This window comes from Sebastes umbrosus, chromosome 3, assembly GCF_015220745.1.
Source record: "Sebastes umbrosus isolate fSebUmb1 chromosome 3, fSebUmb1.pri, whole genome shotgun sequence".
In the NCBI taxonomy this organism is placed as follows: Eukaryota; Metazoa; Chordata; class Actinopteri; order Perciformes; family Sebastidae; genus Sebastes; species Sebastes umbrosus.
Window position 1 is genome coordinate 16,458,517 of NC_051271.1, and position 288,358 is coordinate 16,746,874.

Here is a 288,358-nt window from a genome sequence, read left to right on the forward strand (position 1 = left end):
CATCACATATAATAGTAAAACACTGAGAGGGAACATTTTAATGCACAATGAATACTTTTACTTTTCATACTTTAAGTACATTTAGCTGATAATACTCACATCATTTTACTGAAGTAAGGCTTTGAATGCAGGACTTCTACTTGTAGTGGAGTATTTTCACAGTGTGGTATTAGTATTTCTTCTACTTAGGATCTGAATACTTCTCTCACAACTGTATATCCATCAGATTCCAGTGCAAAAGTAAAACCACACACTTGAGATATGAAACGAATCATCCTCTGTCTGCTTCTTAAAAACCCCAAATGGCCCCTCACCTTAGTGTCCAGTCCGTCTCCTCGTCCAGACGTCCCCCGGGCGGCCATGTTCTCCCAGGTGACGATGAAGACGGTGGTGGGCTCCACTCCGTCGTCTCTGGGGAAAGCTTGCTGGACGTGCTCCGCGGCTCGACTCAGTACATCCGGGCTGCTGTCCCACCTGAAGTGGACCTTCCCCTGTCCATCGCTGTCCTCCAGGTCTCCCAGCAGCGCTGCAATCATTTTGAAACTGGCGGGCATCTTTCCCAGGTACTCCTCCTCCGCCGGAGGCTCGACAACAGACACAAATCCATTCGTATTAATCTGGAACAGAAGACAGAAGGTTTATTGTTAATGACGGGTCTAATACAGTTTAAATACAGTGGATCGCATATATGTTTCATATATGTTTGTATGGAAGTTCATTTCCACCACTTGAAAAAAAAAATAACCACATTTTTTTCCATTAATATCACATAATTATGACTCAGTATCTTTACCTCTGAGAAACCTTCTTTACTTTTATCATGAGGTAGGATCTAATTATTATGACGAATCTTGTAAGTATGATTTTTTTTATTCTCCAACAAAGAGAAACTTCCTCATAAGATCTAATAATTATGGATTAGTATCTCATTACGAGATTATTTTTTGTTTCCCCATTAGCTTCTGCTGAAGTGGTTACTAGTCTTCCCGAGGTCCATTATTAATAATAAATTAGAGACGTCACACCCGAGTTTACTGCGTTCCAGTACAACAAGACGGAAAACTTGTGTGGGGTTTGCTCCAGCCAGGTTAGCCATTATTAGCAATTGTTATCAATACCAGTTGATAACAAGGTACTACGCCAGTATTCTGCACATACAAACACCGTAACAACATGTCCATAGAAAGAAGTTGGACATTACTGTGTGTATGAATGATTTAATGAGGCACAAATAAGAAAGAAGTGCTAATAACAAGTATTTACTACAGCTTTTTTTTACTGCTGATGCACGGAGCAGCTATCTCGGATTTGGAGGTTGTGGTTAGTGAGGTTCGTCCGACTTTCCGAGTTGGAAATCCGACTTCATGGGTGTTCCAGTTGAAATTTCCAACTGGGAGTTGTAAATTCCGTCCGACTTCCAATTTCAAATGGTAGCTATACCTACAAAAGTAATGCACTGTAATTCATATATATATCCCAAGGAATCAATTCGTATGCAATCCATGTAATCGTGATCCAGGAAGTATAAACAGTGACAAACGCTGTACCGGGAGGAGGTTCAGAGTGGATGGGTGGGTCAAAAAACACCAGACTTTTACCCAGGAGACCGGTTTTCGTGTCCCGCGTGAAACCATAAGTCAACGTTAACTTATTTGTCACGTATCCTCTGTACTTAAGTAACGCCACGTCTGTACTACGATCTTTTCTTAAACCTAACCAAGTTGTTTCCTGTGAAGACGAAAGTTTATTTTGAAAAGACTATATGCATGTAACGAGAGGAAATTGACACGTGTTGCTGGACATTCATACGAGAAGGCGCGAAAAATTAGGAATAACTTTTCATAAAATATCATACGAACCGTTGTATGAGGATGCGTTGGTTTAGGAGATTATTTTTGAAAGAAAAAACACAGGTGGTGGATGTTTCTTTTCTTCCATAGTTTCACTGGATTAATGACGTGCTGGGAACGGGTACTGGCCTTGACCATAAAGGATAAAGAAGATACAAAGAAGAAGGAGAAGAAGATGTGATTTGTTAATTTGTTTTATAAATCGGGATGTTTGAGGAGAGACGGGAGTTTGGCTGGGTTCATCGTGTTTTACAGAGTACAGTGAGACCTCCAGTTAAACCTCCAGTAAATGTTCAGATGCTGGACTCTCCTACAGCTCTGCTCGCTTTGTCAGCCCACAGGAATTCCACACAATAACTCCCCATTCACTCGGAAGAAAAGGATCTTTTTAACCTCATTAACTCAAATCCGCCTCACACCGAATGCCACAGTTACTGTTTGAGCCCAGAACACCATGAAGAGTTTCCATCTGAGACAGCAGACTTCACTTTATGTCTCAATGGCGGCTCAGATGATTGTTTCTCTTAAATGCCAGAATCATCAGCTATAATTTCCACCACAACGTTTTTCAGTTCACAAGAGAAGGTGTTACGTTATTATTATTGCTGTTTATATAACCAGTGTTGATCAGTTCTCTGATGTTTAGGTTCCCACAACCTAAAAATCACAAGTTGCACTAATGCGTCAAAGAAATTGGTGTTAAAACAAGTTGGCATTAACGCATTATTATCATGTTAACTTTGACAGTCCTATTAGCTATATATTTGTATTTACCAGATGAGGAATTTAAGAAGAAAGCAAACAAAGTATATACAATATTAGGACCGCAGCTAACAATCATTTTCAATTTATCTGCTGATCCCTTTCTTGATTAATCATTTGTTTAGTCTGTGAAATGTCACATCATGTTTTCCAAAGCGTCTTCAAATGTCTTGTTTTGTTTGAGCAACAGTCCAAAAGACAAATTTTCAGTTTACGATGATATAAAACAGAGAAAAGCAGCAAATCCTCACATTTGAGAAGATATTATGAAGATTTTTGCTTGAAAAATGACTGAAACGATGAATCCATTATCAAAATAGTAGCTGATTACTTTTCCCTCAATACAAAGCAGAGAACAGGAAACAGAGAAAAAGAGAAAAGAAAGCCAACAGTAGCAGTGAAGAGGACATTTGTTGACGTCGCCAGGTTTAATGAGCTGAAGCCTGATTGTGATCTCATTAATGTGAATGGTTGAATGTGATGCAGAAACATGCAGCCGACACCCAACTAGCTCAGGACCAACACTAACACACATCAACACTAAACAAACAGAGACACGATGCTGGAGGCTGCAGATATCCCTTTCACACCTGAAAGGTTGCTGCACGGGGTCATGTGTGAATGGCAGCACGGATCAATATTCAGGGGAATCTGTACCGCCAATTTCCCACCTCAAGACCTCGTACATTTCAGGGAAAATGCCGTTATGGCTGTGTTGTGAATGAAAGCGGTAACATTGCAGGGACAAACATGTAAAGGGTTACGTCCGTCAGAAGAAAGGCGCTTTCACGCTGAGCGAGCGAACCAATCACAAGACTCCGCTGATGATGTATTTGTGTTTATTCGTATTTAACGCATGTTTCTGATTCCATTAGATCATTAAAAAACATTACTTGTCTTGCAAACTTGTTGAATATTAAATACATTACAAGAACATTGGCACCGGACAAAAACAGCTCCTCGTACCATCATGTTCCTGAAAATAATAATAAGAGAAGTTTTCCGCCGCCTACACCGCCTTGCCGCATCGTCTTCTGATTGCATTACCACCATCTGCTGGACCGTCCCTTGCCCCATGTATTCCGACATTGCAAAGGCATGTGCGAAAAGGCACAACATGAAAATGTTCCTGAACGTAGTGCATCACTAGTGGTGCCTGAAAGGTTATTATCCCAGTAATTTACTAGGAACTATGTGTGAAAGAGGCTTTATAGAGCTTTAATTTAATGTTTTGATGTCAAGGCCAGATTAGTCCCCGGACCTCAAGGGGCCCCAGAAGCTCCACATTCACTGCATGTCAGTAGGATTTATAAGTAATTTAAAATGTGTGCCACTAAATCACAGTAGAGATGATGAGGCGCTGATTATTACCTAATCTTGAGGCCTTTGTCTTGTACATCGAAATAGAGTATGAAGACCTTTATTACTTCAGTTGATAAAGTACACACATACATCATATTGTAAAAGTACTGGTTAGTATCTGGGGCTTAAAATATATAAAGAAGCTGCCATTTTTACGCTGCTGTGTGTTGTGAAGTGGTGGAATGTAACTAAGTACATTTACTCAAGTACTGTACATTTTTCAGGTAACTTGTACTTTACTTGAGTATTTCCATTTTCTGCTACTTTATACTTCTACTCCACTACATCTCAGAAGAAAATATTAAATACATTTATGTGCAGATTCAGATTATTAATACAAAATATATATCAACTAAAAAATGATGATGTATTATTATAGATTAAACTACCCAGCAGTATATAAAGTCATTAAAATCATCTCCACCTTTACGAGCTGCAACATTAAAGTGATACATTAGTACATTAATCTATCAATAATTACAAACCAAGTAGGGCTGTCCTCAACCAAAGAAATTCTTAGTCGACTAACACTCATACAATTTTGTTGACTTGTTGATTAGTTGATTTAATCGACAGATCTGTAAAACTGAGTTTTTCAACAAAGAATCACAACAAACATCACTTTAAATCTTGTGTTTACCAGAGATGTGCTCATAAGTTTCTTGGAAATAAGTCATTCAGCATGAAAAAAGCATAAAAAATGACTAATCGCGTAAAGAAATCTTAGTCAACTAAGACCAAAACGACCAATTAGTCGACTAATCGACTAAGAGGGGGCAGCCCTAAATCTAATAATATAATTATTCTGAAATGGGCCATTCTGCATGATGAGTACTTTTGCTTTTAGTACTGTAAGTATATTTTTATTCTTTTACTTAATTAAGATTTGTAATGCAGGACTTTAACTTGTAACAGAGTATTTCTACACTGTGGTATTAATCCTTTCAGTAGAAGTAAAAGATCTGAGTACTTCTTCCAACACTGGTGATGTGCGCCTGATTGACTCTTCAAGGTGACTGAGGTCACAAATATTGCACAGCTAGTTGTAGGATGAGGGGTCAGTGTGGGCCCACAGCAAACGAAGCCCCAGTGGGTCACTCCAGCCAGGGTTGATGTTGTTATCTTTAAGCAAAACCGTGTGTGTTTTCCTCTAAAGTGCCTCTTCAGCAGGTCTATGTGCTAATTTAAGAGTTCAAACAAGAAAACAAAGGCTGCACTTAAACCCTCTGGGCTGCTCTTAGTTCTGTTTGGGAAAATGACATCGTTAGCAACATGCTAATGACCTTAAAAAGGCTGCTGGTTCATGATACCTGTGGTATCCTGCAGTTTAAACAGATGTGACCAATCACCAGCCTCCACAGCACCAGCAGTTAGTGAGTTAAATCTGCCTTGTGTTTGACAGATTGTCATTAATATCCCATCAGTCAGTGCACTCAATCACACTGAGCAGACAGGCTCCCATGCTGCTGTTATCATTCATATTCACTAAAGGATTATGGGATTGTGTTTCCCAGAATGCCACACATATAATTCAAAAGGTTAATGTGTGCCAGGAGACCTCTCAGGTCAGACAACAAGCCATCACACAGAAGACAGAAGAATAATGCTGCGTCTAAATTTCGCTTACTTCCGTACTTACACTTGCTATTTTGAGTGCATAAGTGCTTTTGTTAATCATTTTAAATCTCTTGGCCCTTAGAGGATGCTAGATAACTTCTGTAGCAGTTTCATGGTACCCCATTGGTTCACCCTAAAAATGTTGCTCATGAGCATTTAAAACATGTGTGTCCGTCTGTCACTGAGGTAAAACCTCGGTGTTTTAGATGTAGGCCTCAGTGTACGTACTGAAGTAGAGACATGTTGCGGCTGCTCAGGTGGAGGACAGAAGGAAAGTTGTCTTCATCCAGTGTGAGCTGGTACTGATGTTTGGCTCATCAGCAGCTCCAGACATAAACTGTGTATGTTACAGTCCTCCATCTTATCTCACATGTACATTCTGCTGTCAGCCAGCCAGGAAGAGAGAAAACAGCTGTTCTTTACAGAGACTTCATGCTGCTAAAACCTCCTCCTCTTGTATTTAAGGGTGCTTTCACAAGCCAACATTGAGTCCGTTTTATTCTCTCTGGTGCGGTTCTAGCCGTGGTGCGGTTGTAAAAAGCAGTAATCGTTCTCTGGTGCGGACCAAAACAACTGGTCTTGGAACGTTTCCAAGCGAAAGAAAACGCAGGCTGTATGTGCGGGCGTTAGTTGAGATGGAGAAAGGTAAATGACCTGCTGCAGAAGTTCGATGTCTGCTCGACATCCGAAGAGAACAGAATATGCTGAATAAAGTCCTCGTGTGCACAGTAGATCAGTGTCGAGTCAACGTGAAAACTAAGGCTGTCAAATTTAACGCGATAATAACGCCCTAACGCAAATTTGTTTCAACACAACTAATTTCTCTAATGCATTAATGCAACTTGCGTTTTATAGGTCGTAGTGGGCTCGGTTTTAAAGCTAGAGTGAAGATACAGACATCATATGAAACTAAAAAAAACTAAGGAATCAATTGCTACCAACCGTGTCATACCAGCTTGTCACGAAGGAGGTTCAATAACGCACCAAATATTTGCTAAATTTGCATGGGCTGTTTTCAGCCATGCTAGTGGCTAGCGACCTCTGACCTCAAGATATGTGAATGTAAATGGGTTCTATGAGTACTCCCCTTTACAGACGCCCACTTTATGATAATCACATGCAGTTTGGGGCAAGTCATAGTCAAGTCAGCACACTGACACACTGACAGCTGTTGTTGTCATGTTGGGCTTGGGTTTGCCATGTTATGATTTGAGCATATTCTTTATGCTAAATGCAGTAGCTGTGAGGGTTTCTGGGTTATTAAATACTTGCCAATCTCCCTTTAAGGTACATTTTGAACAGAAAAAAAAATGCGATTAATTTGCTATTAATCGCAATTTAATATTTTAATCGATTGACAGCCCTAGTTTTGACCCTTTAGAGCTGATTATTTTTTATTATTTAAAAAGTTTCAGTAAAAACACATTTCTTGCATTCTTTGTGATTTTATGAACTAAATGAAAATACAGTTAAAAACAGCAAATGGAAACTCTCCATTTCTTTATCGCAGTATTTCAACCAAAGACTTCAGCTACCACTGGGTCTAGCCAACAACAACGCTGCAGGACACACCAAACTACATGAAACGGAGTTCTGCTCTCAAAGTCAAAATTTGCAACCAAAAACTAAAAACAAGCTCCACATTTCACGAGTCTGCTTCATGTTCTCATCAACAGTGTTGGTAACCGACAGACTTCTCTCCTGTTTGAATCATCAAAACAAAAGATGAACTACTGTGTTAGAAAATATCTGGTGCTTTGATAAAAAGTCAAAGAAACGAGCCTGTGGACAGAAAAACTGAAGAAGGGAAGTCGACTACGACTCCCAAGATGCATTTCAGTAACAAAAATCCAATCGCACAGCTTCAGATTCTGCTGAAACTAAAGATTACACCGGATAAAACGTTCAACAGTTTAAATCTGTTAATTTTCTGATTCTGACTGTCTTCTTCTCCATAGCAACAGCAGCCAAGGCTCATGGGTATTGCAGTATTTAGAGCCGTCAGAACATAAACATAATGTATAATCCTGACAGACTATGCTCCCTGCTGAGAAAACAGCAGATGTTAAAATTTATGATTTAACCCTTAAGAGGAGGAAATGACCCCACCAGAGCAGGACAGATGGAGGTAACACAATAAATCTTTACATCAACCTGCAGCAGATAGGTCAAAGGTCAGAGCCTCGGCGCTCTAAAAACATGATAGAAGTATCTGTGAGTTTGAGATGATGCTGCGCGATGAGAGAGGAGATGAAATAAGAGCCGGAGAGGAAAGCCGTCCTGCTCGGCTGCCTCTGTAAAGCCTGGAGGGGTTCAGCACAGACGTCTCTTCGGGGGAGCTTTTGACCGCATAGACTTCCTCCCGAGAAACGCATGACTGACAGCAGCATGTGGGTGAAAGGCCGGCGTCTCCCAGCAGGTATCTGACTTTAGAGAAGACGCCTGCAGAGCCGAAGACACTCGAGCTTCATCACAGGAAGTCTTTTGTCTGAGCGGAAAACAAGATAACGACACCCCCAAAGCTTTTATAAGTACACAGGTTGAACAGGAGGCTTTGTCTCAAACATTTGCAGCTTCTCCAATGTGAGGATTTGCTGCTTTACTCTATTTTATATAATTTTAAACTGAATATCTCTGAGTTTTGGACTGACATTTGAAGATATCATGGGCTCTGGGCATTATTTTACTGTTTTCAGACTTTTTAATGATGAAATAATTAATATATAATAGATTTTAGGAAATAAAATCTCCAGTGTATTACGAGCGATAATGTAACCATTGACAGTGATTGATCATCTCTCTGCACCGCAGCAAGTTGATTTAGGCTGAAATGAAGTGAAACCGATGGCTGCCTGGAGGGAAAGAAATCCATCAGAACACTAAAATTGTCAGCTGGAATATAAAGTAGATGTAATTTGTACAGTCATTTAAATGCACAATATGTCATTTTCTGCCGCTCGGGGTCTCTCAATCAAAGCAGTATCAAAAGACGGAGTTTGGTGACGTCGCGAAGTAGCATGGGAGTTGTTGTCTTCCTCACCTTGCCGTCATTGCAGTCAGCTTCTCCTGATGTTCTGATTCCTTCAGGAGGTTTTTATCGGGAGCAGAAATGTCCGCAGAGGTTTCCTTCCTCCTCTCCAAAACAAATGGACCCGGTGATTAAAACCAATAAAACACTGAATAAAGCAGTTTGACGTTAAACTAGGGTTTCTCCGGCACTGTTCGGTGGACAAAGGATGTTAACCGAGCTTTCGCTAAAGTTTGTTCAGCTTGTTTCTTATAAGATAACTTAAGATCCAGACGTCTGACGAATAGATCATTCATCCAGTTAAAATATATGGTTAAAAACTAACAAAATTTATAAAGAATATCATAAAAATGTGGCTCAAAACTGATTAAAAAGTAAATTCATGTAGAGCTCCAAAGATTAATCTTTTAGTTGTAAACTATTGAATTAATTGGCAACTATTTCGATAATCTATTAGTCGGTTTGAGTCATTTTTTAAGAAAAAAAGTCAAAAATTCTCTGATTCCAGCTTCTTAAATGTGAATATTTTCTTGTTTCTTTACTCCTCTACGACAGTAAACTGAATATCTTTGAGTTGTGGACAAAACAAGACATTTGAGGACGTCATCGTGGGCTTTGGGAAACGCTGATCGATATTTTCTGACATTTTATAAACCAAACAACTAATCGATTAATCAAGAAAATAATTGCCAGATTAATCGACAATGAAAATAATCGTTAGCTGCAGCCCTAAATTTATAACAGCTTCTGGCTAACAACCACAACGCTGATGGATGCGCAAAGGGGATATGACGCCATTGACATGCGACCAATGAAACGCACCGTTACCTTGATTAAAATTACAGGTTTCTTCGGGTTTGAAAATTGTTGGAAACATTTGGGATAATGTAAGTACACAACTCAACAAAATATAACAGGTCTAGTCGTTTAAAGACATTTTAATACCTTGCAAAAAAGTTTTGTAAAGTCTACATGTTGAACTTCTCTGCTGCATATTTTCTGCAGTAAATAACCAGCTCGTACATGTAATAAATACATGCAGTGTTTGAGGACCTGCAGCAGTGAGATCACATGTTCTCCTCAGTGGAAACTTGCCAGGACGTCGCTTACATCACACATGTCCGACCCCTGAGATCATCATTATCAGTGTGAGAACTGCGGAGGGAGGAAACACAGTGAGACCTGCCATCTGGTTTTGGAGGACAGATGTCTCGCGTCTATACGTTCCAGATGTGCCAACTCTACGGAGGACGCTCCACTTCCTGTCGAGGACTAAGAAACCTCCTGAGCAGCAGCAGCAGCTGGAGCCGAGCCATGAGATTTTATTATATAATCAAACGTGCGGTGTTTTCAAACCTGACGTCAGTTTGAATGTATAAAGGAAAGCTTGAGGAGCGCCACTGTGGTGCTGATAATTACTGGGGACCAACAGGATGCCACTCATTTTGGGAGGGTAGTTAGAGACACTTTAAAGAGGGGGCGGGTGCTCTATGAACTGCAGACTCACAGCGACCAATGAGAGCTTCACATTGTGGGAGGCTGAGAGACATTTTATTCTGAATATTATTAAAAAACATATAATAATATATAATAAATTCTGAGTGAATAAAATGTTTAATTCCGTTTGAAGGAAACGTGCAGTCGTAAAACTACCAGTCGTAGGTTGTGCTAGTGTCCCCTAGAGGTTGAAATGTTCATTACACCCCACAATAAGCAACATGTTGGACAAAGCAAACATACTGATGATTGATCACCAGAAAAATCACATCCATGAACCATGAAGATGATCCCGAACCCAAGTAGTTTAATTTACCTGAAATTAAAGGGATAGTTCAGGTGTTTTGAAGTGTGATTGTATGATTATCCATAGCAGGTGTATTACTACCTACAGTAGATGATGGTCAGCATGCCCCCAGTTTGGAGAAACAGACAGGAGTACTGGCACGGGAGCAAAGCAATGTGCTGCTGTGGACGGGGGTAGCAGCAAAACGTATTTTAGCCACTTAAAAAAATCTATATCAGTTCAAGTGAACACTATATTTAGAATATTTTCACTGCTTTATCTTGCTGTCAGCCCTTCCCGATGGGGAACTGAACAGAAAGTGAAACTTATCTATGCTCTCCTCAAAGCCAGCAGACTCCATTGAGAAAAACAGTATAGATAAGTTTCACCTTCAGTTCAGTTCCCAGTTGGAAAATATTCTAAATATAGCGTCCACTTAAACTGATATAGATTTGTCTAGGTAGACCTTTCTTTTAGGGGTCTAAGATATGTTTTGCTGCTGCCCCCGTCCACAGCAGTAAATTGCTTTGCTCCCGTGCTGGTACTCCTGTCTGCTTCTTCAAACTGGGGTCGTGCCGACCATCATCTACTGTAGGTTTGGGCACTGGAAGTAGTACTTTACGGCCCTGTCCCACTTTCTTTTTAAGTCGCGAATCACTGTATCCCTGTAAATGTTCCTATATTACAACATGGTAAAAAGAGGTTTCAATCATTCCCGTCCACCCCGTGCGTGTCTAGACCGGAGGGTGTTCTCAAGTGTTTTTTACTGTACAGATACCCTCTCATTTTAATCTGTGCAGCAGATTTTAACAAAATAGTAGCCTCATGCGTGGGTCTCTACTGTATGTTTAGCCTAGTGTTTGGCTGCACTGTGTAGAGAAAGGATGGAGTCCACAGTTCAAAGATTTAACCCTTTTTCGATGAGATTTGAGCTCCAACCAACTGAGCTGAAACCACGCTCACTGGATGCTTTTGATAGGCTAGCATGTGTTGATGTGACGGCCCACATTTCCCATCATGAAGTGCTGGTTATTGTCTATTGTGTTAAGTTTGCCGTTTTTTGTTCCAAAAAGCAAATCTTACTTTTTGTTAGTGTTAGTTTGTAATGTGTCTGTTCATAACATGGTCGTTTATGTTGGTAATTGTCATTTTTGTGATGCTTTATAGTTTTGACCATTAGTGAGGTGGTTGTTACATTTCAATGTGCATTCACTCATTTGGCATCCCCATCACTCAAGTGAATTTGGCTGCTGACTGTAGGTAATTCACTGACTATGGATAAGTACCTCATACAACCCCACTTCAAAACACCCAAACTATCCCTTTAAAAAGGATCAGTCTGACATTATTCTATCTTTGTTATTGTCATCAATTCTCATCATAAAAGTTTGTTTGCCACAGAGTTTACTTTTAATCCAAAAACCCAATGGAAAAATCCCATTGGCTTTTTGTCAAGGGAACCAGTGCGATGCTAACTTCCAGGTTGGCCTACAAAAAAACGCCATCCTGTTGGTTTGAGTTTTTTCATGGGATTTGATGACAATAAGAAAAATATAGAATATCACCAAAATTGTCAGATCGGCAAAACACACATATAACCCACTTTTAAGGCACTTACAAACAACATACTTTGTTGTTTGGGGTTAAGATTGTAAATTTGTATTTGGGATGGCGCTAGAAAAAATGTCACGGAATCACAGATTTCAAAATAAAGGAGGTCCATCCTCTGTGAAATATGATTGTGCTAATTATATTCTATGACAATCTGCCCATTAAATGTAGTTAAGTGGAGCAAACCTTAATGCTTTTTAACAACTGACCAAAAAGTGTCTGTTATCAGAAACTGTAAGACAGCATTGAATGTCTTTTCTGAACTACTTATTTTTTGATCAGATAGTTTCTGATTTAAATCAAAATTTTGCAAGTTTTAGACTGTATCTTATTTCGTGAAAGTTCTTCTGTTGGTGTTTACAAAACATTTAACATTTGACAACTTGGGCTTCTTTTGCTCAATGAAAAAGGATTTCAGAAAATGTTATTTTGTTATCACTACAGAAACTTGTATCATACTGACAATAGTATCGAAAATAACTGAGCACCAAAGTGTTGGACGGAGAGATTCAACCAATCAGCTGAGAGACCAAACAACATTGCAGCTTGTGGGGTAAAACCAACAGGACACCAAGCATCCAACACTTCCTGTCCTCCTGTATGTGAACACTGTTTAACTGTTCCATCCTCCAACAACAAACGTGATTACATGTCTGCTCAGAGTTAAACAAGTTGTGCCTGCAGCATCTGAAATAACGTGAAACATGAAGGCGACCTTCGTGATGTCCCAGCAACTTCCTGTAGAGACACGAGAGATCTGTGTGGTCTGGCTGTTTTAACAGGAGGATGGAAAACAAATGGTGAAGTGACTGAAACACAGAAGAAAAAACACTGGATGCATCAGGGTGTTGACGAGGTTCAGCTGCTTGTGCAAATCCTTCAAATCTGGAGCAAATTAGTCAAAAAGTAGAGAAAGTAAAATAGTCTATCACATGTTTCTACTTCTAAGTTTAACTTCCCTTAATGAGCGTGTCCATTTAGTTCTTAACTTCTTCAGTTGTTCTTCAATTCTGCAGTACATACTATAAATGTAATAGTAGACCTATACTTTTTTGCAGTCATTATAGAATAAACTAATGTACTTAACCATTTTGTATTTACAAGAAATTATACAGTAAGTGCACTGGTGGATGGATATCACTCAGACTTTAGAGTGATGCTGCCAAATAATCCACACAAAGAAAAGGCTAAATTATCTTTCTATTTTTAAGTTGATATGATGAACTTCTTAGCAAACAGTTTCTTGATATGCAAAAAATCTTCCAGCCCAACAACTGGCGATTGCGGATATATTGGCGCAGGTGTGTGTGCGGCGTGCACAGATGTATGGGCCCCACATGCCATTTTCAGCGAATGCAATCATGAAAAGAATACAAAGTCACCTATTTGGGGTTATTTTGGTTTTAAACCGGGTGCAACCGGAAAGCAGAAGGACCTAAATGAAACAATTTGTCGTCTTTGTAAAAGTGTAGTGTCGGAAAAAGATTCTAACGCTACAAATTTGCATGAGTATTTGCAAATACACCATCCTGCTGAGCACGCTACGCTCAGTAGGATGAGCGCAGTTGAGCGCCCCCCTCAACTGCCACCCCGCTTCACCAAAAATCGCCCTTTAAAAAAACAACAACTGGCGATGTACTCTGCCAATCGCAAATTTCCGATATATTCCTCCAATTGCCCAAACCTAATTTCCACATCCATGACGATGAGGATGATTCATTTGGAGTCTTTGTGTCAATCTGATGAATGTAAATCCAATATTCTCTCTCTTTTAGCTCTGTTTTTGGTCTCCACCAACTCCTGAGGGAAATATCTGTCTCTTACCTGCTAAATGCTGCACTATGTTCACCAGCTAGTCTCTAACTGTGTCTGCCTGCTGTTTGATGCTGAGCAGGTTTGTTCAGTGGCTTTTTACAGCTTTTTCTCTGTAAACGACGCTATGAGAGCGGTGAGAGTGAACCACAACAGTAAAGTTGTGGGCCGGACAGATAATGAGCTGAAACTCACTATAAAGCAGAGAGAAGCTGCAGATTCAGCTGATCATTCTCTGGAGGTTCATCAATATGAGTCACATTGTTATTTCATACATTATTATTATAAAATATTGATTATTGCCTATTTAAGGGCTGTCCAAATTCACAATTTATCATGTGCACAAGGTGACTTAAGAACACTTTATGTGGACTTCAAGAGAGTCCTCTCAAGGAGCAGACTACACTGGACTTTGTTCAGAAGTTTACCCATAGTTCTTAGCAAAAGGGACCCTTACAAAAAGTATCTCACAGCACATTTTATCCCCTCGAAGCCCAGCACCCTTGCAGACTTGACGTGATGTCAGCGTATAGTTACAGTATGACCGAAGTCTACAAATTCGGAGCATGGACTTTGAATTTCTTTTGTCACTTTTCCAGTGTGAACACACTGCAGACTTAAAACCTGCCTAGAAATAGTGCAGTCTGGTACTGGGACACAGTTTTGGTCTTTGAGGAGCAGAAAGAGCGGCAACAACATGTTTCTCTATCGTCTCTATTGATGTGATATATTTCCACCTCAATCAAGATTATATTTGACAAAATGAATGCATGCCTGTTAGGGGTGGGGGGGGAATAATCGATGCAGCACAGTATCACGATATTTTGTGTGACAACACTGTATCGATACACAGACGTCAAGTTTCGATCTTTTATTATATTAACTATTCACTTATTAACAACCTGACGGCCGGCTGGCGGGACCAGCTGCTATTCTGTCTTTCAGAGGTTATAGCGGGCTCCGTCTTAAAGCTAGAGTCAAGACACTGGTATCATGTGAAACTAGGAACACTAGAATCAATTGGTACATTTCATGTTAACTTTTTGAGAAGAACACTAAATAACGATCCAAAGATAAGCTACATTTTGGTGAGGAAAAACTGTCATGGCCATTTTCAAAGGGTTCCCTTGACCTCAAGATATGTGAATGAAAATGGGTTCTATGGGTACCAACGAGTCTCCCCTTTACAGACATGCCCACTTTATGATAAACACATGCAGTTTGGGGCAAGTCATAGTCAAGTCAGCACATTGACACACTGACAGCTGGTGTTGCCTGTTGGGCTGCAGTTTGCCATGTTATGATTGGAGCATATTTTTTATGCTAAATGCAGTACCTGTGAGGGTTTCTGGACAATATTTGTTATTGTTTTGTGTTGTTAATTGATTTCCAATAATAAATACATACATACATTTGCATAAATTAAATACTTGACAAATCTCTTTCAAGGTACATTTTGAACAGATAAATATGTGTGGTAAATTTGCAATTAATCATAGACAATCATGTGATTAATCATGATTACATATTTTACTCAATTGACAGTACCTACTATTTATTTATTGAATTGATCAATATCGTGATAGAAGATTTTGGCCAAATCGCCCAGCCCTACTTTGTGGGAATTTGATTGAACACAACCTTAGTTAGGAATATGCAAAAATAATAAAAAAACACAATAATCAAAGTCTTAAACTAGATTTAGACACAGAGGACCTTCTGTAAACAGGTAATAATGCAGGACAAGTAGTTCATATCTATGACAAAATTTGCATTGAATCAAAGTACCAAAAACTTAAAACAAAGTTGAGGCTTTAGGGGACCCCCTGGTGTCTGTGGCCCCCGAGGCAGTAGCCCACATTGCCTGTTTGTTAAACAAGTTTTGCTTAGTTTACACTTAACTCTTTCCTTCTTTCACTCCTAGAGACAATAAAAACAATTTAAATTGAAGTGAATTAAAAAAATTACAGAAGTTCAGCACGTTGGAAGCAGGTTTCACACCGAGTGTAGATGCTCCAATCTGGATTATCTGTCACATGACCTGAGGAATGTATTATGTGTGTGTGTGTGTGTGTGTGTGTCTTGACTTGATGAAAGGCTTATCTGTGTTGGCTTTTAATTGACTCACATTCCAGCCTCCAGAGAATCCAACACCTCCGTCTCTCTGAGAGAACTGAACAAACAGCAGACCTCCACCAGCACCTCCACACACACACACACACACACACACACACACTCCACCTGTCTGTTCACACCACCAACACTTCAACGTGTCGCCACAATCACCACAAATCAAACAACCAGCGGGACTGATGCGGGTCTAGAACCGAAGCAACAGCCTACGACTGCAGGGTAAACACACACAGAGAGAGACTCTTATTTTGTAAACAGTTTTAAAATGTGTGGAGGTGATTAAGAGCCAATAGAAAACCTTATCAGGTGTCAACAAACAAACAAAGAGAGCAGACTCAAAGACATGCTTGTTTAAGTGGCGTGGCTATATGTTAAATAAGAGAATTTAATGCCAAAGTCCCCTCAAATATATCCTAATTTAAAGGATGCATTTAATTATTTAAGTATCAGGGCTGGGTGTAGAGTTAAGGAAGCGTTAGGTGGTGAGATCTAGGCCTGAACGATTTTGAAAAAAAATCAAATTGACTTATATTGCAATTGCGATATGATTTGTGATATTAGAGGGATTGATAATTTTTACATCATTATTCTCATTTTCACTGAAAACACTTAAAAATGATAATTTTTGCAGGGATCTGTACAAGACAAAGATGTCTTCTTAAGTCTGCAGAATATGATATGTAGGGCACGACATCTCTGCAGCACCACAATATTCAATCTAAATGGTATTTTGACACCATTTCGCCTTTAACAAATATTACGAATATAAATATTAATATTTTGATCAAATTTCTTGTGCAGTCCTAGTTAGATTTGTGTCAAGTTGACATCAAAAATTTGCATTTTTTACACCTAAAAGTTCTTTATCACAGGTACATGCCACCATAACCTTCATATGAGATGTTTAAGGAGATTTATAGGTTTAAAAATGTATAGATTATGTTCATTGTGTCAATAATATCATGGTTTTCATCAAGTAAAAATAAGAAATATCTGCTATTATCTGTTTCATGACAAAATATTCGTTTTTTTAAAGTAGTTTTGGCAAAGTAAGTGAAGTTTTAAGGTTAGTCTGAAGTTTTGGACATTTGTTTGCCTGTTAAGACATAAATTAATTGTGAATAACATTTGAACTTTGGTCATTTTAACTGGACTTGATATTGTTTTATTTCCAATAAATACCAATAAATGCTGATTTAGTTTTTTTTTGTCTGATTTAACTTTATAACTTGTTGAGACTCTGAATGAACAGTGCTCAGTTATGTTAGTTTTGACTGGAGTAGATGAACTTGTAACCATGAAGTGAGTTTACAGCTGAAACCAGGTTGGTATTTTTACTTAAATATCCTGCTGCTCTTTTTAAACTGATTCTTGAGCTGTTACTGAACTTTGATGAATGAACTTCATGATTAAATCTGCTCTCTTTCACATTAAACACGACTTCAGCTCGGGGTTAAACTCACGTAAACTTTGTCGAAGGTGTCTCCGAAGAAGAACATGGATCCGTTGAGAGGCAGCTCTGCGGTGGAGTCCGAGCCCGGCAGCAGGCGTCGGTCTCCGGCTTCTTCTCCGAACTCAAACAGCTCCTCCAGCTCCAGAGCCCGGGTCCAAACACTCAGGCTCAGCAGGCACGACCAGACGGACCACCAGCTCCGGTACCGGGGACTCATCTTCTCCGTTAAAGCTCCACAAAGGCGCAGCGAGAACCAGCGGTGATCCTCAGTGAAGGAAGCCGAGGAAGAGGTGAGGCTGGCGGCGCACAGCAGTGGACTGAGGAGGAGGGGGCGGGAGGGATGAATGAATGGAGGAACAGTGGGAGTAGGTAACAACCCCGGGGGGTGTTTAAAGTAACAACCATGTGACTTCCGGTCAACTTTTTTTTTCCAAAGTAAAAGTCTCAACTTTTTTTTTTTTTTCCATTATATTTATTGTTTTTTGTTTATTTTAAAACAACGGAAAAAACATTCACAAACGTCCCCAATAATAACATTCTTGGTACAAAGAAACTTAATAAACCTAATATTAAAGGGACTGTTTGTAACTTTAAGAAATGCTTGTTAACAGCTACACCTGTGGCAGTTAAGTCAATGAAAGTCAGCGTCGGGCTCGAGCTTGTGCTCGCTCTAAATAGACGTGAATGAGCATCGCTCAAAACAGGGAGGCGACCCACGTCAGCTAAAACCACAATCCATCCATCCATCCATCCATCTGCAACCGCTTATCCCGTTAGGGGTCGCGGGGGGGCTGGAGCCGATCCCAGCCGACATTTGGCGAAGGCAGGGTACACCCTGGACAGGTCGCCAGTCCATCGCAGGGCTGACACATAGAGACAGACAACCATTCACGCTCACATTCACAATATCACTCTATATTTCACCTGCTTGGCAGTAATGTTAGCTGACCAGACGAAGGTCTCTCCATGAATCAATGCTGATCCTAGTGTTGGCTTTTCCTGCCTCAGCCTCCAGACCAGGAACAGGGGAGACACCGGCACCTGGTATGAGACGATAACGTTTCTCGTTGCAGAGCCCCGTCACTTCACAAGACACGGAAAACCTCTGTTGGTCTGGAGGAGCTGCAGCATTTATTTCTGCACAAACGTCCACTGTGCATTCACTAGATATTCTCAGAGCTAAACTAACTCTTCTGCAGTGTGTGCACATGCACTTAAAAGTGGAGCGCGAGAACGCACGCAGTGTGTGAGTACAGCAGAGACTCCGGCCCTGGAAACCAAAGCTACGGTCTCCCCCGTGTCTTCTGGCCGTGGTCGGGGGGCTGGAGCAGGAAGAGTTGACACTGTTTTGCAAGACGGGCTTCACTAGATATAACTTTGAGGTTTTGGTGCTTCCGTGTAGTTTGTGTTGGAGTCTGAGTCTGAACAGCGTAGCCACACGCGAGCGCGCATATGCGAGCGCGCATAGGAAACCGACCCGGTAGATTTATACCTGTAAAAAGTTACAAACAGTCCCTTTAATATAAAATAAGCCAGTATAGATACAGGAAAAACATATTATATACAAAAAATAGATATATAAGTAAAAAGAATATACACAAGTAAAAGAAATAAAATTTAAAACAATAAAATAAAATAAAATATATTTATATATACATATATATACTGTATACATATATACACCATATACGCACAAGCAGTATATACACATACAAAAACACATATACATATAATCAATTAAAAGTCTGAACTTTAAACAAAAAAGCTCAAATTGTTCTTCAGACTGGAGTTTAAATGTGTCCTGTTAAAGTAGTTGCTGGGCCTATATAGTCAGTGATGGATGAAGTATTTATTGCACACTTGCAAATGTATATAGTGGGTTATTCTGTGTTTATGATTTAGATTTTTTTTTTATGCTAGTTGTAATAGTCAGGTATATTTAAAGCATATTCCAATAATCTTTATATTTTGTATTCTATGGGTATATGCTTTAGTGTTGACGTATATGTACTGTTCCTGTGCATTGCTTGGATAATCTGGATAAGCTGGTGTAACACAATAATTTCCCAATTTGGGATCAATAAAGCACATCTATCTATCTATCTATCTATCTATCTATCTATCTATCTATCTATCTATCTATCTATTCAGACCTTTTACTTAAGTAAAAGTAGCAATACCACAGTATAGAAATACTTTGTTAAAAGTAGAAGTCCTGCATTCAAAATCTTACAAGGTAATAAACATATTCACATCAAAATATACTTAAAGTGCCAAAATTAGCCTACTTATTATGCAGAATGGTTACTAATAACCAAATCTTTAAAATAAATGTAGTGGAGTAAAAAGTACAATATTTCCCTCTGAGATGTTGTGGAGTAGTATAAGCTGTAATGGCAATTTTCATATCTGCAGTCTAACACTGTACCTTTAGATAATCTCAGGGCCTCACATGTTCAACTTCGTCACCATAGGATAGTGACCTGACATTTTAGGTCTCTGTAACTGCAAACAACAGATTGCTGAAATACTTGTTATGTCTTGTGATGCTCTGTTGTCTGCTGTGTGCTGACGCATTGATACACTTTCTATCATTCTCTTCTTTTCTTCTTTGCACTTATCTTCATGTTATGCTTTAAATGTATAAATACTGACTACTCTTTGTATTCGGGGCTCACTTGCCACAGTCCACAACAGGTGGCTGTGCTCGTGAGTCCATCTGCAGTCCATCTGCAGTTTTTTGTTGTTACGTTGGTTTGTGTCTTGTTTTAACAGAAACTGCCACCACAAAGCATAAAATGGTACAAGTACCTCAAAATTGCACTTAAGTACAGTACTTGAGTAAAATGACTGTTACTTTCCAACACTGCCTACAGTTTTAGCAACAGTGACCTCAAGAGTGCATTTTATTCTCCAAATTATAGGCCTAACTGTTATAAACCATGATATCACTCTGTTTCTCAATTTCTGTATTTCATTATTAAACTATTAACATCTCAAAGGACATTTTCTATGGAGTTTCTTTGTATTTTATTGCTTTTAATTGAAGGAATTAAGGAAGCTTTTAATGTTGGTACAAAAGTCCAACCGGAAGTCTTGTCCTTGGAGTTGTAGAACTTTATGCAACAGTCTAGTGTGTACATTTACCTGACATTTACAGTATCTATCTGCATTAAACACACTACGGGACTTTAGTTTCCACGTGATAATAACATGCTGAACAAAATAACATTTAGAAGAGATGTAGGCCTAGTCCAAAGACAACTTGGGATATTAATATTTTAAGTGACAACACACATTTTATAATAACGTAGAACAAATAATTTATTGTAATGATGAATAATATCGACCTTGTTGTGTTGTCTTATTGACAGAATAAGAAACCAACAAGATAAGAAGATAGATTTGTGGTCTTTGTATGTGCTTATAGCCTAATAACATCAAACACTCTCTGTCCCCACACTGTTAAATATGCCCTTTCTGTTACGCGTACACAAACCACGTACCGATCAGCTACTACCCCAACCTTAAAGTTCAAACTGCGCCTATGGTCTTAGACCATAGGAATGACATGAATGAATTTTGAAAATGGCCGTAGTTCCCCTTTAAGTTCATCAGGTTTTCTTTAGTTTAGTCAGAGCTCCAACACATTGATTCAAGACACTATCGCCATCTAGTGGACACAGTCTAACTGCACAACTACATCCTCTCTTTTACCCTCCTCTTTCCTCTTTCTCCTCTCCATTTTCATCCTTCCATTCATCAAATCATCTCTCCATTTTCCTTTTATCTCGTTTATACTTTCCTGATCAGTGGTAAAAAAATAACTCAAGAACTGTACTTAAAGTTGCAGTGGGTAGAACTGAAGCAAATATGATTAAAAAAAGTTATTTTTATAAAATGGTCACTATATACAGACAGTAGTGCTTGAGACAGGTAATTTGGAAAAAAAACACGTGCCTCTGTGTCCTCCGGTGCTCCTAATGGCATCTGCAAGATTTCACAGACCAGAGGAAAACAGCCAATCAGAGCCGAGCTGGAGCCTGTCGTCTCTGAGCAGCTGTCAATCACTCACAAACTCCGATCAAACGGTCAAACTAGGCAGCACTGATCAAATATGAATCAATATTATGTTACTGTAATGCCTATTTCTCTCCTCAAACATTTGAGGTGAGAAATAGGCATTACAGTAACAGAATATTGATTCATATCGCTGCCTAGTTTGACCATTTGATTGGAATTTGCAAGTGATTGACAGCTGCCTCCGTTGACTGAACAGCCAATAGGAACGCTCTCTCTCTGAAATGACCTGTGATTGGTCAAAGTCTCCCGCCATGGGCTAGATTTTTTAAAGCCTGAAAACAGAGCCATGAGGAGGTGCAGAAGTTTAGTTTTCTCTCAGAACACTTGAATTACAATATGCTGAAAGATTATTATGGAATTTTTACCCAATGATGCCAAAAACATTCTGCCTACTGCAGCTTTAAGTACATTCCTTTTCAACCTTTTTTTCTATCTTCAGTTGTTTCATTAATGTTTGTCATGCTGCTGTGGCTGTTTCAGCTCCTTCACTGAGCCACATTTTTCTGTTTAGCTGTTTAATTGCCGTGTATTTCTCCGATGTTGTGTTACTTCTTTATAAAGTCAAGAATCTTCTTTTGCCGCTGCTTAAATGCAGGTGATTTCTATATCTATGTCATGTTGTATACAGTATACTTGGAGTCAGGCTGAATGAGAACCTGAGGAGTTCAGTGGGTTCAACAGCTGCCGTCAAAATAAGTTCCCTGAATCCTCACTGAGCTTTACAATATTTATGCTGTGTCAGGATGCATTTAGTCCTGGCAGCACTGCAAAAAAGCACTCAGGAAGATTTTGTGTTAACACTGTGGTACAAATACATACTTCTCATTATTACTCTTTACTTGTAATTCTTCTGTCCAACAAGGTTTGACTTATTATTATTTTTACTATCACTTACTTTTTATTTTCTACTCAAGATGGAAATATATTCATTTGTTTTACATAAAACATGACTGCTGTATAATCAACAGAGGACATATTAAACATGGTGTTGTAAATGACAATCGTTTTTCATCCTGAGGATGATCTGAGACAAATATCTCTAGTATTAAAATGATTTCACTATTAGGTTCAAATTGACATCATCTCACAGCATGAAAGTAAAAAATAGAAGCAGAGCGGTGGATAAAAATGGAGCGTGTATCTTTGTCATCGGTGTGCTGCACAGCATCCTCTATTATCTAACAACCTGTCTGTTACATAAAAGCAGAGAAGAAGAACTGCAGAGAGAAGAGGAGGAGTAGGAGGAGGAGGTCGTCTATATTAAGGTTAGACTGATATCAGGGTCGATACTGGCCATTCATTCATACTCTGACAGGATGATGTGATATGATGCTACTGGTTAATATTGCACTGGCTGTCTGCATGTATCAGCAATTTTTGACAGGGACATTTTGCATTTTTGACGGGACATCTTGCATTTTTGACAGGGACATTTTGCATTTTTTGACAGGGACATTTCAGCATTTTTGACTGGAACATTTCAGCATTTTTGACTGGGACATCTTGCATTTTTGACAGGGACATTTTGCATTTTTGTCAGGGATATTTCAGCATTTTTGACGGGGAGATCTTGCATTTTTGACAGGGACATTTTGCATTTTTTGACAGGGACATTTCAGCATTTTTGACTGGGACATTTCAGCATTTTTGACTGGGACATCTTGCATTTTTGACAGGGACATTTTGCATTTTTGTCAAGGATATTTCAGCATTTTTGACGGGGAGATCTTGCATTTTTGACAGGGACATTTTGCATTTTTTGACAGGGACATTTCAGCATTTTTGACTGGGACATTTCAGCATTTTTGACAGGGACATTTTGCATTTTTGTCAGGGATATTTCAGCATTTTTGACGGGGACATTTCAGCATTTTTGACAGGGACATTTTGCATTTTTGACAGGGACATTTCAGCGTTTTTGAAAGACATTTCAGCATTCTGACAAGGACATTTCACCATTTTTGACAGGGACATTTTGCATTTTTGAGGGGGCTGTTTCAGCATTATGACAGGGACATTTCAGCATTTTTGACAGAGACATTTTGCATTTTTGACAGTGACATTTTGCACTAAATTTAATTTGAATGGTGTTGTTGCAATCAGAGGATTCACTGTCAGAGTTTATTTCTGCCACAAAACACATTCATTTATATCCACTAGTATCTGTCTGATACTGGCCATTAAAAACCAGTATCAGTCGAGGCCGCCTTTATGATGCTGCTGTGACACAATGTGTGCGTGTGTGTGTGGTGGGTGGGACCACAGATCCCAGTTTATCTCTCTCTCCTTCCAGATCCATCTCTCCACCTTCCTCTCCTCTCTGCAGCATCCCTCCTCCTGCTCAACCAATTGCCTGCTGGGGTGTGTGATCACGTGACTAACAGCCACCAATAGCGCTCCACCAGGCACCGGCAAAAAGAGGGGCGGTGTCTCTCCTCCTCCTCTCTGTGAGTCAGACTTGTGTCTGGAGGAGAGTCGATGGATGTGAAGGATCCGTCTAACGAGCTGAGACACGTTTCTTCTTCTTCACCCGCAGATCAGAGTCTGCTGCTCCATCTTTAACCCCCTCTTCCTCCATCCCTCTCCTGGGGAACACAAGGGGGATGAATGGGGAGGCGATGGAGGGGAACCCGGCGCAGGAGCAGCAGCATGCCGGTAACGGCTCCCACCTCCCTCCCCCTCCCACCATCATGCCGGCCATCCCTCCCTACGTGAAGCTGGGTCTGACCATCGCCTACACCATCTTCTACTCGCTGCTCTTTGCCTTCGTCTACGCCCAGCTCTGGCTGGTGTTGCGATACCGACACAAGCGCTTCAGCTACCAGACGGCCTTCCTGTTCCTGTGTCTGCTGTGGGCCGCCCTGCGTGCCCTCCTCTTCTCCTTCTACTTCAGAGACTGTGTGACCGCCAACGCACTCGGACCATTCGCCTTCTGGCTGCTCTACTGCTTCCCCGTCTGCCTACAGTTCTTCACGCTCAGCCTCATGAACCTCTACTGCGCACAGGTGAGGGGGAACACTGCTGCTGGTACTGGTACTGGTGACACTAGCAGCATAAAGTCTGGTCCACGAAGCAGCATCTCCAGTGCTTTAACTCCTCTCCTTGCTGCAGTGACATAGAAATGTACTCCAGTGTGTGTCAGTACACCGTGACATCACAGCTGGGTGTGGTTACAGGTGCAACACAGCACACCTCTGACCACACCCATCAGTAATGCAGCAGTCTTGAAACTTTCCACCAGAGAGGGCAGTGTAACACTGTTTTTCAGCCTGGTGTTAAGTTACACCTCAAACTTTTAAACCCAGCTGGATCTATCAGTGTGTCCACCTACTGTATATGAACTCAAGCTGTAGCAAAGTATTGATCAACCCCCACAAAACTTGAAGTGATAGTTCGGGTGTTTTGAAGTGGGGTTGTATGAGGTACTTATCAATAGTGTATTACATACAGTAGATGAGTCGGCACGCCCCCAGTTTGGAGAAACAGACAGGAAGTACCAGCACGGGAGCAAAGCAATGTGCTGCTGTGGACGGGGGGCAGCAGGAAAATGTATTTTAGACACCTAAAAGAAAGGCTTAATTAAAAAAATCAATATCAGTTCAAGTGTACGCTATATTTAGAATATTTTCACCGCTTTACCTTGCCATCAGACAGCCCTTTCTGACGGGGAACTGAAACCGTTGTAACCATCTATGCTCTCGCCAAAGCCAAGTAACTTTACCCACAATAACACAAAGAAACTAGCAAGACACAAAGAGACAAGCAACTCCCGTGTTCTGCAAGGTAAATTACTGTTTTTTTCAATGGAGGCAGCAAGACATATTTGAACCATCTAAAAGAAAGGCCCACCTAAAAAAATCTGTATCAGTTCAAGTATATTTAGAATATTTCCGCAAGTTTACCTTGCCGTGAGACAGCTAAACAATCCTTCCAACGGGGAACTGAAGCCGTTATCTACGCTCTCGCCAAAGCAACCAGACTGCATTGAACGCACTCCAACAGTACAATTGATGTCTGACCCGCTCTACCACCTGAGCTACCTGCAGTCATTCAGACAATTTGAGGGTCTTTGTTTTGGGTTGAATGGCAACTAAAGTGAGAAGATGCAACGTCAACCATCCCATCGTTGGATGAATCGTATCACATTGGACTGACTACAGTTTTTTGGGGTGTGATCAGTGAAGCAGCTGCCTCTCCTCTTCATCCATTCACCCATTCATCCACAGCAGCTGGTGGTTTCAGAAATAGACCAGAAAATAAAGACAGAATAGAAATGAGCGTCTTTAGCTTCTCAACACTTGTTCCTGAGAGCTGAGATGACGCAGGTTATTTTTCCAACCAAACACCACGGTGTCTTATTTCCTTAATGAGGGCACCTTCAGTCAGAGAGGAGGGATAATCGATGAAATGAGCTGCAGACTGCTCTGAGGCAAAGCGGTGGAGGAAGTATTCAGATCCTTTACTGCTGTAAAAGTACTATTACCACACTGTAGAATACTCTGTTACAAGTTGAAGTCCTGCATTGAAAATGTTACTTCAGTAAAAGTATGTAAGTATTATCAGGAAAATGTACTTAAAGTGTTAAAAGTATAACATGTCCCCTGTGACTGTTCTTCTATTCTATATTCTATATATTCTATAATTAAATTATTATTACTGAAGCATTCATATAAAAGCAGGATTTTAATGTTGTAGTTGGTTGAGGTGGATATCGTTTTGAACTATTAACTAATGATTATTTCCATTATGGATTAATCTGCTGATTATTTTCTCAATTAATCGATTAATTGTTTTGGTTGTAAAAATAATGAAAATAGTGAGAAATGCCGTCACAATGACCAAGAGTCCAAAGTGACACCGTCACAATGTTTGTTTGGTCCAACCAACATTCTCACTAAAACATTAACATTATTACTAATACATTAACATTATTAACATAATTAAAAGGAAAATCAGCAAATCTTCCCATATGAGAAGCTGGAACTGTTTTACATGAAAAATGATCTAAAGTTACAGTTGGTAACTGTAATAAAAATAACTTTTATGTCATATTTGCTCAAACTGCCACTATATCCTGACAGTAGTGCATGAGACAGATAATGTGTGAAAAAAAATCATGTTCCTCTGTGTCCTCCTAATGCTCCTAATGGCATTTATAAGTTACAAGTAGAAGATTCCACCGCGCCCGAAGAAAAACAACCAATCAGAACCGAGTCGCTGTCAAACTAGTCAGCGCTGATCAATTATGAATTAATATTCTGTTACTGTAATGCCTATTTCTCTCCTTAAATGTTTTCAGAATCATCTTGTAGTGCACTGTTGCAGCTGTAAAATGAAAAAGCTTGCTCCGGCCGGTAGGCAGTGTTTGGTTGTGGCTCGACTGTTTTCAACATGGCAGCCAGGTCGCAAACTTTCTAAAAGAACCGGTTAGTACGAAATGTTGTCCGAGCACAGAAATCAAAACTGTTTATAGTTGTTCAGCCACACTTCAAGGCGGTGTGAAAAGCAGATTTGTGGGACAGTTGTAGCCTGTTGAAGAGGACCTATTATGCTCATTAATACTTGTATTTTGGGTTTCCACTAGAACATGTTTACATGCTTTAATGTTGAGAAAACGCTTTATTTTTCTCATACCGGATGTGCTGCACCTTTTTTCACTCTCACTCTGTTTGAGCTCCTTTCCCTCCGGAAAAGCCCAGTCTGCTCTGATTGGTCAGCTGACCCACTCTGTGGTGATTGGTCAACCAAACCAAACTCTTTGGACTCCGTTCTAGCTTTGTTTGAGTGCGTGCCAAACTAGTTATGCAAATGTGTTACTTGGTGACGTCATCATGCTATAGAAGAAAAGGCAAGACTTGAATCAAGGCATTTCAGGTAGTTCAGGAGCAGTGTTTCTGTGGGGGAGAGTAACTCCCTTTGGCGTGGACTTTGGGCTTTGTAACTTTGCAGACCTTTTACATGCACAAAAAACGATATAACACACTAAAGGAAAGAGGAAAAGCACAAAAGCATAATAGGTCCTCTTTAACATCCTGCTGGTTGATAGAAAAAAATAGTTATATTAAGACTGAATACCATAAGTTTATTTTCCTTTCATTCATTCAGCCTGATATCGTCTCTATATTCACAGATTTGTTGTTGAGGGTATTTTGTTTTGCCCAGCAGTGAGTGATGGTCATTGTTGTGAAAGAATCCCAGACAAGGCGATGCAGCACCCCAAGCTATGAGTAATATGACGTCCTCATTGTTAGTCCCACCTACAGAGCTGTAATTTGTCGATTGTTTTTCCAACTGAATCTGCTGTCAAGTGACACAACACCAGATCTATCTGAATCACTGAACAACCCATGACAGAGAAGACTCAGACTCAGGTCTGCAGCCAGTGTACAGAAAAACATCCTGCTGTAAATGTGTAATCAGTCTTTTATTTTTCCCCCTCACAGGTTTACTTTAAGGCGAAGTCCAAGTTCACACCTGCACTGCTGAAGTACAGGTAACCTCTTCAATCAACTCATTCTGACTCAATAACTCAAGTTCATCTGTTTCCACAATGAAACTCCCAAACCTCCGATGTGTATTCATGAATCAGACCGAGCATGAAAGTTAAACTGTATTTTCTGTTTTAGATCTGCCTTCATGTTTAAAATGCAGTTAAAGGTATAAGATGTCACATCTCTGCATTAAAATGTCTAAAAACGACTAAACCTACTTTATATATTTTGTTGAGTTTTGTAGTTACATTCTGTTTAACGCAACTAATTTCTTTAATGCATTAACACAACTTGCAATTTTTAAGTCCTAGCTGGCTCAGTTTTAAATCTAGAGTGAAGATACTGACATCATATGAAACTAGAAAACCTAAGGAAGTAACTGGTACCAACCATTTCATACTAGCTTGTCGCGAAGAAAGCTATATAACGTTACAATTTTACGCTAAATTTTGCTAGGAAAAACTGGCCAATGGCCATTTTTAAAGGGGTGAGTGAGAGACCCATAGCAGCAGAAAATTACACATTATCTCACCCTGTCTCTCCTCCCCAGACTTCCTCTGTATCTGGTCTTCTTGGGCGTCAGTCTTCTCTTCCTGGTGGTTAATCTGGTCTGTGCCCTGCTGGTTAAAATGACCGCCGCTGACGTCAAGACCATCGTCCTGGTGAGGGTCACCATCAACGACAGCCTGTTCGTCCTCTGCGCCGTCTCGCTGTCCGTCTGCCTCTACAAGGTCGCCAAGATGTCGCTGGCCAACATCTACCTGGAGTCAAAGGTAAAGTCACAGGTTTCTCTGGAGACAAAACAATCTTAATTTAAGGTCCACTTACTAACTTATCTGAGCTTTCAACCTCATTTCATGGTCTTTATCAGCGTCCCTGACATGGGACACATTAGTGAAAGTCCCTGATATTTCCTTTCAGAATATATGAATATCATTACATCACGCAGCACAGACATGAAATTAAAAACCTGGATTAAAATTAATGATACCTGTGTGTGCAGGGGACGTCGGTGTGTCAGGTGACTCTGATTGGCATCATGGTGGTGTTGCTGTACGCATCGCGGGCCTGCTACAACCTGGTGGTGCTCGCCCTCACCAACATCGAGACCATCAACTCCTTTGACTATGACTGGTACAACGTCTCAGACCAGGTGAGGTTGTCCACAGGTGTTCACTGGTCCTTTAACATGATTTCAATCTGAAGACAACATCCTGGTTGAAACAGAAGTCAGGAGTTTAAAGAGTGTATTTTCCCCCTAAACTTTAAAGAAGTATTCAGATCCTTTACTGAAGTAAAAGTACTAATACCACACTGTAAAAATACTCAATTACAAGTAAAATTCCTGCATTCAAAACCTTACTTAAAAGTATAGTGTGTATCAGAGAAATGTACTTAAATAATGAAAAATAAAATGTTCCCTGTCAGTGTTTGACTATTATATCTGATGTTTCTGGATTAATATTACTGCAGCATTAATGTGTGTGTTGCATTTTACTGCTGTAGATGTTTAAGGTTGTAATTTGAGCTCCTTTATATACTGTTGGCTAGCATCATATTCTATATGAGCATCATATGTTTGACAGTGAGAACCACGTATCTCTAAAAAGTCCACTTTTCATGGTGTCAGAAAAACAGCCCTGTTTTCAGTTTTGTAACGATGCATTTTCCAGCTGATCCAAGAGGCTTTTTAACCATCTGAGACCCGCAATAGACCCTTTGGGTCTTTAAGAGGAGATAGCAGGTCAACAGTAGATGTCACATAGAGGCGGTGTACATCATCTGAAAGCTGGGAACCTGAAGATTAATTTGAGATGCAGCTCAGCAATGTGTGTCAAGTTGTTCTAATCAGAAATCAGAAATAATAATAACTAGAAGTACACTCGGAGAGCACAGACCTCCGCCAAGGCAAGTTTCATGTACCTCGCGTCATCAAGCGTCATGAACGCATCATGAACGCGTTATCAGTTACACTGCGCATGTCTTAAAGCCTGTGGTGAAAATGCACAGGCTGAGCGGAGTTATTAAAAAAAATTCCCGAAGCCGGATCATGACCCAAAATCTAATGGATTTTTTACCACTCAAGAATTGATAAAAATGATCAACAATCTCTCCAAAGCACCACATTAAGACACAAAGACCTTGAGGGACACCAGAGAAAAACCAATGCTGTGATTTGGTATCAAAAACTTTTGACAGTGGGAGATTTCTGCAAGAATTGCATTTTTCAGCAATTGGATGGCGAGCACTTCTGTTGTGTAAACTGCTCAGAAACCCCCTTATTGTCAATCTACCTAGGAAAGCCAACCACCCTCTGAATGCTCTAGGTCTCTAGGTTGTGGTTGTAAAGTTTCATGAGGCTGTGATTATCCTAGAGGTCACAGCAGGTCATTTTATATAGTGAGGTCAAGTTTAAAAAAATGGCCTCACTACAATGAAATGGTCTACTATGGGGAATAACATCACACATGAATACAGTTGGGTTCATTGGAGCCACAAGAGTCTCAGCTTTACAGTGATACTCAATTCATGCAATTTAAGAATGTTTAGGGACCTATGGAAGTTTTTAAATGTCATGTGGCCCATAAATCCACAGGAAGGGATCTGCAAAAGAGCAAATATCATTCCACGTGTAGAAATAGATGCACAAATGTGTTAGATATCACTTTACATGTAAACCTTAAAATACGTATTTACAGAGTAAGTTATGCGTATTTGCAAATCGCCCTTTATTTTTGTGGACTTTACACAACACAAATACAAAAATACATGTTTGTGGATAGTGAAATATTTTGAAATCATGGTACACATTTGTGGAATGTCTTCTGTGGGTTACAACTAATAAAGTCCAATAAAAACTTCCATAGGGACCCGAGTATATAGAAATATTCAAATACACCTTTTTAAAATAAGCAAAAATAACACATTTATACTGCAATAAAAAAAAACTGCATGTGAGTATCATAAAGTGAGCATATAAAGGGGAGACTTTTTGTCAGATAAAAGTAGTAAAAGAATTGTCTCTCAGAGAATTGATTTCAAAATACTGCTGCTGGTTTACAAAGCACTAAATGGTTTAGGGCCAAATACATTTCTGATCTTCTGCTATGTTCTGAACCATCCAGACCTCTCAGGTCATCTGGATCAGGTCTGCTTAGTGTCCCCAGAATCACAACTAAACATGCAGAAGAAGCAGCATTAGTTTTTATGCACCAAATATCTGGAACAAGCTCCCAGAAACCTGCAGGACCAACTCCAACTCTTAGTCCTTTTAAATCAAAGCTTAAAACTCTCCTGTTTGCTGCTGTCTTTTATTAAACCAGGTAATGATCTTATATACTGCACTAGAGCTTTTACTCTTGTGTTATATTCTGTTTTTGCTTATATCCTAGCTTTTTTAGCTTTTTTTATTTTCTAATATTTAATGTTTTAATTATGTCTTAATGTTCTTGAATGTTTATGTAAAGCACTTTGAATTGCCCTGTTGCTGAAATGTGCTCTACAGATAAAGCTGCCTTGCCTAAAATGTAAATGTGTGTCTCCAGGCGGACCTGAGGTCGTCGCTAGGAGACGCCGGTTACATCGTGTTCGGGGTGATTCTGTTCGTCTGGGAGCTGCTGCCCACCTCGCTGGTCGTCTTCTTCTTCAGGGTCCGCCGGCCGCCTCAGGAACGGGTCAGTCCTCAGGTGTCCTCTGACCTCTGCAACACTTAACACCTGGTTGTTTATTTAGACGCAGCGTGGCTCTACTGATGACAATCAAGGGTTTACCCGCTAAACGGTGTGTGTAGTTGTCAAGGTAACGGCTGTAAAACGGTGATACGCACATTCCACTTTCTACATTCTTCACAATAAAAGTCCTCCTTTATTTTCGCTGCTTTTACTTCTCTCCTGTGCAGTAGTAGACTTGTTTTTTTTTTACACAGCATCGTAAAGTCGGAGATAAAACTTGAATTTCCTATAAATTATTCACAAGAAAACTCCCCCGTTATTTTGTTAATTTTAAAGCTTTTATTATGAAGGAGCACAATCAGGACATGTTTGGTTTGTCATCTTCACCAACTTTTTTTTATTTTTTTATTTAACAAATTAAAATTGACAAACAACATGGCTCATAGATCATTGCATTAGAGTAAAAGGACAAGGTGCATACAGAACAAGAACAGATAAAATATATAAAATTATACATTCATCAGCAACTTAACACAACTCCTGTACAGCTGAAAGCAAAATAGAGCTTATATATATACTGTATATCTGAAAGTACAAACAGGGACGCACTACAGACATTCATGGTCCCCAGAGAATGAACACTAATGACTTTGGTGATTGTTCCTCTAACGCCATCATGAGATTCACATTTTAGTTTTTTAGTGAAATATCTCAGGAACTATTGGATCGATTAGCACACAATGTGGTTAATGTTCCCCAGACGATGAAGACTATGATCCAGGCTTTTCCTTTTTCATCACTGATTAGTGACTTTGCTCATAATGTCTACATGACTCCACTGTAAAAAAAAAAAAAAAAAAATTAAACTTTTAAAGTCCTGCATTTAAAGGGACTGTTTGTAACTTTTTAAGCATATAAATGTAGCGGGTCGGCACACATGCGCGTTCGCATATGCGCGCTCACGTATGGCCGGAGCCTCGTCTCCGCTGCCTGCTCTCCTTCACTCAGACAGCGCGCGCGTCCTCCACCTCTAGACGTGAACACCCGCTCACTACACACTGCAGAAGAGTTAGTTTAGCTCTGAGAATATCTAGTGAATGCACAGGGGACGTTTGTGCAGAAATAACTGCTGCAGCTCCTCCAGACCAACAGAGCTTTCCTGTGTCTTTTGAAGTGATGGAGCTCTTCAGAGAGTTACGTTGTCTTCTCGTTACCGACCGGGTGCCGGTGTCTCCTCTGCTCTCTCCGGCTGCGGGCGGAGAGAGCAGGGAGACACGCTGCAGAGCCCCGCTGCCTCAGCCTGCATTTAGGCAGAAAAAGCCAACACTAGGATCAGATCTAAATCATGTTCATGGAGAGACCTCCGTCTGGTCAGCTAACATTACTGCAAAGCAGCTGAAATATAGAGTGATATTGTGGTTTTAGCTGACGTGTGTCGCCTCACTGTTTTGAGCGACGCTCGTTCAGGTATATTTAGAGCGAGCAAGCGCGAGCCCGACGCTGACTTTCGTTGATTTCACGGCCACAGGTGTCGCTGTTAAGAAGCATTTCTGAAAGTTACAAACAGTCCCTTTAAAGGGACTGTTTGTAACTTCTTACACGCATAAATCAATCCAGGTCGGTGTCCCATGCGCGCTCGCGTGTGGCTACGCTGTTCAGCCTCAGACTCCAACACAAACTACATGGAAGCACCAAAAAAGCAAAGTTATATCTAGTGAAGCCCGTCTTACAAAACAGTGTTGGCCACTGTCGGAGTCGGAGGCCGCGGTCGGAGGACGCGGGGGAGACCGTAGCTTTGGTCTCCAGGGCCGGAGTCTCTGCTGTACTCTGCTCCTTTGCTCCTCTGCCTGCTTGCCTTCACTCACACACCGCGCTTGTTCTCACTATTTCACTCCACTCTTACGTGCATGTGCGCACACTACACACTGCAGAAGAGTTAGTTTAGCTCTGAGAATATCTAGTGAATGTACAGTGGACGTTTGTGTAGAAATAAATGCTGCAGCTCCTCCAGACCAACAGAGGTTTCCCGTGTTTTGTGAAGTGATGGGGCTCCGCTGCGAGAAACGTTATCGTCCCCGTCCAAAACTCCGGTGTCTCCCCTGTTCCCTCCGGCCGCGGTCGGGAGGCTGAAGCAGGAAAAGCCAACACTAGGATCAGCATTGATTCATGGAGAGACCTTCGTCTGGTCAGCTAACATTACTGCCAAGCAGGTGAAATATAGAGTGATATTGTGGTTTTAGCTGATGTGTGTCGCCTCACTGTTTTGCACAAGGGCGAGTGCGAGCAACAGGACGCTGACTTTTGTTGACTTAACGGCCACAGGTGTCGCTGTTAACAAGCATTTCTTAAAGTTACAAACAGTCCCTTTAAGAGTCAGTATGCCACCTGATCGGTCACTATCATCTCATGAAGTCCAGGAACATTTTCACAGCTGATATTAGATGATAGGTTTTGTCAGCAGAGCCTCTCTGTGTATTCACAATGAATCTGTCTCCACAGAGCACTGCTGGGATACCAAACCACGTTCTCTCCTCCAGAGGATATTTCTTTGACAACCCTCGTCGCTACGACAGTGACGATGACCTGGCGTGGAGCATTCCTCCCCAGAATGCATCAGCGAGGTACAAACACCATCACTGATGTCACAATGTCTCTGTTGTAGTGGTATTTCTGAATTCAAGTTTGTTAAAGCAGCTGTAATCAATATTTTGATGTCTATTTTATTCTATTTGTTATTATTTTTAATGAACATGAGAGTGGTATTTATCTTTTATTTTGTAAAATAGTTTTAAGGATGTTGTTCGGTAAAATTATTATTATTATTATTATTATTATTATTAATAATAATAATAATAATAATAATGATAAAAATAATAATAAACATAATTAAAACCAACAATGAAATAATATCTAGCAATAAATAATGATATTTAACGATAAATAATAATAATATTGAACAATAATGACTAACAGTTTGTCATCTCTCTGACAGTCTTTCCTCCGACTGCTATGACTGGGGCAGCCGCCACAGCAGCTTCACTGTGCACACCAACGGCGACGAACAGCGCCTGACCGCCGCCGCCGCCGGAGAGCTCCACCCTTACCCATAATCCTTCTCTTAACTGTACAGCATCACTCTGCACTTTGGCACCGATCAGTTATTGTGTTCCTTATCATCACTGATGTAGAAGTTTGTAGAGTCACAGTAGAGCATTTTGAGAAAACACCAGAATGTTCAGCAGGGCTCCTACACGGAGTCGTATTCAGGTTGTTCACAAGATGTTAATACTGCAGTGCCCCTCAGGCCGCTTCAATACACAACAATAATAGATCCAGCAAAGTTAAAAAATACTAGGATGTCCTACTACATCCGGTCGCATTATGCATAATCCTCTGCGCAGCGGATATATGAGCAAGAGGGTCAAAGTTCACGGCACAATGTTATGGTGAAGTAGTATGTCCCAATTGAATGCATACTGCAAATGCAAAGTGCAGCTGAGGCTGTTGTGAATGTCATTAGTACTGCCGGTATTTGGTCATAAACCAAAGTTGACCTGCTGGTGGTGCTAGATGAAAAATCAGAGGATCACCAAAGTTATTACAGTTCATCCTGAGGGGACCATGAATGTCTGAAACCGACATTTTTGTCAATCCATCAAGTAGATGTCGATATATTTCACTGGATAATTGAAAGCTTTGACTTCTCCGATTCATCCTGAAGGGACCATGAATGTCTGAAACAAACTTCATCACAACCCATCCAATATTTGTTGAGATATTTCACTTAAAAACACAAATGTGAATCTCATGGTGGCGCTATAGGAAAAGCTACCAAAATCATTAGGACACCCTCTGGGAACCATGAATGTACACAATTTTGTGCCAATAGGTCTAGTTAGTAGATGTTGAAATCTTTCACTGGGTAAGTGAAAACTTTGACCCGCTGGTGTCAGAAGATCATCAAAGTCATTGGAGTTCATCCTCTGGGGAACATGAATATCTATGAATGGAGCACAAAAGTTAACCACAATTCATCCAATGGTGGAATGCTTTGATACAGGCTGGTCTCATACACCGTTCGTAGCTATAGAGTGCTGCAGGGATGATGTACTTACTGTATGTAGGCCAACCAGGAAGTTAGCATCGCAATGGGCAATGGGATTTTTCCATTGGGTTTTGGATTATTGCAGAAAATAAGCTCTGTGGCAAACGTTTTGTTCAGCAAGATAATCTTCACAATTGAACACCACTTTATGATTTTTGAAGTGTAAAGGCAATCACCAGAGGTAAAAAGCTAACGTTAGGCTGCAAACCAACTACACCACGGTCACATGTAAAGGAGGACGAGTCGGCGTGAAGGACGTTTAGTAGTCTCATTTAGCCACTTGTTATCAACCACCTTTTTAAAGACATTTAAAAGCTTAAAAATGTACGAGTGGGGTATTTACTGACGTATTTTATATCATAGAACAAAACATTAAAACCTCTTCATCTTGTGTTAACCACAGACCTTATTTCAGGCATCTAACTAAAAAACAATTTACCTCCAGACGAGGGAAGTACTAAAATGCTAACTGGTTCTGAATTTTAGAACTCATTCCTGCAGCACATACCTACAAAAAGTAATGAACTGTAATTCGTATATATATCCCACAAAATCAATTCGGATGTAATCCACGTAATCATGAACCAGGAAGTAAAAAGAGCGACAAACACCATGTAGGGAGGACCTTCGCCCAGGAGAACGGTGTTTGTACCTCGTGTGAAACCACAAGTCAAAGTTGATTTACTTGCCAATTCTGTAGGTATTTTAACCCAATCCACCATCTTTTCCTAAACCTAACTAAGTAGTTTTGTTGCCTAAACGTAACCACGTTGTTTCCTGTGAAGATGGAATTTTATTTCGAAAAAAAGTATGCATGTAACAAACGACACATGTTGCTGGACGCACAAAAAATGAGGAATATATTTTCGTAAGATATCATACGAACCGTTGTATGATAATACGTTGATTGATATGTTGATAGCATGACCGGAAAGCCAGATTGGAGCACTGAAATGCAACACGCCCAAAATCACAGAGGAAAATAAAAACGTACTGACATTATCATTATCATAAAACATTCAACTCATCGGGTGTTTTTCATCGCCACATTTGATCACAAGTGATCCAGACTAACTCTGTGTCGGAGCCCTGCTTCAGAGAGACTCCATGTTTTATAGACCCACAGTATGTAGACGATGTTGTGATGAATGTTTTAGAGAATGTTTCTTGATCATTTCGGGAATTTTTAAAATTTATCACGGCTGTTTGATCAGTTATTCGAGGCATTTATGTAAACCAGCAACCACACAGATATCAGAGACTGGAGAGGCAATCTGACAGGTTAATAAAGGTTCATTAAGTCTAGTTTTTAATATTAAACTCTAACAGCTTGTACATTTTGAATTCTATCAAATATGGAGGCCGACAAACAATTAAATTTCCTGTCCTGAATAATCCTTGAAAAACTCCTCGAATCATTATTTGAGGTTCTTCACTGTAAAGAGACAAAACCTTCAAGTAAAACTAAATACATCATAACACACACACACACACATGCACTGTTTGATGATTCATAATCAATATCCTGTAAATATCAATAATCAGACAGCTGAACACGTCTGTGTTGTTTTGATGTTTACCTCAAAATATCCACGTATTAACAAGGTATTTAATGTTGGGTTTTAATTTGATTTCTTTTTAAATAAATAAAAAGAATATTTGAGATTCCAAAACTGTCAATATGTTGAAATCAGAAGATTTAACCCATTACATTTTTGTTAATATGAGCTTTGTTTTGCAGGGTTCACATTTCTGTAACAATGTTCAGAAAAAAAAAGTCTATATTTCTAACAGACGCAGGTTTTGTAAGATATTTGTACAGAGTCTCACTGAGATTGTGTGTTTTGTTGTTGAGCATTTTTTGGTGTTTGTGTGTTTGTGACGTGTGTCGACACAAAAAGTAACACTTAAATAAAATTGTCATTACAACAAACATGCGATAATTTCATAATTTCTTGATCAGTTCATCAACATGGCGATGGCTGAGCCGGTGCCTCGCAGATAACGGTGCTAACTGGAGGGAGGGTGCTGACCTTCCACAACGACACCGTCGGTCGGAACGGCGTTATCCGCTGTAACTGCCGTATCAGAGCAGTGCAGCGCGGCGGCCGTGAGCTAGACAGTGGGGCACGCTCACATGCATGAACATGCACTAAAAGCACGCACGGCCGGCCCGGCTATGTCAACAAAGCATCGAGAAGCTCTGATTACAACACACACAGAGTGAGAGTGACTTCATTCTCTGCTCAGGTAGACATTACTCCTCTATATCTTTACATAGACAATAGTTGTTTGCAGTATTCAGTGTTAGTCTTCTGATCAAAACTTGTGTGTATTATTGAGTAACAAATGTGTCGAATGTAGTTTCTTCCTCATAAAACATTTGTAACGCTGATTTTTAAAATATTACAAATCCTACATTGTTTACATTTGTGTTTACTAGCGTACAGTCTTCTTCTTTACTGCCTTTGTTGGTGCATTCTGCATTTTTTAGCACATTACCACCAACAACTGTCGATCAGTGGAATAGAGTTAAACCAATGACAAGTTGTGAATCACACTGCGCATGTGTGTGTCCCCGTGCATTAACAACGCGTTGAGCATAAAGGCCGTTGTGCGTGCTCGTAGCTCGCGCACCATCTATGGAGGCGCAGACCACGATGTCTCGAGAATAAACAAGGCTTAAAGGGGGACAATGATTGAAAAAGTTAAATGTGTGAAGACATTATAGTTACATTTTGAGTATTTTTCTGGATCCGTCAGAAACCTGCTAAAGATTTGAACCAAAAACCAAACAGAGTTCATTGATGTCCAGAAATATTTATTCCTCTTTTCAAATAAATATACTCAACAGGTACACACATCAACATGGTGCAACTATATATATTCATAGAGATCTGAAAGCAAAAGAAAGAAAACTTCAACCTGTGCTGCCTTTTAGAAACTGTACAGATTTGGATTCAAACATGAAGAGCGTGAAGGTCTGAAGCAAGTTAGTTTTTTCTTTTTTTTATGTCTTTTTCCAAAATTTTGTTTTAAGGCTGACGAGTGGACAGTACGGGGACGTCCAGCTGCTGGAGGGCATGCAAGGCTCAGAGGAAGGCATGCACACATCTGTCACACACACTCTGACACACACACAGACACACACACACACAGAGTTTGTGCATCATATCATTTCTATCTCACATACAGACAAAGAAACAAAGAAAATAGAAGACTTTAAATACTTATAACCTGTCCTAATTATTTATAACTGATAACTTATGGAAGCAAAGAAAAGGCAGTAAACATTTAAAATTGTATAAGCAACTAAATACCTACTTGTGAAATGTAATGTTCTACTCTGAAAACCATCTTTCTGACAATTTTAAATTAACCTGTTTGAGTCTTAAATTTTGTAATTTAATAAAAAAGATTTATTCATGAATTCACAAAATCGTGGATTATATGACAGAACACAAAAGGAAAGAGGTCACTTCCATCCAGGCATTTCATTTTAACAACATTAATACTCCCGATCCCAAAAAAAGTCTGCAATATATGGCGTTAAAGCACGGGATAGGGCCAAGCAGGAGCTGGAATTTTACTTTTAATATTACTCTTTATATTGTAATTTTACTTTTTTCTTTTATTTAAATTATATTTTTTTCAAGTTTTAAACAATTAAATATAAAGGTGATACATCAGCCTAATCCTCATTTAAACTGCGTGATCAGAAAAAAGATAGTAAAAGTAAAAGATAAATACTTCATGGGCATCACAAACAAATAAAAATACATTAAATAAATGTAGGCAACTTAAAACTCTTTGGTCCACATGCTTTTACTGCTGAGCAAAACAAACTATTTAGATTGGAACTAGCCTGTCCACCTGCTGACGCCACGGTTGTCTTTATATACTTTATTAACAGACACCAAAGCTACGACCACCACAGCTGAAGAGTTACGGCAAAGATAAAGAGCCACTAAATGCAGACTATTTCTATTTCTATATATAATATCTATAATTCACAATGCTTCAACTTGTTTCTTGAAATACAAAGACGTTAATCTTTCACCGCAAAACATTTAACGTGCAAGTGGTTACACTGATTGTTTTACGGTCTGTTATTTCTTTATAACAGACCGTTGCTAGGTATAACAGACCGTTGCTATGGGCGCAGTTCTGATGTAGGACTCTGGAGGACCATTTTTGTGTCAAATTATTGATTTCTTAAGTAAGTAGCCGTGTAATAAGCAGTATAATGCACAGCTAGCGGGTCATTGTTGTGAAATAAACCAGATGCAAGACCCCTCCGCTTTGCGTCGGGTGCCACATCGCCCTGTTGGGGTTTATTTCACAACAACGACCAGCTCGCTGTACATTATCCCTTACATAGTAAACTTCTGGTCATAATTTATAGATGTATTGTTCCATAGGGAGATATTAAGTCAAAAAATGTTTTGTTTTTTGACTGACAGGTGTCTCAGCCAGTCATATTCAGCTGTGGTTGTTGCAGCTTCACCCATCCTTCACAAACCTACAGGTGGCGCCATAAACATGATGTACAGTGTGATGACGTCACCAAAAGACAGACGCGCTCTGCGTTTTTGGCTTGTTTGACGTTGCTTACTGATCATAATTATTTTATGTGATGTAATTCTGTGTTGTTTCAAGATATTACTCTCTCAAGATTAAACGCATTGTTAAAGTATAAGTCTGGTGATATTCTATATTTTTCACCACTTCCTAAGAAAAGACTCAAACCAACAGTGAATGTACTCATTAAAAACACACCAATGAGCCTCACTGTGTGAAGTTCCTTCATCACCGTGAACACACACACTGACTCAATCCCACATACACCGTCCTGCTGCCACAAATATTCGCGAGAGCACCACATGTGGATTAATCCGCCGCTGGAAATAGTCTCCAACAAATGCAATACTTATTCTCAAGAGAACTTAATAACTCCTACTTTTCCTATTTAAACAAATCTGTCTTGATTAAAGTTATGCTTTAAGACAACACGGCGGAAGCAAAAATAAATGCCGGAGAAAACTAGGCAGCACTTTTGCAAAATACACAGCAGCAACTAGACAGACAGAAAACATGACACATTCACCCAAACAGGATTATTAGCTATCGCAAAAGAGCAAAACTCTGCTACTGTATCAAGGTTAACTATGGAATCAAGTCATAGTCCATCATCTCATAGCTGCAACTGTTGATGATACACACACACACACACACACACACACACACACACACACACTCACACACTCACACACCACCAGTGTTCCAACTTCCCACACTATTCAGCTAAAAATGGACAATATCTTTTGCTTCGTCCTTTTTATGAAATAATAATAATAATCAGAAATATCACATGGCTTCTTAAATGTGTGGGTCTGCTTTAATCTATTTAAGAAATGTTCACAGATGAGCTACTTGTTAAAGTGTTGGAATAACTTATTAGCGCAGAAAGCTGATGTCACATTTCGGTGGTCTCACACAGACACGTTATTATCGTCCACTAGCCACTGAGGCTGATAGATCTGCAACTGATAGATCTGCTAGACGTGTGAAGTCAGATGAGAAACGGTTGTAGGCTTTTCTGTTCCGAGGCAACGTTTCTCGCCTGCAGTCATTTTGAAGTGCAATGCGCCTCTTGTGGGTTACATGACATGATGTGGCAGGGCTGTAGTAAAGACCAACTTGATTGAGTCCAAGTCAAGACTAAGACAGAGTCCAGAGCAAATCAAGTCCTGTTCAAGACCATGATGGGCAATAGCATCTCTCCAATACTAATATAGTGATTAAAGGTGCTAAATGAGAGATTGGGAGCATTTCTGTTCCCTCCGCACAGCTCTCAACATAGCAACGGCTGAGCTGGCGGCCCGTAGCTAACGGTGCAAACAGCGCTAACAGTGTAAAAAACAGAAACAGAGCTGACAGAGATAACAGTGTTAACCTAAGGGGGAACCGGAGGGTTGGTGTTATGCTTCAACGATGGTATCGCCAGTCGGGACGGCGTTATCAGCTGTAACCGCTGTTTGAGAGCGGTGCAGAGCGGTGCAGAGCGGTGCAGAGCGGCGTCCGTGAGCTAGCCAGTGGGGCACGCTCACATGCATGAACATGCACAAAAAGCATGTGCGGCCGGCCCGGCTACGAAGCTCAGATTACAACACATACAGAGGGAGAGCAACTTTATTCTCTGCTCAGGTAGACATTACTCCTCTTTATCTCTACATAGACAATAGTTGTTTGCTGCTATATTAACGCTCTGGATATCATAAAGAGCACTTTAAAGAGTTAGGATGGACAGAAATCTATAAACAATATTGATCCATCTTCTAACATCAAACTAATCATTGCATAGAATTTAGGTTTGAGGACCATTACAGGTTTCTACAGGTTTATGTTAACTGAAATCCCTTAAATTCTTTGTTGTATGACTAAATATCCTTTTAATACGTTGTTATTTGAAAGTGAAAATATTTCTGCTGGCTTGTGAAAGGCTGCTTTCCAACTCGGCCACCAGTGGTAGGCTATAGTGTGCAGTTACTTGATTTGAGTTACATTAGTAGAACAACCCAACCTTGGATTAAAAAAGTATTTGCCCAGCTCATTAATATCTGGCACAAGCGCATGTCTCTTTAAACCGCAACAGAGACCAGTTAAAGCTTTCCTGCGTAAACGTGCAGACACAGTTTGGATAACAGTTCATTTCGGTTAATGCAGGCAAAACGCTCAGTAGATCACAGACTAGGACCTACTTGACTAGTTCTCAATAGCCGAGACCAAGACCATTCAGAATCCAACATGAACGTACATGAAACCTGCCTCGGCGGAGGTTTGCGTTCTCCGAGTGCACTTCTAGTATTGTTATCAGTTTTTTAATCTCACAAATATTGATCAACCATGTTATTGGCCTAAAAAAAAAAAAATCCAGTGTTGTCCAGTTTACTGTTTGTTTTACATTTTCAGAAAAGCAGCAGAGGAAACTGGATTTTGGACACAGTCTGCTGGACAGTTTACGTGACTGTCATGACCACATTGTGCAAAAACAAACTAGTTAATTTGATTTATGTCCAGCGAACAACTGCAGGGTTTTACCGTGACGGCTTCCTGCCTCACCAGAATAAAAGAACTCTTCTGGTAGCATGAAAATACATTTGAGAATTTTCATCAAATATAATATCGGCTCCAGGGAAAACAAGCAATGGTGCTATATATTTAATGACAATTGACAAATCACATCGTACGTTCACGTTGCAGTAAATAATCTGAGCCGGATCTTGGGAAAATATAAAACCTTTAGTTGGTTTTAACGAGTTGAGAAAGGTCGAGACAAACAGGAGACGATGTGAGAGGAAAACCTCAGATATTAAGCTGAAGTTAGTTTAAGGTTGGTTATTGAACAGCTCGACGGGACAGAATTAATTTAAAGAAGAGCTCTGCCTCATCTCATCACTGAAATCCACATAAGGAAACCCTGTGTAGACATTTCACACATGAAGAGTCTACACAGCGTTGCGTAGTCTGAAGACGCCTTCAAAATGACACAGGTCTACAATGAATGGCCGGCTACCTGTCACACTGACTGACAAACTTCTTATCAGCTGTGTCAAAAATCCACCAACTTGTGGCTAGTGGAAACTCCTCACATATGTCTGCACACACACACACACACACACACACACACACACACACACACACACCTTCTAGCACACCTTCTAGCGAGCTGACATAAATTAGGCCTGAGATGGTAAACACGAGCAGATTGGTCCAGATCCTCAGGCTGTGAGCAACAAACTTGTCTAAAAACAACAGGAGGTGAGAGAGGAGAAAAAAAAAAAAAAAAAAAAAACAGGCAGCAGCGTCCTGACAGTTCAGACGCACTTTAATCTGAACAAACCGCGTCCTCTCTCAGGACAAAGTATTTCTACATCCTTACAGAAGACCCGTAAAGGTCTCACTCAGGTTCACCTGACTGTAAAATCCAACAGGATGTGATGTCAGCATAGGGCGGGGTCAGCAAGAAAGAGAAATGAGCGGAGAACTGATTCAAGTTTTCACCCCCGACTGCTCCATATCAAACTCAGTCACTCCCTGTTGGACACAGTTTCTTCTGTGTCCCGGATTCATGAGTCCGTCTGGTCACCGTTTGGTCTGTCTCGTCACTTCCTTCAGGTTTTGTCGAACGTCACAAACAACCTGCTGATTTATCAGGTCAACATCTCAAAAGAGACCAAAAAAATATTGAAATTAAATGGTTCGTCAACTGGCCGACACGTTTTACAGCAGAGAAAAAAAGACGTCAGGTAAAGTTGTCAGAACCTGGAGACTTTTATGACGTAGGCGAGAGGAGGCAGAAGAGTTAACATTCATGATCTACCGGAGGGGGAAAAAGAGGAGGAAGAGGAGGAGGTACAGAAGGGAAAGAAGAGAGAGATTAATGGGAGTAGAGAGAGTGTTTGTGGGGGTGTTCACTGCTGAGCCTGATGTCCATGAAAAAGGCTTTCTCCTGGGCAAGGAATGGACTATTGCAGTTCTCTGGGGGCTGGCACCGCCTACTGGCCAGGTGAGACATCACCTTCTGTTACCTGTTGTCCTTCAACAGCAGGCGGAAACTGTGGAGCTGATGTATACTGGTGGACAACCTAAGAGAGACAAAGAGAGAGAGAGAGAGAGAGAGAGAGAGAGAGAGAGAGAGAGAGAGAGAGAGAGAGAGAGAGAGAGAGAGAGAAAGAGAGTGGTGGTGAGAGAAAAGTGAGAAAGTGGTGGCTGGTCAATAGAGGGCGCCACCAGCTACAAAGTTTATCTCTCAGCAGAGTATTACTCATTTCCCTGAAAGGGATAATTTGGGTGTTTTAAAGTGAGGTTGTATGAGGTACTTATCCATAGTCAGTGTATAACCTACAGTAGATGGCGGTCGATACGCCCCCAGTTTGGAAAAACAGACAGGAAGAACCAGCACGGAAGCAAAGCAATGTACTGCTGTGGACGGGGGCAGCAGCAAAATGTATTTTAGCCAACTAAAAAAAAAGTGATATCCGCTTAACTGTATGCTATATTTAGAATATTTTCACCGCTTTACCTTGCCGTCAGACAGCCTTTTCCAACAGGGAACTGAAGCCGTTATCTATGCTCTCTTAAAGCTACCTGACTCCATTGACATAAATAGTAGTTTTACCTTGCAGAACACAGAAGTTGCTGGTCTACCGTTTATTTGCTATTGTGAGATTTTGGTGAATCCAAACTAACCCTTTAAAATACCAAAGTCACACAATAACACAAACTAACTAACCGATCGATGCAGCAGTAGTGGCTTTAAGAGAGCATAGATAATGAGTTCAGTTCCCCATCGGAAAGGGCTGTCTGACGGCAAGGTGAAGCGGTGAAAATATTTTTAAAAAAGCGTACACTTGGTGGGCCTTAAAATAAGTTTTGCTGCTCACCCCGTCCACAGCAGTACATTGCTTTGCTCCCGGGCTGGTTCTCCTGTCTGTTAGGGGTGTAATAAAATATCGATACACATGTGTATCGCGATATTATGTTTTGCGATACTTCATTGATTCTCCAAAACACTGTATCCACTTTTAAATAACCTCTTAAAAATCAGACTCATGTCTATCACGGCTCGTTTCAGCAGCTGTTACTGGGCTCCAGAGAGCAGCGAACGTACCTGCCGAAGCCGTTCAGTAAGGCCACGATCTCCTGTCGGGTCAGCTGGAAACCTTTAGATGGGCTGTGTTCAGGAAGGTTCTGGATCTCCTTCTCAGAGAAGAGGATCTTCAGAGCTGTACCCAGCCCCTGAGTCTGCACACAACACACACCAGAAGGAAAACTGTAAGAAAGCTCTGGTAGTTTGCCTTAAACTTGCATTCTTTCTAATATCCAGCAAGGGGCGACTCCTCTGGTTGCACAAAGAAGTCTGATTGTATAGAAGTCTATGAGAAAATGAGCCTACTTCTCACTTGATTTATTACCTCAGTAAACATTGTAAACATGAGTTTATGGTTTCAATCGCTAGTTTAAAGTCTTCTTCAATACAGCATGATGTTCATTTAGTTAATTATGGTCCCACTTAGAGTTAAATAGACAATAAAGCAGGGGATGCTTTAGGGCGAGGACTACCTTGTGATTGACAGGTAGCTACCACGGTGATGTCCAGTCTGGGAGTTGTCCGTGTTTACGTCTTACAACTTGAACCCTTTCACAGTGTGTTTTCAGTTCATGAAAGTTAATTATAACCTTTCGGTTGTCTAAAAATGTCTTATTCAGCGTTCGGTTGTACTTAGCTCTACCCTCTCGAGTCACTTCATGGTTGCTAAAAACCAAGATGGTGACGGCCGAAATGCGGAACCCGAGGCTTCAAAACCGTTGTCCAGAAACCAATGGGTGACGTCACCGTGACTTTTATCTGTGAAAGCAAACACACACTAAAGTCTAAATCCTCAGAGCAGAGACACAGTGAAGTGGACTCACCTGCAGTTTTCCCCACAGTCGACATTTACTGCAGCCGACGCAGTCCATGATCCTGGAGATGTTTTTAAAATGGAGGCGGAATTCCTCCTGAAGGATGAAAGAGACGAGACGAGCATGTTCAGAGTTTCTGTTAGTCAAGCAGCGTACATTTATGATGTGGCAGAGACTGTGACGATAAGACAGAAAACAGAGTTAAAACTTGGGCCAGTGATTTGCTGAATTCTCACTCCCACCCTTTTTTTCATGGACCCGTTTTTGTCTTTTTTAGAGGGGTACAGGGGGTCTTTAGGGGGAGATAGCAGGTCCACAGTAGATGTCACATAGAAGTGGTGTACATCATCTGAAAGCTGGAACCTGAAGATTAATTTGAGATGCAGCACAGCACTGTGTGTCAAGTTGTTCTTGTCATTAATAAGAAATAAACAAATTAATTAACTAATTGATTAATTAATTAATCACAATAAATTGTAAAAGTGTGTTAGGGCTAAGAACATTATGATAGAAGTATATGATGTCCATCCCCATGCTTATTTATGTCTCATAAGTTGTTGCAGCAATTTTTGGGTTGATATCATTTATTACACAGATTTGGTGCTAAATTTAACTATTTTTTAACACTCGAGAATTAATAGAAATTATCAATAATCACTCCAAAATACCACATTAAGACACCAAGACCTTGAGGAACACCATAGAAAAATCCATGCTGTGATTTGGTTTAAAAAACCTTTGACAATTTGAGATTTCTGCAAGAATTGCATTTTTCAGCGATTGGATGGCGAGCAAGTCTGTTCTGGAAACTGCTCAGAAACCGCCTTATTGTTAATCTACCTAGGAGAGCCATGCATCCTCTGAATGCTCTAGGTCTCTAGTTTGTGGCTGTAACGTTTCATGAGGCTGTGATTATCCTAGAGGTCACCACAGGTCATTTTATACAGTTAGGTCAAATTTAAAGAAAATGGTCTCACTACAATGAAATGGCTACTATGGGGACTAACATCATCACACATGAATACAGTTGGGCTCATTGGATCCACAAGAGTCTCTGTTTTACAGTGACATCCAATTTATGTAATTCAAGACTGTTTAAGGACCCCAGTATGGAGAAATATTCAAATACACCATTTTAGAATAGGCGAAAATAACACATTTATACTGCATGCAAAAAACTGCATGTGATTATCATAAAGTGGGCACGTCTTTAAAGGGGACGCACACACAGGGTTGAACAAACACACAAATATGTTTCTGGCTTCACTGCTAATTAAAAAGAGAGCAAACAAACGTCAGAATAAAAAGCCATCTGCTCCGTTTGAAACCACAAAGACAAACAATGTTGGACATCACACACAGAAAGCGTCTCTCTCCGTGTTGGGTGATGAGTCACTGGTAAAGATTTTAGTTTCACCTTTAATATTTTGGCTTCAATTTTGTGTCCGGCGAACATGGACTTCTCATCAAAGTGCATTGGGAAAGTTCTGAAAGACAAAAGGAGCTGTTAGTCTTATAATAACTACTGAGCTTATGATTCTGAGACATTACTGTGTTTAAATGCAAAGTAACAGGCTTTGATCACTCCTCCCTTTCCAAGACTGCAGTAACATGAGCACCGAGTGCAAAACCACCACCTCGCTCAGAGGCCATCCTTACCATAATAACACAACTTTAGGAGCAACAGAAGTAACATCACCGCAGTTTCACAAGCATGTTGGAGTTCTTACTTGATCTCTTTGAAGACCTGCAGCAGCAGGTCCTTGGTGGCTCCGTCCTCCTTCCTGTTCCCAGTGTACAGGTTGATGAACGCTCGTTCGAAGTACGGAGCCACCTTGGAGAGTGCCCGCAGCTCGATCAGGTACAGGAAGTAGAGGTTCTTCAGCCGCCGTGTGCCCTCGCCCTTCGTCTCTGCCGTGTCGAAGCGCTGACGAAACTCCTGAGCGTTTGGACCCCACACGGACCGACCCCAACCCTCTGAGGAATCAAACACACAACACCAACAGTTTACTACACAATACAACACGCATTGTTTTGTTTTAGGGATTTAATAACTAACATTGACTACGTTTACATGCACACTAATATTCCACTATTATTCTGAATATGACAATATTGTGAATTTGATACGCGTCATGTAAACAGCATATTCCCTTTGGATATTCTGAATTACACCGTATTCCAATTGAAACATTTTCCGATTAAGACATGTTTGATATGCTGATATTATTCTGGTTTTAGGAGCAATCTGTGGAAATGTATACAGCGCTTCGAGACTAAATTAGTTTTGGTGTCACAGGTGAGAAATTAAAGAAAAACAAAACAACTCTTCTGAGATCAGATCGTCATACCGTCCAGCAGGTACTCGGCACACAGGTGGATGTTGATGCTGCTGTGGAGGCCCGAGATGAGTCGGTAGAAAACTCTCTTCTCTAAACACAAACCTGAAGACACAGAGAGAGAAAGTAGAGGACATGTTTTATTGAACCAAGTAAACTAACTAAAGATTCCAATAGACTGTACTTCTAAAGAAGTTCTATTCAAAGGTTCAGTCCACTCAAATTAATAAAAATGCATTTTCTTTCTTCCCTCCTGTGATCATCTCTTCATGCAGAGGCTTTTATTAGTCCATATTTTGAGAAATCTGTCGCCTCCACCTCATTACAGTGGAGGTGAATGGCATTTCATTCAAATGCATCTGCATGTCAAACACCACGAGGATTAAGTGATGAAATGCTTTTTTGCAATTTGTATGAGTTCATTTCAGAATCCCTGTTTGTCATGATGCTGTACAGCACTGTGCTCTCAGTTGTTTATTTCTAAACCTGCACATTTCTGTCAGGTCACTGAGCTTCTTTTATCAGGACTCAAAATCTGAAGCATTACAGCTGATGTCTGGATCTTTTGCAGCGGCAACCAGGACTTTGAAACAGCCTTGAACTAAACCTGTGGTGCCAGGAACTAGAAAGTGAAAGTTACATTTGCAGATTTAAGATTTGGGGCAAGTCAAAGTGATTTGAGCATATTTGTTATGCTAAATGCAGTACATGTGAGGGTTTCTGGACAATATTTGTTATTGTTTTGTTTTGTTAATTGATTTAATTTACATAAAGCAGCATATTTGCCCACTCCCATGTTATTAAGAGTATTAAATACTTGACAAATCTCCCTTTAAGTTACATTTTGAACAGATAAAAATGTGATTAATTATCGATTAATCTATGGACAATCATGCGATAAATCGCGATTATATGTTTTAATCGACTGACAGCCCTTACTGAAACACAGTCTCACGTCTCTCGGTGAGGGCTAATTTATCCGCGGATGAATTTGCTTTAGACAGACATCATTTTAATCCGACTGTACAACAGATGATTGACAGCTCTGTCTGAAAGCTTTTTGGCCTCTTTGTACCCAACAAACTCTGATGATGTTCAGCAGAAAACAGAGAGGAGATAAGAGACACGAAACACGACTGATACTTTTCATCAGACGTGTTCGAGCACACGTTGTAGTTTCATTTACACGGGAGAAACAATAATGGGAAGCTAAACTCAAAGTGTCTGGAGTTGTTTTTGAATGTACAGAGACGAATGACAAACTAAAGTTTTACTTCAGGGTTCATCTTACATCACCCGTGAAATGCAACTTGTTTTCTAGGTCGAGAGCTGCCAGGAAGCGAAGGTTTAAAAAGGAAGTGTAAAGTTGTTTGATGATATGTCAGAGGATATATCCTTTGAAAAGAAAAAGATAGAAATACGAGGAAGTACTCACCTTCGAGCCATGTGTAGAAACCCTCTCCTGCAATGTGAGCGACATAAAAAACCTCATCAGCATTTTTTTTTTTTTTTACAACACAACTAAAAAATACATTCATGTGAAGACAGCGAAGTTTTACTCACCATCGTCGTCTCCTGAACACAGAGAGACAAAGAGAGAGAAAACAAAGCTCTGTTAGATCTGTTCTAATAATAAACACACACACCTCTGTAACATTGGACAGAAACAGATAAACATACTCAGGAAAAGATACAGCAATCTCTAAATCTAGTTTTAGCTGTTAGGGATTAAAAAAAGGACAAATAAGAAAATGTAAATGATTCATTAGAGATGTTTATTCTAATCAGGGGCAGATTAAAATACAATATCATCCATATAGTATAGAAAGGTTTGTCATTAGTCTTGGGCGTAGGGCTGTACCGAATAGTTTGAAGCTTCATTCATAATGTTGACATTCAAATTCTAAATCTTTTTTTTTTTTTTGCACGTCTAGTCATTCTGTTTAAACCCGGTATTTCTGTAAAGTTGCACATTAAGATCAGGCTAATATTATTAGTATTATACCATTTGTACTACAAATAGTATAATACAAATAATATTATACTATTTGTAGAATTAGATTCCAGTGGTGGCTGCGTAGGATTGTTTCCGACTCCTGTGATCCAAAAATGTCCAATAACTCCAGAGTGTTATAAAGTCAACAAGTCAAAATGTATTGAAAAAAGATAGATGTAACAGAACATGTATTTTTATCTAATGAAATAGTCTGCTTTAATCTATATTTGTTGGCGTTTAGCCTTTCAAAAACATCCTTTTCACTGAGGTACCGCACACAAAGGACTGATGAGTTATATTCATTAAAGAAAGTTGATTTAATAAAAAAAAAAGACTCATTAATTTATTTTTATTTTGTTCGAGGAGTTTTATTTAGTTATATTTTTTGGGGGGGGCTGACATCGTAAAATATAATGACAGACATTCAAAGCTTCATTTGAAAACCTCAATATAAGCTTCGAAAGTAAAAAAAAAAAAAGACCGGGATCGGTTCAGTACAGAATCTTTGAGAAGTACTGCTCGTTTAACTGATGGAATAAATGATTACATGATGATCAACAAAACAACAACTTCATATACTGTATATCATTTACTTTATTACAGCTGTTTTTATTTTAACTGAATTTATTATTTGGTCATTTTCTGTAGCACCTTTTGCATTAGTATATCCTTTTTTTAATATATATATGTAATTATGTTGTACATTTATAAATTGTGAATATTACAGGGATATAGAAAAGTAAGATTTCTTCATTTCAAATTTCAGTTAAACCATTTTAATGCTGGTTCAAAATCTCTAAGACACATCGGTACATTATGTTTAACGTTGTGGTTGAATTTCCTGTCTCACGTGAGGCATTATGGGTAAAGATGTGGATTAGAGATATCTATAAACAGCTTCCGTCTCAACTCGCAGTTATCAAGCTGAGGTTTCTGATTTTACTTCCTCGATGGTCGGGCTGAGTATCGCTTGAAACTTTTGAACACTAATATGATGAAAGCTCATTTCCACTTATTTCTAAACATAATTATGACTTATCTTATAATTAGGATAAAACAAATCATAGCCATGATGAGGGGGAAAACAATACTTTTTCGATACCTTCCTTTGAGGACTTCCAATAAGTTTCACTTCACTTAAGAAGAAGTTCTCAAATGTTTAATATTGTCTGAAAACAAAACAGTTAAATAAGAAGAACTTTGTCTAAATAATGTTTGACACATTAGTATCGTCATGATAACAACAGTTTGATTTTTTTAGACTCACCTCTGCTCGGAGCCAGAGGGTTCAGAGGTCGGTACACGGATCTGGGCCTGTCAACAAAAAAAGAATAAAAGAAAAAAGATTTCTTTTATTTAATCATCACAGTTTTAGAGTCAAACTGGAAGGAGGCAGATTTTCGATTACTTTAAATTTGAACATTTCATAGAAAATGAAAAGGAGACAAAACAGAATTCACTGTTTCTATATTTTCTTTAAAATACTTTTTAGCCATCTGTACAAACACACTTCTCTTGGTAACCAACATTTATAATTTTACATAATGTAGATTATTAACAATTATAATGTCTCTAAATCTTATATCTAAAAAATACATCATTATACCTTTTCTTCGTCATTTGTTACATAGCAGCATTTTGTAAATTGGCAAGACAATTAAGGAATAGAAAGACAATAAATATAAAGATTTAAGGGAATATTGTTTTCTCAGACTTCATTTATTCATCTTTAAAAACTCTTGCAATAGATTACAAAGTTTTTCTCGATGGAAAACATGTTTTCACTCTTCTCCCAACTGGCTTCAGTAAGAGTTTGATTGACAGATAGTTCATCCAATCACCTGCCAATTCACCTGCCTAACCACCTGCCTAAGTCAGGTTAGTCCGGTGTATCTCTACTAACTATAGTGTGTGAGTGTGTGTGTCTCACTTGAAGCAGTTTTCCTCGTAGATGCTGTTCCAGACTCTCCAGGCCGAAGGACCCTTGTATCCAGTGAATCGTTCCGGATTCAGACGCAGATCCACATACTCAGAATCTGGAGCGGTTTCATCTAACACACACACACACACACACACACACACACACACACAAAACAGACTTTAATGGACTGAAAGCATCGTCACATGTAAGCAAGCTTGCTGTGATGTGTAAACTCGTCATGGTCAGAGTCTCTGGCTCCACCAACATGAAAGAACAAACAACATCCTGATGATTTATCTTTCTACGTTTTTTCCTGAGGGTAGCGCTACAGGAAATATCATGAGGTCAATAACATCTAAAGTAACGTGATCAGGACGTTTCATGACGATCTCCCCGTTAGATTTTGATATTTCAGTGTACAGGTGGAGAATGTGTCGTGATGGTGGTGTTAGATTAAAGGTCAGGAGAGTCCTGAACGAGCAGGAATATTCCCCAGACATTTCATGGCAATCTGGCCACGTATTGTGCTGTAGGTCAAAGTGTTGGACGGACAGAGTAAATCCTCACCATCCAGCTCACAGAAGTAGTCCTGAGCATCGTCGTGTCTCGTCCAGTCAGCGAACGCCTGTTTAGTCTGGTTACTGAAACAGAAAGTAATATATACTTTATTGATCAGAGGAGAAACTGTGACATTGCAGCAGGACAGAAAAGATAAAAAAAATAAACTAGGGCTGTCAAAGTTAACACCATAATAAAACATTAATGCAAATTTGTTTTAACGCCACTTATTTCTTTAACACATCAACGCAACTTGCCATTTTTAGGTTGTAGCGGGCTCAATTTTAAAGCTAAAGTGAAGATACCGATATCATATGAAACTAAAAAAACATAAGGAATCTATAGGTACCAACATGTAATACTAGTTTGTTGCAAAGGAAGCCAAATAACGCTCCAAAATTACGCTAAATTTTGGCGAGGAAAAACAAAGGTTTTCTTTCAAAGGGGTCCCTTGACCTCTGACCTCAAGATATGTGAATGTAAATGGGTTCTATGGGTACCCACGAGTCTCCCCTTTACAGACATGCCCACTTTATGATAATCACATGCAGTTTGAGGCAAGTCATAGTCAAGTCAGCACACTGACACACTGACAGCTGTTGTTGCCTGTTGGGTTTCAGTTTACCATGTTATGATTTGAGTATATTTTTTATGCTAAATGCAGTACCTGTGAGGGTTTCTGGACAATATTTGTCATGTTCTGTGTTGTTGATTGATATCCAATAATAAATATATACATATATTTACATAAAGCAAGCATATTTGCCCACTGGCATGTTGATACGAGTATTAAGTACACAAACTCACAGAGCTATATAATTAACCGAAACCGTAACACGCTATAGGAGGTTAACGGTTTAGTCTGTGACTGTTGATTTTGCCAGCTGTACTAAGACGATAATAAGCTATATGGAGTATATAAAATGCTTTATGAATTTAATGAAAGAACCCTGGGACGTGATCAGTTTGTGATCAACGCATCTTGTTTGAAGCTATGAAGACCACAAACAAACACAGAATTATAGACGATAATAGCAGTTTTGGTCAAAATCGCAATGAGATATTTTCCTCTAATTGTTCAGGTTGTTAATGTAACAGGGACCAGATAGCATTAAAAATCATGAAATAAATAAGATTTCTAATAACAACTGGATTTCAGACTTAAATCTGATCTATTTTAAGGTTTAACTGAACTTCAGGGATCCACAGCGTCCCTCTGATTATTGACTAATGATCGAAGAAGAGACGGGTCGCAGATTTACAGTTTGACTTCCACACAACAATTCAGAATTGTGATATATAAAAACAGAGAAATAAAGTATGATGCAGGCAACAAATACATCCTTGTTTCATACCACAGCCCTGATGTAACTGTACGCGACTGTACACGGGGATGAAAGTCTGTTCTCTCTTCCTGGTTTGTTCACCCTGAGGCTATTTTTAGACTTTTGAGACGAGTGAGTTGAGCAGGTTTTTAATATGAAGAGCGTTGTATTATCTTTGTAGTTTCAGCACAAACTTATCTGTGGTTTGAATATTCAAATCATCAGATTCTCTCACTCATGTTGTCTCAACTTATGATAACCCTCCACATTTTCCATGACAGCTTTGCAGTGAAGGTCAATCTGCTGAGAAACTACCAGCAGCTGCTGGTCAGACGTTGGTTAATGTTTGACCCGGTTACTACGAGCTGATGAAGCTGCTTTGCATTTTAGGTAAACAAGCTGCTGCAGCTGACAGAAGCCCTTTTTCCATACACATGTGCTGACTTGGCTTGACTCGGTTTGACGCGGCGCATCAGCCCAGCACGGCAGAGATTTGCATCTCCATTACAACAAGGTTACCGGCTTTAAGGTGTGTGTAACCACGGCTGTGACTAGTGGTCAAACGAGCGGCTGTGAAACGGTGGCTAAAACACATTTCATTTCCTATATTCTTCACATTAAAAGTCCCCTGTTATTTTTGCTGCTTGTACTCTTCCTCCCTGCACTATTAGTAGAGTTGTTTTTTATTAAGAATAGCAGCTAAACTTTAGCCCTGATTTTCGTCTCCCTGACCGTTTTTGGAGCTCCCTGATAAAAGCCCTCGATCAGAGGCAAATCGGCTCGCCACTCGCACATCGGCACTTGAGGGTCATGTCTCATGATACATGTCCACAGGGGCGTTTTTTATCGCAAGGGATTGCGTTGCTTCCCAGCATTGGACACTTGATGGGCTGCCACTAGGCACCTGATTGGACGAACGCTTTCCCTTGTGGGCTGCTGCTCCTAGCTTTCAAACCGGAACCAACATGGCGGCTCGTTTGGAAACTTTTTTCTCTTATATTACAAAAATAGTTCACCAAGTGTTTTTCTGAAAAAATGTTATGCAAGAAATAAGCCATGCAGTTGCTAAATGTGTCTTTATTTTGGATCGACAACGGTTAGTTTTAAAGTTTCTCAGGAGTTCCCAGAGGAGGCGAGTCGCGCCGGGCGCCTCTGATTTGCATAAAGTCGCCTAGACCTCAACTTTATGCAAATGAGGAGCGGCCAACGTGACGACCCATCTCTCGATCTTGTTGTGCCGCCAAGCTACATTTATCAAACACGCTAAATATCTGGACCTGTCGGGGCTTCTGGCCACGAGCTACAGCCAATGAGAGTGCAAGACACGGGTTGGCCCTGAAAGTCCACTGTTAATTTGATATTTTAAAGCTTTTATTATGAAGCAACAAAATCAGGAAGTGTTGGCTTTTCATCATCAGCAACTTAACACGAAGCGAAACAAGGACAGGGACGCAGGAGAGAAACGAAGTTTCCGAGATTCAGTTAGATGCTAAAAAAGACACGAGTTGAGTCTCGCAACACACGCTTGTTTGAGGGGGAAAAAGGGGGTTGTGATTGGTTGGCCACGGTCGTGGCTTAGCACAACTTGGCGCGCTAAAACTGGTAATGGAAACGCAAATCAGCGCCGCATGGTTTGACTCATCGCAGCCAAAAGTGCAAATGGAAAAAGCCCCAAGAGTGACTTGAAGTGTCTGCAGCCAGCAGATAAAGCAGAGAGGAGGAGGTCTGTGGTGTCACCTCAAGGTGCTGTTGATGGCGCCCAGCTCTTTGGCCTGTTCACACTCTGTCACGTCCGATACTGTATTCGCTGCATGGGAGTACTGGAGACAAAAAGAGAGAGAGAGAGGGAGACTGTTAGTGAGAGGAACATGACAGGCGCTGATAATAATAATAATAATAATCAGCTCATCACATGAGCTCCCCTGAAAGCCTCATCTGAGAAATTTAGGGGGAGCTCTAAAATATCTTCATTTTTGGTGCCACTGTTTTTTTTTTCTGTATAAATGTATATTTTCCTGTATTTTTCCATTCCTGAAATAAATAATAGGCTAATAGTAAAGCACTTGTCAACATGTGTGTTTTACGGCTGCAACTAACAATTATTTTCATTATCAATTAATCTCTAAATTAATTTCTTGATTAATCGTTTGTCTATAAAATGTCAGAAAAGAGTGAAAAATGTCGATCCCAGCAAAAGTCCAGAGTGATGTCTTTAAATGTCTTGTTTTGTCAGTCCAAAACCCAAAGATATTCAGCTTTTGAGAGGCTGAAAACAGCATTTTCTGACATTTTTACATCACTTTCACAATTATCTTTCCAGATGTTCCTGGTGTGAGGTGTGTTAAGAGTGTTTTTTACATCCCCCAATCGGCTTAGAAGTCCATCTCGGCCGCATCGCTCTCAAATCACAGATATTAAACATTTTCATTAATTACGAATCTTGAATTGTGGCGAATGTTTATTTAACATGTCTCCATGACTTCATCCATATTTTTTTTTTTCTTTGTGAATTTTCAGTACAAAGTAGTGCCAAAATTAACATTGCTAATTCTTCCTGCCCGTCATCCGCCATGTCACGTTTGATTTGAGATTTTTAGAGTCGGGACTCTTGTTGTTCATGAATGAATATGTTAGTGTTTGGTGGCTGTTTGGGCCAAATCGTTGCTCTCCACACGCTATAGGAACAAAACTGTATAATTTATCATAACATGTCGTTATGTGTGGGGTCTCTCCCGTTTTACACATCTGTTAACATTTAAAAAAGTCTTTTAGTGTGGAGCAGCCTTTAGATGAGAAGATCGATACCACTCTCGGATATCTTTGCTTCTAGACTCTTTGAGGAAACTACAAACTTTTAACAGCCTCTTTTGAAGCCAACACAGGTCAAGTGTTTGATCCTGAAAATATAGATTTCAGGCGTAGTATCACTATAAGACAGCTGCTTACTATATGATTAACCTGTTCCACATGGTAATCTTCTGTAGACTTTCCTCACACACTGCTGAGGTGGCACATAGTCATCTTTCTTTTAATCCCTCCCACTGACTCTTAACAGTTTCCCAGCTGACGGTCAGTGAAACACATTCGACCTTGACTGAGACATGTGCAGATGTCCAAACACTTCTGGGTCATTACAAGACAAACATCAGGCTGCGAGCCAAGAGCTGGCAAACACTCAGTCCTCAGTCTCTACGTGGAAACTATCAGAGAGCAGATAAGTTGAGTGCTAGAACAGTAAAGTGTGCGTGTGTACAAAATCAGCTAATGAGACAGAAAGGGCTGGAACAAACACAGCTGGTCCCAAACTACATTAAACAAGTGAAAGGAGTTTGTTGTCCAGAGATGAACAGGCATAAAGGCTGCGTTTACAGCTGTGGATACATCTGGTGATGTTCTACACTGTATTTAAAGTCAACAGTGATGCATCTACTAACAAGTATTGTGTGTGTATCAAAGCCTGATATCTCTTCTTCCTCTGTGCCATAGAGCTCCATTGTTGTCCTACAACTATTAAAAAGAACATCAACGAGTCTCACTGTGTCACTGGGTGACCTGTTCATTCATCACCATGAACAAACACTGTAGTTTATTTTGACTCAATCCCACATACACCGTCCTGCTGCCACTAACACTCACTAGAGCACCACATGTGGATTAATCCGCCGCTGAAAATAGTCCCCATCAAATGTACTATTTCCTCCTGTTTGTTTGATTAAAACTACAGTGAGCAGCTGTTTTTTCGAAATTACTGAGACTTTTTTAAACATGAAACTATATATTAGTGTTTTTAAAGATTTAATGTCTTCAGAGGGAACCAATGGGCTCGGAGCTGAGAGCCAGAGACAGGAAGTGAGACAGTATTGAGAGACGGACACATTGTTGATTTTGGTCTTTTGATAAGATTTGTTGACTAGAAGAAAAATACAGAATAACAGCAGGATAAAAGTAAAGCATTAACACTTTGTTGGTACAGAGTATAAAAAGAATGTCCTGAAAGTTGTATCTGGTTAGATTCATAATCGTTCTTTAGTTCCTGATTTATATCTACATTTTGTAGTTTCCGATTTTTTCCCTCTGATCCGATCTTTCTGCCAAAACTGTTCACAGTGACCCCTCAACTGACATCAGTGTGAACGGATCTCTGCCCGAAACGCCTCACATGCAACCAGTAACGTCACTGGTGCTGTTGCGGTGAAGGTGCAGTGATAATGTTGTCAACCCAAAGTTGAAAATGTTTCAACTCCCGGCAACCATAAAAAAAAACTCCAAATGTGCAGCGCTCAGCACAGAATAGCCACTCAGCGCCTCGTCACGCTGCTGGCGTTTCTAGCCTAGTGTAAGTATGCGGCGCTTCCATTGATTTCAGTTTAAAAGATTTGTATGACTTTGTATGACTCCTAAAGAAAGACTCTTCATTTCGGCTGATATTTAACTTTAACAGCTCTTCTGTGAAGTAAATTAAATAAAGTACAATGTGTGACGTTACTGTTTGACATCCCAAAACATCGCCAGTCAGCACGTGATAACGTTCTAATATTGTGAAACATGACGAATTGATCAGAAGAACTGAGTGAATTGTGAAAAGTCTGTTTGATGAGTTCATTTACATTTGAAATGACTGACAAAGCAAATAAAGGCTTCAACTGTTTCCTACTGTCGGAGGAAAACTTCTGTTAACGTATTGTTGAATTTGACGGAGACGATCTTACCGGTAAACATCTATTTCTTATTAAAGATATATCCGGTGAAAATGATTTAACATAATTCGGTATTAATTTTACCTCCATGTAAAGTGACTAAACGTGTGGTTTCCCAGATTATGCTCGTCTGCCTTAACGATGCAGTTTTTAAAAAAATACCTTTATTTTATTTATTAATTTAACTTTCTATTTATTTAATTTATTCAGTCAGAGTTGCACTGAGTGAAACATGATGCTGAATTTAGCAGAAGAACTATGTAAAACAGAAAAAGTCAGATTTCTGTTCTAGATACTGCTCCCATGAACATTTAATTGATTACCACCATATTTCTGTGTACACACTACTCTGAATAAAATCTGATCTGTGTCACATGAGACCAAAAAATAAATCTGATTTGGCCCACATTTGCCTGTAATATTAACATAGCCCAAGTAAGGATAAGTCTATTTGGTATCAGCTCTGGAACTTACTAAAACCTTATGATAATCAATTGTATTGTGTATTGAGATGTATATTTACATTGATTATCATCAGCGGCAGCATTAAATAACTGCCTGGAAAAACAGAAAATCACACCATACACAAGGGATTATGGGTAGTAGGAATATGCTTGGACTGATGTAGTATTAGTATTTGATTAATGGTACATTTCTGTACAATCACGTGTTTCAAGCTGAGACAACAAAGAAAAAATATTTTTAAGTTATGTCAAACCCAACGTTCATTTTCTCCGGTCTCACCTTGTTGTAGTTGCCAGACTTAATGCCCACCGGGATCTGACTCTGTAAAACACAACAAAGACCACCAAACAAATAATTAGAGACAGTTTTATACAGCTAAATAAATTAAAGCTAATTGGTCCATCTGAAAACGGTATACATGCTATTTTAAAAAGTTAATCAGTGTTTTGCGACTCATACATTTTGTTAAACTAAAGTAATTCATTGCTAATAACTTTGTATAAAAGTACAGGCTAATAGACTAAGGCCCTGTTCAGACCTGGCTGGTTAACATGCATCCTGAGTGATCCGATCACAAGTGGACAGCTTTAAATACGTCTGTTCACACCTGGCATTAGAACGCTTCTCCAGTAACCACTTGTGATCCGATCTCACTTCCTCGCTCTATATGCAAATAAACACGTAGTAAACACATTGCTAATACAGCAGACGTTGTGACGCAATACTAAATGCAATACTACGTGAATTTGGGTACATTTTATTAACATCAAAATAAAAGGTTATTGCACCGGCAGTCCCCTGGGACCTCCAAGCCGCCGGCACTGCTGCCTTTGCCAGGCAAAAGCGGCGTACAGAGCGTCAGAGAGCCAGGGATGAGAGAGAGTGAGCGGGCAGGTGTCTGCTCCGTGCAAAGCACCGGAAAAAAAACCCGACACATCTCCAACAGTATGATAATAACGCACTTTGCGTGCCTAGTCTGATAAGCTGTAGATATGTAGCCTATAGATTAGATATATTTTAATAAAATACAGTTGTACCGAAAGAATACAGTAGAGCACAGAAGCTGTTTCCATGCCGCGAGACAGAGAAGCACTTGCGTCTGCCCATCTATTCACCTGAGGAGTGCAGAGACCAGCGGATCCCAGCGGGACGTCAGTTGAGTAGGCGGTCCTTAATGTGGCCCAGGACACATTCACATACACACTGCTAAAAGAATGTGGCCATATGTGGCCCAGACCACCTCTGAATGTGGTCTGAAAGATCAGTTCTCAGTGCATCCGCAATGCGTCTTGAGTACGTTCACACCTGTACTTAGAGCTGTCCACTAGAGCTGTGATCCGATCACTCAGGACGCATGTTAATACCAGGTCTGAACAGGGCCCTCCCTATCAGATTTATTTGTACTTATTTGTCATATATGGCATCTTGAGTAGCTAGAAAAGTGCTCTGTAAATAAGAATTATTATTGTTATTATTAATATTAAGCAGGTGTGTGTGTGTGTGTGTGTGTGTGTGTGTGTGTGTGTGTGTGGTTGACCTCTGACCTCTGGACAGGGCTCCACATGGCAGTCTTTGATGGCACAATGTCCGTCGTCGGGCCAGAAGGGACACGGTCGTTTCAAGTTCACCTGGAGAAAAGATGATTATTACATTAAATTATTTAAAGTCAGATTCAACTCAACCAACTTCCTCTTTGTTGATGGTCATTACTACTAACATTATTATTATGACCTTTCTCTAAGCTAATAGGACTCCTTTACAAGGAAGCAGTGGTGGAACGTAACACAGTACATTTACTCAAATGCTGTACTTCGGTACAAATTTGAGGTACTTGTACTTTACTTGAGTATTTTCTTTTCATGTCACTCTCTACATATACTCTACTACATTTATCTGACAGCTTTAGTAACTTTACGAATTAAGATTTTCACAGATAAAACACACAGAGTTTATAAAATGTGAGGTTTTGTTTTGTCTTGACTTATTGTTGACATATTGTCTTATATTCAGGAGTTTCATATTGTGTTTACAGATTAGGCGGGCACTTCGTTTACTATTTGTTGCTGTCCATTGACAGATGGTGCTGAATTAATGTTGCCATGGCATATTGTGAAGGAAGGGAAGGGGCTTCCAAAACGTCCGTAGCCACAGGGCATAAAGTAATATTAAGGAGCCTGTGGCTATATTGTAGCCTAATATTTAGCTGGCTGTTGTTGTTTTTCAGGCCTGTTGGCTAGTCTTTGAAATGCGTGCGATAGGCTCATCAGAGTTTTATGGTGGTGTATCAGTAATCAATCTCTCTCTCTTGCTCACTTCCTGTGTAGACTGCGTATGTGCATGCGTGGGAACCTAGATGTTAAGCATAACCTATAAGCAGGCGGGCGTTTCTTGTGCATACTACAGTATGAGATAGAATCCTACTGACGTCACTGACTGCAAATCAAAATGAAAAGTATTAAAACACATGTCAAGAAGTCAGATTCAGGTCTTAACGAAATGTTGTAGTTGCTGAATCGCTACTGAAGTTAAACTTCAGCTCATCATATTACTGTCTTATACCTGTCACATTACAAACTCTGAATGTGGACCTCCTGAAGCAGTCTGTCCTGTCAGTCTGTGATGCTCATATTAACGGTAGCTCAGTGCAGAGCTGTTAGTCTGTCACATACCAAAACATTGTCAGACGTGACCTACCAGTAGTGTGATATTCTTAACATAACTGGGCAACGGATATAAATAAACACAACTTTACTTTTGAATGTCATGATTATATTTGAATATAACTGAATCATGTTGAGTAAACCACTAATTTAATATCTTATTAAATCAGAGCTAAATTGGTCACATTTTCTACACAGTGGCTGACTTTACTCTCACTAACTGCTTAAAAAACAAAGCTCTGGGAGGAACTCGAAACAAACAATTTCATCACTTCCTGATTCTGGTCATGTACAAACAACATACGTTTGTAAATATACTTAGACCACAAAGATAAAAAAAAAATTGTTGCAATTTAAAACACAACTTAAAAAAGCGCAATTGGATATTTTCCTTAAATCATTCAGCACTCCTCTCGACCAAAATGCAGTGTTGCCAGATCTCGCGGGAGAAACAAGCAACCAGGTCTACAGAAACAAGCCCAAAAGAAGCAACTCCCCGGGGTTGTGTGGATCCTGCAAATCCTGCAAAAGACAAACTAGACTGATATAGAGGAGAGAGACAGGAGCAAGCCCAAATAAGCAACTACACTTTGCAACCGGTGACTACCAATATTTGTAAGAGACTTTTCAGGAAAACAAGCCAAAAGTCACTCATAATAAGCAGAGTTGGCAGCTCTGCCAAACTGTTGCATCAACAGACTGACTGCCAGATTAAAACATTTTAAATACATTTTTTAAAGTTTCCAGCTGGTTTGATATATTGTTACTGACTTCACCCACATAATGTAAACGTCAGCGCAGCATTTTATCAGTGCAGAAGGTGATGAACCCGAGACTGACCAGAGACTGAACTACCAGTTTAACATCTTTCATGGACTACTGTTGCAACAGTTGAAGTATTTCACAATATTGCATCCTTCCTGTTCTGTAACAGCCTTGCAAAAACAGCTAAATTTGATTAAAAAGTAAAACTGCTGTACTGTTTTACGCCTGATTTCTCCAGGTAGACTCAATGTGCACAACAAAGCATTCACACAGACAGGTTTTTTTGTTTAAAATAGCATGAACCTGTATGTCAAGGAATGGCCTCTGTCACTGTAACTACTTCTCTGTATCAGGAATGTTCTCTGTTTTTGTCCTCACACATCCAGAGGTTATTGTTTTTCTTCTTGCTACAAGAAGAAACTGATCACTGCAGTTTACAGTTAACAACAAGCACGGCTCAGTAAACTCTTCCACTCATATAAAGTGAATAGAAAGACGGAAGAAAATGCAAATGAGTCCCATTAATGTAAACAAAAACAAACAATCAATAATTACATTAAGTGTTTGCTCTGATAATGGTGTTGTAAAAATCTGATTTTCTCCAGAATTTTCCCATTTCTGACTTTATAAAATTAGATTTTCACCTCTTTTGATCATATAAAGGAGTGGAGGGTTCAGACATTACATGAGGTCTTTCCTAATATTTAAGAAAAACTGCATGTTGACATTTCTTATTCATGAGTGCAGTGAGTCTTATTGTATTTGTAGTGAAGCTGCAGCTCTTACTCTGTAGTATCTGAAGTAGTCTTTCTCTGTCAGCCTCTTGATTCGAGGGTAAATCTTGAAGTTGTTGAAGACGTCGATGCTTTCGACGTCACAGAAGCAGTCATCCAGGACTCCCGTCAGCTGAAGGAGAGCAGAGAGAAACAGAGTTTTACTAACTGCAGGATGACGACTTTTAAATCCCACATGTCGAAACATCTCTCAAATAACACAACTTACCAAAAAAACAAAAAATAACCCAAATTAAATTGAAATGCCTAGCCAGTAATAGTTTTTATAATTGGTCACAACCAGAACATGTCGCCTATCTCAATTATATTTTATTTTTCACTGTCTAACTTACTAATTTATCTCAGTGAATCAATTCAAAATAGCTGAAACCAGCTGGTAAGAACCGACCTCCACTGACAGGACGTTCATTTAAACTTCACATGTGAGATGTGAGTGCAGATAAAGACGAGCACTGAAGCGGGGCAATATCAGTATATTGTTAAATTGTTGCTGCAGTGCTATAAATCCACAAAAATAAGGCATATCTGAGGTAGAAATATGAATTTTTTGACACTCAGTGTCAAAAACAAGCGTTGTCGAGCCATCTTTTCAAAATTGCTTTCAACCACAAACTTTAACCTCACCTACAATATTCAATTTTATTTACAATTAATTGTAATCATTTTTAAATATCTTTGCTCTTTGTTATGTTTTCGATGTTCCTATTTGTTGCTCTGTGATTTTTTTCATGTTTTATGAAGCAATGGAATGTGCTATATTAAAAAAAAAACATTATTATCATTGCCTCTACTTTATGTTGATCTGCAACACACTACCAACTCCACCTGCTTCACCTCTGAGGCACTACTTCCACCTTTTCACAGCAGGAGGCCAGCAGACACACATACCGCAGTCTACCTCCACTTCCATACATAATACATCCACCACCGCTGTGAGAGGACGCACAGCGCGCTGTTACCTGAATCCATACAGGTCATACAAAATTCAGACCTCCATCTGATCAACACAGACGGTGCACCTTCAGCTGCTGACAAATGTGTTTGACCTGAGAAGCAACTGGACAAGCAGTAAAATCTGAGAGCATTAATGAGCTCAGTAAACAAAGGAAGGCATTAAAAGTTAACACCACCCGGGCGTTAACACCACCCGGCTGTAGTGAGGAGGCTTTGGATTGGCTTATAAAGGTTCTACCTGTAACAATGGAAGGTAACCAACCACCACCTTTAATCTTAATCCACCGCACACACCTGGTTTAAGTGGCTAAAAAATAGCTTTCCTGCCCGGAACACAAACACTGTTCAAAGTGTATTTTATAACCTACATTAAAAGGGACTGTATGTAAGTTTTTACACATATATATGTTTTTAATATTTTTTTCATTGCGATTGTGTGAACAGGTTTTAACGCAACCTAAAAAAGTAGGCCTGCCGCGAGTTTCTGTGAAGAATCCGGCCTGGTTTTATCGGGAAAATCCAACGGATGTGACGTCATGCGCGCTCGCGAGTGCCATTACTCTCTTCAGCTCCACTACAGGGCTAACAGTGTGCAATCATAGCTAATGTTTGGTAAGAAATGGAGTCCACCAACGCAAACAAACGACCAGCCGCCACCACAACTCAGACTCCAACACAAGCTCCAAGGAAGCAGAAAAAAAACAAAGTTATATCTAGTGAAGCCCGTCTTATAAAACAGGAATGACGACTAGGGAAAACTAGTGTTGTGGGAGTGTATGTGCACGTGGGAAGAGAGTGGTGAAGCAAGAGAGAGAGCGGCGGCGAGTGTGTGTGTGTGTGAGAAAACGAGTGAGCAGCGGAGCAGAAGAAAGTTAGTTTAGCTCTGAGAATATTAAGGGAACGTACAGTGGAAGTTGCGGTTTGTGGAGAAATAAATGTTGCAGCTCCTCAAGACCAACAGAGGTTTCCTGTGTCTTGTTTCCTGCTGCTGAGTGAAGTGACGGCGGGGCTTAACTCCGGAGAGAGTAACGTAATCAACTTTGGCCCATAAGACCAAAACTACGATGTTTCCCCTGTCCCTTCTGACCACGGTCGGGAGGCTGAAGCTGGAAAAGTTAACAGTAGGATCAACATCGGCCGGGCGTTCCATTCATGGAGGGACCTTCGTTCAGTAAGCTAACGTTACTGCCAAGTATGGGGTGGGGAGAAAATCGTTTCAACTATGTATTGCGACTTTTTTTCCTGTCAATCCTGTTCAGTCTCGTGTGTGTCGGTAGTGCGAGCAGAAGTGCGAGCAACAGGACGTTGAATGTCGATGACTTAACGGCCCCAGGTGTCACTATTAACAAGCCATTTCTGATTCTTACAGAGAGTCCCTTTAAGTTTGATGCTTGTCAATGTGCACAAGTAAATTAGGACGCAACTGACGATTATTTTCATTATCCATTAAACTGATGATTATTTACTTGAAAACTAGATTAATTGTTTGGTCGATGAAATGTCGGAAAATAGTGAAAAATTACCTACAGCCCTAGTCGACATATTAAATGTCTTGTTTTGTCCGACCAACAGTCCAAAGTGAAGAATTTTGGCTTTTGCTTAAAAACAGACTTCACTGCTTAACTGACTAATTGATTCAGCTCTTAAGTAAATCAATTAAAACTTAAAGAACAGCATACAACACAATAACTTGTGTATTACTGAGTAATAATTTAAGTCCATTCAAAGCTTTGTTATTCTACGTGTCACTTTTGATTTTGTTATTTGCATGAACAAATAAGCTGTGTAAAATGACCAACGACCATATCAGTGTTTCATCATGTGTTCACCCAGTTGCTAAATTGTGTAAACTTCATATTAATGACAGTTTTAATGGAAACCAGTCGCTGCCTGGAAGGTATCACAATCAAAAATCTAGATCTCTGAAATTAACTATGGCTGGTTATTGTTATTTTTTCAAAGCTTTTCTGCTGTAATACTAAATTACACTTTTGATCCTACAGGTCTGTAACTTCCTATTAATTTTGAAAGATGTTACCAGGGGAGAAAAATAGGTTAATTCAAGGGTAATTTAATATTCATTACAATGAACATAGACACAGTGTTCAGCTGATACACTTACAAATAATTATTCCTAATTAATTGTTAACAGCAGGTCAATTGAAAGCGCAAAAATGCAAAGTTGGTCAATATGGAGGACCGCAAGAGTCATGTAAATAGTAATAAATCATTTTTTTTAAACACATCTATTAATGCCTAATATTATTGTACAATTAGTTAGTAATAAATGAAATGCTTTATAACTATTTACGGGACTCTTGTGGTCCTCCATAGCTCAAGGGGCAAACATACTGTTCAACATATGTGATGGATTAAGTTTCCAATGATAACTGAAGAATAAATTAATATTGAGTTGGGTTTAAAGTGAGCTTTTCTTTTAAAGAAGTTTCTATTTTATCAACAGGACATTTTTAGAAAATTATAGACTTGTAAAATAAAGCACTTCCCTTTTTTACACATTAAATAAGCATTTTCTTTTTAAAAATAAACAAACCCAGCTTTTGTTACTTGCTTAAGCATGACAAATACTGATATGATCTTTTCATCTCCTACTTATTTAAACATCTGGTATTATAGTGAGTCAAATTGTGTTTCCTGCTGCCTTCAGACATTCAGAAACACCTGGAAAGTCACAGTAAAGTACAAAACACATCACATAAAACCAAACCTCTGTGTGCAGCAGTCCACCGATCGCTACGAAAGGTAGGAAGAGGCAAATCTCTCTCAGCATGCTGTTTCTGTTTCTCTACTTCCTCTCAGTTAACTTGGTAACCATATGTCAAAGCAGCAGCAGCTCTGTCTGTGGGCTGAGTTGTCACTGGAGACCTACAGTCCCTTCAGGCCCCGCCTCCAAACAACCAGCTGTCAAACAATAAACCCCGCCCCCTCTCCGCCAGCGCTTCCTCACAGTTTTGTAGTCCATTTCCGGGTCTGTCGCAGTGGAGAGCCGTTGTTGGTTGTGGCACAAAAGACTACAACTCCCATGAGAGGGGCAAGAGGCGGAAGCTCTGCTACAGCCAATCACGGTACACCACGCTTGCCTGCTCAGTAATGAAAATAACAGCAGTTTGGCTAAAAAAAATTATAATCTGTTCAAGACGTTTAATTTTTGGATATTTAAACTTATTTTTATTTATTTATTTATTTATTTGCACATATATAAAACTGCACAAAATCCAGTCAATTAAAAAAACAATAACAAAAAAGGAAGAAAGATCTAAACTAACATAATTTTTAAAAATACTACAAAATTTAAACAACAACAAGAAGTACACAAAATGTGCAGAAAAACCTAACCAAACAATCCAATAAAAACAATGAATTACATACAAAAAACAGTACAGAAGAGAAGAAAATATATCTAAACATTTGTACTCGTCATCACTATTTTTTTTTAACTGAAAAGAATCGAAATTGTGAAAATATTATATTAAATAAATTAGTTACCAACTGTAATATTGAATGTGAAGCTAATGTTTTTTAACAAATACATAATGTGACAGTCATGTAATGTGGTTCAATTTCAAATGATGTCTATTTATTTTTTGATATGTTTAGATATATTTTCTTTTCTTCTGTAATGTTTTTTTTTGTATGTATTTCATTGTTTTTATTGGATTGTTTTCCACTGTTTGGTTAGGTTTTTCTGCACATTTTGTGTACTTCTTGTTGTTGTTTAACTTTTGTAGTATTTTTTCAAATTATGTTAGTTTAGATCCTTCTTCCTTTTTTGTTATTGGGGGAGGACCTTTGTATAAGCCTGGGGCTTCTTGACCTCTCCTGACATATTTCTTGCTTTTTTTTTTTCTTTGACTGGATTTTGTGCAGTTTTATATATGTGCAAATAAATAAATTAATTTGACGTGTAAAATACAATCTTCCTGCTGATAAGTGTCGCTTGAAAAATCTAATTACATATATGTAAAAAAAAAAAAAAAAAAAAAAAAAAAATTAAAAGTTGGTAGTTATTTGCCAAGAATGTCCACAGTTTCTGGCATTAATATAAAAGGTTAAACTTTTATTCTATAAAAACAAGAGTAGTGATGGAGACAGAGATGGAGAGTGTTGCTGCTAGACTGGATTTTGTGCAGTTTTATATATGTGCAAATAAATAAATAATATGACGTGTATATATGTGCAAATAAATAAATAAATATGACGTGTAAAATACAATCTCCCTGCTGATAAGTGTTGCTTAAAAAAATCGAAACAATTTTCATTAGATATATGTATAAAAAAAAAAAAATTAAAAGTTGGTAGTTATTTGCCAAGAATGTCTGCAGTTTCCAGCATTAATATAAAAGGGCTAAACTTTTATTCTATAAAAACAAGAGTAGTGATGGAGACAGAGATGGAGAGTGTTGCTGCTAGACTGGATTTTGTGCAGTTTTATATATGTGCAAATAAATAAATAAATAAATATGACGTGTAAAATACAATCTTCCTGCTGATAAGTGTCGCTTGAAAAATCGAAATAATTTTCATTAGATAGATGTAAAAAAAAGAAAAAAAGAAATTAAGGTTGGTAGTTATTTGTCAACAATGTCCACAGTTTCTGGCATTAATATAAAAGGCCAAACTTTTATTCTATAACCTATTCTATAAAAATAAGAGTAGTGATGTAACTTTCACACTTTCAGACAGAGATGGAGAGTGTTGCTGCTAGACTGGATTTTGTGCAGTTTTATATATGTGCAAATAAATAAATAAATACATTTGATGTGTAAAATACAATCTTCCTGCTGATAAGTGTCGCTTAAAAAAATCTAAACAATTTTAATTAGATATATGTAAAAAAAAATAATAATAATAATAAAAATAATTAAAGTTAGTAGTTATTTGCCAAGAATGTCTGACATTAATTTAAAAGGCTAAACTTTTATTCTATAAAAACAGTAGTAGTGATGGAGACAGAGATGGAGAGTGTTGCTGCCAGCTAGCATCACACACACACACGGTGACGTCACATTAAGATGACAGTAGAAAATGCTAGAATAAGATTTCCTGAATGGTAGATCAGCTGTTGTCGTGTCGCATTGTGCCACGTTTAAAGCTTTAAATATAATAACAATAACGTCGTTTTGTACTTTAAGGTTTCACACAAGCCCTGTGTGGTGTGTTAATGTGTACTTACATGGCAGAAGCAGCTCTGGTCCTGGTCCTGGTCCTGGTCCTGGTCCCTGCTGCTGTCTGCAGCTCTGCTCGGATCCGGATCCTCCTCGCTGCTGCTCTGCTGCTGCTGCTGCTGCTGCGTTTTGTGTTTCACGTTGTTCTGTTGAAACCAACCCAGAACAAAGTTCCCGAAGAACCAGGCCAACAGCAAAACACTCAACGCTTGTAAAGTTACTTTCCACATCACTCACTGTGCTGGCGTGTGTACACCGGCTGGGAAATAATAGTAATAATAAAACAAACACAAGGAAGAATACAGTAGGGAGCTTCTTGTCTCTCAGCTCAGTTTGTCCTCCTTCCTGCTCGTTGTGGTGAGTTGGTAGCAAGGACTATAGAAAGGAGGCTGGGTCTTGGTGTATGACACATGCGCAGTGTAATTCAAGCTGCAGTCGTTTATTTGTTTATTTGTTTTGCACAATTTAAGACTATACAACATCATTAAAAAAAATAAAAGAATAATATATACAGTGCAGGAAGAGGCAAAAAACCCACTGGGCTTATCTGAAGCCTCCACCTAGCGACTAGATTAATATAAATAATTAATATGACTAAATAATATTGATAACAAACAATTAGAACAAGATATATATAATAACAGTTAAAATACAGTAAATATATAAAAAAAAACTATTATTACACGTATTCTTATTACTATTACTACCATTATTATACTATTCATTAAGTGCACAATTTAAAAATAGAATAGAATAGAAAGCTTGATTGTCATTGTATTAAATACAACAAGATTCACAGTTTGCCACTTCTGGTCAGTGTTTTAAAAACAAATACTTGACAAGACTAAACAAGGCAGATAAAACATATAACAGGTAAAAACACACACAGTTATAAAGTAAATAAAACAGGTAAAGTAGATGTAATAAATAAATATAAATAGAAGTGTTACTCTAGAAGTATAAAATATAAAAATAAATGTAATGTAAACAGAGATAATTGCACTTGTAAAATAGGTAGGGTAGATGTAGTAAATAAATAAATGTAAACAAAGGTAGTTGCACGTGAGGTGTATATTGCATCAACGATATTGCACATACAAATGTATTTTGTATTAAGACTATACAACATAACAAAAAAAATAAATGAATAATATACGGTGCAGGAAGAGGCAAAAAAAACACTGGTTTTATCTGAAGCCTCTACCTAGAGACAAGATTAATATAAAGAAATAATATGACTACATGATAGTGATAACAAAACAAAGATAAGTGTGTGTGTGTGTGTGTGTGTGTGTGTGTGTGTTGCATGGAAGTGTATGGTTAGTGTTTGTGAGGAGGATATTGATTTAAATATCTATAAAGACTTCTTCAAACAACATTGTGAGTGGGAAAAAAACAAAAACAAACATAAAAACAGATACATGGACAACATGGGGGAAAAAGAAATTACAAGACAGCAGATAAATGACCCTTTAAGCGACTTTTGAAACTTTTGACAGATGAACAGTTTATTGATAGATGTGAAAAGCTACTCCATAATTTGGTTCCCCCTAAATATTATCGAAAACTGACCTCTACTAGTCTAGTGAGGAATTTAGGAGGATGAAGATCTAGAGACTGCCGGGTTGAGTAAGAATGGACCTGAGAATTTGTTTTAAAATAGGTCTTGAACTGCTCAGGAATATTCCCACCTGAAAGTATCTTATAAATAAAAACACATATTTGAGAAATATTGATATCATAGTAAGAATCTGGAGTTTCTGAAATAGAGGAACGGAGATGTGTGACTCTGATCGAGTTGCAGTCCTCACAAAACGTTTTTGGAGAACTAAAATGTAATGAAGGTCTGTCGGAAAAGTACTCACCCAAACTATATTACAATATGAAAGATAGGGATAAATTAGACTATAATAAAGAGTAAGGAGACAGTTTGTGGTGACAAGAGGAAAACCCCTTCTTATTATTCAAATAAACGTATTTGTTGTTGTTTTTTACTTAAAATAACTTAAAAGAATGCTACAACGAATGTAAAGATCCAAGATGGTGCGTAATCTTCATTTTTTTTTATTGAGCAAATTGCACGTCACACATTTAGACTATAAGAACCAGTGCAGTCATACATTCAAACAAGCCGGGTTGTCAGATGTTGAGAAAAATAGGCAAAACTAATTACATAAAAATAATAAACCCTTCATCCTTCAGTTCATCACAAACATGCAAACCCAACTGGAGATGCATGGTTTTCATTGGACAGAAAGGGGATGAAAAACAGATAATAATGCACTATACTCACTTTTAACAGTCTCTTCTGCACTATATTCACTTTTTTAATAGTCATATATCACAGCTGTTACCCTGCACTATATTCAGTTTTAACAGTTTTCTTCTTCATCTCCTTGTATTTTTATATCTGGTATGTTTTTGTACTTTGTACTTTGCACTACTAACTTTTTTTACTGCCTTTTTACAAACATGTTTTTGCACTATGGAACTGTGATGCTGGAAACTTGAATTTCCCTCAGGATTAATAAAGTTACTATCTATCTATCTATCTATCTATCTAACTATCTATCTAATAAAAGTACAATAAGTCCATCTGAGATGTAGGTAAAGTACAGGTACCTTGAGTTTGTACTTAAATTAAACTGCTCAGGATAATTCCCTTTACCAGAAAGTATCTTATAAATAAAAACACACATTTGAGAAATATTGATATCATAAATAGTAAGAATCTGGAGTTCCTTAAATAGAAAGTGCAGATTCTACTGCGCATGTGCAATACCCCCCGGAGGTATGACGCGCTGATGACGCGTGTGTCCCAGCCTCCTTTTCATAGGCCGTGGTTGGTAGCTACGGTAACGTTAGCTTCAGGCTAGCTGAAGTTAGCATCCGCAGGCTAACTAACCTAGCGGCTGTAAACAATCAGAGCAGCCCGGTGTCTGAAGACCCTCACACGGACATGTAGACATCTTACCACCCTAACAGAGCCGGGGTCATTGATATAAGATGGTACATAACGGGATAAGTTTCTGTGCACCGATTGCCCCTTTTGCTACCAAGTTAGCTTTACTTCCGGCTTCGATTTTCAAAATAAAATACAACTGTGATAGTTAAAATCTCCAGGTCAAATCAGAATCAGAATCAGAATCAGAATCAGAATCAGAATCGTGTTTATTGCCAGGTGTAAGAGGTATTCACTAGGGATTTGCTTTGGTTTTGTTGGTGCAAGTAAGCAGTATAATAACAAAAGAATAGATAAAAACGTCGGAATAAAATAAGAATAAAAAATAATACAGCTATGGTCTCCAAAACACTGCATGTTCAGCATAACAGTGCAAACTTTATTTTTTATCTATTTTTATTTATATATACATATAAAGCAGGACAGATGTATAAAAAGCAGGACAGATATAAAGCAGGACAGATAATAATGCACTATACTCATTTTTAACAGTCTCTTCTGCACTATATTCACTCTTTTAATAGTCGTGTATCACAGCTGTTACCCTGCACTTTTTATATCTGGTATATTTTTTTGTACTTTGCACTACTAACTTTTTTACTGCCTTTTTATTAACATGTTTTGCACTATGGAACTGTGATGCTGGAAACTTGAATTTCCCTCGGGATTAATAAAGTTACTATCTATCTATCTACTAACTATCTATCTATCTATCTATCTATCTATCTATCTATCTATCTATATATATCGATATAGATATATCTATATCTATATCTATATCTATAAAGCAGGACAGACAATAATGCACTATACTCATTTTTTAACAATCTCTTCTGCACTATATTCACTTTTTTAATAGTCGTATATCACAGCTGTTACCCTGCACTATATTTAATTTTAACAGTTTTCTTCATCTCCTTGTATTTTTATATCTGGTATATTTTTTTGTACTTTGCACTACTAACTTTTTTACTGCCTTTTTACTAAGATGTTTTGCACTATGGAACTGTGATGCTGGAAACTTGAATTTCCCTCGGGATTAACAAAGTTCGATCTATCTATCTATCTATCTATCTATCTATCTATCTATCTATCTATATATATATCTATCTATATATATATAGATAGATATATATATCTATATATATATACTGTATATATAGTGGTGGAAAGTACATTTACTTGAGTATTGTCTTACTGTTTACAAATTATATTGTTTTTATATTTAGTTTTTTACTATAAATATACTGTCTACATTTTATATGTATTTATATCTGTACATAGTTATTAAATGTTTATGTTTTAGCTCTGTCCAGTACTTACTTCAGTAGCACAGTGTAGAAGAGGTAAGCCTACTTCACGTTTACTTGAGTATTTTCATTTTATACTGTACTTCCACACCACTAAATTTCAGAGGCAAAAATATTGTACTTTTAACTTTATTTGACACTTGCAGATACTGACTTTTGCAATAAATAATGTACTTGCAAAAGATATGAAAAGCTTAGAAATTATGATGCTGTTGTTTACTACTAAACTAACCAAAGTGTCTAAGATTGGCTGCACATTAACACCTTACATTATGTAAAACAAATCCAATCCTACAAAAATAACACTGTGTTTCTGCATAATGTGTGTTCTTTTACATTTGAAACTTTAAGCACATTTAGCTATTTCTGTACTTTTACTTAAGTCACATTTTGAATGAAGGTTTTGTAATGGAGTATTTTTAGACTATACTTTACTATTACTAATACTATACTGAAGTAAATAATCTCAAAACTGCTTCTGCCACTGGCAGATATAGGCTGATATTAGTTTTACTCTCCATTGAATGAAATTAGTCAGGAGTTAAAGTACATCTGATATGATATGTGATGTATTTTATTTATTTATTTGTAGTTTTTGCCTTTATTTGATAATTGACATTTGAGGAGTCACAAGACACGAAAAAAACTGTCAAAAATACAACTGAGCAAAAAAAGGGTTGGTCATCCTGGTTAGATAAACACAAGAAGGGGAAGTCGCTGGGCCAGACACACAATGAGCCGTCACAACCAGCTCATCCCCCTAAACTCAAAAAGTAGTTAACTTAAATAAAAAACAGGAAAAACTAAACTACCAGGGATCTCCAGCCCAAAAACAAAGTAACAAACTAAATAATAATAGTAAAAAACTAATATCTAATATCTTTAACTGTTGTTTTGACTAGTCAGAATGACATTATAGATATCTTGAATAAGAATTCTGACTAGTCACAATATAATTACGACTAGTCAAAATGCAATCGTGGATTTTTCATTGTAAACAGAATATTTTGGGGATTTTCACTGGTGATTGAACAAAAAAAGACATTTGAAGATGTCACCTTGCACTCGAGGAAATTGTAAAGGACATTATTCACTGTTTCTGATGTTTGATGGACCAAATGATTCATCACTTAATTGAGAAAATAATCATGCAGATTAATTAATGATAAGTGTCTGTGTAGCCCTGCGATGGACTGGCGACCTGTCCAGGGTGTACCCTGCCTTCGCCCAATGCCGGCTGGGATCGGCTCCAGCCCCCCCCGCGACCCCTAACGGGATAAGCGGTTGCAGATGGATGGATGGAAGTGTCTGTGTGTACATTGAGAAACAGAAGAAATCACGGTCAAATTTCTTGTGAGCATAGGCTACACATACTCGGTCAATAAAGCTGATTCTGATTCTGACAATAACCTTTGGTTGCAACACTAACTGCTATGATGATCATTAATGTAATACTGGCTTTCGATGTGGCATTTCATCGGTGCGGAAGACCAAACTGCTTAGGAAAGTGTTTTATTTTGAAAATGGAGTCTTCTTCTCTAAATTGAGTCAGATGTGTTTCCCTCTTGTGGTCACCAGAGATGAGACTAACAGCTCAGATCAGAGGGAGGAGTTTCAACTTCCTCGTCTAATTTAGCAACAACTGTAGGAAGAAATACAAGAATTACATGAGAAAGTTAAACATTACAGGATAAATAGTTAGCTGAACTGTGGACTGACTGTAGGATTGTTGCAGAGCTGTAGAGGACTGTAAAGGATTGTTGTTTTTTGCTGACCCTAGATATACTCTTGTATGTGGGATTTACCTCTTTTTGTTGTGGTGGCTGCAATAAACCCACACAGCATGAAAAAAGAAGATAAAAGAAGTAAAAGGTCTCCCTAAAGATTAAACTTATCTTGTGCCAAATATCTGTAACTATACTGAAGGTATTCTGTCTAACCCTGAAGGAGGAAACACAACCTCACAAACAGAGCTGCTGTAAGATGTGGAGCAACACTGGAAGGAGGAGAGCTTCAACGTCACATTACAGAAATGAAACTGCATGTTTGTCAGAGAGCTGCAGTCGAGACAAGTCTCTGTGTTTCTGTCTAAAGAAATATAAAACTGAGTTCATCAGGTCTTTCTCAACAACAACAGACTCAAATACTGGTGAGTGCAGCTGATAATATTTACTGTGTTTCAACAACCAGCATTAACACAAAACGTACAGCTCTAATCAAACAGGAAGTTACACTCTTTTCATTTCATGACACTTGTCAAATAAATGAAAACTAAATCCACCTAAATACCTATAAATTCAAAAATGATGTTTCTCAATATTGCAGTAATCATACTTTGATATTTGTTTTATACAAATGATTGATACATGTGAAACAAAACATTTTGTAATACTTTCACTTTTGTTCTCAGTGTGTAGACATGGCTGCTGCCAGCAATCTGCAATCTGAAGATCAGTTTCTGTGCTCCATCTGTCTGGATGTGTTCACTGATCCAGTCAGCACACCATGTGGACACAACTTCTGCAAAAACTGCATCACTGAACACTGGAATACTAGTGACAGGTGCCAGTGTCCCATGTGTAAAGAGGCTTTTACCACAAGACCTGATTTGAGGATCAACACCTTCATCTCTGAGATGGTTGTTCAGTTCAGACAGTCAGCTCAACAGAAAACCAGCAGCAGCAGCTCAGAGCAACAAGTGTCCAAACCAGGAGAAGTTCCCTGTGACGTCTGCACAGGAACCAAACTGAAGGCCCTGAAGTCCTGCCTGGTGTGTCTGGCCTCCTACTGTGAGACTCACCTGGAGCCTCATCTGACAGTTTCACGTCTGAAAAGACATCAGCTGATCGACCCCGTGGAGAACCTGGAAGACAGGATGTGTACGAAGCACGATAAACCTCTGGAGCTGTTCTGTAAGACCGACCAGACATGTGTCTGCATGCTCTGCCTTGTTTTAGACCACAAGACACATGAGTTTGTTCCTCTGAAAGAAGAATATGAAGGAAAGAAGGCCGAGCTGGGGAAGACAGAGGCTGAAATCCAGCAGATGATCCAGAAGAGACGACTGAAGATTCAGGAGATCAAACACTCAGTCGACCTCAGTGAGGAAGATGCAGACAGAGAGATAGCAGAAGGTGTTCAGGTCTTCACTGCTCTGAAGGAGTCTGTTGAGAGAGGCCAGGCCAATCTCATCGACACGATCAAAGAGAAGCAGAAAACAACAGAAAAACAGGCTGAAGCTTTCATCAAAGAGCTGGAACAGGAAATCTCTGAGCTGACGAAGAGAAGGACTGAAGTGGAGCAAATCTCACGCTCTGAAGACCAACTCCATCTTCTCCAGAGTTTCCAGTCCCTGAAAGCTGCTCCACCCACCAAGGACTGGACAGAGGTCAGCGTCCGTCCATCATATGAGGGGACTGTGATGAAAGCTGTGGCTCAGCTGGAGGAGACACTCAGTAAAGACATGAAGAAGCTGCTTGAAGATGAGCTCAAGAGGGTCCAGCAGTATGCAGTGGATGTGACACTTGATCCTGATACAGCTAATCCTAATCTCATCCTGTCTGATGATGGGAAACAAGTGAATCATGGTGATGTGAAGAAGAATCTCCCAGACAACCCTGAGAGATTTTCTGATCGTGCTTGTGTTTTAGGAAAGCAGAGTTTCTCTTCAGGCAGATTTTACTTTGAGGTTCAAGTTAAAGGAAAGACTGACTGGACTTTAGGAGTGGCCAGAGAGTCGATCAACAGGAAGGGAGCCATCACACTGAGCCCTGAGGATGGTAACTGGACTATATGGTTGAGAAATGGAAATGAGTACAAAGCTCTTGCTGGCCCTTCAGTCAGTCTCTCTCTGAAGTCTCGGCCTCAGAAGGTGGGGGTGTTTGTGGATTATGAGGAGGGTCTGGTCTCCTTTTATGACGTAGATGCTGCAGCTCTTATCTACTCCTTTACTGGCTGCTGCTTCACTGAGAAACTCTTCCCATACTTTAATCCTTCTCTTAATGATGGTGGTAAAAACTCTGCCCCTCTGATCATCTCTCCTGTCAATCAAGCTGAGTAGACTGATGATATTTAAATGAAAAGGTTCACTGTCATATAACAGAACAAATATACATATTCAGTGGCAATATACAATGTAAACCTGTTGTCTTCAGAATTAATCTTCAGGGCTGTTTTTCTGACAACATGAAAAGTCGACTGTTTAGAGATACGTGGTTCTCACAGGACAGCGACGCTATAAACATATGATGATCTTATAGACCATGATGCATTGCTGTAGATTAAACTAGCCAACAGTATATAAAGGAGTGAAAATTAGCACAACCTTAAACATCTACAGCTTTAAAATGCAACATACACATTAATGCAGCAGTCATATTAATCCAGAAACATCAGATATAATAGTAAAACACTGACAGGGAACATTTTGCTGCACAATCAACACTTTTACTTTTCATACGTTAAGTACATTTTTCTGATAAAGACAACCACTCAGCTTCAAAAGGTTACTCTTGTGTACTCTTTCTGTGATTAATTAAGAGCTGAATAAATGAGGTAATTAATTTATCAATCAACAGAAAAATGAATCTGCAAATATTAATCAATTAATTGTTTATGTAATTCTTTTAAAGCAAAAATGTCAAAAATTCACAAATTCCAGCCTCTCAAATGTGAATATTTGCTGGTTTCCTGGTCTTCTATATATTAAACCAAATATCTTTGGATTATTATAAATCATAATGGGCATTTGTGACTTTTTTCTGATATTTTATGCACCAAGAGATTAATCAATAATGAAAATAATTGTTAGTTGCAGCATTAGAGCTTCAATTTTGTTTTATAGGCCTTCATCTTTTCAGCTGTTGTTGGGTTTTGAACATTTAATTAGCATTAAGTGAATGATTAATGGTCTATATTTTTACAAGTCATTCAGTCATCAAGTTATTGGGTTTTAATGTCTGATATGCATTTATGTTGTTATTCATTCAATCAGTCATCACTGCAATAAAATCCTGTGTAGAAGAAGAAACGTTTTGTTTGAGTGTTTTATTTTGAAACTGGAGTCTTGTCCACAAAGTCACAAAGGTTTTCACAGGTTGGATGTGTTTCTCAACTGTGGCCACTAGATGTGAGCATGACAACACACATCAGAGGGAGGAGAGTTTGTTAAAGGCATGCACAGACTGCACACACCACTCAACTTCCTGGTCTGATTCAGCAACAACTAATAGGAACGAAGCAAATACAAGAATTACATGAGAAGGTCAGAACATTACAGGACAAACAGTGAGCTGAAATCTGGACAGACAGTATGATTGTTGCAGAGCTGTAGAGGACTGTAAAGTGGCTGCTGGTTTCTGCTGACCCTAAGATGTATTCTTACATGTGGGATTGACTTTTATTTTGTGAAAACTGTCCTGGTGGAGGAAACACATCCTTACAAACAGAGCTACTGTAAGAGGTGGAGCAACACTGGAAGGAGGAGAGCTTCAACGTCAGATTACAGAAATAAAACTGCATGTTTGTCAGAGAACTACAGTCGAGACAAGTCTCTGTGTTTCTGTCTAAAGAAATATTAAACTGAGTTCATCAGGTCTTTCTCAACAACAACAGACTCAAATACTGGTGAGTGCAGCTGATAATATTTACTGTGTTTCAAAACTTACAGCTCTAATCAAACAGGAAGTTACACTCTTTTCATTTCAAATTGACCAGTGCCGGTACTCTCTTATTCACATGTTGTGTGTATCTGCCGGTATCAGCAATCTCTTGCAACTTATTCCTATTTATTCATTATTTCTTTAAGCATGTTAAACTGTGTCAGTCATAATCAGCTGTGATTTTATTGCTTTATATACTTGGGCTATATGCTTCTTCTATAGTAGGCCTATAATACCCCCATAATATTCACACTGGAACATTATAGGGTTAAGGTGGTGTGTTTGTATATAGTGTTAATAGTTAAAGTGTTTTCCTGTGTTATTTGTAGCCTTCAGCATCTCTCTATAATATATTATAGGATGTCTATAGGCTGGAATCAACAGCAGCCAGACAGACAGGCAGGTATACATGCAGAGCTGAGGTGTGTGAGCTCTTCATTCAGGTTTTAGGAGCAGAGTCCCAGTCAGGATGCTCCTACATATTATACAGAGACACATTATGAATTTATACAGTGAATAAAAGATACTAGGAGATATTGGGTTTGGGGTTCCTCCCCTGTGAAAATTTGAAGGTTTTTGACTTAAAACTACGCATTTTGCATCATTATGGACCATTATTATTACTAGTTAAATGATTATTTTTATTATTTATCACAGCCTTCTGGAAATGTTTGTTCTGTAAAATCATATTCTATAAATTAGAAGAGCAGATTCGGAAAACTTTTAATGTTTCATTAATTATATTTGTTCACAAATAAAAAAAAAAAGTTATGACAAACAGTTCACTAATTATTTTACAAAAAAGGATGTGTACATGATATGGAGAGGGCAGAGGAGAGTACAGGCAGCTTGTGAGAAGCTCCGGTACGCATGAAAAAGTCACAGTACGCCAAGGAGTAAAATGTAGAAGTGCCGGTACGGTGAACCGCTGCGTACCAGACCACTTCGAGTACTGATAATGACACTTGTCAGATGGACATCTCAGTTAAATGAAACATACCTATAAATTCAAAATAATGTTTCTCAATATTGCAGTAATCATACTTTGATATTTGTTTTATACAAATGATTAATACATGTGAAACAAAACATTTTATAATACTTTCACTTTTGTTCTCAGTGTGTAGACATGGCTGCTGCCAGCAATCTGCAATCTGAAGATCAGTTTCTGTGCTCCATCTGTCTGGATGTGTTCACTGATCCAGTCAGCACACCATGTGGACACAACTTCTGCAAAAACTGCATCACTGAACACTGGAATACTAGTGACAGGTGCCAGTGTCCCATGTGTAACGAGGCTTTTACCACAAGGCCTGATTTGAGGGTCAACACTTTGTTCTCTGAGATGGTTGTTCAGTTCAGACAGTCAGCTCAACAGAAAACCAGCAGCAGCAGCTCAGAGCAGCAAGTGTCCAAACCAGGAGAAGTTCCCTGTGACTTCTGCACTGGAACCAAACTGAAGGCCCTGAAGTCCTGCCTGGTGTGTCTGGCCTCCTACTGTGAGACTCACCTGGAGCCTCATCTGACAACTTCACGTCTGAAAAAACATCAGCTGATCGACCCTGTGGAGAACCTGGAAGACAGGATGTGTATGAAGCACGATAAACCTCTGGAGCTGTTCTGTAAGACCGACCAGACATGTGTCTGCATGCTCTGCCTTGTTGTAGACCACAAGATGCATGATGTTGTTCCTGTGAAAGAAGAATATGAAGGAAAGAAGGCCAAGCTGGGGAAGACAGAGGCTGAAATTCAGCAGATGATCCAGAAGAGACGACTGAAGATTCAGGAGATCAAACACTCAGTTGACCTCAGTGAGGAAAATGCAGACAGAGAGATAGCAGAAGGTGTTCAGGTCTTCACTGCTCTGAAGGAGTCTGTTGAGAGAGGCCAGGCCAATCTCATCAAGACGATCAAAGAGAAGCAGAAAACAACAGAAAAACAGGCCGAAGCTTTCATCAAAGAGCTGGAACAGGAAATCTCTGAGCTGACGAAGAGAAGGGCTGAAGTGGAGCAGCTCTCACGCTCTGAAGACCAACTCCATCTTCTCCAGAGTGTCCAGTCCCTGAAAGCTGCTCCACCCACCAAGGACTGGACAGAGGTCAGTGTCCGTCCATCATATGAGGGGACTGTGGTGAAAGCTGTGGCTCAGCTGGAGGAGACACTCAGTAAGGAGATAAAGAAGCTGCTTGAAGATGAGCTGAAGAGGGTCCAGCAGTATGCAGTAGATGTGACACTTGATCCTGATACAGCTCATCCCCATCTCATCCTGTCTGATGATGGGAAACAAGTGAATCATGGTGATGTGAGGAAGAATCTCCCAGACAACCCAGAGAGATTTTCTAATTATGTTAGTGTTTTAGGAAAGCAGAGTTTCTCTTCAGGCAGATTTTACTTTGAGGTTCAAGTTAAAGGAAAGACTAAATGGGACTTAGGAGTGGGCAGAGAGTCGATCAACAGGAAGGGAGGCATCACACTGAGACCTAAGGATGGTTACTGGATTATATGTTTGAGAAATGGCAATGAGTATGAAGCTCCTGCTGGCCCTGATGTCAGTCTCTCTCTGAAGTCTCAGCCTCAGAAGGTGGGGGTGTTTGTGGATTATGAGGAGGGTCTGGTCTCCTTTTATGACGTAGATGCTGCAGCTCTTATCTACTCCTTTACTGGCTGCTACTTCACTGAGAAACTCTTCCCATTCTTCAGTCCTTGTTTTCATGATGGTGGTAAAAACTCTGCCCCTCTGATCATCTCTCCTGTCAATCAAGCTGAGTAGACTGATGATATTTAAATGAAAAGGTTCACTGTCATATAACAGAACAAATATACATATTCAGTGGCAATATACAATGTAAACCTGTTGTCTTCAGAATTAATCTTCAGGGCTGTTTTTCTGACACCATGAAAAGTCGACTGTTTAGAGATACGTGGTTCTCACAGGACAGCGACGCTACAAATATGTGATGATCTCATAGACCATGATGCATTGCTGTAGATTAAACTAGCCAACAGTATATAAAGGAGTTAAAATTAGCACAACCTTAAACATCTACAGCAGTAAAATGCAACATACACATTAATGCAGCTGTAATATTAATCCAGAAACATCAGATATAATAGTAAAACACTGACAGGGAACATTTTACTGCACAATCAATACTTTTACTTTTCATACGTTAAGTACATTTTTCTGATAAAGACAACTACTCAGTTTCAAAAAGTTACTCTGTGTACTCTTTCTGCATGTGAGCAATTAAGAGCTGAATAAATTAGCTATTTAATTTATCAATCAACAGAAAAATTAATCTGCAAATATTTATCAATTAAATTTGTAATTTTATAGATTCCAGCCAAACAAATGTGAATATTTGCTGGTTTCTGGGTCTTCTATCATATTAAACCAAATATCATTTGATAATTATAAATCATAATGGGCATTTGTGACTTTTTTTCTGATATTTTATGCACCAAGAGATTATTCAGTAATGAAACTAATTGTTAGTTGCAGCATTAGAGCTTTAATTCTGTTTTATAGGCCTATGTCTTTTCAGCTGTTGTTGGGTTTTAAACATTTAATTATCATTAAGTGAATGATTAATGGTCATTATTTTTACTAGTTATTCAGTCATCCGGTTATTGAGTTTTAATTTCTAATATGCATTTATGTTGTTATTCATTTAATCAGTCATCACTGCAATAAAATCCTGTGCAGCAGAAGAAACTTTTTGTGTGAGTGTTTTATTTTGAAACTGGAGTCTTGTTCACAAAGTGACAAAGGTTTTCACAGGTTGGATGTGTTTCTCAACTGTGGCCACTAGATGTGAGCATGACAACACACATCAGAGGGAGGAGAGTTTGTTAAAGGCATGCACAGACTGCACACACCACTCAACTTCCTGGTCTGATTCAGCAACAACTAATAGGAACGAAGCAAATACAAGAATTACATGAGAAGGTTAGAACATTACAGGACAAACAGTGAGCTGAAATCTGGACAGACAGTATGATTGTTGCAGAGCTGTAGAGGACTGTAAAGTGGCTGCTGGTTTCTGCTGACCCTAAGATGTATTCTTACATGTGGGATTGAGTTTTTTTTTGTGAAAACTGACCTGGTGGAGGAAACACATCCTCACAAACAGAGCTGCTGTAAGAGGTGGAGCAACACTGGAAGGAGGAGAGCTTCAACGTCACATTACAGAAATGAAACTGCACGTTTGTCAGAGAGCTGCAGTCGAGACAAGTCTCTGTGTTTCAGTCTAAAGAAATATTAAACTGAGTTCATCAGGTCTTTCTCAACAACAACAGACTCAAATACTGGTGAGTGCAGCTGATAATATTTACTGTGTTTCAACAACCAGCATTAACACAAAACTTACAGCTCTAATCAAACAGGAAGTTACACTCTTTTCATTTCATATTGACCAGTGTTGGTACTCTCTTATTCACATGTTGTGTGTATCTGCCGGTATCAGCAATCTCTTGCGACTTATTCTTATTTATTCATTATTTCTTTAAGCATGTTAAACTGTGTGAGTCATAATCAGTTGTGATTTTATGTACTTGGGCTATATGCATCTTCTATAGTAGGCCTATAATACTCCCATAATATTCACACTGGAACATTATAGGGTTAAGGTGGTGTGTTTGTATATAATGTTAATACTTAAAGTGTTTGCCTGTGTTATTTTTAGCCTTCAGCATCTCTCTATAATATATTATAGGATGTCTATAGGCTGGAATCAACAGCAGCCAGACAGACAGGCAGGTATACATGCAGAGCTGAGGTGTGTGAGCTCTTCATTCAGGTTTTAGGAGCAGAGTCCCAGTCAGGATGCTCCTACATATTATACAGAGACACATTATGAATTTATACAGTGAATAAAAGATACTAGGAGACATTGGGTTTGGGGGTCCTTCCCCAAGAAAATGTAAAGGTTTTTGACTTAAAACTACGCATTTTGCATCATTATGGACCATTATTATTACTAGTTAAATGAATATTTTTATTATTTATCACAGCCTTCATCTGAACATTTAATTCTTCTGAAAATTTTTGTCCTGTAAAATAATATTCTATAAATCAGAAAACTTTTAAATACTCTTTCATCAATTATATTTGTTCACAAAAAAAGTTATGACGAACAGTTTATTAATTATTTTACAAAAAGGATGTGAACATTGTATTGATAAATTACAGCACCCTCGTTCTCACTTGATATTATTGTTAGCCTAGCCACCATAACCAGTCTGACTGTTCACTGACTGCACTGTGTGTGTTGATGTGTGTGGAGCTCCGACAAGGCCTATGAAAGGAGGCTAGGTCTCGGGCGGACATGGCTCCAGGGGTTTGACACATGCACAGTGGCTGTTTTCGAAACCGCATACTGCATACTACTGAGGAGCGCAGTATGCAGTATGCAGTACATACTGCATACTGCGCATCCTCAGTAGTATGCAGTATGGAACGTAAATCGGTTTATTTTGTAGTACGCGAGGCCGAGTTTCGCGGGCTTCCGGTTTTGGAAAGCTTAAAAAAAACTTAAAAGTTACGGCTTTGCTATGGGTAAAGTTAACGTTAGTAGGACAGATTACGTTCGTTACAGATAGACAGTAGCATTTATGAATTGCTGTCCTTACATTAAATTAGAAAAATAATATGCTATTTTTACATTTATATTATATTAAAAATAATATGCTATTTTTACATTTATATTCCTCCCTGTCCACCGCTGTCACCGGGATGTTGACGTCCGTCATTTCTGCCATTACAAAAATTTCCAAAAAGTGACCGTCGCAGCGCATTGCATTGTGGGATACAGTAGGCGAGGTAGACTGGTCTGATGCATACTGGAGAATTTTTCCAAATCAGTACGCCATCCGGGTATTTTTGGCATACTTGAGATTTTGCTTTTGTTCGCATACTGCATACTACATACTACATTTTGGCCAAATCAGTACGTACTACTAGTATAGTATGCGGTTTCGAAAACAGCCAGCCAGTGTAACTGAAGCTGCGGCGGTGCGTTGCGATTGGTTCAATTTCGGCGAGGGCAGACCAGATTTTACTGCGCATGTGTTTTGTACCCCAAAGATATGACGCGTACTCAGCCTCCTTCCATAGGCCTTAAACAGCAGCAAGAAGAGGCTGCAGCTTTAGCCCTGGAGCCCATATGTATATAGTACCTATTATGCCCTGATATCGCAATTCAGTTTTTTGTCTCGACGATGCATATCGTCACGTTTTTATGTAGCGATATTTCGTCACACCCCTTTTAATAATAGAACGCGATTTCACATTATATAAAACTCCACATTGCAGATCATTAACATATGGCATATCATTTATTATTCCACATAAATACTTTGAAACGTTAACTGGTGATCATCGTGGCATAACCCCTTTCTACCGGTATAGATATGATAGAAGTCGGGGTATTTTCACACTATAATCTATCTTTTAAGACTAAGATAGAGGATATACCCCGATGTTTATGCCAGTCATATTTATGCGGGTACAAAACGGCACATGCTGTTGCAGGGTGTTAAATGCTGTGAATTGATAAATGTAGATCCCCCTTCCTGGCAGACAGGCTGTATACCTGCCTCTGCAGACTCGAGCCAATATTGCAATTTACAGTAAAAACTATCTGGTGTCTACATAAAAACACACATTGTCATTTCAGGCTGAATAATAATTAATATGCCATATGTATGCCTAGTTAATGTTCTGCAGCGTGGAGTTTTATTAATGTGTGATTGCATTTTATCATTAAACACGCCAAAAATAATACAGAGCAGTCAAATGCGCTTTTGATGTGAACAGCCAGGGAGTGTCGGCGCCAGAGTGTTAAGGGCGGACGGGCAATCAGCTTTGACAGGGGGGGCATTTTTTTTCACCTCATATAGCCTTTATTAAGTGAATCTTTAACATTATCATGTTTTATGAAAGAAATAAACTGACAGAGAGGTGTATACATACTGCCACCTATGCGCACAGGCGCGCACGCACGCATACACATGCTGTTATGTCCACAAAAACAGGTTATAAACTAACACCGTGTCCTAACTGGATGCGCATCGGACGCTCTCTGTCCACTGAATACGTTAAATCTGCACTTCTGTTACATCATGTAAACAAACCAGGAACATATCAACTGTGAGCTCCAGATCAGACTGGAGCTGAAGACATAACCACCTCAAAGATGGGTTAGTAGTACTTGTTATCTTCCTACGTTCGTACTTTTTTTTTTTATCAGAAAACACGTTTTATTTTTGATATTTACTGGAAATAACATACGATATAGCCAAGAGCAAGTAGGTTGTTATCTAGTGATCTTCTCCAGCCAGCTGCCACCTTATTTTGGTTTCTGTTTTGAAATAAGGAGGTACTGTAGGCTACAGATAACTCCTCAGGCACGCCCTGCGTCTTGCTCGTGCCAGGGTCAAAATGTGCACACACGCAGGTGCCGAGATACAGTTAACAGGGAGTTAAACAACACATTAATCTAACAGTCTGACTGATTTCTTCATAACTATAATTTAAAGGTCACCTATTATGCAAAATGCACTTTTCCATGTCTTTTAAACATCAATATCTGTCCCCATTGTGTCTACAGGTCACCATAGTATCATAAAAGACCATCCTCTCTATTTTTCTCCTGCTCCGTTTGTCCGGAAATGGGTGTTGAAAAACGCTGCGCAGCTTTTCCTTTTCTTCTGACGTCATTAGAGAATTGCAAGCCATATAAGGGTTTCCTGGTGGAACCAGAGAGAACGTCCAGCTAGCTGACCCCGCCCCACAGCGCGTCACTCTCTCTCCTCCTCAACCGAACTATGACCAAAGTAGCTCCTACTGTTAGTCTACAAGAACCAGCAGAACCGGCTTCATGTACTCCCATCATCTAAATATAACATGTTCTTTCACAAAGGCTTTATGTAATTACACTGTTTAAACAGCTGATATTTATATATTATATATATTTGATGTCATGCATGTAGAAGAGTACAGGTAGTAAATAGTGACTGTAAGCAACACAACACATTTCTGTTTCACAGTCAAACTTTATTTGAGTAGACAGATGACAATATTAATTATACACAGCATTTTTACAGTTTTTCTCGATTGTTTACACACATTTTCTGAAAGCATGCCTCATACTCTCAGAACTCTACACACAAATCAAAAAACACACACACAATGGGCAAAACCCCTCAATTCTCCTGCAAAATGAAACTTTACATTCAAAACAATGTTATTTCTTCTCAAAATGGTATTTTGTTTTCAAATGACATACACAAACCATCATATGAATAGACATTTATAAGAACCAGTTGAACACTGATGTGCTCAATGTAAAACACTATGATGAATGGAAAACACTTCTTCTCCATTCATCATGATGACTTAGACCTTTTTTTTGTTCAGTGTTACACTTACTACAGACAGTACATACATAAGTGTGTTGTAAAATATTTTAGAATATTGTTTTTATACTCAGAACACACAAATACACGGTAACAAATATATTTTATTTTCCCCACAAAAACAATGTACACAGTGTACATCCCAACCAACACAAAGTTGCACATACAGTGGTCTACATACAAAACAACAGAAGAATTTACTGTATACAGTTACAGTAAAAAAAACTATGCTGCATCCTCTCTTCTGTTTCGGTCTGGCCACAGCACCTCATCCACATCACAAGCAATGTTTGCCCTGGCCAAGCAGCGGGGGAAATATCGCTTAGCATGTCGAATCCAGCCATGAAAAGCATCAACTGATTGCTAATTGTAACACTGTGTGACAGGTGTTTGCCCATGTGATGGGTCAGTGTGCATAGTAGGGCAATTGACTTTAGAATTTTGAATGACAGTGTGTTCCTTGTGAAAACGAGATTTTCTTCATGAAAATTGTGCCAAATGCAGAGAATTGTGTGTAGTGTTTTGAAAAAAGTGTGTTTTAGAACTACAATTTGAGTGTAAAGCAGGAATTGTGCTTGTAGTTTAGCAGAATTGGTTCAGGGGGTTGGTGCATGAGTTACATGTTGTGGTCATTATGTGTCAAGTACCAGTATTTGTGTGTAAACAATTGAGAAAAACTGTAATTATCCCACCTGCAGTTATGTTGACATGGTACAGGAGAAAGTCTTTCAGCTCCGGTAAGCTAAGCTCCGGTGGTCTGTAGTCATGGTAACACAGAGACAGCTCCTACAGTAATTAATAACCATTACTCTGATTACTTCCATACATTTATCAGGTTTCTTTTACCAGAAATAATGAACTGACTACTGTTTCACATCTTCTATTTCCCACCCTGATGGTCGCTGTGGTTACACACCGTCTGGCTCTGACACTAGCTCTGTATCTCCATGTAAACAGAGCTTTCTGCTCTCAGCTGTCTGCTCTACTCTGGGATGATTCTGTCGGTCATTTCTCACGGATGGACCTGTAAAGACAGACGTAAAACAGAGTGTATGTTTACGGTTTACAGAGTTGATGCATAAGGTAAACACTGAGCTAACTAACAGAGATATAAATATCATTATTTACCTGAGAGAAACCGTCAGGAGAACCTGGAGTCTGGACCGCAGATGTTCATCATGTGTCGCCGATTTCTGATCAGATTCCTCCGGTAACGTGCGCTGGGTGAAGTTTCTGGTTTATAAACTTTAAAGTAGTTTATAAACTCTTCCTAGCTGCTTCTCCCTCTCCCTGCACTCAGAGCTACACTCAGACCTACAGGTAGCTCTCTCTCTCCGTGAGAGCAGAGCTGCTCCGGGGAAGGGGAGAGAGTGACGCTGTGTTGAGGACCTTTGATTGACAGAAAACGCTGACCAATCAGAGCAGAGTGGGAGGAGACAGGCTGTGAATCAGGGTCTGTCAAACAGAGCCTCTGAGCAGACATATTCAGGCTGACAGTATGAGAAGAATAAAGGGTTTTTTGAACATTGCAGCATGTAAACATATTCTAGTGCAACATTAAAATACATCTATGAACCTGGAAATGAGCATAATATGAGACCTTTAAGTTAATAAAGACTAAATGTGGATGTTTCACTCAGCAGTTGTTGTCCCTGCTCAGCCTGCTGTAGTGTAACATTAGTCCATTGTTTTATTCCACAATACTGAACAGAATAATCCAAACAGGTAGAAAAAGTAAGATGTGAGAGGAGCACAGGATGCTTTTTACTCTCTTGGTCCTAATTGTGCTTTAATGCACCAGGTTTGTAGGTCGACTTTCTCTCATTTTTTTCTATTGAGCTAGATTGAAAAAAACAAAAAAACAAACAAACACGCAAACGGAGCGGATCAAAACGAGGCTTCTTACTGAAATATTGTAGTGGCGGTTCATATTTTCCAGAGTTTCCATAGTTGTATCTTTGCGCTGTGTGTTCGTGTTTTATTTGAACCATTAGTGAGGTGGCTGTTATATTATTTGACAGGTAGCTCGTAATAAAGTTTCACTAGTGAACTTTATTACATATAACTGTGAGCGTCAATGCCTGTGCTGAAAGTGTCAGTAATCAAGTTAATATTTTCATTTACATCCAGGACGACTGACCCGGTTTTCTCGGCTCATTTTATCTAAGCTAATCAGCCGTTCCTCTCAATATGAGTGACAGGAAAAAATAGGAACCGTGTAACCGATAGAAGTTCAGACAAAATGTCACGCCGCGCTGTGCAGCACCATGTTGCTCGCAGCCAGTTAGGACACTCCAATAGAAAACAATGTAATCAAGCCCAAGTACATGTCCTAGTTGTTTCCTAAATGCAAAACTATCACTGTTTTGTGCTTTATTTTGCATTGCAGTGTTACCAAACTTCCATTACCAAACTGAATGACTTAATTTGACTAATAGCTTAGCTGTTATTTCAGTTTAGTTTTTTGTCAGGAGAAAATTCAGCTGAGGGGGCACAGTGACCTTTTTGGACAGGCCTGGACCCCCATGGCCCGCCCCTAACGCCGACGCTGCAGCCAAGCTTCAGTAATAATGCAGTGCAACTACGCTGGCGCTGCACCGTTATTTATCTCCATTATGAATTTCCCAGAGAACCTGATGTGGAGAGGGCAAAGGAGAGGACAGGAAGCTTGTAAGAAGCTCCGGTACGCATGAAAAAGTCACAGTATGCCAAGGAGTAAAATGTAGAAGTGCCGGTACGGTGTACCGCTGCGTACCGGCCCACTTTGAGCACTGATAATGACACTTGTCAGATGGACATCTCAGTTAAATGAAACATACCTATGAATTCAAAATAATGTTTCTCAATATTGCAGTAATCATACTTTGATATTTGTTTCATACAAATGATTAATACATGTGTAACAAAACATTTTATAATACTTTCACTTTTGTTCTCAGTGTGTAGACATGGCTGCTGCCAGCAATCTGCTATCTGAAGATCACTTTCTGTGCTCCATCTGTCTGGATGTGTTCACTGATCCAGTCAGTACACCATGTGGACACAACTTCTGCAAAAACTGCATCAATGAACACTGGAATATTAGTGACAGGTACCTGTGTCCGATGTGTAAAAAGGTTTTCAACACAAAACCTGAGCTGCACGTCAACACCTTCATCTCTGAGATGGTTGTTCAGTTCAGACAGTCAGCTCAACAGAAAACCAGCAGCAGCAGCTCAGAGCAACAAGTGTCCAAACCCGGAGAAGTTCCCTGTGACGTCTGCACTGGAACCAAACTGAAGGCCCTGAAGTCCTGCCTGGTGTGTCTGGCATCCTACTGTGAGACTCACCTGGAGCCTCATCTGACAATGTCAGGCCTGAAAAGACATCAGCTGATCGACCCTGTGGAGAACCTGGAAGACAGGATGTGTACGAAGCACGATAAACCTCTGGAGCTGTTCTGTAAGACCGACAAGACATGTATCTGCATGCTCTGCCTTGTTTTAGACCACAAGACACATGAGTTTGTTCCTCTGAAAGATGAATATGAAGGAAAGAAGGCCGAGCTGGGGAAGACAGAGGCTGAAATCCAGCAGATGATCCAGAAGAGACGACTGAAGATTCAGGAGATCAAACACTCAGTCGACCTCAGTGAGGAAGATGCAGACAGAGAGATAGCAGAAGGTGTTCAGGTCTTCACTGCTCTGAAGGAGTCTGTTGAGAGAGGCCAGGCCAATCTCATCAAGACGATCAAAGAGAAGCAGAGAGCAACAGAAAAACAGGCCGAAGCTTTCATCAGAGAGCTGGAACAGGAAATCTCTGAGCTGACGAAGAGAAGGGCTGAAGTGGAGCAGCTCAAACGCTCTGAAGACCAACTCCATCTTCTCCAGAGTGTCCAGTCCCTGAAAGCTGCTCCACCCACCAAGGACTGGACAGAAGTCAGCGTCCGTCCATCAACATATGAGGGGACTGTGGTGAAAGCTGTGGCTCAGCTGGAAGAGACACTCAGTAAAGAGATAAAGAAGCTGCTCGATAAGGCTGAGCTGACGAGGGTCCAGCAGTATGCAGTGGATGTGACTCTTGATCCTGATACAGCTCATCCTAAACTCATCCTGTCTGATGATGGGAAACAAGTGAATGATAGTGATGTGAGGAAGAATCTCCCAGACAACCGAGAGAGATTTTCTAATTGTGTTAGTGTCTTAGCAAAGCAGAGTTTCTCTTCAGGCAGATTTTACTTTGAGGTTCAAGTTAAAGGAAAGACTAAATGGAACTTTGGAGTGGCCAGAGAGTCGATCAACAGGAAGGGACGCATCACACCGAAACCTGAGAATGGTTACTGGATTATATGTTTGAGAAATGGAAATGAGTACAAAGCTGTTGATGTCCTTCGAGTCAGTCTCTCTCTGAAGTTTCGGCCTCAGAAGGTGGGGGTGTTTTTGGATTATGAGGAGGGTCTGGTCTCCTTTTATGACGTAGATGCTGCAGCTCTTATCTACTCCTTTACTGGCTGCTGCTTCACTGAGAAACTCTTCCCATACTTTAGTCCTGATCTTAATGATGGTGGTAAAAACTCTGCCCCTCTGATCATCTCTCCTGTCAATCAAGCCGAGTAGACTGATGATATTTAAATGAAAAGGTTCACTGTCATATAACAGAACAAATATACATATTCAGTGGCAATATACAATGTAAACCTGTTGTCTTCAGAATTAATCTTCAGGGCTGTTTTTCTGACATCATGCAAAGTCGACTTTTTAGAGATACGTGGTTCTCACAGGAAAGCGCCGCTACAAACATAGGATGATCTTATAGACCATGATGCATTGCTGTAGATTAATCTAGCCAAGAGTATGTAAAGGAGTTAAAATTAGCACAACCTTAAACATCTTCAGCAGTAAAATGCAGCATACACATTAATGCAGCAGTAATATTAATCCAGAAACATCAGATATAATAGTAAAACACTGACAGGGAACATTTTACTGCACAATCAACACTTTTACTTTTCATACGTTAAGTACATTTTTCTGATAAAGACAACTACTCAGTTTCAAAAAGTTACTCTTGTGTACTCTTTCTGTGAGCAATTAAGAGATGAATATAGAATTAATTAATTCATCAATCAACAGAAAAATTAATCTGCAAATATTAATCAATTAATTGTTTATCTAATTTTTAAGCAAAAATGTTAAAAATTCGCAAATTCCAGCCTCTCAAATGTGAATATTTGCTGTTTTTTGGGTCTTCTATCATATTAAATCAAGTATCTTTGGATTATTATGAATCATAATGGGCATTTGTGACTTCTTTTTCTGATATTTTATGCACCAAGAGATTAATCAATAATGAAAATAATTGTTAATTGCAGCATTAGAGCTTCAATTCTGTTTTATAGGCCTACATCTTTTCAGCTGTTGTTGGGTTTTGAACATTTAATTAGCATTATGTGAATGATTAATGGTCAATATTTTTACTAGTTATTCAGTCATCCGGTTATTGAGTTTTAATGTCTAATATGCATTTATGTTGTTATTCATTTAATCAGTCATCACTGCAATAAAATCCAGTGCAGAAGAAGAAACTTTTTGTGTGAGTGTTTTATTTTGAAACTGGAATCTTGTCCACAAAGTCACAAAGGTTTTCACAGGTTGGATGTGTTTCTCAACTGTGGCCACTAGATGTGAGCATGACAACACACATCAGAGGGAGGAGAGTTTGTTAAAGGCATGCACAGACTGCACACACCACTCAACTTCCTGGTCTGATTCAGCAACAACTAATAGGAACGAAGCAAATACAAGAATTACATGAGAAGGTTAGAACATTACAGGACAAACAGTGAGCTGAAATCTGGACAGACAGTATGATTGTTGCAGAGCTGTAGAGGACTGTAAAGTGAATGCTGGTTTCTGCTGACCCTAAGATGTATTCTTACATGTGGGATTGACTTTTATTTTGTGAAAACTGTCCTGGTGGAGGAAACACAACCTCACAAACAGAGCTGCTGTAAGAGGTGGAGCAACACTGGAAGGAGGAGAGCTTCAACGTCACATTACAGAAATGACACTGCACGTTTGTCAGAGAGCTGCAGTCGAGACAAGTCTCTGTGTTTCTGTCTAAAGAAACATTAAACTGAGTTCATCAGGTCTTTCTCAACAACAACAGACTCAAATACTGGTGAGTGCAGCTGATAATATTTACTGTGTTTCAACAACCAGCATTAACACAAAACTTACAGCTCTAATCAAACAGGAAGTTACACTCTTTTCATTTCATATTGACCAGTGTTGGTACTCTCTTATTAACATGTTGTGTGTATCTGCCGGTATCAGCAATCTCTTGCAACTTATTCCTATTTATTCATTATTTCTTTAAGCATGTTAAACTGTGTCAGTCATAATCAGTTGTGATTTTATTGCTATATATACTTGGGCTATATGCATCTTCTATAGTAGGCCTATAATACTCCAATAATATTCACACTGGAACATTATAAGGTTAAGGTGGTGTGTTTGTATATAGTGTTAATAGTTAAAGTGCTTTCCTTTGTTATTTGTAGCCTTCAGCATCTCTCTATAATATATTATAGGATGTCTATAGGCTGGAATCAACAGCAGCCAGACAGACAGGCAGGTATACATGCAGAGCTGAGGTGTGTGAGCTCTTCATTCAGGTTTTAGGAGCAGAGTCCCAGTCAGGATGCTCCTACATATTATACAGAGACACATTATGAATTTATACAGTGAATAAAAGATACTAGGAGATATTGGGTTTGGGGTTCCTTCCCTGAGAAAATTAGAAGGTTTTTGACTTAAATCTACGCATTTTGCATCATTATGGACCATTATTATTACTAGTTAAATTATTATATTTATTATTTATCACAGCCTTCATCTGAACATGTAATTCTTCTGGAAATGTTTGTCCTGTAAAATCATATTCTATAAATCAGAAACCTTTTAAATAATGTTATATTAATTATATTTGTTCAAAAATAATAAATAATGGTTACGACAAACAGTTTATTAATTATTTTACAAAAAGGATGTGAACATTGTATTGATAAATTACAGCACCCTTGTTCTCACTTGATATTATTGATAGCGTAGCCACCATAACCAGTCTGACTAATCGATAACAGAAATTAGATCCATCTAACCAAATAATACTTGTATTATTTTTGGCATGTTTAATAATAAAACGCGATTGCACATCATATAAAACTGCACATTGCAGAACATTAACATATGGCATAGTATTTATTATTCCACATAAATACCTTGAAACGTTAACTGGTTGTCATTGTGGCATAAGCCCTTTCTACCCAGCCAACATGTGTATGTGGGGCCAATGTTGGTAGTAAATGGGCTGAAAAATGGGCCCTATATGTGATTGTCCGCGGGTTGAATAATGGCCCCATACCAATTGCCCTTGTGGGTTTCATGCAGGAGTAAACTGGGTGTTATATGGGCCCAATCTGGGCAACATAAACCAAACACATCTCAGCCCCAGGTTTAAGTTCTATGTGGGAACTACATGGGCTGATATATGGGTTGTAAGTGGGTTTGTCCACAGTTTCCATCTTGGCCCCGTGCACTAATTTCACAGTAGTGACCCAACTATGACCCACACGGGGAGCCCACATGGGGAGCCCATGAGGGACCAACTTAGTTGACTCAAGTGGGCCCCAGATAAGATGCCCATTTTGGGCCCATACCCACTTGGTACCCAGGTACCCCATAACCCATGTGGGGCCCACATAACCATGTTGGCTGGGTACCGGTATAGATATGATAGAAGTCGGGGTATTTTGACACTATAATCTATCTTTTGAGACTAAGATAGAGGATATACCCCGATGTTTATGCCAATCATATTTATGTGGTTACAAAACGGCACATGCTGTTGCAGGGAGTTAAATGCTGTGAACTAATAAATGTAGATCCCCCTTCCTGGCAGACAGGCTGTATACCTGCCTCTGCAGACTCGAGCCAATATTGCAATTTACAGTAAAAGTATCAGGTGTGTACATAAAAACATACATTGTCATTTCAGGCTGAATAATAATTAATATGCCATATGTATGCCTAGTTAATGTTCTGTAGCATGGAGTTTTATTAATATGTGATCGCATTTTATCATTAAACATCCCAAAAATAATACAGAGCGGTAGAATGAGCTTCTGATGTGAACAGCCAGGCTACAGCTCGCGCGGCGATTAATAACGACGGCTTCCGTTCCCTACGTGAACCCACGCAGTGCATCTACGCTGGCGCTGCACCGTTATTTATCTCCAGACAACCTGATATGGAGAGGGCAGAGGAGAGGACAGGCAGCTTGTGAGAAGCTCCGGTACGCATGAAAAAGTCACAGTACATCAAGGAGTAAAATGTAGAAGTGCCGGTACGGTGTACCGCTGCGTACCGGCCCACTTCGAGCACTGATAATGACACTTGTCGGATGGACATCTCAGTTAAATGAAACATACCTATGAATTCAAAATAATGTTTGTCACCATTGCAGTAATCATACTTTGATATTTGTTTTATACAAATGAAAAATACATGTGAAACAAAACATTTTATAATACTTTCACTTTTGTTCTCAGTGTGTAGATATGGCTGCTGCCAGCAATCTGCAATCTTTATATCTGGTATATGTTTTTGTACTTTGTACTTTGCACTACTAACCTTTTTTACTGCCTTTTTACAAACATGTTTTTGCACTATGGAACTTGGATGCCGGAAACTTGAATTTCCCTCGGGATTAATAAAGTTACTATCTATCTATCTATCTATCTAATAAAAGTAGAATAAGTCCATCTGAGATGTAGGTAAAGTACAGGTACCTTGAGTTTGTACTTAAATTAAACTGCTCAGGATAATTCCCTTCACCAGAAAGTATCTTATAAATAAAAACACACATTTGAGAAATATTGATATCATAAATAGTAAGAATCTGGAGTTCCTTAAATAGAAAGTGCAGATTCTACTGCGCATGTGCAATACCCCCCGGAGGTATGACGCGCTGATGACGCGTGTGTCCCAGCCTCCTTTTCATAGGCCGTGGTTGGTAGCTACGGTAACGTTAGCTTCAGGCTAGCTGAAGTTAGCATCCGCAGGCTAACTAACCTAGCGGCTGTAAACAATCAGAGCAGCCCGGTGTCTGAAGACCCTCACACGGACATGTAGACATCTTACCACCCTAACAGAGCCGGGGTCATTGATATAAGATGGTACATAACGGGATAAGTTTCTGTGCACCGATTGCCCCTTTTGCTACCAAGTTAGCTTTACTTCCGGCTTAGATTTTCAAAATAAAATACAAGGGCTCGTTTGTGATAGTTAAAATCTCCAGGTCAAATCAGAATCAGAATCGTGCTTATTGCCAGATGTAAGAGGTATACACTAGGGATTTGCTTTGGTTTTGTTGGTGCAAGTAAGCAGTATAATAACAAAAGAATAGATTAAAACGTCGGAATAAAATAAGAATTAAAAAAATACAGCTATGGTCTCCAAAACACTGCATGTTCATACAGCAAACTTTATTTGTATCTATTTTTATTTATATATACATATAAAGCATGACAGATATATAAAAAGCAGGACAGATATAAAGCAGGACAGATAATAATGCACTATACTCATTTTTAACAGTCTCTTCTGCACTATATTCACTCTTTTAATAGTCGTGTATCACAGCTGTTACCCTGCACTTTTTATATCTGGTATATTTTTTTGTACTTTGCACTACTAACTTTTTTATTGCCTTTTTACTAACATGTTTTGCACTATGGAACTGTGATGCTGGAAACTTTCCCTCGGGATTAATAAAGTTACTATCTATCTATCAATCTATCTATCAATCTAACTATCTATCTAATAAAAGTACAATAAGTCCATCTGAGATGTAGGTAAAGTACAGGTACCTTTAGATAGATAGATAGATAGATAGATAGATAGATAGAACTTTGTTAATCTATTTATATATATATATGTATTTATATATATATATACATATATATATATAAATAGATAGATAGCTAGATAGATAGATAGATAGATAGATAGATTAACAAAGTTCTATCTATCTATCTATCTATCTATCTATCTATCTCTCTCTCTCTATATATATATATATATATAGTGGTGGAAAGTACATTTACTTGAGTATTGTCTTATTGTTTACAAATTATATTGTTTTTATATTTAGTTTTTTACTATAAATATACTGTCTACATTTTATATGTATTTATATCTGTACATAGTTATTAAATGTTTATGTTTTAGCTCTGTCCAGTACTTACTTCAGTAGCACAGTGTAGAAGAGGTAGGCCTACTTCACCTTTACTTGAGTATTTTCATTTTATACTGTACTTCCACACCACTAAATTTCAGAGGCAAAAATATTGTACTTTTTACTTTATTTGACACTTAAAGATACTGACTTTTGCAATAAATAATGTACTTGCAAAAGATATGAAAAGCTTAGAAATTATGATGCTGTTGTTTACTACTAAACTAACCAAAGTGTCTAAGATTGGCTGCACATTGACACCTTACATTATGTAAAAACAAATCCAAGCCTACAAAAATAACACTGTGTTTCTGCATAATGTGTGTTCTTTTACATTTGAAACTTTAAGCACATTTAGCTATTTCTGTACTTTTACTTAAGTCACATTTTGAATGAAGGTTTTGTAATGGAGTATTTTTAGACTATACTTTACTATTACTAATACTATACTGAAGTAAATAATCTCAAAACTGCTTCTGCCACTGGCAGATATAGGCTGACATTAGTTTTACTCTCCATTGAATGAAATTAGTCAGGAGTTAAAGTACATATGATATGATATGTGATGTATTTGATTTATTTATTTGTAGTTTTTGCCTTTATTTGATAATTGACATTTGAGGAGTCACAAGACACAAAAAAAACTGTCAAAAATGCAACTGAGCAAAAAAAGGGTTGGTCTTCCCGGTTAGATAAACACAAGAAGGGGAAGTCGCTGGGCCAGACACGCAATGAGTCGTCATAACCAGCTCATCCCCCTAAACTCAAAAAGTAGTTAACTTAAAAAAAAACAGGAAAAACTAAACTACCAGGGATCTCCAGCCCAAACACAAAGTAACACACTAAATAATAATAGTAAAAAACTAATATCTAATATCTTTAACTGTTGTTTTGACTAGTCAGAATGACATTATAGATATCTTGAATAAGAATTCTGACTAGTCACAATATAATTACGACTAGTCAAAATGCAATTGTGGATATCTCTAATGTTAATAGTCAAGTTTAGCTATTAAATGTTAAAACGGTTTGCCATAGACACTGATCCATAGAAACATCTGGCTGCATCTCTCAGGAAACGACATGCAACAAGGCCATCAGGAAGCCAGTCATTATTTTATTTTCATTATGTAAAGCCTTTTTAATGACCCTGTTCTTTGTGTAAAATGTGTTGTAAAAATATACATATCTTGTCTTGCAGTAGTTCTTGGAGATTTGGACAATTACTGTTATTAGAGCTGAAAAGATTAGTTAATTAATCAATAAGTCGATGGGCATGAAATTAATCAGCAACTCTTTTGATGACCAATTCATTATTTGAATAATTTTTTAATCAAAAGAGCAAAAACCTTCAACTTCTCCAGTGTAAAAAGTTGCTGCTTTATTCGTTTTCATTGTAAACAGAATATTTGGGGGATTTTTACTGGTGATTGAACAAAAAAAGACATTTGGAGACGTCAACTTGCACTCGAGGAAATTGTAAAGGACATTATTCACTGTTTCTGATGTTTGATGGACCAAATGATTCATCACTTAATTGAGAAAATAATCATGCAGATTAATTAATGATAAGTGTCTTTGTGTACATTGAGAACCAAAAGAAATCACAGTCAAATTTCTTGTGAGCATAGGCTACACATACTCGGTCAATAAAGCTGATTCTGATAGTGACAATAACCTTTGGTTGCAACACTAACTGCTATGATGATCATTAATGTAATACTGGCTTTCGATGTGGCATTTCATCAGCGCTGAAGACCAAACTGCTTAGGAAAGCGTTTTATTTTGAAAATGGAGTCTTCTTCTCTAAATTGAGTCAGATGTGTTTCCCTCTTGTGGCCACCAGAGATGAGACTAACAGCTCAGATCAGAGGGAGGAGTTTCAACTTCCTCGTCTAATTTAGCAACAACTGTAGGAAGAAATACAAGAATCACATGAGAAAGTTAAACATTACAGGATAAACAGTTAGCTGAACTGTGGACTGACTGTAGGATTGTTGCAGAGCTGTAGAGGACTGTAAAGGATTGTTGTTTTTTGCTGACCCTAGATATACTCTTGTATGTGGGATTTACCTCTTTTTGTTGTGGTGGCTGCAATAAACCCACACAGCATGAAAAAAGAAGATAAAAGAAGTAAAAGGTCTCCCTAAAGATTAAACTTATCTTGTGCCAAATATCTGTAACTATACTGAAGGTATTCTGTCTAACCCTGAAGGAGGAAACACATCCTCACAAACAGAGCTGCTGTAAGAGGTGGAGCAACACTGGAAGGAGGAGAGCTTCAACGTCACATTACAGAAATTAAACTGCATGTTTGTCAGAGAGCTGCAGTCGAGACAAGTCTCTGTGTTTCTGTCTAAAGAAATATTAAACTGAGTTCGTCAGGTCTTTTTCAACAACAACAGACTCAAATACTGGTGAGTGCAGCTGATAATATTTACTGTGTTTCAACAACCAGCATTAACACAAAACGTACAGCTCTAATCAAACAGGAAGTTACACACTTTTCATTTCATGACACTTGTCAAATAAATGAAAACTAAACCCACCTAAATACCTATAAATTCAAAAATGATGTTTCTCAATAATGCAATAATCATACTTTGATATTTGTTTTATACAAATGATTGATACATGTGTAACAAAACATTTTGTAATACTTTCACTTTTGTTCTCAGTGTGTAGACATGGCTGCTGCCAGCAATCTGCTATCTGAAGATCAGTTTCTGTGCTCCATCTGTCTGGATGTGTTCACTGATCCAGTCAGTACACCATGTGGACACAACTTCTGCAAAAACTGCATCACTGAACACTGGAATACTAGTGACAGGTGCCAGTGTCCCATGTGTAAAGAGGCTTTTACCATAAGACCTTATTTAAAGGTCAACACTTTCATCTCTGAGATGGTTGTTCAGTTCAGACAGTCAGCTCAACAGAAAACCAGCAGCAGCAGCTCAGAGTAACAAGTGTCCAAACCAGGAGAAGTTCCCTGTGACTTCTGCACAGGAACCAAACCGAAGGCCCTGAAGTCCTGCCTGGTGTGTCTGGCCTCCTACTGTGAGACTCACCTGGAGCCTCATCTGACAATGTCAGGCCTGAAAAGACATCAGCTGATCGACCCTGTGGAGAACCTGGAAGACAGGATGTGTACGAAGCACGATAAACCTCTGGAGCTGTTCTGTAAGACCGACCAGACATGTGTCTGCATGCTCTGCCTCGTTTTAGACCACAAGACACATGATATTGTTCCTCTGAAAGAAGAATATGAAGGAAAGAAGGCCGAGCTGGGGAAGACAGAGACTGAAATCCAGCAGATGATCCAGAAAAGACAACTGAAGATTCAGGAGATCAAACACTCGGTTGACCTCAGTGAGGAAGATGCAGACAGAGAGATAGCAGAAGGTGTTCAGGTCTTCACTGCTCTGAAGGAGTCTGTTGAGAGAGGCCAGGCCAATCTCATCGACACGATCAAAGAGAAGCAGAAAACAACAGAAAAACAGGCCGAAGCTTTCATCAAAGAGCTGGAACAGGAAATCTCTGAACTGACGAAGAGAAGGGCTGAAGTGGAGCAGCTCTCACGCTCTGAAGACCATCTCCATCTTCTCCAGAGTGTCCAATCCCTGAAAGCTGCTCCATCCACCAAGGACTGGACAAAGGTCAGCGTCCGTCCATCATCATATAAGGGGACTGTGGTGAAAGCTGTGGCTCAGCTGGAGGAGACACTCAGTAAAGAGATGAAGAAGCTGGTCGCTGAGGCAGAGCTGAAGAGGGTCCAGCAGTATGCAGTGGATGTGACTCTTGATCCTGACACAGCTCATCCTGAACTCATCCTGTCTGATGATGGGAAACAAGTGAATCATGGTGATGTGTGGAAGAATCTCCCAAACAACCCAGAGAGATTTTCTGATTGTGTTTTTGTTTTGGGAAAGCAGAGTTTCTCTTCAGGCAGATTTTACTTTGAGGTTCAAGTTAAAGGAAAGACTGAATGGTATTTAGGAGTGGCCAGAGAGTCGATCAACAGGAAGGGAGGCATCTCACTGAGACCTCAGAATGGTTACTGGACTATATCGTTGAGAAATGGAAATAAGTACAAAGCTCTTGCTGACCCTTCAGTTCTTCTCTCTCTGAAGTCTCGGCCTCAGAAGGTGGGGGTGTTTGTGGATTATGAGGAGGGTCTGGTCTCCTTTTATGACGTAGATGCTGCAGCTCTTATCTACTCCTTTACTGGCTGCTGCTTCACTGAGAAACTCTTCCCATTCTTCAGTCCTCGTCTTAATCATGGTGGTAAAAACTCTGCCCCTCTGATCATCTCTCCTGTCAATCAAGCTGAGTAGACTGGTGATATTTAAATGAAAAGGTTCACTGTCATATAACAGAACAAATATACATATTTAGTGGCAATATACAATGTAAACCTGTTGTCTTCAGAATTAATCTTCAGGGCTGTTTTTCTGACACCATGAAAAGTCGACTGTTTAGAGATACGTGGTTCTCACAGGACAGCGACGCTACAAACATATGATGATCTTATAGACCATGATGCATTGCTGTAGATTAAACTACCCAACAGTATATAAAGGAGTTAAAATTAACACAACCTTAAACATCTACAGCAGTAAAATGCAACATACACATTAATGCAGCAGTAATATTAATCCAGAAACATCAGATATAATAATAAAACACTGACAGGGAACATTTTACTGCACAATCAACACTTTTACTTTTCATACGTTAAGTACATTTTGCTGATAAAGACAACCACTCAGATTCAAAAAGTTACCCTTGTGTACTCTTTCTGTGAGCAATTAAGAGATGAATATAGAATTAATTAATTTATCAATCAACAGAAAAATTAATCTGCAAATATTTATCAATTAATTGTTTATGTAATTTTTTAAAGCAAAAATGTCAAATTCACAGATTCCAGCCTCTCAAATGTGAATATTTGCTGGTTTCTGGGTCTGCTATCATATTAAACCAAATATCGTTGGATTATTATAAATCATAATGGGCATTTGTGACTTTTTTTCTGATATTTTATGCACCAAGAGATTAATCAATAATGAAAATAATTGTTAGTTGCAGCATGAGAGCTTTAATTCTGTTTTATAGGCCTACATCTTTTCAGCTGTTGTTGGGTTTTGAACATTTAATTAGCATTAAGTGAATGATTAATCGTAAGGATTTTTACTAGTTATTCAGTCATCCGGTTATTGAGTTTTAATGTCTAATATGCATTTATGTTGTTATTCATTTAATCGTCATTACTGCAATAAAATCCTTTGCAGAGGAAGAAACTTTTTGTGTGAGTGTTTTATTTTGAAACTGGAGTCTTGTCCACAAAGTCACAAAGGTTTTCACAGGTTGGATGTGTTTCTCAACTGTGGCCACTAGATGTGAGCATGACAACACACATCAGAGGGAGGAGAGTTTGTTAAAGGCATGCACAGACTGCACACACCACTCAACTTCCTGCTCTGATTCAGCAACAACTAATAGGAACGAAGCAAATACATAATTACATGAGAAGGTTAGAACATTACAGGACAAACAGTGAGCTGAAATCTGGACAGACAGTATGATTGTTGCAGAGCTGTAGAGGACTGTAAAGTGGCTGCTGGTTTCTGCTGACCCTAAGATGTATTCTTACATGTGGGATTGACTTTTATTTTTAAACTGTCCTGGTGGTTGCAGGAAAAAGAAGATAAAAAAAGTAAAAAAGTCTCCCTAAAGATTAGAAGTATCTTGTGCCAAATATCTGTAACTATACTGAAGGTATTCTGTCTAACCCTGAAGGAGGAAACACAACCTCACAAACAGAGCTGCTGTAAGAGGGTGGAGCAACACTGGAAGGAGGAGAGCTTCAACGTCACATTACAGAAATGAAACTGCATGTTTGTCAGAGAGCTGCAGTCGAGACAAGTCTCTGTGTTTCTGTCTAAAGAAATATTAAACCGAGTTCATCAGGTCTTTCTCAACAACAACAGACTCAAATACTGGTGAGTGCAGCTGATAATATTTACTGTGTTTCAAAACGTACAGCTCTAATCAAACAGGAAGTTACACTCTTTTCATTTCATACTGACCAGTGTTTGAAGTGGGGAAAATATAAGTACTCTCTTATTCACATGTTGTGTATATCTGCCGGTATCAACAATCTCTTGCAACTTATTCCTATTTATTCATTATTTCTTTAAGCATGTTAAACTGTGTTATTCATAATCAGTTGTGATTTTATTGCTATATATATTTGGGCTATATGCATCTTCTATATTAGGCCTATAATACTCCAATAATATTCACAATGGAACATTATAGGGTTAAGGTGGTGTGTTAGTATATAGTGTTAATAGTTAAAGTGCTTTCCTATGTTATTTGTAGCCTTCAGCATCTCTCTATAATATATTATAGGATGTCTATAGGCTGGAATCAACAGCAGCCAGACAGACAGGCAGGTATACATGCAGAGCTGAGGTGTGTGAGCTCTTCATTCAGGTTTTAGGAGCAGAGTCCCAGTCAGGATGCTCCTACATATTATACAGAGACACATTATGAATTTATACAGTGAATAAAAGATACTAGGAGATATTGGGTTTGGGGGTCCTTCCCCAAGGAAATTTGAAGGTTTTTGACTTAAAACTACGCATTTTACATCATTATGGACCATTATTATTACTAGTTAAATGAATATTTTTATTATTTGTCACAGCCTCCATCTGAACATTTAATTCTTCTGAAAATTTTTGTCCTGTAAAATCGTATTTTCTAAATCAGAAAACTTTTAAATACTCTTTCATCAATTATATTTGTTCACAAAAAAAAGTTATGACGAACAGTTTATTAATTATTTTACAAAAAGGATGTGAACATTGTATTGATAAATTACAGCACCCTCGTTCTCAATAGATATTATTGTTAGCCTAGCCACCATAACCAGTCTGACTGTTCACTGACTGCACTGTGTGTGTTGATGTGTGTGGAGCTCCGACAAGGCCTGTGAAAGGAGTCTTGGTCACGGGCGGACATGGCACCGGGGGTATGTGACATGCACAGTGTAACTGAAGCTGCGGTCGTGCGTTGCGATTGGTTCAATTTCGGCGAGGGCAGACCAGATTTTACTGCGCATGTGTTTTGTACCCCAAAGATATGATGCGTACTCAGCCTCCTTCCATAGGCCTTGAACAGCAGCAGGAAGAGGCTGCAGCTTCAGCCCTGGAGCCCATATGTACGTAGTACCTATTATGCCCTGATATCGCAATTCAGTTTTTTGTCTCCACGATGCATATCGTCCCATTTTTATATTGTGATATTTTGTGGCACAATATTTCGTCACACCCCTTTTAATAATAGAACACGATTTCACATTATATAAAACTCCACATTGCAGAACATTAACATATGGCATATCATTTATTATTCCACATAAATACTTTGAAACATTAACTGGTTATCATCGTGGCATAAGCCCTTTCTACCGGTATAGATATGATAGACGTCGGGGTATTGTCACACTATAATCTATCTTTTCAGACTAAGATAGAGGATACACCCCGATGTTCATGCCAATCATATTTATGTGGTTACAAAACTGCACATGCTGCTGCAGGGAGTTAAATGCTGTGAATTAATAAATGTAGATCCCCCTTCCTGGCAGACAGTCTGTATACCTGCCTCTGCAGACTCGAGCCAATATTGCAATTTACAGTAAAACTATCAGGTGTGTACATAAAAACACACATCGTCATTTCAGACTGAATAATAATTAATATGACATATGTATGCCCAGTTAATGTTCTGCAGCGTGGAGTTTTATTAATGTGTGATCGCATTTTATCATTAAACTTGCCAAAAATAATACAGTTGGGTCAAATGCTCTTCTGATGTGAACAGCCAGGCTTCAGCTCGCTTGGCGATTAATAACGCCGGCTTCAGTTTCCTATACGTGAACCCACACAGCGCAACTACGCTGGCGCTGCACCATTATGAATCTCCCAGAGAACCTGATATGGAGAGGGCAGAGGAGAGTACAGGCAGCTTGTGAGAAGCTCCGGTACGTATGAAAAAGTCACAGTACGCCAAGGAGTAAAATGTAAAAGTGCCGGTACGGTGTACCGCTGCGTACCGGCTCACTTCGAGCACTGATAATGACACTTGTCGGATGGACATCTCAGTTAAATGAAACATACCTATGAATTCAAAATAATGTTTCTCAATATTGCAGTAATCATACTTTGATATTTGTTTTATACAAATGATTAATACATGTGAAACAAAACATTTTATAATACTTTCACTTCTGTTCTCAGTGTGTAGACATGGCTGCTGCCAGCAATCTGCAATCTGAAGATCAGTTTCTGTGCTCCATCTGTCTGGATGTGTTCACTGATCCAGTCAGTACACCATGTGGACACAACTTCTGCAAAAACTGCATCACTGAACACTGGAATACTAGTGGCAGATGCCAGTGTCCCATGTGTAAAGAGGCTTTTACCATAAGACCTGATTTGAGGGTCAACACTTTCATCTCTGAGATGGTTGTTCAGTTCAGACAGTCAGCTCAACAGAAAACCAGCAGCAGCAGCTCAGAGCAACAAGTGTCCAAACCAGGAGAAGTTCCCTGTGACTTCTGCATTGGAACCAAACTGAAGGCCCTGAAGTCCTGCCTGGTGTGTCTGGCCTCCTACTGTGAGACTCACCTGGAGCCTCATCTGACAGCTTCACGTCTGAAAAAACATCAGCTGATCGACCCTGTGGAGAACCTGGAAGACAGGATGTGTACGAAGCACGATAAACCTCTGGAGCTGTTCTGTAAGACCGACCTGACATGTGTCTGCATGCTCTGCCTCGTTTTAGACCACAAGATGCATGATGTTGTTCCTCTGAAAGAAGAATATGAAGGAAAGAAGGCCGAGCTGGGGAAGACAGAGGCTGAAATCCAACAGATGATCCAGAAGAGACGACTGAAGATTCAGGAGATCAAACAGTCAGTCGACCTCAGTGAGGAAGATGCAGACAGAGAGATAGCAGAAGGTGTTCAGGTCTTCACTGCTCTGAAGGAGTCTGTTGAGAGAGGCCAGGCCAATCTCATCGACACGATCAAAGAGAAGCAGAAAACAACAGAAAAACAGGCCGAAGCTTTCATCAAAGAGCTGGAACAGGAAATCTCTGAACTGACGAAGAGAAGGGCTGAAGTGGAGCAGCTCTCACGCTCTGAAGACCATCTCCATCTTCTCCAGAGTGTCCAATCCCTGAAAGCTGCTCCATCCACCAAGGACTGGACAAAGGTCAGCGTCCGTCCATCATCATATAAGGGGACTGTGGTGAAAGCTGTGGCTCAGCTGGAGGAGACACTCAGTAAAGAGATGAAGAAGCTGGTCGCTGAGGCAGAGCTGAAGAGGGTCCAGCAGTATGCAGTGGATGTGACTCTTGATCCTGACACAGCTCATCCTGAACTCATCCTGTCTGATGATGGGAAACAAGTGAATCATGGTGATGTGTGGAAGAATCTCCCATACAACCCAGAGAGATTTTCTATTTGTTTTTTTGTTTTAGGAAAGCAGAGTCTCTCTTCAGGCAGATTTTACTTTGAGGTTCAAGTTAAAGGGAAGACTAAATGGACTTTAGGAGTGGCCAGAGAGTCGATCAACAGGAAGGGAAGCATCACACGGAGACCTCAGAATGGTTACTGGACTATACGGTTGAGAAATGGAAATGACTACAAAGCTCTTGCTAGCCCTCGAGTCAGTCTCACTCTGAAGTCTGAGCCTCAGAAGGTGGGGGTGTTTGTGGATTATGAGGAGGGTCTGGTCTCCTTTTATGACGTAGATGCTGCAGCTCTTATCTACTCCTTTACTGGCTGCTGCTTCATTGAGAAACTCTTCCCATTCTTCTGTCCTTGTCTTAATGATGGTGGTAAAAACTCTGCCCCTCTGATCATCTCTCCTGTCAATCAAGCTGAGTAGACTGATGATATTTAAATGAAAAGGTTCACTGTCATATAACAGAACAAATATACATATTCATTGGCAATATACAATGTAAACCTGTTGTCTTCAGAATTAATCTTCAGGGCTGTTTTTCTGACATCATGCAAAGTCGACTTTTTAGAGATACGTGGTTCTCACAGGACAGCGACGCTACAAACATATGATGATCTTATAGACCATGATGCATTGCTGTAGATTAAACTAGCCAACAGTATATAAAGGAGTTAAAATGAACACAACCTTAAACATCTACAGCAGTAAAATGCAACATACACATTAATGCAGCAGTAATATTAATCTAGAAGCATCAGATATAATAGTAAAACACTGACAGGGAACATTTTACTACAAAATCAATACTTTTACTTTTCATACGTTAAAGGGACTGTTTGTAACTTTTTAAGCATATAAATGTACCGGGTCGGGACACATGCGCGTTCGCATATGCGCGCTCGCTTGTGGCTGAAGTCTCTCCTTCTCTGCCTGCCTTCACTCACACAGTAAGCGCGTTCTCGCTCAGCTCGCTCCACCTCTAGATGTGAACGCGCGCTCACTCCACACTGCAGAAGAGTTAGTAGCTCTGAGAATATCTAGTGAATGAACAGTGGACGTTGATTCATGGAGAGACCTTCGTCTGGTCAGCTAACATTACTGCCAAGCAGGTGAAATATAGAGTGATATTGTGGTTTTAGCAGACGTGTTTCGCCTCACTGTTTTGAGCGATGCTCGTTCAGGTATATTTAGAGCGAGCAAACGCGAGCCCGACGCTGACTTTCGTTGACTTAACGGCCACAGACGTCGCTCTTAACAAGCATTTCTGAAAGTTACAAATAGTCCCTTTAAGTACATTTTTCAATCAACAGAAAAAATTATCTGCAAATATTAATCAATTAATTGTTCATGTAATTTTTTTAAAGCAAAAATGTCAAATTCACAGATTCCCGCCTCTGGAATGTGATTATTTGCTGGTTTCTGGGTCTTCTATCATATTAAACCAAATATCTTTGGATTATTATAAATCATAATGGGCATTTGTGACTTTTTTCTGATATTTTATGGACCAAGAGATTAATCAATAATGAAAATAATTGTTAGTTGCAGCATTAGAGCTTTAATTCTGTTTTATAGGCCTACATGTTTTCAGCTGTTGTTGGGTTTTAAACATTTAATTAGCATTAAGTGAATGATTAATGGTCTTTATTTTGACTAGTTATACAGTCATCTGGTTATTGGGTTTTAATTTCTAATATGCATTTATGTTGTTATTCATTTAATCAGTCATCACTGCAATAAAATCCTGTGCTGAAGAAGAAACTTTTTGTGTGAGTGTTTTATTTTGAAACTGGAGTCTTGTCCACAAAGTCACAAAGGTTTTCACAGGTTGGATGTGTTTCTCAACTGTGGCCACTAGATGTGAGCATGACAACACACATCAGAGGGAGGAGAGTTTGTTAAAGGCGTGCACAGACTACACACACCACTCAACTTCCTGGTCTGATTCAGCAACAACTAATAGGAACGAAGCAAATACAAGAATTACATGAGAAGGTTAGAACATTACAGGACAAACAGTGAGCTGAGATCTGGACAGACAGTATGATTGTTGCAGAGCTGTAGAGGACTGTAAAGTGGCTGCTGGTTTCTGCTGACCCTAAGATGTATTCTTACATGTGGGATTGACTTTTATTTTGTGAAAACTGTCCTGGTGGTTGCAGGAAAAAGAAGATAAAAGAAGTATAAAAGTCTCCCTAAAGATTAAACGTATCTTATGCCAAATATCTGTAACTATACTGAAGGTATTCTGTCTAACCCTGAAGGAGGAAACACAACCTCACAAACAGAGCTGCTGTAAGAGGTGGAGCAACACTGGAAGGAGGAGAGCTTCAACGTCACATTACAGAAATGAAACTGCATGTTTGTCAGAGAGCTGCAGTCGAGACAAGTCTCTGTGTTTCTGTCTAAAGAAATATTAAACTGAGTTCATCAGGTCTTTCTCAACAACAACAGACTCAAATACTGGTGAGTGCAGCTGATAATATTTACTGTGTTTCAACAACCAGCATTAACACAAAACTTACAGCTCTAATCAAACAGGAAGTTACACTCTTTTCATTTCATACTGACCAGTGTTTGAAGTGGGAAAACAATAAGTGCCGGTACTCTCTTATTCACATGTTGTGTGTATCTGCCGGTATCAGCATCTCTTGCGACTTATTCCTATTTATTCATTATTTCTTTAAGCATGTTAAACTGTGTCAGTCATAATCAGTTGTGATTTTATTGCTATATATACTTGGGCTATATGCATCTTCTATAGTAGGCCTATAATACTCCAATAATATTCACACTGGAACATTATAAGGTTAAGGTGGTGTGTTTGTATATAGTGTTAATAGTTAAAGTGTTTTCCTGTGTTATTTGTAGCCTTCAGCATCTCTCTATAATATAATATAGGTTGTCTATAGGCTGGAATCAACAGCAGCCAGACAGACAGGCAGGTATACATGCAGAGCTGAGGTGTGTGAGCTCTTCATTCAGATTTTAGGAGCAGAGTCCCAGTCTGGATGCTCCTACATATTATACAGAGACACATTATGAATTTATACAGTGAATAAAAGATACTAGGAGATATTGGGTTTGGGGGTCCTTCCCCAAGAAAATGTAAAGGTTTTTGACTTAAAACTACGCATTTTACATCATTTTGGACCAATATTATTACTAGTTAAATTATTATTTTTATTATTTATCACAGTGTTCATCTGAACCTTTAATTCTTCTGGAAATGTTTGTCCTGTAAAATCATATTCTCTAAATCAGAACCCTTTCAAATAATGTTATATTAATTATATTTGTTCACAAATAATAAATAATAGTTATGACGAACAGTTTATTAATTATTTTACAAAAAGGATGTGAACATTGTATTGATAAATTACAGTACCCTCGTTCTCACTTGATATTATTGTTAGCCTAGCCACCATAACCAGTCTGACTAATCGATAACAGAAATTTAGATTCCATCTAACCAAATAATACTTGTATTATTTTTGGCATGTTTAATAATAAAACGTGATTTCACATTATATAAAACTCCACATTGCAGAACATTAACATATGGCATAGTATTTATTATTCCACATAAATACTTTGAAACGTTAACTGGTTATCATCGTGGCATAAGCCCTTTCTACCCAGCCAACATGTGTATGTGGGGCCAATGTGGGTAGTAAACGGCTGAAAAATGGGCCCTATATGGGATTGTCCGCGGGTTCCATAATGGCTCCATACCAATTGCCCTTGTGGGTTTCATGCAGAAGTACACTGGGTGTTATATGGGCCCAATCTGGGCAACATAAACCAAAACCCATCTCAGCCCCAGGTTTAAGTTCTATGTGGGAACTACATGGGCTGATATATGGGTTGTAAGTGGGTTTGTCCACAGTTTCCATCTTGGCCCCATGCACTTATTTCCTAGTAGTGACCCAACTAGGACCCACATGGGTAGCCTACTTGGGGAGCCCATTTGGGACCAACTTAGTTGACCCAAGTGGGCCCCAGATAAGATGCCCATTTCGGGCCCATACTAACTTGGTACCCAGGTAACCCATAACCCATGTGGGGCCCACATAACCATGTTGGCTGGATACCGATATAGATATAATAGACGTTGTGGTATTTTCTCACTATAATCTATCTTTTGAGACTAAGATAGAGGATATACCACGATGTTTATGTCAGTCACATTTATGTGGGTACAAAACGGCACATGCCGCTGCAGGGAGTTAAATGCTGTGAATTAATAAATGTAGATCCCCCTTCCTTGCAGACAGGCTGCATACCTGCCTCTGCAGACTCGAGCCAATATTGCATTTACAGTAAAAACTATCAGGTGAGTACATAAAAACACACATTGTCATTTCAGACTGAATAATAATTAATATGCCATATGTATGCCTAGTTAATGTTCTGCAGCGTGGAGTTTTATTAATGTGTGATCGTATTTTATCATTAAACATGCCAAAAATAATACAGAGCGGTCAAATGCGCTTCTGATGTGAACAGGCAGGCTTCAGCTCGCCTGGCGATTAATAACGCCGGCTTCCATTCCCTATACGTGAACCCACGCAGCGCAACTACGCTGGCACTGCAATGTTATTTATCTCCATAATGAATCTCCCACAGAACCTGATGTGGAGAGGGCAGAGGAGAGTACAGGCAGCTTGTGAGAAGCTCCAGTACGCATGAAAAAGTCACAGTACGCCAAAGAGTAAAATGTATTAGTGCCGGTACGGTGTACCGCTGCGTACCGGCCCACTTAGAGCACTGATAATGACACTTGTCAGATGGACATCACAGTTAAATGAAACATATCTATAAATTCAAAATAATGTTTCTCAATAATGCAACAATCATGCTTTGATATTTGTTTCATACAAATGATTAATACATGTGAAACAAAATATTTTATAATACTTTCACTTTTGTTCTCAGTGTGTAGACATGGCTGCTGCCAGCAATCTGCAATCTGAAGATCAGTTTCTGTGCTCCATCTGTCTGGATGTGTTCACTGATCCAGTCACTATACCATGTGGACACAACTTCTGCAAAAACTGCATCAATAAACACTGGAATAGTAGTGACAGGTGCCAGTGTCCCATGTGTAAAGAGGCTTTTACCACAAGACCTGATTTGAGGGTCAACACCTTCATCTCTGAAATGGTTGTTCAAGTTAGACAGTCATCTCAACAGAAAACCAGCAGCAGCAGCTCACAGAAACGATGTGCCAAACCAGGAGAAGTTCCCTGTGACGTCTGCACAGGAACCAAACTGAAGGCCTTGAAGTCCTGCCTGGTGTGTCTGGCCTCCTACTGTGAGACTCACCTGGAGCCTCATCTGACAGCTTCACGTCTGAAAAAACATCAACTGATCGACCCTGTGGAGAACCTGGAAGACAGGATGTGTATGAAGCACGATAAACCTCTGGAGCTGTTCTGTAAGACCGACCAGACATGTGTCTGCATGCTCTGCCTTGTTTTAGACCACAAGACACATGATATTGTTCCTCTGAAAGAAGAATATGAAGGAAAGAAGGCCGAGCTGGGGAAGACAGAGGCTGAAATCCAGCAGATGATCCAGAAGAGACAACTGAAGATTCAGGAGATCAAACACTCAGTCGACCTCAGTGAGGAAGATGCAGACAGAGAGATAGCAGAAGGTGTTCAGGTCTTCACTGCTCTGAAGGAGTCTGTTGAGAGAGGCCAGGCCAATCTCATCGACACGATCAAAGAGAAGCAGAAAACAACAGAAAAACAGGCCGAAGCTTTCATCCAAGAGCTGGAACAGGAAATCTCTGAGCTGATGAAGAGATGGACTGAGATCGAGCAGCTCTCGCGCTCTGAAGACCAACTCCATCTTCTCCAGAGTGTCCAGTCCCTGAAAGCTGCTCCACCCACCAAGGACTGGACAGAGGTCAGCGTCCGTCCATCATATGAGAGGACTGTGAGGAGAGCTGTGGCTCAGCTGGAGGAGACACTCAGTAAAGAGATGAAGAAGCTGCTTGCTGAGTCAGAGCTGAAGAGGGTCCCGCAGTATGCAGTGGATGTGACTCTTGATCCTGATACAGCACATCCCCGTCTCTTCTTGTCTGATGATGGGAAACAAGCGAATGGTAGTGATGTGGAGATGAATCTCCCAGACAACCCAGAGAGATTTTCTGATTGTTTATGTGTTTTAGGAAAGCAGAGTTTCTCTTCAGGCAGATTTTACTTTGAGGTTCAAGTTATAGGAAAGACTGAATGGGACTTTGGAGTGACCAGAGAGTCGATCAACAGGAAGGGACGCATCAGACTGAACCCTCAGAATGGTTACTGGACTATATGTTTGAGAAATGGAAATGAGTACAAAGCTGCTACTAGCCCTCCAGTCAGTCTCTCTCTGAAGTCTCGGCCTCAGAAGGTGGGGGTGTATGTGAATTATGAGGAGTGTCTGGTCTCCTTTTATGATGTAGGTGCTGCAGCTCTTATCTACTCCTTTACTGGCTGCTGCTTCACTGAGAAACTCTTCCCATACTTCGGCCCCTGTAATAATAAAGGTGATAATAACTCTGCCCCTCTGATCATCTCTCCTGTCAGTCAAGCTGAGTAGTGTAATGGCAATTTTCATATCTGCAGTCTAACACTGTACCTTTAGATAATCTCAGGGCCTCACATGTTCAACTTTGTCACCATAAGACAGTGACCCGACGGTTTTGCCTTCTGTGACTATAAACAACAGATTGCTGAAATACTTGTTATGTCTTGTGATGCTCTGTTGTCTGCTGTGTGCTGACGCATTGATACACTTTCTATCCTTCTCTTCTTTGCACTTATCTATGTGTTATGCTTTAGTATTTATAAATAATGACTACTCTTTGTAATCGGGGCTCCCTTGCCACAGTCCACAACAGGTGGCTGTGCTCGTGAGTCCATCTGCAGATGCTCTAGTTATTAATGTATGCTTTTTTATTAAATTCACTGAAAGACAAGTTGGTACCTTGGTTTGTGTCTTGTTTTAACAGAAACTGCCACCACAGTAGACTGATGATATTTAAATGAAAAGGTTCACTGTCATATAACAGAACAAATATACATATTCAGTAGCAATATACAATGTAAACCTGTTGTCTTCAGAATTAATCTTCAGGGCTGTTTTTCTGACACCATGAAAAATTGACTTTTTAGAGATACGTGGTTCTCACAGGACAGCGACGCTACAAACATATGATGATCTTATAGACCATGATGCATTGCTGTAGATTGAACTAGCCAACAGTATGTAAAGGAGTTAAAATTAGCACAACCTTAAACATCTACAGCCGTAAAATGCAACATACCCATTAATGCAGCAGTAATATTAATACAGAAAAATCAGATATAATAGTAAAACACCGACAGGGAACATTTTACTGCACAATCAATACTTTTACTTTTCATACGTTTAGTACATTTTTCTGATAAAGACAACTACTCAGTTTCAAAAAGTTACTCTTGTGTACTCTTTCTGTGAGCAATTAAGAGCTGAATAAATGAGTTAATTAATATATCAATCAACAGAAAAATGAATCTGCAAATATTAATCAATCAATTGTTTATGTACTTTTTTAAAGCAGAAAATGTCAAATATTCACAGATTCAGCCTCTCGAATGTGAATATTTGCTGGTTTCTGGGTCTTCTATCATATTAAACCAAATATCGTTGGATTATTATAAATCATAATGGGCATTTGAGATTTTTTTTCTGATATTTTATGAACAAAGAGATTAATCAATAATGAAAATAATTGTTAGTCGCAGCATTAGAGCTTTAATTCTGTTTTATAGACCTACATCTTTTCAGCTGTTGTTGGGTTTTAAACATTTAATTAGCATTAAGTGAATGATAATGGTCTTTATTTTTAATAGTTATTTAATCATCCGGTTATTGGGTTTTAATGTCTAATATGCATTTATGTTGTTATTCATTTAATCAGTCATCACTGCGATAAAATCCTGTGCAGAGGAAGAAACTTTTTGTGTGAGTGTTTTATTTTGAAACTGGAATCTTGTCCACAAAGTCACAGAGGTTTTCACAGGTTGGATGTGTTTCTCAACTGTGGCCACTAGATGTGAGCATGACAACACACATCAGAGGGAGGAGAGTTTGTTAAAGGCATGCACAGACTGCACACACCACTCAACTTCCTGGTCTGATTCAGCAACAACTAATAGGAACGAAGCAAATACAAGAATTACATGAGAAGGTTAGAACATTACAGGACAAACAGTGAGCTGAAATCTGGACAGACAGTATGATTGTTGCAGAGCTGTAGAGGACTGTAAAGTGGCTGCTGGTTTCTGTTGACCCTAAGATGTATTCTTACATGTGGGATTGACTTTTTTTTTGTGAAAACTGTCCTGGTGGTTGCAGGAAAAGGAAGTAAAAAAAGTCTTCCTAAAGATTAAACGTATCTTGTGCTAAATATCTGTAATTATACTGAAGGTATTCTGTCTAACCCTGAAGGAGGAACCACAACCTCACAAACAGAGCTGCTGTAAGAGGTGGAGCAACACTGGAAGGAGGAGAGCTTCAACGTCACATTACAGAAATGAAACTGCATGTTTGTCAGAGAGCTGCAGTCGAGACAAGTCTCTGTGTTTCTGTCTAAAGAAATATTAAACTGAGTTCATCAGGTCTTTCTCAACAACAACAGACTCAAATACTGGTGAGTGCAGCTGATAATATTTACTGTGTTTCAACAACCAGCATTAACACAAAACTTACAGCTCTAATCAAACAGGAAGTTACACTCTTTTCATTTCATGACACTTGTCAGATAAATGAAACCTAAACCTACATTAATACCTATGAATTCAAAAATAATGTTTCTCAATATTGCAGTAATCTTACTTTCATATTTGCTTTATACAAATGATTAATACATGTGAAACAAAACATTTTATAATACTTTCACTTTTGTTCTCAGTGTGTAGACATGGCTGCCGCCAGCAATCTGCAATCTGAAGATCAGTTTCTGTGCTCCATCTGTCTGGATGTGTTCACTGATCCAGTCAGTACACCATGTGGACACAACTTCTGCAAAAACTGCCTCACTGAACACTGGAATACTAGTGACAGGTGCCAGTGTCCCATGTGTAAAGAGGCTTTTACCACAAGACCTGATTTGAGGGTCAACACTTTGTTCTCAGAGATGGTTATTCAGTTCAGACAGTCAGCTCAACAGAAAACCAGCAGCAGCAGCTCAGAGCAACTAATGTCCAAACCAGGAGAAGTTCCCTGTGACGTCTGCACAGGAACCAAACTGAAGGCCCTGAAGTCCTGCCTGGTGTGTCTGGCCTCCTACTGTGAGACTCACCTGGAGCCTCATCTGACAATGTCAGGCCTGAAAAGGCATCAGCTGATCGACCCTGTGGAGAACCTGGAAGACAGGATGTGTACGAAGCACGATAAACCTCTGGAGCTGTTCTGTAAGACCGACCAGACATGTGTCTGCATGCTCTGCCTCGTTTTAGACCACAAGATACATGATGTTGTTCCTCTGAAAGAAGAATATGAAGGAAAGAAGGCCGAGCTGGGGAAGACAGAGGCTGAAATCCAGCAGATGATCCAGAAGAGACGACTGAAGATTCAGGAGATCAAACACTCAGTCGACCTCAGTGAGGAAGATGCAGACAGAGAGATAGCAGAAGGTGTTCAGGTCTTCACTGCTCTGAAGGAGTCTGTTGAGAGAGGCCAAGCCAATCTCATCGACACGATCAAAGAGAAGCAGAAAACAACAGAAAAACAGGCCGAAGCTTTCATCAAAGAGCTGGAACAGGAAATCTCTGAGCTGATGAAGAGAAGGACTGAAGTGGAGCAGCTCTCACGCTCTGAAGACCAACTCCATCTTCTCCAGAGTGTCCTGTCCCTGAAAGCTGCTCCACCCACCAAGGACTGGACAGAGGTCTGCGTCCGTCCATCAACATATGAGGGGACTGTGGTGAAAGCTGTGGCTCAGCTGAAGGAGACACTCAGTAAAGAGATGAAGAAGCTGGTCGCTGAGTCAGAGCTGAAGAGGGTCCAGCAGTATGTAGTGGATGTGACATTTGATCCTGATACAGCTCATCCTGATCTCATCCTGTCTGATGATGGGAAACAAGTGAATGATAGTGATGTGAGGAAGAATCTCCCAGACAACCCAGAGAGATTTTCTAATTATGTTTTTGTTTTAGGAAAGCAGAGTTTCTCTTCAGGCAGATTTTACTTTGAGGTTCAAGTTAAAGGAAAGACTAAATGGTATTTAGGAGTGGCCAGAGAGTCGATCAACAGGAAGGGAAACATCACACTGAGCCCTGAGGACGGTTATTGGACTATATGTTTGAGAAACGGAAATGAGTATGAAGCTCTTGATGACCCTCAAGTCAGTCTCTCTCTGAAGTCTCGGCCTCAGAAGGTGGGGGTGTTTGTGGATTATGAGGAGGGTCTGGTCTGCTTTTATGACGTAGATGCTGCAGCTCTTATCTACTCCTTTACTGGCTGCTGCTTCACTGAGAAACTCTTCCCATTCTTCAGTCCTGGTCTTCATGATGGTGGTAAAAACTCTGCCCCTCTGATCATCTCTCCTGTCAATCAAGCTGAGTAGACTGATGATATTTAAATGAAAAGGTTCACTGTCATATAAAAGAACAAATATACATATTCAGTGGCAATATACAATGTAAACCTGTTGTCTTCAGAATTAATCTTCAGGGCTGTTTTATTGACACCATGAAAAGTTGACTGTTTAGAGATACGTGGTTCTCACAGGACAGCGACGCTATAAACATATGATGATCTTATAGACCATGATGCATTGCTGTAGATTAAACTAGCCAACAGTATATAAAGGAGTGAAAATTACCACATCATTAAACATCTACAGCAGTAAAATGCAACATACACATTAATGCAGCTGTAATATTAATCCAGAAACATCAGATATAATAGTAAAACACTGACAGGGAACATTTTACTGCACAATCAACACTTTTACTTTTCATACGTTAAGTACATTTTTCTGATAAAGACAACTACTCAGTTTCAAAAAGTTACTCTTGAGTACTCTTTCTCTTACTCTTTTTTTAGCTGTTGTTGGGTTTTGAACATTTAATTATCATTAAGTGAATGACTAATCGTCAGGATTTTTACTAGTTATTCAGTCATCTGGTTATTGGGTTTTAATGTCTGATATGCATTTATGTTGTTATTCATTTAATCAGTCATCACTGCAATAAAATCCTGTGCAGAAGAAGAAACGTTTTGTGTGAGTGTTTTATTTTGAAACTGGAGTCTTGTCCACAAAGTCACAAAGGTTTTCACAGGTTGGATGTGTTTCTCAACTGTGGCCACTAGATGTGAGCATGACAACACACATCAGAGGGAGGAGAGTTTGTTAAAGGCATGCATAGACTGCACACATCACTCAACTTCCTGGTCTGATTCAGCAACAACTAATAGGAATGAAGCAAATACAAGAATTACATGAGAAGGTTAGAACATTACAGGACAAACAGTGAGCTGAAATCTGGACAGACAGTATGATTGTTGTAGAGCTGTAGAGGACTGTAAAGTGGCTGCTGGTTTCTGCTGACCCTAAGATGTATTCTTACATGTGGGATTGACTTTTATTTTGTGAAAACTGTCCTGAAGGAGGAAACACATCCTCACAAACAGAGCTGCTGTAAGAGGTGGAGCAACACTGGAAGGAGGAGAGCTTCAACGTCACATTACAGAAATGAAACTGCATGTTTGTCAGAGAGCTGCAGTCGAGACAAGTCTCTGTGTTTCTGTCTAAAGAAATATTAAACTGAGTTCATCAGATCTTTCTCAACAACAACAGACTCAAATACTGGTGAGTGCAGCTGATAATATTTACTGTGTTTCAACAACCAGCATTAACACAAAACTTACAGCTCTAATCAAACAGGAAGTTACACTCTTTTCATTTCATACTGACCAGTGTTTGAAGTGGGAAAAAATAAGTGCCAGTACTCTCTTATTAACATGTTGTGTGTATCTGCCGGTATCAGCAATCTCTTGCAACTTATTCCTATTTATTCATTATTTCTTTAAGCATGTTAAACTGTGTCAGTCATAATCAGTTGTGATTTTATTGCTATATATACTTGGGCTATATGCATCTTCTATAGTAGGCCTATAATACTCCAATAATATTCACACTGGAACATTATAGGGTTAAGATGAGTGTTAATAGCTGTGTTATTTGTAGCCTTCAGCATCTCTCTATAATATAATATAGGTTGTCTATAGGCTGGAATCAACAGCAGCCAGACAGACAGGCAGGTATACATGCAGAGCTGAGGTGTGTGAGCTCTTCATTCAGGTTTTAGGAGCAGAGTCCCAGTCAGGATGCTCCTACATATTATACAGAGACACGTTATGAATTTATACAGTGAATAAAAGATACTAGGTGATATTGGGTTTAGGGGTCCTTCCCTGAGAAAATTTGAAGGATTTTGACTTAAAACTACAGATTTTGCATCATTTTGGACCATTATTATTACTAGTTAAATTATTATTTTTATTATTTATCACAGCCTTCATCTGAACATTTAATTCTTCTGGAAATGTTTGTACTGTAAAATCATATTCTATAAATCAGAAACCTTTCAAATAATGTTATATTCATTATATTTGTTCACAAATAATAAATAAAGGTTATGACGAACAGTTTATTAATTATTTTACAAAAAGATATGAACATTGTATTGATAAATTACAGCACCCTCGTTCTCACTTGATATTATTGTTAGCCTAGCCACCATAACCAGTCTGACTAATCGATAACAGAAATTTAGATTCCATCTAACCAAATAATACTTGTATTATTTTTGGCATGTTTAATATTAGAACGTGATTACACATTATATAAAACTCCACATTGCAGAACATTAACATATGGCATAGTATTTATTATTCCACATAAATACTTTGAAACATTAACTGGTTATTATTGTGGCATAAGCCCTTTCTACCCAGCCAACATGTGTATGTGGTGCCCATGAGGGTAGTAAATGGGCTGAAAAATGGAGCCTATATGGTATTGTCCGCGGTTTCAATAATGGCCCCATGTCAATTGCCCTTGTGGGTTTCATGCAGGAGTACACTGGGTGTTATGTGGGCCCAATCTGGGCAACATAAACCAAAACACATCTCGGCCCCAGGTATAAGTTCTATGTGGGAACTACATGGGCTGATATATGGGTTGTAAGTGGGTTAGTCCACAGTTTCCATGTTGGCGCCATGCACTAATATCCCAGTAGTGACCCAACTAAGACCCACACGGGTAGCCCACATGGGGAGCCCATGAGGGACCAACTTAGTTGACTCAAGTGGGCCCCAGATAAGATGCCCATTTTGGGCCCATACCCACTTTGTACCCAGGTACCCCATAACCCATGTGGGGCCCACATAACCATGTTGGCTGGGTACCGGTATAGATATAATAGACGTTGGGGTATTTTCTCACTATAATCTATCGTTTAAGACTAAGATAGAGGATATACCCCGATGTTTATGCCAATCATATTTATGTGATTACAAAATGGCACATGCCGCTGCAGGGAGTTAAATGCTGTGAATTGATAAATGTAGATCCCCTTCCTGGCAGACAGGCTGTATACCTGCCTCTGCAGACTCGAGCCAATATTGCAATTTACAGTAAAAGTATCAGGTGTGTACATAAAAACACACATTGTCATTTTAGGCTGAATAATAATGAATATGCCATATGTATGCCTAGTTAATGTTCTGCAGCGTGGAGTTTTATTAATGTGTGATCGCATTTTATCATTAAACATGCCAAAAATAATAGAGCGCGCTTCTGATGTGAACAGCCAGGCTACAGCTCGCTTGGCGATTAATAAAGCCGGCTTCAGTTCCCTACGTGAACCCACGCAGCGCAACTACGCTGGCGCTGCACTGTTATGAATCTTCATTATGAATCTCTCAGAGAACCTGATATGGAGAGGGCAGAGGAGAGGACAGGCAGCATGTGAGAAGCTCCAGTACGCATGAAAAAATCACCATACGCCAAGGAGTAAAATGTAGAAGTGCCGGTACGGTGTACCGCTGCGTACCGGCTCACTTTGAGCACTGATAATGACACTTGTCAGATGGACATCTCAGTTAAATGAAACATACCTATGAATTCAAAATAATGTTTCTCAATAATGCAACAATCATGCTTTGATATTTGTTTCATACAAATGATTAATACATGTGAAACAAAATATTTTATAATACTTTCACTTTTGTTCTCAGTGTGTAGACATGGCTGCTGCCAGCAATCTGCAATCTGAAGATCAGTTTCTTTGCTCCATCTGTCTGGATGTGTTCACTGATCCAGTCAGTACACCATGTGGACACAACTTCTGCAAAAACTGCATCACTGAACACTGGAATACTAGTGACAGGTGCCAGTGTCCGCTGTGTAAAGAGGCTTTTACCACAAGACCTGATTTGAGGGTCAACACTTTGTTCTCTGAGATGGTTGCTCAGTTCAGACAGTCAGCTCAACAGAAAACCAGCAGTAGCAGCTCAGAGCAACAAGTGTCCAAACCAGGAGAAGTTCCCTGTGACGTCTGCACTGGAACCAAACTGAAGGCCCTGAAGTCCTGCCTGGTGTGTCTGGCCTCCTACTGTGAGACTCACCTGGAGCCTCATCTGACAATGTCAGGCCTGAAAAGACATCAGCTGATCGACCCTGTGAAGAACCTGGAAGACAGGATGTGTACGAAGCACGATAAACCTCTGGAGATGTTCTGTAAGACAGACCAGACATGTGTCTGCATGCTCTGCCCCATTTTTGACCACAAGACACATGAGTTTGTTCCTCTGATAGAAGAATATAAAGAAAAGAAGGCCGAGCTGGGGAAGACAGAGGCTGAAATCCAGCAGATGATCCAGAAGAGACGACTGAAGATTCAGGAGATCAAACACTCAGTTGACCTCAGTGAGGAAGATGCAGACAGAGAGATAGCAGAAGGTGTTCATGTCTTCACTGCTCTGAAGGAGTCTGTTGAGAGAGGCCAGGCCAATCTCATCAACACGATCAAAGAGAAGCAGAAAACAACAGAAAAACAGGCCGAAGCTTTCATCAAAGAGCTGGAACAGGAAATCTCTGAGCTGACGAAGAGAAGGACTGAAGTGGAGCAGCTCTCACACTCTGAAGACCAACTCCATCTTCTCCAGAGTGTCCAGTCCCTGAAAGCTGCTCCACCCACCAAGGACTGGACAGAGGTCAGCGTCCGTCCATCATATGAGGGGACTGTGGTGAAAGCTGTGGCTCAGCTGGAGGAGACACTCAGTAAAGAGATTAAGAAGCTGCTTGAAGATGAGCTGACGAGGGTCCAGCAGTATGCAGTAGATGTGACACTTGATCCTGATACAGCTCATCCTAAACTCATCCTGTCTGATGATGGGAAACAAGTGAATGATAGTGATGTGAGGAAGAATCTGCCAGACAACTCAAAGAGATTTTCTAAGTATTTATGTGTTTTGGGAAAGCAGAGTTTCTCTTCAGGCAGATTTTACTTTGAGGTTCAAGTTAAAGGAAAGACTAACTGGTGTTTAGGAGTGGCCAGAGAGTCGATCAAAAGGAAGGGAAACATCACACTGACACCTAAGGATGGTAACTGGACTATATGTTTGAGAAATGGAAATGAGTACAAAGCTGCTACTAGCCCTTCAGTCAGTCTCTCTCTGAAGTCTCAGCCTCAGAAGGTTGGGGTGTTTGTGGATTATGAGGAAGGTCTGGTCTCCTTTTATGACGTAGATGCTGCAGCTCTTATCTACTCCTTTACTGGCTGCTGCTTCACTGAGAAACTCTTCCCATACTTTGGTCCTTGTTCTAATGATGGTGGTAAAAACTCTGCCCCTCTGATCATCTCTCCTGTCAATCAAGCTGAGTAGACTGATGATATTTAAATGAAAAGGTTCACTGTCGTATAACAGAACAAATATACATATTCAGTGGAAATATACAATATAAACCTGTTGTCTTCAGAGTTAATCTTCAGGGCTGTTTTTCTGACACCATGAAAAGTTGACTGTTTAGAGATACGTAGTTCTCACAGGACAGCGACGCTACAAACATATGATGATCTTATAGACCATGACGCATTGCTGTAGATTAATCTAGCCAACAGTATGTAAATGAGTTAAAATTAGCACAACCTTAAACATCTTCAGCCGTAATATGCAGCAAACACATTAATGCAGCAGTAATATTAATCCAGAAACATCAGATATAATAGTAACACACTGACAGGGAACATTTTACTGCACAATCAACACTTTTACTTTTCATACGTTAAGTACATTTTTCTGATAAAGACAACTACTCAGTTTCAAAAAGTTACTCTTGTGTACTCTTTCTGTGAGCAATTAAGAGCTGAATGAATTAGTTAATTAATATATCGATCAACAGAAAAATTAATCTGCAAATATTAATCAATTAATTGTTTATGTGATTTTTTAAAGCAAAAATGTCAAATATTCACAGATTCCAGCCTCTCAAATGTGAATATTTGCTGGTTTCTGGGTCTTCTATCATATTAAACAAAATATTGTTGGATTATTATAAATCATAATGGGCATTTGTGACTTCTTTTTCAGATATTTTATGCACCAAGAGATTAATCAATAATGAAAATAATTGTTAGTTGCATTATTAGAGTTTTAATTCTGTTTTATAGGCATACATCTTTTTAGCTGTTGTTGGGTTTTAAACATTTAATTATCATTAAGTGAATGATTAATGGTCTATATTTTTAATAGTTATTCAGTCATCTGGTTATTGAGTTTTAATTTCTAATATGCATTTATGTTGTTATTCATTTAATCAGTCATCACTGCAATAAAATCCTGTGCAGAAGAAGAAACTTTTTGTGTGAGTGTTTTATTTTGAAACTGGAGTCTTGTCCACAAAGTCACAAAGGTTTTCACAGGTTGGATGTGTTTCTCAACTGTGGCCACTAGATGTGAGCATTACAACACACATCAGAGGGAGGAGAGTTTGTTAAAGGCATGCACAGACTGCACACACCACTCAACTTCCTGGTCTGATTCAGCAACAACTAATAGGAACAAAGCAAATACAAGAATTACATGAGAAGGTTAGAACATTACAGGACAAACAGTGAGCTGAAATCTGGACAGACAGTATGATTGTTGCAGAGCTGTAGAGGACTGTAAAGTGGCTGCTGGTTTCTGCTGACCCTAAGATGTATTCTTACATGTGGGATTGACTTTTATTTTGTGAAAACTATCCTGGTGGAGGAAATACATCCTCACAAACAGAGCTGCTGTAAGAGGTGGAGCAACACTGGAAGGAGGAGAGCTTCAACATCACATTACAGAAATTAAACTGCATGTTTGTCAGAGAGCTGCAGTCGAGACAAGTCTCTGTGTTTCTGTCTAAAGAAATATTAAACTGAGTTCATCAGGTCTTTCTCAACAACAACAGACTCAAATACTGGTGAGTGCAGCTGATAATATTTACTGTGTTTCAAAACTTACAGCTCTAATCAAACAGGAAGTTACACTCTTTTCATTTCATACTGACCAGTGTTTGAAGTGGGAAAAAAATAAGTGCCAGTACTCTCTTATTAACATGTTGTGTGTATCTGCCAGTATCAGCAATCTCTTGCAACTTATTCCTATTTATTCATTATTTCTTTAAGCATGTTAAACTGTGTCAGTCATAATCAGCTGTGATTTTATTGCTATATATACTTGGGCTATATGCATCTTCTATAGTAGGCCAATAATACTCCAATAATATTCACACTGTAACATTATAAGGTTAAGGTGTTGTGTTTGTATATAGTGTTAATAGTTAAAGTGCTTTCCTGTGTTATTTGTAGCCTTCAGCATCTCTCTATAATATATTATAGGATGTCTATAGGCTGGAATCAACAGCAGCCAGACAGACAGGCAGGTATACATGCAGAGCTGAGGTGTGTGAGCTCTTCATTCAGGTTTTAGGATCAGAGTCCCAGTCAGGATGCTCCTACATATTATACAGAGACACATTATGAATTTATACAGTGAATTAAAGATACTAGGAGATATTGGGTTTGGGTGTCTTCCCCGAGAAAATTTGAAGGTTTTTGACTCAAAACTACGCATTTTACATCATTGTGGACCATTATTTTAACTAGTTAAAGCTGAAGTAGGCGAGATTGGAGCAAATATTATATATATATATATATATATATATAAAAAAAGTTATTTTTATAAAACAGTATCTATATCGTGACAGTAGTACATGAATCAGGTAACCTGAAAAAAATAATGTGCCTCTGTGACCTCCGGTGCTCCTAACGGCATCTGCAATATTTCACAGACCGGAGGAAAACAACCAATCAGAGCTGATCTTAGGTCTGCTTTCCATCTGCTGTCTATTAGAGCCAGCTGTCAATCACTTGCGAACTCCGACCAAACGGTCAAAGTAGGCAGCGCTGATCAAATATGAATCAATATTATGTTACGTTAACGCCTATTTCTCGCCTCAAATGTTTTCAGAATCATCTTGTAGTGCACGGTTTAGCTGTAAAATGAGAACGTTTTTGACCCAGCAGCCATTGTAAAATCTGTTGAGGGAATGCCAAGTTCCGGTCACATGACCGGAGCACAGCCAATAGGAACACTCTCTCAATGAAATGACCTGTGATTGGTCAAACTCTCCTGTCATGCGCTAGATTTTTTACAGCCTGTAAACAGACCCATGATGAGGTGCAGAAGTCTAGTTTTCTCTCAGAACACTTGAATTAAAATATATTGAAAGGTTATTATGGAATTTTTGCCCAATGGTGCCAAAAATATACTGCATACTGCCACTTTAAATTATCTTTTTTTTTTATTTATCACAGCCTTCAGCTGACGTTTAATTCTTCTGGAAATGTTTGTCCTATAAAATCATTTTCTATAAATCAGAGGAGCAGATTCAGAAAACTTTTAATGTTTCATTAATTATATGTGTTCACAAACAAACAAAAAAGTTATGACGAACAGTTCACTTATTATTTTACAAAAAGGATGTGAACATGATATGGAGTAGGCAGAGTAGAGTACAGGCAGCATGTGAGAAGCTCCGGTACGCATGAAAAAGTCACAGTACGCCAAGGAGTAAAATGTAGAAGTGCCGGTATGGTGTACCGCTGCGTACCGGCCCACTTCAAGCACTGATAATGACACTTGTCTGATGGACATCTCAGTTAAATGAAACATACCTATAAATTCAAAAATAATGTTTCTCAATATTGCAGCAATCATACTTTGATATTTGTTTTATACAAATGATTAATACATGTGAATCAAAACATTTTATAATACTTTCCCTTTTGTTCTCAGTGTGTAGACATGGCTGCTGCCAGCAATCTGCAATCTGAAGATCTGTTTCTGTGCTCCATCTGTCTGGATGTGTTCACTGATCCAGTCGCTATACCATGTGGACACAACTTCTGCAAAAACTGCATCAATGAACACTGGAATACTAGTGACAGGTGCCAGTGTCCCATGTGTAAAGAGGCTTTTACCATAAGACCTGATTTGAGGGTCAACACCTTCATCTCTGAGATGGTTGTTCAGTTCAGACAGTCAGCTCAACAGAAAACCAGCAGTAGCAGCTCAGAGCAACAAGTGTCCAAACCAGGAGAAGTTCCCTGTGACTTCTGCACAGGAACCAAACTGAAGGCCCTGAAGTCCTGCCTGGTGTGTCTGGCCTCCTACTGTGAGACTCACCTGGAGCCTCATCTGACAGCTTCACGTCTGAAAAGACATCAGCTGATCGAGCCTGTGGAGAACCTGGAAGACAGGATGTGTACGAAGCACGATAAACCTCTGGAGCTGTTCTGTAAGACCGACCAGACATGTGTCTGCATGCTCTGCCATGTTCTAGACCACAAGATGCATGATGTTGTTCCTCTGAAAGAAGAATATGAAGGAAAGAAGGCAGAGTTGGGGAAGACAGAGGCTGAAATCCAGCAGATGATCCAGAAGAGACGACTGAAGATTCAGGAGATCAAACACTCAGTTGACCTCAGTGAGGAAGATGCAGACAGAGAGATAGCAGAAGGTGTTCAGGTCTTCACTGCTCTGAAGGAGTCTGTTGAGAGAGGCCAGGCCAATCTCATCGACACAATCAAAGAGAAGCAGAAAACAACGGAAAAACAGGCCGAAGCTTTCATCAAAGAGCTGGAACAGGAAATCTCTGAGCTGACGAAGAGGAGGACTGAAGTGGAGCAGCTCAAACGCTCTGAAGACCATCTCCATCTTCTCCAGAGTGTCCAGTCCCTGAAAGCTGCTCTACCCACCAAGGACTGGACAGAGGTCAGTGTCTGTCCATCATATGAGGGGACTGTGGGGAAAGCTGTGGCTCAGCTGGAGGAGACACTCAGTAAAGAGATAAAGAAGCTGCTCGCTGAGTCAGAGCTGAAAAGGGTCCAGCAGTATGCAGTGGATGTGACTCTTGATCCTGATACAGCTCATCCTAATCTCATCCTGTCTGATGATGGGAAACAAGTGAATCATGGTGATGTAAAGAAGAATCTCCCAGACAACCCAGACAGATTTTCTGATGGTGTTTGTGTTTTAGGAAAGCAGAGTTTCTCTTCAGGCAGATTTTACTTTAAGGTTCAAGTTAAAGGAAAGACTGAATGGACTTTAGGATTGGCCAGAGAGTCGATCAACAGGAAGGGAGGCATCTCACTGAACCCTCAGAATGGTAACTGGACTATATGGTTGAGAAATGTAAATGAGTACAAAGCTCTTGCTGACCCTCCAGTCAGTCTCTCTCTGAAGTCTCAGCCTCAGAAGGTGGGGTTGTTTGTGGATTATAAGGAGGGTCTGGTCTCCTTTTATGACGTAGATGCTGCAGCTCTTATCTACTCCTTTACTGGCTGCTGCTTCACTGAGAAACTCTTCCCATTCTTCTGTCCTCGTCTTAATGATGGTGGTAAAAACTCTGCCCCTCTGATCATCTCTCCTGTCAATCAAGCTGAGTAGACTGATGATATTTAAATGAAAAGGTTCACTGTCATATAACAGAACAAATATACATATTCAGTGGAAATATACAATGTCAACCTGTTGTCTTCAGAGTTAATCTTCAGGGCTGTTTTTCTGACACCATGAAAAGTCGACTTTTTAGAGATACGTGGTTCTCACAGGACAGCGACGCTACAAACATATGATGATCTTATAGACCATGATGCATTGCTGTAGATTAAACTAGCCAACAGTATATAAAGGAGTTAAAATGAACACAACCTTAAACATCTACAGTCATAAAATGCAACATACACATTAATGCAGCATACACATTAATCTAGAAGCATCAGATATAATAGTAAAACACTGACAGGGAACATTTTACTACAAAATCAATACTTTTACTTTTCATACGTTAAAGGGACTGTTCGTAACTTTTGAAGCGTATAAATGTACCGGGTCGGGACACATGCGCGCTCGCATATGCGCGCTCGCTTGTGGCTGAAGTCTCTCCTCCTCTAGCTGCCTTCACTCACACAGTAAGCGCGTTCTCTCAGCTCGCTCCACCTCTAGATGTGAACGCGCGCTCACTCCACACTGCAGAAGAGTTAGTAGCTCTGAGAATATCTAGTGAATGTACAGTGGACGTTTGTGCAGAAATAAATACTACAGCTCCTCCAGACCAACAGAGATTTTCCGTGTCTTGTGAGGTGACGGGGCTCTGCAACGAGAAACGTTGCCGTCTCTGACCAGGTGCCGGTGTCTCCCCTGTTCCTGGTGGGGAGGCTGAGGCAGGAAAAGCCAAAACTAGGATCTGCATTGATTCATGGAGAGACCTTCGTCTGGTCAGCTAACATTACTGCCAAGCAGGTGAAATATAGAGTGATATTGTGGTTTTAGCTGACGTGTGTCGCCTCACTGTTTTGAGCGATGCTCGTTCAGGTATATTTAGAGCGAGCAAGCGCGAGCCCGACGCTGACTTTCGTTGACTTAACGGCCACAGATGTCGCTCTTAACAAGCATTTCTGAAAGTTACAAATAGTCCCTTTAAGGACATTTTTCAATCAACAGAAAAAATAATGTGCAAATATTAATCAATTAATTGTTCATGTAATTTTTTTAAAGCAAAAATGTCAAATTCACAGATTCCCGCCTCTGGAATGTGATTATTTGCAGGTTTCTGGGTCTTCTATCATATTAAACCAAATATCTTTGTATTTTTATAAATCATAATGGGCATTTGTGACTTTTTTTCTGATATTTTATGCAGAGATAAATCAATAATGAAAATAATTGTTAGTTGCAGCATTAGAGCTTTAATTCTGTTTTATAGGCCTACATGTTTTCAGCTGTTGTTGGGTTTTGAACATTTAATTATCATTAAGTGAATGATTAATGGTCCATATTTTTACTAGTTATTCAGTCATCTGGTTATTGGGTTTTAATTTCTAATATGCATTTATGTAGTTATTCATTTAATCACTCATCACTGCAATAAAATCCTGTGCAGAAGAAGAAACTTTTTGAGTGTTTTATTTTGAAACTGGAGTCTTGTCCACAAAGTCACAAAGGTTTTCACAGGTTGGATGTGTTTCTCAACTGTGGCAACTAGATGTGAGCATTACAACACACATCAGAGGGAGGAGAGTTTGTTAAAGGCATGCACAGACAGCACACACCACTCAACTTCCTGGTCTGATTCAGCAACAACTAATAAGAACGAAGCAAATACAAGAATTACATGAGAAGGTTAGAACATTACAGGACAAACAGTGAGCTGAAATCTGGACAGACAGTATGATTGTTGAAGAGCTGTAGAGGACTGTAAAGTGGCTGCTGGTTTCTGCTGACCCAAAGATGTATTCTTACATGTCGGATTGACTTTTTTTTTTGTGAAAACTGTCCTGGTGGAGGAAACACATCCTCACAAACAGAGCTGCTGTAAGAGGTGGAGCAACACTGGAAGGAGGAGAGCTTCAACGTCACATTACAGAAATGAAACTGCATGTTTGTCAGAGAGCTGCAGTCGAGACAAGTCTCTGTGTTTCTGTCTAAAGAAATATTAAACTGAGTTCATCAGGTCTTTCTCAACAACAACAGACTCAAATACTGGTGAGTGCTGCTGATAATATTTACTGTGTTTCAACAACCAGCATTAACACAAAACTTACAGCTCTAATCAAACAGGAAGTTACACTCTTTTCATTTCATACTGACCAGTGTTGGTAGTCTCTTATTCACATGTTGTGTGTATCTGCTGGTATCTGCAATCTCTTGCGACTTATTCCTATTTATTCATTATTTCTTTAAGCATGTTAAACTGTGTTATTCATAATCAGCTGTGATTTTATTGCTATATATACTTGGGCTATGCATCTTCTATAGTAGGCCTATAATACTCCAATAATATTCACACTGTAACATTATAGGGTTAAGGTGGTGTGTTTGTATATAGTGTTAATACTTAAAGTGCTTTCCTGTGTTATTTGTAGCCTTCAGCATCTCTCTATAATATATTATAGGATGTCTATAGGCTGGAATCAACAGCAGCCAGACAGACAGGCAGGTATACATGCAGAGTTGAGGTGTGTGAGCTCTTCATTCAGGTTTTAAGAGCAGAGTCCCAGTCAGGATGCTCCTACATATTATACAGAGACACATTATGAATTTATACAGTGAATAAACGATACTAGGAGATATTGGGTTTTAGGGTCATTCCCCAAGGACATTTTAAGGTTTTTGACTTAAATCTACGCATTTTTCATCATTTTGGACCATTATTATTACTAGTTAAATTATTATTTTTATTATTTGTCACAGCCTTCATCTGAACATTTAATTCTTCTGGAAATGTTTGTCCTGTAAAATCATATTCTATAAATCAGAAAACGTTTAAATACTCTTTCATGAATTATATTTGTTCACAAAAAAAAATTATGACGAACAGTTTATTAATTATTTTACAAAAAGGATGTGAACATTGTATTGATAAATTACAGCACCCTCGTTCTCACCAGATATTATTGTTAGCCTAGCCACCATAACCAGTCTGACTGTTCACTGACTGCGCTGTGTGTGTTGATGTGTGTGGAGCTCCGACAAGGCCTATGAAAGGAGGCTAGGTCACGGGTGGACATGGCTCCTGGGGTATGACACATGCACAGTGTAACTGAAGCTGCGGCCGTGCGTTGTGATTGGTTCAATTTCGGTGAGGGCAGACCAGATTTTACTGCGCGTGTGTTTTGTTCCCAAAGATATGACACTCAGCCTCCTTCCATAGGCCTTAAACAGCAGCAGGAAGAGGCTGCAGCTTTAGCCCTGGAGCCCATATGAACATAGTACCTATTATGCCCTAATATTGCTTTTCAGTTTTTTGTCTCGATGATGCATATCGTCACGTTTTTATATTGTGATATTTTGTGGCACAATATTTCGTCACACCCCTATTAATAATAGAACCTGATTTCACACTACATAAAACTCCACATTGCAGAACATTAACATATGGCATATCATTTATTATTCCACATAAATACTTTGAAACGTTAACTGGTTATCATTGTGGCATAAGCCCTTTCTACTGGTATAGATATGATAGACGTTGGGGTATTGTCACACTATAATCTATCTTTTAAGACTAAGATAGAGGATATACCCCGATGTTCATGCCAATCATATTTATGTGGTTACAAAACGGCACATGCTGCTGCAGGGAGTTAAATGCTGTGAATTAATAAATTTAGATCCCTCTTCCTCGCAGACAGGCTGTATACCTGCCTCTGCAGACTCAAGGCAATATTGCAATTTACAGTAAAACTATCAGGTGTCTACATAAAAACATACATCGTCATTTCAGACTGAATAATAATTAATATGCCATATGTATGCCTAGTTAATGTTATGCAGCGTGGAGTTTTATTAATGTGTGATCGCATTTTATCATTAAACATGCCAAAAATAATACAGAGCGGTCAAATGCGCTTCTGATGTGAACAGCCAGGCTTCAGCTCACTTGGCGATTAATAACGCCGGCTTCAGTTCCCTATACATGAACCCACACAGCGCAACTACGCTGGCGCTGCACCGTCATGAATCTCCCAGAAAACCTGATGTGGAGAGGGCAGAGGAGAGTACAGGCAGCTTGTGAGAAGCTCCGGTACGCATGAAAAAGTCACAGTACACCAAGGAGTAAAATGTAGAAGTGCTGGTACGGTGTACCGCTGCGTACCGGCTCACTTCGAGCACTGATAATGACACTTGTCAGATGGACATCTCAGTTAAATAAAACATACCTATGAATTCAAAATAATGTTTCTCAATATTGCAGTAATCATACTTTGATATTTGTTTCATACAAATGAAAACTACATGTGAATCAAAACATTTTATAATACTTTCACTTTTGTTCTCAGTGTGTAGACATGGCTGCTGCCAGCAATCTGCAATCTGAAGATCAGTTTCTTTGCTCCATCTGTCTGGATGTGTTCACTGATCCAGTCAGTACACCATGTGGACACAACTTCTGCAAAAACTGCATCACTGAACACTGGAATACTAGTGACAGGTGCCAGTGTCCCATGTGTAAAGAGGCTTTTACCACAAGACCTGATTTGAGGGTCAACACTTTGTTCTCAGAGATGGTTGTTCAGTTCAGACAGTCAGCTCAACAGAAAGCCAGCAGCAGCAGCTCAGAGCAACAAGTATCCAAACCAGGAGAAGTTCCTTGTGACTTCTGCACTGGAACCAAACTGAAGGCCCTGAAGTCCTGCCTGGTGTGTCTGGCCTCCTACTGTGAGACTCACCTGGAGCCTCATCTGACAGCTTCACGTCTGAAAAGACATCAGCTGATCGACCCTGTGGAGAACCTGGAAGACAGGATGTGTACGAAGCACGATAAACCTCTGGAGCTGTTCTGTAAGACCGACCAGACATGTGTCTGCATGCTCTGCCTCGTTTTAGACCACAAGACACATGAGTTTGTTCCTCTGAAAGAAGAATATGAAGGAAAGAAGGCAGAGCTGGGGAAGACAGAGGCTGAAATCCAGCAGATGATCCAGAAGAGACGACTGAAGATTCAGGAGATCAAACATTCAGTCGACCTCAGTGAGGAAGATGCAGACAGAGAGATAGCAGAAGGTGTTCAGGTCTTCAGTACTCTGAAGGAGACTGTTGAGAGAGGCCAGGCCAATCTCATCGACACGATCAAAGAGAAGCAGAGAGCAACAGAAAAACAGGCCGAAGCTTTCATCAAAGAGCTGGAACAGGAAATCTCTGAGCTGACGAAGAGAAGGACTGAAGTGGAGCAGCTCTCACGCTCTGAAGACCATCTCCATCTTCTCCAAAGCTTTCCGTTTGTGAAAGCTGCTCCATCCACCAAGGACTGGACAGAGGTCACTGTCCGTCCATCAACATACGAGGGCACTGTGGTGAAAGCTGTGGCTCAGCTGGAGGAGACACTCAGTAAAGAGATGAAGAAGCTGGTTAAAGCTGAGCTGAAGAGGGTCCAGCAGTATGCAGTGGATGTGACTCTTGATCCTGATACAGCACATCCTGATCTCATTCTGTCTGATGATGGGAAACAAGTGAATGATAGTGATGTGGAGAAGAATCTCCCAGACAACCCAGAGAGATTTTCTGATTGTGTTTTTGTTTTAGGAAAGCAGAGTTTCTCTTCAGGCAGATTTTACTTTGAGGTTCAAGTTAAAGGAAAGACTAAATGTTCTTTAGGAGTGGCCAGAGAGTCGATCAACAGGAAGGGTATCATCCATATGAGCCCTGAGGACGGTTACTGGACCATATGGTTGACAAATGGAAATAAGTACAAAGCTCTTGATGTCCATACAGTCAGTCTCTCTCTGAAGTCTCGGCCTCAGAAGGTGGGGGTGTTTGTGGATTATGAGGAGGGTCTGGTCTCCTTTTATGACGTAGATGCTGCAGCTCTTATCTACTCCTTTACTGGCTGCTGCTTCACTGAGAAACTCCTCCCATATTTCTGTCCTGATCTTAATGATGGTGGTAAAAACTCTGCCCCTCTGATCATCTCTCCTGTCAATCAAGCTGAGTAGACTGATGATATTTAAATGAAAAGGTTCACTGTCATATAACAGAACAAATATACATATTCATTGGCAATATACAATGTAAACCTGTTGTCTTCAGAATTAATTTCGTAAAATGCAGCATACACATTAATCCAGAAACATCAGATATAATAGTAAAACACCAACAGGGAACATTTTACTACAAAATCAATACTTTTACTTTTCATACGTTAAAGGGACTGTTTGTAACTTTTTAATCGATAAATGTACCGGGTCGGGACACATGCGCGCTCGCATATGCGCGCTCGCATATGCGCGCTCGCATATGCGCGCTCGCATATGCGCGCTCGCATATGCGCGCTCGCTTGTGGCTGAAGTCTCTCCTCCTCTGCCTGCCTTCACTCACACAGTGAGCGAGCGTTCTCTCTCAGCTCGCTCCACCTCTAGATGTGAACGCGCGCTCACTCCACACTGCAGAAGAGTTAGTAGCTCTGAGAATATCTAGTAAATGAACAGTGGACATTTGTGCAGAAATAAATGCTGCAGCTCCTTTCAGACCAACAGAGATTTTCCGTGTCTTGTGAGGTGACGGGGCTCCACAGCGAGAAACGTTGCCGTCTCTGACCAGGTGCCGGTGTCTCCCCTGTTCCTGGTCGGGAGGCTGAGGCAGGAAAAGCCAACACTAGGATCAGCATTGATTCATGGAGAGACCTTCGTCTGGTCAGCTAACATTACTGCCAAGCAGGTGAAATATAGAGTGATATTGTGGTTTTAGCTGACGTGTGTCGCCTCACTGTTTTGAGCGATGCTCGTTCAGGTATATTTAGAGCAAGCAAGCGCGAGCCCGACGCTGACTTTCGTTGACTTAACGGCCACAGATGTCGCTCTTAACAAGCATTTCTGAAAGTTACAAATAGTCCCTTTAAGTACATTTTTCAATCAACAGAAAAAATAATCTGCAAATATTAATCAATTAATTGTTCATGTAATTTTTTTAAAGCAAAAATGTTAAATATTCACAGATTCCCGCTTCTGGAATGTGAATATTTGCTGGTTTCTGGGTCTTCTATCATATTAAACCAAATATCTTTGTATTTTTATATATCATAATGGGCATTTGTGACTTTTTTTCTGATATTTTATGCACCAAGAGATTAATCAATAATGAAAATAATTGTCAGTTACAGCATTAGAGCTTTAATTTTGTTTTTATAGGCATACATCTTTTCAGCTGTTGTTGGGTTTTAAACATTTAATTAGCATTAAGTGAATGATTAATGGTCTTTATTTTTAATAGTTATTCAGTTATCTGGTGATTGGGTTTTAATTTCTAATATGCATTTATGTAGTTATTCATTTAATCAGTCATCACTGCAATAAAATCCTGTGCAGAAGAAGAAACTTTTTGTGTGAGTGTTTTATTTTGAAACTGGAGTCTTGTCCACAAAGTCACAAAGGTTTTCACAGGTTGGATGTGTTTCTCAACTGTGGCCACTAGATGTGAGCATGACAACACACATCAGAGGGAGGAGAGTTTGTTAAAGGCATGCACAGACTGCACACACCACTCAACTTCCTGGTCTGATTCAGCAACAACTAATAGGAACGAAGCAAATACAAGAATTACATGAGAAGATTAGAACATTACAGGACAAACAGTGAGCTGAGATCTGGATAGACAGTATGATTGTTACAGAGCTGTAGAGGACTGTAAAGTGGCTGCTGGTTTCTGCTGACCCTAAGATGTATTCTTACATGTGGGATTGACTTTTATTTTGTGAAAACTGTCCTGGTGGTTGCAGGAAAAAGAAGATAAAAAAAGTAAAAAGTCTCCCTAAAGATTAAACGTATCTTGTGCCAAATATCTGTAACTATACTGAAGGTATTCTGTCTAACCCTGAAGGAGGAAACACATCCTCACAAACAGAGCTGCTGTAAGAGGTGGAGCAACACTGGAAGGAGGAGAGCTTCAACGTCACATTACAGAAATGAAACTGCATGTTTGTCAGAGAGCTGCAGTCGAGACAAGTCTCTGTGTTTCTGTCTAAAGAAATATTAAACAGAGTTCATCAGGTCTTTCTCAACAACAACAGACTCAAATACTGGTGAGTGCAGCTGATAATATTTACTGTGTTTCAACAACCAGCATTAACACAAAACTTACAGCTCTAATCAAACAGGAAGTTACACTCTTAATTTCATACTGACCAGTGTTGGTATTCTCTTATTCACATGTTGTGTGTATCTGCCGGTATCAGCAATCTCTTGCGACTTATTCCTATTTATTCATTATGTCTTTGAGCATGTTAAACTGTGTCAGTCATAATCAGCTGTGATTTTATTGCTTTATATACTTGGGCTATGCATCTTCTATAGTAGGCCTATAATACTCCAATAATATTCACACTGGAACATTATAGGGTTAAGGTGGTGTGTCTGTATATAGTGTTAATACTTAAAGTGCTGTCCTGTGTTATTTGTAGCCTTCAGCATCTCTCTATAATATATTATAGGATGTCTATAGGCTGGAATCAACAGCAGCCAGACAGACAGGCAGGTATACATGCAGAGCTGAGGTGTGTGAGCTCTTCATTCAGGTTTTAGGAGCAGAGTCCCAGTCAGGATGCTTTTTGACTTAAATCTACGCATTTTACATCATTATGGACCATTATTATTACTAGTTAAATGATTATTTACTATTTATCACAGCCTTATTCTGAACATTTAATTCTTCTGGAAATGTTTGTCCTTTAAAATCGTATTCTATAAATCAGAAGAGTCAGAAAACTTTTAATGTTTCATTAATTTTATTTGTTCACAATTAAGTTATGACAAACAGTTCACTAATTATTTTACAAAAAGGAGGTGAACATGATGTGGAGAGGGCAGAGGAGAGGACAGGCAGCTTGTGAGAAGCTCCGGTACGCATGAAAAAGTCACAGTACGCCAAGGAATAAAATGTAGAAGTGCCGGTACGGTGTACCGCTGCGTACCGGCCCACTTCGAGCACTGATAATGACACTTGTCAGATGGACATCTCAGTTAAATGAAACATACCTATGAATTCAAAATAATGTTTCTCACTATTGCAGTAATCATACTTTGATATTTGTTTTATAGAAATAATTGATAAATGTGATCTAAAATATTTTATAATACTTTCCCTTTTGTTCTCAGTGTGTAGACATGGCTGCTGCCAGCAATCTGCAATATGAAGATCAGTTTCTGTGCTCCATCTGTCTGGATGTGTTCACTGATCCAGTCAGTACACCATGTGGACATAACTTCTGCAAAAACTGCGTCAATGAACACTGGAATACTAACGATAAGTACCTGTGTCCGATGTGTAAAAAGGTTTTCAACACAAGACCAGAGCTGCACGTCAACACTTTCATCTCTGAGATGGTTGTTCAGTTCAGACAGTCAGCTCAACAGAAAACCAGCAGCAGCAGCTCAGAGCAACAAGTGTCCAAACCAGGAGAAGTTCCCTGTGACTTCTGTACTGGAACCAAACTGAAGGCCCTGAAGTCCTGCCTGGTGTGTCTGGCCTCCTACTGTGAGACTCACCTGGAGCCACATCTGACAGCTTCACGTCTGAAAAAACATCAGCTGATCGAACCTGTGGAGAACCTGGAAGACAGGATGTGTAAGAAGCACGATAAACCTCTGGAGCTGTTCTGTAAGACCGACCAGACATGTGTCTGCATGCTCTGCCATGTTGTAGACCACAAGATGCATGATGTTGTTCCTCTGAAAGAAGAATATGAAGGAAAGAAGGCCGAGCTGGGGAAGACAGAGGCTGAAATCCAGCAGATGATCCAGAAGAGACGACTGAAGATTCAGGAGATCAAACACTCAGTTGACCTCAGTGAGGAAGATGCAGACAGAGAGATAGCAGAAGGTGTTCAGGTCTTCACTGCTCTGAAGGAGTCTGTTGAGAGAGGCCAGGCCAATCTCATCGACACGATCAAAGAGAAGCAGAAAACAACAGAAAAACAGTCCGAAGCTTTCATCAAAGAGCTGGAACAGGAAATCTCTGAGCTGACGAAGAGAAGGACTGAAGTGGAGCAGCTCTCACGCTCTGAAGACCAACTCCATCTTCTCCAGAGTGTCCAGTCCCTGAAAGCTGCTCCATCCACCAAGGACTGGACAGAGGTCAGCGTCCGTCCATCATATGAGGGGACTGTGGTGAAAGCTGTGGCTCAGCTGGAGGAGACACTCAATAAAGAGATAAAGAAGCTGCTCGCTGAGGCTGAGCTGAAGAGGATCCAGCAGTATGCAGTGGATGTGACACTTGATCCTGATACAGCTCATCCTGATCTCATCCTGTCTGATGATGGGAAACAAGTGAATCATGGTGATGTGAGAAAGAATCTCCCAGACAACCCAGAGAGATTTTCTTATTGTGTTTGTGTTTTTGGAAAGCAGAGTTTCTCTTCAGGCAGATTTTACTTTGAGGTTCAAGTTAACGGAAAGACTAGCTGGGACTTAGGAGTGGCCAGAGAGTCGATCAACAGGAAGGGAAGCATCAGACTGAACCCTCAGAATGGTAACTGGATTATATGGTTGAGAAATGGAAATGAGTACAAAGCTCTTGCTGGGCCTTCAATTCTTCTCTCTCTGAAGTCTCGGCCTCAGAAGGTGGGGGTGTTTGTGGATTATGAGGAGGGTCTGGTCTCCTTTTATGACGTAGATGCTGCAGCTCTTATCTACTCCTTTACTGGCTGCTGCTTCACTGAGAAACTCTTCCCATTCTTCAATCCCTGTAATAATGATGGTGGTAAAAACTCTGCCCCTCTGATCATCTCTCCTGTCAATCAAGCTGAGTAGACTGATGATATTTAAATGAAAAGGTTCACTGTCATATAACAGAACAAATATACATATTTAGTGGCAATATACAATGTAAACCTGTTGTCTTCAGAATTAATCTTCAGGGCTGTTTTTCTGACACCATGAAAAGTCGACTGTTTAGAGATTCGTGGTTCTCACAGGACAGCGACGCTACAAACATATGATGATCTTATAGACCATGATGCATTGCTGTAGATTAAACTAGCCAACAGTATATAAAGGAGTTAAAATGAACACAACCTTAAACATCTACAGCCGTAAAATGCAACATACCCATTAATGCAGCAGTAATATTAATCCAGAAACATCAGATATAATAGTGAAACACTGACAGGGAACATTTTGCTGCACAATCAATACTTTTGTTTTTCATACGTTAAGTAAATTTTTCTGATAAGGACAGCCAATCAGCTTCAAAAGTTATTCTTGAGTACTCTTTCTGTGAGCAATTAAGAGCTGAATAAATTAGTTAATTATCAATCAACAGAAAAATTTATCTGCAAATATTTATCAATTAATTATGTAATTTCACAGATTCCAGCTTCTCAAATGTTATTCAGTTATTCAGTCATCTGGTTATTGAGTTTAAATATCTAATGTGCATTTATGATGTTATTCATTTAATCAGTCATTACATTTTTTATTGTATCTAGGTCTCTGGGCTATCTTTTTTCTTTTTTTATCATGTTAAAACATGAATTATACTTCATATAATCTACTTCACACCAGCCTATACAGAGAATATAGGCTATCACACAGTTTACGTCACTTTTGCAGGAGGTGTACAAATATTATTTTTCACTTTAAAGCTACTTAAAGGATCAATTTAAGGACAATCGGAGTCTAACAGATCGGAGTCTAACAGATTTACAACCTAATGTGATTGGATTGAATCGGATGATACAGCAATATTCTAATTATTGTATGCGTAAAATGTATTGGTTTTTGACACAATTACCCAAAGAGCAAATTATGAACAAACTTAGAATCCTGAAATCTTGTGGTTTTCTCAAATTTTTTTATAAATAAAATGTAGAGAAGTTTAGATGGGTGACATGTTTTTATAGTTTTTTGACATGAAAGAAAAAGTCACAATAATTGTGGCACAATTACAGAAATAAAGTTTGTTGAGACCACGAATGTTTATGGTATTATATCGCTAATTTCTCTGTGTGATATTTTAAACTTCTGGTTTAGAGATTTTTTACCTTGAGCAAACAAATCTCAGCGACCATTGTACTTTTACTTTTTTTTTTTTTAAATTGAAAAAGAACCATACTCAAAAGGAGTAGGCTAGTTAACGATCAATTTAATTAAAAAGGATAAAGAAAAAAACTAATTAAATATACAAATAAAGAAATCATAAATAACGAGATGCAGTGTTCTGACTTATTCAGATGACTAATGATGTATCAAGTCTGACAATTTTGTCATATCAAATCCGATATAGGTATTTGTAAGGAGTCCATATAGGTTAAATAGGGTTGCCAAATCTTCAGAAAGGTGTTGTATTCATTTCTCAGGATATATGTGATATTTTCAAGTGGAATGCAGATGTTCATTTCCAGAAGCCATCTATATATGAGGAGATGGCAATCAGACTTCCAAGTAATTGCTATACACTTCCCGGCGATGCATAAAGCTATTTCTAAAAAAAAAATGTTTTAAGTTTCTTAAAAGGTGTACTAATGACTGTGAAATTCCCTAATAAGCAAATTTGAGGATCCAATGGGAAGGTAAATCCTGTAAGCAAGTAAGTAACTAAGTAAAGAGTCGCTTAAAACAGTCCAGAGATTCAGCAGCTCTTATAGATTGGTGGAGGTGATTCCAGAGAGTTGGGGCTAAGACAGAAAAGGCCCGATCACCTTTTGTTTTGCAGTTTGAGCGGGGGATGGATAAAAGGCAGAGATTCTTGTCATTATGACATAGCAGTCTTGTCATAATGTCCGAGAAGTCTATTGTACTTTTACTTTGAAATTTAAGCCCTTTTTCCTGTCTTAGAAAACCTTTCTGGTGACGTTATTTTGAAAGGTGTAACCAGAAGGTGTATGGTAGTATTCTAGTAATATTACGACTTTTTTTTTCGTAAAGTTATGACTTTATTCTCGTATTACGACTTTTTTCCTCGTAAAGTTATGACTTTATTTTAGTAATATTACGACTTTTTTTTCGTAAAGTTATGACTTTATTCTCGGAATACAACTTTTTTCCTCGTAAAGTTCTGACTTTATTCTCATTATATTACGACTTTTTTTTCGTAAAGTTATGACTTTATTCTCGGAATACAACTTTTTTCCTCGTAAAGTTCTGACTTTATTCTCATTATATTACGACTTTTTTTTCGTAAAGTTATGACTTTATTCTAGTAATACGACTTTTTTTGCTTAAAGTTACGACTTTATTCTTGTAATAGGACTTTTCTCGTAAATTTCGGACTTTATTCTAGTAATATTCCGACTTTTTTTTTCGTAAAGTTATGACTTTATTCTCGTAATATTACGACTTTTTCTCGTAAAGTTATGACTTTATTCTCATTATATTACGACTTTTTTTCGTAAAGTTATGACTTTATTCTCGTAATGTTACAAATTTTTTTCTCGTAAAGTTATGACTTAATTCTCGTAATAATACGACTTTTTCTCGTAAAGTTATGACTTTATGCTCGTAATATGACTTTTTTCCCCGTAAAGCTATGACTTTATTCTCGTAATATTACGACTATGGTGTACGGTCTAAGACCTGTTATATATATAAAGCGTCTCGAGATAACTTCTGTTTTGACTCTATATAAAAATAAATTTAATTGAATAGTTGTAACCGGAAACTGTGTGGTAGTATAACCGGAAACTGTGTGGTAGTATAACCGGAAACTGTGTGGTAGTATAACCGGAAGCTGTATGGTAGTATAACCGGAAACTGTGTGGTAGTATAACCGGAAGCTGTATGGTAGTATAACCGGAAGCTGTAAGGTAGTATAACCGGAAGCTGTAAGGTAGAATAACCGGAAGCTGTATGGAAGTATAACCGGAAGCTGTGTGGTAGTATAACCGGAAGCTGTATGGTAGTATAACCGGAAGCTGTATGGTAGTATAACCGGAAGCTGTATGGAAGTATAACCGGAAGCTGTGTGATAGTATAACCGGAAGCTGTATGGAAGTATAACCGGAAGCTGTGTGGTAGTTTAACCGGAAGCTGTATGGTAGTTTAACCGGAAGCTGTGTGGTAGTATAACCGGAAGCTGTGTGGTAGTATAACCGGAAGCTGTAAGGTAGAATAACCGGAAGCTGTATGGAAGTATAACCGGAAGCTGTGTGGTAGTATAACCGGAAGCTGTAAGGTAGAATAACCGGAAGCTGTATGGAAGTATAACCGGAAGCTGTGTGGTAGTATAACCGGAAGCTGTAAGGTAGAATAACCGGAAGCTGTATGGAAGTATAACCGGAAGCTGTGTGATAGTATAACCGGAAGCTGTGTGGGATGTAGTGAAGCAGAGCAGACTTGACAGTGTTGATGATGCTGAGGAGAGAGCAGCATCCTCCTCCTCCGCGGCAGGTCTCCACGCAGGCAGGCCGTGTGTTTAGATAGATGTGATGTTAGAAAGAGGAGCTTTATCATCATCATTGTTATAGTTCACACGGTGATCTCCAGGAAACCCTGAGGGCTCAGTGATGGTGGATTTGTCCCAGAGTGCTGCAGTGTCGCCCGGACACAGCAGCAGACACGGACAGGGCTCCGGTAACAACGGGAAGAAAACGTCGAAAAAGTCGCGAACGAGAAGAGGCAAGCGAGGCAGGAAGAGAAGGAATAAAAAGAACAACAGGAACAACAAAACACCACCACCGTATTTCCCTCCGGAGGTACGGCATACCGTGCTTTAGCACCGGGGGATTAACGGGACATCATCCGAGCCAGCTAACTGAAGCTAGTGCTGCAGCAAACCAAACCTCTAGCTCGTTTCAGGCTCAATAGAGACATATATAAGTCATACCACATCATTAACATATGTCTAATATGGTGTAAAACACTGTTATTGTGAGCTGGACTGTAGACTAGACTGTGCTGTGTCCTCTCGTCTGGAGAACAAACGTCACGCCAAACCTCACTCACATATCTGACAATTATAAATAAACAGTCTAAATAGTTAAAGCACAAAGGTCATAGAAGTTGACTCAATGTTTTTTCTGAAATAATAAAGATCAGTTAATAATTCGGCATATGTTTCAGCAACAAGAAGCAGCGTTTTCTTTACTAATTTAAGCTTCAAACTTTTCATAACACTGTAAAAGCTGACTTTATGTTTATCTGTATTCAGTGAAAGAGACACTAGACTGACAGCAGAGGAGTAGCTTTGTAAACAGATATTATGCCGAATAGACAAGTTCATCTGTTCGATATAGGAAAAAGGTCAGAGTCAAGCATGATATTTTAATTAACCTTTTCTTTATTAAAACAAACTTTATTTTACTTTATTTATTTATTCATTATTATCATTATTATAATTTTTTTCTTCTTCTATTTATTTATGTATATATATATATATATTAATATATATATATATTACTTTTTTAAATTTCTTTCTCTTCTTCTTCTTCTTATTTCATGACTTATTTGCGGATACTCTCCCTGTGTTGTTTTCTCTACAATTAGAATTTTATGTATCCATGATTGAGAATCAGTTAGGTCCTTTGTGGCCAGCGGTGGCTGTCTGTGTGTATGTTGTTGTCAGGTATGATTGATTGATGTGTTGTGTCACGGGTGAGTGTTGTTCAGAAAAACAAAAATCAACTTTCCCTGTATAGTGACTGATCTATTGATTATTGACAATTAATAAAAAAATAAACTTTAAATTGCGTGAATAGTTAATGAAATTAGGTTTACATTTTCTCCTTGTCAGGAATGGGCACGCAGCGGGGCAAGGTGCATGTTACTGCTCACACAATGGGCTGTGGTGTTACTAAATACAGTTAGCTAAAAACATGTGATATACATCACCTATAGTATTACTACAGTACTATACCATTATAGTATAGTAGTAATTACTATTGCCGGTTGCTTGGTGAGACAGAAATGGGTCCTCAAAATTAATAACAGAAAATGTTTTCAGCACTTAGGAGTGTTGTTTGGCAAAATGTCATGTGTCATAGTTAAGAAACCCTTTATAAAGTCTTCTCACGTCACTGTGTGCGGTGAGCAATAAGCCACCTACTGTACTGAAGGACATCCTGAAGGTGTTGGATGGGGGTTGAGTTCAGGGCTCTGTGCAGACCAGTCAGATTCTTCCACACCAAACTGGGAAAACCATTTCTGAAGCTGTTTTTGTGTTGAAACAGGAAAGAGACAAACACAAACTGTTCAGACAAAGCTGGAAGAACACTATTGTCTAAAATATCATTGTGTGCTGCAGCATTAAGATTTCTCTTCATTAGAACTGAGGTAAAACAGAATCAGACAGAAAGTACACTGTGGACATGTACTTTTGGCCATATAGTGTATACAATGTTAAGTCCAGTCTTTTTGACATTAATCTGTCGTCAAGTGTCCTCATATGTCTTCTTTCTCTCCTCTGTTTCCAGGCTGAAGAAGGAAACATTGAGTACAAGGTAATGAACTCTTCATTTCCTGCCTCATTTAGCGTAATGCAGGTTTTTCACACCAAAATTTAAACTGCAGAACATGCTGAATGTATTTTGTATACTATAATTTCTCTCTGAGCTCTGAGAGAATATTGAGGTGATGTTAAGTTGTGTTTTTACTGTTACCACTTTGATTGGATTTTAGTTCATGGTTTGACTCTTGTCTCTCGTCTCACTCAGCAGTGATCGCTGCCCTCTGATAAACATCTTAGCAGCCTCACCCATACAGTTAAATAGCCTCCATTAAAACTATCAGACTTTGTATTTCTGTCATCTGTGTTTATGGACTTTCTTATCTTAAGAAGACTGTAACAGACTGTATCTCTGGAGTTTAGAGGAAAAACACAATCAAACATTGCATTGCTACTGTTAGAGAGCATTAAGGGTTTAATATTCCTACAGCTTTATAAATCATCTTTAATCAATGATGGTTGGTCAGCCGTCAGTCTGTCTGTCCAACACTTTTGTCTGGACCGACATCCCTCGACCAATAGATTTACATTTTAATGACTTTTCCTCTTGGGCCACCCTCAGGACAAACTTTACATTTTTACCTTCATTTAATTAGTCTCATCGGTAAATCTCAGTATGATTTTGTACCATCAAACACTGTGTGTTGTTACACTTTAAATATTATTATTTTACCTTATACTGCATTTATATGTGTTTATGTTGGCAGATCTAAAAAGAAAATGGATTGCATTACATTCATGTTTTTTAAGTTGCATTTTTATGTTCATGTAAATGTTATTTTACTAGTTTGATACATTTTTGACGGATAGGCCTGTATCTGATATCTATTTTTTTACTTATACACAAAACTTAATCAAACATTTTTTATATCCATCCATCTGCAAGATATGTAGCAAGATCATAGACTGTATATAAGAAGTGGACGTAGTCACCGTGACATCACCCATTGGTCTGTGGACTGCCGTTTTGAAGCCTCGAGTTTGGCATTTTGGCTGTTGCCATCTTGGTTATTTACAACCAGTAGAGACACGAGAGTGTGGAGCTAAGTACATCCGAACGCTGAATAATACATGTTTAGGCAACCAAAAAGATTATAATTAACTTTCATGAACTGAAAACACACTGTGAAAGGGTTAAAGTTCTAAGACAACAACACGGACAACTCCCAGACCGGACAACGCCGTGGTAGCGACCTGTCAATCACAAAGTAGCCTAACCTAAAGCATCCCCTGCTTTCTGGTCTATTTGACTCTAAATGGGACTATAATTTACTAAATGAACATCATGCTGTATTGAAGAAGACTTGAAACTAGCGATTGAGACCATAAACTCATGTTTACAATGTTTACAATGTTTACTGAGGTAATAAATCAAGTGAGAAGTAGGGTCATTTTCTCATAGACTTCTATACAATCAGACTTCTTTTTGCAACCAGAGGAGTCGCCCCCTGCTGGCTGTTAGAAAGAATGCAAGTTTAAGGCACTTCAGCATTGGCTTCATTTTTCAGACTCTGGAGTTGCTCACTGAGGGAGAGGGACATTTTACAATGAAAATAGTCGGCAGATTGATTGAAAATAATCGTTTGTTGCAACGCTGCAGGGAATATATCAGTAAGGCTCTTATTTACAGTGAAGTTTACTGTTCCAATAAACTGTGTGCTCTGTGGATATTTACCCATCATGTATCTCTTTCTGCTGTTGTCGTAGTTGAAGCTGGTTAATCCCACCCAGTATCGCTTCGAGCATCTGGCCACACAGCTGAAGTGGCGTCTGCAGGAGGGCCGCGGTGAGGCCGTCTACCAGATCGGAGTGGAAGACAACGGCCTGCTGGTCGGCCTGACCGATGCCGACATGAAGGCCTCGCTCAAGACCTTAAAGAGGATGGCAGAGAAGTAGGTTTCTTTTTATGAGTTTTATGAGCTTTGAACATGGGAGATTCAGCATTACAGAACATTTTAATATTGTTATCCTAAACCTTTTTCTGTGAGGTTTGTTTGTGTTTAACTGGACAAACCTTTCACTCGTTTCAGCCTGATGAACTGCTCATGAGGAGCTGTTGAGATGTGATCATTAGCATAATCTACGCCCCTAAAAGTGCCATGAAAGGCTGCCGGCTGCCTGTTCTGCTCTATTATAAAGAAACAATAAAATATGAATAAAACACCTGTTAAAGATGTGTCATCAGAGCAGAGCTGCACTGTGGCAGAAATAAAGAGGGAATTATTTAATTAATTAATAATTCCCTGTTCGCTGTTTTCACTGGCGTTGGTTTGTTGGTTTGTTTGTTTGTTTGTCTGTTAGCAGGATCTCAACTTCTCAACTTCATTACCCGTTTATATTGTTAAGCGTCTTTGAGTTCCAGAAAAGCGCTATATAAGTTGAATTTATTATTATTATTGATTTTATCAAGGTCAACATGACTTTAGGTTTTGTCTCACTGCGACGACATTTACTGCTGCATGATGCACGTTGGATGTAATGAATGAATTGCAGCGGAGAAAAATGAATCTTAGAGTGTCTGTCACCACAGTAAATCATCTGTTGAGTGCTTAATGATTATATATTTGTGCTTTAGATCTTAACTCCCGTGAAACAATCAGAAAATAACTCTTCATTCACAGCCACTGTGCTGTCTGTCTCTACTACCTCTCAGCTCACGGGATCTCTCTCTCTTTTTTAAAAAAGAGTCGGGAAGCCGACAGCAGAGCCTAACTTTACTTATAATGTTATCAAACAAAAAGAAATGCTCTCCACTCATCCTGAACTTGTAGATAACTTGAAGTACTAACCCCCGACCAGGGCCTTTTTGGGGGGTAAAATATTCCTGGAACTTAATTTAGACGCTGGTCCCTGTGGTCATAACACAATGAGTTCCTCAAAAGGTTCTTGGTTCCGGGGGAAAGTTCCTGCAGTTGAAAAGGGGCTTTTGGTATTAACTGAATGCAGCGCTGTGTTGTGAGTTGTAATTTGTCTGATCAGGTCTTCCCTCTTTGTCTCATCAGAGTCGGTGCCGACATCACTCTCCTCCGAGAGAGGGAGGTGGACTACGACTTGGACAGAAACGCCCGCAAAATCGCAGAAGTCCTAGTTCGAAAAGTTCCTGATGATCAGCAGGTGAGAGTCTCTAGGTCCTGGTTTTCCTGATGTGTATGTATTTAAGGGCATTTTCAAACCTTGAGTTTGTTTGTTCCGGTCTGAATCAGTGGATGAGTTGAACTAAAAGCCAGATGAGAACGTTCTCTCCTCTCATTGGTTGCGAGACAGCAGACACAGGAAGAACATCCTGAAGGAGTTCCTATCAGCCCAAATATCAAGAAGCTAGTTCAGGTCAGACATCACATCATCCTCCAGCCAGCTGCTAGCAACTATGTATGTCAGTCACCCCAGAATGCAAGGCTCACCTGGCTACAGGAGCCATTTAGCTCAAACTTGCAGAGTTTGCCTTGTCAGATCGAGGTCGCATCGCCGGTTCACCACAAACAAACTGCTCCAGAGTTCGTTTGTGTCCGTAGCGAGACCACTTCCTCTTAAGGGTCTTAATGCGGTTGTTTTGGTTCACACCAGAGTCCGATTCAACAGGACTAAACAACACAGGTTTGATAATGCCCAAAGACACAAAAAGGGACCACTACATGACGTACCTCACCTCAAAAATGATCCCTCTTCTCCGTCATGTTGTTTTGGACTGGGACAGTTCCTGGACCTGCGGGTGGCGGTTCTGGGGAACGTGGACTCGGGGAAGTCGACCCTGCTGGGCGTCCTGACGCAGGGCGAGCTGGACAACGGGCGAGGCCGTGCACGGCTAAACCTCTTCAGACATCTGCACGAGATCCAGACCGGACGCACCTCCAGCATCAGCTTCGAGATCCTGGGCTTCAACAGCAAAGGAGAGGTGAGCAGCACACTGGTGACAGAGAGAGAGAGAGAGAGGATGTTAGATATATAATTATTATATATATATATAGCAACTTCACCCCCAGATCTGAGCCTAAGTCCACCCACTGCATAAACATGAAAAATGCTAAAAAGTTGACAAGGTGCGGGGCTGAGAGATGAAACCACGCCTACTTCCATATGACAACAGCCTCGACGCAGCGGCGACGAATATGGCACAGCTAGCTACAGTAGCTTTGAAAATAGCAATATGGGGCACTGAATTTGATGAATTTATTGTTTATCAGACTCCTTCCTGCCGCTGGGAGACCACTTTGCCGGCAGAAGAGCGCTCAGAGAGGGCGGCAGCTCTGGAGACAGACTGACAGATTTTGTTTTTTAAATGATTTAACCGAAAAACCCAGCCAAGTGTTCTCAACTCTTTTCAATGAAAGCACCTAGCAGCTTTAACTGCTAACTAGCATCAAAAGTCCCTAAATCTAGAGAGAAATTCACCAAGTTGGCAACACTGACCGCAACTTTATGCAAATGAGGAGCGGCCAATGTGAAGAGCTTCGAGTCCCAAACTGAAACCTTAACAAAACTACTAAATATCAAAAATCACCAGAACAGTTTAATATAATTCTGTACAATAGCCGTGCAGTAAATGCTTCCTTTGTGAGTCTTGCATTGAGTATCTGCTTATATCCAATTTATAGTTCAAGCTGATCAATATATTTTAATAATTCAGATTTTTTTCACACCGATACCAAAAAAAATCTGACAATCTGTCGTCTGGTGCAGGTTGTGAACTACAGCGAGTCTCGAACAGCTGAGGAGATCTGTGAGAGCTCCTCCAAGATGATCACCTTCATCGATCTGGCCGGGCACCACAAGTACCTGAAGACGACCATCTTCGGCCTCACCAGCTACTGCCCCGACTTTGCCATGCTGGTGGTGAGCGCCAACACCGGCATCGGTGAGCTGCAGCCACACGTTACCTACAGTACAGGAAGCAACGACATCAGAACATTTCTGAGTGTGTGTGGTAGAGCTACACAATTAATCGAATATTAATCGTGATCACGATTTTGGCTTCCCAAAATTAAATGAACATGATCGACTGCGATATTGGCGTTTAAAATGTGGGCTGCGCTTATAGAAAACTCTGCTGCATATCAAATCAAGCGCTTCCTAAACTAACAGCCAGCCGTGACAGCATCTCCTCTCGAAGTTTCAATGATTGTTAGTAATGGAATTGTTGTAGCCCTACCTCAAAGTCATGTTTGCGGGCCCTCTCCGCCCAAACGGCGTTGTTTAGAGGCTAATGTTTCTGTGCAAAAAAACCCACAAAAAAAACCCCTAATATCCGAATCCTAAAATTGAAAACCGAAAAGGCTACCTCCCCAATGAACCCGTCCAAATAGTCAGATATTCGGGTCTAGCCCTAGAAAGCAGTATTCTGTTTATTTAAATGTGAAAGTGCAGAAAAAATATTTTGTCCCTAAAATCAATGAATAATCCTGATAAATAATCCTGATCTCAATATTGATCATATTAATCGTGCAGCCCTAGTGTGTGGTGATATGAGATGTCCTGGCTACTGGTCGGGGTGGGCGATATGAAATCGTCTGTCCTGGTACAATACATATTAGTACACAGTAGATATCGTGAAGGTACTTTATCACATTTATGCAACAATATTGTGTTAAGACGTGCAACTAATGGCAGGGACACACTGGACGCGTGAGCAGCGTGTGTGCGTCGCGGAACCTTTTGCTTTTTGTTTTGGCAGCCGTGTTAACAGGTTGGAACAGCCACACTGCCCGCTTGAGCGGCGCGGCTCGGCTGCGTGTCAGCTGCGTCTCCTCTAGAGATTCAACATCTATTTTTTCCTCATGCCACACTGACCAGAGCAAAACAACCAATCAGAGCCGAGCTGGAGTCTTGCCGTCTCTGAGCAGCTGTCAATCACTCGCGAAATTCTGATCAAACAGTCAAACTAGGCAGCGCTGATCAAATATGAATCAATATTCTGTTACTGTAATGCCTATTTCTCAACTCAAATGTTTTCAGAAACATCTTGTAGTGTACTGTTTAGCTGTACCAAGCACCGCCCACCAGCCGGAGCACAGCCAATAGGGATGCTCTCTGTCTAAAATGAGCTGTGATTGGTCAAAGTCTTCCGTCACGGGATGTCTTTAAGCCTGAAAACAGAGCCATGAGGAGGTGCAGAAGTCTAGTTTTCTCTCAGAACACTTGAATTACAATATGCTGAAAGGTTATTATGGAATTTTTGCCCAATGATGCCAAAAATATTTTATAGTTTGGTATATAAAATGTAAATTATTGTAAAAGTCTCTCAGAGCCCAAGGGGAGGATTTGTCAATACAATAGTTGCGATAATTTTCTGTCAATCAACTAATCAGTTAGTGAACTAATTGTTTCAGCCCTAATCCTTCCTGTTCATCCATTATTACCATAAAGCAGTCCTGCTGACTGACCTGCAGCGTCTCCCACAAAGCTGTAATACAGAAGAACAACAGTGTTTTTTGATGTTTCACAATCTTTGTAAATTATTTTCCAAATATGGATTTATGAAGTGTCTGTAGTATTTTTTCTACATTATTTCTTGAAGCAAAATTAATAAGTTCTCCTCTGCTTTCAGTGCTGGAGGAGAAATTAAAAACGACACCGTAAAGTCACCACTAGAGGGCAGAAGTGATCCATGTCAAGATGAGGTCACACTCATTCAGAGAGTCAGAGTTGGTTTATTATATGAACTAAAAGCTTTGTCTCTGTAACTCAGAAAGTTCAGATTGTATTTATATACTGAGTACAAATCAGGATTTAAGGTTTCAGTTATCTTTTAATATTTCACAATGACTAAGCATTTCAGTACCGATAGAAATGCCTGGGCTTTGGGTATCAGCTGGTACTGAGTACCGATCTGATACCAGTGTTTAATTAATAAGCTGTACGCCTCACTGTGTGAAAGTAATCATTCTTTTATGTGTAAGGCAACATCAGGCTTGACTTAAACATCGCTTTCTTAACTTTTTAAAACAAAATGTAACAAATAAATACATAGATATAAATTTACTAAATAGTTATTTATTATTAAAATAATAAATAGTACACCAACAACTTGGTAAACAAATCTTCAAAATTAACAGGAATTACTATTCAATTTAATGCAGCAACACATTGGTCAAAACTTACACAGGAATTAAAATTCCAGTATATAATGCATATAGTATATAGACATTGATCTGAATTGAATAGATCGGCCCCAATGTCACCGATATCCGATACAGCTATTTGAGTCAGTATCGACCAGATATCAGATCCAGTATTGGTATCGGTGCATCCCTAATTTGAAAATATAGACCTTTGACATTGTTTGCTTAACTGATTATCAAAGTGGTAAAAAAAAAAAGAGACTTTCTGTCAGTCTATTAATCGATTAATCACCTGATTTTTGCTCCTCTAATCCCCCCCCAAAGAAAGACCTTAGACAGTTTTAAAAAGTCTTAAATTTAATTTACAAAAGTGTTAAATCTTGTCTCTGTTCACAGTAATGTTAGTTATATTTTAGTTATAAAATGTTTCTGATTGCGAACTACTGTTGGCTACAGTAACTAGGAAGCTCATTGACAAGTGAAGATTTTAGTAAAAACTTATATTAACTTTTTAATTAGTTAATCCAGCCATCCAGTTTATACCACTTATCCAGGTCAAATTAATTTAATTATTTATATAATTAGAAATTATTGTAATATACTGCTGGGAAGTACTGATAAAAATGTGACATTAAAATAAATAATTCTAGGTCATATCGTTCCTACTTATGACCATGAAACAGGTATCAAACTACATTCTACGTGGTATTAAAAAGGTCTTAACAGTAAAGTTAAATTGTACTTTAACTTTGTATCTTCTGTTTCAATCTGAGAGTTCAGTCATGAGACAATATTTAGTTGCATTTAGATTTCTCCCCGCAAAATATTCAAAGATAATGATTTTAAATTTAATCATAAAAACACTGTTAGTGTGTTATTCTCTCCTGGTACCTGCCAGATGGTTTCTGGGTAATGAATTATTTTATTTTGATGTCAGTATGCTCACAGTGTTCCCGCTCTCCTCCGTCCAGCCGGTACGACCCGGGAGCACCTGGGCCTAGCCATGGCGCTGAAAGTTCCCATCTTCATCGTGGTCAGTAAAGTGGACCTGTGCTCTCGCGGCACCGTGGAGAGAACCGTCCGGCAGCTGGAGCGAGTCCTGAAGCAGCCGGGCTGCAACAAGGTGCCGATGGTGGTGTCCAACCCCGACGACGCCGTGACGGCCGCACAGCAGTTCACTCAGTCTGAATGGTGGGTACAAATACTACCAATACTACTACTACTGCAGCAGTTCACTCAGTCTGCATGGTGGGTACAGATACTACTACTACTACTACTACTACTACTACTAGTGTAGCAGTTCACTAAGTCTGCATGGTGGGTATATATACTACTACTATGAATACTACTACTGCAGCAGTTCACTCCGTCTGAATGGTGGGTACAAATACAAATACTACCAATACTACTACAACAGTTAATCTGGGGTTAAGGTAAGCCGGGTCTCTGTGAAGGACATAACTGAATGTTTCAGGTGTGACAGTAGAGAAAGTACAGGTCACCTGCTGCAGATGGACGCAGAGTCAGAACACCGGTGTAACCCATCAGCTGGTTTTGATGTAGCGACGGCAGACACTCAGAAAGAGAAGATAACGTCATCGTGGTTATCTTCATGTTATGCTTTCAGACTTGAGTGAAACTGGAGTAACTGTCAGTATGATTAATGTTTCCGTGTGTGTGTGTGTGTGTGCAGCATCACGCCCATCTTCACCCTGTCCAGTGTGTCTGGAGAGAGTCTGGACCTCCTGAAGGTTTTCTTGAACATCCTCCCTCCACTGAGCAACAGCAAGGAGCAGGAGGAGCTGATGCAGCAGCTCACCGAGTTCCAGGTACACGCACGCACGCACGCACGCACGCACGCACGCACGCACGCACGCACGCACGCACGCACGCCAAGACTAAAAACCAAGATGGCAACAGCCAAAATGCCGAACTCAAGGCTTCAAAACGGCAGTCCACGAACCAATGGGTGACGTCACAGTGACTACGTCCATTTCTTATATACAGTCTATGGTTTTACATAAAGTCAAAATTCATTGACAGCAGTAAAAAACAACAATAAGAGAATAATTATACCTTAATGATTAAACTAAAATTATACGCAATAAAAATGTTAAAGTTACAAGAAGTTAGAAGAAAATGTACGAAAGAAAAACACCAAAGCAGGTTCATAAAAGTGCAACTATGAGAAAACATTGAAAGGAAGATGTTGATCTGGCTCACCTGATAGAAGATTTCCATGATGTGTGTGTGTCTGCAGGTGGATGAGATCTACTCGGTTCCTGATGTTGGGACTGTGGTGGGAGGAACTCTGTACAGGTGAGAACACAACACAGATCATCCTAGGGTTTGGATTCAATTCAAACAAGAGTTTAAATTGGAAAAGTATCTGTTGTTTGAAAAGTACAGGCAGGCTATTTGTAACTTTAGAGTGAACAACACAAGACACTGAAGTCACTGGAAGATATAAAGAATGTAGGAATAATTAACTACAGAGAAAGGTATTTGCCTGCATCTATGTTTAAATTCATTTTGTTATTAGATTAGATAAGCCAGCAAATAAGTTATTTCTAGAGTAGTTGCCTTTTTGTATTATTTTTTTGGGGGAAAATGAATCTATGTATCACGATTTTTTTTTTACAATTTTGAAATTGATTTTTTCTAATGCCAGAATCCATATATTTGCTTCATTTGAGTCTATGCAGAGGTAGAATGAAGTTACTGCTTTTTTTTTCCAAAATAAGGTGTTAACAAAGGGAACTGTATATACAAAATACATATATGGAAATATGATTGATGTATTATATTCACCAGAAGTATAAAACATTACATGTCCCTTATAAATGAAAAGAAAATACCACTAATTTGTGAGGGGAAATGTTTTTATTCTTTGATTTTTGGGTTGCTGGCAAAAAAAAAAATCATCTCTGACTACATACATGCTGAAAATCAAACATTTTTACTATATTAATTTAAATATTTTCCAAATTAAAAGTCCCTAGAAGTGTATGATTCAACTTTTTCCTATGATCCAGTGTTAAAAAAGTGAACAAAAATCACAATAAATCGTAATATCGAATCCCAATACTTAGAACTCACAATACATATCGAATCAGCATCCAAGTATCGTGACAGTCATATAATATTTACCAGACATTTGTCAGTTAGAATTAAATCTAAGATAACAAAAGTGACAGAAATGTCATAGTGACTAACATCCTGTACATTTAGCCGCTACTGGCTGCTGATTGGTGAGTGTTGGTTAGACGTGTGCTCCGAACAAACAGTATACAGCTTTCCAATACTTTATAACATGGCGTTTATTTACCCATCAGGTCCATCCGTGTCCGTCACTTTTAATACCTTGTTGAGACAAAACAGCACACGATATCCTTTGATAAACACAAAATAACCTCATACGAAACACAATAGAGCACAAAACAGACGATCTCCTCAGAGAACAGCCAAAAGCTGTTTGCTTCTCCTGATCAGCTGCACCTGTGGTAACTGGCTTGTGGCCTCAATGAGCTGCCTGAGACCGGCCTCTGCCTACACCATACACCCCCTAGTGCTTGGAGGCATATTACACCTAACACAGATAAAATACCACAAATACAATACATGGCTCTTAAAAATGTCTTAAAGAAGGAAACAACACAACATCATTAATTATCCGTGTATGTCCGATAATCAATCCAACAATTAATCTCACAGAGATTACAGTTACTTTTTTGGATCCTTTAATGATAAATTCGTGGTAATTAATTCTTGCCGTTTCATTTTCTTGCTGCACATTAAAGCTACATTCATAAGATGAGTGTCAGAGCCACTGTGAGGGGAAAAGAAATCGGACATTTTTAGAATAAAGGTTAAATATTTAGAGAATAAAGTCGTAATTATATGTGGAAAAAGTTGAAATATAATGAGATAAATTTGTAATCTTACATCACAATTAACATGAAATGTATTTTATATTCTCATAATATTTCAACTTTGCTCTCAATCTTACAATTTTATTCTTGAAATCTCAGATTTGTGGCCCTAATACTCCATCATACATAATAATAATAATAATAATAATAATGATAATAATAATAATAATAATAATAATAATAATAAACGTTATGTATTATCTGGTTGAACCTGGATTAAAACATTTCAGGAGGAAAATAATACCAGCCATTTACAATAATACTAAAATAAAAATGGAATTAAATATGTTGGAAATAAAACATTAATTATCTCCCAGTGGTTTCTCTTCAGCTTCTTTTTTTAGGTTGTTAGTCATTGAAGAGTTAATACAGTAAACTTGTCTCCTAAATAAACTCATAATGTGTCTCTTTGGAAATCTTCAGGTTTTACCACTTCACCCTCTCTGCAGTGTAACTGTACTTCATGTATTGCAGTAATAATACTGACCGTGTGTATTTCAGCGGAGTGTGTCGGGAGGGCGAGAGGTTGGTGGTCGGTCCGACTGACGAGGGCCGCTTCCTGCGTCTGAAGGTGGGCAGCATCCAGAGGAACCGCTCGGCCTGCAGGGTGCTGAGAGCCGGACAGGCTGCCACGCTGGCTCTGGGGAACTTTGACCGCTCGCTGCTGCGCAAGGTCAGAGGTCACATGACCTAAAGACTGTATGATTTTATGTCGTGAAATGGAAAATCTTGTTGTCCTGGTCCTGATCCAGCACCAGGTGGCGAAACTCCGGGTATGAGAAGTGAAGCCAATGTTCAAGTGCCTTAAACTTGTCAGTGTCAGCAGGACGTGACTCATCGTCTAACCCTTTCACAGTGTGTTTTCAGTTCATGGAAGTTAATTATAACATCTTGGTTACCTAAAAATGTCTTTTATTCAGCGTTCGGTTGTAATTAGCTCGTATGAGCTCTCTCGTGTCCCTTCTGGTTGCAAAAAACCAAGATAGTGACGGCCAAAATGCCAAACTCGAGGCTTCAAAACGACAGTCCACAAACCAATAGATGACGTCACGATGACTACGTCCACTTCTTATATACAGTCTATGTCAAAGCCAGGTGACACTTAAGCTCTGAAGTAGGTACAGAAATAGGTGAAGGAGGACGTACGATCGAAGCCACATCCGTTAACAATAACCGTTAAAGAAATTAGTGGCGTTAAAACAAATTTGCACTAAAGTATTAATGCAATCGATATTTCGGAGGTTGTAGTTTTTAATCTAGAGTGAAGATACTGGCATCATATGAAACTAGAACCTAAGGAATCTATTGGTACCGAGGTCATACTAGCTTGTTGTGAAGGAGGATAAATAACGCTCCAAACTTACGCTAAAATAGGAAAATGGGTTCTATGGGTACCCACGAGTCTCCCCTTTACAGACATGCCCACTTTATGATAATCACATGCAGTTTGGGGCAAGTCATAGTCAAGTCAGCACACTGACACACTGACAGCTGTTGTTGCCTGTTGGGCTGCAGTTTGCCATGTTATGATTTAAGCATATTTTCTATGCTAAATGCAGTACCTGTGAGGGTGTCTGGACAATATTTGTCATTGTTTTGTGTTGTTAATTGATTTCCAATAATAAATATATACATACATTTGCATAAAGCAGCATATTTGTCCACTCCCATGTTGATAAGAGAGTTAAATACTTGACAAATCTCCCTTTAAGGTACATTTTGAACAGATAAAAACCCTGTAAGAGGTTTCTTGACTCTGTGTTGCTTTGTGTTCAATTATTTTGTTATGCCACGTTAATGTCATTAGTTCTGCAGGTATTTGGTCATAAATAAAAGTGTTGGACACATTCAAATGTTGACCTGATGATGGCGCTAGATGAGGATCACCAAAGTTCATGACAATCCATCCAGTAGTTGTTGAGACTGCTCAGTCTGAACCAAAGTGATGCACCAACAGTAATCATAACGTTAGCATGTTCTGCTAAAATGATCATTACAATGTTTCCATGGTAGCGTTTCCACTGACATACGTTTAGCTTTCTAACACGGCAAACGTTAACATGCAAACATCAAGCTCAGCGTACAGCTGAGTCAGAGATGTCATAGCGTGTGATGACAGCACGCGATGACAGTGATGTGTGATTGGCTGTTGCAGGGTATGGTGATGGTCAGTCCCAAGATGAACCCGACCATCTGCTGTCAGTTTGAAGCCGCCATCGTCCTGCTCTTCCACGCTAAGACCTTCCGCCGGGGGTCACAGGTCACCGTGCATGTGGGCAACGTCAGGCAGACGGCCACTGTGGAGTGCCTTCATGGGAAGGTCGGTATGATAGATGGTATGAAGCACGTGGTCGCCGTCTTGTGGCTGCTTTATGTAACTACACGTGACCTCCTCTCTCTCTGCTGCAGGACGAGCTGCGTACAGGTGAGAGAGCCGTGGTTCGTTTCTGCTTCATCAAACATCCCGAGTACCTGCGACTGGGCGCCAAGCTGCTCTTCAGGGAGGGCGTCACCAAAGGCATCGGGCATGTCACCCGCCTGCTGCCCGCTTCACAGAACCACGACCAGAACCAGAACCACGACCAGAACCTGCAGGAGCATTAAAGACCTCCATCTGACAGATGTTGAGCTCCGTGAGAACTTTGACTGGTCAGACGTCATCAGTGCATCTCTGATCGGCTTCCCTCTCCCGCCACATGTCGGCGTATTAATCCTCCCGTCCTGGATCTATACTTCTGTCCTCGTTCGCTCCTGCTGTGCTGCCAGAGAGTGCATCATCATCATCATCTTCCTCCCAGCAGACGTTCGTGTCTTGAGTTAAAGCTGGCTGACCTCAGTGGATTTAAGACAGACGCTTAATCTGATGTTGTGCCACAGTTTGATTTAAGAGGCTCCTTTTTCTTCGTGCGGCCGTCATGAGACGACGGCAGGATTATTTTTGGGGGGGATTTGAGGAGGAATGGTTTTAAAGTGGCACGTCAGACGAGGAGAGGAGATGTAACACTGGATCGCTGCTGCACGGGAAGGACTGAACTCTCTGTTTGCTCTCAAACACAACATCTCCACACACGCTCAAACTAAACCTGGAGAGGGGGATTATTTCCAGAAGGAGTTGTAGTTTCTTTTCAACAGTCTGAGGTGTCTTCTCATCACACATTTAGGACCATAATGGTGATTTTTGCATGTTTCAGCCCATAAACTTCATATATCGCTGTTTTCCACGGAGCACGGTGGGCGTCATTTTGTCAGTTTGTTAGTTTGTGTGGACAAACAAGAAATATGTGCTCTTGAATCGGCACCAAGTTAATGTAGAAGTAGGAAATACAGTTAAAGGGTTATTTTTATAAAGCGAAGCAACATTGAATGTAACATTTATTTTCATTATTAATAAATCTGTTAAATATATATTAGCTTAATCAGTTAATCATTTGGTCTATAGAATTTCAGAAAATAGCAAAAATTGTCCCAAGATGACATCTTCAAATGTCTTGTTTTGTCAGAAATCTCAAAGATATTCAGTTTACAATAATCTAAAACAGAGAAAAGCAGCACATCCTCACATCGGAGAAAGTTTAACCTGAAACAGAGACCTTGATAAGTGATTTAGGATTAGATTATAAAGGTTTTATGTCAATTAATAATTAACTAATTGTCTCAGGACTAGTTTCAACAACACAGACTAGACACAGTTTTGTTTTGTTTTGATTTTGAAGACAAAACACTTAAACAGATTTCACCGGATAACAGATTTGTGGCGTCGAAATAAATTCCCCTTTAACTTGTCCGCACGAGTCACTAACTTGCTGCACAAGTTACTATCTTGTTCCTTCGAGTCACAAACTTGCTGAGTCAAAATAAAGCCCCCATTTTTGATTTTCACTTTGCTTTCAACTTTGGTTAAATTAGACGCGAGAATTTGCGCCAACGACCAATAGAAATCCAACGTGACAGTGAAAGAAACTGAGATCTAGACTCCAAAATGGAGGACGCTGTCATCTTAGCTGCGTCACACAATCCAGTTTAATTTAAAGCTGCTCTGCTGGAGTATACAGTAAACTGCTAAAAAAGATGCAGCCAGTGGTACAAGTACGTCTCTTCAGTAAACCTGCAGTAAACCTGCAGTGGCTTGCTAACTGCCAGTTGGAGAGTGGGCTATTGTGGCTGGCTCGCATGTTACTTCTGCTCACTTGTGATTAATTTGAGAGCATAAATGACTTATTTGTGTGCACAAGTTAAAACAAAATGACTCTTGACACCTGCAGAGCTCCAAACAGGCCACAAGAGTTCAGACTCATGTGATTCGGGGTTAGAAGTCTCTGAGTTGAATACCGCAATCTGAAAAAACCCACCTCATTCTATTATGCTCCGTTCTTTTGCACTTTATTTACTTTTAATCATTATGACGAATCCCTTCTGTCCAGTCCAGCGTGGCTCTGGATCACTTACAGACAGAAACCAGTTGATGTTTCCCCCCTTTTTTTTTTCTCAATTCAGCCTGGTATTAATAACCAGTCCATAATAAATAATAAACCACAATTCTGGAGGTTGATGCATTGATGAAATATTGGAGGGAGCCGTTCAGATAAATGTATTATTAAATAAAACAATGCAGCTGAACAATGTTTTTGGACAAAAAGCGTTGGTTTTCTACTTTACAGCCTTACTGTACGTTCACTTTGTTGAGATTCATGCCGTCTGTTCAGCTCTTTAGCTCGAGTTGTTTTTGAACTGTTGAAGCCTGTACATTCAATATCTGCATTTACAAATGACTGACACTGAAATATTTGCATCTTGGTTTCCAGTTTGTTCTGATTATCCGTTCATGTTTAGAAGGTTTGATGTACCAGGCAGCTTATTGCAGCTAAACATAACCTGCATGCTCTTTGACTGGCAGAAAAAAAACCTCTTAATCTTCTCATTTAAAGTATAAAATAATATATCCAGTGTTGAAATTGTTTTTAATTTGATTTTTTCTGAGGTTCTGTGCAATTGTAAACCTAAATATCGAATGTACTTTCCATGGATCCTGTGTAGCATTTGAAACTGCTTACTGTTCAAATGGAGTTCTTTGCACTTTGTATTCTGATTCTGCATGTGTGTTGAAGCCAGTGAGCGGATCCGCAGTGTTGATCTGCGTCGGCCGATTCTGCTGAACGATGACGACGTGGACGCTGAGCTGAGAGGTCAAAGTGTGAGACGACCGTCTGACACAAAACAGCTGAAACTTTAATAAAGAGTGGATTTATCAGTTTGTTTTTCCTGACTGTCCTTCTAATAAATAAACGGTTGAAACAACATGACTGAAATAGATTCCTTCTGTTATTTTAATATTATTTATATTTATGCAGGACGTAAAAATGGAGCCGTGAGGACAGAAGGTGTGAATTATTTGTTTATTTTTGAAAAATCGTCCCGTTCTCCATCTTCCCCAGAGTGAGACATGAAGATATCAGTTTCATATCTGTGTCCAGAGCAGAGAGAGGTCCAGGATGTGTTTAGCTTAGCTTAGCACAGCACAAAGACTGGAAGCAGGTGGCAACTGCTAGCCTGGCTAAATCAAAAGTGAACAAAACAGAACTTGCATCCTGTGATTTAAAGACATCTTTGGAGTCAATTTAAAGGGACTATTTGTAACTTTCAGAAATGCTTCTTAACAGCGACACCTGTGACCGTGAAATCAACGAAAGTCAGCGTCGGGCTCGCGCTTGCTCGCTCTAAATAGACATGAACGAGCATCACTCAAAACAGTGAGGCGACACAAGTCAGCTAAAAGCACAATATCACTCTATATTTCAGCTGCTTGGCAGTAATGTTAGCTGACCAGACGAAGGTCTCTCCATGAACATGATTTAGATCTGATCCTAGTGTTGGCTTTTCCTGCCTAAATGCAGGCTGAGGCAGCGGGGCTCTCCAGCGTGTCTCCCTGCTCTCTCCGCCCGCAGCCGGAGAGAGCAGAGGAGACACCGGCACCCGGTCGGTAACGAGAAGACAACGTAAATCTCTGTAGAGCTCCGTTACTTCCCAAGACACGGAAAACCTCTGTTGGTCTGGAGGAGCTGCAGCAGTTATTTCTGCACAAACGTCCCCTGTGCATTCACTAGATATTCTCAGAGCTAAACTAACTCTTCTGCAGTGTGGAGTGAACGCGCGTTCACGTCTAGAGGTGGAGCGAGCTGAGCTGTCTGAGTGAAGGCGAGCAGGCAGAGGAGGAGGGTACAGCGGCTACACGCGAACGCGCATATGCGAGCGCGCATGTGTGACGACCCGCTACATTTATGCGCGTACAAAGTTACAAATAGTCCCTTTAAGCTGAATAGGCTTTTAATTTGGAAAATGAAAAAATCTACCGGTATATTAGAAAAAATACTGAGCTTCCACATTTCAGGAGTTTGTAATTAAGTCCTCAGTTTCGGCACAAAAAAAAGACAGATTTTTAATTTTCACTATATCATATCTGCTGATTATTTTTCAAGAATTTAATGAAAAGTAAACAAAATCTGTTTCTGACTTTACTCTTGTAAATAAACTTTTAAAACAACAATTTAAAAACCAAACAACCAAACCCAAAACCGTTTCATACTCTTTCAAAACAAGTGCTTTTCCTTAACCCAGATCCTGTATGTGTTTGGGGAACATTAGTGACGTAAATATCAAACTAACCGTAACAAATGGCAGCCTGTTCACACTGAGTCGAGCCTGTCTGAGGCCCGAGATGGATTTAATCAAATCTGCAAAAGTGCAAAACAAAAACTGGCCACAAATTATTTAAAAAATAAAAAAAAACTGGTGAAACATTATCTGTACTACAGAGCCCCAAAGAAACAAAAGGTTATTTTTTTTATCTTATTTGCAAAATATATTATCTTGTTCCCTCAAGTCACAAACCTGCTGCAAAAGTTACTATTTTGTTCCCACAAGTTCCTATCTTGTTCACGCAAGTCAATTAAGTTGTTCTCTCAAGTCACAAACTTGTTCACACACGTTATTATCTCGTTCAAGTTACTATCTTGTACATATGAAAAACTTTTTTGGGACTTTAGGGCTCCGTACAACAGGTAAGGGATAATGTGCAGTGAGCCGGTCATTGTTGTGAAATAAACCCCTGCCGCATCGTCCTGTCGGGATTTATTTCACAACAATGACCCGCTAGCTGTTCATTATCCTGCTTATTATACGGCTAATTACTTAAAAAATCAATAATTTCACATAAAAACGGTCCTCCAGAGTCCGACATCAGAACTGCGCCCATAGCAACGGTCTGTTATACATAGCAACGGTCTGCTATAAAGAAGTAACAGACTGTAGAACGCTGTGATTGACCAATCAGAATCGAGTATTCAACAAAGCCGTGTCATAACAATACTTAATCAAATACATAAGAATAACAGGCTGTTAGAACTCCATATTTTGTGTAACAACACCTTAATTTGTGTTATAATTCCAATATTTGCTACATTTGGTGAAACTAGTGGATGCTGTAACAAAACAAAGGGATTGGACCTTTAAATACTTTATTAATGACAAAACCAACCAACCTTTGGGACATTTGTTGCATGTCGTCACCCCTCTTTCTATCTCCACGTTTCCTGTCTTTATGTTAACTGTTGCTACTCAGTAAAATAAAATGAAATCTTAAATTAGAAAAAAAAGAATTACAAGATGAAGCCAAAACAATTTTCACATTTTGTTTTTGAGGCTCCCTGACGCCTCACGACGGCTCTGTCGGAGGCTATCAAGGGAAAAAAAATCACATGACTCATTGGCAAAAGTCAAATATCTGCTGATGAATTTTGGTAAACTGATAATCTGTTCACTTTACCACAGGATGCAGATGAAATATTGTTTCTTCTGTCTCTCCGACAGTTCATTGTGACATTCTTTGTGCTGAGGTTGAAAAACCAAACAGGTCCAGTGGCAGTTCAGAAAACATCTGTCTCTCCTTTTTAACAACGACCTCGAGTCCAGAGGTTTTAACTCCTTCTCACAACATTTTGGTCTTTTGAAGGATTCGTCAGCCGTCAGTTAAGCCAGGCTCCTCTGGCGCTGCTTGATCCTCAGATACAGCTGGGAAATAAAAGAGAAAGGATTTTCTCATTAAAACATCATTAAGATAACACTGAAATACTGAAACTTCTTACGTAAGACTGTTGAGTATAAGGATTCTCAGAGCTGCTTTTAAACCTGATTAAAACAGATGAGATTTAGGGGACAACTGGAAGAAACAGTAACATGTAATGTAATAAATGTAATATTTACAGGGAAAACAGTTGGTGCAGACCCAATTAATCCCTTTTAATTGGTAGTGTAACATTTTATTAATACATATAACTCAACACATGAATATTTGAAGGGTTCAACATTAAATGGATAATTTTTTCCCATCATTACAATTTTTGCAGCATGGAAATTTCTCCCTAAATGCTACACATTTCTATGAGCTGTCAACATCTCTATCTGTTAGGAGATAAACTCAGCATTGTCGGCTCACCCCCAGCAGGTTGCGAGGGATATAGCCCTCACGGTCACCACATCTCGCCCACCACCACTCCGTCTCCACCTCGTCCTCCCGTCTCAGCACCGTCATGCAGTCGCCCTCGATGAAGCCCAGCTCGTCTTCGCTCTGAGGCTCGTAGTCCCACAAGGCGTACACCACGCCGCGGTTCATCACGCCCATCTTCTCCTGAACGCCTGCCGGCACACGAACACAGAGGAAGAAGCATTTAGACTCTGGATCATCTCAACAACATCGAGTCAGTCTAGACTACAACCTGTAATTAAGTGTATTATTTTTAGCAGACTATAATTGTAACAGGCAGTGTGGCAAAGTGAGACCCACGAAGACCCTTTAAGGGCCCTGAAACACTATCAAGGACCCCCAGGAACTTCTGTATGGGCCCCATTATTTCCTTGGGAATCCTCAATGACCCCTGAAATCTTTACTTAAAACTCATGAGATCTCCTCAAGGACCCCTGACTCTTTGTCAACAATCCTGAAAGACTTAAATGGTCCCTAAAACTCCCTCAGGACAATGAAACACCCTCAGAGTCCCCTCAAACTTGACGTGGAACCCTGTAACACCAATGGGATTACTTGGACCTCATCAATGGTCCCTGGAAGCTCCTCAGGTTTTCCTCAAATTTACCCCCAAATCCACTCAAGGTCCCATGAAACCAACATAAAAGTCCCTGAAACTTCTTCACATTGCCGTAGAACTCCCTGAAAGGTTTTAAAATAAAAACTTTGAAACCTCCTCAGAGACCTGTAGATCTTCCTCAAAGACTCTGTGACCCCCTAACTTCTTCCAAAAAAACCTTGTCTTAACTCAAAGAATGGAAGGAACCTCCTTTTATTCCTTGAACCTACTAAAAGACCCCCAAAATCCATTTAACCAAGTCAAAGATCCCCAAAACCTCCGCATGTTGCTCAAGAACTCGCTTTCAGGTTCCCAAAATCTCCTCAGGAATCATGGAACTTCTCAAAAGCCAATATTACCTCTTCACAAAAAAATCCAGCACACAGATTTTGAGAGCAATCTCAAACTTTTCATGTCAACGACCTCCAAAATCAATGTCCAGTAGACCACAGACCATGAATGTATAAGAGGTTGTGTCCTGTGCTTTTGCCCTGCGTGTTAATAAATAGCGTACAACTACTTTAAAATCTGTTTATGTCATTCTACTAGCTACTGGCCGATAGCCGGTTGTTTGGGAGCAGAGATGTTAATACATCCACCACAGTACAGGCTTACAGCATACAGCCCATGGGTGTATTATAAGATAATAAAAGTGATGAATTACAGCCAATATATCCATTATCACAGCCGCATACAGCTAGCAGGAAGCTGGCAGAACCAGATGTCATATGAGCGTGCAGGGCGGTGCAGTCCCGTAGGTCTGAGGCACGGTCATTATGTCAAGGAAAACAACTCTGGATTCAGCTATTAGTGAATTTTACAACTTTTAGGACATAATGGATTTAATGATGGCTTTTAAAGTGTTCGTACTGAGAAGTTGATTTACCTAAAAACAAATCTGATTTACAGACGTCTCTTTAAACATCCAAAAAAATCACAAAACCCACTTAAGAAATCACTGAACTTCTTTAAATACCCATGTAAGTCTTCTAAAATTCACTTTAGAACCAACACAACAACCTTATGGACTCTGGACCCTCCTCATGGTCTCCCTGAACTCCCTCCCCAACGAGTCCCAAATCCCCATCAGGGACCACGCCTCCTTGTAGACTCCTGAAGTTCTGTTTGCTGTTAACATGTTAGATAACCATTCTGAAGATCCTGCAGTGTGACGCGTTGTGTTTAGTCTCACCGTAGAGGAACTGGGAGCACTGGGCGTAGCCTTCCTCCATCTCCTCACATTTGTCGGCAGCCGTCTGCATGTCGCTGTATGTGGTGGCGAACACCGCCGCCCCCGACTCCACCAGGAACTTACAGACCTGAACATTGTTACAGGAGGCGGCGCAGTGGAGGGGAGTCCTGGAGACGAGCAGAGAGGGAGGAAGAAAGGTTTGAGAGAATCGAACAACCACATCTGTGGAGTTTTGTCCAGTGAGTCACTGATTTGAAGCTGTTTTCTAGGTTGGAGAAACAACCAATCAGTGCTTTGTAGGATGGATAAACATTGGGGACGTCATCTTCCTGCATCGCCAACTAGCTACATCCACGAAAAATAACAGAAAAATGGCCACAAAACATGGGTAACATTTTAGCAACTGTTGTCGACATACAGAAAGGACAATTCTTAAATCAACATGATATCACAAAACTTAACTGCTCCTACCAACCACTACCTCAGCCTCTGAAAATGACTTTGGCATGACTGGACCGCGATGTTGTTCTGGTTCAAACTCACCAGCCGTCACTGTCGGCAGCATTGGCGTTGACACCAAACTGAACCAGAAACTTGACGATCTCCGTGTGGCCGGCGCAGACGGCGTTGTGCAGCGCCGTGATGCCCTCATCGTTGGGCATGCTGGGGTCGTCCACCTGCAAGACGGATGTATGATCACATTATATTTCATGTAATCTGGATTCAAGATGCTGGTTTCAAGCATTTCATGCCAATATTCAATAGCTTTTAAGATGATTTTTTTAAAGCTAAAAAACGTTACAAATATTCCCTGAAGTCACGTTAATCACAATTATAACGCGGACACTTAAAATCCTAATAAACATAACAGCAGATTTGAAATGTCACATTTGAAAGTACCCGAAAAACACAACCTGTGACTAAATTAACAGCACATTTAAATACAGTATTAATGCACCAACCAAAACCAACTCGTCATACCTGCATCCACTTCAGAGCAGTAGCGGCTATTTATATTTATTTAATGATGATTGATCAAATCTCTTTCGATTTAAGGAACATACTACGTATTTTGTGCGGTTCTAAATGCAGCACTTCAGACAGATCATTCCTTAAATATCATCATAATTTGTTTGTTTGTGAAAATCTGAGTAAATCTGCGAGCGTCTCTGAGTTGAGTCAAACTGTCTCCCTGGTGGACCTGCAGAGTGAGACCAGACAGCGGTGTGACTCACGTCGTAGATGACCCTCTGGACGAGGTCGTACTCGCCCTCCAGAGACGAGTCCAACAGCAGCGCCAGAGGGTTGAACTTGACCCGGATGCTGTGGTCGATCACCTCCGAGTCGGCTTTACGGAGGATCGACTTCTTACCCTGAGAAAGGGAGAGGGAGGAAATAAAGTTTATTTTAATAATACAGGTGAAGTGACCCTTTAATAAGACAAAGCATCAATCAGAATATAGTGTTGTCCCCTGTGAAGCGTTACACACTCACCGGGGGTGCTGTGACCTGTCCTGTGACCTCCGGCGGCTGCAGGTTGAGGTCATCTCCCTGATCCCCATCACTACAGGTGGGGTAAGGCGGGGGCGGGTAGGGGGGGAACTCATCGGCAAAGTAGTCCCGATGGACCGAGGCGGAGGGACACACCTCCTCCTCCTCCTTGTCCTCCAGAGGGGGGGGCAGGGAGCGGCAGGAGGCGGGGTCAAGGATGGGTGAGCGGGGGGGCAGAGGGGGCGGGGTCAGGCTGTCTTCTGGGCTATCAGCGAGCGGCTGGTTGTCGTCGACCCTGGACATCACATCCGCACCGCCCACCCCGTCCTCGTGAGGCTGAATGTACGTCCCCGCTGGACCGACTGTCTCCATAGGGATGGTTTCCATGGCAGCCAGAGTGGTCTTCTGGTAGAGCAGTTTCTGGATGTTGGGACCCGCCGGACCCTCGGGCTCCGTGATGGAGCTGCGTTTCTTCAGGGGCCGGGGGGCGTGGTGCAGCCGGCGGCGCAGGGCCTCCAGGTCGGCGTCGCTGGGGTTCCTGTGAGGGTTTGACAGGAAGGGGAGGAGCTTGGTGGGGCTGAGCGGTCGCGGGTTGGCGCGTTCTGCCGTCTCTGCCCCGACACCTTCGGCGTTACCCAGGCAACTGTTGTCGGCCTCGCTCCCGTCGGACACACAACACCCAGAGCTCATGATGTCTGAGGCGACAGACTGCTGCCCCCTGCTAGCTGAGAGGACGGGTTTCCCGTAAACTGTGAGGGGGGAGACACACTGCAGTCAGAGGCAGCGATAACAAACCAAATATGCTTAACAGCTGAAACAATTAGTCAGTTAATAATTAACTGACTAATTGTAATTGTTAATTCATTCACTATTCTGATTAATCGTTTTCATTGGTACCAACCATGTCATACTAACTTGTCGCGAAGGAGGCTAAATAATGCTCCAAACTGGAAGGACAGGAAATATTTTGTATGCTAAATGCAGTACCTGTGAGGGTTTCTGGACAATATGTGTGATTGTTTTGTGTTGTTAATTGATTTCCAATAATAAATACATTTATATACATACATTTGCATAAAGCAAGCATATTTACCCACTCCCATGTTGATAAGAGTATTAAATAGTTGACAAATCTCCCTTTAAGGTACATTTTGAACAGATAAAAAAATGTGTGATTAATTGCGATTAAATATTTTAATCGAATGACAGCCTGTGAGAACGGAGGAAACAGTCGTAGTAATAACCAAGAGTATTAATAGTAGTAACAGTAGTAACAGTAAAGCTGTGGCTGTGTTGGTGCATCACCTCTGGGCTGGCTGCGGGGCAGTGTGCCCTGGCCGCCCGGCTGGTAGCCCTTCCCCTGCTGGGTGTACATGGAGTAGATGGACGAAGCCGCCACAATCTGAGGCTTCTGCAGCACAGGAGGGGGGGCCTCAGAGAGGTCGGGGGTGTACGGTCGTACGGCGGCGGCCGGCGGACTCTCCTGCTTGTTGGGCAGAGGGAGAGTGTGGCTGTGGCTGGAGAGGACTCCCGGAGCCCTGAGGTGACCCCCGCCCGGCCGCACCTTACCGGGGAAGGTCCCGGTGCTGTAGGGGGGCTTGGAGAATGTTGGTGGACCCGGCGAGGAGAACGGTTTGGGCTTACTGGGAACTGGAGGTGGCGCAGCCAGATGACCTTTACCAGAAGCCTAAAGGTGAAATACAGAGTTAACACGGAAATTTAAGAAACTTATACTCAGTCGAAATCAATTGAACAGAGACCCAAGACATATTGTTCCATACAGAAAAGGTGGCAATCAAATATTTTGTATTAACATGAACTGAAATCAATAGTGGAAGAAGTAATCAGATCCTTTTACTTAAAGGGCCAGTGTGTAGCAGTCCGCCGTGTCGCTCCGCCATGTTTCTATAGTAGCCCAGAACAGACAAACCAAATGCTGGCTCTAGAGAGAGCCTTTCACGTTTTTACGTTACCTGAAGGCCACCGTAGTTCTCCGACTCGCTTGTGAAACTGCGGTAACGTGAGCCACAGAGTGTAAAACTGTGGTACCGCCAACCGCCGTTTGACTTCAGTTGCTCCTAAAGTAGTGTCATCACGGTAAAGATGGCCTCTGAGCGAGGCGAACGGCGTTACCACGGTTTTGCACTCGGCGGCTCACGTTACCGCAGTCTTGGAAAGGGAGAAGTGAGCGAAGGGGTACTTAGTTGGTTGCAATCTGCAACCACACCACTAGATACGGCCAAATCTTACACATTGTCCCTTTTGTTCTTTTACCAGGATAAACCCTAAATCTTATAATAGTAGTAGGAAAGCTAAATGATGAGGGGATTTCTGCTGATGAGGGGATCTGATTTCCAAACGTAATGAGAGGTTGATTCCTGATATATAAAGCTTTTATTTTGAAAAACTACAGGATTCCAAAATAAAAACAAATACTCAAATAACAGTTGCAGTAATCATTATAGTCAGTACCAGCAGGGAGTTGCTGACTCACTTTATTCCAACACAATCACGATGTGCCATTTTTAAAACCTTGATATTATTCTGGAGGCTATATAACATGATTGAAAAAATACTGCAACTTGCTCATGTACACGCATATTGCGAGGGCAAGCTGGGAAACCACGCGGTGGCAGCATCATCACGGTAAACAGTAACTGCTTGTCAGTGGCGATATGAATAATATCAATGTTTTAAAAAATGTCCGTTGTTCCCCTTTAATAATTCTTTCGATTCCACGTCACCAAAAATAAATTCGTAGTTTGTAATAGAAAGGAACTGAGAGTCCATGGATACCTGATTGTCTCTGAGCAGGTTGTCAGTGATGTGATTGGTCCGTGAGGGGACAGGGGGTGGAATGTCAGATCCAGATGTGGCCTTCTGGTCTGTGAGGGTCTTACCACCTACAAGAGGGATAAAAGGGTGTTGCATTTATAATCACAACAAGCTGAATTTTAAATCTCCCAGACAGGAAGCCAATACTCAAATCAAGAGTGTTCTTGAACGCACCAACAGCGAGGCTTTTCAAAACAGTCCCCCATTGCGACTGCGTAGCCACTGATTGAGAATTTAACCACATATTGTGGACTCTGTAGAAATTGTTCTCTAACCAGCTGTGGATTCAGATCCGTTATTGAAGTAAAAGTACTAATACCACACTATGAAAATAATCCACTACAAGTAAAAGTATGTAAGTACTATCAGCAAAATGTACTTAAAGTATCCTTGTGCAGTAAAATGATCCCTGTCAGTCATTATTTATTATATCTGATGTTTCTGGATTAATATTACTGCTGCATTAATGTGTATGCTGCATTTTACTACTGTGGATGTTTTTTTATCTCCTTTATATACTGTTAGGGTAGTTTAATCTACAGCAATGCATCATGGTCTATAAAATCATCGTGTGATTGTAGCGTGGCTGTCCTGTGAGAACCACGTATCTCATGGTGTCAGAAAAACAGCCTGTTTTCAGCTTTGTGACGATGCATTTTCCAGCTGATCCTAAAGGCTTTTTAAACAGTTTATTTAGCTCAAAGAAGTAGGAGGATTTTCTCAGCAGATAAAGGAACACTTCATCCTTCAGTTTATCACAAACATTCAACATCAACACATCTGGAGATACGTGGTGTTTACTGGACAGGAAGGGGATGAAAAACTGTGATCTGTGAAGTAACTAAAGCTGTCAGACAAATGTGGTGAGTAAAAAGTACAATATTTACTTCTGAGATGTAGTGGAGTAGAAGAATAAAGCTGCATAAAAGTACCTTGAATTTGTACTTAAGTACAGTACTTGGGTAAATGTACTTAGTTACATTCCATCACTGACCCTAACTGACCTGAGTTGTGGCAGCTGAGGCTGGACATGCGAGGCAGCGTGGAGGCGTGGCTGTAACCTCCACTGGACTCAGAAAACGAGCTGCACCAGTCAGAGAGTTTGGATATTTTTGATGTGGCAAAACCTAGAAAGAGCAGAGAGACATGTATCCAATACACAATATACATCAGTCCAAGTGATGCTTTAGTTTGAGATTAAATAAATTACTTGTTAAAGAAAAATATCCTCCGTTTTCTGTCTATTCTAATTTCAGTACAGTACCTGAGGCTGGTTTGACTGGTCTGGGAGGCGGTTTCAGGGACGAGTCGGGCATAGGCAGGGTGGCTGTGCCGTCTGGGTACGCCGGCTTCACCAGGACCTCCTGGCGGGCCGGCACCGGAGGCCCCTGAGAGCTTGTTGTGGAGGACGACTGGATGTACGGCCCCACCGCCGCCACTCTGGAGCCCACGCCGTGCTGAGGGGCCACCCCGTCTGAAGCCACCTGGACGGAACAGAGATATTTGTCAGCTGTTGAGTCTAATGTCTGCAGATAGAAGCTAGTTTCTGTCGAATCCTTTTAAAAAAAGGAGTTTTCAAAGTAAGACTTTACCAGACGCGCTGGAACCAAAACTCGATGGTGGTGGTACAAAGCAGTGGTGGAATGCAACTAAGTACATTTACTCAAGTACTCTATATAAGTACAAATTTGAGGTACTTGTACTTTACTTGAATACTTTTTTCTCATGCCACTTTTTACTTTTATTCCACTAAAGTTATCTGACAACTTTAGTTACTTTACAAATTAAGATTCTTGTACACAAAACATATGAAAATGTAAAAGTACAGCTGAAACTGTTAGTTGGAAACTAAATTGATGGTTTAAGTCATTTTTCATGTAAAAACAGTTCCAGTTGCTGTTTTTCCTTTAAATAATGTTAATAACTGTAATGTATTAGTAATAATGTTGAGGTTGGACTGTTGGTTGGTCTAAACAAACATTGTGAAGGTTTCACTTTGGGCTCTGGGTCATTGTGACGGCATTTCTCACTATTTTTACAAATCCAGTCACAGGGGATATTTTTCTACTTTTAATACTTTAAGTACATTCTTCTGATTATACTCATACTTTTACTGAAGTAACATTTTCAATGCAGGACTTTTACTCGTTAGAGTATTTTTACAGTGTGGTATTAGTACTTTTACTTAAAGGTGCTAAATTCGATCTCCAGAGCATTAATAAAGGAGCAAACAACTATTGTCTATGTAAAGATATAGAGGAGTAATGTCTACCTGAGCAGAGAATGAAGTCACTCTCCCTCTGTGTGTGTTGTAATCTGAGCTTCTTTGTGCTTTGTTTACGTAGTCGGTCTGGCTGAGCGTGCATGTTAGCGCATGTCAGTCTCAGTGCGTGTGCCCCACTGGTTAGCTAATAGCCGCCACTCTGCACTGCGCTCATATGGCGGTTACCACTGATAACGCTGTCGTCACTGAAGCAAGCCCTCAATCATAAGCCCCTTTCACACAGCCTGTTCAAGGCGGGACTGTTGCGCCGTTATTCCGCCTCGCTGTTCTGTATGAAAGAAGACGGAATGGGGCAACAGAGTTGTTTTGCCTCTAAGACGCCACCGCTGTTGTGTTTAAGCCCCTTTTGCTCCTGCGATGCCACCGTGCGAACGGAAAATCACACATCGGGGCAGCATTATGCCGCTGTTGTTGGACCAGTGTGAAAAAGCAAGGCGTAACGGCGGATCTTCTTTATGGCAGTATTGCAGAATCTCTGTGTGAAAGGGGCTCTAGATATGCTCTGAAACTGGAATTCAGCACCTTTAAGTTAATTATCTGATTAGTTCCTCCACCACTGGTAGGAAGTTAATACAATACAATACTTGAAGTTTAATTTAGTCTTATTTATCAAATGAATTTTATCCTGATTTTAAGCTCATTACAAGTCGCTCGAGTATAAAGTATCTCTCGAGAAAATAAAAGTTTTTTGGTTGTATGCACTCACCGGCAGGTTCTCCTTCTGCTGCAGGGCAGCCTTCTTCTTCCAGAGCCGCTGTCGGAGCTCGAGCAGCCGTCGGTCCATTGCTGCCACCTCCAGGTTCCTCCTGTTCAGACTGTCTCTCTGCTGCTGCAGCCTGCCGCTCTGATCCTGGTTCAGCTTGTTCCTCAACTGGGAGGTCAGGAATGGAACTCAGTGAACAACAGGTAAGAGGGAAGCTAATACTGCAAAGTCTACATCAGCTAGTTAACCTAGCCTTCCTGCTATGTTCAAATCAGCTACACTAGCTTGTCGCTTACTCTAGTAAGCAAGTTAGCCGATCTGCTGAAATGAAGTCTGATAGTGAAGTTTTGTTTTGAATATATTATTTAGACTGGTGGTTGGAGAAACCGAGAAATTTGAAGACTTCACCGTGGCCAAAGAGTATAGAAGCAAAGAGAAGAAACTCCGGTGCTGTTTTGACAAAAGCCGCTAGATTTTGAACTGAAAACACCAATGAGTCCATGGATGTATAAAAAAATGTCTGTAAATCAGAGGATAATTATTTTTTAGGTAAATCAACAGTAAAATTAAATAATAGCTAACTATTTTTTTCTACTATAATACTATTATTTTCCTCTGCATAATGAACTGCACGATCATATGACAGATCTGGTTCTGCCAGCTTCCTGCTAGCTGTAATAATGGATATATTGGCTGTAATTCATCACATTTATTATCTTATAATACACCCATGGGCTGTATGCTGTAAGCCTGTACCGTGGTGGATGTATTAACGTCTCTGTTCCCAAACAACCGGCTATCGGCCAGTAGCTAGTAGTGCAAATAGTATGACATAGACAGAATTTAATGTAGTTGTAGGCTATTTACTAACACGCAAAGCAAAGGCACAGGACACAACCTCTCATACATTCATGGTCTGTGGTCTATTGGACATCTATTCTGGAGGTCCTTGACATGAAAAAGTTTGAGATTGCTCTCAAAATCTGTGTGCTGGATTTTTCTAACTTCCATTTATGTCCGTCGGTAGGGACATTAAAATTATGAAAATAGAATAGATATAATTTTATTTTACTTTTTAAGGCACTTTGGAGGTGGAAGTTTTACTGCCGTCCGGTTGTAGCTTTCAGTCCAAAATGGCGGAGGCGTAGCTCTGCTGCTGGTCGCCAACGTTGCAATGGAACGAACAATTGACTCTTACTTCTTGGCATATACATTCTTTGCTGTGGTTTTGAAGAATAGTGAGCATTTTTCATACTACTTTCTGACATTTAATAGACCAAACAATTAATCAATTAATCGAGAAAATCATTAGCAGATTAATGAGAACAATCTTTAGTTTCAGCCTTAATGCAGCTCAACGTGTTATGTGTTCTGATGCTTTAAGGAGAGTTTCACATTCATCCAGGTGCTGTCAGATCATCTATGGGAAGATGCTATATTATACAGATGCCCCAAATAACCAGAGGTTATTGTCGTTGGAGGTCTGATGAATTCATCAACTTAGGTCTCACCTGCAGCTCTTTATAGAGGCGCTCCAGCTCAGCTGTGGAGGAGGTGTTGTGGTGATGAGGAAGATGAGGAGGAGGAAGAGGAGGCTCCAGTCTGTTGCTCCTTAGCGATTCTAGCTGGTCGCTCAGCTCCTCCACCCTCGTCACGGCGACCAGCAGCTCCCTCTGCTTCTGCTGGAACAGACCGGTCATCTGCTCGATCTCCTCCACTGAAACACAGGAACACAGCCAAATATGAATGAGAGCGCTGGTGTAAATATACTATATATACTAGTACCAATATGATACCTGGGTTAAAGCAATGCAAATGCATTTGGATATCTTATTTCGAGGAATACCTTTTTACAAAACTTTTTTTTTTTATTTAACAAAAAAAGCCAAAAGTTCTTTATAAATATATATAAATATTGTTAGACAAGGGCTGCTTGATTATGGCAAAAATCATAATCCCGATTATTTTGGTCAATATTGAGATCACGATTATTTAACTCATTGACTTTTAAAGCATCATGCATTTAGAAAGAACATTTTATAGCCTATATTCTGAAGTCAAATGCATCAATCTGGTGCACTTTGAGAGCAAAATTAAGAGGCTAGATCTATGAAGAATTTGTGCTCTTGTAAACAATGGTTTACGGTTGTATAGATATATGTATGTAGATATATACATATATATATGTATAGATAGATGTATAGATATGACTGGTAATGACACGGCAAAAAAAACACACCCACAAAGAATGGTTAAATAGACGGGGGTCTGTGGTTCAAGACAAGTCAGGTAGGATGCCAACATTATCGCACTGAGGACAGTCCGCCACGGTTGTGCCAAAAGCAGGGAGCTCCGTCCCTCCCTGCAGGGAGAGAGGGTGCAGCTAGCAACGCAAGACTATTTCAGTAAGCTGTCGATGGGATTCTCCTCTCTGCTGCAGCCACAATTTAAATCAATAAAACGGTGACTTTTAATTCTTTTAAATCCTGCAAAATGTTACAAAATCTGTTCAGCCACCCAGACCTGCGTCACACTGACCGAGCTTGCTGTTGCTGAGGCGTTTCTGCTCAACTTGGCCCCTGAGGGCCCGGACCCGTCGCAGTTTTGCCTCCTGGTTGTGTGCGTTCTCTCTGAGCTGCTGCAGTCGCTCCTGTTCAGACGTCTCTTGCTGCTGCTGCTGCCGCTGATCCTGCAGCTTCAGGTGCCGCAGACGCTGCTCCTGCAACACCCAGCAAACACACTCAGTCAGTTAATACATACATCTGTTTTAGCTCAATGCATGTCGATGTGTAGCCTGTAGAGCAGAGAGGCACTAAAGTCCGGGATAAGCTTAAAACAATCTAATTCATACAAAGTGTCTTCTGCCCATGCCTAAAGGCTGGAGTGTTTATAAGGATGTGACAATGAATTGTACAAACAGTTGTAACACACACAGTTTCAGACACTCTTCTCAAAGATATTCATGTTGTTCACATGAAAAGTCACAGAGGTGAGTTGGGTGTTTCGTACCTTGGAGGCCAGCAGCTGCTGCTGGGCATTAATCTGCTGCTGCTGTCGGGTTGCCAGATCCTGCAGGTCGCTCAGCGTCACGTCCAGACGAGGAGCTGAGACCTGCAACACACACACACACACTCAGAGTTCACCTTCAAATGGACATGAACAACCTTTCAGAGATGCACAGAGTGCAGTCTTCACACCAAAGCACACCAACTTTCTGTACATTCAAATGACAGCAATGAAATCTGCAGTGAAAATATGACCTTGTTATGGCCTTCACACTCACCGGGGGTGTGACGAATAAACAACAAGAAAATGTGAAATACTTGCATGCGAATATTATATGTCTAGGGCTTTTATTGTGAAAGGCAACAACGGAAGGAGTGGTTCTGGTCTGCGCTGCATTTGTCAAGGTTGAAAGGAGAAATAAAGTTTGCTCAGACTACAGAGTTTTGTGTTGTTGTTTCATAAATATAGGTGCAACTCAACCCGTTCAACACAACGTGATTGGTTGATGCCTTTATTCGAAGTGCGAAAGCTCAGAAATTGACCTGGTCATTTGCAATTGACCCCCCCCCCCCACCGGTGTGTAAAGGCCTTTAGTTAGCAAGTATAATCATCAATCCATACAACAATAGCTGCAACACTAACTGCTGGATTTAGTTTCTCTTTGCATGGAGCAAGGCTAACAGTTTCCCCCTGTTTCCAGTCTTTGTGCTAAGCTAGGCTAATCACGTCCCTGTACTGGACGCACAGAAACTGATCTTCTCATCTGGCTCTGAGTAAAAGTGTGTCTCACCCCGTTCTCCAGACATCTCTCCACAGAGGCTTTCACCTGGTTCCTCTTCATCATCTGATCGGCAGCTCTGGATCCACCTGGACAAGAAAACACAGTGTCGATGCTAATTTTATATGACTCTATGGATGGTCGGTCCAGACTGAAATTTCTTATAAACTATTGGATGGATCATTGCATTGAAATTTGGCATATTTGATATCAATGGCTACCCAAGGGTTAAAACTGATCCTCTGACTTTTAATCAAGCGCCACCATCAACATTTTAATTTGTCCAACGCTTTGGTTTATGACCATATCAAATAACACCAGCCTTATCCTCTGAGGTAATGGAGATCAGGTCTTTGTGAGCATCCAGGTTAAAAATGATCTGATGGAGGAAAACTGTCCGACTGTTTTCTATCAGCTCAGGAAAACATCGGAGAGGATTTCCTTGTTTTTAGGACAGAAATAACCAACAAATCACAATCCAAAGAAAAACCCCACAGAGTCCAGCAGCTGCACACTCGACTCCCTTGAGTCATAAGCTGATTACAGTTTGTCATCTACTGTAGTAACACACTGAATCTCCTCTGTTACTGTACAGATGATCCTGCTGTTGATCCGTGCTAACAGTGCCTCGACATGCAAGAAAAAACAACTGGATTATTGTGATTACTCAACAGAAAGCAGAAGTTTGATTGAAGTGTTCTCAGTGATCTGACAGTCCGGAGTGAGATTCTCAAACTTCTAACAATGTTTATTCCCTCTGTACATTTTCTTGTTTGTTGTATTCCTCTACATGATGACTCCACTCCTGACAAGCACTTCTAATACTAATTAAGATTAGCTTGCAGTTTCTCAACTACAACTAAAGCCAAGTAAAATGTCACAGAGTCTTGCAGCTGACTGTGAACAAAGCAGTTTCTACCAGATCTCTGCCCTGATGAAAGTTTGTTATAAGTTGTGACTTTAAAGGTTCAGTGTGTAACATTTAGGGGGACCTTAAAGCAGAAATGGAATATAATATCATAACTATGTGTTCATTAGTGTATAATCACCTGAAACTAACAATCTCAAAATTACAATGTCAGCTGTATACACATATACAGTAATCACGGCCAGAGTTGTACTTACACTAATACATCTCTCTACAGCTGAGATCAAACTGTACAACACTGAGTCAGAGTCGGAGATCGTAGTCAGGAAGTCTTGCTGGGACTTGGCCGAGAGAAATGGCAGACTACACATTTGACCTCGACCAATCACAGCTGGTCGTTTATCACGACGTCCATGACGTACAGATGTGTTCGGGAAGGAGCTGCCAGGTCTCTGCTCCTCCACCTGACAGCCTGACAACTGTTCCTGTTTAAATCTGCACACATTTTGATGCTCAGCATCCAGTTTCTTTTACCAATGACTGGGGATTTCTTCTATTCTTATTCAACTGTTGCTCAGAGGGATCTTTGTCTCTTTCTGTCCTTTCAGTTGTACAAAACAAACCCTTCAAAATAACATCCATTTGTGAAGAGGACTTTCTACAACCTAAAAGCATGAAAAACCATTCAGACATATAGAGAAGTCATCTCAGCCATCTAACTGGACCCAATCAAGCTTTTGTGGCAGGAGATAGTGTGTTGCTTTCCTTTAGTTTTTTTCTTCACCCTGTATTCTCCGTGTTTCTAACGGCCCAGCCCCCCTGTACTACAGTCTTTATCTCTGTGAACTACCCACTGTTGTCCTGTGGAGAATGTAGACACACATGGAGCCACCAGCTGCTTCTTTTCATTTGTGAGGAGTTTGGAGAATCACACCTCCCTCCACACAGGAGCTCTGACCAACCAGAGGGAGGCCCCAGTGCAGCAACAAGAACATGATCCCTCACTGGCTTCCCACATAGAAACACATGACATCCCGCTGTAAGTGTTGAACTCTGCGCGGTGGCGGGGCAGGGCAGGTGTTTCTTACCTGACTCTCGTCCTGGGGCTCTCTGGTGACGCAGGAGGTAACGAACCTCCCCCCTCTGCTGCCCCCATCGCTGCAGCACCTCCAGCATCCGCTCGCCTTCTCCAACGACATGTTCTGATTGGTTAAAAAACAAAACATGCAGTTATTTTGGTAAAATGAGGTGAAATAAAAGTTTGTTAGCTGTATAAGATAATATGATCTCAAGATAACAAGCCTAAAATGTAAGTGCACTACATATATTCAGTGATCTTTAGCTCTCACTGTTTAGAGTTGGAGTTTTTCTTTTTTTGGAAACTCACCTGAGCCTCTCCACATCTCGGCCAGGTAGCAGTCGGCCTCGCCGGGCTCCTTGCAGAGCTCCACCACATCTCTGCACAGTGTCTCCGGCGTGATGGGGACCTCGTTGAAGTGCTGGTCGTTGTTGCTGAGGTACACGGTGAGGAACATCTAAAAAACACAGAGCAACATTACAACATTAGAGTGGGCTTCTGTTCACTTTCCCCACAGATAACGTCAGGTGAGTGCATTCAGGCCATGTCCTCAGCATTTGTTTTCAGAGCAATTAGTAGTTACATAGTATTTTATCAGTTGTTTCCAGTGTTTTCAGAATCTGTATTTGTTTTACTTTTACTTCTTCGTCGCTTGGAATAACCTCTGTGGAAGTTGTATGGTGAAAAAATGTACACGTTTCACCTGTAATAGTCCAACACTTCATATAAGTGGAGAAGGCACCTCCTGTCAACACTAATTACACTAATGACTCATCACTCATCAAAGGAGATACTCAAATGGAGCAGAATTTGGCTTAAAATATAGCATCTGAACAAGGAAAAAAAGATAATAAAATTTAGGAAACAACAAAGAAATTGACTTTGAGGAGCTGATGACATGACAACATATAATAAACACCAGTTCCCTGTGCCTTTAAATCCTATTCATGCCCTTTAACAGATTGTGTTGATAGTTAAACCAGTGTGTGCAGTGACACACTCAACCTGCCTTCTTCACCTTTACAGCAGCTTCCTGTGCTATTTAAGACTATAATAGATATTTGTGGACATAACTCCCATGATGCACTGGGCCATCTGTTACTCCAGCAGGGTATCTGCTGCCAGGCCCGAAGCCAGATCGCTTCCCACAGCCCGCCAACCTGCATGGAGGCAGCGTTTTCCAGCCTTTATTTATCCTGGGAGGCAGGTGCTAAGCGATGACTTGCTCAAAGGCTCGTCGGGAGGATGTCGAGCTGCATGTACATGTTCTCTGTGGAGCTGCTCAAAGGATTTGAACCTTCAACCTGACAGCCCCGAACTGGTTTCAGCTCTCTTCTCCATATTCACTTCGTTCCACTCGGTTGAACGTGAAAAATGAGCAGCCTTCTTTGACCTTTCTGAAACTGACTGCGGCATCATTTACATGCAGATGTTGTCGGCTGTTACTGAGGTTGAAATGAAGCTCAGGTATAAAAGCTCTATTACCTATCAGGTACTGCTGATGCATGGGTACATAAGAACCATATAAAACAGATGAAAAGCCTTCCTGACATTATGAACCAAACAATGGTGTTCCACGTTATCCTTCATGATTACTAAAGATGTGAAAGTGTATTTATTTGTGCATTCAGCTCCTTCTGTTCTCAGTCCGTCTTTGAGCTGTTTCCATCTACAAGCCTAAAAAAACTTTTCACCAAAATTAAAGTATTGTCAATATTGTCAGAAAACCATGTATGCCCTAGCAACAGAATGGCAATGAAAAGGTCTGTAGTTTGGAAAACATTACAGGACAGCCGAGATGAAAAGGTTGAGCCATAGAAATAGAAAAGGAGTAGAAGGGGCATCACCAATCAAATCAACATAACAGGTTGGTCAGAGCTGTGGTCATTTTTATGCGTACGTTGCCATATAGTGCTCCAGGGATGACGTATTTTTGTAGGCCAACCAGGAAGTTAGCATCGCCCTGGTTCCCTCGCCAAAAAGCCAACGGGATTTTTCCATTGGGTTTTGGAATATTGCCGAAAATAAGCTCTGTGGCAAACAAACATTTATGATACTTACATATTTTGTTCAGCAAGAGACCAAAGCATGGCTGAAAACAGTATCCAGAATAATGACAAAAGTGGATCCATGATGTCTGAAAGGAGGATGAATTGGATTTGTTTTATTTCTGTAAATATATTTTTTCACTTGGAGGCAGCAGATGAAGTGTGAACCTGGCAGAGAGAATTTGGGATTGAGTACACAAGAGTCTCCATCAAAGAGCTTAAACAGCGAGCTGATTCTGCCTAAAATGCTAAATGTTTGGCTTTTTAAATCCCAATTACTCTGAGAGAGGTTTTTTAAGGCAACATTCATTTCGTCGGCTGTGTCGCATTCAAACTAAAAGGTTACCGGTCACAGTGATGGACTCTGAGCTGCAGCAAATGGAAATGAAATGCCACATTCGAAGAGGGCATTATTTAGCACTACGGCCCATTAGTTAGTCTGCAGAGGTGGCTCACGGGAGATTCCTCCTGCTAAAGTTGAAGTAACTTAACTAATGTTCTTGTGAACAGAAAATCTCAGTGATCAAGACCTCTTTTTAGTCTCTCCTTCATTAAAAATAATAAACTCAACCGATTCAGAGACAGAGACGAATGAGCCGTCCTACATGCAGCTCTGAAGGAAAACTGGAGCACCGCTATCTTCCTTTAGGTTCATGCAGATGAAGTGGGTCACTGCCGTCAGTCACCGAACCGAGGTCGACCAGGAAACGCTGCAGCCAATCAGAGCCGGGAGAGGAGAGGCTGTCTGTCCCTCAGGACGACAAAGGGAGGGGGAGTGAGACCTCCTGTCGTCAGCGAGGCTGGTTATAGAACCTCAATACGCCCTGAGTACAGACTGAAGGTGTCTGTGGTACAAAGAAAATGACACCATTTACACCTGACATTTATAAGTATCTCAATACGTCCCGACTGAGCACTGATCATATTTCACTTTCCTCATTTCTGGTTTAAACTGAAACTGCTAAAGTCACTGTGGTGAGCGTCTTCAGAAGTTTTTATTCATAAAAACAACAACGTCTGGTCTGAATATAAAATATAACGTTGAATGTCTGACAGGGGCACAGGACTGGGGGGAAAAAGTGGACTGAGTATACACGGCCCACAAAGATACTATAGGGCTGGGCAATATACTAATACTATATTGATATGGTGATATGAGACTAGATATTGTCTTAGATTTTGGATATCGTAATATGGCCTAAGTGTTGTCTTTTCCTGGTTTAAAAGGGTACATTACAGTAAAGTGATGTAATTTTCTGAACTTGTTCCAGCTGTTCTATTATTTACCTTTACCCATTTAGTCATTATATTGACATTACTAATGATTATTATTTTTTTAAATCTCATTGTGTAGACATTTTGTAAAAGCACCAATGATCAGCCATTCAATATCGTTGCACTATCGATGGTGAGGTATTTGGTGAAAAACATTTTGGCATATTTGATTTTCTCCATAACGCCCAGCCCTAAAAGATACTACAAAGAAGTGTCTCCAAACTTGTACTTTAAACAAACCGGTAATCGTAATAACACTATCCCGAAGAGTTGTTGTGTAGTTTGTTGCACCAACAATAAATCCAAAAACACTGAACTCCGATTTGTTCCCCTGCCGTGTCCTTAAAAAAAGCTATAATAGAGGGGCTTTATGGCTCCAAGCTATAGACCAGACCAGCATGGCGTCATCACCGAGGCTGCGCTCCAGTTTGGGGGAAAGAAATTTGCTGTCACGGGAAAGAAAATGGAAAATTATGAAAAGCTGTTGTGTAGCGAGTTAACAGAGGCTTTCACACTGAGATTTGAGGCCCATGCGATACGTTAATATTCACTGTCAATGTGGTAAATTGTTAGATGATGCTGGTGAGAGCGAATAGCATGGCTAGCTAACGTTAGCTTAAGTGTGAGGCTGCTGCAGTAATACAGTCACACATTAAATGTTAAAGCAGCATCACTGGCGTCTCCCACTCAATCTCAGCCTATATCAAACAGTTGGCTATTAACATGTTGGTTATTTACAGACAACAATTGTGATGTGATTCAATCAAATATGAATAGAAGTCTGGATAAGCAGTATCCGGCCACTGTGTTGGACGGGAGAAGACTGAAGAGACATAATGGCGATCAACCTTAATTTATTAAGGTATTGAGAACACTCAGGTTCAGGCAAGGTCGCAAAATAATTATTAGACATGTGTATAAAACAAATGTTTGTTTAACAAGAGATAAATGCATACGAACGTAGAGTGTGCGCAGGCAGGTAGGAAGTCTGTCCAAACATTACATGTGGGCCAAATTAAATGATTGGACGGGTTTATTACATCCTGCGACAGCCACAGATACCAGTTTCCATTTTTCTGACACATCTTTTCATGGATGTAGCTACAGTGGGTATCTAGCTCACTATGCTACTGCCCATTCTTAATCCAGCCTACAGAATGACCCATTACGTTTTGCTCTGGTGGTGCTACTGAAAACTAACAATAGGAAGCTGCAATAAAAGTCTTGAGACAGCACACCTGAGAGTGGTACGTCTGTCTGTCTGTCTGTCTGTCTGTCTGTGCGTCCGTCTGTCTGTCTGTCATCAGGCCGAGGCCTCATTAAACTCATGAGGCTGCAGCTCTTAATCCAGCCAGGAATTAGCGCAGCATCACGCAGCTTAATACCATCAACCAGCCCACAACACCCCTCTGCTGTGAGGGAGGAAATTAATGAACCATCTTCTGTCTAAAACACGTCAACAGCTTTTTCAAAACAACCAGGATTCACCAACATGGAGCCGTTTCCTAATCCTGTCACTGACCGGTCAACTACTGAGACATCACACCAGTAACAGACGGACACGTGTTGACACAGTTCAACAGTTCCAACTGATGATGCCTCTTTTAAGGGGCACTTTTTTAATTAACATCTGGTGGTAAAATAATCTTTGTAGCTCTGTTTTAAAGAGTGATTTTCTTAGATATTTTGTGCACGTTGACACTGGTGCGGACTGAAATGCGTCAGAGTTAAATGGTAGATGGCTGCATTTATAGAGCGATTTTATCCAAAGCATTCACAGATTGATGGCAGCAAGCCACCATGCAAAGTGCTGGTCTGACAGTTTGGGATTTTATCTTTAAAATTGGCTTCTTCTGTTAAATGGAAAAAAGGATTTTGTAGAGAAATACGTTATTAATATTAGGGGTGTCAATTGATTTAAATATTTAATCACGATTAATTGCATGATTGTCCATAGTTACTTTGTGATTAATCGCAAATTAATCACACATTTTTAATCTTTTCAAAATGTACCTTAAAGAGGGATTTGTCAAGTATTTAATACACTTATTAACATGGGAGTGGGCAAATGTGTACTTGCTTTATGCAAATATATGCATATATTTATTATTGGAAATCAATTAACAACACAAAACAATGACAAATATTGTCCAGAAACCCTCACAGGTACTGCATTTAGCATAAAAAATATGCTCAAATCATAACATGGCAAACTGCAGCCCAACAGGCAACAACAGCTGTCAGTGTGTCAGTGTGCTGACTTGACTATGACTTGCCCCAAACTGCATGTGATTATCATAAAGTGGGCATGTCTGTAAAGGGGAGACTCGTGGGTACCCATAGAACCCATTTACATTCACATATCTTGAGGTCAGAGGTCAAGGGACCCTCTTTAAAAATGGCCGTGACAGTTTTTCCTCACCAAAATTTAGTTTCACAAGATACTAGTATCTTCACTCTAGCTTTGAAACTGAGCCCGCTACAACCTAAAAAATCTCAAGTTGCATTAATGGGTTAAAGGAATTAGTAGCATTAAAACAAAGTGTTTTTTTTGGAGTAAAGAGGCAACACGTCAAACAGTGTTGCAGCAGAACTGAATTGGCTGAAAATCTAAATTGTTAGTAAAATGACAGATTTATGTTGTCATTCAGTCCTGGTGTGTCTGGTTCTAGTTCTGCTCAGGGAAACGTGGCGGCAGCTGGCACGCTGCAGAGTCACATCCCAAATGTTTTGTAGGTGGCGTGGACGGCTGGAGCCATATGGCCGACACCATCACGTGACGCACCGATATTGGATTAACGAGGCACACACACCCCCCCCCTCCCTGCTGTTCAGGATACTACCACCGTCAACAACATCAACACAGGACGCTTCCACTGAACTATTGTTGACACGGAGCTCTGAAACCGTTTTCTGATTGGCTGTCTGCTGTATGTTAAAGTTACATATTGGGATCATTCACACATATCTCTGAGTCACTAATTAGCCTGTTGTCTGGCTCGTTACTGTGGGTTGTGGACAAACTCTTCAAGGGTTCACCAAGAGGTCACTGATTAAATCAATTAACCAACTGACCAACAGTCGGCTTCCCTGCTGCCTCGTTTAATGAGAAACCTCTAAACCTACTAGACAAATTCCCGTCATCATTACCATGTTACACTGACATGCTAAATGATAGTGAAACATGCTAAACAGATTAAAGCTGCATTAAAGCCGTGTCGGCAGAATGGGATGAACAGGAAACCCCCCCATCACTCTGACTTGCTACACTGGTAGTCGTGCAACACTACATAAATAGAAATTGAGCTTAAATTTGCCATTTTTTTCTTGTTACATTAGCAGTAGTTTGTTAGTTAAAACCAGATACAATGTGTATAGTTCATAATTTGCGGAATCAGCTGCAATTATGCCGCATTTCCACTGCATGGTACGGTACGGCATGGCACGGCAGAGCTCGCTCTTTTTTGGTTTTCCATTAGCAAAAGTTGTGGATAGTACCTCGTACTTTGTTAAGTACCACCTTGGTCGAGGTTCCAAGCAAGCTGAGCCGATACGAGAAGGTGGAGTTAAAACACTGCAGACCACTGATTGGTCAGAGAAATCATGACTAGCGCGACTCGGGACATCCTGCACAAACTGGTATTTATAGCTTGGCTTTTTAAATAGCCAAGCTACAGACAATAGCGACTGCAATTTTTTTTTTCATTCACAAAACTACACCGTTCAATTGACGAAGTGCAGATGTTCCTCTGTTTGGTTGCTGATGAAAGGATTCAGCGAGTGTCGCATATGATGTCACGGCAGTTTCATGCGGCACCGCTACGGCGATCAGCTGAGAATTGTGCCTACACTGAGGGTGTACTATCAGTGAAAAATGAAATAGGCCTAGAGACAATGACCTGGAACCAAAAGTGAGTTGATGGTGGCTTTGTAACAATTTTGTTGATCACTAGTTTGATAATAATTTTTTCTGCCCAGTAAAAGATATTGTAGCCGTCAGAAATTCCCAATTTTCTATAACTCAGAGACTACTAGGAGGCTGACATGAACGACACGACACACTAGAAATCCTGCGTCAAAATTGAACAATTTGGGTCAGTTCAGTGCCAATAATGGGTCAACTTTACTCAGTTCCACGTGTAGAAAACCACCCAAGACAATAGAGTGTTTTGACCCAGTATTAGTGTTATTTTTCTATATTTCTGTTGGGTTATTTACCCAAACTAAAATATGATATGGTTTTGAACTGTTGTGATCGACTCTAGCTCTTTTTATAGTTGTGCGTCACCTATTGGGACTGATTGTTAATAATATGTGTATCCTTTGCAGTTTTGAATGTCACATGCAACATAATTTTCTACAACTAACAATACATTTATGATTTATTTATGCAAGACAAGGGTCAGCCAGAATATATATAAATCTTTTATCAACTATGCCATACAGGCATTGAATTCAGAATGACTGCACCAGGGAACACTCGTTATTTTATCAGATGTGCTCTCTTTTATTATTTATATAATAAATAATATTATGCCGCTACCTACCCATTGCACTATTGTATAGTGTACACTGTATATTTGTATGTTGTTTTTTTTTTAAAGTTATTTTTTTGGGGGCATTTTTCCATTTTTATTGACAGGACAGTGGATAGAGTCTTGAAAGGGGGGAGAGAGAGAGTGGATGCGGAAAGGGCCACAGGCCGGATTCGAACCCGGGCCGCTATCTATCTATCTATCTATCTATCTATCTATCTATCTATCTATTTATCTATCTATCTATCTATCTATCTATCTATCTATTTATCTGGCTTGTTGTGTTTAACACTTGGTCAAAAAACAACAAAAAACAACCGCAATAGAAAAAAAATAAAACTAACCTTGGGCCAAAGCAACCCTTTTGTACTGGGTAAAGTTAACCCAGTATTGCATCGGTGCTACATTGACCCAATTTTTGTCCCTTACAAATTAAGCTGTTATCCTGAAGTTATACAGACCGACAGGTAACTCATCAACTCTCTTGTTTTGGTGTCAAAATAACTCACCAAAAAATGGCTTTTATGAGTGTTATTAGCCAAGACTGGAATAAAATTACATGAATAAATAATGAATGATCACAAAAAGGTAGAAACAGTGCATAAAAGGTGCTTCTTACACAGTAAAAAATTACTCGGAGTGCAGGAATATTTTAATGTTGTTTGGTCCACACCACAGTTTGACAGCTTTCACCTCATGCTGAACAATCTGAACCAAACACACCGGAGCTCATTTGAACCAAACCAAACAGGTTAAGGTGTAAAAGCACCTTGTGATTCCTCACTAGTGGTCAGGATCTAGGAAAATAAACTACTCTGTGTTTTCTGTCGTGTAGCGACTACTAAAGCCTTAAAATCATGACAAATACTGGAACTAAATATCTAATTTTGTTGTCAGATTTGCGACATAAACGTCAGATTCAGGATGATATTCTGAATGAAAACGAAGGTTACAACTTCCCTACTGTAGTTCCTCATCGTTTGAGGAATACTGACATAATACTGTTCCCATATGACCTTGAACAGCTTGTGTGTGTGTGTGTGCGTGTGTGTGTGTGTGTTTCTGGTCACTGTGGCAACAGTTACCAAGCAGCAAGGCGAGCTCCACTGAGCCCTGCCTGCAAGATGATGAGGACGTAGTCTAATGATCAGGGTGTGCTGCGTTTTAAAGAAAGCATGTATGAAACATTTAGTGATCATTTTGCTGTTGGAGTTGCCCCCGAACACAGACTGAAAGATCTGCACCAAATTCACTTTCATTTTTAGACTAATTTAAGGTGGGAATAATTTGTTTTTCCTCTTTTGTCAGTGCTTCTCACAGCACTCTGAATGTCAGCCATTGTGTGGATGTTACACACTACTGTCTGAATAACAATAAGGTCTCCGGTAAGAGAAGTTCAGCTCACTGTTTCCCCATTGTGCTCTCAGTTTCCTCAAACAGACCTTCCTCTTCCACCTCATCATGTTCCTCATTTATCATTTAACACACACAGGAATGATAAATGATCATACATGCAGCTGAAAACCACACGTTTAAGTGTCATCTGTCACTGACTTTCATTTAAATGTTTTAGATTTGTAGGGGAAGACGCTACAGGCAAAAACATTGTTTTTCACGAACTAGTAAATTTAGGTTTTTGGGGGATTTTTTGGGCTATTTTGCTTCCATAACATGTCTTCTTTTAGACTAGTGGAAGGAAAACATCCAAAATACACATCTAGTTGTTTATTTTACTACTTTGTCTATTTGCGTCTGTAGATTTCTCCCAAATTCACCCAAAGTTAGCATTAGATAATGCCTCATTTGCATATTTAAACATACATTTTCAGAAAACTTGTAATACAAAAAAGTATTGTCTTAATTTAAGTTATCAAATGGAGAAGTTTCATGGTGATACTTATATGTTAAAAATGTTACCCTATTCACCTGAGATGAGATGGCTTTTTTTATCTGTTCAAAATGTACCTTAAAGAGAGAATTGTCAAGTATTTAATACTCTTATCAATATGGGAGTGGGCAAATATGCTTGCTTTATGCAAATGTATGTATATATTTATTATTGGAAATCAATTAACAACACAAAACAATGATAAATATTGTCCAGAAACCTTCACAGGTACTACATTTAGCATAAAACATATGCTCAAATCATAACATGGCAAACTCAAGCCCAACAGACAACAACATCAAGGGACCCCTTTGAAAATGGCCATGCCAGTTTTTCCTTGCCAACATTTTTCATAACTTTGGAGCGTTATTTAGCCTTCTTTGCGACAAGCTAGTATGACATGGTTGTTACCAATGGATTCAATAGGTTTTCTAGTTTGCGTTGTTGCGTTAAACAAATTAGTGGCGTTAAAACAAATTTAACTTTGACAGCCCTAGTCTTAATGTAAGAAATCAACTTGGGAAGTTTCATGGTGATATCTATAAGTAAGAAGTTTTAACCATATTCACCTGGTGTGTCTCCACTTAAAACATTTAGGCCTCGTTCACAGCTCTGCAGTTTTAATTTGCTGCAACGAGTGAATCCCAACTATTCCGTTCAAATGAACCAACTTTAGAGTGAAACTGTGGTGTTACAAATATTGGTGTGAGCAAACCCAACAGGACGTTCAGTTTTAAACATTACATAGCTTTGAGTTGCACTGCTTGAAACTGGCAAATACAACTGTGTATTTTTTCTTTTTTCTTTTTACGTGCAGTATGGTAGCAATGCGACCGGTCTCTCTGATTTTTTTTTTTTTATTATTATTATTATGCGGTTGATGCAATAAGCTGTGGTTTGCAATGAGTTTCAGACAAAATAACCTGCACATACGTACTTCTCAACACTGATAAACTGATAAAACTTGTAGCCAGACCTTCATCTTTTGAAGTTCATGGAAGTCTGGTCAAAGTGTTTGTTAAGATATTGATTATCATTTAAAAACCTCTGAATACAAATCACAGGGTTGGACTTTGATTTAAGATGTTTTATCAGCAGTGTTTCCCAGTTCTCTGCCCTCCGTGACAAATCTGAGGATATTCTATATTTTTCTACTTGTCAACTTATCTTATGTTCAGACTCAAATCAACAGTGAGTGTATCTACTAACAAGTGTCGTGTGTATATCAAAGCCTGATATATCTTCTTCCTCTGTGCCGTAGAGCTCCATTAAATCAATCAATGAGCCTCACTGTGTCACTGGGTGACATGTTCCTTCATCACCATGAACACACACACTGTAGTTTATTTTGACTCAATCCCACATACATCATCCTGCTGCCACTAACACTTACCAGAGCACCACATGTGGATTAATCCACCGCTGAAAATAGTCCCCAACAAATGCACTATTTCCTCCTGTTTGTTTAATAAAAACTACAGTGACCAAAAAGAAAGAAACTACTACTATCTGTGTTTTTAAAGATTTACGTCTTCAGTAGGAACCAATGAGCTTGGAGCTGAGAGCCACAGACAGGAAGTCAGAAAGTACTGAGAATCAGAATAACATGTTGTTGGTTTGGGTCTTTTAATGGGATTACTTGACTATAAGAAAAATATTGAATAACAGCAGCCTTATCCTGTAATTCAAGTTAATATGTTCTGTTTAGGTGTTGTTGTTTTTATTTTTCTCAAACTGTCCGTCTGACTTTACCTGTATTCACCCTCTGTCTGAAACGCTCCGTTTTAGCGCCGGTCTCTTTAAGCCTCCCTCCCCAAAAAGCCCAGTCTGCTCTGATTGGCATGTGAGAAAAATATGGTGCACCTTTGCAAAGGTAGATCTCAAGCTGTGGGCGATATATTCTAATGGCTTGTTTAATTCAAGCAGCAATTTCCAGTGCAGAGAAATGAAGCAAACGTGGAAGTACCAAAAGCTGCAGTTCCTCAAACGGACCCAGGTTAAAATGCCCGACTTTACAACAGAAATGAACATGTTTACAGCCTGGTACAAAAAACGGTTTTGGTCTCCATAGCTAATATCCCCGTTGATGACAACTGAACTTTATATAACTCACCTGTTTAAATCATATTAAGTGTTAAAGTTCGGCATAATTGCGGGCGTGGCCGCTTTGAGTGGCAGGTGGGTTCCGTACCAGGTCGCTAGCTGCTAGCGGTCTGCTCTGCTGCCTCACCCGGGCTGCTGATCCACCGCTTTGCCCATTTTTTAATTAGTCGGGAGTTATGCTGTGTCGTCACTGTCAAGTTGGTGACGGCCGGAAAAGCCCACTTTGAGTTTCACAAAGGCTCTTCAGAAACCTATGACCATCACTGAGACTATACCTCCATATTTTATACAGTCTACGGTTGAATCACATGTTTTCTGATCCAGGGATCTCACAAAAACTTCACAATTTGTGGGTTGACAGGCACTCCAGATACCCAAATGTGTGTGCACAAGCACTGAAAAAGTGAGTTTTTCATGATATGTCCTCTTTAAATACTCTCAAATGACCTTGTTGGTCCAGTGATGGTATTATAAAGGGAACTTTATTGACAATTATACTACTGCCATTTTTGGCATCATTAAAGACTCTCATCAGTGAGAGGAAAATGAGAGAGGAGTGTGATGAAAACTCAAACCAGGACGTCCCTCTGATCCACTAGGACAAAAAAAAACAAATGTCAAACTGTTCAGACGCAGTAAAACGGAGGATTTAACAGCACTGCAGTGTGGACGAAAGGTCAAAACGCAGGGAAGTACCTCCATACAAAACAAAGACAATGGTGGTGTTCTATTATTAGTGGCGATACACAGAGCTGATCTCAGAGCGTCTGGTCGTGACATAAATTGGTACGACGATGAGTTTTCAGACGGGTCACAAACAGAAAACTGCTTCCCTTCTCAGATCTGCTATCTTGTGTCACCTGCGATCACTCTGATGTTATTGATCCAGGAAGTCATGTTTATCTTCATAATGGATGATGAGACCATTAGATAAGACCTTTGGGATGTGTTTACTTCAGAAATGACTAGTGTAATTACATTTTCAAAATGTTACACGAGTGATTCGTTTTTCTGTTGGTCGACAAATTGATAAATCTACTTACTGTGCAGCACTACTCATTAAAGTGCCTCCACCGGACAAATGATGTTTTTAGCTACCTGAACAGCTTCAATTTAACCCAGAGACCTGCAATTCTGACCGACTTTACTGTATTTGAAAGGCAGGTTCAGATAGACATGGATACAGATATCATATGAAACTAGAAAAACCTAAAGAATCCATTGGTACCAGCCATGTCATGCTAGCTTGTCAGGAAGAACACTAAATAATGCTCCAAATTTAGGCTTAATTTTGGCGAGGAAAAACTGTCATGGCCATTTTCAAAGGGGTCCCTTGACCTCTGACCTTAAGATATGTGAATGAAAATGGGTTCTTTAGGTACCCACGAGTCTCCCCTTTACAGACATGCCCACTTTATGATAATCACATGCAGTTTGGGGCAAGTCAGAGTCAAGTCAGCACACTGACACACTGACAGCTGTTGTTGTCTGTTGGGCTGCAGTTTGCCATGTTATGATTTGAGCATATTTTTATTGCTAAATGCAGTACCTGTGAGGGTTTCTGGACAATATTTGTCATTGTTTTGTGTTGTTAATTGATTTCCAATAATAAATATATGCATATATTTGCATAAAGCAAGCACATTTGCCCACTCCCAAGTTGATAAGAGTGTTAAATACTTGACAAATCTCCCTTTAAAGGTACATTTTGAACAGATAAAAAAAAAGTGCGATTAATCGCAATTAATCATGGACAATCATGTGATTAATCGCGATTAAATATTTTATTTATTTATTTACAGCCCTAATTAAGATATTTTACCCATTAGAGATAGATCATGCTTTCATTAACATTTCATCTTAACATTAATTGTAAGGTTTTTTAACATGTAAAATTAAGGTATTCTGTATTGATAGCACAGTGGAAATAATAAATAAACTGCAGGTTACTGACCCAGGTATGGTAGTAAAGAGGATGATGTCAGTTTCTATAGAGATAGGTACAGATGAAAACCATATTAGTGGGTAAATAAAACAGTGTTTTTACACTCACCGGCATCATGTTGGCAGTTTTCCTCTCTGTCGCATCCAGACTGCAGCTGAAACCATCAAACCATCCTCCTCCTCCTCCTCCTCCTCCTCCTCTTCCTCTGCGGTGTGTCTCTCTCCTCTGTCCGCTTCATTCACATCAGGTTCATCATTATTGTTATTTATATTTCAGCTGCTCCTCGACCTGTTGCAGTGAACCAGCGGGCCTTTCTCTCTCTCTGTCTCCGGTCTGATTCCTCTGGAGAGAAGAAGAAGAAGAAGAAGGGAAAATAGATGATGCTTTCGGAGGATATCTGCAGGAGGTGTGCAGGAAACAGCGTTTAGAAATAAAACAGAAGTAGTTTTAAATGTTGGGAGAGGAAAACAAAGCCGGAGCAGCTCTCCTGCTGAGCTGTAATCCTGCTCAGCATCCAGGAGCCGTCTGACTGACTGTAGTGAGTGTTTGGATCACAACCATTCAATCAACAGCAGACCAGAACGGGCACCAGCTGGCGAGGCTTTTCAGAATAAAAGCCTCATTTGTTGGACTACAGCAGCCTGGTTCCAGATCTTTGAATCAATTATAATACATTAAAGGGACTGTTTGTAAGAATTAGAAATGCTTGTTAACAGCGACACCTTTGGCCGTTAAGTCAACGAAAGTCAGCATCGGGCTCGCGTTTGCTCGTTCTAAATAGACATGAACGAGCATCGCTCAAAACAGTGAGGCGACACTGCTGTTCTCCAACTGCGGCCAACACTGTTTTGCAAGACATACAAGATACAACTTTGCGGTTTTGGTGCCTCCGTGTGGTTTGTGTTGGAGTCTTGTCTGAACAGCGTAGCCACACGCGAGCACGCATATGCGAGAGTGCATGGGAAACCGACCCGGGTGATTTATACGTGCAAGAAGTTACAAAATATAAACACTTCACCTCAGTGTGCAATTGTTTTCACTGAGCATTATCTGCTTTTGTTTTGATTTGTTTCATATTTTACACAGATATTTTTATATGAAATTAAGATATTCGTAGATATCAATTTAGTATATATACTATACACATTATATACTGGAATTTTGTATTAGTGTTTAAGTTTTTACCAATTTGTTGCAGCATTAAAAGATTGAATTGTAATTCCTTTTAATTTTGAAGATTTTTTACCAAGTTGTTGGGGTACGATTTATTATTTAATAATAAAGAACAATTAAATAAATTCATATCTATGTATTCGTTGGTCACATTTTGTTTTACAAAGTTAGAAAAGCAATGTTTAAGTCAAGTCTGATGTTTTTTTACACATAAAAGAATGATCCCAGTCACTTCAACACAGCGAGGTATACAGCGTATTAATTAAACACCGGTATCGGATCGGTACTCGGTATCGGCTGATACCCAAAGCCCAGGTATCGCTATCGGTATCAGGAAACTGAAAAGGTTGGATCGGTGCATCCCTACAAATAATGAGGCCACATAATTCAAATATACATCCAGTACAATGTTTTATGTGAAAACAACTGTATTGTTCCAAAAAAAACAAATAATTTGCAGGCCTTCAGATTCATATCGTGTCTGAAAATATGTTTGCGTTGCAGAGTTCTTTGTTCGGTTTTACTTCTTTTTTTTTATTATTACTTGACATATATCAAGTTTTACCCGCTTTTATTTTGAAGGGCTTGTTATCGATATTCCGGTTTTAATTATGTCCAACTTGACGCAGCTCGTCATCAGCATCTCCTAGCAACGGCAAATAAAACTCCTCCTAGTTTCTCCCGTTGAGCGTGTGAAAAATAATAATTCACAAATTAATAATTAATTTTCTTGATTATTCCTGTTTTATTCACATCCTAACATAGAAATCTAACCTGACATTTTGATCTGTATTGTTATTAATGACCTGAACTGAAGACAATACGGATGAAATGCTCCATCTGTTGCTAATAGCGACCACTGATGGACCAGCCCTAGGAGTTGAATCATTTTTGATAATTAAAATATCAATAGGATTTTTTTATCTACTCCTTCCCAGTGGTGGAATGAAACTACATTCACTCAACTGCACTTAAGCACAGTTTTGAGTTACTTGTACTTTATTTATTATTATTTTATTTTTTTGAGTTATTTTATGTCCATTTTATGCTTCTTTATACTTCTGCTCCACTACATTTATTCAACAGTTTACTTTGCAGACTCAGATTAATAACACAGAATATAAATCAACTAATAAATTAACTAATAAATATAAACACTTCACCTCAGTGTGCATTTGTTTTCACTGAGTATTGTCTGCTTTTGTTTTGATTTGTTTCATATTTTACATAGATAATGATCAAATCAAAATGAAAATAAATAGAAAAAATAATATATAAATGATAAATAGATCAATGATAAATCTAATTCAAATTATCAGAATTAGAAATACTTTATTGATTGACATTGGGGCGTTGCAGTTGCTCTTATATAAAGTTATGACTTTATTCTCATAATATTACGACTTTATTCTGTAAATCTCAGATGTTTTTGCCCTCAGTGTGGCCCTAATACTCCGTAGTACATTTGTACTTTGGCCCTCACTGCATTAGACTTATATACTATATACTTAGACTATAAACTGTGTTACCTTCATCACAATGCTCACATGTTTTGCGGCTCCAGACGGATTTTTTTCCCCTTAAAATATCGTTTAATAGTAAAGGTTGCTGACCCCTGACCTAGTGGGACTTTTATTTTGAAACCGGAAGCGCTGTGTTTATCTTCCTGGAGTGATACTTGTAGACACACGTGGATAATAAGAGCTCAGCAAAACAGGACATTAATAACAACTTGATCTTCAGGTAAATCAACGTTTATTTGACCTCAACCATCGTAGAGTGATAATAAAACCTCGTGTCCCTCGTAATGTGGAGGAACTGTTAGTTTAGCTGCTGCTTTCACTACTGAAGAGACGTCACGCCAAACTCAATTGAAAATCTTCCGATTTAAAGATTATCTCCTTTTTAGTGAAGGCATTTTGTTATCAAAACTAGTCATTGGGAGCTTATAAGTTTCCTTACAGTCTAGTTGTTAATTCGGCTTATAAATTAGTGACATTATTCAACAAAGTTACCTTTTTTTACACGAGTTTGACACCGTTTATGAGACTATGAGAGCAAGCTAACAAAACAAAACATGAACATTTCTAAAAATAATCTGCTTCACCACTGAGCACGAGTTATCCCGAATACAAGTATAACTCGTATCGATACTCTAACACATTTAAAATCAAACGATACCCTGTTTTTTTTTACACATTACACACTAAATACAGTGTTTATATAGTAGCATTATGCACATAATGTACATGACATAATCCTTTAGTTCTATTTTCTTACATTTCTTTATGTTTATATAAGAGCAACTGTAACGTCCCAATGTCAGTCAATAAAGTATTTCTAATTCTGATCATTTGAATTAGATTTATCATTGATCTATTTATCATTTATGTATTATTTTTCTATTTATTGTCATTTTTATTTGATCATTATTTATATAAAATATGAAACAAATCAAAACAAAAGCAGACAATACTCAGTGAAAACAATTGCACACTGAGGTGAAGTGTTTATATTTATTAGTTAATTTATTAGTTGATTTATATCCTGTGTTATTAATCTGAGTCTGCAAAGTAAGCTGTTGAATAAATGTAGTGGAGTAGACCCCACTTCTAGGTAATTTTTATTTACCTCTATGCATTTTGTTTTTACTTATTTGCACTGTGGTTACATATTGCATGTCTTAATGCAAATATTTGTACATATTTCATATATTCTCATTTCTTATTTTTATTATTTACTTATATTTCTCTAAATATATTGTTTATATAGTAGCATTATGCACATAATTTACATGTTACATAGTCCTTTATTTCTATTTTCTTACATTTCTTTATGTTTATATAAGAGCAACTTTAACGCCCCAATGTCAATCAATAAAGTATTTCTGATTCTGATCATTTTAATTAGATTTATCATTGATATATTTATCATTTATGTATTATTTTTTCAATTTATTTTCATTTTTATTTGATCATTATCTATGTAAAATATGAAACAAATCAAAACAAAAGCAGACAATACTCAGTGAAAGAATTGCACACTGAGGTGAAGTGTTTATATTTATTATATTATATATTATTAGCTCTTTTTAGTGAGCCAGATCATTTGGCTCGGCTCACCAAGATTTCAACATCTTCAACCACTTCCTTTCCCAAACCACCATAAGTTCTAACACTTCCCTTGTTTTCTGCTGTCTGCATCTTCCAGAACCACAGAAACCGAGATGAAGGGGAAAGAGAAGCAGCTGCGGGAGCTTGCAGTCTCAAAGAAGAAGAATACGGCGGCGAGCAGCAGCGATGATGAAGACTCTGACGTAGAGAGGAACTTTGCCCTGCTCACTGAGAGAGGAGGAGTTGAGGGGGGAGAGCCGTACCATGGAGGAGAGGAAGAGGACAGTGATGATGACGAAGAAGGGTCTGATGGTGGTACTGAAGAAGAAGGAGGCGAGGAGGGATCAGATGTTGGTGAGGAAGTGTCTGATGGTGGCGAGGTTGAGGGGGAGGTTGAGGGTGATGAAGAGGAGGACGGAGACAGTGAAGCCTCTGAGGATGAGGCTGATGAAGAGCCAGAGGAGGCTGGTGGTAGCGGTGAGATCAACACAAGAGACGACATTAAGAAAGGTGAGTTTGTCTGCAGAATATTAACACTAAAGCGACACAGCAAACTCAAATGTATTCAGTGTGAATTAATTTAAGTGTTGAGGTGATTAAAGCTACACTGTTCTTATTGATGACCCTTAACCTCTTAAAATCCTGTTTTAACCTTTAAGGTTAATAAGTAACATCTTTTTCCACTCTGTCTCAAAGTATATTGTGTGAAGTTATACAGAGTGAAATATACAAACCCAAGTCTCAGTGTTTTTAATGGCGGCATCATTCTGTCTAACAGAAAATACTCCACGTCTTGTCTTGCATTGAAATTCAACCTACTATCACACTGTTAGCGTTTTATTTTTATTAAATTATTAAGGGAGAAATGAGAAATTCTAAATGTTCTCCTTTTACTTTGTTATTGTCATCTATAGTGGTTATTCACACAACTCAAATGATTAGGAAATAAGATTGTATTTTTATTTAAATACTTGCTTTGATTTAAAATAACTCTTGGCATTAATAGTTTTAATTCTATATTATAAGTTGCTTAGAGAAGTTAAACAGGTTATATTTCTCTCTTTATTATCTATTTTTATATTGCTGTGAAAACATTCCCTCAAACAACTGGATTTATTCAGGTTTCTTGCCAAAAACTACATTTTACAAGATTACACCTGAACACATCATGATAGGTTAGAATGTACCTTCGACAATGCTTACCAATGCTCATTTTCACTGAGCTGATCTTGAACGTATCGTAATGTAACTCATGGAACTTGTGACTCCTTCCTGTTAAATATCAGCGCAGGTCTCTATCAAACCAGTGCCGACGTTCAGTTACAATGACGGATTTCTCCCGATAAAACGTTCCACTATCTGTTCTCTGACCCTCCCAGAACTCTCCAACATGTCTTTTGAAGACATCATGAAGCTGCAGAACAAAGTGGGAACCAAAGTTTACAACGAGGTTGCATACGGAAGCAACAAGAGTCAAGTGACCGGCAAAAAGAAACGACTGAACAAGAACAGGTGAACAGATTCATCCTGTAACTACGGACGCATGCTCTGTCTGTTAACATTTCCTCCTTGTGGGTTTTAAGAGTGTGTGTGTGTTTGTGTTTTCAGGCCGATGGAGATTTCAGCCAAGAAACCAGCTCCGTTCCTCCGTAAGGTCATCTCCGTCAGGAAACCAGTGAGTGAAGGAAACCTGCAGATTACACCAAGTCTGTGTTCTGATAAATACTTAAATTATTCTGTTTCTGTGTTGTTTTTTTTAACTCAAGACGTCGAGAGATCCTCGATTTGACGACCTGTCTGGAGAATACAAACCTGAGATTTTTGAGAAGACGTATAAATTCATTAACGACATCAAACACAATGAGAAAGAGGTGAGACAATGAGTTCTGCTCCAGAAGCAGGTCGCTGGTTCAAACCGGACTTAATAGAGAACATCTGCGTTCTGCAAGCTGTCGTAAAAGCAGTTTTACGTCAGGGTGTTGGACTGAAAAGGAGCATAATCGTGTTGTTTGTCTGCAGATCATCGAGAAGAAGCTGAAGAAGACGAAGAATAACGACACAAAGGAGAAACTGCAGTTCCTTCTGAAGAGGATGGTGAGTCTGATAAACACAAAGTGTTACCTCAAATATAACACACTGACTTGATGATGTTAATTTTCTGGTAATGAAACTCTTCCAGCTTGGTGTTTCACAATAAAAGCTCTGTGCCCGCTGTGATGGTGTACGGAGGGTGTCGGTTTTAAAGGTTTGAACTGTGACTTCTCTCTGCAGGAGAACCAGGAGCGAGCGAGGAAGAACAGAGAGCAGCAGAGAGAGAGAGAGCTGCAGTTCAAGAGGCAGCAGAGAGAGCGAGCCAATCAGGGCGCAAAACCATTCTTCATCAAGAACTGTAAGAATGAGTTCACACTAAACGTTTCTATTTACACACCTGTTCCCTTTATCTTCAGCACTAAGAGTTGAATACGGTGGGTTTGTTTGTTTGTGTAGAAGAATGTATTTGAAGTTTTCATTTCAATTAGATTAAATTAGAGTTGATTGATCAATTTAGTCAAATTTGATAATTTTGAATTAATGTTTTGAGTCATTTATAACACAAAACCATAAAACATTCTCTGGTTGCAGCTTCTCCAGGTTTCTATCATTATAAACTGAATACAATAATAGGTTTAAGACAAAACAAGACATCTGAAAACGTCTCCTTGAGCTCTGAGAAACTGACATTTTATACTAAAAAAAAAAAAAAATGTAAAAAGATTAATCAGTTACAGGAAAAATCATAGTTGCAGCCCTGCATTTTAATATTCAGACTATAATGAAATAAAAGGAATAATATTTATAAAAGTTCAAGTTGAAGGGAAAAACCTTTGATGCTTTTTAAAATAAAAATTATATATTTTAATATCCTGTCATTCAAAATGTTTTACAAGCACATAAATGCAGTTACTTAAATATGAAAAATAGAGCAAACAATGGAGGCAGTAAGGAAGATAAAATGCTTTAAGATGTAAAAATATCAATACATTGAAAAAGAAAATGTGACATTTTTTTAAAAATATATCAATTTTTAAAAAAGTAAACAGGATAGAAATAACAATACAATGTAGACTTATGGACAAAGAGTTGGCAGACGTCTAGGTCATCTTGAGATGCTAAAATATTATCTCCAGAAAAAGTTATTAAAAATGTGAAAAAATGTCTCCAGTGACTCCATGAGCTTTTAAAAATAGAAATATGGAAATCAGTTCACATCATTGTTTTAACCTGGCAAATTTGATTTATTATCTAATTTCTTTGAGAATTAAAGGTGTCAGATTTGGAGACGCTGAATTTAGTTGATCTTCTGTTGTTCTTTTCCAGCTGAGAAAAAGAAGCTGCAGCTTGCTGAAAAATACCAGGAGCTGAAGAAGAGCGGCAAACTGGACAACTTCTTGAGCAAGAAGAGGAAGAGGAACGCTGGGAAGGACCGCAGGAAGCTGCCCAAACAGCTGCAGGACAACAACATTTAGTGATGCACAAACACCTGAAGAAGAAACCTGCTGAGAGACCGGTTGGAAATAAAAAAGACTGTAATGAGCCGTCTCAGCCTGCTGGTGGAGCTGTGGTTCATGGTGTTGGATGAAAGACGGACTTCCTCGCTGGTGACACATTTATTTCACTGTCAAAGCTACGTTATCCTCCATTGGAAAATATCTTTGGTGCATTCAATGATGCTCGGACACGCGTAACAGTAAAGTGTGGAATCTGGGTTGTTTCTGCAAACAAAAACTGAAATCTCAGTCGTAGGAGAGTCGTTTAAAATAATTAAACATCCACCGAGATGTAGCTTTTATCAGAAGAAATTCACTGAACTAACTGTTGCCTAGAAGAAAGAATCTGATGGTTGTTTCCCTGCAGATAGATATCTGTTTGTGCTGTGAGCAAGTAGATATTATATCAATTTGTCTGTTTGATTTCCTAGTCTTTCAACGAATTTCCAAGTTAGAATATCAGTTGAGTGCCCAGTCGTCACAGCTGTCCAGATGTCATGTGATCACTGGAAACATCTGCTTCACCTCAGAAGCTCTAATTTTATGTTTTTTTTAAATAAAAGTGTATGTGTATGTTGTGTTTTTGTGTGTGTTTGCATCTGAGATGCTTAAAAGTAACGTGAAATCATTATAATTCATTTTAAAAGACATGAATAATATTGAGTGTCACATTTGATTGTAGTAGAACTGAAATGTGTTGACACTTAAAACCTGACGGACAAATATATTAAAATTAAATGGAAGATTACTTTCTAAACTCATTAAACCAAGCTAAACTATGAAACTGGCATTACCTGTCAAACAGAGCTACCATACAGCTCAGCATAGTGAGGGATATTTTTCAATGTAATGTTTCTAATTTATTTTAAAGGTGCTGAATGCAATATTGGGAGCATTTCTATTGCCTCCAAACGGCTCTCAACATGGCGACAGCTGAGCCGACGGCTCGCAGCTAACGGCAAAGAATGTGTATTGATAAGAAGTGAAAGTCAATTGTTTGTTCCATTGCAACATCAGCGCCAAGCAGCAAAGCTACGCTGATATCTGTGTGGATTGTTGGTCCGGAGGAACGAATCATGTGATACGTCTTGACTTCAAATCCTGAAGGAGCTGTTTAATCTGTAAACGTCTCTTTATTAATGTGGTGTGTGAGAACAGAGTTTTCACGGTTTTATGAGTTTGTTTATGTGTTAAACACCCAGCCACTCCTACCCATAATGCAGAGCAAATTAGTTCTGTTAAAGAAAGATTTCTGCAGCTGACGACTTTGTGAAGTCTGTTAGATCTGAACTGTAGTCAGTCGGTGAGTCTTTGAGACTCAACGGGGAAATAGAGTGCAGGGTGGGTAAATGAACAGCAGAGGGAGCTATAGGACATAAGACTCAAATCAGCCGGTGAAAAGAGGTGCTGCAGCACAGCCGGTATGAGAAAAGCAGAGCGTTTTTTGAACATTAAAGCATGTAAACATGTTCTAGTAGAAACCTAAAATACAAGTACGCACCTGGAATTTTTGCTCGATGATGCCAAAAATATTCTGCCTACTGCTGCTTTAATGCCAGGTGTAAACAGGGTCACAGACTGTGGTCGAAAAGTACAACAATTACAGCCTACGGTCTTTTCCTAACCATTTTTTCTTAACCTCGATTGAAAACATCATGAGGTCAAGAAAAGATGTAAAGGAGAATTCATAAGGACTTAGGAAAAGACAACCGCGGTGTTAAGAGAATCCGACTGCACTTCCTTTGGTAAAGGATGGTCCAGTGTAGAAAAAATAATATAAATTCACGGCTGTGGGCACGGGTAAAAGTGAGCTAAATATGGGTGGGCTGCGGGTGAGAACAAAAATGTTTTGTATTTTTTCTGGAGAAATCAGAAATTAATATGATTGGGCAGTATTTTAACATGTAAATCAACTATTATTATCAAGCACAATGATCTTTGCCTGGGTATGTGCATGTTTTTGTTGTCTGCTCTGTTGACCTGCTTTATTCCGTCTATGTTTGTAGAGCACTTTGGTCAGCTCACGTTGATTTAAATGTGCTATAGAAATACTTTTGATTGGTTTTGATAGAAACATATAGAAGGAAAATGTGTGCGTGTGAACATTTCCAGAATCAAACAGCGTTAAGAAACTGGAAAGCCACATTTTCACAGTAAAACAAGTAAACAGCCAGAAATAGAAAATGAGCCTTTAAAACAACAGAAGTTAACAGAGTGAAGTTGTGGTCGAGGGGTGTTACTGTCGTTACAGCTGTTATGAGCAGAAACAACCAGACCATAAATGACAACAATAGAAATGTCTTTAACACAGTATTAAGTATCAGCATGCTTAACAGTCAGGGGGAGGGAGACGATGTGATTCATGATGTTTTTATGCACCTCTGAGAGTTTGGTGAAAGCTGCTGTTGGGTAGTGCACAAAAACAGCATAAATACAAATAACTAGAAAGAAATGAGTTTTCACTGACGTGACATACTGTAGATGGCGTGTTGTCAATGACACACATAAAGAAAAATGTGCCTTTTTGAAAACAAACCCACAGTAAATGACTCCATGTCCACATTGATTACTGTGATGAAACAGATCCAAGGTTACAATATTGTTCTATAAGCACAGGCGGAGCCCTCTACTGGGCTCTATGGGTAATACACTCCTCCCACTGAGAGCTGCATAAACGTAGCAATCAGGAGGTGACTACCGAATATGTGCATTACCACAGCATATAAGGTGGCATCCCACGCCCTCTTCAGCGAGCGGCGCAGGAGCGGCAGGGCCTCCTTGGTAGAGGGCTCTTCCTGTGCTTATAGAACTAGGGTTACAATATCGTAACCTTCATTCTAACTCACACAGGCCCACACCGCTCTCTACTGGACTCTATGGGTACAGTCGGTGGAGCCCGATGGATATATGCCCTACCGCGCCATCGACATCGACCTAACCACAGTGATCCAGACCGGCTAAGGATTAGACACCGCAGCCAATGGGCAATCGGTGATCACTGAAGAGGAATGGATACCAGGCAACGCTGGATGCCGCCTTATATACTGTGGTAATGCACATGTTCTGTAGGCACGTCCTCCGTTGCCGTTCTCGCAACGCCGTTCTGGCTTTTGCTTGTAATCTGCACTGACTGCAATGTAAACCAATGCGCGTCTATATGCTACAGTACGAGAGATACAGAGCTAGTGATGTTCAATAACGAGCGAAGCTCAGAGTAAGTGAGGAAGAGCAAGTGACGTAAGATAAAAAATGAGAGACTACTGGTGGATGGGTCAAACGATTACAGGACTTTCACCCATGAGACCGGTGTCCGTGTCGTGTTAAAGTCTGATGTATTTTGCAGTTACGTTAGTGCCGTTTGTGACGTGTTTTCCGAACTTATGTTACGTATTTTACTTAGTACTTAATTTAAGCCTAACCATGATGTTTTTCCTAAACCTAACCAAGTAGTTTTGTTGCCTAAACATAACCGTAACGACGTGAAATGAAACGACTTGACAGATTAAAATGCGTATCATGACACACAGAATGTCCTTGAAAGTAGCGTGCCATTTAAAAGCCTTCCCATGAGATCACGCTGGTTTAAACCTGAAGTTTTCAGTGCAACAAAGCGTAGTTCTCTTTATTTCCCTCTGCTGACTGGAAACTTTCAAATTCAACTGAAAATTAGTTTAAATTAGGGCTGATCGATAAAATCGTATTTTCATCATCATCGCGATATGAACATGCTCGATAAACACATCGCAAAAGGCTGTCTGAAACGCGATGAATAAGAAAATTCATATTATTTAGGGATAGTTAAGGAAACCCGTTATTAAATGGGCTGGCATAAGTACAGCTAATATGCACACTTCAACATTTGTTTATTTATCGCAAGTCATATCGTCATCACAATATTGAACGATGTCATATTTTCCTCATATCGTGCAGGCCTAGTTTAAACAGATCTACTTTTAAGATTCTCTGTAAGAACAGGTGAAATAAAGAAGACATGGGTTACTGAAAAAAAAAATGTGACTTACACATTAAAACAACTCGGTACAAACTGTTAAAATCCCTGCAAACTGACTGATTTTACATGCAACAGATTTCATCAGCACTGCTGTTTTAGTTGCAAACAGAGTGTCTTTCTTTCTCTTTCTCACCCTGAGGCCCCCGATAGCTCTAAAAGTCAATTAGCGGTGTATAACAGGAACACAGAGCTTTTCTCCACGCTGACTGAATCCTGTTTTCTCTGCTCTCTGACAGGTGGCATTCATCCCATCAGCTCGCCTCACAAACCCCTCTGTCGAACAATACAGGACAAGGTGGGGGCCCACACAAGGGAGGAGGGGGGCAATAATACAGGGCCTTATATTCATGAGCTAATACAACCCATTCAACCCCAAAACACCCCCCAAACACGTCCATCACCCTCCAACTTCGCCTTTTGTGTCGCTGGTGTTATAGAAGTTAGAAAAGACTCTTCAGTGTTGCTGCTTGTGGAGCGGTTAGTGTGTGTGCGTGTGTGTGTGTGTGTGTGTGTGTGTGTGTTCTAGAGGAGCTTCTTATATGATTTAATTAATTTAAGGTTTCTTATTTACATAATGATTATTATAAAATCAAGTCATTAAAGAAAAAATATAAAACAATATTATATTTCCCATACACACAGACAAAAAGGATCGTTAAAAACAATAAAACAACACAAAGATCTTATTTAACATCGACTCAACAGGTTTTTTCCATATGTTTTTATCCCACACATCCATTTGGTTATTTGTTATCTCCAAAGGTCGCGAGAGTGTTGCTCTCAAGGCCTTTACACACAAAACGGTTTGTTTTGTTTTTATTCTTTGTAATTTAGTTCAGACAACAGAGCCTGTGGGTTGTTGTTTCATAAATATAGATGCAACTCAACACGTTCTGCACAACATGATTGGTTGACGCCTTTATTTGCGGTACGAAAGCTCTGAAAAATCTACCTCACTCTGTAAAAATGAATGTCATTTTTTTGCTGCTTAAATATTCATGTTCTGTGTGAAAGTATTCATGACAAAAATATATATATATTGACGTGCGAAATAATCGCATGAAAAAATGCCCCTGGTGTTTAACGGCCATCACTTTCGATGTCGAATTTTCAAACCTTCCAACAATCCAAGAAAGTACGAAGGGTCGAATTTTAATTCCACACTGACAGTTTCTACCTATAAAAATACAATTGATCATTTTAATAGAGATAAACAGAAAGTTAAAGGTTCAAACATTTTAATGAGTTCAAGTCACGTCGATTATTTACAATCACTACAGCATTCAGATTTGATTTAATATTTGCATGTGCATAATATATAAAACTAAAATTAGTTTTTATTTTAATTTTCAATTATTTCTAAATGAAAAATAAAATTAAAACATCATTGACAAATTTAAAAATTAATAAATTATGTGAACTCCAGAACACAGCACCACGGTCACATTGAAGTTGAATGTTGATGATGTATTTTCAAATTGGCAGACACAAATTGAAATTGAAATTTGATTACACACCATCATTTCAATATCATGAACTCTGGGCTTCAATATGTAACAAGCTTCAGTATGTAACAAGTAATTAAGTCAGTGTTCGAGTTAGTTAGAAACTCATGGATGAAAGATCCTTCAACCAATCAGGACTGAGCTTTCATCTGAGCGATCAGAGGATTCCCGTTGTTCAGACTGACAGATATTTACACTGTATCACCAACAACTTTACATTTTTTTCAACAGGAGCTGATAAAGTTTGTTTACGAGATTGCAGAAGTGTATTTTGGGAAGTGTTGTTCCCAAATAATGAGACTGTTTTGCCAAACTCATGATGGACTACAAGTTCCCTGATACATGAAAACATCTTTGGACACAAACTTCCCCCTGAAGTTCCCCTCTCTCAGGTGTTTTTCTGCTCACACAGGATGGATTTTATCGCTGGGTGGAGTTTGAGATGAAGGATATCATTGTTCTTGACTTGAAGTGGCCATCGACATACGGTGTGCCGACACTCCCCCTCCGCCCCAGGTGAACATGCCCTCCCCGGTTTTCATTCTCCTTTCTCTTCAGTTTCAAGCGTAACGGACGCCTCGCCAAGACCGAACCCAGACCTCCGCTCTCATTCCGATTCATGGCCGCTCTAGTCGTCCATTGTTCCCACTGAGACCCTGTGCGTCATGAATAGCCAATAAAAAGCCCATCGTTCCTGAAGAAAAGGTGCCCGGAGATGCAGTGATGGCCTCCATACAGCTCTCAGCGTGGAAACCATCTGTTCGCTCGGCCCCCTGCTCGCTGTGTGAAAGGGATAATTGAGTGTTATAGAGAGCGGAGAATAGATCCCTCTGCTGCTTATTTGTATTCTTTAGAAAGAGCCAGGGGTTTCACACCACATCTGCCCCTTAGCTCCATTCAGCCCCATTCACTGTCTCATCAATTAGCACACTCAATTAAGCCCTCATAATCCTTTTAGCGACACACAAGTGCTCCATCGAACGCCACGCCCGCCATGGAGAAGTGGCAACAAATGAGACTTTAGTGACTGTTTTCTTTGGGAAGAAGGAGGGGAAACAATGCAGACTGATGGCAGTGTGAGTCCTTCAACACTTCATTATGAGAGTTGATGGTTGAAAAGCTGAGTGCCGCCGCAGCTGGCAGCGAGCTGCTGAAGGCGGTGGCTGCTGGCAGCGTGAACGAGCTCCCTGCTCTATTTGTCGCCCATTGTTCACCAGATTATGAGCTGCCTTTTCACTGCAGTGTTACAATTAATTAAAGGAGGGTTGAATAGCGAGGCAGTCAGTCAGGCACATGCAGGCCGGAGGAGGTCTGTATGCAGAGGAACTGTGAAAACGGACTAAATGCCAACGGTGTCGATCCCGTCGCTGCTGATGAAAAGCTGCTGGTTTAATCCCTATTAGTGCCGCGTGAGCCACGACTGATATGAATCTAACAGGTTTAATCTGCAGACTCAGTGCTGATGCACTGTAAAACACATGAATATAATAATATTTATTAGCAACTTAATATATAAGTTTAAATATAAATTGTAATCATTTGAAGTTTACATTTTTTTATAATAACAATGCGACTCATAGCGCTGAACCTCCAGTGAATGATCATCTGAATCTGCAGCTCCTCTCGGCTTTACGGAGCTTAATAGTGAGTTTCAGCTCCTTATTTACATGTTTGGCCCACAACTTTACGGTTCTGGTTCACTCTCGTAGCTCTCACAGCGTCATTCTCAGAGAAAAAGTTGTAAAAAGCCAATGAAAAAACCTGCTCAGCAACAAACAGCAGACAGACACATTCAGAAACTAGCCGGTGAACATAGTGAAGCATTTAGCAGCTAAAGAGACAGACATTTCCCTCAGGAGTTGGCTTGCCGTAGTAGGTGGTGTTACCGCAGTTGCACGTATACCGTCGTTTTCAGGCATACACTGATTACATTACTTGTCCATCGCCCCCACCATCATTTAGCTTCTTTATTAGAAATAAACCCATTTAATTCATTTTCGCATATCAGCGCCGTGTTATCAATAAATAGTCGGACGACGGACGCCACAAACTGAAAGTGAAAGTGTCTGCTCCGTATTGAGTCTCAGCTCTGAGTAGCAGGAGTCAGATTTCACACACGGGACGAGAGAGAGTTGACAGACAAGACTAAGGTGGAGGATTTGGTGTCAAAGGGAAAAAGCAAAAGCGCCTATTTGGCAATATTTCGGATTTAAACCCAATGCTACAAGAGAACCATGCTGTTAATGAGGCAATCGCCGTGCGGAGGACGGAGCGGTCACAGCTGGTGTGTGCTGCGCTAGGTGGAAACCTGCGGCTCTCAGCGAAAGCTCGGCCAGAGAGGCCAGACACACAGCCACCCAATGTTAAGGATCAAAGCACTGCTCTACATATTGAGCGTCATCTATTCTTGTAAAATGTCCAGTGTAATCTGTAACAAATTCAAAAAGGGAAACCGGAAGACGGTGGATATACAAGCCGTTGTTATGATACGTACATGAAATAAAGCTTAGCTTCATTCCAGATGGCCATGTCGCTGTAAATATATCCGTGTATTGGAATGATCAGATGAGATGAAGATGAAAAATGACAAGAGCCATCTGTGTTTTCCTTCTTGACTTTACTCGTTGGCTTGCTTTCCTGACTTCCGTTTCTCTTCTCGTGCACTGATTCGTTTAAGCTGAATAGCCGATCAGAGAGATTTCTCTCACAGACTGGCTCCGCTGCCGATTCAACATGCTGACTCGCCCGAAAACCTTCAGACGAACTAGGCCGACAGATGCTCACTGACGGCAGCAAAAGGTCCAACGGCCGACCGTCGGCATGATGTGTCAGGGTCTTGTTATAAAGAATCTTATTAAACTTAAAAGAACTGCTTTGAGACAATCAAACTATTCTCTTCAAGGGCTCGTCCTGGATTTGAACCCTGGCCCTCTTACACCTGAAGCTAGACTCATACCCCTAGACCAATGAGCCAAGACATGTATACCTCATATGATACTTGTGCAGAGAACAACCTGAATCTCAAAAGGTGAGGGGTTGAAATCCATTGAAAAAGATGAAAAAATTGATCTCATCATAAGGTCCATTTAGTAGCTGTTCTGGAGCTTTCAATCACATCACATGACCTTCGTCAGTAGATGGAGTTGGCTCAGTTGTCAAAGAATTGCAGATGTTCAAATTTACTTTTTCTGGGCTCTTTTTTCATCCATGTTGGTTTAAAAATTGAGATTCAATTCATTACAAGGTCCATTTAGTAGCACACAACTAAAAACAAACTGTAAACAGCATATAAAAGAAAAGTCTTATGCATGAAACTGAAGCACAGTCAAGATGGGGTGTCCCAAAATTGTCTCAAATTGTACTTGAGGGACTCCCAGGGGCCCCTGTGGGAATTCTGGGGGGCCCCCAGAGTAATCAGTACTGGTTTAATGCCACTCCCTGGAGGTTTGGTTACATCTCTGTCAGGCTGAATCAGAGGAATAAGTTCGTATAATGATGCAAAAAGCATGTACGTGGGAATATTTGTAATTGATAAAGTGGTGAAGCAGAAGAGGAGAAAGACAAAGAAGAATGTACTCGATGTGCTGGCGTTTTTGGGTCATGAGAGGATGAGGCCATCTTCTTGTCTCAAATGAGAGTGTCTAAAATAAACCCAAAAGGCTCAACCCACACACTGAACCTTGGGAAAAGGCTTTAACACGTCGTATTAAAGCTCTATAATTGTTTTTATGGATTGCTTCTTGTAGCCATAATTGTTCACGACTCCATAAACAAGAGAGAAGCGGTCCAGATGGTTCATTAGAGTGCTGAAAGCTCGTTTGAGCGTCTCGCTCGCGTCGCAACCCGACGTGTAAAACAAGGAGAGAATCTGTTAAAGACACTTCCCTGAGAAAAGTGTTGAAATAAAAAGCACAGAAAGCTGAGAGAGAGTGTTTCTCAGCAGTCGTCACTGTTGTGTTTCTGCACTGCATTTCAGAAGTCACGTAACAGAGTGGGCAGGGACTGTAATGTCTGCTAAAACGTTTATGCTGATGTAGTTTGTGTGTCTGTAGGTGGTGTCAAATTAATTATGCAAGATACACCTGTACAGGTGGCCAGTCAGTCACATATTCACATCCAAAGTTCACCTGAACAATGTCTTCAAACAGAGACAGCGAGACAAACGCCACACAGACAGACAGCCAGCAGATATAAACCCAGTGAGCTAACAGTGCTAACCAGCATTTGGTTTAACTCTCAGGACTGGAGGGATCAAATTAACGAATGGCAGGGAAGAAGTGGATTCCTATTCATAGGAAAAAAGAAACTGCTTGGGCTCGTCCGGGATTTGAACCCGGGACCTCTCGCACCCAAAGCGAGAATCATACCCCTAGACCAACGAGCCATGAAGTGCTCCATTGTTTCAATGAAACAGTGTCACTTCATCATTGTTGAATCACATTGGACACAGTAGGAAATATAAAGCAATAAGTCGTGTTCCTTTTCACTTTGAGGGAACTATGCTAACAGTTTCCCCCTGCTTCCATTCTTTTTGCTAAGCTAGGCTAAACAGCTCCCGGAGAGGAGCTAACTAACTCCAAAGAAAGACACACATGTTTATTATGGTGGCGTTTCAACAAGGTAAATGTAATGAGGATCATTCATAGTTTTTAGACAGACTGTAAACTCTTCAGATGCAGATGCGTCTGGTTCAGCAGGTAACAGGAACTAGGGATGTCACGAGAACCACATGTGATGGTACTCGTTTTTCTACAATGCCGGCGGTACCGTGGATCAGGGCTTAAGACTAACGGCGTCCCGTTGATGATTGAAAATGTGATTGGGACGCAGTAAACTCACTATCGACGCGTCTAGGGCGCCGTATTATTTCCCTGATAATGCTATACTGTGAACAACAAATCTGTGTTGAAGTCGGCAGGATGAGAGCTGGTAAACTAACAGCTAACGTTATCTAGCTTTCATCCTGCCGATTTCAACACGTGAGGTGCCATTGATTTACATTATGCGTTCAGGCCCTATTTGGTAAAAAATAGTATTGGGCAAAGGTAAATTATGAAGTTATCATTATGTGTTCAAATTAGGGATGTCCATAATTAACCGTTTAACCGTTAACCAACATTAAGCATTTTAACTGATTAACGCTATCGGTTATAACGGTTAAAAGAAATGTTAATAATTAACTCAAAAGCTGAGCGGCTCAGAGGAGCGGCTCGTCACTTTAAGGACAAAAGCTGGCCAACCTCAAGAGGCGGAGCCGGAGTTGCAGGATACAGGAAGTCGGCTCCGGTCTCTGCTCGCTTGAGCTAGTTCAAATGTAATCTTGTGAAATGTAGATTTTGGTGAGAAACTTGAATAAATCCAGTAGTTTGAAGGAGATGCTTTCACAGCAATATAAAATAGATAATAGAGAGGGAATTATGAGCTGTTTAACTTCCTAACAAAGACCAGTATGCAAATGATAATAAAGGAGTGAATGCTGAAGTACATGGGATTCATCGATTCTCTTTTGTTTTTTACCGTGGTATCTAATTGAAATCGAGAATTGAGGAATTTTACTGCTATTGGTATTGACTACTAAATTTCTGGTATCATGACATCCCTAGCAGGGACAGACGAGTTACTTTCCCGTTAAAAACTGACCCAAACATCGGCCATTTAGATGAAGCGTCTCCTTCAAAGTGTCTTACAGCGCTGTGAGTGAATGTTTAGCCTGACGGGTTGCAGTGGGAATGAACCTCGTGACCTCTGCTCTGGCTGTGTTGGTGCCTCGCTCTAACCACCGAGAGACCACAGTCATGTTATTATGGGATTCTTACACAGCAGGACGTCAACATAGATGAGACACAGTTCATCTCTTTTGCCTTCTTATCAGCATCAACACTTTCCCTTTACACAACCTAACACAATCCTTCACTTTAACAGGAGTGCACACTGCAGCACAGTATGCCAAGTGTAAACTGGGTGTGTCATTATTACATGTAAGTAAATGTTCTGTTTTGGCAGCTTTGAGTGTAAAAGACATTACTGGACATTTACAGAGTCATGGGAAACCCTTTGTTTCCATCCAGTTGTCATAAATTTTGTTCTTTATATGCATCTGGAGAGTCGAAGCTCTGAGTGAAATTCTGCTGCTGATAAAGTCTCCCAGACCGTTGACCTCGATTTCATCTCCCCGTAGCTTTGAAGAATAACTGTATGTTGACAAAATAATAATAGAATACCTGTTGAAGGTCAAACAGACTCTCAATCTAACTGAATATTTTCCTCGGTGAGTGAGCAGGTGGCTTGTTTTTTAAATAAGTTATAAGATGTATAGGGGACAAAGCATGTCTCTATGACGAGAGCAAAAATTAGGGCTGTCAATCTATTCAAATATTTAATCGCGGTTAATCGCATGATTGTCCATAGTTAATCATAATTAATTTTCAAATTAATCTCAAATTTTTTATCTGTTCAAAATGTACCTTAAAAGGAGATTTGTCTAGTATTTAATACTCTTATCAACGTGGGAGTGGGCCGATATGCTTGCTTTATGTAAATGTATGTATATATTTATTATTGGAAATCAATTAACAACACAAAACAATGACAGATATTGTCCAGAAACCCTCACAGGTACTGCATTTAGCATAAAAAAGGGCTCAAAATAAGCTCAAATCATAACATGACAAACTCGAGCCCAACAGACAACAACAGCTGTCAGTGTGTCAGTGTGCTGACTTGACTATGACTTGCCCCAAACTGCATGTGATTATCATAAAATGGGCATGTCTGTAAAGGGGAGACTCGATTATTTTCTCGATTAATCGATTAGTTTAGGCTAAAAAAGTCTTGTTTTGTCCACAACTCAAAGATAGTATCATAGAGGAGTAAAGAAATCAGAAAATATTCACATTTAAGTAGCTGGAATCAGGGACTTTTTACTTTTATTTTCTTAAAAAATTACTCAAACCGATTAAGTTCATATAAATTTACGCCCTGAGGGGAGAGGGTAAAGATAAGGAACGACTCTCTGGCTACATACAAATGAATGACCATTAGATTCCTGTGGCGGTGCATTTGTTCAAAAACACTGATATACACTAGAAGGCTTCCTATGTCTCTGGATGAGGAGTTTTGTGGGTGAAGCTGCACCTGACGGACTAAAGTATGTAAACCTCAACAGTCCTGGCAAAAACACAGGACACAGAGAATACCAAACAGACCGACATGACGTAAAAGGCAGAGCTGAACGCCCTGATAAGACAGAACAGTGGGAGACTGTGGTCTACAGACTCATTAAAGGTCTTTATGAGTCCAGGGGAAGGTTTTTATTCTCCTGACTCAGTGGTCTGCTGCTGCGTTCCCATGTCACGCTTTAAATAAAAAAAACAACCCTCTTCTTCTTCTTATCAGCAGCCGTCTGAGTCGAGGTGAGAGTGAGTCAGAGCAGCAGTGAACGTCTAACGCTGCTGTAGGCTATCTGAGATACAGTCTGCAGGTTTCCTCTCAGGACACCATCATACAGCAGCAACCTGCACACATTCCCTTCACACGTCCACTTATTCTCAACATCAGTGGCTCCCAAACGTTTTTGTCAAAAAGCTGGAAGCTTTTTTATCGTTCCCAAATGATTAAGATTCATTCAATGTTTGTTCCACATCTCCCCCCCTGTGCACACATATCCGTCCTGCAATGCCTCACCACCACCAGCCCAGCCAGGCCTGCCCCAGTTTGGGAACCACTGCACAAGATTAGATGTCGGCTAAATTTGGTTGAAAGGAGAATGTTTTTTTCAGACGACTAGGTTACACAACTGCTCCTGTAACAGTATTTCAATGACTATATTTCAGTGTGAAGCAGCATCTAAATGCACAGTGAAATATAGTTACTGAATAGCTGAAACACAGATTACTAAAAAAAACTTAAACTTTTGACCATTTTTGACTAAGTTTTAATCTAAACCTTACCCACAAATCACAGAATCAGTCCTTACGGTGCAGGTTAGACAGCTCCAAGGACATAAATACAGTTATTATAACATTTTTACCATTTTGTGCAACCCTCAAATTTGGTAGTAGCACTATTCGTCTGATTGATTTATAAAAAGGGGTGATGAAAAAATCAAGTCAGCATAGTACCCTGATATTTTGCATGGCAATATTGTATCGATACACGGGCGTCAAGTATTGATCTTTTATTATATAAAGTATTAATCTCTTAACAATTCGACAGCCCACCGGCAGCTATTCTTTCTTTCAGAGGCTGTAGTGGGCTCAGTCTTAAAGAGTGAAGAAACTGGTATCATATGAAACTAGAAACCCTAAAAAATCTTATCTTATTAGATAAAACAGATGTTGACAAACTGCATAATTTGCAGTTGAAAAAAGGTAATATATTGCAATAAAGTGGAAACGCTTATAGTGATCACGTCTGTCCAGATCAAATTGATCACTATAAGCGGATGATTATTATAACCAAATCTTTGTCGTTGTGCATCATTTCTCATGCAGATTATCATCTAATTGATATTTCGATATTTATTACATGAATACAAAGTAATGAAGCGGACCGCTTTGCTATTTACTGGCTCGCTTCTTCAACCTTTTCCCTCATCAAGGGTGAGGCATTGCCATTTTTGGCCGGCTCTGCAGCACAAGCGTGCATGCAAATGAACGGCGCCCCTTTGCCGGGGCTCCTTGTTCTCTCACCCGGTAGCAGCATGGAGGGAAATGGATGACGGTCATCGCAAAATGTTTAAAATCAGAATAAGATCATATCGTGATAATATCATATCACGCAGCCTCAGGTGATTCCCAACCTTATGTAAAAATATTTAAAGGTGGCATCACAATTTCTTGGCTGCCCTGTAGCACAAAATGACCATAACCTCTCTAAGGGTGTTATCAGGTTTATTAATATCCAAATATCCAGCCCCAGTTTCAACAAAAAAGGTTGAAATCTCTGTGTGTTGTTGGCGCAGAAACATGTTGACAGCTGATACAAGAGTTTGTCTTCCAGCTGCCTCTTATTTCCACTTGTCAGTCATTTCACACCTCTGTATCTGAGCTGTGATAACCACGACAACACACCAGGTGCCACACCACTACACTGTGTCTTAGGGCTGCATGATATTGGAATGAAACTGACATTGGATTTTTTTCTGCAATATATATTGCGATATGAGAAAATACAGGAAATATTAACCCTGAATTTTGTAGGCTACATTTTAAAGTGTTGACAATCATGCCGGGAGCCTCGTTCCTCCCAGCGGGGAGAGAGGGCACAGTGAGCAGTGAGATCAGTCCACAACCCAGGAAGCTGCAAGGTCCGGGTGAGGGTTGCGGTAAAGCTCACTTTCGGAGCCGCGAGCCACCTTCACGCCGGGCCTTTCCAAGCTGAACAACTATACCCGGTCGCGGAGCACATGGAGGAAATGCGTGGCGTGCTGGGTTAGGGTTAGGGGTTAACCCTATGCCGGTGCTGGCGTTGGTCAGCCAGCACCGGGGATCTTCCCATACCGAGCAGCCTTCTCTGACCAACCGAGTTGGATCCCCCGGGGCGGACTTCAGGGATGGCCACCCGTTGAGAAGTGTGACAATATTTTCAGGTTCATTATAAAACTGTGGCGGCTGTAACGATTCACATACTACATCGATGTATCGATTTATATTCCTACGATCCAACTACATCGATAGGTACTCGGCAAGTTGTCCTTCATGGGAGACGTATATCGATAAAAAATGCATTTACTTTATATTTACTATATATTTACTAAGGATTTGCACCTCGTATTTAAGGATGACAAAGTGTTTTTTAGCACTTTTATTAGTAAAAAAATATTAAACTTTACTCTGGTTCTCCAGACATGCGCCAGCTCTGCCCTCCGCGAGCATGCTGTCACCATTTTGGATTGGAAAGGCTTATTATATTCCTATTTTATTGTTCAACACAGGCCATTTCGGTATAATATGACAATAGCGTAGAAATAATTTTGTTTTACTTTTGTAGGGCTCTTTGTCGGTGGACGTTTTACTGTCGTCCGGAAGTCGCTTTCAGTCCAAAATGGCGGCAGGGTAGCTCTGCTGCTGGGCGCTGATGTTGCAATGGAACCATTGACTTTCACTTCATAGCAATAATACATTCTTTATGCGAATGACATAAGCTGATAGGAAGAAACATGAATCCAAGCCAAAAATAACAGAGAAGTTGCAGGCGTCTGACAGAGTTCATCCTCAACAGAGCAAAAACACAAAAAGTCCAACTCACAGTTTGGCGTCAGTCCTGGAGAAACAGTTTTTGGTCCGAAAGATGAAACCAGACGGCAGCGGAGGTGAAATCTTCATCAGGACGTTCACCAACGGTCCCTTCCAGTCAGTAATGCCGTTATCCGACCTTGAAGCATTTGAACGGCCCTAGCTGTTCCCGGTGGTCTGTTTGACCTTGAACCCAGCGCTTATGGGTCCAAGCTCACACTCCACTCGCTCACTTATCTACTAAGCTAGCTAAGTTAAAGAAACTGCTGCTTGCAGGTTGCTACCAAAACCCTTAATTATCAGCCTATAGCTGAGCAGTCAGCATCTTTACTCCAGCTAGCTCAGCGGCTAACTGCTACGTGATTTCAGTTTGCTACAGTCTTGCTAATATACATCTTTTTGGGGTTGTACCCACATTGTTGAATGCACTTGTTGTGAGTCACTTTGGATAAAAGCATCAGCTAAATAAATGTAATGCAATGTAGTGTAGAAGATAGGATCTGGTATTGAGGTCACATGCTTTGTGCAGTACACATAATCTTCCACCCAAACTTTCTCCACAACTATAACAACGCCACGCTACAGAGACATTATTATTCACATAATAGTGTAAAAATATACGACAATCAAAGGAATCATCAGCTTGGTTGGAATAATTGGAACATTATTTGATCATAAAACAAACTGAATGAAGTGATCAGGTTACAGGCCCGTGGGCTGACCAGAGCTTATCAATAATTGACAGCATCCTCTGATGGACTTCCATCACATCACAGCTGTCACCTTTAACCTTCAGAAATCAATAACCAGCTCGTCTGCTGCTTCTCATCGACGCCCCGCTGGGAGTGCTGGTCTCTGGTCAGCAGCAGGGCTCTTCATTAAGATCAAGTGATACCAGCTGCTTCACTAACAGTATATCTGCTGTATCTACCATGGCTATTGGTAAATGATCAGGACCATAAAGATAAAATTATATTTTATTTCTATGGAACTGACCCTTGCATCTTCTCCAATCATCTATTATAGTATTCATTATTAGTTCTCGGTTATTTAGTATTTGGATTTTATTTTTATTTTCTCTTTTAGTGAAACTAAACTGGATTGATTGGGAGGCGAGGGTGGGTGAGATCTGGGTTACTTTACTACAGATACTTTAAATTATTTTAACTAGTTGAATTGTATTGTACTTCTGTTGAAAACCCAATAAAAGAATTTATAATGTAGGCCAATTTACTTTTTAAATGAACGGAGCCACACAGCTTGAGTTAGCAGTATCAGCTAACGTTAGCATGCTCACAATCAATGTTTAATTATATAATCAGTTACAAAACACAATGAGAAACCTGCAGGATGTTTGTGTACTGAGGAGTTGATGTTTAAGATGCATCAACAAAACATATTGGCGAGCTAAATTGGTACTAAGGCGGGAGGTTATTACAGTAACTGAAATCACTTTTAAAATCCATTTAAGTGAATTCATTAAATTTTAATTTAAAGGATACATCTGATGACTTTCTATATTTTCTTATCATCATCAAATATCATGTGTACTCAAACAAACAGCATCAAAGCCTGATATCTATTCTTTTTTCTGGTGAAATATATGTATGCAACGCTGGACACTATGGCGACATAAATATCCCACAATGCAATACCTTAGTGACGACAGCGCTCTAACCGACATTGACGGAAAGCTCTGTAACGTCTAATTCTCAAAAAACTTAATTTTGGTCACATGATGTTGGCACGGGTTACCATAGGTACACATCTCCAAAGAGGCAGCAAGGAGGCTCTCAGGAAGTGACGACGTAAAATTACTGCTCAGTTCGTCTGAAAAGATACGTACTACTATTTATTCACACAAAAGTATGTTGAACAATAGTACACATATTGGGTATGTAGTGCATAGTATGCGATTTCTGACGAGCCTTTATTAAAAAAAATCTAACTATTTGTGTTGTTAAAGATTTACGTCTTCAGTAGGAACCAATGGGCTTGGAGCTGAGAGCCACAGGCAGGAAGTCAGACAGTATTGAGAGACGGACTAACATGTTGTTGGTTTGGCTGCTGCACATGAGATTTGTTGACAATAAGGAAAATATAATCAGCCTCATCCTTTCGATTACATCCTCTCCCCACAGTGCGTTGCAGGACGTGCTGCTTGTTTTGGGGCTCAAACCTGTGACTCTGTGGTAACCGAGCAGACTAACTGTCTGACCTTCAGGGCCTTCCTGTCAACAGCTTAGAGGAGAGGAAAAACTTTAAAATGATCCAAAACTTCAATTTCCTCTTAAGCAGAAAAAAAAAGACGAGCCCGGCTTCCAGCTCTCTGCTCTGACATCATCACCTCTACAGCTCTTGTTTAAGGGGTTACCATGGAAACCGCTGTTGTATAAACCATCAGATACTCCCACATTTTCTCAGTTATTAAACACACACACATACACGGTGTCATGCAATACTATAGACGGTACCCCCAACCTCGTCCTCCTCGCTGTGAACTCTAAGAACTCTCCCGTCTTCAGTTAGTAAACTTTAGTCTGGTAAACCTCAGTGCTCGTTCCTCGACCTCTCTGGTTCACCAACACAAATGCTCTCAGTCTGAAAGCCCTGAGGTGAGCGAGCTTTGGTTAAATCTCATAATGGGTCACAGATTTATTGAGGTTCGTCTGACAGGGGAACAGAATTACTGAAATACCAACTGAGTGAATCTTTTTGCCCTAATAGCAGCTGATCCTGTCCAGAGACAGTTTTCTCAAAAAATCCCCCACTGCATTTATGTGAAATGTGCTGTAAATATTCATCAGAATGACCCTGATGAAGGCAGCAAGCTTGGTTTCACAATAAAGTTGCTCTTTATACTTCAACTGTCAGGCTATTAAATAGGCATTATTAGTCACTATACTGTAAGACCCATATATGTGGGTCAGTAGGGGCCTACTACACCTAAATAAGTGGTTGTTTTAGTGCTTAAACTTAAAGAAGTTGTAGTTTTATTGGCGTGACGTGACGTGGCGTGGCGTGGCGTGGCGTGGCGTGGCGTGGCGTGGCGTGACGTGACGTGACGTGACGTGACGTGACGTGACGTGACGTGACGTGACGCGATGTGACGCGACGCGATGGGCAGGACTGAAAGATTTGTAATGCTATGTTTACATTAGCATTTCAGTCGGAGCTGTTCATGCGGCTGCAGACCCTTGTTGCATCGTGTGGAGGTGGAGGAGAACTTTCCATTAATTTTGCCGTGAGGTATCTGCAGCGATCGGCTTTTAACCGGCTTTTAGAAGTAGCAGAGCTTTGTAATTACATTGCTGGTTGTGCTGGCAGCTCTTTAAAGCCCACGGTCCGTTATGCTCCTTATTGTTCTCCCCAGGGCATCATGGGAAGACTGTAAACTTCAGCTGCACAGTTTTATGGGTTTTTGCTCTGAAATGACACAGTGATCCGGGCAGGAGAGGAGCCGAGGCAGACGGTATGAGTTACAGGTGAGGGGTTCAAATTCAAATAAAAACTGTTACCTGAGGTTCATTATTTAATATTAAAATGTGGAACAGCCAGTCCTTTTAAAGGTCACCCCGGTGTGGTTTTCTCTTTCATCACTGCAGAAGGTTTTCCAGCTTTTATAATGTTAGCAGAACCCGAGACCTCTCGCACTCGAAGCTAGAATCATACCCTAGACCAGTGTTTCCCCAATAATGCCAATGCCCAAATGCTTCTCGTGCACTGATTCGTTGAAGATGAACAACCAATCAGAGGGATTTCTCACACCGACAGGCTGACAACATGCTGAATCGGCCAACAAGCCTCTGACACGGGCAGACTAGTGAGCAGATTCAGCCTGATGTCCTTCAGTCCTCTGAAGGATACACATAAACACATCCTTTGAAATGAAACAGCTAATATATCTGCTTTTAAAAGACATCTATTAGCAAGACTCTGCCCACAATCCCTTATTTCATTCTAGAGTACAAAATCAGCTTCTGTGATTGTTCACAGGATGTGAAGGTCTGTCAGACTGTATTAGCATTGCTGTAACAACAACCTCCTGATTAAAGACTCTCACACAGACCAATATGCTTATACTGTCAAGGGCTCGTCCGGGATTTGAACCCGGGACCTCTCGCACCCGAAGCGAGAATCATACCCCTAGACCAACGAGCCAAGACAAGGGCTGTGTCCTATGCTTTGAATCAAGAGACTATTGACTACAATAGCGGCTTTTATGGGCAGGGGATGGGCAGCCAATCCCAGAATTCCCCTTGGTACACTCTGGTCTAAGCGGGTCAAAGTGAGTCGTCTTCCTGTCCGTTGACGTGACGTCCCCTGAGGATCATTGACCTTTTCAGAATGCAGCTTTATGCTGCTGCAAAGACTCTAAATGTGAAGGATTGAATAGAAGAGGTTGATAAGAAATAATTCAAATCCAGAGGATGAGGAAGTATTCCACCATCCTAGGTGTGTATAGTTGTGACTTGATGCTGTTGCTGTCTGGAGTCACAGATCAATTTCTTGACTTAATGTTAGAAATTAGGTGATCGTGACTCATATTTTTGACAACCACAGATCAAAAGGATTCATACAGGTGGAAAGCAGCCCAGTCGCCAGGAAAAAATGTTGCCATTGTTCGTTTCTGCAAACCATGGATATGTTGAAAGTGGACGTTTTTGCAGCATGTGAACAATGTAGTACAATGAACGACGTGCAGAGCAGGTGACGTAATATATCGAGCGACCGTTATTGAAAGTTGTGTGGAATAATAACCCTATTACGTTGTTGCGTTGCGTTGTTGCGTTACGTTGTTGCCAAGAAATAGTATGAAATATAATAAGCCCATTTCCCAAATTGTCGACCTTTTCCTTTAAAGGCCAAGACACTCCAAGCCGACATCAAAGAACTAGCGGCGATGAAGGCCAACTGTTGTGTCGCTTCACTTTATCTTTGTCTTGGCCGTCAAGTTGCACTTGTAGTACAAGACTACAGCCGGTTAATACGTGCGTTCTGCGCCTGTGTGAGAGGAAATAACTCTCCACACCGGCAGGCGGCGGTAGTCTGTATCCGTCATTCAAAAAGAGAAACCAGAAGACCGAGGACTACGAGACGGCGGACATACAGTATAAGCCGTTGTTATGATAGAGTCTTCTGTGTTTTTCCTCTTGACTTTACTCGTTGGCTTGCTTTCCTCACGTCCGTTTCTCTTCTCGTGCACTGATTCGTTTAAGCCGAACAGCCAATCAGAGTGGTTTCTCTCACCGACGAGCTCTGCCACCGATTCAACATGCTGAATCGGCCGAAAAAAACTCAGACGACGGTGCTGGACACACCACAAAAACTAGGCTGACAGATGCTCGCCGACGGCCGACGGACGGCTTGGTGTGTCAGGGCCTTAAAGATTCATCCCCTGGGAACCATGAATATTCACAGCAAAAGTGATGGAAATTGAGCCAGTAGTTGTCTAAATGTAGAATACGCCAAAGTGCCCAACTGACCAGCATCCGAAGCACAAATACAAATAAAAAGCAAAAAAAGAAAAGAAACAAAGTGTGAGACGCTGAGGAATGGGGCGGGGGTCTTTCCAGCCTCATGGATCAGCCTGATGAATAATTTAAAGTCTCTTCAGACAATAACGACTCTATTCTCCTCTCCGGGGACCGGTGTTATGATGCCAGGCCCAACCCTCTGTCATTACTCTGTTTGCTGTTGTCGTGGAAAAACCACCTAACTGCAATATTGTGGTTTCACTTTTTCCCTCCTCAAAATAAAAGCTGACATGATCGTTGGTGTGTTGACTGAGTTGCATGACACTTATTGGGCCCTTGGAACGTCTTAAAATCCCATTGCATGATGATTTCAAATAGAAAATAAATATTATATCCTTCTTTCTTTGCGGATTGTACTGTGAACATACTGTGTGAGTGGGTCTGACAGCGGTGCTTTGTCATTGTGCATGTGATGCAGCTGTATAAAGTTATGTGAGGGAACCGCTCTGGGCTCTGTTTAAGGAGGTTGAACACGTTAAAATGAACGAGAATGGTTTTGTTGGGATCACTGCCAGCCCCCCCACCCCACCCAGTATCTCTGGCTCTATTCCCAGGCCTTGTCCCAGCCCTGTAATACAGTTCTATCATGCAGGAATGCTGCTGCTACAGAGTCCCCCAGCAATCTCCTCCAATTAGAGTTAGAGATTGCCTGCGAACAAGCCGGGGATGCCCCGTGTCCCCACTAGTCGGGCAGCGATGTGAAGTAGAAACTCATCAGCAAAGGGTGAAATTGAATTATGTTTTGTGAGAAAAAGTCGTCCTCAAACAGTTTTGTTTGGCCGAGTGCTAAAAATCTGTATTCTTAGATGCAGAACATGATTTGTGTGGTGCTTTTTAAGCCATGAAACACAGTGTGCAAGAATATAGTTTATGAGCTCGGGAATGTTTGATGATTGTGGTTATACTATCGATTCACAGATCGTTGTTTTTCTTCCCTCACATATTGCAGAAACCCGACTCCACTGTGCGTGCCTTATTGTTCCAGTCTTTACTGATCAGGCTTGTAAAATATCTGCCAAAGAAGAATATTTTCATATAGTAATAAACGTTTCTCTGGAGTATTTTGCCCAAAATGGGGAAATGATACCCACAAAATATTTAAGTTCCTAATGCGGCCTTGTGACTGAGGATCTTTCAGGACAAGAGGCGAGCGGCCTTTTGTCTTCTCTGCTTTTCTTCTCTCTGAAGTCGAAGGCTCTAAAACACAGTCTGAGCTTTAAATGTAAATGTACACGTGTGTCATGTGTCATATTTTAGAAATTTGAGTGAACCAGGCCAGCCAGGAAACAGCTGCGTGTGTTCCTCGAGCTTTTTAGGGTGTTGGCTAAACAGCTAAGATGTCATTTCAACTCGTTCTTCATGTTCTAAAATAACTAATTTTATACAGACGGTGAGTGAGTGATATGATCAGCATATTTATATTTATATGTGAGGATCAAATGAACTAAAACAATAGATCACACACTACATTTGTCATGTTGAATTCTTCATCCGATTTCTGCTCCTAAAGACCTGGTAGTTACTATCACAACTTCATGACATGGTGCTGTCCAATCGCAGTCAGCTTAAAGAGACCCCGACCTTTAGTAAACGTCTAAGTTCAGTTAGTTCATCTGAAGCTGACAGGAAGTAGTTTTTTTTTATTGTTTATGGTCACTTCGCCCTCCACAAAGGATGTATATTGATAAGAAAGCCAATTGGTCGTGCATACTGTATATGGGGCTTCTGGATAATTTCACCTCTTCAGACCAAGTCCTGCAAGTGAGACAATCACTCTCATGTCTGAGGTCATAACCTGTGATGAGGGGTCACAAACAGGCATTGTCTAATTTTAAAGGGTCCCAATGCAAAAAGGTTGGGAACCAGTGATTTTCTGGTGTGAACAATATCCTGTCCAGTGTAGATTTTTAACCCAGTGGGTACACAAGGCGGGTCCAAGTCCTCAACGTATCCTCATACAACAGTTCGTATCGTATCTTACATCTTATGAAAAGTTATTCCTCATTTTTCATGCGTTTTCCTACAAATGTCCAACAAAATAAAGTTCTGTCTTCACAGGAAACTACTTGGTTAGATTTAAGAAAAGATTCATGTTTGGGTTAGAATAACTACCGAAGTGGCGTCACTTAAATATGGAATTTATATGTCAAATAAGTCAACGTTGACTTCTGGTTTGACTTGGGACACGAACAGCAGCCTCCTGGGTTAAAGTCCGGTGTTTTTTCACCCACCCATCCACCCTGACCCCGTCCCCGTCCCATTTGTCGCTCTTTATACTTCCTTGTTCACAATTACGTGGACTAAGTATGCATTGATTTTGTGGGTTATACTGTATATGGATTACAGCATTAGTTTTTGTAGGTATAGCTGCGAACGGTATATGAGAACAGCCTGAAGTCCTTGACCCAAATAAAAATGGCAGTCAAACAAGTGTAACTCTGACATTTACAAACCGGATATCTTCCCCTTTGAGTTTTTCTTCCCTGCATGTCAACACAGTTGCCTGTTAAGTGATTGTCTGTGACACACATTAGTAAGTGTATACTGTATGTGTGTGTATATGTGTGTGTGTGTGCGAGTTGTGCAGAAGCCAAACATCTGGTGGTAATTAGCAGAACTCGCTGCAGACGATCCTGTTCGTTCTGCCCCGAGTCTCTGTGGAAAACAGGAAAAAATGGGTTTTTCTGGTGAAAAGAGGGTGTAATGTTTCTAATAGCATCAGGAGTGATGCAGTATGGAGCGATCTGGTGGTTTGAAATGGTTATAGGCTCTGAGGTTTTCAGTAGGTTGTAAATTCTGAAAGCCGGGGCAGTGACTGAGTTAATTACTCAAGATACAAGTTAAATTAAAATCAACACATAAAACCTTGCTCAAGTCTAATATACTGTAGACTTTGGCACAAAGATGGCTCTTTTAATTTAAACTTTATTTAATCAAGCAGTCTTGTTGAGATTCACAATCAGAGAATCACACAACCAGCAAACAAGAACAGCACACAGCAGATATTAAAGCTTTGAAATTGCCAAGGGGAATAAACAAATCTAACTTGAGGGCAGTAAAAGATTACTGCGTACATACAGAATATCTAAGGTCAAATAGTTTTTGGATCATGTAGTTACAAGATTGACATGCGAGAAGAGATGTGAGGTAGTTTGGCAGCTTTAACAGTAGAGATTTATAGATAAATATCATGAAATTACTATTTCTTCTTGTAAGAAATATGACATTAGTCATCAGTGATATAGTGTGATGCACTGTGATAAACAAGATTTAGCTGCTGATGTAATGATAGGGCAGCATGACAGTGCAGCATATCTCTGTAATCAAGTGCAGACATTAAAGCTGTGTGAACTATAGTGTTACGGCTTAGAAAAGACAAACAGCCTTTAATTCTATGTGATTTGAGTTTTAATTTTTGGGTCACATTTTGCTGACAAACCAGATTCTTCAGTATTTGTATGACTTAGAAAGAATGATATGAGAACCATTTTAAAGTTTTAATGGCTGCATAGTTAGAGATACTGGTGGATGCAGTTGGTCTCATCTGCATTTAAAACAGGTCTGTGATTAAGAAGTGATTGGAAAGCATCAAAGGCACATTGAAGACATATAAAACTGTATCATCTGCATAAAAATGGATATTGAAGTCGTGATTAGGAGGAATACTGTCAGATATTTTTAATGTAAAGCCGCCAGCACATGATCAGCGGTAAAATGGCTCTGCGCTGGCTGTGCCATTGTTTTCTATGGGGAGAGTGGTGCCGCCCAACTAGGTGGAAGCACTACACTTGGCGTGATGCACCCAAGCGGTAACCTCGGAGAGGAGAAGCAAATGCAGAAGTGCCAAAAACTGCAGCTCTTCAAGTGGTCACTTTAGGCTCCAAAAGCGAGTAGACCCCAACGTTAAAATGCCCAAATTTACAGCAAAAACAAACATGTTTGCAGCCTGGTACAAAAAACAGTTTTTGTCTCTATATCTAAATTCCCTTTTCATGACAACCATACAGGGGTGAATTTATATATAACTCACCTGTTTAAAATATATTAAGGCTTAAAGTTATGCAAAATTAAGGGCGTGGCCGCTTTGAGTGACAGGTGGGTGCCGTCACAGCCGCTAGCTGTCTGCTAGTCACATCAGCTAATTCAAGTCACTGAACTCAGCCTCTGGGCCGTGATTGTGATGTTGGTGCCTTTTGGAGATATTTTCATGCACATATCGGACAAATAATATATTTGTTGTGCGGTTAATTGTACTTGTACGGTTTCAAACGGGATATCGGGAACTGTAATGTCCGTGAAACTCGGCTAAATCCTGGAACACCCCAGACAGCGCCATTCAACCGTGACTCTTTTTCTATATACCGATCTGACAGAACAGAGGACTCTAAGAAAATAGAGGAGACATGTTTTTTGTGGTGAATAACGCTAATACACAAATTAAAGGAGGTGACGGGATGCATTTCACTGGAGTTGTAACGTTACATTGTACGATTTCATGTGACAGATAAAGCTAAATCGATTGATTGATTTGAAGAAGTCTGTGCTCCAGTTTTTCCGGTGAGTGAAAAACTACCGTTAGTATTATTTTATGTATATGTTAGCAACGGTTCCAACCGGCAATAAAGAGCAACAGTTATCACTGGCTAGCTTGGTAGCTTCAAGCTAGGTGGGCATGTTTCAGCAACCAGGCTTCATGCCGCCTCAGCTCCATCCACGCTCCACCTCTTTGCCCTTTTTTGGATTAGCTGGAGACGTCAGTGCCAAGATGGCAACGGCCGGAGTCGCCGGGAGCCGCCCACCTTTGACCTCAGTTGCCGCTGACCTTTCAAAGCCCAACCAATGACACAAGAGCTGCAACTGTTGTTGATGGCATATTATACCTGCGCTGCGCTTTGCCTCTGTAAGCTCTGCGCCCTGCCTCGCGGGGAGTGAAGAGCAAATTTCTTATCATGTGAAGGCAGCTTAATTGTAAGGGGCCAACAATATCTATGAGGTGGACAGCTCAGACTGGAAGAAAAGTCAAATCAACAGCGTCGGTCACCTCAGTTTTAAGTTAGGCTGATATAATAAACCAACACAAATCATCAAATTGGCACAAAATCAAACACACAAAAGGACAAAACACCCCAAAAATCCTCTTCCATGTCTGGCTGATTCACTGACAATGTCAACTAAAACTGAGCAGTTCAGAAAATCAGAGAAGTAAGAAACAATAAGACAGAAAGACAAATAGAAAGTATCACAGAACGCCACAGTGGATCAAAGCATTGTGCTGCATAATTACAGCACATTCCTGTGTATACTCTCTCACGGTGAAAAGGGTTTTGCTTTGTCTGCACGGCGTCGGGAATCAAGCAAACCGAGCAGCCTTGTGTTCTTAAACTTCCGAATGAGGTTAACACTGTGTTACAGCTACATATTTATTAGCAATGTAACGTCAGTCTGTACAAACTGCAGCCACTGATTCAGTTCTGCAGGACTGAAATGATCGGCTGGTTCTCACTCACTGGTTCTGTCACTGGTTCTCCTGTTCTCATTCACCAGTTCTGGTTCTCCCACTGCTTCTTCTATGGTTTTCCACTGGTTACACCAATTGTTCTTACTGTTCTCTCACTGGGTTCCCCCTCTGTGTAGGTGCACACATTTTGAATGTTATCAGCCAATTAAATGGGCAACATCATGTCGTTGGTTGAGTCCGAAATTCCACACTAACATGCTAAAACAGTATGTGAGATATTTCAGTATGTCCAAAACCTTAGTATGAAACCAATAGTACGCGTCTTACATGCTATTTCCGGTGAAATATTACAGTATGCAAACACTGGACACTACACCAGCATAAATATCCCACAATGCAATGCGGTAGTAACAACAAGGTTCTTAACAGACAATGGTGGACAGCTCTGGTATGTCAATAATTATACTTGCCAACTTTGAGACCTTAAAAATAGGGAGGATTTCAAAACCAAAGCGAGAGTCTGGGGTTCCTCCCCCAGAAAATATTGTTTCCTGCATTCTGATGACTTTAAAAATGAAAATAACAAAATAATAAGTCCAACGCAACAGCATTTTTATGTTAAACTTTTAATTTTACCTTTAATTCCCAGGAAAGAAAACTGAATAATTAGCCCCTCTGGCGTAAATTTGGTGTGTGAATCTCTGGCATAAACTAATATTCATCAGTTTTTATTCATTTTTTGCCCCTGCTTGAGTATTTCTTTCAGTCAGCTCTCTTCATCATTCTCTCTCCGTCTCTCGCTCACTGAAGGCGCCCCGGGAGGAAAAAGGTGAAAATTGGGAGGATTGGCAAGTACGTCAATAACTCTTCAATTTAAATGTAAATATAACATTCCACTTTGCTATAGGAATAATGTAGTTTTTAAATTAGCTCAGACTTTATGGTTCTCACAAATCATCGTTTTGGTCACATGACGTTAGTACAGGTTACCATGGCCTCGCACTATGAGTATGAGATTTTGGATGCACCCTTTCTCTCTGTCATCTCTCTCTTCAGCTGGAGGATGGATCGTGTCCTGATGACCTGGAGAGAATCAGGTGGTTGACTGAAGGTTACAGAGCTACACATGTGACGAGGCATGGAACAAATTCATGTATCTTCTGCGAGGGTTTTCAAAACGTTCTGGAAAACGTAGGAAATCGCTAAGTGCAGTAGAAGTAGACGAGACAGGATAAAGGAAGGTGTGGAAAATAAATATCTTCTCAACCTGAAAACACATGTGAATTTGATCATAGAGAAGTTTCTCTGACTTTAAACACTGAGCCCGTCTGTGTTGTGTTCAGGTTATTCCTGTGTTAGTGTGTCTGCAGCTCTCAGTTCCCACGCAGTCATCCATCATGTGATTCCCGACGGTGGGAACGCCGACACAGAGAGAGGGCTTGTGTCTGCGGCCACAGTGCATTCTGGGAAAGATACGCACCCTTAGGGAGGACAGAAGGTTGATTCTCCCTTTCTTATTAAGTTAACATTTGTATCCCTCCACTCATCTTCAACTTACTGCAGGAGTCAGGAAGGTGTGTGTGCTTTCTCAAAGACAGTTTTAGTTCTGATTCAGGAAGAAAAATGACTGTCAATTAATCTCCAGCATGTTCTGTGTTTGTGTTATAAAAAAAACTACCATTTCTCTTTGTTCGTCCTCTCCTCTGTATTGACAGCAGACAGCTGGGGTTATCTGATCTCTCCTGTTCACACCTGAAACTCCTTCAGGACATTGTTGTTCATTTCCTTCAAGCCTGTCAGAGACAATTAGTGTTGAGAGTCCAAAATCAGTATCACTTTGGAAATGAGTCAAAATTGCAGAATTCCTCAAACCTAATAGCACGTGCATTGGTATTTCCTGCCACAAAGCTTGATTGGGTCCAGTCAGATGTTTGAGAGGATAATCTATATGTTTGAATGGTCCCTCATGCTTTTAGGTTGTAGAAAGTCTTTACAAATAGATATTTTGTATGAAGGGTTTGTTTTGTACATAGAGAACAAAATGCTCAACAAAAATAGAAGAAATCACCAGTCATTGGTAAAAGAAACTAGAAGCTGAGCATCAAAATGTGTGCAGATTTAAATTGCGACAAGTCAGGACTTCAATCTGACCACTGAGTAGACTGCAGAGGGCCCAAAGAAAAACAGACTAACTCACTGACACTTTTCTGGACTGGAAAACGGAAAACGTTCCAACAGTATTCTCCTCTGTCATGTAACACTGTGGGGTCCGACAAAGCATCAGTATGACGAATTGTGATGTGAACGGGTTGGTATACTCTCACATTGCTAGCGGATGCAACTGTGTCATGGCAGGTGTATTGCTCAGGACCCAAGGAAGTGCAGTGTGTGAAGTTGTTTGGATGAGCAAGCAGCAACACCACAGGCCCATTCTGAACAGACACGTTTTGAATGGGCACTGTTGAAGGTATCGATATAACAGCTGACTCCAAACACACTCTAAACACGTAGGTTGTTTTAAGCATTTAGAACGAACAGGAATGTTTAGTGAGAACCAGGTTCTTTGTGCATACTTACCAACCCTCCTGATTGTCCCAGGAGACTCCTGTTTTTCATCGCCCTCTCCCGGATTCTTCCCGGGGTCACAATTCTCCCGTATTTCTCCCGATTTATGGCAAATTTTCACACTTTTTTTCCCCTTTCTGTTATCTCAACCCGTTTCTGGCGCTGTACAGGTGTATAAGCCTGAGTGTTTCCGCCTGGACGGCAATAGAGCTACACCTTATGTTGTTGAGATGCTCGTAACACAACGCAGTTTGAGTCCAAAGTCGGGCTTTGCTCAACGCAGCGAAAAGTTGTCGTAGTGTGATGCAAGTCATTGGAAATAACGTGTTTCAGAGTGAGAGATGGAGAGAACGATATACTTAAGCAGGGGCAAAAAAAATTAATTAATTAATAAATACTGTTGAATATTATGCCAGAGATTCACACAAAATCACGCCAGAGGGACAAATTATTCAGTTTTCTTTCCTGAGAATTAAAAGTAAAATTAATAGTAGGCCTATTTAACATAAAAATGCTGTTGCAGTGTACTTATTATTTTGTTATTTTCATTCTTTAAAAGTCACCAGAATGAAGGAAACTCTGACCAGACTCCTGCTTTGGTTTCAAAATCTTTCCTGTTTTTGAGGTCTCAAAGTTGGGAAGTATGTCTTTGGGTAGAAGGTCTGAAATGGAGGGAACAGGAGGGGCAGGATTGACAAAAACAAAAGTCACAGGTCACAGGATAGGGGAATATCCCTCCTGTATGAATCATAACTGAAAACAAATATATTAAAACATAATCAATAATCCAAACATGTTAAATGTTCTGTAGTTTCAGAAGGTGAGGCTAAGGCCACATGGATACTACAGAAACAAGGTTTGTACATTTAGTTTGAAGTGTTCATCCGTATTGGACTGACAGATCCTGAACTGGTTTCAGCTCTTGGCAGCGGTGAGCTGACCAGTCTGGTCTTCTTCCAGCTGTTACATTCAGTTCAGCACATTAATTTAACCGCATCACCTCTGGGGATTGTGGGCTTGTCTTTCCAGTGAGATTGCATAATGATAATCTTCGTTGCTGCCAAAGCAAAGCTCAGGGACACCAGAACAATGCAAAGAAAGAACCTGTGGTTTTATGAGTGCATTGTGTGTACAGTTTGGACAATTATTTTGGCCAAACTGTGTGCTGATTTCTCTTTTAGATGTAAGATAGTATTCAGTCAGGTCAAAAGTTTTAATACCATGATTGTTACAAATAAACAGACAGCTGTACTTTGTGGTAAAACTGTGTGTTCCCTGAATGAATCCAAACAGTGTGAGAATCTGAGAGTCGCTTGTTAACATTAACATGATCCCTCACTGGCTTCCCACCCACTGTCACTGACAGCTGTGTTCATTTGAACTAAAGATGAAGTTAGAGAGACCGATATTTGGGATTGAATTCGAAGTCTGTCTGGCATACATACGCACTCCAACCCAGAGTTTGACTATATTAAAGTGGAACCAAAATATAAATTCATCTTTTCTAAGAAATCAATATATAAAGGTATTAGGGCTGTCAAAGTTAACGTGATAATAACGCACCAATGCAAATTTTTTTTAACGCCACTGATTTCTTTAACGCATTAACGAAATTAACCTCTTAAAAATCCAACAGGCCGCTGTCATGCCTGGCCGCAATTCGATCGTTCGAAGGTTGTAGCTGGCTCAGTTTTAAAGCTAGAGTGAAGATACTGCTTATCTGAAACTAGAAAAACCGAAGGAATCCATTGGTACCAACCATGTCATACTAGCTTGTGGAGAAGGAGGCTAAATAAAGCTCCAAACTTACACAAAATTTTATTGAGGAAAAACTGTCATTGCCATTTCCAAAAGGGTCACTTGACCTCTGACCTCAAGATATGTGAATGAAAATGGTTTCTATGGGTACCCACGAGTCTCCCCTTTACAGACATGCCCACTTTATGATAATCACATGCAGTTTGGGGCAAGTCATAATCAAGTCAGCACACTGACACGCAGGTTGTGATATTAAGTTGACATAGACAAACTTGAAAGATTTATTTTAAATCCATATTTAAAGAGAAAAGGTGTATAAATCACCTCATTGTTGCAGAAACAAACCTAAACAGGTCAATAAAGAAAGAGAAGAAGAAGAGTTTCTCTGACTTGTGGCCTCCCGCTGCGTGCTGACACAGATACTGTCGGCCTCAATATGTGCAGCCACGGCGCAGAGCCTGTGTGAGTGTTTTCTTTTGACCAGAAGAGCGACGCTGCAGAAGAAGGCCTCAAAGTGAACGAGAGCTGATGATGGAGCTTTGCCAAGTTTTCCACATAGCACGCTGAGAAAATTCCTGATGCGACTGCATCAAACCGCAAAAGTCAACATCAGCTGATCTGAAACTGGTGGTGGGAACGGCTTCTTACACGCTCTCTTTGTGTGCTCTTAATGTCAGTTTACATGAGAAATCTTTGTATCTCATTCATATCCAGATTTATATTTGATTAGTAGCCTCATAGCTTTTTACGTCACATCTAGAGAAATAGACGAAAACTATACATCCCTTTAATCAAAATGGGTTAAAAAGGTTCAAATAGAGCTGATGAAGAGCATCAACTGTTCTTGACCCCGTTCAAAAACTGAATGAGCCAATAAGAGTGAATAAAGGGCACCTTATTCAGACATTTACAGCCTCTACTCACAGGAATCTTCCCTCTGCTGTAAATCCAGTCTGCTGCCCTGATCAACTCTTTTACTTTAAAGCTCAGACGTTTTTTTTTTTAAACTCATGTCACAGTAAATCAAGTGAGGGCTGCTGCTGTTTACAGAGCTGCTTCATTTCACAAAGCAAAGAGCAGCTTCATCTAATGACATTTCCTTCAAACAAAGTGAGGACAGTATGGCATCTGTCAGTAAACAGAGGGAAGAAGAAGCTTCAGTCTGCAGGGCAAAAGAAGTTTTTACTGCTGTCACATCAGGATTAGAGCTCAGATCAGGACAGTTTTCAGCTTGGGCCGAAAACCATGCTGTTTTTTTGCATGCAGTACAATCGTATTCCAGTCCAATTGTATTCATGTGTGATGATGTTAGTCCCCATAGTAGACATTTCATTGTAATGAGACATTTTTTGAAACTTGACTTCACTGTATAAAATGACCTGTGGTGACCTCTTGGATAATCACAGCCACAAACTACAGACCTAGAGCATTCAGAGGATGGATGGCTTTTCTAGCTAGATTGACAACAAGGGGGTTTCTGAGCAGTTTCCAGAACAGAAGTGCTCGCCATCCGATCAACAATATACAATTCTTGCAGAAATCTCCAAATATCAAAAGTTTTTGATACAAAATCACAGCATGGCTTTTTCTATGGTGTTCCTCAAGGTCTTGGTGTCTTAATGTGGTATTTTATAGGGATTATTGATCATTTTTTATCAATTCTCAAGTGGTAAAAAATTGTTAAATTTAGCATCAAATCTGTGTAACAAATGATATCAACCTAAAAATTGCTGCAGCAACTTATGAGACAGAATAGAGCATGGGAATGGACATCATATACTTTGGTCATAAAGTTCTAATTAATGAATTCATTCATGTTTATTTCAGATTCATGACCAACTTGACACACAGTGCTGAGCTGCATCTCAAATTAATCTTCATGTTTCCAGCTTCCAGATGATGTATACCACTTCTATGAGACACCTACTGTTGACCTGCTATCTCCCCCTAAAGAACCCCTGTACGCCCCTAAAAAAGACAAAAATGGTTCTATGAAAAAGAGGACAGGAGTGGAAAAGGTAAAAGGGGACATGAAAAACTCACTTTTTCAGTGATTGTGCACATACATTTGGGTATCTGGAGTTCCTACCAACCCACAAACTGTGAAATAAGACAACCCAGTCAGTTTTTTGTGGGCTGTCTGAATCAGAAAACATGTGATTCAACAAGCTATTCAGATTTGGCTCCCCTTCCTATGTCACATGCAGGCTCATTAGAATATATCGCCCACAGCTTTAGAACTACCTTCACAAAGGTGCGCCATATTTTTCTCACAAGCCAATCAAAGCAGACTGGGCTTTTTCAGGTGGGGGTCTTCAAGAGACAGGCGCTAAATCAGAGCGTTTCAGACAGAGGGTGAATATAGGTATATTCAGACAAACACGATACTTGTCAATAGATATGATACTACAATTTGTTGACAATAATAAAAATGTAGCATATCACTAGACGTATCCAGTACCAAAAAAAAGACAAGAGGGAGACTTAAGTCTTAGCCCGACAGACTGTCTTCAGCTTGCTGTGGTTAAATCAGACGAGTCATTCTGTTGCTGGCCGCTGTTGAACCTTTGTGGTTGTTTCGAGGAGTTTGTTTCGAAACACTCGTTCCCTCCCCACGCCGTCGACCTCGAGGTCAGAGACAGAGAGAGTGGGAAGTTTTCACACAGAAGGAGGAGCTGACTTCACAGAGCAGAGCTGGTTATTCATTCACTGGACGCACCGCTGTCCTCGTAATGTGGGTTTACTTTTATACTACAACTACTGTTCTATGCAGAGAAACATACAGGGAGGGAGACAGCTGGGTGATATTTAGGTTTAGGCAACAAAACTACAACTTCTTTAGGTTTAGGCAACAAAACTAAAAACTTCTTTGGGTTGAGGCAAAAAAAAACAGTTAGGTTAAGGCAACAAAACGATAACTTCTTTGGGTTGAGGCAACAAAACTATAACTTCTTTAGGTTTAGGCAACAAAACTACACTTGGTTAAGTTTAGGGAAAAAAATTGTGTTTTGGGGTAAAATAACTACACATTGTTGGTTTCACACGGGATGCGAACTCCAGTCTCCTGGGTGAAAGTCACACAGTCTTTACGACAGCACCTGACCTCCGCTTCTGCTCCTGTCATTATTACTACAGTATACCTTCTTTAAGTGATCTACCATGTGAATAGATGATAAAACCTACTAGTGGGTGTAGTACTGACCCACATCTATGAGGCGTATAGCGACTGATAATGTCTATTCAATAGCCTGAGTTCATCGTCAACAGTAGAATCAGAGTGGAAACATGTGGGCGATGAGATTAATTTTATTATTTATTATATTTTTATTTATCGTGCATCCATCTGCAGCCAAAATAGAAAAATGTCACCGGAGTCTGTAGACCAGAGACACAGTTCAGAATTGATGCTGACTGGGAATTTCTGGACCTCAAACCTGGTCCACATCAGGTCCTTGTGATTTCAGGGGTGTCGGGGTTCCGTCCGATCATCACAGCAGCAGAGGGGGTTGGGGGCGGGGCTGGTGGTTAGGGTGTGGGGGGGGGGTGAGGGAGGAGGGGGGAGTGTTTTGTCTCTCTTTCAATGACAGCAGTCCAATAATCTATTCATGGGGCTCCTCGAGGGAAAAGAGCCCAGCTGCTCTAATTTGAGAATAAAGAGGAGGCCACCTTTGTTCTGTCGCTCAGGCTCTATTTCATGAAGAAACATCAACCACCTCAACCGCCTCCCCCTCCTCCCATCAGCTCCTCCACTGCCTCCTTTCATTCCTCCACTCCCCACGTTTGGCACATTCAGATACTTCCCTCTATAGATTTACACAATCCTTTATTATAATCTCATGTTTTATATCATACAGTTTGCATTTTTGTCGAGGATGAATATATTTTACATGTATATCTGTACATTTCGTAGTTTTTGGTCCACACATTTAGTGACCTCCCATTTTTTCTATCTTTACATCCTCTCAAATAAATACGTAAAAATGGTTAAATATAAAATAAAATATTGAAAATATAAATATTCTGTATATCTTTCACCGTCTCTTAGTATTTGCTTTGATCACTCTGCTGGAACAGAAATACTCTATAAGGATCATGATGTTTGCACCTAATAATGTTAATAAAATGTTTCTGAATACCTGAATTTTATTCTGCTGCTGCTCAGCCAAACAATTATAATGAATAAAGGATTATATATTATGGGGAACTGTTGTGGAAGTAAGAATAAACAAAATGAATGTTTTAAGTTCAGAATGAGAAGCATAAAAAGTATAATGTGTTAAATAAATAAGAAAGCTTATAAAAGTGTGTTCATGGAAGTGGTGTTAAACCTAGATGATGATGATGATGGTGACTGTGGTAGCGATGAAGGTGGTGGTGATGTGACATCATCAGGTGGTTATTTGACAGTAACTGCAGGAATCTGTGGATGACTTGTTACACAAATGAGGGCGTTTATTTTGAAAGTTGTTCACACACAGGACACTGAAATAAGGACCTTTATTCATTTGTTTCATACATTTATTGTTGTGGTTGTGAAAAAATCTATATTTATTATTTTGTGCTGAAAGATGTTTTTAAAGATTCTATTTTCATTTTCTTAATATATATCAACCCACAACATACACACTTCATATATCAACAAAACAAAAATGCCAAAAACCAACAAACCTGCAACCAACCCCCACATAAAAAACAACAAAAATGGTATATAAATATTAGGGCTGTCAAAGTTAATGCCATAATAACGCGTTAATGCAAATTTATTTTAACGCCACTAATTTCTTTAACGCATTAACGCAATCCATCTTTCGGGGGTTGCAGCGAACTCAGTTTAAATAACGCTCCGAACTTACATTAAGTTTTGGCAAAGGAAAAACTGGCATGGCTATTTTCAAAGGGGTCCCTTGACCTCTGACCTCTAGATATGTGAATGAAAATGGGTTCTATGGGTACCCACGAGTCTCCCCTTTACAGACATGCCCACTTTATGATAATCACATGCAGTTTGGGGCAAGTAATAGTCAAGTCAGCACACTGACACACTGACAGCTGTTGTTGCCTGTTGGGCTTCAGTTTGCCATGTTATGATTTGAGTATATTTTTCATGCTAAATGCAGTACCTGTGAGGGTTTACGGACAATATTTGTTATTGTTTTGTGTTGTTAATTGATTTAAAATAATAAATATATACATATATTTGCATAAGAGCCACCGTACAGGATGCAAGCATGATTACAACATCACTGAGAAAGTTACAGAAAATGTGAAAAAATAAGCACAGTATTTGCATAATATCTAAAAACAGTACTACAATTATCATTCAGACGTTAAACTCCTCTCATGTCAGTTTTTTTTTTTTGGTCTCCATGTGTGAAGGCACTTCTGCATCTCCATGTGAACTGACTGTAAACAAACCACTGCTCATTATCATGCAGTAGTGGGCGTGGCCTGCTGTATAGGCCCCGCCCCTCGTGGTGGTGGATATTACCCAGCCTCCTCCGGTGCTTCATCAGAGTGCTGTCCGCGCTTCAGCTCCACTCAGTCGGTCTCTCTGTGTGCGTTCAGTCGGAGCTGCGAGGAAAGAAAACCAGGACAATAGCAGACAAAAGGTTCACCGTGCAGGACGGAGACATCTCTTCTTGTCAGGACTTTTTGTGGAGATCTTTCTGAGAAGGAGAGCTGCAGCTGTGCATGTTTCATCCGGAGGGGTATAAACCCGGAGTGGAGGGTCGCACCGACTACTACTGATCCTCGAACCCGCCAAGCAGCAGCCCGCCGCCAGCATGAAGCTCACACAGAGCCCGGTCCTCACTCTGGAGCTGCTGCTGCTGCTGCTGCTCTCCACCCACATCCAGGTACACCAGACTCCCGCTGAGAATTGCACCATTTAAGCTTATTTTAGCTTGCTGAGTTGTGAGCAAAGAGACTGAAACATTGAACCAACCTTTATCTCATGTTCTTGATAAAATTATGTATATTTATCTTGCTGACAACTTCATAAATAAGAAGTTACTTTCCACAAAGTTTGAGAAAAAAGTTCTCTTTTAATTTCCAACTTTGAATACTTTCTCAAATTGTTCCTATTTATACTATGGTGCAATGTGCCTGGAAAAATGTACTTTTAAGAGCTAAAACACTTAAATTAAGTTATTTAAATGCTCCCCAGTCTGCTTTCACATTGAACCAATCATTCTCTCCTGTTCTGGATAAAATTATGTGGATTTATCCCTCTTGACAACTTCATAAATAAGAAGTTACTTTCCCACAAAGTTTGAGAAAAGTTGTTGTGCCAAGTAAAAGTGAGCTTAAATCTGTTAATTACTTAATCAAATTGTTCCTATTGATATTATGATGCAATGCTCCTGGAAAAAATGACTTTTAAGAGATAAAACCACTAAATTAAGTTATTTAAATGCTCCTCAGTCTGCTTTCCAATTGAACCAACATGAGTAAAGATGATAAATCATCATTGTTGAACTTGCTTTTGATTGGACAAAACAAACTGAATCCTATAATTTAATTATTAATTAACAATAAACATTATTTACAAAAAAAAATCATAAAGTTGAGTTGTGCTTGACTAAGTTACTTTTAAGGGTAAAAAAAACAACAGAATTTGATGTTTTACAAACCAAATATTACTTTTGCTCCTCAGTGTGCTCTGATATCAGTGATTCGGGGGTTTTAACTTTAAATTTAAACTTTAATTAAGGACTTTAAAGCACCATTGGTTCATATATACAGTTGTGTGCATGAATAAGTCATTTTTAATGGGACTTTTGCTCCATAAATAAATGAATTCCATTTGTTTTTGATCAGCTTTGGATCACATGGACTGTGATTTAAGCTCATGCATTGCACTGCCCACAAACTGCTGTTTGAAATCAATCGTTGGACTTGCATTGACAATGTTTGCTGTTAATCAGAATCTCTCTTTTGCTTCATTGCGATCAGTTTTCTGTGTGGATGATATCCTGCAGGGAACACTGAAGTCGTAAAGTATCCAGAGAGCTCAGTGTTTCCTGCAGCAGCTGAACTCTGTGACACCGCACTAATTCAACAGCTGTGCTCCCACTTTTCACCTGGTTTTCTAAAGTTAAACTGTCCTCTCACTGATTTATATTTGACCTTTTAATTAAGCATTTCCAGGGCAGAACATGTAGCGGTCATTTGTAGCTTGTCATGAAAAGGCAAATCTTCACATTTAAGAAGCTGGAGTCAGAAAATATTTGACTTTTTGTTGTTGATATACTTTCTGTCGATCCACTAATCTATTAATCAGTTCCAGCTTTATCTTCATGTCTGCTCTCTTTACAGATTCATGTTGTTTTGTTCAAACTTTATTCAAACTTGCGCAACTTTATTACAATTTTTTAGTGGAGATCCAAGTTTCCAAAGATACCAAATGTTTCAGGCTGAATTTTTGGGCTATTGTGTCTAAAATTAGACATCATATTACATTAGCTTAATCAAAGCTGCAACAATGATATATGTGATCAAATATGAGATTGTAATATTCTTGTTTGTTTGTTTGTTTATTTAGATCCCCATTAGCTTTTGCATAGCAGCAGCTATTCTTCCTGGGGTCCACACAGTTTACATGGTGACAATACAAAAATTCCCATTCACACTACTCATCATAATACACTAACATAACACATCGTCATTGTAACTTTAAAGGGCCAATCGTATGATTTTAAGCATCAGTTTATTTGCCATGTGGAGTAGAAAATATCCCCCTGATGACATCATAGTGATGTCATGTCTACAAATTTATGACAGAAAGGCTGTGTTACAAGCTGCTGTGGAGTTTGAATGATGTGAGGGTTCATTAGGGAGGGGAAGTCTAACAAATGATGCTGTTGAGTTGCATTATGGGAAATGTAGGATATAGCATTTTGACCCATAAGGATTAAAAGTCAGGATATCTCGACCTTTGCTGCTTCAATTTTGACCGTTCTCTTTGTAATGTGTCTCTTGCAAGTAGCGTTACCTCTTTAATGCTATTTCAGGAGGGATTTGTGGGCAAAATTACAGTTCAAGAGGTTAAAGGCACTTAGAGGTCCATCATCGAATGTTGCTTTTGGACTTTATCCATTTATTTCTGTGGAAATTTATTTTTCTCAAATTAGTTTAGAAAGCCACTAATTTCTTTAATGCATTAACACAACTTGTGATTGTCAGGTTTTAGCGGGATCAGTTTTAAAGCTAGAGTGAAGATACTGGCATCATATGAAGCTACAAAACATAAGGAATCCATTGGTACCAACCATGTCATGCTAGCTTGTCGTGAAGGAGGCTACATAACGCTCCAAACTTACGTTAAATTTTGGCGAGGAAAAGCTGGCATGGCAATTTTCAAAGGGGTCCCTTGATCTCTGACCTCAAGATATGTGAATGAAAATGGGTTCTCTGGGTACCCACGAGTCTCCCCTTTACAGACATGCACACTTTATGATAATCACATGCAGTTTGGGGCAAGTCATAGTCAAGTCAACACACTGACAGCTGTTGTTACCTGTTGGGCTGCAGTTTGCCGTGTTATGATTTGAGCATATTTTTATGCTAAATGCAGTACCTGTGAGGGTTTCTGGACAAAATCTGTCATTGTTTTGTGTTGTTAATTGATTTCCAATAATAAATATATACATACATTTGCATAAAGCCGCATATTTGCCCACTACCATGTTGATAAGAGTATTAAATACTTGACAAATCTCCCTTTTTAAGGTACATTTTGAACAGATACAAAAATTAATTAATTATAATTATTATATTATTAATGAATAATTAAACTTACCTGAACCTGATGTGTACATATATACCTTTCAACAAAAGAGACCCGATCCAACAGGGACCTGCAGACAGTCAGACCTGGTTCTGAGGATGATTGGACCCTAAAATCTGGTTGAGAGAGAACACTGAATTTTGGGTGTTATACACACACACACAGACCTGAGACCTGCAGCAATCCCACGGGACCCTACTTGAGTCTGATTAGACCAAATTCGGTCCTTGGTCGGGTCTTGCTGCTTTCATTTGTTCTTCTACCTGCTGTGAACTCACCTGTCGATCCTCTCCGCAGGTTTCCTCAGCTTCAGGACACTTTGAGCTTCAGATTTTAACGATGCAGAACGTTAAAGGGCAGCTGCAGAATGGCGCCTGCTGCGACGGACCCCGGGACGTGACGGATCGGCGGTGCACGGCGGACGAATGCGACACCTACTTCCGGGTGTGTCTGAAGGAGTACCAGCTGAAGGTTTCCTCGGCCGGGCCCTGCAGCTTCGGCACCGCCTCCACGCCCGTGCTCGGTGGGAATAGCTTTTCTTTACGCAACGCCAAGAGCGACAAAGCCAGGATCGTGATGCCGTTCAGCTTCGCGTGGCCGGTGAGTTCAAAAGTTCTTCAGTTTGTCTCATTGATGTTGTGTTTTTGTGTCTGAGAGGGTTTGGTTTGGTACAAGTTTCTGTTGCTTCTTCAACCAGATGTTCAGACTTGGATCAGAACTGAATCAACACCAGGACGTGCAAATAAGTTCTTGGCTGTGGTCTGGTGTTCTCAGACAGATGATGACATCTGTTTCTGGTGTTCATTCAGTCTCTTGCTGTTTGTTTCACATCAGTCAGAAGAGTAGATTCAGGAGCTAACAGGCTTTAGGAAAGAGAGTTTGAACTTTAGCTGGCTGACATGGAGACACGTAGCTCACTAACTTGTACAGTGCCAACTACTGGACAGGCTTTTGGTTTGGTACCACAAAGGGAGGGACGGTGAAACACCGGTCACCGTGACATCACCCATTGGTTTGTATCAATGGTTTTGAATTATTTTCATTATTCATTAATCTGCTGATTATTTTCTAGATTAGCAGTGGGTGTTAACCAACACTGCACTACAACCTTTTGTGTTGTTAGCTGAATTTAGTTGTGGCGTTGCATTTCTGTTGATACAGGCTTCATGAGTAGGCCTATTGGATTTCATTATTATACCTTTTGATCTCATATTTGAGTTTGTAAGTTGTAATTAAAAGATGCTGAGCCATAAAGTTGATTTATAAGTAATAATTATCAATTTGCTGATTGAGTCATAAGTCTGCCGGGTTGGACCGATAATTATCAGTTCTTCAGGGACTTTTTATGTCTATCTCCTGTTTATTTTCCCGGTGGGAGCGAGCAGCAGACTTGGAGCTCTGATCATCTTCAGGGTTGATCTGGTTTGAGTCCAGGTCCCTGTGGTGCTCAGCAGACATTGCCTGAGGATTCATGTGCTCATCAGTGGCTGCTGCGGTTTCCTGCCTGGACCTACAAATGAGGACAAACTGCTCCGGTCGAGCCGTCAGGAAGAGACACCGGCCGGGCCGAGTGTTTCTTCTTCTTTCTTCCCTGTGTTGTTGAGGTAGTTGTCTCCCCTGACCTCTCAGCGTGGCGGGGGATAAAGGGCCGTTGTTGGCGGCTCTGCTCGGCCGGCTGCGGGACATTCCTGCTGTAGACCCTGGTAACTGGCATGTTAAATGAAGCCGTCGTGGTCGTCGGGCAGGATGAGGTTTCTCTTGTTGTTGTTCCCTTTTTTTTTCTGTCTCCTCAATCTAAACTGGCAAGACCGACCCAAACAGCCTCTCTGTGTGCGTCAATCGTGTTTATTGGAGCTGTGATGGCGGCTCAGGATGTGTAAAGTCGTGCCAAAGAGACTCCACCTTTTGGTTCATCCACCCTCCTCCTAGTAGTTTTACAGCGCTTGTGTTTTTAAAACCCTTTCCCTCCTGCTGTCTTGTGTTTTTTTTGTGTTTTTCCACCTTTGTTTTGCTGTCTCATCCTCTCTGATGCTTTTCTTTCTTTCTTTCTTTCTGTGTGCTTTCTCTAATATCAGCAGAGTACTGTGGGAACAATGGGCAGGGCCGTGACTGGGCTGCAGCCCGGGCTTATGGGACAATGCTGGGGGCGGAGGGTTGTGGTTGGGGGTGGACGGTGGATGGTGGACAAATGTATCCACCGTGAGTGAGATGTAGTGGAAGTAGGAAAAATAATCAATTCACCTATGTATTGCGATTTTTAAAAGTTTTTTTCTTTTACGATTTTGTAATCGATTTTCTATTTGCCTGAACCAATATACCTGCTTCAGAATCAGAAATACTTTATTGATCACCGGGGGGATTACAGTCGCTCTTTTATAAACATAAAGAAATGTAAGAAAATAGAAATAAAGGAGTATGTCATATTTACATAATGCTACAATATATAACACAATATACGTAGAGAAATATAAGTAAATAATAAAGATAAAAATAAGAGATGATATGATGATATAAGCAAATATTTGCATTAAGACATGCAATATATGACATAACCATAGTGCAAATAAGTAAATACAAAATGCAGAGAAGTGGGATCTATTAAGTGTGTTAAATATAAATGCAAGAATGGTATAAATAAGAATATTTCTTGATAAACAGTATAAATAAATCATTAATTTGAGTCTATGTGACAGTAAAAGGAAGTTACCGCTTTAGCTGTAGTCTGAGTAACATTAATTGGATTATATTAACCAGAAGTATAAAATATCTTACATGTCCCTTTATATATTAAAAAGAAAATACCACTAATGTGGGAGAAGTGACTTCATTCTTTGATTTTTGGTTTGCTGGAATTTTTTTTTATAAATAATTCCTGACAATGACTATGATCATCTCTGACTACATACACGCTGAAAGTCAAACATTTATACTGCATCAATTTAGAGATTTTTCCAAATTAAAAGTCCCTAGAAGTGTATGATTCAACTTTTTCTCATGATCTAGTGTTAAAAACTTTAAAAAAAAATCTAATTATTACATGATAGTATGGAATCAGGAGATAAGCATATTGCCCCAGCTCTACTGTAGACGGTAGTGGAGATGGTTTAGCAACAGTAAAACGGCACCCAGAGCAAAGTTAGTGATGCAACTCACCAGCATCACCACCACTCGTGTGTCGCTGTGTTGACCCACAGGGAGTCGAAGCAGCACCTCTTGACCCCACTGCACGAACGCTTTCAATTCTTTATTTCAATCCATCAGATACATTAGGATTCAATCCTAACAGTGTAAAGTTTGTTCTGAAGGTGGCGCTAGTGGAAACTTCATCTAAAGAGTTTATCCTCTGAGGAGCAGGAAGGAAGGAGATGAAGACATTTCTGAACTTTTTGATTTTGTGCACAAGCTGATTCAGAGGATGACAAGTTCCCCCATGTACAAGGGGGACTTTTGACCTCACGGTGGCGCTAGAGGAAAGGTCAGGAGGTCACCAAAATGACCAGGATAGGGGTAAGATAATCTGACCAGGAGGTGTTGAGATATTTCTGCTCTGGAGCAAATTAGTCAGATAAATGGCTTAATCCTGCTGAGGTTTGAGTTGGAACAAATTATGTTGTCTTAACCAGACCACCCCGAAAACACACACACGCACACGCACACACAGACACATGCACACGCACGCAAACCAGTCATCCATGCAGGGTTGAGCTGGATGGATGACTGGTTGCCCAACAGTCAGTGTCTGAAAGCTTTTGTCTGGTAAACTGAAAACAAAAGATCTGCTGAGAATAATTGACCCTAATTTTAGGATAGAATGATAATAATAATCTGTCATGAGGATAAAGTCATAAGCCTAATTAAAATGATAAATATACATTTTATTGACATTTAGTGTTTAGCCATCAGTTTCATGTTTAATGTCAAACCGAAGGATGACAGCAGCGGTTGACCTCTCCACTCACTTGTAACTAAGATTTTACAAAGAAAGGAAACGAGTGAAGGAAGCACAGAGAGAAAGTAAAGCTCAGGCTGTCTGCATTTTTCTGACCGGTGACTGCCCCAGTGAATTATATATTTTTTTTTTATGTGATGGTCTCAGAGGAGTCCAGATGTGGCTCCACTAGTCGACCAAACATGGACAGACTGAGTCCCACTGCTGACAGACGCTCCATGATTATTATACTTCTTTCCTTCCTTCCATCCTCCCTTTCTTTTTCTCTCTCCCTGTAGCTCCCGTATGACACCAAACTGAACATCATGTTAGTTTGATGTTTGTCACGGTTATGTTGTCATCGCGTGCTTCTCAAAACAGTCAACCAGTCACACGCTCATCTACTTTACCACACAGTGATGACGCACATCTGTTAACAGTAAATGACGACTACAGCTGCACAGATTAATCGATTAAAAAGATTAGTTGTCAATAGGGCTGTCCCGAATAGCATTTTTTGGGCTTTGAAGCTTCGGGGAGAAATATTGGAGGCTTCGCGGCACAGCGCAGCAGGCTGACATGTTCTTCTGTCTGTCTCCGTCTCCCCCTGTCTCAGTGCCGCTGCCGCTCTACTTTACACACAAGCACCTCTACACACAACAAACAGTGATATCCGCCTGAAAATAACTAATAATAATCAATGTTGAATATGAATATTGAATAATAGTGTGGGATTATTCCTTATTTCATGGGCTATTTGTGGATTTATACTTTATTATTACACATTTATATTAAAAAAACAACAACAACAAAGCATCCAAATACTGATTTGGAGGGTGATTACCATGGCAACAGTCAAAGCTTCAAAGCATTCGGGTCAGCCATAGTTGTCAACTATTAAATTAATCACCAACTATTTTGATAATCAATTAATTGGTTTGAGTATTTTTTTAAGGAAAGAAAGTCTAAATTCTCTGATTCCAGCTTCTTAAATGTGAATATTTTCTGGTTTCTTCACTCCTCTGTGACAGTAAACTGAATATCTTTGAGTTGTGGACAAAACAAGACAATTGAAGACGTCATCTTGGGCTTCGGGAAACACTGAAAGACATTTTTCACCATTTCTGACATTTTATAAACCAAACAACTAATCAGTTAATCAAGAAAATAATCGACAGATTAATCGACCATGAAAATAATCTTTAGTTGCAGCCCTGATGACGACTGCATGACGATGTGATGGATGAGTTCTCAAGTCTCCCAAAGTTGATTTCTATAAGAAGTGAACTGAAATCCATCTAAAAACTGATGGGTTTGCAAAAATTGTCTCGTAAATTGTCAAGTAAAGTTTGTTTACTATTTAGATGTGAAAGTCTTGTTTAACATCTACAACAATCTGTAAATGAATAAAGATTATTTAATTATTTTTAATGCAAATAAAGTTTAAAAAATGTGCGTGTCAGTATCTGGAAAGTAAACAGAATGAGGCTGATTCTAAAAAAAATCCACTCACTCTCTGTTTGCAACTTCTCCACTGTGAGGATTTGCTGCTTTTTTCCTGTTTTATATCATATTATTATATTATCATGTTAAACAGAATATCTTTATAGTTTTGGACTGTTGGTCGGATGAAAAATTCAGTTTGAAGATGTCACCTTGGCCTCTGGGAAAGTCTGCTGGATGGATTTTATAGATTAAAGGATAACTTTCGTATTTTTCAAGCCCATTTTTCCACGTTTTTGTGTCTAACTGACTAATAGCGACAACAATTTCTGAAGTTGGTCCAGTATTGAGGCAGAGCACTGTAGACGGCAGTCGCTCATGGGCTGCAATGTGATCCTACTGGGGCAAGCTGGCACCGTCATTTACGTCCACTAAAAGTGCTTGTTTTTGTCATGACAGGCTCTGATTGTTATTATAAGCATCTGGCATCATGGAAAGAGTCTCGTTCAAGGAGAAGTCTTGTTGTGAAATCTGGGGAGGTGACGTGTTGCTGAAGACAACGGTGGAAACGAGAGAACCAGTCGGGCAGAGTTTGTTGTGTTGGAGTACAGAAAGCGTAGCTTAGTGTTATCTAAAGGACTTTAAATGTCATGGCTGAATATTTAGATGATTTCCACAACGTGGATGAGGTCTTTGAATTCGATGGCTGCCCGTATTTATTTGAGCCAGAGTATTCAGATATTCAGATTTCGGATCAAGTGAAAGGTAAGAAAAACGTTTAATTTCTCTGTAGGGTCCTTTCCATAATGTTGTCAGACACTTATAATAACAATCTGAGCCTGTCGGTGGCAAAAACAAGTACTTTTAGTGGACGTAACGTCACATTGACGCCCTCGCAGCTCGTTTAGCGGCTGCCGCTTACAGCGTTATCCCTCAATACTGGACCAGTTTCAGAAATTGTTGTCGCTACTAGTCAGTTTAGACACAAAAACATGGGAAAATAGGGTCCAGGTTGAGAAACACAGCGGTTACCCTTTAGTGTTTGATCAGAAAAAATAACCTAGAGATTCTCTGATACTAAAAGTAATCGTTAGTCACAGCTTCAGTCCTTTGAGTGAAATCTAAAGTGTTCTTGTTTTGTTGTGGATTCTCACTGTAAGAACAAGCGATGCCTGAACTGCATCTTCTTCTCATCATGTTGTCAGTCGGTCTGGATGAGGTGTCAGATAAACCACCAAACAAAACATAAACAGAGGAAGTTTGTAGTTGTTTTTTATTCGGCTGCAGTTTGAGTGAGTTCGGAGCTCTCGTCCTCCCTGCCCGGACCTGCCTCCACATGTCGCCTGGCTCTGCCTGCTCCCAAACTATTTTCCCACACTAAGCCTGCAGCCAGAGAAAACAGTTCCACCTCCTCAATCAAACAATCAAAGGGACCGGGAGTGATGGGAAATCACCAACGGCTTGCAGACGAATGCTGGTAGATGTTTTGGCAAGAAGTGAGTGGAACCTGTTGGCAGGTAACCAGCTGCCAGGCTCACGTCTTGAAATCTAATTAGCTGCTAAAATGTTTCGAGGTGCCACCCACTGTGTTTGGTGGGCGACACGTTTTATTTTTCCTGCGGGGTCAGGAGGCATCAACCCGACGCCCAGATCCGGTTTCAGCCAGAGAGGTGACGCAAGGATGTTGCAAGAGTTGTTCAGAGGGTTCTCAGTCCCAGCTTCAGCTCGGTTCTGCATTAGTGACAGTTATGTGGCGTCGGGGTAAACAGCTCTGTGGTACACTGGAGACATGACGCTCCGTGTGGAGCCGGGCCTGAGGTCGAGCTTTGTTGGATTTCATTGATTCTGCTTTTAGATTGTGGTTCAAATTCTTGTCAGTAAGAAAAGAAAATATGTTGAAAGCACAAACCAGCTTTATTTTCAGCTGCCAGAAACAGTAACTCATCATAAATGATGATGCTTTTTAGTGAAAGGGTAAAATAAAGAAAACTTCAAATACATATCTTGACATGCAGAAATTGAGTTTGACGTACTTACATCTTTTGATTCTGGACTTTGACTGGAGAAATCAAACTCATTGCATGCTCATACCTGCCGCAGAAAACGCTGAGTCATTATAGACCTCTTCCTCTCCGTTATCGTGGAGCAGCGTTAGTCTTTGAGGAAGCTCAGCCACACTTTGGCCCCGCTTGCATTCGCAACCATCAAAGTAGACGGAAGACGAAAATATTTAATTGCAATTAATCACATGATTGTCCATAGCTAATCGCAATTAATCACACATTTTTCATCTGTTCAAAATGTACCTTAAAGGGAGATTTTTCAAATATTTAATACTCTTATCAACATGGGAGTGGACAAATATGCTTGCTTTATGCAACTGTATGTATATATTTATTATTTTAAATCAATTAATAACACAAAAAAATTACAAATATTGTCCAGAAACCCTCACAGGTACTGCATTTAGCATAAACAATATGCTCAAATCATGACATGGCAAACTGCAGCCCAACAGGCAACAACAGCTGTCAGTGTGTCAGTGTGCTGACTTGACTATGACTTGCCCCAAACTGCATGTGATTATCATAAAGTGGGCATGTCTGTAAAGGGGAGACTTGTGGGTACTCATAGAACCCATTTGCATTCACATATCTTGTCCACCATGTGTGGGAAACATTGTAGTGCGGGGTGTGAAATTTACAGATAGACTGTATATAAAGATGGACGACATAACAGCTCCCCAAAAGTGAAGCCAAACATCTGGATCGCCCCCTGGTGGCTGGCTGCAGTATTGGTCATAAAGCCCCCTCCATGTTAGCAGATTAGACATGGGCCAAACTAAAAAGTCAAAGTACACATCAAATACATTTTTCCCAAAGATGGTTTCTGTCATTTTAGGTAGTTCTTATCACGCTGATGTATGTTCAAGCTAGATATAATGCTTTTTCTCTTACCTGTTAATGTAAATCCATCGTATATTTCCACCTTCAGAGGAGTCGGAGAACACAGGAAACATATACGACACGAATGAATCCCCTGTGTGATGTTTGTTATGGCTCATTATGATCCAATAATCCCGTCAGCTGCTCTGGGCGCTCGATAACCTGACATCACAGCCCGAGCTAACCACTAATCTGTAAACGACATGGACCGACTGCGGTTTCCTGCAGAGCTGAGTGTTGGTTTATCTAGCTGCTGTGGATCTACGCCAACATCAGCAGGCTTTGATAAATGTGGACAGGATGATGTGAGACCACCGAGGTTGAAGTTCAGGAACATTTAAAGCAAGTTTTATATCAAAGAGTTTGATTTAGCATCAACGCCCCATTAAGTCAGCAGGTTTTTTGTGTTTCCAGTGTTTGCGGTGGTCGGGTGCTGAGCTCTCTGTTCACATAGGACGGATATCAGCAGGAGAGCTTCACTGATTTGTAGTAGACTGTTTTCAGGAAAAGAGAAAACAGCCTGGAACGACGGGCATACTGGAGTTTATGTAATTAGTTGTAAACAGTTTCTTAAATACTAGACCTTAAAGGTGCAGTGTGTAGGATTTGGCAACATCTAGTAATGAGGTTGTAGATTGCAACCAACTGAAACTTCTCCTGTGTGCCAAGCATGTAGGAGAATTACGGTGGCTGACGAGAAAATGTGAAAAAGTGAATGTGCCTATCTAGAGCCAGTGTTTGGTTTGTCCGTTCTGAGCTACTGTAGAAACATGGTGGACTCCGTGAAGAGGACCTGCTCCTTATGTAGATATAAACGGCTCATTCTAAGGTAACGAAAAACACAACGATTCTTAGTATCAGGTTATTATACACTAAAAAAAACATACTTTTTAATATTATATTCCATTTCTACCAATAGATCCCCGTAAATGTTACACACTGTTCCTTTAAGAATTACATAATTGATATTGCTACTCTGGTTTTAAAAGCTCAGATTAAGACATATTGGCCATCGTTCTTAGTTGATCTTAACATGGCACTTGTCTTGGGACTTAATTGTCAAGACTTGAATTTATTTACTCGTGACTTTTAAAAACAGTGACTTTGTCCAACCTCTGAACATAACATTAGCATTTCTGTTACTAATCAACCGACGTGTACACTGATACGATATCCGTTCCACAAGCTAATATTGGCCAATAATAATCAATAATATCAGCTCTGCTGATTTATTGTCAGGTTTTATTTTAGAGCAACGTCCAGTTAAAATGAAAGCATTTTTATCGCAGCTAAAACAGAAGATTAAATTGAAATGTCTGCACTGTTTTATCACACAGCTGTGACAGAACTGTGACAACAGTAAAAGCAAAACATGGTGTTCATTGTGATGGTTTATCCACAGTATCTGAATGCAGATGTTTCCGTTAGCTTAGAATGATCCCTTCATATCTATATAGGGAGCGGGTCTTCTTCATGGAGTCCATCATGTTGCTCTGCCATGTTTCTACAGTAGCCCAGAACGGACAAACCAAACGCTGGCTCTAGAGAGAGCCTTTCACGTTTTTACGTTACCTGAAGACCAACGTAGTTCTCCAACACCCTTTTGAAACTACGGTAACGTGAGCCGCAGAGTGTAAAACCGTGGTACCGCCAGCCGCCGTCTGACATCCGTCGCTCCTAAAGTAGTGTTATTATGGTAAGGATGGCCTCTGAGTGAGGTGAACAACGCTACCACGGGTTTGCACTCGTTGGCTCACGTTACCGCAGTCTTGGAAAGGGAGGAGGGAGCGGAGGGGTCCTGCTTGGGCTGGAGTCGATAACGTTACTCGTTCCCATCGTCGCCGCCGCTCTTTCTCTCTTGCTTCACCGCTACCAGCACTCTATGCACTGGCTCTGCTACAAATGGCTCGAGAGAGGGACATTTGCGGTTTCGCGTTGGCCACCGCAGCTCTCCAACACGCTTGGCACACAGGAGAGGCTTCAGTTGGTTGCAAACTCCTCACCTCACTGCTAGGTACCGCCAGATCCTACACACTGGACCTTTTTTTCCACATATTGCCTTGAGAAGAGAGACAGGTATGACATGCAACAAATGTCCCAAGGCTGGAATCGAACCCGGGATGTTGCGGTAATGTGGCATGCGCTGTAACCACTCGGCTACTCCAGGCACTCCAAAACCAAGTCTTAACCCCGAAACAACCCGTGGAAGAAGTGATGACCAGACCATCCGTCTACAAAAATGTCTTCACTCTCCAGGTTTAAAACTCATATTAGTCTTTTATCAAAGAGCCCACAAACACACACTCTTCAGTCTTTGCTCTTATTTTTGGAGTCTTGTTGACGTCGAGCTCTGAGTTTGGATGGTGTGAATGTTGGAGAGAGAGAGAGACCTCCAAGCCTCAAACCACAATAACACACACACACACACTCACACACTCTCTCTCACACACACACACACACACACACACACACTCTCTGGCTCTGGTCTGTCTGTCATTCGATAGCGGTGAGAGCGACAGTGGCCTTAAGAGAGACAAAGAGTTTCAAAGTGGAGCCGAAATAATGGGACACACACACACTGTACTGTAAAATTAGAGTCTTCAGAATCTTTCAGTGACGTCTGCGAACTTTGTTTCCAATGTTTCTCATTAAAAAACTTCATTTGATCTGTCAATGTTCCTTAAAGTAGCCTAACATTGATTCTTCAGATATCCAGAGACAGAATTCTGTCTGTGCCTATTCTCAGTAAATGTGTTTCTGTTTACATCTGCACTAAATGTTATATGTGTGCTGCAATTACATGTTGTAAATGTTGCTTTCTCTGTTTTTCTTGTTTGGTCCAAAATCTTCATAAAAGTCAGACAATTTGTTTGCAGTTAAAGCAATTTTTAGGGCTGTCAAGTGATTTTTTAAGTGAATATTTAATCACGATTATTTCCATGATAATTAATCACATTTTTTTGTCGGTTCAAAAATACATAATAGGGAGATTTGACAAGTATTTAATACTCTTCTCAACATGGGAGTGGGCAAATATGCTGCTTTTTGCAAATGTATGTCTATATGTATTATTGGAAAGCAATTAACAACACAAAACAATGACAAATGTTGTCCATAAACCCTCCAATGTACTGCATTTAGCATAACAAATATGCTCAAATCATAACGTGGCAAACTCAAGCCCAACAGGCAACAACAGCTGTCAGTGTGTCAGTGTACTGACTTGACTATGACTTGCCCCAAACTACATGTGATTATCATAAAGTGGGCATGTCTGTAAAGGGGAGACTCGTGGGTACCCATAGAACCCATTTTCATTCACATATCTTGAGGTCAGAGGTCAAAGGACCCCTTTGGAAATGGCCATGACATCCTTGCTAAAATTAGCGTAAGTTTAGAGCGTTATTTAACCTCTTTCGCGACACACTACTATGACACTAGTTTCATATTATACCAGTATCTTCACTCTAGCTTTAAAACTGAGCCCACTACAGCCTAAAAATCGCAAGTTGCGTTAATGCGTTAAAGAAATAAGTGGCGTTAAAACGAATTTGCTTTTGACAGCCCTACATTTTTTATATTATAAGGAAGATGTTTGTTATAATGTCATGAAATGATGAAAATCTGTATACCCACTTCCGTGTCTCGGTAACCTACCCATCTACCTAGTAGTACACCCACCTCATCAACGACCACTACATCACTGGTAATATCCAATAAGGATATAAAATATGCAATTTATAAAAACTAATAAAGCAGTAAATTGTCACTGAATCTGTTTGTTTTCACTTGATAAAATGTTTGTTTGATTACTTTGAAAATTTCTATTGATTAATTTTCTCTCCTCCTGTCTTTGTGTGCAGAGGTCGTACACGTTGATCGTGGAAGCCTTGGACTTCAACAACGACTCGTCCTCCGGCAGTGAGTATCATCTTCATCATCATCATTCATCCTGCTTCACTCCTCTCTGCTCTGTTTAGTTTACATTGCAGTACATAGGAGTTGCTGGTCTACCGCTGCATGTTGTTTGTGTTATTGTTTGATTTTTGGATCCGAACTAATGCGGCGTCCACACAGCAATACATAGCTTAGCTTCTGTGCCTGTACTTGTTTATTGCAGTGCTACAATGCCCCCCCTTTCTTACACCAGCCTGTGGAGGTGTTAACATGCCCTGGACGAGTCCCATTCAGAAAACTGGTTGTAAAGAGTGTGTGAGGAGAGAGTGAAGCTGGCAACTCTAGTTTGAGCGTCTGTTTATCACCCAGCGGTCAGCGAGGAGGTCGGAGCGAGAGTGTTGGCTCAGTGCTGTATTTGGCGTCCCTCAGGGAACCATTATAGGCCCGGTGTGAAGTCGGCTGACCTCAGCCCAGGTGGGCTTCAGTGCAGGCAGCGAGGAACGGGGGGTTGGGGGAGTCCAGTTCATTCGAGTTTTAATCCAAACATTGAACCAGAAATGTGCCGTCTGTTAGTTAAGTTAAAATGTTGAGGGATACTAGATACTATGATGTTGGAGGTAGGGCTACCCCTTCTTAATCAGTCATTTTGGTCTTAGTTGAAATAGATTCTGTAGTAAACTAATCATTTTTTTATGCTTTTTTCATGCTGAATGACTTATTTCCAAAAAACATATGAGCACATCTCTGGTAAACACAAGATTTTTTGGGTAAACTCAGTTTTACAGATCTGTCGATTAAATTAACTGATCGATTAGTCGAAAAAAACGTATGAGACAGTTTCCTTTGGTCGAAGACAGCCCTAGTTGGAGGTAATTTGTTTAGAAACCTTCAGCAGACAAACAGAGCTGAAACTGCTGTCAAGCCAAATGAGGACAGAACAAATATTGACCCTCTCAGTTTAGCATCAACAAGCTAAGTGCCCCCCGACTCGTGGTCTGTAACGAACACCTGCATCATCCTGTTACTGTGCAGCAGCAGGAACCCTGCGTACACTACCTGCACAGACACGGTTAGAGACTAGCTGGTGAACATAGTGGAGCATTTAGCAGCTGAAGAGACACAAATTTCCCTCAGGAGTTGGTGGAGACCAAAGACGGAGCTAAAAGAGAGAGAATGTTGGACTTGCATTCACCACATAGACACAAACACACATTCATCCTAATGAATGATCATGTTGGTCTGTAACTGGTGGATGTTGAAGTAGGCAGCTGTCTGCTAACAAGTTAGCCACAACTATTTATTAGGTTGGTGTTGTGTTTACATCTTGTTCTGCTGCCGTCAAGTAGTCAGTTTGAAAAAATAATCTTATTGCAATGATTTTGACTGATATTGCAATTGCGATATGATTTGCGATATTAGAGGGAGTGATAGTTTTCATCATAATTATTCTCATTTTCATTGAAAAACATATTAAAATGTTTATGGTGTGATTTTTGCTGGGATATGTATGAAACAAAGATGTTTTCTTAAGTCTGTAGAATATGATTTGTAGGTCAGGACATCTCTGCAGCACCACAATATTTAATTTAAAAAGGTATTTTGACACACATTTCGCCTTTAACAAAGATTGGGATTTTAACAAATACTGCGATTTTGGAAATTGTAATTAGCGATTTTGTGATTTTAATAAAAGTTTGATTAATTGTGCAGCCCTAGAATGAATGCAGCTTTAATATTCAAGTGTCAACTAGTTAATAGACAGCTGTTCTTTTACAAAACGCTCAATAAATCTACAATTAAAACTTCCTTCAGTGGCGCCCGGTGGCTCCAGGGTCATCTCTCTACTGTCTGTAATACAGGTTCTAACAAAGCAGGGAGTAAACGCAAACTCTTTTTCCTTCAGAAACATTTCTGGGACCTTATATCAACAGGTTTTTCTTCAGTCCAGTTGTCTGAGTTGCAGCTGCAGCTCTCAGGCAGGTGCTGCCTCGACAGCTCGGCCGGTATTCATCGATAAAGTGCCAGGTTTGAATATTTGCTCAAATATTCTGGACGGAACGGATCCAGCCTTTTTTTGAGGTTAACTATTTTTCAAATCTGCTACCCCTGTGCCATTTTCATCACCTTTTTTATTTATTCCCCATCGCGATGTGAAGTGTCACAGTTTGCTTCCAGGCCGATGGTGTTACCTGCTCGGAGGTTTCTGGAGTCTCTTTTCGGCTCTTTCAGTCCAGCTGCTCGTCGGTTAAACAGACGCCGTCACCTCGGCCCGACCACACTTTCCACCCCGCCGGTGAAATACCACAGAGCAGCTCCGCATTTTCAAACTCTCTGGAATATTACAGCAACCGGCCTCCTTCTGTAGCTACAACCACCACTGTCCTCAAACACACCAGCAGAGAACTGTTTGTGTTTGTCCAGCCGCTGAGAACGAGGCTCAAAGACAATCTACAGCTACAATTATTAATCGTTTAGTTATAATCATAAATGATCTGTTAATCCTTGAAGTGTCAATATTTGCTGGTTTTCTTCGCCCTCTATGATAATAAACTGAATGTTTTGACGCTTAGGTGAACAAAACACACAGTTTGAAAATGTCACTTTAGGTTATTTTAAATCATTATGAGTATTTTATTTTATGTAGTATTTGCATCTTTACCTAAAAGAGTACTATCCTTTACTGCCTTATCTCTGATTTCAGAATTATTTTGCTGAATGTTGTAATTACTTTCATAAAGCTCATTGCTCTTCAGATACAAGGTCATTTACACAACCCTCTTTATAGCAACAAGTTACTGAAGTCTGCCGTTCTTTCACCATAAAAGCCCTCTTTTGCCCTCTGCATTGTTTCCTTCAGCTTAAAACAAACTCTTTTTTGTTTTTGTTTTACTTTAAAACACAACTAAACATGTTCATCACCTCTCCTTGTTGTTTACTATCTTACTGATCCAAACCGTTGTGTCTACAGGCGTCGGCGGGGCGATGATCGAGAAGGCCGTCCACTCGGGGATGATCAACCCCAGCCGTCAGTGGCAGAGCCTAAAGCACAACGGCCCCGTGGCTCAGTTCCACTTCCAGGTCCGCCTCAGCTGTGACGATCACTACTACGGCTTCGGCTGCAACAAGTTCTGCCGTCCGCGAGACGACTTCTTCGGCCACTACGAGTGCGACCACAACGGCAACAAGACGTGCCTGGAGGGCTGGTCCGGTCCAGACTGCAACACTGGTGAGTTCTCTGAGGGTTTTATTGATTTTTGGGAACCAACCAGTTCAGCCCATTAAATATAACATTTTCATATTATCCAAATCATATCAACATTTTTAAATTGATTGTCCTTCCTTCGAGGTAGACATTTGTTTCCTGCATTTATATTAACTTCCTGTGGCCGAGCCGGCTGACTTCCTGTTTGCTCCCTGCACACATGATTGGAATAAATTATTTATTCATACGGCTCTTCTAGACTTTCCCAGTGTTTTTGGAACAAGTGGAACAAATTCTGGTAATAGAAAGAGTCGTTTCAGAGTGTTTGTGATGCTCAGAAAAATGTCTGGCTGACTGGAGGAAGAAGGACCGAACTGTGGTGGCCTGTAAGAAACCCATAACAAAGAAATAGGTGGTGTAATGGAGAGAATTACTTTCAACTGGAGAACCCAGAAGGAAACATTTGTTGAGAACAGAACAAAATTGATTATTTACATCCCAACCTTCAGACCAGAAATACGCCTCCTTAGTATCCTATTTTTGTTTTTTATTGGTCTTCATGTTCACATGTTAATTCCGTTTACGTATTGTTGTTCATTCCCTCTATAAAAGTCAATAAAAAGAGAAGTAACACTTTCTGAGGGAGGTGATCCATCACTGTCAACGTTAAGTCACTTTAAAGTTACTTTACTGTAGTGTGATGAAGCGTAGAGCTGGGATACTGTTTCCTCTTGGTGCGTTCAAGTGCTTGTGGGAAACTTGAGACACGCATGCAGAACAGTTTCTGCAGAACTTTTCTCATCACCCGTGTTTGCTCATAGTTTCTGTCTCCGTCTCTCTGCAGCAATCTGCAGACAGGGCTGCAGCACCGAACACGGATCCTGTAAAGTTCCTGGAGAGTGCAAGTGAGAACCGGCACACGCAAAACACAAGCAACACACACTCTCTAACTTTTTTTCAGTATTTGATAGTGATAGTAGAGATAAAGACAGGAAACATGGCAGAGACAAAGAGGTATGACATGCAACACATGTCTCGAAGTGGTAACACACTGTTTTAGTTTCTTTTAGCTTTTCAGCAACTATTCCAAGAGTTGTTTTATTATTTCATTCATCATAATGTTATTTATTTTAATCTCCAGATTTTTTTCTTTTATTGGAAACCTTATTGAGATTAAAAATCACTTTCTTACGAGTCTCTTGGCCTAGATGGGAAATATTAATGACTTCATTCCACAAATAGATTTAATTGTGTGTGATGTCTCTCAGGTGTCTGTATGGCTGGCAGGGGGAGTACTGTGATCATTGTATCCCTCATCCCGGCTGTGTTCACGGCAGCTGTGTGGAGCCCTGGCAGTGTCTCTGTGACACCAACTATGGAGGACAGCTGTGTGACAAAGGTACACACACACACACATGCACTGACACACTAGTCCTTAGATAATTGGCTCCACCTTCAATGTTTTTTCTTTTACATTTCTGTCCATATCAGAGGGAACATTAGTATCTACTGCTCAACTGAACACATCTTTTATAATTTTCTTAATATTTTGTGAGCTTCTGTGGCTAATTATTCAGAGAACATGTTTGTTGCGTCTTTGTGCTGCAGATCTGAACACGTGTGGGACGCTGCAGCCGTGTTTGAACGAAGGAACCTGCAGCAACACGGGACCAGACAAATACTACTGCTCCTGTCCTGACGGCTTCTCCGGAGTCAACTGTCAGAGAGGTGAGAGGAGCCGGGTCCGAGGTTCAAGGCACTACGAAGAGTTTTCAACTCTTTGTGAAGTTTAATCAGATATTAACTTTTACTTACAACAGGATTAAAAAGAGGTGGGAAACACAGAATACTGATTACCTGATTCTGATCACAGTCCTGCTCCCCAGAGGATGAACCTTTTACATTTTAACCTTAACCCTTTAATGACCCCAGTTTGTCTCATAATAATAATAATAATATAATAATAATAATGATGATGATGATGATGATGATGATGATGATAATAATAATAATACATATTATTTTATATATAATAAATTATTATCATTTATTTATAGAGCGCTTTTTGTGGAACGCAAAGAAACTTTACATAAGTAAAAACGATCATAAAAAAATAAACATAATATATAAAACACACAACATTAATCACACATATCTCAGTCAAATCTGAACACACAGATATCATAAACACACTGCCAGTTACCACTAAATCCAGTTACATTTTAAGTCCGATACAGTGTACATATTTTTATAATATTTTTCCATATTTTAATTTTTTATTTTCTTCTATTCTAAATTTGAGTCTTGATGTTTGAGATACTTGCTTTTATTATTAATTTAATTTTCTCTTACTATGTTTATGATATGCACCAATATACCAAAGCAAATTCCCTGTATGTTGAAACCTACTTGGCAATAAACCGGATTCTGATTCTAGAAGTGATAGAAAAGGAGGCTCATGTATAACTTCAGCCTCATGATCATCATGTTTAGACATTTTCTTTACTGTCAAAAGTAATCCAGGTGATTGTTGTCTGTTTCCATGGTTACAGTGTAAACAGAAACCATACTTTTCATGGTATAATGAAATATAGACTCAAAAATATATACAAAGATATAAAAAAAAAAAAAAAAACGATTTTAAATTGCACAAAAGTTATTCTGTCATAAAAATTGTGATAGTACATGTTTATTAAAACTTTAGTTATCCTGGAAATACCAAAATATGGCATACGTAGTTAACACGTAGTAGTGACTCTGTGAGTGTAGAGCTGCAACGATTAATTGATTAGTCGTCAACTATTTTCATAGTCGATTAATCAGTTTGAGTCATTTTTTTAAGAAAAAAAAAAGTCAAAATTCTCTTTTACCACTGAGCCGACTGAAAACGTGTCCCTCTCTCCTGTCTCTGTCTGTCTCAGCGGACCATGCCTGTCTGTCCAACCCCTGTCTGAGTGGAGGAAGCTGTGTGGAAACCAGTCAGGGTTTTGAGTGTCGCTGTTCCCCCGGGTGGACCGGACCCTCCTGCTCCACCAGTAAGACCTAATGAAACCTTCTATTTATTATCAAATCCTCTTTGAGTCTCCACTGAAGCTTCATGAACCGGTGGACTTTCTGTCTTGTCTCAGATGTGGACGAGTGTCTGGTGAACCCCTGCAGTCATGGAGGAAGCTGTCAGGACCTGGTAAACGGTTTCAAGTGTACCTGTCCTCCTCAGTGGACCGGGAAGACCTGCCTCATCGGTCAGTGCTCCTTCTGCTCTTCTTGAGACTTTTTAAAATTAGTGGCGTGAGGCTCTTTAGGAAACTGTATTTAACTGATGATTCATCTCTTCCATTGTGGAGATTTCATGAACAAATAGATCTCATCAGCTTCCTCGGGCGTTTTCAGTCCGGAGCTCCATCCTTCACCTCCTCTCACTGGCACTCCTGAGGTTTCTTACCTAATCACCAGGATGATCCCGGGGGGAATGGCTGTGGTTTGGAGGCTTAGCGCCCCGGATCACCTCACCGCAGCTCTAATCCTCCGCCGACCACCAGCCGGCAGCCGCATAATTCTCAACCTTTAACTGTGGCTAGTTTGGTCTGTCGGCCCTCGTTTTGGAGTCTGTTTTTCACTGCTGAATGATTTTAGACGCATCGTTCCTCCTGCTGACACTCAAGGCCAGACTCAGAATAGCAACTGAGGCCTCCAAATTAACCCATTAACACTGTTTACATTTCATTATTCCAGTGACTCAGGAATGCTATTTGTTCCATCTGTTGTCCAGGTGCTGCTCCTCACGACCTTTGACATCCGTGTCCTCCGTTGTTCATTGACTTGTTAAATGGTGAAAGCTAACGAAGCGTCATTTAAAGCGAGACTAAAAGTAACTTTCCCTGAAAAGGAGCCACTGTGACCTCAAGTGGCATTTACAGGATAGGTCAAGTGTTAAAAACTCCTGCTTTCTCTCTCTAATCTGTTTATTCTGTTGTTTATTGTTGTTCGTTTCAGATGCCAACGAGTGTGACGACAACCCCTGCGTCAACGCCAACTCCTGCCGAAATCTGATCGGAGGATACTTCTGCGAGTGCGTCCCAGGTTGGACGGGCCAGAACTGTGACACCAGTGAGTTAGACGCTCCAACAACACAATCATAATCAGACTGTGTAATGACGAGGAGACGGGACGAGGCAGAACATTCAACCTTTCCATTCAAATTTAACTGCAGAAAATGCGTGTGAACGCTGAAAGCTAAAATAACTAGTCTTTATTTGTATAGACACAAAAGGCTTTTGTTTTGAAACTTAGTTTAGGGATGGGGGGTTGCTCCAAAAGAAAATTCTCAGATATGTCACTGGATAGTTTTTTCATTGGTCATTTATGGTGTTTTCAAGGTGGACAACTGATCCCCGCTTTGGTTTTTAAGGTCTCAAGGTCGGCAAGTATGCCAATTTCAGAAATTGTAGTCGCTATTAAAAATACCAAAGTACATCAGCCTGAAACTGAGCTCTAAAATATAGAAAAGAAGTAGACAAGAGAGCAGCAGGTAGATTTATCTCCACGTAGAAGCCTCATAACACCAAACCTCCAGGACAAACATCTTATTTTTTTCTGTTTTGTTTATGTTTTTATTAAAATCTCATGAGAAACTTGAATTGTTTCTGCAGATATCAACGACTGTCGAGGTCAGTGTCAGAACGGAGCGACATGCAAGGTGAGCTTCCTGTTTGGAGTTTGTTTTCAGGCTTTTTTCTTTCTGCAACACACACACTTTGTCTTCACCACAGCTATAAACAGCAAATGCTGAGCCATGCATGTAGGGCAGAGACGTGACTGTGTGTGTGTGTGTGTGTGTGTGTGTGTGTGTGTGTGTGTGTGTGTGTCCATGACAACAGCAGATCAGATTTCTCCAAACTTTCTCATTTCCCAACAGAAGATAAACAGTGTGTCCTCGTTCTTTTCAAATGCTGATTGCTCTTTTTTTTCCTGCCATTCTTCTCCTCACAATGGTCTATTGTTTACTGATGGGAGCCAGATTACATTACATTACATCAGCAGCATTATCTGTCAGTGAACATGTTCAACGTACAAGGCTCAGTTTGATTTACAGTATTTATGGTTTAGTGTCACAAAATCAGAAAGAAAAGCAATTTTAACTGAAAACAGTAAATTTTTTCAGAGCGTGAAACAAAATGTACTGAATTTAAAACTTTAAAAATAATTTAATAAAAACAAAAGTCGAAGTAGTTTGACCTCTGTGAACATGTTGCTTAGTTTGGCAGAAAGCTAAGAGCTCACACATCAAAGTTACTGTTTTACGCTGAGAATATATAAAGACATTAAAGAGACAGTTACATTTCAGTTATACCAGAACATACGTACAATACAGAAGAACGTTTTTAATGAACTCTGACACAGTTAAAGTGTCCGCCACAACTCCAAAATGGCTAATTAGCTTGATGCTAACAGGATTTCTTAATATTATATTTCAATACACGACTCAGACTTTGACACATTTTGTATATTAAATATTTAATGAATGCTGCATCCTGTCCTGACACTCGTCTCTTCTTTTGTTTTCTGTTGTCAAATGTTGGTAGTGTTGCAGCCTGTTAGCTACGTTAGTGCTATCACATATATTCCAGTCTTACTGACCATCATGCTGCTATGTCTTTTAACATTTCAACATGTTCTTTTAAATATAATTGTATGTCTCTTGCACTATGGCCCTGGATGCACTGTATTTAGATAGATTGTCTTCTTTCTTCTTAGTCCTCTTGGCCCCCTTGGGAGCATAGGGCGTCCACCATGGATCTCCACCTCACTCTCTTCTGTGCAGTGGTCTTTGCTTCTTGCCAGGAGGTCCCGATCTTGTTTAGCTCGTCAAGCATAGACCGTCTCCAGTTGTTTTTTGGTCTCCCTGGCTTCCTCTTTCCTTGTGGGTTGTAGTCCAGAGATTGTCTTGTTATGTTTGTTTCTTGTTTTCTGAGTGTATGCCCGATCCATCTCCACTTTCTCCTTTTGATTTCTTTGTTGATTCGCTCCTGGTTTGTTTGTTTCCACAGGTCTGTATTTGTAATTTTTCTGGGCCACCATATCCTCAGTATGTATCGGAGGCAGTTGTTGATGAACACTTGCAGTTTGTTGGTGATTGTGTTTGTGGTTTTCCAGGTTTCACAGCCATAGAGAAGGACAGATTTTACATTTGAGTTGAAAATTCGGATTTTTGTGTTTTTGGAGAGCTGGGAAGAGAGCCATACAGGTCGGAGTGTTCTGAAGGCATGTCTTGCTTTGCTGATGCGTAGCTCCACATCCTTATCTGCTCCTCCGTCTGTGCTGATAGATTGTCTAATAAGTTTATAAATAGTAACGGAAGGTTTCTCTCTCATTCAGGACCTGGTGAACGGTTATAAGTGTGAGTGCGCTCTGGGTTTCGCCGGCGAACACTGCGAGAAAGACGTGGACGAGTGCGCCAGCGGGCCGTGCCTCAACGGTGGCCGTTGCCATGACGAAGTCAACGGCTTCCACTGCCTGTGTCCACGTGGTTTTTCTGGAAGTCGCTGTCAGGTGAGCTAATCACTAAGATACGGTAAACGGAAACGGGAAGTGTACTCTCACTTTTTTCGTTTTTAAAAGTATTAACAGACCAAATTCAGACAAACATTTACCATTTATTTGTCAATCAACTGGTGATAATTTTCCATTTGGTTTTGGTAAACAGCATCCACAGGCTTTGCAGGTCAGGACATTTAATTTGAAATATACTGCACTGGAAACAACTTCCACCTGTTTAGTTAAGTGATCATTAATTAAAACTGGGGGGGAAATCAATTTCCAAATCTTACAAAAAAAAGTTTGATAATCACACAAACTGGGAATGGATAAAAGAATATACTGTATAGGCACGTAATTATATGTTTGCACAAACCTACGATGGAGTATTAAGGACATTGTAGGTAAAAAAAAAAAAAGAAGCCTTGGAGAACCGGTATAGGGGATTAATATTCTGAGAAAAGGAACAACATTGCTTCACTCTACAAGGTTGGATCTACGTCATCACACCACAGACACCGCTGTTAAACACTGCGGTAATGTGAGCCGGCGAGTGCAAAATATATTCATTATATTAGTATTTATTTATGTTCATTAAAAGAACACAGATAGAACATGAAAGAAGACATCTATATGTATCTTTCAGGACCTTCGCCTCATTCAGAGGCCATCCTTACCATAATAACACTACTTTAGGGGCAACAAAATTCAGACCGTGGCTAAATTTGTGATTTAATGCTCAGGAGAATATTCCACATTTTCTCGTAAATGTACCTCTTTAAACTTGGAATTCTTTTTTGGAAGATGTTTTTTTTCTCTGAATATTCCCCCCCTCCCCACAGCTCCGTAATTATTATTATATTACATATATCCACTAAAATACACAAATCAGTCCAAAAAAATCATTAGAATCCATCAGGACTAGTTTTTGCCTGTTTAGATGTTAGTTTCTACTGTGGCCTGATTTAAATCCTCCGTGTCTCCTCTTCCTTCTCTACATTGTTCCTCTTTTATTTTGTTCAGCTGGTCATCCTCCTCTTCATCTCCTTTTTGTATTATTTTCTGAGATAATCGGTGCAACTTTACACCACGTCTTTGTCTGGTTTAAACTCTGAATGGCTGAAAAGAGTCAAAACACCAGCATCTGACCCACATTTAATCTTCCTGATACAGTATACTGAACTGATAAATACTGCTTTTAATTAAGACATATAAATAAGAAGCGACATAACTGTAGCTCAGCGATTGACAAAATTATTCTTATTATTAACATTTGAAATCAGTTGACTTGTACCCTGACATCCTCTCAAAGCTCTGTTGGCGATCTGTAGGTGGTTACCATGGTGATGTGTATTGTACAGGTGTCATAGAAACAGTAAAATGCTGAGTGTCATTTTTCACAGTTGGAAGCCGAATTGTTCTCTCTGTCCACAGTTGGATATCGATTACTGCCTCCACAGTCCGTGTCAGAACGGCGGCCAGTGTTTCAACGTGGCGGCCGACTACATCTGTAAATGTCCCGAAGACTTTGAGGGCAAGAACTGCTCGCGTCTGAAGGACCACTGCCGCACAACGCCCTGCAAAGGTTCATGTTCACGCCATGTTCACTTGTTATTCCTGTTTGACTGCTCACCAGTGGTGAAAAGTAACTAAATACATGTACTTAAGTACAATTCTGAGTCACTTGAGTATTTCCATACTCTGCTACTTTATACTTCTACTCCACTACATTTATTTGATAACTTTAGTAATTTTGCAGATTAAGATTATAAATACAAAATATAACCAACAAATACATTATTATGACATATTATTATAGGTTAGGATAAAACTTTATTGATCTTGAGGGGTGAAATCACAACCTATGCAGCAGCATATAAAGTAATTAAAAATAGCTCAACCTTTAACAGCTGCAACATTAATGCGCTGAAAACATGAATGCATCAATAATTATAATCCAATAATATCATATAATATATTCTGAAATGGGCCATTCTGCATAATGAGAACTTTTACTTTTGGTACTTCAAGTATATTTCGATTTTATATATTTCGTTTATACTTTTATAGTTTTACTTGAGTATTGACTATTTCTACACTGTGGTGGTATTACTACTAAGATCTGAGTACTTCTTCCACCTCCGCTGCTCACACAGTACATTTACACAACACTTTTTAATCTGTGATTTATGGGTCCCAAGTGTCCTGTAACTTCCTAGAAAGAAACTGAAATGTAACTATAAATCTATAGGAAGGTTCTTGAAAAGGAATTTTATCATTTGGTAGTAATTGCATTAATTAATTCCAATTATTTGCGAGCATAACTTGGATGTTTCCTATAATAAAATGAATAATGATGGATCTGACCAGCTGACCTGCAACCAGCAGAGACTCCAGTAAGTCACTGGTCACAGCCAAGTAATACTCTGCTGCATAACCCCCACGTAAAATGACAAATTCAAAAGTACAAACCATAAAGACTGTGACTATAGTCCTGTATGGTGGATTTAAAACTTTTAAGGCATTTCCCAAAAAAAACTGAAAAGTTGAAGTCTGTTCCCTCCTACATGTTGCTGCGTCAGAGAGCTAAAAGACTCAAGCTAACGTCACTTTCAGGCTAATTGTTGCTTCCTGTCTTAATATAAAGTAAAAACACAAATGTTTTTAGTTGCACTGAGCACGAAGGCAAACTAAAGAGAAAATACAGAGAAAAGTTTTTTAAGTTTTTAAAGAAATAGTATATAATGTGGATCTTGGCTAAGAAAGTATATCAACATAGTTCCTTCTCTCCTCCAGTGATTGACAGCTGCACAGTAGCGGTGGCATCCAATAGCACGCCGAGCGGCGTGCGTTTGATTTCGTCCAACGTGTGCGGCCCCCACGGGCGGTGTCGGAGTCATGCCGGCGGACAGTTCAGCTGTGAGTGTGATGAGGGATTCACCGGGACATACTGCCACGAGAGTGAGTACATCAATAATTATTATGTATTGTTTTGTGTTTTTGTTTCATTACAGTGTGTAACATTTCGGGGATCTATTGGCAGAAATGGAATATAATATTCATAACTATGTTTTCATTATTGTATAATCACCTGAAACTAAGAATCGTTAACATTTTTACGTGACCTGAAAGCCACAGTAGTTTTATGACACGCTTGTGAGAAAGTGGTAACGTGAGTCACAGAGCTAAACCGTGGTAGCGCCAGCCGCCATCTGACTTCCATTGCTCCTAAAGTAGTGTTGTTATGGTGAGTATGGCCTCTGAGTGAGGCGAACGGCATTACCACGGTTTTGCACTCGGCGGCTCACGTTACTGCAGTCTTGGAAAGGGAGTAGTCAGTTAGTTGCAATCTGCAACAACACCACTAGATGCTGCCAAATCCTACACACTGGACCTTTAAATGTGTTTTCCAATAATACTCTATTCTTTATTATCTTGTTTTTTCCACTCAGAACTTTGCTTTAACTCCTAAAAACTAAATTGTTAATAAAAATTGAATAACATCATCTTCCTTTTCTGTGTGTCAGATATAAATGACTGTGAGAACGCTCCCTGTCTGAATGGAGGAACCTGTATTGATAAAGTCAGTCAGTATCAGTGTATCTGTGCTGACGGCTGGGACGGACCTATCTGCCAGAACAGTGAGTAGTCCTCCTTCTTTCCTCCCTCTTCATCCTCAGCTGCAGCAGATACTGTAGAGACCGTGCAGAGTAGACATGTTGGATGTGTTCTGATGTTTTGTTTTTTTTGTCATGCAGACATCGATGACTGCAGCTCTGATCCCTGTCAGAACCGCGGCGTCTGTCGAGATCTTGTCAACGATTTCTACTGTGAGTGTAACAACGGCTGGAAGGGGAAGACCTGCCACTCAAGTGAGTATTTGTGTGTGTGTGTGGCCACTATCACTTTGTCTACTTGAGTATTTCCATTTTATGTAACTTTATACTTCTACGCCACTACACCTCAGAGGTACTGAGATACTGTACTTTTTTTACTCCACTACATTTATCTGACAGCGTTAGTTACTTTACAGATTACAGTTTTTCAGCCCCTTCCTGTCCAGTGAAAACCACCAAATTCTCAAAGGACAGCGACGCTACAAACATATGATGATCTTATACAATATGATGTATTGCTGTAGATTAAACTAGCCAACAGTATATAAAGGAGTTACAATTAGCACAACCTTAAACATCTACAGCAGTAAAATGCAACATACACATTAATGCAGCAGTAATATTAATCCAGAAACGGTCCTGGTGGACAGGAGGAGCTGGGGAGTCCTCATGACCACAGCAGTTACAGAACCATACAATTGTTGTGTGAATGTGTGCGTTGTGTAAACCCCTGCAGACCCCCCAGTTGTTCCAGATGTTGATTTCATTTTTTTGACTCTGACTTCTGAAGTCTGTTTTTATTTCCAGGAGATAGTCAGTGCGACGAGGCCACCTGTAACAACGGAGGAACCTGCTACGACGAAGGAGACGCCTTCAAGTGTCTGTGTGCTGCTGGCTGGGAGGGCGCCACCTGTAACATCGGTCAGCATGACGCCATGTTTTTTAAAAAAGTGTCTTCGTGTTTCAGTGAAAACAGCTAACAGTCGCGTTTGTGTCTCCAGCGGAGAACAGCAGCTGCCTGCCGAGTCCCTGTGAGAACGGAGGAACCTGCGTGGTGGACGGAGACTCTTTCAGCTGCGTCTGTAAGGAGGGCTGGGAAGGCGCCACCTGCAGCCACAGTGAGTCATTGCACAACACTCACCTCAGCAAACATTAATCCTCAACTACAGTCCAGTCTGCAACTTTTCATTTGTGTGATTTGTTGTGACATTTTTCAACTTTTCTCCATTGTTACTGAATTATTCTATTTCTTCACCATTATGCGCTAAATGTAACCTAGATTTTTGTCAAACAGAACAGTGTGTTAATGTGCTAATAATGTAAGCATGCATGTTAAAATTATTACTGTATGCATGTTAATTACATTTAGCATGTAACATGCCAATTTTGTGACGCATACACATAAAAAACAAAAACCGAAATGAAGAAAATAGACAGTGACACTTGTTAGCATGTTGACTGCATGCTCGCTAACGTGCTTCAATTAAGTATGGCATGTTAATATCCTATCATTTGGCATGTTAAGATAAGACACAACTTTATTCATGCAAAGAAAAACATTGTGCCCAAGATGCCTGATATACATATTGAAATATGTACATATAGACTGTATAAATATACTATATAGCCATATAGAGTAAAAATATAAATACTGTATATACACTAAAATAAAAAGAAATTAAATGAAAATAACGGGAAGTGCAAAGTACAGATGAGGGTGCAACATATGAGTGGGAAAAAACGCTGGCATATTAGTTAAAATCTCGAAATAGATCTGAGGCTGATGGGAACTCATTAGTCATTAGTTTCTGGTGTTGTTGAAAACACCAGATGTGTAGCTCTAAGTAAAGGATCCATCCTCAGGTTACCATGAATGTCTGTTTCTAAACTTTAATTGCAATCTGTCCAATAGTTGTTGAGAAAAAGTGTTGCCCTGTCCGAGCTACACTGCTAGTGTGACTAAAGATATTTGACATACAGCCCAGAGTCTGACTGTAGAGATGTAGACCTGCGTGAAGTGACGAACACAGAGAGTGAAGTCTAACACAACATTTTCTTTCTTTATTATCCAGATGCTAACGACTGCAGTCCTCATCCCTGGTGGGTTCATCGCCGCACGCACGCACGCACGCACGCACGCACGCACACTCAATGATGTACATACAACATATAGATAAAAACTAAAGTCACAGTGTTATGTCAGTCACAGTTAAAGCTGGGGTAGGCAATATTTTTTTGGCGTGATCAAGCAAAAATTCCATAACATAAAGTACTAACATACTATACTATGTCTTTTTTTATTTTTTCGACATACTATGACATATTATACTATGACTTTTTTACGAGATACTATATTATGCCCTTTTCATATATCATATACTATGACTTTTTCCTATAAAAATGGCATAAAAAGTCATAGTATTGTAGGTTATACAAATTTTATGACATACTATACTTGACTTTTTTATGACATTTTTTACGACATACTATACTATGACTTTTTTTCAAAATACTATGACTTTTTGAATGTTTTCGACATACTGTACTAGGATTTATTTAATTTTTTCGACATACCATACTATGACTTTTTTTTTTTTTTTTTCGACATACTATACTGTGACTTTTTAATTTTTTCTACATACTATAATGACTTTTTAATTTTTTCTACATACTAATATGACTTTTTTTTAAATCATATACTATGATTTAAAAAAAACTTTCAACATACTATGACTTTTCTTACATACTATATGATTTTTTTTATTTTTTTGACATACTATACTATTACTTTTTAATGAAATGTAATGGCATACTATTATTTCACACAGTGTTATACTGTAGATCTCAACAGTCATCTCTGTCCTCCTGTAGTTACAACAGTGGGACTTGTGTCGATGGAGACAACTGGTATCGATGTGAATGTGCTCCGGGATTCGCCGGCCCAGACTGCAGAATCAGTGAGTGTTGACCTTTAACCTTCTCCTCATATACCCCTCCACTCCTCTGCCGACCTTCATTATCTTCAGTGTAGTTCTTCATCTGCACCTCTCTCATTTCCTGCCTTGCTCTTCTTCTCTCGTCTTATTTTAGATCCGTATCTTTCTGTCTCATTGCATCTTGGTTGTTGAACCACACAGTCTCACATCCCCAACAGAGTCAGATGTTTCAGATGGATATCAGTTTCTTTGGTCCAGGACATGTTTAGCCTAGCTTAGCATATAGACTGGAAGCAGGGGGAATCTGCTAGCCTCGCTCCATCAAAAGAAAAAAAGTACTCCAAAGTATTGTTTCCAACTAGTACAGCTATACGATACCTAAGTTACGTAGCCAATAATATAACAATACTTTATTTTATAGAATTTTTTTTTTTAATAATGAATTAATCATTAAAGACATATTTCCATATTTCAATCAAAATTGTTCAAAAGTTTAAAAGATCGACAGCTCAATCAATAATAAAACTAGTCAGTTGCAAATTTTTCTCTGCTGCAGTTTTGCTGGATTTTCTTCTGCAGGGACTTTTCTCTCTAACAGCTCTGTGAAAACAGTTCTCAGCCTCTCTCTGTTACAGAAGACCGAGAAATGTAATTAACATTTCAGTGGACAAAAATAATAACTGTCGCTCATGTCTTTTCAGACATCAATGAGTGCCAGTCGTCGCCCTGCTCCTTCGGCTCCACCTGTGTGGATGAAATCAACGCTTTTCGCTGCATCTGTCCACCAGGAAGAACCGGCCCCCGCTGCCAAGAAGGTAAAACCTGAGACATGATCTTCACTTCACCTGCAGAGTGCTGACAGTTTACCATGATGAGCAAAAACCCACCGTCCATTTAACAAATCACTATCTGACAGTTATTACGCCACTTTAATAGAAAATAATCAATTAACGAAAAAGCGACAAACTAATCTAATAATACCACCAACATCAAAATGCAGATTTACAAAATCAAATCACCCCAGATGAATAATGAACCGTAAAGCAAATGTAATCTCCTTTACCGTGAGCTGAAGATTCCCTCCTCTGTGGACGGAGACGTGTTGATCAGTCAGAGTTTAGTGCTGACGGTTCTGCTTGTGGTTTTGTGCTGCAGCGTCGGGGAGGCCCTGTGTGGTCGGAGGGGCGGTGGCTCTGGATGGAAGCAGATGGGACGAAGACTGCAACAGCTGCCACTGTCAGAACGGGAGGATCGTCTGCACGAAGGTAGAACTGAAGCTTAATGTTTGCAGATGACATCAATGTTTATGATCAATGAAACTACTGTTTACACGGTTCTTCTTCATCCCACAAGGCTTTCCTTAAACAAGAAAGATTAAGCTAACGGGGTCACAGAGCTCCACTTGCTTCTCATTCAATCTTTACTGGAAATTAATGAAACTCAGCAAAATGGTGTGATGATTTTTTTTAATATAGAAATTTTACTACTCAATTATACGCTAAATTAATTGTTGGAAGATTTTTTTTGCAGTGTAGCAACGTTTTTCAAAAGCATGACGTCAAAATGTAGAAAACATAAATTCATTCATGATTTTGAAAAAGACAACAAGGAGACATAGCATCCATTGCTGTTGTCAGCGGTCTTGCATTTGCATGAGTTTTGTTTTAACTACTTCAACACAATTATATAGTGTGAAGAACTAACAGGCTGTGTCTGATGGCAGTAGTAATGTTAGCTGAATCATACATCAGTGGGCGTTATATTGAACTGGCTGTAAAAATACTCTAAAAGTAAAAGTACAACAGTAGTCAAATCTACCTCAAATATCAAACGTCCTCATTAGGCTGGACTGGTAGAGGCGGAGCTAATTACCATTTTACACACTGTTCTGTAGTTTGTTTTTTAACATACAATGTATTTATTGTATGTTAGGCAGAGTGCCGTAGCCCCACCAACCGGGCCCCGCCCACAACCAGGTGTCACTCCGAGAGCAGCTGCGCCAACGTCACCTTCACCTTCAACAAGGATGTCATGGCACTGGTCAGTTTGGTTTCCTGCTTCCACCTTCACCTCACATTCTCTCTGTCCAACTTGTACGCTTTGTCCACACAGTGAACGTCAGGAGCGCGTGGCGGCTGCCTCGCTGAACAGCTGCGTGATTCACGCGTCGGGTGTTCACACCTGCTGCGTTTCTGCTGCTGTCAGCCCTTTCTTTTTACATAGATTTTGGCTTTCATAATGGCCATTTCATTTCATTATAAATGTCATTTATATTTATTTTAGACAGAGAAAGGTTAAGAAACGTGTGGAAATTTGTAAATAATAGTAATAATCCACAATTAAAACCCCGTACTATATTCATGGAGCTGTGCAAGTCACTGCATGTTGTACAACACTGTCCTTCACATATTTCAGAATAAAAGTCTTGTGTTAACAAATGAAGGAATTCTATCCACAGCAAAAATGCTTGAGGGCTTTTATTTTGAAATGCAGGAAATGTTGATTTAAAAAATAAATCTTTACTTTTTTTCATGTCTGTGACATATTCTACAGATATAGACATGGAAAGTGAAGTAATGTTGCTTATTTGATGTCAATATACAGTCAAAAGATCACCTTCACTGTCTGTGACATATTCTACAGATGTCTAGACATCAAAACTGTAGTAATGTAGCTGGTATCATGTCAATATACTGTCAAAATATCACTTTCACTGTCTGTTGCCGCTGGCTGCCGCTGGCTGCCACGCGGCTCGCGTTAAAAATGGGCGAGACCTCGAATCTCTAGAAGAGACGCGTGTTTTTTTCGCATCGAAAATAAAACCAAACAGGTAACGCAGCCTTCACACGCTCCTGACGTTCCTGATGTTGACAGGCCTTTTAATGTCCTGCATTTAGCTCCTGCAAGTATCTGAGTATTTTCAGTGTGGTATTAGTACTTTTACTTTAGTAAAGGCTCTGAATACTTCGTCCACCACTTGCAGTTACTATCACACAGAATATTTGTTACCCCCATGCTGTTGTAGTTGCTGATGTTGTTCCTCTGGTGTGGTGTTACAGGGTGTGACGGTGGAGCAGGTTTGTCGTGAGCTCAGGAGCCTCTACGTCGTCAAGAATCTGTCCTCCGACTCGTCCGTCTCCATGACCTGCGAGCCGTCGCTCAGCACCAACAAGGAGATCCACGTAGCCATCGTGAGTCACGTCTGGTCTGAAAATCAATCATTTTTAGTTGTTTAAGAAACAACACTCTGTGGTTTAGTGTAATGATTATAAAGCCGTCATCAGCTGATATGATCTGGTTATGATTCCCTCTCATTTCCAGTAGATCACATTAACATTTACCAAAAGTCTAGAATTATAAAATGGAAAAGGAGCAGGGATTTGGAGATAAGAGCATCAACACTGTCGCTACTGCAGCCAGAAAAATAAAATGCATCCAGTAGGCCAGACGATTCTTCTTGGGAATGGAAAAGCTTTCATGACTTATTGTGTTGCATGAATCAGTGATTAGAGGGTACCAACATGAGCATTTATTTAGACTGAAATGTCACAGATAAACAGACCATAATGGGGTTTTTCTGTTGAATATTTCAGTCGACAGAGGACCAGAGGAGAGGTCTGACCTTTGTCAAGGAAATAACAGACAGAATCATGGATTTGGTCAGCAAGAGGAGCGCCAACAGCACCATCATCAGCGCCATCGCCGAGGTTCGGATCCAGAGACGACAGAGCAACCCCAACGGTGAGCCACTAAATGGAAAGAACATCGACGCTTTACAACACTATTATGTATTTGAGCGTGAAACTTCATTCTTGACTTTGGGAATTGTAGTTTGACAAAATATCAAAACAAAAAGGAGCACTTAGTGGCTTTTTTGACGCCAAAGATTATTCTTGAACAGTTTCAATCTCATCCCATGTACCAAAGTTCCACACTTAAGCCATGTGATACCTATTTACTGAGCCAGCTCCATCTGCTAAGACCATGGGATGTGGTTGATAGCCCCAGAAAAATCTTGGAATTGGATTTTGAGTTAAGAGATGAAACGGATATCCATCTTCTTATGTGACGTTGGCTAAAGCAGCAAACAAATTCCCAAAATGTCAAACTGTTCCTTTAGGGGCCGTACACATGCCGCGTCTAAAAATGCGTGGAAAACGCCAGCTGTGTACGGCCCCTCACATTACACTTTTGTCCAAAGCGACGTACAGATGTTTTTAGTTGAGTTTTTAATCAAGTGTGAGTTGTTAACTGAACTCCGTTTTTCTTTCCGTCCAGCAGACTACCTCGTGCCCCTGCTGGTTTCCGCGGTGATCGTTGTCTGGGCGTTGGCGATCGCCTTGATGTTGCTGTGGTGCGTGAGGAGGCGGAGGAAGCAGAGCTCCCACACGGGGGTCAGCACGCAGGCAGCGTTGGCGTCGGCGTCTTTGGCACCGGCAGCCGAGGACAACAACGCCCTCCATAACAGCGTCAGCACCGCCCGCGAGCAGCTCAACCACATCAAGAACCCCATCGAGAAAAACACACCGAACCATCAACACCACCAACTACTCCTCCATCACCACCTCTGCGAGGACAAGAACACCGTCAACGCCAAGATCAGGAAGTCGGACACTGGGAGCCAATCAGAGGAGGATGAGGTGGATAAGAGGCTGCAGAAGGCGAGGTTCCCCCGAGCACCGCCGGCGTACTCGCTGGTAGACTGGGAGGAACAATCCCCCCACCATACTACAGGCAAAACCCCACACTGGACTAGCAAACAGGACAACAGGCAACTGCAGTCACAGAGTGTGAACAGGATGGAGTATATTGTATAACCAACGGGGCTCAGAATGACTGGATGTCCACAGAGATCAGAACCCCTCCCCTCTCCCCTCCCCGGTGGTGGACTTTTTTTATTTGTCTTTTTTATGTCGTTCTTCTTTTGATCAGGACTGAATTTCCAGATGGATTTTTTGTTTAATTTATGACGCTGGTCTGAACGGTCCACTGCGGTTGGCTGGATCTCCGAGTTTGTGGACGCCTTCGTTAAGGACAGAATTTGGACGTGCCGGAACGTTCCTAAAAGACTTGCGTGCACGATTAGCATCTTTGATTAAAGAATGAGTTTTGTTTTTGAATGTGCTGTTGCCTTGTTGCACCACAGCACCAGACCAATTTGGGAAAAAAGAAATATTTATTTTGTTTTTTTTGGGGGGGATATTTGAGTCAATATGAAGAATCGTCCACGTAGAATGTTTCTGTATAGATGTGTAAATATTTTTTAATTAATCATTGTGTATATTTGATTTATTAAGTTAATCGTCAAGAGCCTTAAGATATTCCTTTTTTTAATTTATGAGTATTGTTTCGAGTCGAGGCTTTGTAAGCTCATGACTTCTTGATGAAAATATTTTTTTTTTTGATATTTTTAACGCCAAAAGTGTTCTTTAAAGAATAGTTTATTTTTAGCCTTTTGGATTTGGGCATTTTTTGTGCCTCAACTAAATGTTTTGTACATTGTTTTGTTGGTATGTTTACCAGGATGTTCTGTTGTAAGCACTCAACGTGTAAATGGAGAGGTTGCGGGATGAATGATGGGTGGTTACAGAGACAGATTTTGCTGCTGCAGAGTCTTTTTATACAAACCAACATAGTGGCAGATATATTGCTTTTGCTACTGAAAATAAATTCTTCAAGGAACGCAACGTTTTTTTTTATTAATTTGTACATTTTGTACAGTTTAAAAAAAGAGTTGAGAACAGGCTTTCGATCCTGTTTCCATGTTTGTACCAATCTGAAAGATCAAACCTGCGTAATTAAAGGAGCCCTGTGGAGTTTTCTTGTAAAGTTTTAAAGTTTACATTCAGTGTTACTCATCGTGTGAAAACTAACAAAAGATCAGAAACTCCACAGGGATCCTTTTAGGAAGAACTTGAAGAGAGTTCAACAATAACTTTGTTACATGTTACCTGTTGTTGATTGGAGGATGAAGAAAGGCTGTGAAACCATGTTTGATTCCAGTCGTCAGCCCCTTTAGTTTATGATGGAAGAATAAATAAAACATGTTTTTCTCGTACATTTCACTTTAGTGGTTTTTGGACCTTGACAAATAAAATTCTTTGTGTTTGTTACTGGCAACAGTGAATTGTTATTTTTTGCAGAAATATATTTCCTAAATATGTGGTCTTAAGAAATATTTTCTTCTTCTATCTCGAGTTGATTCTGCCAGTTTGATAAAAACGATTCACATGCCATTCCTGAAGCTAGAAGTCCACTCTTAGTCACAGAATGTTCAGCCCTTTACTACAGTGGCCCTTAGAGCTCAACGCATTGCAAATTAAGGAAACATCTTCACCAACTACACGCAAATATAACACACTATACTATGAAATTTTATGTCATATTATATACTATGACTTTTTTACGAGACACTATATTATACCTTTTTTATATACTGTATCATATACTATGACTTTTTCTTATACAATTTTACAATACTATGACTTTTTATACTCTTTTCGACATATTATATGATGACTTTTTTTTAGACATGCTATACCATCACTTTTTTTTTATTTTTTTTTAACTTTTTTTCGATTTACTATACTGTGACTTTTTAAAAAAAATATTCAACATACTATAGCATGACTTTTTTGTAACATTTTTATGAAATAACATACTTTGAGTTTTTGGCAACATACTATACTATGACTTTTTTTCATAACATTTTTCGACATGCAATACTATGACTTTTTTAATGAAATCTTTTGACATACTATACTATGACTTTTTTTCTCGACATAATATACAATGACTTTTTTTCGACATACTATGACTTTTTTTAACTTTTTATATCGACATAGTATAGTATGTTGAAAAAAGTAAAAAAAAAAAGTCTATAGTATATAAATATATTACTGTATATACTATGACTTTTTTCGACATACTATGCTGTGACTTTTTTTTTACTTTTTTATCGACAAAGTATAGTATGTCTGATGACACATCATGGTCATTTTATGATTTATTACAGTAAATATATTACATACTGGTCCTTTAAATCGGTTTTCAAGTGCTCTGATTAAATGAGAATATTTGATAGTGGACTAAGATTTTATCAAATTCTATCTGCCCCAACTTTTTATCTTATTAAATTCTGCCTGATCCAATACATAAAAACACTGTATTTTACTGTAATACTGTACCAATACATGCTTATGTCTGGATACTGTCAGCTAGTGATAGTACTGAGCTCATTCTATGAAGTCCAGACATTCACTATTGAAAAGCAGAGTCTCCATCTCCATCCTATCCATAATTTCATTCATGTGTTTGGTTGATGTTTGTTGCTCTTTTGACCCAGACAGACATCTCGCCTCATAAAAGCATTTATCAGAGGCGGAGAACAGACGTCATTTGTCTCTGTTTGTCCAGCCATCCTCTGATCTTCATCTCTACCACACACTTTCCTCTGCAGACATGCGAGGGCATTTATAAAAGATCCGTACACAGCACAACTGACCATCCCTCACAGATAAACAACATGGGACATTTTGAATAATTGCTTTTCCTGCAGGAATTTCTGCCCCGATACCCAAACTTTGATCCTAACAAACAGAGCTCGGGGAACCACAACCCCGCTCCTCCAAACTGCTCCAGTGTGGTCGGTTCAGAGAGGAAGGACGTGTTTATTTGCATTCTTCTAAAGTTATGCAAACTTTGTGATTTTCAAACAGAGGCTGAGGGGAATCCAAATCAGATGCTGATAAGCAAAGAAAGTCGCCATCAGTGAATAAGAGAGGGGTTTTATGTGGCCGATCATTTGGATTGTTTTGTGGCCGCTGTGTGTTTTCATGCTCTGAGTTACTACAAGATGCCAATCTTCCCTCCTCCCCTTCCTCTCGCTCTGCCATTATGGTCCACACCACAACTTCCACTCTTAGACTCCGTCTCTTTCTGTCTACGTTTCTTTGACAAAGAAAATCTATTTCAGAGGAAAATACTTTTATATGTTTTACTTTATTGACATATTTGAACTACTGAATATACATTTTTTTGCATGTTTTAGCCAACTTCAAATTACAATTCTACAATTTTGTCAGAGTTGTTAGATTTTAAATGTGTTTTTCTTTCGTCAGGGCAGCTGCTGGATTCACGTCATTTAACGGGCAAACTCGAAACATGTTCCAGATAGATAATCCATCACAGTAAGCCTTTAATTGGTTGAATTATAATACAGCAGAGAATGAGGGTTAACCTGAGTGTGCATTGAATCCCAGCACAAGATAATGTCCTTTCAAAAAGGGCCAGTGTGTAACAATTAGGGGGATCTATTGGCAGAAATGGAATATAATATTAATGAGTATGTTTTCTTTAGTGTATAATAACCTGATAATAAGAATCGTGTTTTTGTTACCTTAGAATGAGCCGTTTATATCAGCGTTAATTTTGGCAGCGATTTTAGAATTAGTCTTAAAACAAAAATGTTGGGTATTTTAGCAACCTCAAAAGTTATAGAATATAGTGTTTTGTTTTTATCTATGGTTTTATTTTATGGCTGTTTTGGTAATCAGCATTGGGAGCACTGTGATTTACATGTTATTTTGAACTTTGAACTGGATCCCAAACAGAATTGGCAATCAGAACCAACCCCTATTCATTAAACCCCAAATTATGAACGTGTTTGTCAGATAAACAGCATGCAGGGAGTTTAGCTGATCTTACAGGCTTACCATTAGCAGAGGAAAGGTCAGAGGTCACCGAAATCCATCAGCATCCATCATCTGCAGACCATGAACAGCCACAGCAGATATCATGGAAATCAGGACAGTCGAGACATTTTGCTGTGGACCAACAGACCCGACATCCCCGTCCTCAAGTCTGAGTGAAAAACAAATAAATCTATTGTCAGCTGCAAGTTGATTTTCATGGTGTATTAAAGTAAATGCAAATCAATGGCTGCCTGGAAGGTTGGAAAACACATCTGAAATCATCAATAATGTAAAACACATGTTATTTGTGGCTGAACAACACTGGTTTAATACAGAATCTGGAACGAAACACCAGCTATCAGTAGCGTTTGGCACTCAAAAACATGGTGGTTAAACCCAACTGTCTCTACCACACACACACACACACACATACTCTCTCTCTCTCACACAGCCCAGCCTTGTGTGTGTGCTTTTGTTCAAGCCAGCTCCACCAGTCACCAAACTCAGTCCAGTGTCCCTTCGTTTTTTTTTGGTGTTTTTAATGGTCCGAGTCATGAAATCTGAACCTCTGCTTCAAAGCAGTTGGCAAAGCAGAGCTAACGTGATCGTTAGGATCACCAACGCCTGCCCGCCTCCACAACGTTCCACTAATCCTTCTGAGAAACCCGAGTCCGCCTTTATGTCGAACACGGAGAGGAAAGGAGCTGCCAGACGCTTTATTTCAACAGAGACATTAAAGGTTGGAGAGCAAGGTTTGATGCTACAAGTCTCTGTGGAGCAAGGCACTAACGCTGCCAAAGGGGTTGGGGGTGCAATGCCCGCTGTGACCAACTGCACTAATAATGTGAACAGATGTGGAGCTGTAAGGTTTCAACCCCGAGAGGATCGATTCAAAGTTCAACTCCAGTCTGGTTGTTATGGATGTTGTAATTTAAGAACTCAGTGTTTTCACAAATTGCCCTGTAAGGGGTGTGGTTGAAGTGTGTGTGTGTGTGTGTGTGTGTGTGTGCGGCAGTATGACTCAGCTGTGCAGAAACAGTTGTGGGAACTGCAGGAGTCTGGAGACAGCGAGGAGAAAGGGACTGACGTCAACTCCCTGCAGGCTGAACACAGAGGAGTAAATGAAACAACAGCGATTCAGGATCCCATCACGATTCCTCCTGACATGTTTTATTGTCGCGCTCTTGTTCTCTTTGTTCCGTTTCTGTCTGTGTTTTCTAAAAAGTTCCAACATCTTGACTCAATTTCTCACAATCAAATCTGCAAACAACAAAAAAAAAGAAGTCTGCACAAAGAAGCTCGTTCTCTGAGAAAAACCTCCCACAGAGGATAAACACGTTACAGGCAAAATTCCTCAGAAACACTTCTTTCTTCTACATGCAGTAGTTTGGTTTACGTTTCTTTTTCTTGTATTGAACTGGTCAAACTGAGACGTCACGCCACGCCACGCCTCAGGCTTGGTACTGAATATCAATACTTTTCTGTAACTGAAATTTGTCCTCATCGGCAAGTATCAAACTGTCTTCTGACTTTTGGCTTACAGAGATCTCTGCTGCTGAGACTTCTGCCTTCACCCCCCATACAATGGAGGTAGGGGGAATTTTATTTCAGTCAGCCAACTCACATGGAGCGGATTGTTACGCGAATACAAAATATGTAATAAGAGTTCATGTTTGGCCTCTAGGCTCTGACCTCACCACTCCCTGCAAGGATACACCAGGCTGTGCACAGCTCACCTGGGGAAGAGACTTGTTACAACCACACAGACTACAGGACATGTGTTTTTTTACTCCACTGAATCAATTACAACTTCTTGTATTCTCCTCTTGGAGCCGACTTGAAAAAAACTTTAGTTCAGTAAATTTCTGCTGACAATCAGTTCGGTCAAGATAGTTTTTCCTCCTGCCTCCGAGGACAGTGACACTCAGAGTGGCTTTGGATTGAACGCAGGTGGATGCTGGGGTAGAGGTGGAGCTTATGAACTGTTGTATGAACACTTGCAGCATCTTTCAGATGGGCAGCAGGCATAGCAGAGCAAAAAAAGACAAGAAAAATTATTAAACAATTAACTGGTGGAGCATCAAGAACTACATTTTGGATCTCATTGGTCTTATTATCCTCCACAGACCGAGTCTGATCATCATAAGAAGTGGATTTAGTCACCGTGACGTCACCCATTGGTTTGTGGACTACGGTTTTGAAGCCTCGAATTCGGCATTTTGGTCATCGCCATCTTGGTTTTTGCAACCAGAAGTGACACGAGAGTACAACCGAACGCTGAATAAGACATATTTGGGTGGCAAATAAGTTACAATTAACTTTAATGAACTGAAAACACTGTGAAAGGGTTAAAGTTCTACGACGAAAACACGGACGACTCCCTGGACAACGCCGTGGTAGCGACCTGTCAATCACAAGGTAGCCACGCCCTAAAGCATACCCTGCTTTATGGTCTATTTGACTCTGAATGGGACCATAATTTACTAAATGAACATCATGCTGTATTGAAGAAGACTTGAAACTATCGATTGAGACCATAAACTCATGTTTACAATGTTTACTGAGGTAATAAATCAAGTGAGAAGTAGGCTCATAGACTTCTATCCAATCAGACTTCTTTTTGCAACCAGAGGAGTCGCCCTCTGCTGGCTATTAGAAAGAATGCAAGTTTAAGGCACTTCAGCATTGATTTCACTTCTCAGAACCAGAGGTTCCCGCCTGGGTCTGACTGAACCTTTCAGATTGGGTCTCTTTTGAAAATTATTCATGCATTTATGGTTGAAGTAGGTCAGCTGCAGATTGAGTTCAAAACTTTGGGACATTTTTGACCCTTAGAGGATCCAAGAACAGCCCAACACTTTTATATCACAGCTGTAATGAACACTGCAGCCTCTATGGGAACACTAGTAGCGCTTTAGACTTTTAGTCTTATTATAATTATTTGCTGTTTAATCTTCAGTGTTATGTCCAGCACTCTTTCTACTATTCATATTGATAACTATAGAGTTTCTCCTTTGATAATTAATAAAATTCCTAATAATCTAAACTCGAGTGTTGAGGCCAACAGTTTTGCTCCAGCTGACCTGAAGCCAGATCATCTTGTCCAAACTCTTAATCTGAACCCACAGCAGAGACTCTCGTATACATACCATGAATTCTCATCCCAGAGAGTGTGTGTGTATTTGATAGTTTCGGGTGTAATGACTACCACATGCTGCTGTGTGTCGACCTGAGTGTTTGTGTCAGAGTATGTTTCCAGTCTGACTCATGAGATAATGGCTGGATTTTGAAGTGTGTGCATCTCCAAAGCCACATGATGAAGAACAACACAATTTAAACTTCAGCAGCTGAAATGAATCATTGTTAAACTGTCTGCTGCCAGTGAATTTGGTGGCATTTCTAAACTGACTATCTAACGCTGTTATGACTTGAATCAGTCCGGTTTGGGTGGTCTGTTGCTTCGAACAAAGATGCGAATCCACTGCTCTGAGTTCAGCCTGGTTCACTGTTCCCAAACGGACCAGTAGGTAGCGTTGACAGGAAAAGTATTGCTTAGGATGCAGTTTCTCTGCTTTGGTTTTGGGTTAAATATCTGCGGTGTTGCTCACCAGCCGCAGGGATCCTAAAGCTGGAAGAAAGCCACGTGGGAGGGCGGACTGCGGGCCGCCAAGCCACGGTATGCACAACACACCAACATCCTTTGAGCAGAAATGTAAATGAGTTTGACACCAACTGCATTAGCGGCGTTTTGGCTGAACGAACTGGGGTTTTATGAATGAGTTGTGGTTAAAAAAAGGAAAGTGAAATGGTTACGGCAAAGTCAGGATCAAAGTCAGAAAATGGAAATTAGCATTGCAAGCTCAACGCGAGGTCAGGCAGTAAGCAGGGTGGTCTGGTGGTTTGAGAGACGCATGATAACCAAAAAGTCAGCGAGTCAGTCTGCACAATCTGTCCATCATCGACAAGACAAGTCAGGGCGACCGGTAGTCGCGTTCAGTCCAAAATGGCGGAAGCGTAGCTTTGCTGCTGGGCGCTGATGTTGCAATGGAACAAACAAATGACTTTCACTTCTTTGGTTCTTTGGTCACGGCTCCCGGCGGTTGTTGGCTACACTAACTGCTGCTAAAACCACTATGTTTCCTTTTTACATTTACATTTCTACACCTTTTCAATATACAAAATACGAAACAACATGTAAATCAGACAGACTTGGAGTCGCTGGAAGGTATTTGTTGATGGAGCTTGGCTAAGAGTTTCCTGCTGCTTCCAGTTTTGTGCTAAACTAGGCTAAACACGTCCTGGACCATCTGTACTGGGACACGCAGAGAGATTAAACTGATTCCTATCTTCTCTGGAGAAGAATGTCGGACTGTTCCTTTAAAGGGACTGTTTGTAACTTCTTACAGGTATAAATCAACCGGGTCCGTTTCCCATGCGCGCTCGCGTGTGGCTACGCTGTTCAGACAAGACTCCAACGCAAACTACACGGAAGCACCAAAACCGCAAAGTTATATCTAGTGAATCCCATCTTGCAAAACAGTGTTGGCCGTGGTCGTAGTCCGCGGGGGAGACTGTAGCTTTGGTCTCCAGGGCCGGAGTCTCTGCTGTACTCTGCTCCTCTGCCTGCCTGCTTGCTTTCACTCACACACCGCGCTCGTTCTCGCTCCACCTCACGTTCATGCGCGTACACTACACACTGCAGAAGAGTTAGTAGCTCTGAGAATATCTAGTGAATGTACAGTGGACGTTTGTGCAGAAATAACTGCTGCAGCTCCTCCACACCAACAGAGGTTTCCAGTGTCTTCTGAAGTGACGGGGCTCCACAAAGAGAAACGTTATCGTCTCTGACCGGCCGCGGTCGGGAGGCCGAAGCAGGATAAGCCAACACTAGGATCAGCAGTGATTCATGGAGAGACCTTCGTCTGGTCAGCTAACATTACTGCCAAGCAGGTGAAATATAGAGTGATATTGTGGTTTTAGCTGACATGTGTCGCCTCACTGTTTTGAGCGATGCTTGTTCATGTCTATGTAGAGCGAGCACAAGCGCGAGCCCGACGCTGACTTTCGTTGACCTAACGGCCACAGGTGTCGCTGTTAACAAGCATTTCTAATTCTTACAAACAGTCCCTTTAAGTTTCTATAGATCCCTTTTCTGTTAGTACACATGATGACGAATTTTTGTGGGCAGAGCGTAGGTGGAGTCAGAGTAATAGAGAGACAAAGTCCCGCCCCTTCCGGTGGACCACCATGGGACCTCATTTTTGAAAAAAAATATTTGTCTCTCACCATTGACTATCGTACGTATTTTTTTCCGAAATAAAGTCCCATGGTGGTCCTCAGAAGGGGCGGAACTTCGCCTCTCTATAAAATGGGCAGTTGAACTGCTAAAGAACTGACTTTTACAGCTGGACAGGACTTTAAAGAATTAAAACATATTTAAGGCCAATGCACAATACAGGCCAACTACATTTACATGGAGCTTTTTATTCCACTCATAATCAGAATAACCTCTATTAGAAAACGAGATAATAAAAACACATATTAAAGCCTGGCTCATGTAGCCTACCCACAGGGAAGAAAAAAGCTGAAGGAAAGTGGAAAGAAAAGAAGGAACATGGACCTTAAATGATTTAAAGCTGCTTTCAAATGGCACCATAATAATTGCTCATTATTCAGCTGTGTGTGTCCTACTGACTAAAACGAACGCACCCTCTTTTTCCCTCTGAGAGACCAAACCAGCAGATCAATATCAAATTAAACTGGCAAACATGCTGCAATCTTTACGGTGTGTTAACTCTCTCAGAGATGTGGGACTAATTACTGTTGCTGATGTGAAGGGAATCACAAATTTGCTCCAAGAGGAAAGTTTAGTTCGAGAAACTAATATTTCAGCCTCACAGCAATCAGCCCACCTACATCAAATCTTTTCAATTAATATTTGAAGAGTGAGATAACTGAAAATAGATCATTGATGTTTTAAGGTTTGGACAACATAAGGATGACAACCTCTCTATTAAATTCTAAATTGCTTGTTTGACCATTCAGATACAGTATTTCCAAAGGTCTGCATGAATACTCACAAACTTCCCGGCTTCAACTAACAGTTGTTTTCATTATAAATTAATCTGGCGATTACTTTGTCAAACAATTATTCATTTGCTTGAAAAATGGTTCAAACGATTCACTGATTATCAAAATATTGGCCGGTTAATCAGGGCTTGAATTTATTAATGTACAAAACATTATGAAATTATTATAAAAAAATATGCTCTCCTCAAAGCCACCAGACTCCATTGACAGAAACAGTAATTTTACTTCCTTCAAACAACTGGATTTATTCAAGTTCCTTACCAAAAACTACATTTTACAAGATTACATTTGAACACATCAAGGTAGTGTTATAATTTACCTTCACCTAATGCTCATTTTTACTGAGCAGATATTGAACGCACCATAATGTAACCCAATGGAACATCCGTTAACTTTAGCCGTTAGGTGCCTTATTTACATGGGAGACGTCTTCTTTCAGGGATTTCTGACAGAAAGCCTTTTCTGTCAAGTTTAGGAAACAAACCTACTCAGTGAGGTTTAGGAAAAGATCATGGCTTGGGTTAAAATAAACCCGTTCTGGCAGAAAACGTCTCCCGTGTGCAGACTGTGCTGCGTTGCCCACCGGCTGCTAACAGCTAATGTTAACTAGCTCTCCTTCTGCCGATTTCAACACGGATTTGTTGTTCACTGTGTAGCTTCACGCTATGGGTGCATTCGTAAATAGTCACTCCAAGCGCCAGAGCGCACTCTGGACTGCTTGTAAATTCAGAGCGCTGTTGGAGTATAACGTTACCATTCAGTTATTCAGAGCACCTCACTCTCGGTGTGGCGGAGCGCACTCTGGGCACACGAATGAATTCATTAATGCCCAATATCGGGGCACAGTAGCTACAGCCAGCAGCAGGTTAGCTTAGTTTAGCATAAAGACTGGAAACAGGGGGAAACAGCTAGCCTGGCCTTGTTCGAAGCTCACACTATCAGCTTACCAGCATCTCTAAAGCTCACTGATTAACAAATTATACCTTATTTGTCTTAGTTTTAATGACTTTCTGTTTCCCTTGATGTGGTGAGATAAGTGCTTTTTGTCGATATAGAAGTCAGCCTTTAAGAAAAGCAATCGGCAGCCTCAAATTTCAAACCAAAAGTAAAACCGTCATTGGTCAAAACCGGTTCTACTGTTCACCTTCTTTAAAAAGTCAATCAGAAATACAGGCTCTTACCCTGAACACTGCTGCTGCTGGTTTGTCAGAGACAAGTCAACCCAGTGATCCTTCATCCTGTGGAGAGACCAGGGCTGTTCACTTCCCATCATCCTCCTCCCCGAACCTATAAACCAAAACACTGATTAAACTGAGGCTCAGTTATTCTGCTGGGAAGTAAAAGGATCAGGCGAAAGCACGGGGGAGAAAAAAAAGGCAGAGAACCCATTCAACCAAAGCCGATAAAAGTCATAAAAGTCAAAACAGCTCGGACAAACCTAATAAAAGTGGGGAGAGTTCAAACAAAGCCGAGTAAAAGCAAAAGCCAAAGATGACAAAGAAAACCACAACAGGAAGAAAAAATGCTTTTCTGTAACAGAAGCTTTTAAGCAGAGGAAGGCCTACAACACAGCTTCCTTCAGCTCAGTCTTCATCTTTGCTTAGGCCAAATAGACCGAGGTTCAAGCTACAACAACCAAGCTCAGTGATGAGTGGTGGTTCTGTTCACCTAATGAATCCAATATGTATTCTCTTTTAGCTCTGTGTTTAGTCTCCACCAACTCCTGAGGGAAATATCTGTCTCTTTAGCTGCTAAATGCTCCACTATTTTTTTTTTTTTTTTAAATTTGAGGTACTTTCTTGAGTATTTCCACTTTCTGCTACTTTATACTTCTACTCCACTGCAATTCAGAGGCAAATATTGTACTCTTTACTCCACTACATTTATTGTTGAGCATTAGTTACTTTGCAGATTCTGATTAATAATACAAAATACAATCAACCAATTAAATATGATGTATAGGGCAAGCTAACCAGCAGTATATTAAGTAATTAAAGAAGATCTATTATGCGTAATTTCAGGTGCATACTTGTACTGTATTTTGGGTTTCTACTAGAATATGTTTACATGCTTTAATGTTCAAAAAGCAGAATACAAATTTTCCCACTCCCCTTCAGCTCCGCTCTAACTAGCTTTGTTTGAGGGAGTGCCAAACTAGCGGTTATGCAAATGTGTTACTTGGTGACATCACCAAGAAAAGGCGGGACTTTGCGTTTCAGCCTTCGCAGTTCAGGAACAGTGTTTCTGTGGGGGAGAGTAACTCCCTTTGGCGTGGACTTTGGGATTTGTAACTTTGCAAACCTTTTACATGCACAAATAAATATAACACACTAAAAGGAAAGGAAAAAAGCCCAAAAGCACGATAGGTCCCCTTTAAAATGGCTCCACCATTACCGGCTGCAACATTAAAGTGATGAACACATTAAAGCATCAATAATTATAATGTAAAATATGATGTATAGTATATTATTCTGAAATGAGCCATTCTGTAAAATGCCTATTTTTTTCTATTGGTACTTTAAGTATATTTTTTGAATGCAGGACTCGTAGCAGAGTATTTTTACACTGTAGTATTTCTATGTTTAGTGGAAGTAAAAGTAAAAGATCTGAGTATGAATGTTTGTTACTTCACATTAATGTATTGCTTATTGCTACTTTAAGGCTGGTAGACAGGGTCAACATAAATATCACTTTAACTCTTAATGCTGAGAGGTTAAAAGAGGATAAAATCAAGATAAAACTGATTACTGGTTCAAATCCTCAATCTGTGTGCAGATTATTTCCTGCAGTGACCATAATGTCAGCCAATAAACATTTGAAACATTACTGCCCCACACAGGCAGAGAGCAGTAACTACAGACGCAGTGGAGCTGATAAAAAGGGGTTTGAAGTTTTCAGACTGGACGTCAAACTGTTAAACAGATAGAAAAGTTGTATTGACTTAATTTCATGTCTTTTTAGACTGATTATTTAACCCCAATAAACACTGCATAGGACCCACATAATACATCAAAACTGCAGGTATCGACTCAGAGACTAACATGTGTTCTCGCAGCTTTCTTCTTTGTTTACAGTTTTTCTAAATCGCTTTGGCTCATTTTTCGAAACAGTCTTAACTTTTTAACTTTTCTAAACAGTCTTAACAGTTGTGACAACTGTAAATACAATTGTCACAACTGTTTGATTGGACATCTCAACTCTATTGCATACTTGCAAAAGATAGCAACTAACCCAAAACACTTCAGTCATGCTTCAAAACCTAGTTATTGTGTCATTAAGTTGGCCAACGCCACCAAAATGAATAGTTGTTTTGTCATCTTGTCAGCGTAGTGGTCAAAATGTTTAGGTGTTTTTTCACCACGGCAGTCAACCCTGGTGTTATGGCCACAGCCGGCAACCTTTGTCTAACCTGACCTTGTACTACTGTGTTTATCAGGATGTGTGGTCCCCTGCACAAGACTGGTTCCACCCGCTGAGGCGCCGTCCTTCTTTTTATTTGTTTATTTATTTTGCACAATTTAAGACTACACAAAAAAGGCTTCAGGCTGCTGAAGCCTCATCTTCATATACAATTTGGAGTATCTTTATACATGTGGATTTTATACCCTATTACTTACATTGCAAGCGTGTTGTAGGAAAGGATCGCTTAAAGGTTCCCTGCGGAGTTTTGGACCTTTGT

The 288,358-nt window shown here is 40.0% G+C and overlaps 17 protein-coding genes, 5 long non-coding RNA genes, 2 other non-coding genes and 1 pseudogene across 29 annotated transcripts in view; 15 read left to right on the top strand and 10 right to left on the bottom strand.

The window, feature by feature from the left end:
- LOC119485898 (nidogen-1-like) overlaps positions 1-17,923 on the bottom strand; it is a 45,250-nt gene extending 27,327 nt beyond the window's left edge. The window contains exons 1-2 of the mRNA XM_037765730.1: positions 17,422-17,923; positions 315-617 (exon numbers count right to left, since the gene is read on the bottom strand). Coding sequence (XP_037621658.1) covers positions 315-617; positions 17,422-17,628 — 510 coding nt within the window. The 5' untranslated portion in view covers positions 17,629-17,923. The remainder of the gene's footprint in view (positions 1-314; positions 618-17,421) is intronic.
- Positions 17,924-21,909: 3,986 nt separating this feature from the next.
- On the top strand, positions 21,910-34,796 carry LOC119485945 (G protein-coupled receptor 137Ba-like). The gene is made up of 7 exons (XM_037765806.1): positions 21,910-24,499; positions 27,938-27,987; positions 28,536-28,758; positions 28,989-29,138; positions 31,531-31,659; positions 34,156-34,277; positions 34,649-34,796. Exons 1-7 carry the CDS (start codon positions 24,098-24,100, stop codon positions 34,764-34,766), a joined length of 1,194 nt encoding a protein of 397 aa, XP_037621734.1. The 5' UTR covers positions 21,910-24,097; the 3' UTR covers positions 34,767-34,796.
- On the bottom strand, positions 28,606-32,568 carry LOC119485959. The gene is made up of 3 exons (XR_005206400.1): positions 31,611-32,568; positions 28,977-29,199; positions 28,606-28,746 (listed from the first exon to the last, which is right to left on the bottom strand). It is a non-coding gene; the product is annotated as an uncharacterized LOC119485959 (long non-coding RNA).
- Positions 34,797-44,071: 9,275 nt separating the features above from the next.
- Positions 44,072-70,243, bottom strand: ero1b (endoplasmic reticulum oxidoreductase 1 beta). 2 transcript variants are annotated; one of them, XM_037765796.1, is made up of 16 exons: positions 69,897-70,243; positions 63,741-63,860; positions 61,074-61,157; positions 59,809-59,850; positions 56,105-56,187; positions 53,052-53,125; positions 52,494-52,614; positions 51,831-51,877; positions 50,131-50,142; positions 50,003-50,029; positions 48,580-48,672; positions 47,959-48,205; positions 47,646-47,715; positions 46,238-46,324; positions 45,435-45,568; positions 44,072-44,409 (listed from the first exon to the last, which is right to left on the bottom strand). In XM_037765796.1, the coding sequence occupies exons 1-16, from the start codon at positions 70,116-70,118 to the stop codon at positions 44,349-44,351; spliced, it is 1,524 nt and encodes a 507-aa protein (XP_037621724.1). In that variant the 5' UTR covers positions 70,119-70,243; the 3' UTR covers positions 44,072-44,348. The 2 variants fall into 2 exon arrangements, with proteins under 2 accessions (XP_037621724.1, XP_037621725.1); XM_037765797.1 differs by lacking the exon at positions 69,897-70,243 and adding an exon at positions 67,431-67,629.
- A 5,336-nt stretch (positions 70,244-75,579) lies between these two features.
- LOC119485921 (E3 ubiquitin-protein ligase TRIM21-like) lies at positions 75,580-78,487 on the top strand. Its single transcript, XM_037765762.1, has 2 exons — positions 75,580-76,309; positions 76,571-78,487. The coding sequence occupies exon 2, from the start codon at positions 76,580-76,582 to the stop codon at positions 78,218-78,220; it is 1,641 nt and encodes a 546-aa protein (XP_037621690.1). The 5' UTR covers positions 75,580-76,309; positions 76,571-76,579; the 3' UTR covers positions 78,221-78,487.
- Positions 78,488-79,684: 1,197 nt separating this feature from the next.
- LOC119485924 (E3 ubiquitin-protein ligase TRIM21-like) lies at positions 79,685-82,714 on the top strand. The gene is made up of 2 exons (XM_037765769.1): positions 79,685-79,785; positions 80,941-82,714. The coding sequence occupies exon 2, from the start codon at positions 80,950-80,952 to the stop codon at positions 82,588-82,590; it is 1,641 nt and encodes a 546-aa protein (XP_037621697.1). The 5' UTR covers positions 79,685-79,785; positions 80,941-80,949; the 3' UTR covers positions 82,591-82,714.
- Positions 82,715-83,953: 1,239 nt separating this feature from the next.
- On the top strand, positions 83,954-93,051 carry LOC119485914 (E3 ubiquitin-protein ligase TRIM39-like). The gene is made up of 2 exons (XM_037765754.1): positions 83,954-84,131; positions 91,178-93,051. The coding sequence occupies exon 2, from the start codon at positions 91,187-91,189 to the stop codon at positions 92,831-92,833; it is 1,647 nt and encodes a 548-aa protein (XP_037621682.1). The 5' UTR covers positions 83,954-84,131; positions 91,178-91,186; the 3' UTR covers positions 92,834-93,051.
- A 1,094-nt stretch (positions 93,052-94,145) lies between these two features.
- On the top strand, positions 94,146-103,082 carry LOC119485912 (annotated as a pseudogene).
- Positions 99,830-147,383, bottom strand: LOC119485969. The gene is made up of 3 exons (XR_005206410.1): positions 147,249-147,383; positions 145,175-145,272; positions 99,830-100,426 (listed from the first exon to the last, which is right to left on the bottom strand). It is a non-coding gene; the product is annotated as an uncharacterized LOC119485969 (long non-coding RNA).
- LOC119485913 (E3 ubiquitin-protein ligase TRIM39-like) lies at positions 106,396-118,946 on the top strand. Of its 2 annotated transcripts, XM_037765753.1 has the most exons (3): positions 106,396-106,401; positions 106,565-106,569; positions 117,334-118,946. In XM_037765753.1, the coding sequence occupies exon 3, from the start codon at positions 117,414-117,416 to the stop codon at positions 118,659-118,661; it is 1,248 nt and encodes a 415-aa protein (XP_037621681.1). In that variant the 5' UTR covers positions 106,396-106,401; positions 106,565-106,569; positions 117,334-117,413; the 3' UTR covers positions 118,662-118,946. The 2 variants fall into 2 exon arrangements, with proteins under 2 accessions (XP_037621681.1, XP_037621680.1); XM_037765752.1 differs by lacking the exons at positions 106,396-106,401; positions 106,565-106,569 and adding an exon at positions 116,607-116,744 and having other exon boundaries at positions 117,006-118,930.
- Positions 106,826-108,704, top strand: LOC119485910 (E3 ubiquitin-protein ligase TRIM21-like). The gene has a single exon (XM_037765749.1). It carries the CDS (start codon positions 106,835-106,837, stop codon positions 108,479-108,481), a length of 1,647 nt encoding a protein of 548 aa, XP_037621677.1. The 5' UTR covers positions 106,826-106,834; the 3' UTR covers positions 108,482-108,704.
- Positions 110,387-114,844, top strand: LOC119485915 (E3 ubiquitin-protein ligase TRIM21-like). The gene is made up of 2 exons (XM_037765755.1): positions 110,387-110,524; positions 112,997-114,844. Exon 2 carries the CDS (start codon positions 113,006-113,008, stop codon positions 114,647-114,649), a length of 1,644 nt encoding a protein of 547 aa, XP_037621683.1. The 5' UTR covers positions 110,387-110,524; positions 112,997-113,005; the 3' UTR covers positions 114,650-114,844.
- Positions 116,639-124,963, top strand: LOC119485929 (E3 ubiquitin-protein ligase TRIM21-like). Of its 3 annotated transcripts, XM_037765779.1 has the most exons (3): positions 119,889-119,909; positions 122,342-122,493; positions 122,655-124,963. In XM_037765779.1, exons 2-3 carry the CDS (start codon positions 122,409-122,411, stop codon positions 123,989-123,991), a joined length of 1,422 nt encoding a protein of 473 aa, XP_037621707.1. In that variant the 5' UTR covers positions 119,889-119,909; positions 122,342-122,408; the 3' UTR covers positions 123,992-124,963. The 3 variants fall into 3 exon arrangements, with proteins under 3 accessions (XP_037621705.1, XP_037621707.1, XP_037621706.1); XM_037765777.1 differs by lacking the exon at positions 119,889-119,909 and adding an exon at positions 116,639-116,744 and having other exon boundaries at positions 122,342-124,269; XM_037765778.1 differs by having other exon boundaries at positions 119,895-119,909; positions 122,342-124,963.
- On the top strand, positions 125,373-129,301 carry LOC119485917 (E3 ubiquitin-protein ligase TRIM39-like). Its single transcript, XM_037765757.1, has 2 exons — positions 125,373-125,558; positions 127,436-129,301. Exon 2 carries the CDS (start codon positions 127,445-127,447, stop codon positions 129,086-129,088), a length of 1,644 nt encoding a protein of 547 aa, XP_037621685.1. The 5' UTR covers positions 125,373-125,558; positions 127,436-127,444; the 3' UTR covers positions 129,089-129,301.
- Positions 131,048-135,209, top strand: LOC119485916 (E3 ubiquitin-protein ligase TRIM21-like). Its single transcript, XM_037765756.1, has 2 exons — positions 131,048-131,185; positions 133,486-135,209. Exon 2 carries the CDS (start codon positions 133,495-133,497, stop codon positions 135,136-135,138), a length of 1,644 nt encoding a protein of 547 aa, XP_037621684.1. The 5' UTR covers positions 131,048-131,185; positions 133,486-133,494; the 3' UTR covers positions 135,139-135,209.
- On the top strand, positions 138,292-140,075 carry LOC119485918 (E3 ubiquitin-protein ligase TRIM21-like). The gene has a single exon (XM_037765758.1). The coding sequence runs from the start codon at positions 138,301-138,303 to the stop codon at positions 139,942-139,944; it is 1,644 nt and encodes a 547-aa protein (XP_037621686.1). The 5' UTR covers positions 138,292-138,300; the 3' UTR covers positions 139,945-140,075.
- gtpbp2b (GTP binding protein 2b) lies at positions 143,432-161,857 on the top strand. Its single transcript, XM_037765743.1, has 12 exons — positions 143,432-143,825; positions 145,542-145,568; positions 147,281-147,465; positions 148,576-148,687; positions 149,268-149,465; positions 150,251-150,425; positions 153,600-153,819; positions 154,322-154,457; positions 154,889-154,947; positions 157,062-157,233; positions 158,716-158,880; positions 158,970-161,857. The coding sequence occupies exons 1-12, from the start codon at positions 143,637-143,639 to the stop codon at positions 159,162-159,164; spliced, it is 1,833 nt and encodes a 610-aa protein (XP_037621671.1). The 5' UTR covers positions 143,432-143,636; the 3' UTR covers positions 159,165-161,857.
- LOC119485964 lies at positions 149,342-156,459 on the bottom strand. The gene is made up of 3 exons (XR_005206405.1): positions 155,957-156,459; positions 154,852-154,939; positions 149,342-149,477 (listed from the first exon to the last, which is right to left on the bottom strand). It is a non-coding gene; the product is annotated as an uncharacterized LOC119485964 (long non-coding RNA).
- A 2,200-nt stretch (positions 161,858-164,057) lies between the features above and the next one.
- LOC119485901 (apoptosis-stimulating of p53 protein 2-like) lies at positions 164,058-194,276 on the bottom strand. The gene is made up of 18 exons (XM_037765735.1): positions 193,832-194,276; positions 180,239-180,386; positions 179,940-180,053; positions 177,996-178,072; positions 177,209-177,310; positions 176,738-176,918; positions 175,711-175,916; positions 174,203-174,367; positions 172,477-172,696; positions 172,217-172,339; positions 171,174-171,280; positions 169,683-170,064; positions 168,381-169,126; positions 168,122-168,259; positions 167,430-167,563; positions 166,887-167,053; positions 165,049-165,248; positions 164,058-164,624 (listed from the first exon to the last, which is right to left on the bottom strand). The coding sequence occupies exons 1-18, from the start codon at positions 193,838-193,840 to the stop codon at positions 164,583-164,585; spliced, it is 3,261 nt and encodes a 1,086-aa protein (XP_037621663.1). The 5' UTR covers positions 193,841-194,276; the 3' UTR covers positions 164,058-164,582.
- Positions 194,277-196,511: 2,235 nt separating this feature from the next.
- Positions 196,512-202,116, top strand: rrp36 (ribosomal RNA processing 36). Its single transcript, XM_037765810.1, has 8 exons — positions 196,512-196,639; positions 198,107-198,519; positions 199,389-199,521; positions 199,618-199,684; positions 199,776-199,880; positions 200,029-200,103; positions 200,281-200,398; positions 201,367-202,116. Exons 2-8 carry the CDS (start codon positions 198,123-198,125, stop codon positions 201,513-201,515), a joined length of 1,044 nt encoding a protein of 347 aa, XP_037621738.1. The 5' UTR covers positions 196,512-196,639; positions 198,107-198,122; the 3' UTR covers positions 201,516-202,116.
- A 7,509-nt stretch (positions 202,117-209,625) lies between these two features.
- LOC119485967 lies at positions 209,626-221,115 on the bottom strand. The gene is made up of 3 exons (XR_005206408.1): positions 221,089-221,115; positions 217,835-217,839; positions 209,626-209,773 (listed from the first exon to the last, which is right to left on the bottom strand). It is a non-coding gene; the product is annotated as an uncharacterized LOC119485967 (long non-coding RNA).
- trnap-ugg lies at positions 211,366-211,437 on the bottom strand. The gene has a single exon. It is a non-coding gene; the product is annotated as a tRNA-Pro (tRNA).
- A 262-nt stretch (positions 221,116-221,377) lies between the features above and the next one.
- Positions 221,378-221,449, bottom strand: trnap-cgg. Its single transcript has one exon. It is a non-coding gene; the product is annotated as a tRNA-Pro (tRNA).
- Positions 221,450-238,093: 16,644 nt separating this feature from the next.
- Positions 238,094-276,016, top strand: LOC119485900 (protein jagged-1a-like). 2 transcript variants are annotated; one of them, XM_037765733.1, is made up of 26 exons: positions 238,094-238,461; positions 241,692-241,994; positions 253,574-253,631; positions 256,576-256,833; positions 257,654-257,714; positions 258,078-258,208; positions 258,418-258,537; positions 259,731-259,844; positions 259,938-260,051; positions 260,803-260,916; positions 261,459-261,505; positions 263,185-263,358; positions 264,778-264,928; positions 266,140-266,304; positions 266,871-266,984; positions 267,102-267,215; positions 267,768-267,881; positions 267,962-268,078; positions 269,033-269,060; positions 269,832-269,917; positions 270,598-270,711; positions 271,052-271,161; positions 271,829-271,936; positions 272,956-273,087; positions 273,490-273,637; positions 274,175-276,016. In XM_037765733.1, the coding sequence occupies exons 1-26, from the start codon at positions 238,390-238,392 to the stop codon at positions 274,711-274,713; spliced, it is 3,606 nt and encodes a 1,201-aa protein (XP_037621661.1). In that variant the 5' UTR covers positions 238,094-238,389; the 3' UTR covers positions 274,714-276,016. The 2 variants fall into 2 exon arrangements, with proteins under 2 accessions (XP_037621661.1, XP_037621662.1); XM_037765734.1 differs by having other exon boundaries at positions 238,095-238,461; positions 274,178-276,016.
- LOC119485963 lies at positions 274,382-285,969 on the bottom strand. Its single transcript, XR_005206404.1, has 3 exons — positions 285,861-285,969; positions 278,611-278,758; positions 274,382-274,510 (listed from the first exon to the last, which is right to left on the bottom strand). It is a non-coding gene; the product is annotated as an uncharacterized LOC119485963 (long non-coding RNA).
- Between the last annotated feature and the right edge of the window lie 2,389 nt (positions 285,970-288,358).

Coding starts and splice junctions, on each gene's coding strand:
- LOC119485929 (XM_037765777.1), top strand. CDS start 122,351: ATGGCTGCTGCCAGCAATCTGCAATCTGAAGATCAGTTTCTTTGCTCC.
- LOC119485924 (XM_037765769.1), top strand. CDS start 80,950: ATGGCTGCTGCCAGCAATCTGCAATCTGAAGATCAGTTTCTGTGCTCC.
- ero1b (XM_037765796.1), bottom strand. CDS start 70,118: ATGTGGAAAGTAACTTTACAAGCGTTGAGTGTTTTGCTGTTGGCCTGG. Junction 53,126..56,104: donor GCCATCAACAGCACCTTGAG/GTGACACCACAG, acceptor TTTCTGTTTCAG/TAACCAGACTAAACAGGCGT. Junction 51,878..52,493: donor TACGAGGAAAACTGCTTCAA/GTGAGACACACA, acceptor TTTTGTTGACAG/GCCCAGATCCGTGTACCGAC.
- LOC119485917 (XM_037765757.1), top strand. CDS start 127,445: ATGGCTGCTGCCAGCAATCTGCAATCTGAAGATCTGTTTCTGTGCTCC.
- LOC119485921 (XM_037765762.1), top strand. CDS start 76,580: ATGGCTGCTGCCAGCAATCTGCAATCTGAAGATCAGTTTCTGTGCTCC.
- LOC119485914 (XM_037765754.1), top strand. CDS start 91,187: ATGGCTGCTGCCAGCAATCTGCTATCTGAAGATCACTTTCTGTGCTCC.
- LOC119485916 (XM_037765756.1), top strand. CDS start 133,495: ATGGCTGCTGCCAGCAATCTGCAATCTGAAGATCAGTTTCTTTGCTCC.
- LOC119485945 (XM_037765806.1), top strand. CDS start 24,098: ATGAATGGGGAGGCGATGGAGGGGAACCCGGCGCAGGAGCAGCAGCAT. Junction 29,139..31,530: donor GGTACAACGTCTCAGACCAG/GTGAGGTTGTCC, acceptor GTGTGTCTCCAG/GCGGACCTGAGGTCGTCGCT. Junction 31,660..34,155: donor GCCGGCCGCCTCAGGAACGG/GTCAGTCCTCAG, acceptor CTGTCTCCACAG/AGCACTGCTGGGATACCAAA.
- LOC119485918 (XM_037765758.1), top strand. CDS start 138,301: ATGGCTGCTGCCAGCAATCTGCAATATGAAGATCAGTTTCTGTGCTCC.
- LOC119485901 (XM_037765735.1), bottom strand. Junction 176,919..177,208: donor AGCAGCTGCTGGCCTCCAAG/GTACGAAACACC, acceptor TGGGTGTTGCAG/GAGCAGCGTCTGCGGCACCT. Junction 175,917..176,737: donor CCTCAGCAACAGCAAGCTCG/GTCAGTGTGACG, acceptor CCTGTGTTTCAG/TGGAGGAGATCGAGCAGATG.
- rrp36 (XM_037765810.1), top strand. CDS start 198,123: ATGAAGGGGAAAGAGAAGCAGCTGCGGGAGCTTGCAGTCTCAAAGAAG. Junction 199,685..199,775: donor TCATCTCCGTCAGGAAACCA/GTGAGTGAAGGA, acceptor TTTTAACTCAAG/ACGTCGAGAGATCCTCGATT. Junction 200,104..200,280: donor AGTTCCTTCTGAAGAGGATG/GTGAGTCTGATA, acceptor TTCTCTCTGCAG/GAGAACCAGGAGCGAGCGAG.
- LOC119485915 (XM_037765755.1), top strand. CDS start 113,006: ATGGCTGCTGCCAGCAATCTGCAATCTGAAGATCAGTTTCTGTGCTCC.
- LOC119485910 (XM_037765749.1), top strand. CDS start 106,835: ATGGCTGCTGCCAGCAATCTGCAATCTGAAGATCAGTTTCTGTGCTCC.
- LOC119485913 (XM_037765752.1), top strand. CDS start 117,015: ATGGCTGCCGCCAGCAATCTGCAATCTGAAGATCAGTTTCTGTGCTCC.
- gtpbp2b (XM_037765743.1), top strand. CDS start 143,637: ATGGTGGATTTGTCCCAGAGTGCTGCAGTGTCGCCCGGACACAGCAGC. Junction 145,569..147,280: donor AAGGAAACATTGAGTACAAG/GTAATGAACTCT, acceptor CTGTTGTCGTAG/TTGAAGCTGGTTAATCCCAC. Junction 157,234..158,715: donor ACCGCTCGCTGCTGCGCAAG/GTCAGAGGTCAC, acceptor TGGCTGTTGCAG/GGTATGGTGATGGTCAGTCC.
- LOC119485900 (XM_037765733.1), top strand. CDS start 238,390: ATGAAGCTCACACAGAGCCCGGTCCTCACTCTGGAGCTGCTGCTGCTG. Junction 253,632..256,575: donor CAACGACTCGTCCTCCGGCA/GTGAGTATCATC, acceptor TTGTGTCTACAG/GCGTCGGCGGGGCGATGATC. Junction 273,638..274,174: donor ACGACAGAGCAACCCCAACG/GTGAGCCACTAA, acceptor CTTTCCGTCCAG/CAGACTACCTCGTGCCCCTG.